We start from the raw sequence: 288,358 nt of genomic DNA on the forward strand, positions 1-288,358 counted from the left end.
GGAAACTTTTGACAGATTGGAAGTGAAGCTTTCTTTGCCTCCTTGGGGTTTTTTTTTCCCCAAAGATCTGATGATTATGCCCACTTACTCTATGGTTCAGTATTATGGTCTGCCCCGATTCCGATATTTACATACTGGCCTTACAGGCATGAAGTTGCTTAGAGGAACGTCAACAAGGTGCATTGTATCTCCTACCAACTCGTAATAATTTCTGCCTAGGTGTGTAGCGGCTCAATTTCCAGGGCCTTGCTCCCAATGGCAGTGAGGTGGTTGGGTTGTCTTCTTTGCATCTAAGGAACGTGTGTCGGGCAGATGAGGATTAAAAAAAAAAAAAAAAAAGACAAATTGGCGCCCGACACGTGGGGCTCATCGGCGGCTCGGATGCCCAAAGGAGTGGTCGTGATGAAGGATTGGAATCTCGCTGCGGACGCGATTGCATGCCAGAGGAGACTCGGGTCTTGGCATCCAAGGCGTTTTTCCTTTCTTTCCAATCTGACCATCCAGGTGGTGCCGTTCCTCGACTGAGATCTCTTCTGTTGGTTTGCCGTGCAGTGGCCGGTTTGGTCGAATTTAGAACTTGGCAGTTGGAATCTGGACGCCCTGTGATTGGTAAGAACCGTTGTTTGATACTTGCTGTGGGTTTTGGAAGCCTGGGATTGGCAAGGCAGTTTTAGGATACGCTTGCTGTGGCAATTTGGGTTTGGAATGACTAGTCAATGATGTGTATGTGTAAGTGAAATATATGTGTTGCAATACATATAGGCAGGTAATGAGGAGATTTTTCTCTACAATACGATTTTTTGATTTGAAGGGCACAACGTATTACAGATACCTTAAGTGCTACTTTGATTATAATACTGCATATTTTGCACTATTTTTGGCATGCCTGCCTTTAGCGCACTTCGTAGGATGTGCTGCTTTTGTGGAAATAACCAGTTAAGTCTTGAGGAATCGCAGCCGGCTCCCCCAGAGGGGACGCCTCATAGAGATATGTATGTTAAATATGGTCTTTCTTCTATAATGCACAGCACATTGTGGAGATAATACACGCGAAAGGATCCTGAGTTATGTTGGCCAAAGTATGGGTCGTTTGATATGCGAAAGATTGAGTATGTGGAACAGTGTATGTTTAAGCGAAAATCTAGACAAGACATGTTTGAGAGTGTGCGAATGTGGGTGAAAGAAGTACGTGAGCGTGAGAAACGTGAGCAAGCGCTGATTGAGAAAGAACAACGGACGAATATGTATGAAAAAGCGCAATAACTAAGAAAGAAGGAGGCGAAAGAATTGGAAGAGAGACAGGAGAAGGAGCGCAGATTACAGATATCTGGCCAATATGCTGTTCGACAACCTCTTTATCCTGTCCTTAATAAACCGCAAGATGATTTTTCTTTGTTAGATCGTCCTCTGCCTCCGTATGTCGTTCCGTCCGCTCCATCTGACGAAGATGAGGATTCCGGGGCAGATACAGTGAAAAGTGATACCCGCTCCATGATGTCGACCGATCATGCGGCCAAACTTAGAAAGATTTCTCGACAGTCACTTCAGGATACTGTTACTGTTTCTGATATTTTAGAGACTTTAAAGGGATGGCAAGATAGAGAGCAGATGTATTTTACTGAGCATTTTGCAGAAGAAGTTGTTGACATGCTCCGCAAAGTTTCTGACATTCTCGAACCTGATGATGTGGCAATCGATTGTAAGCAATTGCGTAAAGGTCTTTTAACTCTCCCTAAGGTGACTGATACGATCAGGCGGCTCGTTAAACTTCGAAACTAGGCGCTTCGTCTACGGGAGGAGAAACAGAAAGCTAAAGCAGATGGACGAACGGGATTGGTCGACTGGAAACAATCATCTAGTTTTGAAACAGATAAGACCGCGATAGTGCATGCAAAGCCTATGCGAGAGGCCGCGCCTTTATATGTTCCTCCTAAAGGAACGGGTACAAGTGACAATACATTTTCTGTAGATGCTAAAGGGTATTTTATTTATAATTGGGTATACACTCCCTGGAATAGGACAGATGTTATGTCACTTAAAGCTGCATTACCCGATCCGCGTAAAAATCCAGCCGCTTTCTATGAGGAAGTTGAGGGAGCCATAAATTCTTGTACCATGACATTAGCTGATATTGATTTATTTTTTGGGCTAATATTGCCGCCTGATATGTGGAGATCCGTGCGTAAAATAGATGATAGAGCAGCGTATGGGACATTATGGAAGGAGATAGAGAGGGAAGATGAGGACAGAGAACCAGCGAAAAAGCCATGTCAGTTGATTTTAGATCTTACCGGTGCAATATTAACTAAGTAAAAACGATTTTTCCCCCTAAAAAGATTGATTGGACTATTTTATCATCTTGTAAACAAAAGGCAGATGAATCAGTTTCAGATTTCTTCACGGGTTTCGAGGAAGCTTTTCATGATTTTGGTGGCCAGTCGCTAACGGACGATACGGGCCGACACTTGTTTGTAGATAAGTATGTTACAAATTTATTACCAGGAGTGGCTAGCCGCTTGAAAGCTAGCGAAAGCTCTTGGACCACCTCTTCTCGGGCATCCCTCCTGACGATGGCTCAATATTACGAGCGTCAGGAACTAGAAGCGAAGGGTAGCGAAGATAAAAAGTCTAAAGAATGAAAAACAAAGGTTATGTTATCTCAGGTTTATGGTCCACCTCTTCGAGGTAACGATAGAGGCGGACGAGGATTTTATAGTTCCTCTTATACTCGTCCCTCTTTGGCCGTTGATCAATGCGTGTATTGTAGAAAATGTGGTCATTGGGCAGATGAGTGTCCATTGTTGCACTCGCAGCGCTATGTCCGTGGCCGAGGATCCATGAGGAACCACTCGGGAAACTCAGGACCCAGAGGTGCTATGAACGATCGTGCTAGGTTTGATTCTAATGTGTGGGTACAAAATTGGTTCAACACTTTTGATAGACTCAACCAATACCAGATGTCTGATTATGTGCAGCCTCAGTCGCATGATTCTGCTTATGCATAGGATTGCGTAGGATGGGGTAAGGAATCAGTTGAAGTTCCAGTAGATCAGAGGGGTCCTTAAGTTACAGCACATGTTTTGGGTTCTACTGATCAGTTTCTGGTTGACACAGGAGCTGCTCGTAGCGCTTTGTCTAAACAATTGGTTCAGAAGGCTCCCCTGTCTGGCTTAATGATTACATCAATAGGGTTCGATGGAACACCTTCCCTTAGCCCATTGTCACAACCACTTGCATTTCATGTTGATAAGTTTGCTGCTCCATGCCCGTTTTTGCTTTCTCCAAATACACCAGACAATATTGTGGGTCTTGATATGCTCAAGTATTTCAGAGCCACAACAAGATGCTCTCCTGAAGGAGTGCGTGTGATTTTGAATGACAATTACCCAGTAACAGACAGAGTCTGCATTGTTCAAGAGGATACTGCATTAGCCTCCCTACCTAAAACTTTGTGGGCTACTTCAGATACTGATGTGGGACAGATGGTTATTCCACTGGTGCATATTAGTGTAAAGGAGGGAGCTGTGTTGCCACGCTTGCCTCAATATCGAATTTCACAGGAGGGTGAGGAAGCACTTACCCGAATTGTACAAGATCTTATTGAAGTTGGAGTTGTTGAGGAAGTTCCATTTAACATTTGTAATAGTCCGATCCTCCCAATTTTGAAGAAAGACACTGATACCAGATCTACCGTTTTATTATTGACCTACGGAAGGTCAATAAGATAGTGGTGCCACAATATCCAGTGGTTTCAGACATCACAACACTTCTTACTTTAGTTCCACCTACTGCAACTACGTTCTCTGTTATAGACTCGAAGAACGCTTTCTTTTCGATCCCTATTCATCCTGATAGCCGATATCTGTTTGGTTTCAGCTTTAATAATCGATCATATAGATTTTGTAGAGTTCCTCAAGGCTATACTGAGAGTCCTAGTATTTACAGCCAAGCATTTAAAAGACAACTTGATTCTTTTAATCTACCCGAGGGTGTGGTGCTCATACAGTATGTTGATGATATTTTGTTGGCAGCTAATACCCCTGAACAATGTGAGAAGTGTACTCTGTCTTTACTTTCTTTTCTTGCCTTACATCACCATAAGGCAGTGGTTCCCAAACTTTTTTAACCCGTGGCTCCCTTGACCTAATTGGCAGTTGGACGTGGCTCCCCACCATTTTGTGACCGGTGGGCGGATGGGGGGGATTTAAGCGCGACCCAGGAGTACTTCCTGTTGGCTTCCTTAATATAAATTGGGATGCAATGAAGGTATCCATCATATTTGTAACAAAATAAAAAAGTAACAGTTGTTTAATAAAAACTTGTTAAGTGAGAAACGATACAACAAGGTTAATAGCCATATGCAACTATTTTTAACCACACCCAGCATGCCACTGCAGTAATAACTGAAGTAAGCGCTGTCATGAAAAGTGCTGCTGCTAGTCCAATGTTGGAGATGAACATGAGAAATGTATGCTCTGGTGTTACATTAAAAAATAGCATTGCAATGGAAAGGGGATAAAAAGGATAGCAGCTGCTAGCTATTCACAAACTACCAGCAGACCATTAGTCATTGCGGTGGTTCACGTATTTGTTGGGTTGACTTGACATGGTGGCCCTCCCAGAACACACTCTCCCACCTCATGCCATTGGCATTTCACCTTTTATTATGGAGTTTGTGCACTGGAATGCAGGAGGGATCATTTTAAATCTCCATAGCACACAGATTAATAATCAGTACTTCATACATGTATTTTGTGGTCAAAGCAATCCTTTTTGTTTTTCTATCCTCAATACAGCAAGTTTCTTTTTTATGTTTTATTCAGGATTTGCATTTTACCTGCTGGACCATGCCAAAGACTCTGATAAATATTGGCAGAGCCCACTGGTCTAATCATTTTCAGACTTTCACACATGAAAGGCGAGTCTGGCTACTAGTTGTGTAAAACCAATAAATGCAGTAGCCAAGGGGCATCGGTGGATGCTACAGATGTGGGGGTATGAAGTGCGGAACAAAAGAAATACAGAAGTTGTACAGCAGGAGAGGTCACAAGCAAGATGAACAGACAGTAGGGCAAGGAATTGCAGGAAGAGGGCTGGAGCAAACAAAACCAACGGTACAGCTTTAAATCCAATAGAAGACAAGTTATTGACTGCAGCTGGAGAAACGGAGTCAAAAATTACCGAACTGCTAGCAGACTAGCTGAAGCAAGAGATGCAGTAGGAATGCAGCAATAGACCATGCAGCTGGAGAAACAAACTATAGTAGGGTTTCAGCAATGAGTGTAACAGGATCTGACGCAGAAGATGCAGTACATTGAAGGAGCAGCAGTAGATGCAGCGAGAGGCAGAGCTGAGGCTGGGTGTGTTGTGGCAAGAACTACACATGGGGTGTTAGGTTAGCAATAGATGTTGCAAGAAGAGGAGCAGTGGCCGCAGCACAAATCGTAAAAATAAGAAATATTTCAGGTGTGCAGGGAGATATCATTAATCGCTGACAATAACCAAATGGTAGAATGCGACTTCCCATGTCAAGAATTAGAACATATTAAGTGCCTACAGAGCACCTGCTCTCTATGGAGTGTCATTCACGTGCCTCCACTGATGTGCTGTTCATATGCAGGCCCAGTTTTGTGCAGTGCCCCTGCCTATCTGCCACTTTTATTTTGTAGATTTGCCAACTTTGAATCCTTTTCCGCCAGGTGAGGGAAGGGGTGGTCTTAGGTAGGAGTCTTTGTGCTAAACAATGCGCATTTTTTCAGCGCCTCACAAACGATTATAAGTCTGTTGCTCATGTCCTGTGGTGTTTGCACCCCGCCCTAATGAACATCGGCTGTGCAGAGGCTCCAAAAACGAGCTGGAAGCCTACTCAATGCGGTGGGTTTCAGCTCTCCTGTTGATCCTCAATGTGATTTTGGCTTATCACTTGGCGACATTGTCCCATGTCATTTGTGTAAATAATTATTTAATTCACGCAGCATTCCTTGGCATTTTCAGTTCTAAGTAGAAAAGTGCATGCCCCCAAAAGAAAAGCAAGGAATAGGTGAGCTACTTAGACCTGACCAGGACCCATTTGAAATATTTGAAGGAGGCGAGCCAGAGTTAAGAAGTGAGGGAGTAAAAAAGGGGAAGGGTGAAACTGAGTCAAAGAGGAGAAGAGTGTGTAGAATAAAGCGGGAAGCATTGGATATGTGAAGAATGCAGTGAAGCGGAAAACAAAGAAATAATTACATGCAAAAATGAAAAAGAGAAATGAAAGCAAGAGGGGGGAGGAGGACAGAAGAGGTAACATACAACGGGGCAGAGGAAAAGTACGGAAGGTCATAGAAGAGGGAGGTAATGGAAAGGATCTGAAGTTGTCTCAACTAGGGTGAGGAGATTGTACTCTGAATTAATGAAAGGTCATTTGTAAATGATCATCATGATAATAAAACTGTCAGAGAAGAGGAGTGGAACTCCTGGGGAGAATGCGTTTTGTAACTAACTGGAAAATAATTGTGGAAGCATGTTTGTGACATCTGATTAATTCCGGTCTCCCCAGGAAAAGAAAGAAAATGGCGCACTATAACTTTGGTGTCCTGGCTCTCTGCACTTCGGACATCACTGCACATGGGGGCCTAAAGTCTAAAAACTGAAAAGCACTTGGCAAGGGCCCTCGGAGAAGAGACACGTAGGTCGTGAAAGGGGGGAGACCGCACGCACAGCATGTTAGCAGTGTATGATGGCGGAGGTGCTCGGACGTTAAAACCTGGTCTCTTTGTGATCAAACAGAGGAAGGCTAGGCATAGAGGAATTAGCACACATATTGATAAACTTTTTTTTTTATCTGTCTTGACTGCACATACCTATTTGCAACTTCTGCTGAGGGTCCCACGAGGCACGGCAGAACAGGCCAGGCGAGCTGCGTATGCCAGTAATGAAGTGGAAACTGCTTCTGCCAGTAATGGCACGAAGACTATGTATGCGAAAACTTTCCCACATCGTGCGCGGCACCCCTGGCTACTGATAACGGCGCACCGGGGCGCCGCGGCGCACAGTTTGGGAACCTCTGCCATAAGGTATCGAGAAAGAAACTGCAGTAATGTAGACCAAAGGTAATTTACTTAGGTCACCTTTTGTCTAAGGAGGGGCGTGCACTCACATCAGATCGCATTCAAGCAATTCTAGACACACCAGTATGTTCCACACAGAAAGATGTTCAAGCATTTTTAGGTCTTACTTCTTTTTGTAGGCAATGGATATTAGGATTTTCATATATTGCTAAACCCTTGTTAGCGCTTTTGACAAAAGATACTCCAACACCCCTTCCTTGGACAGATGAAGTGAGAATGCTTTCCGACAGTTACGACAAGATCTTTGTTCAGCACCAGTGTTAGGTACTCCAGATTACACGAAGCTCTTTACATTGTACGTACACGAGAGGGATGGATGTGCATTGTCAGTTTTAGTGCAGACACATGGTGATAATCAACGTCCTTGTGCATATTTTTCAGCAGTACTTGATCCTGTTGCTCGAGCGTTGCCTGTATGTTTTCGCTCGGTTGCAGCAACAGCTGTGTCAATACGCCAGAGTGAAGGGATAGTCTTGTCACATAAACTGTTGGTGTTGGTACCCCATGCTATTGATGCCCTTTTGAATCAAACAAAGACGCAGCATTTAACTAGTGCTCGTCTGACAGGATATGAGCTGACGTTGTTAGCTCCTCACATTACACTGCAGAGATGTGCAACACTAAACCCAGCTACGTTGTTGCCATTTCCAGCGACTCAGCCTGAGGCACAGGAAACACATGATTGTATTTTTTTGACTGAGGAACAGACAAAGGCTCGTATTGATTTGCAAGATACGCCCCTTCCAGATGTGGATGGAGAACTGTGGGTTGATGGGTCTTGTCTGAAGTTACCGGATGGTACAACTTCAGCCGCATATGCAATTACTACGCTTCACACGATAGTAGAGACAGCTCGCATACCACAGAAGTCATTGGAATTAATAGCTTTGACACGAGCGTGTGAGCTTAGTACAGATTTGTGTGTGAATATTCATACAGATAGCCGCTATGCTTTTGGAGGGGCGCATGATTTTGACCTGCTCTGGAAGGAAAGAGGCTTTCTGACATCACATGGGATGCAGATAATGCACGGAGAACTAGTGCATAATCTTTTGACTACATTAACATATCCAAAGAAAATAGCTATAGTGAAATGTAGTGCGCATAAAAAGGTGATTGATAAGGTGGGACAAGGAAATGCTTTTGTAGATCGAGTGGCCCGTGAGACTGCGATGCAGTCTGACACTACTTCTATGTATGTAGTAAAGTCACAAGCTGAGCGGTGGCATGATGCTAGGAAGGAAGTGTCAGATGTACCTCCACGGGATCCAGCTGATGCACTAATGGTTCCACCTCCAAATGTCACCAACACTCTGATGTGAGTATACAAGGTGTTCGAGCCATTAGGCGAGGGAAAATAAGAAAACAACAAAATAAAAAATAGGAAGGGAAAGGAAAGGGTCAGCAGGGAAGGGAAACCTGTAACGACAAAAGACACCTTCAATAAACACCAGGTTTAAACATAAAGCTACTCTCATAAATTCTCACTAAATGTGCACTATTGTATACCTGCAAAAAGAAAGAATAAAGACCCTCGATAATGAGCCTCTCTTCGCACTCTACTACTGCCTTGGGATTTCTTATGGAAAAGCATAAAAAGTATGAACATAACATTCACCAAGTAAGTACTACAAACAACACTCTGCTTCTGAATAAACCACCCATAACATACCACATGGCAGCACAGAGGACTTGATGTATTTGGGGTTCATGTGATAAAATAATAAAGAAAGTATTTCCATAAAACCCAAGCCAATATCACAGACGATGAGCCGAGGATACGGAAGTGTGTAGGAGGCAAGAACCACAACACTCCGCCCCTCACTGCCCCCTGTCGAAGTTTCAACTTGGTAAGAATGAAAGTAATCCACAAATAAAGCGATTTAAACAGTAACGCGTAGTTGCGTCCACCACTGCATTCTGTTCCCTCTGTGTCAATTGTCCCAACTCAAACACACGGTAACACGTAGTTACTTCACCACAGTGCTCCGCTATACTGTTCAGGGTCTTTGGAAAGCAATGTGCCAGGAAAACATGGTAACGCGTAGTTACTTCACCACAGCGCTCCGCTACTAAAACAACTGCCACCAATCTTCTCGGTTACTAAACCGCAGTTCAGAAACGAGCATGCGCTTAGTATTAATGAAGGCAAACCCGGAAACACGAAGCCACCAGCCGCGGTATAACGTGTACCAATTCACTGTCTGAACGCTGCAGGTAAACAGTGATACCACAAAGGAACTCCCCGAAACATGTGGATCCTACCTTGAATCCAAGTATTCCCGAGGAGTCCCGGGACTATGAAAACAGGAACTGGCGTGCAGAGAGTCCGCTCTCCCGCCGCGGGCGAAATTCGGAATAACACGCAACCGGAAGCGTGTCTCCTCCTCTGAAGTACTTCCTGAGGAGAATCTGGAGGGATCATGGGAAATGTAGTCTACAGCTAGGCAGGCGCAGCACGATGGAATCCTGACAGGAAGTACTAGAGATACAGAGGACCGCTTCTGACAAAGAACGAGAGCAATGATCCAGGGATGAAGAGTTGGATGATGAAGGTTGTTGGCAAAACAAACAGATGGATAGATGGAAGGCGCCTATTGCTTTTGTACTACCTATGGTTCAGATGGCACATGGGCTAGCACATGTTGGAGCTTCAGCAATAGTGAAATTGCTTACACAAATTTGGGAGCATCCAGATATTGCTTGCACAGCTATGAGAGTAGTACAGTCCTGTATGATCTGCCTGCAATTTAATCCTGGAAAAGGGACACAAACTCCAGCAGGAGGATTTGCTACACCGACTGCACCTTTTGAAGTTTTGCAGATGGATTATATTCAGCTTGAACGCTGTAATAATCTGAAGTATGTCTTGGTGGTGGTATGTGCCTTCAGTAAATGGATTGAGGCGTACCCCACAAAGGACAACACTGCAATTACTACGGCAAAGGTGCTTTTGAAAGAATTTTTCCCTCGCTATGGTGTTTGTAGATTTTTAAGGAGCGATAACGGACCTCATTTTGTAGGGGACATTATAAAGTATGTCCTGAAAGGATTAGGGATCAAACAGAAGTTTCATGCAGTGTTCCACTCACAATCAGCAGGATTGGTGGAAAGATACAATGCTACTCTGAAACTGAAATTGGCTAAGATACAGGCTTCTACTTCTTTGAATTGGCTCCGTTGCCATTGGCATTGTTGTCAATTAGATCATGGCCTCATTCTCGAACAGTGCCTCACTCAAACAGGTCTCACACCTTATGAGATCCTGTTTGGTAGGCCCATGAATATCTGGGGAATTCCTAAACCGTGTATGATGTACCTTGTGTCTTAATGAATGACTATTTGGCACAGTTAATTGATAACTTGGTTTCTATTCATCAACAGGTTCGAGAAGCGCTCCCTGATAGATCCATAGGTGAAGGCCACTACCTCCGACCTGGCGATTTTGTTCTCCTGAAGTCCTTTGAGAGATCGAGCAGTGTGGAGCCAAGGTGGCGCGGGCCAGAGCAAGTGCTACTTGCCACGAGAACAGCAGTTCGAGTCACGAACCGGAAAAATTGGGACCATGGTACCCATTGCCGACGAGTACTTCCGACTTTGGTGGAGCCTTACTGTGTTGTCCGACCATCGAGAGGTTCGGACTGCGGAGAAAGGCCGTGCTGTGACACCTGATGGATCTGAGGCGTTCTTCCCGAACCAGACAGTCCCTGGAGCAACGAGATATAATTTGAGACCGAAAGAAAAATCTGCAGCGTTTGTGAAAGTTGTCTGAGCATTCCCTGGGTCAGTGAAACGGAGAGCCGATGTGGCAAGGGGGGGGTCAGCCCTGCATTAGAGTAGTGACACCCGTCTTGGCCCGTGGTGAAGAAATCAACGGCTACCCAGGGGTAAGAGCTCTGACAACTACTTTAGTTTCAGGAAGATTTGTTTTGTGTTGTGACTAAAATGGAAAAGAAGAAGATTTTTTGCGCTGTAGGGTTTGTTGTTGCCTTGGTGATTGCGGCAACGATAACATGGTCTGTAGAGGAGACAACTCCTGCTCGTGAGTTGTTTGTTGTTACTACACATACACCAGAGGAGCATTATTTCTTTACGCTCCCATATCAAGAATTGAAAAATCGACAATCTTATCTCAATAATACCTTCATTCAAATGTTACATCGTACCCACATTTCTACGAATGCCACAAACTGTTGTATTTGTGGGATGATGCCAGCACATCAAAAGAAAGGAGGTACACTGTTCATACCTCTTCCTTTTTCACATAATGGCTCTTGTCGAGCCTGGTATACTTTGCTCTTTGCGACCAGGAAGCCTACAGTGGGCAGACTGCTTTTCCGGTTAAATAAAGAGTGCCATCAAGACAAAGATGGGTATCCCCAGGCAAATGGAACTAAATGGGAGTGTGAGGAATATCGACCGGACAATATTTCAACGCCATATATCTTCACCAACACAAGAGACTCATCCAATGCCGAACATTTTGTCATTTCTGTAACTCAAACTCAAGCAGAACTATGTGTACAGAGCATTGGACATATCCCTGTTGGTATCAGCGACTGTATTACTGTATTGAATATAGATGGCTTAAATAATAGTACCTTTTTGGCTTCACATAATACTTATTTTGGCTGTGGAAATCGTGGATATTATCGATTGCCAGCCGGCTGGACCGGGATCTGTCATTTCTGTTGCCCCCTGTGTTTCTGGCACCTCCATTGTATCATCGAAATCTTAAATTGTTCAACAATATTATTGTAAATAGATATAAGAGAACCTTGACTACTGATAGCGTTGACCAAACTGACACTAGTCTACAAAAATATATAGATTTTAATTTAGGATTGTTCTTTTGTGTGGGTGCTGCATTAAACAGCAGAAAAGTGCGATGATTGATTAGAGTAGTAGAAGCTGTCACAGATCAAACAGCTGTAGCTTTAGGAAACATCACTGAAGAATTGCAAATTGCTAGAATTGTGGCTTTACAGAATAGAATGGTTTTGGATGTTATTGTAGCAGATAGAGGTGGTGCATGCCGTGTTATAGGGAGTAGCTGCTGCATGTTTATACCAGACCACACCCCATCAGTGTACAAGGCGATTAATAAACTTCATAAAATCGCTGCAGACCTTCACACAGAAAATGGTACATGGACTTTTACAGGGTGGCTTTGGACTCTGATTTCTGCCTGGGGCTGGAAAGTATTGACAGCTCTATGTATAATAATTGCAATAGTTTTCACTTGTTGTATATGTATCCAGTCCAGTCCGATGATATGTTCTATGTGTGTAACTGCTTGTATACCGACCAAAAGCAATGTTACAGAAGTCAAAATGCAGAATGATTTGAAAAAGGAGATAGCTAGCATGATGGTCATTGATATAAGAGATGAGTATCTAGCTTTGCCCAGGAAGTCGAATGTCTTCAGCTAATGCTGAAAGGGTCGTCTGTTGTAAATCAACAGCGATTAGGTTAAGCATTAGCAGAAGACATGCTGTGTTTGACCATTATCGTAACAAATGTACCGACTCCATTTTGTATTTGCAGCGGTCATTTTGTATGCCATACATTGCCATGTGCTCGTCATGTGCTTTGTCCTACCTCCTTGTTAACTGCGCCTGAAGTCTGCCCGCCAACAGACTATATTTAGCATTCCTCCGCTTCCAGCATGTCCAGACATGCGCAGTAGGGTCTATGACGGTTACTAATTAGTTCCAGATAGGAATGTGTTTACTAGTTTCCGAAGACTGTTAACTCCGGCCACTTATCGATTGTGCCTTCCAATATGTCCTTGTATGGTCATGAAACTGCTCTTGTCTTCTGTACCGCCTTCTTTGAGCCCCCTCATTGTGTATAAAAGGGACCATGTGCTTTAGTTCGGTGTGCTACTCGATACAATACTGAAGGGTGTTGTGTGGATTGTAGTACCACCTTTAAAGGTTTAATAAACTTTGCTTTTGTATTTTCCAGTTTCATTGCCAACTTCTTCCTAAGGTCTGAGGACTCAGTGCAGAGAAGGGCGAACCCCTTGCACTAAGTAGGCCTAGCTGAGGTTTGCTTATGACACAAGGGTGCTCTCATATGTGTGCTAATACCAGCGTACAGCCACTTAATCAGATGGCGTCCGCCACCCATATAGTACACCATTTTAACCAGTTCGTTTTCGGGGGGGCAGTTCTCTGTGGAGCCCAGTGTGTCTTGATAAAGCTAATCAATGCTGCATGCATTAGATATAAGTGTGCCAGGGCACCAGTCTCATTTATAAACGTATCATGGTCCATTAGTGTCTCCTCTCTGAACAAATCCGCCACCGTGCTGATACCCACATCCAACCAGGGCCTCAGTTTGCGTTTCGTAAGCCTACCACTGGCTAGCGTAATTCCTAATAATGGTATGTTCCCTGCGTATCTCTGTGTCGCATTTTTTGTATTACAACGCCGCTCTCCAGCACTGCAGCGCCGTCTGCAACAAGAGGGAAGACCTGTCGGGACTCTGCTACCCGGTAAGAGTGAAGCGTGTAGTGACCCATTATCTATGTCTATTTCTGTATAATCGATTTCCTGTAAGTTACGTCGCGCCGTCCAATATGACAACCACTGCAGCTGACATGCATAGTAATAGGCGCGCAAATCTGGTACACCAAGGCCACCCGCCCGTGTACCCACTTGTAGTTTCTTGAGGCTAATGCGTCTCCTGCCCTTGTCCCAGATAAGATCCATAACCAGAGTGTTGAGCAAGCTAAAGATAGGCTGTGGCACGATCAGGGGCAAGTTCATAAAATAGTATAACAATCGTGGCAAAACCACAATTTTTGCAATAGCTGCTCTGCCTGTAACAGAGAGCTGTAATGCAGTCCAAAAGGTGACACTGGATCTCAGTGCCCTAATCACCTTATTCAAGTTGCTTTCTAACATATCTTCGTGCTTTCGATAGATTTGAATGCCAAGGTACCTGAACGTCGACTGTGTAACTTGAATGCTAGTGCCTCCGACATCTACATCAGTAGTGCCCTCCTGTTCCACAAAGAAAAACGCATCCGTTTTTGTGGTATTCAAAGCCAGTCCTGATAATAGTTCAAAATGTCGATACGTCTAGAACAATGTGGCCAGCGGCCTGCGGAGATCAGATATGTACATGAGGATGTCATCAGCATACGCCGAAAATAAGTGGGTCGTATTACCTATTCTTATCCCCCAATCGAGGAAGTCCTGCCGTAACTTTATGGCCAATGGCTCCTGTGCTAAATAAAAATAAGGGGCTACAATGGGCAGCCTTGTCTCGACCCTTTATGTATGGTGTATTCCTCTGAGATGTGTCCCCCAGTTCTAGTGCGTGACGTGGGGGAGCTATATAATATTCGTATCCACGTTATGTATTCTGCCAGTATCCCAAATTTTGACAGTGCCTGAAACATGTATTCCCAATGTATAGAATCAAAGGCCTGCCAGAGGTCCAGCGAAATACAACCAGCATGTGGATAGCGCTTCGGAGCCTCCGTCAACAGGTAGTGTAGTTTTCGAATGTTAAGGGAGGTACTGCGAGCATGCAAAAAACCTGTTTGATCTATGTTTATCAACTTCAACAAATGTGGGAGCAGTCTATTTGCTAGCACTTTATCAATATTTTGTATTCAGTGGGCTATAACGATAATGGCCAGTAGTTTGTCATATCAGTGTGCTCTCTGTCCGGCTTTGGTATTGAAATAACCAAGGCTTGGGCTGTCGTGACAGGTAAAGAGCCCTTCTCTCATATTTCTTTATATAATTCCACTAGTTGGGGCACTAGAGCCTCTGCATATGTGTCATAAAACTCAATGGGTAGCCTATCTAGACCTGGTGTTTTGTTGCGTGGTATCTTCTTCATTGCCACCCTGATCTCATGTGGTGTAATGTGTCCCATCAAGCCCCTACGTAGCGATTCCGGAATTTCTGGGCATGTCAGAGTAGATTAAAAAATTCTCGGTTTGGTCCCCAGTGGGGTGGTCAGGCACTCCATATAGCGTGGCGTAATAGTCATGGAACACCGTGTTTATCTCCCCTTGAGTAGTAACTACATCCCCATTGTCTTAAACTATCCGAGGTATGACCACTGCTGAAGGGGCATCACGTATGAGGCAAGCCAGTAATGCTCCCGCCTTGTTGGCCTCGCTATGGGCTCGTGTGTATGCCGTGTGGTCTATGACTCTCAGAGATTCCAATAATTCCACATGTCGGATACGTGCCTCCTGCATGGGGGCTCTTTGCTCCGCATCCGTAATTGCCACGTTCTCCAGTCTGCCCATTGTCTCCTCAACTTCCACTAGTGTCTTATGTAGTTCCTGCTGCGCTCCCACCGTCATACCAATGGCGTTCCCCTGCACTACCGCCTTGAATGCATCCCACTCTATCAATCTACTCGTGGCCGTGTTGCTGTTGTCTGTAAAATAATGGTCGATAGTGGTGGAGAGGGTATTGCGGAATACCTGGTCCTCAAGGAGTTGCGGCCATAGGCGCCATGTTGGGACCGGTGTAGGTACCCTGCCCCATGTGATGAGTAACTCCAGTGGGTTGTGATCAGAGAAAGTCTTAGGAGATATGTGGATTCAATCACCTGCATTGCTATCCTGTCGGAGCAGAACACTCTATCTATTCTGTTGTGGAGGTCGTGCACTGCGGAGTAATATGAGTATTCTTTATGTAGTGGGTGTCGCATCCACCATACATCACAGAGCCCCCACCCCTCCGCCCATCGTATGAGTGCCTCCGTTTGTTTGTGTACACCAGTGCCTTGTAACGGTGGGTGCGACCTCTCCAGGGACACCTCCAACACTACGTTGCAATCTCCCCCCAAGATCCATGGGTGCTCCTCCCAACCTGCTAGTGCCCCACTTAACACGTTCCAATATTGATCTTGCTCATAATTGGGGGCATAGAAATTGCCCAGTATCACCAATGGGCCATCCAAAGTTCCTCTTAACGAATACATATCTGCCCAATTTGTTGATTCTCTGCTCTTGTGCAACAAAAGGTACCCCATGCCTGATCCATATCCAGGCCACCCTTGTGTAATTAGAGTATAGGGTTGAGAATACCTGTCCCTTCCATTTCTTCCGTAGTTTCGCGACTTCACTTTCTATCATGTGCGACTCTTGCAGATATACAATTTGCGCTCTACGGCGCTGTAGTTGGGCGTGTATCCTGTGACGTTTGTGTACTGTGCCCATACCCCTTACGTTCCAAGTTATAATTTTGCACTTCCTGGGTGTATACATCATTGTATTAACCATAATGTGGGAAAATATAGCATGTCATACAGGCAAACCAGCATAGCAACAATGGCAAACATTTCGAGACCGTTCCCCTTCCCAACTTCCCCAATACTCGGTCCAATCTGAAAACTGTACCGGACCACAACTCTCAATAACTGCCCCAATATACGTTTAAGGATCAACAATGAATACAATGATTGAACCAACAAAAAGGGAAAAAAGGGCATACATAGCGCCTTCGCCATATGGGGGGATGCGCCTGTGCTCTGCATGTGGTAGGGTATGGCAGGTAGCTGCCAAGTTGAGCTACTATGGCACCAGAGCACTAATAATCTCCAGCCTGCCATACATTATTTAAACTAGCTAAAGGAAGGTTAGACGCAGCTGTGGTGCGTAAATGTAAAGAAAAAGGGGTACGATACTTGTATCAGTCCATCACCCAAACAGGTCCGAGATCAGCTGTGGAGTCTCCGAGGGGAACAAGGCCACACTACCCTCTAAGTCCAATCCCTGCGACTCCTCCTCCTCCGTAGATGACCTAGTGATCATCCGCGGTGCATTCGTGAATGCTGCCGTAGCCAATATCGCCTGCTTTTGGGTCTGCTTTATCTGTTGCGAGGTGACCTTTACACGCCCAATGTTTCTTCTCTTTACCGCCTTTACGCCCTGTCAAGGTGGCTTCAAAGGATTTCTGCCTCTCCTCTGCTTTTGCTGCATTCTCCTCCGCGCTAGTTAGTTCCATGACCTCTAGCCAATCCTCAACATCTCCGGGACATTAAAAAAAGTACGATTTCTGGTCGTGTAATATTTTCAGCCGTGCCGGGAATAGTAGTGCATACTCTATATTCAGGTCTCGAAGCCGCCGCTTCACCGCCATAAAAGAGGACCATTGCTTTTGCACTAGCATTGTGTAATCCGGAAACAAGGAAATCCTCGCATTCTCAAAGTTAATTGGCGCCGCCTCCCTGGCTTTCTGCAGCAGACTGTATCGGTCACAGTAATTCAATAACTTCACTATGAGGGGTCTCGGAGGGGCACCCGGTTTTGGACGTCCGGTAGGTATCCTGTGGGCACGCTCTATGCAGTACTGTGAGGAGAGTCCCTCCGTCGTGACATGGTCTCTGAACCATTGATCCATATACCCCGATGCGTCAAGACCCTCACTTTTCTCCGGCAAGCCAATCACCCAGATGTTGTTTCTTCGTGCTCTCCCTTCTGCATCTTCCACTCATTCCAATAAGGTGGCCACCTGTGTCTGCAACTGCTTCACGTTTGTTTCAGTTTGTTTCTGATTGGGCAGTAGCTCCGCCAGTGTTGTTGCATGATCTATCACCTTCTCTGCCGTTTTTACATGATCTGCCCGGAGTAAATTCAAACCAGTGAACAGGAACCCTATTTGTAGCTCGAGTGCCTTCCTTGAATCTCGCACTTCCCGCAATATAAGATCTACTTTGTCTTCTGAGGCAGGCTCCTTAGTCGGGGGGCACAACCAGACCCCAGCGCCCCGTCCGTGCCACTGAGGCCCTCCTGCGTAGGGTCCGTGCCGCTCTGGTCCGGCTGTCTCGGCCTGTTACGTCCCATCTTGCCCCTGTATAGTGTCACCGTCACACACTAGACTAGAGATGAGTGATCAGGGGGGCCCTTAAGACACTACTCTCTGTCCCATGTACGTTATGACCTTCGTTGGTGCCAGTGGGGTAGATGTTCCCGGCCTACAAGGCAACCACCGCTCTTAGTGTATGGCAACAGTGTACACATAGGGTGAACAGAACTCCCCAGTTCCTACCAGGCTCCACAGCGACCTGTAGTGGGGCAGGTCAGTCCCAATTTCACGTGACGGACCTTGCGATATTGTCCCAGATGCACTTTCACCGCTGTATCACTACACTGGAGGCGAGTAGAAGAGTAATATCTTTGTCAGGGACAACACAAGTCCTCCACGCCTGTATTAAAATTGCGCCCCTTCCAGTTCCTTCTGGACACAGCAGTAGGGTAGAACAGCACGACACATACCACTTCAGGTTCCCACAGAAGAGCATACTTGTGTTTGTACAGCGATTTGGAAAGAGGGTGCATCCTCCTTAGTCCCAGCAATGTCCTTCACACACCGCCTTCCATTCATCAGGCTTCAAGCAGCATGCAGCGAGCACGCCCCTCCCGGTCTACGCAGCTCCCAGAGGGCAGTCAGGGGCAAACGCTCCGCTTACAACCACTCACAGTAGTAGCTGGCCCAATTGCAAATGGCCGCCGCTGCCGAGGGGCCTGCCCGCTAGGCCTCAGTCCCGGCGTTTGCCCAGTCCTCTCCCGCTACAGTAAGATGGTAGGGCACCGCTCCGCCCACCCTGCCGACTCCAGTCTGCCACAAGTTATGAAAGATGATTCTTCGGTCTCTGATGTGGGCGCGGTCTATGGGGGTACATCGCCGGAGAAAAGCAGGCCTCACTTCATCCCCGGGCTTGCGTAGATGTGCGCCCCGGATCACCTCCACAGGCTGCCTCTCACCTGCCAGTGAGACTGCGATCGTAACTCCGGTGTGTCTGCAGCCGGCGGGTGCAAAGATGTGCTGCCCCCTCCGCCCGAAGCAGTCGTTCTAGCCCCGATGCATCAGCCTCCGGCACTCGCGGCGTCAGTCTGACGATCCGGGCTGCCGCACCTCTCCTCCCTGCGCCATGCGGCCTCGGCGATATTATTGCAAGTTGCGTCTCTCATCGTCGTCTGACCAACCCAGAGTGTTCAGGCCCGTTCTCTCGGCCTTCTCCCACAGCTACCACCGTCCGTTTATTATAAATGGCCAATATATTTCAGGATTTTTGGAGGCTCGGGTTCGGAGCTCCGTTAGCAGACAACCACCATGCTTATCTGCTGGCCACGCCCAGATCTTTTTTAGGGTTGAGAGAATATTGCAAGAGGTTTGTGCAAGGTTATGTGATTTTTGTGGAATGATTGTGTAAACTGTTAAGAAAGGTTGAACATTTTAAGTAAGGAGAAGAGCAGGATGAAACTTTTGGAAGAAATAAGTATTTGATTGTTCAAGCATCAGCACTCAAACTCTTTGCTCCCCTTCTCAATCGCTATGTAACCATTGATGAGAGTTCTTTAGGATTAGGTGCTGTTTTTAGCAAAATAGTTGAGGGCATAGAGTACATGGTCTCTTTTATATCTAGAGCAGTGCATGCTAGAGAGTTATAATATAGTGCATTTAAAACAGAGGCATTGGCCTGTTTGCAGGTGGTGGAATAACTAAAACATTTTTTGGGGGGGGGGGGGAGTTTGTACCTTTGATAGATCATAAACAGTTAGTTTGCAAAATGATTGGTAAACGGTCTGACAGAGCTGCTTCTAGATTGGTGAGACTAGTTTCTAGACCAGTGTTCTTCAAACTGTGGGGCGCGCCCCCCTGGGGGGGCGCGGCACCATCCCAGGGGGGGCGCGCTCCACTCCGATCTTCCCCTTGTGCCCGTTCCTTTGTCTGGGTGATTCTCCCAGGAGGGGGCCAATTCATGGAGTCAACAGCTTCGGCTGCAGTGCAGACAAGGAGTCTCCTCTGCTAAAAAGGAAAGCAAACAAACAGACACGCTTTCAGCTTTAGCAGAGGAGACCCCTTTCCTCTGCCTCCCACTGCAGCTGAAGCTGACTCCGTGAATTGGCCCCCTCCTGGGAGAGTTAGCTCTTCCCAGAAGGGAGAGAAGGTTTCCCTAGAGAGGGTTTGAGGCACGGGCGGGGTGGGCTCTGGCCCAGGGCCCCTGCCTTTCAAGGGGGGTGGGAGTGAGGGGGAGGGGGTGGGGTCGGGAGGCTCAACATTCTTTAATTCGATGTCATATTTACTCCAAAGATGTTACAAAAATCATGTGTTTCGATGTGCTAGTACAGCCAGTTAAAAAGCCTTTTAAAACCATTTTAAATATTTCACTTCCCGATGGTATAACCCACACAACTCACATAGCAATACGTTTAATACAAATGTACATGTTCATGCGACCACTGCAATGTTCTCTAGTGCAGTGTGCATCCTCGTATACTCAGTAACTCAAAAGTGCGTTTCCAGTTTATAACAACAATCGCTTTGAAACAACTGTATGCAGCAAATATAGGACAAAGTCACTGATGATATAGCCCAATAGGGTGAAAGCTTCGAGTTCCATACTAGTCGGCCTTGTGTGATCTTGGTCTATTCAGCTCCTTTTAATTCTCGCTTTTGAATTGGCAGTGCTTCCTTGAGCCTTGGTACAAATAGACGTGTGATGTTTTCAATTGATTTCTTACGAAGACACATAATAAGAAAGAACAATGTAAAAGGCACATTCTGGTTGAGGGATGGAGACTAATACCATTTCCCAAACCTAACGCTGCCTCTGCTACTGATCGAAAAACTTAAGGTGAAATGCAAGTTTTTTCAAAGTGTGACCATTTGCATTAATTTCATTAAAAGGTCTGTTTCACAACAGGATTATTTTTGTTATGGGTTGATTTGCTGTGCTTTATCTTCTAATGAAAAGCCTGTACTTTTTCATTTTCCGAAATATACTGCACAATGTTTTTGATATTTTATTGAAATAAAATGTGGCTTTCATCACAACAATTGGAACATGGTTCCAGGTGTATTTGTCAATGCGTACTGTTTTCTTCAAGTAGAAGTATGTGGTTATTTGTGTCTCCATGGTGCAGAGGAACAGTCGGTTGCTTGTAAGCTCCTAGCTTGAAACGACAGCAGACGATGTCTACAATAAATTCTGCCATTCCATGCAGCATGCCCGTTGTTGAGAAAATTCCACCAATAATACCACACAGTCTCACTAAGAACTGCCAAAATGGCATATGAGACTCTGTCACAGTCACCATTAGTGAACTAATGTCATATTTCATGACAATGCCTGATACGCCATGGCTGCCTGATGCATGATCAATCACACTTTCTCTTTCTGTCACTGCAAACTGATGAGTGTCAGATGAGATTCTGTATGTTCTGAGTTTTGTTGGCACAATTGTGATAAAATACTGGAACATCTGGTTATGATCTGAGGCGATTTTTTCCGTTCAATCAAGGGTGTTAATAATGCCAGGAATCAGCTCTCCAAATGACATATGGTCAATTCGATGAGAAAAGTTGTATGTCTCGTGACTGACGAGTGCTGCCAGGTGTGCATGGCCTCGTGGATGTGGAATTACCTTGCCAACTGTGATGTGAACGTTCCCTGCTACTTTGTTGACATACAGATGCCCGTGTATTCTGCATGCGTCTGGAGGTTGCAACAAAGAGTCTTCCCTTGGCGGCAGAGCTGTTGAAGCACCTTTGACAGCACTTTTGAAAACTACATCTTGAAGAGAGTGCTCTTCCTGCAGGCGATTCTGAATTACTTGCAGGGGGGGATGGATGGATGAGTGAGGGGATGGATGGATGGGTGAAGGGGTGGATGGATGGTGGGAGAGAGGATGGATGCATGAGTGGAGGGATGGATGGGAGTGGATGGATGGATGGATCAGTGAAATGGTGGATGGATCGATGGGGGGGTGGATGGTAGACGAGTCGGTGGGTGGATGGATGAGAGAAGTGATGGATGGATGTATTGATGGGTGAAGGGGTGAATGAATGAATGGATGGATGAGTGAAGGGGTGGATGTGGGGATGGATGGGTGATTGAGGAGGGTGGATGGACGGGGGATGGGTGAGAGGTCAATGGATGGATTCATGAGTGCATGAGTGGATGGATGAGTGGGTGAAGGGTGAAGGATGGATGGAGGGATGGGTGGCTGGGTGAGGGGGGAATGGAGAGAGAGGGGGAGGATGGATGGATGAGTGAGGACAAGGATGAATGATTGGCAGAGTGGATGGGCAGATGTGTGCATAGTTGGCGAGGAGAGGAGCATGGAGATGGATGGGTCAGAGAGTGCATGCATGAGTGGGGGGAGGGGGGAGAGCGGGAGGGATGGATGGGTGGGTGGATGGATGAGTGGGGGGTTGGGTGGGTGGATGGATGAGTGGGGGGTTGAGTGGGTGGACGGATGAGTGACTGGGTGGATGGATGAGTGGGTGGGGGATGGCTGGATGGTTGAGAGGGTGGGTGGTTGGATGGATGAGTGAGTGGATGGATGGGTGGAGGAGTGAATGGATGGGTGGAAGAGTGAATGGATGGGTGGAAGAGTGAATGGATGGGTGGAAGAGTGGATGGATGAATGGAGGAGTGGATGGATGAATGGAGGAGTGGATGGATGAGTGGGAGGATAGCTTGGGTGAAGGGGTGAGTGTTTGGGTGGATGAGTGGGTGGATGGATGGGTGAAAGAGTGGATGGATTGGTGAGGGGATGGATTTGGTGAAGGGATGGATGGATGGATGGGTGAGGGGGTGGATGGAAGGATGGATGGGGGAGATGATGGATGGAGGGATGGATGGTGGATGGGTTTGCAAGTGGTTGAAGGGGTTTGGATGTGGATGGGGCACAGATGGAGGGAAGGAATGAATGGCGGGGGAGTTAGTGGATGACAAGGTGTACATGATGGATGGGGAGGGTTGTGATGACTTCCTTTGCCTTGGACGATTGTGTTTTGAGCTGTGTGGTACGCCTCTGTCGTTTCGCCACACCCACTCACAGGCCTGCAGTTTGCTAGGCACTCTTGTTGTGTTGAGCATTGTTTGTCGGATATGGCCCGTGGTGTGCGCGTTGCAGGCGATCATGTGGTGTGCCGGATGCCCGAGGTTTCGGTCGGGTGGTGGGGGGGCCCAACATCTGGGGGAATTCAGCTGGGGGGGCTCAACCTGGAAAAGTTTGAATACCTCTGTTCTAGACGGTAGTAATTTCATTTTGAAATAAGACACATTGCTGGTGGTAAATATGTAACAGCTGATTGTTTATCTAAACTACCCCAAGCCTCTAGTGAGTATGAAACTGTGTCAGATCAACAGGAGTATGTTGTTGCAGCTTTAGATGCGTGTTTACAATCGTGATAGTGCAATTTCAGAGAAGGAATTGTTGGAGATGTGTGAATGTGATAGCCAATTTGAGCTTAGAACAAAATATTTGATGAAGGATGGCCATCTAATAGAAAGCTTTAACTGGGTCTACAACGTTTTGCACACGTGTCAGATTAATTTATTTTTGAAGCAGGGAATTTTGATAAGAAATTATTTGTTCCTTTGCTCTGCCTCAGAACAAAATTGGTCAGATTAGCTCATCAAGGACATCCTGTTATGTGACCTACTAAAAAACTTCCCTTAAACAACATTATTGGTGCCCAAGCATGGATTCTGTTGTGGAAATTTTTTTGAATATTGTGCTGTCTGTTTAAATTCAGATAAAGATTCCTTCTCTATCAGTTTCCCACCCTCTCACTGAAAGCGAAAAGAAACTTCAAACACAGACTGATCAAAAAACACCCAGAAACACTATTCGCAGACATATATCACTGCTCCTCCAAAGAGCAGATAAAAATGGACCTCATTTTCCATATGAAAAGACCCGAAAACTGGAACTCTATTCTCAGATCACAGCTCCTCATATCCAAAACAACTAACACTCCTTATAGCTGCAAAATGATGATCTCAATACCTAACCGCCCTATGCGGAGCGGTAATACCTCTGCGACCATCTTCTATAACGGCACAGTCCTGATTCAAGCCACCAATGACAACCTCAATGCATTTACTACCTCTTCTCCTGGGTATGAAACGTCCTCACTGGCACGCATCCTCCACCTGACCTACCCCCTATCCCCTGACAGCCTGACATGACAGGAGAGCCCACAAACCAACCTCACGCCCTATGCCCTCCCCGCACCAAACACGCACAATACATTACCCCTCTCTAATACTAACCAGAGAGATGCCGTGAACAAGGGTCTACAACCCACTGCTGACTGCCACCTACAACAAACTATAAACGACCCTAACCCACAGTCAATTACCTCTCTCTGCCCACACGCAAGAGGACGTGGCAATCACGACACGACCCGTCATATCCCATGCCACGGCCCCCCCACAGACTCAATACTGACAGCACAAAAAACAAAAGGCAACATAGCAATGACAAGCTCCCTCCTTCATAGGACAACCCCGCCCAGAAGACCCCCACCCCCGCCTTTGAGGAGATGGCTCATCATATTTCCCTGCTAGAAACCCAGCTAGAAACTATAATCCTGGGCCTTAACGAAATCACAATGAACCTCGCCACGCTCCGAAATCCCAGCCAACACCCCCCACTAACTCCCACCTTCGGTAGCTCCACACACCAAAGGCCTTCCAAGGCTCTGTGCCCCAGTTGGATGTCAACCCCACTCATGAACCTGACACAGAGACCCAAAAGAAGAAGAGCTGCAATGTCCACGAGTGAAGCATCGGATCTTGCCTCCTCATATGACACTTTGTCCACTGTCACCCAAAACTCCAAGATCCAGGTGATAACGTTAGTCAGAAGAGTCTACTCCCCTCCGAGATCCCTAATACCCCCTGCCTTCCTCACTAACATCCCCAGGGCCACCTTATTGAAGAAACTCAAAAACAAAAAAGAGGGGACCTACACCAACTGCATGCTCATAAACTGCAGATCAGCCACCAAACATGCAACAGAGCTGGCAGAATCAATCCTCACACATGACATAGACATCACGTTCATCACTGAGACGTGGCTAAATGATTTCTCTTCCCCAATCATGGATATGCTGGTGCCCCTAGGCTTTGCAATCATTAATAAATACAGAAAGGACCAATGAGGAGGGGGCATAGCAATCATTCACAAGAGCAATATCTCCATAACAGAAACCGACACTGTGATCTCGGCCCACGGGTCACGAGACCCCTACTCACCCTGCCCCGCATATCACCCATCCGCAAGTCCCCGTATCCAGGCACACGAGCGGAATCAACCACCACAGCGTCCATGACGACAGGAACCCCGCCCCTTTCTCTGTTGCAGGACCCAATCAGGAACAACGAAGGACCGGAAGGACTTCCCCATGATCCCGGAAGTCCTGCCTCTCTGCCGACAGCCGGATACAGAAAAGACGGAAGAGGAGAGGAGGAAGGCGTCGAAGGATCGTGGCAGGAGCTTTCGGCTGGTGCGGTGACGGACGGAGAAGACGGGAACGGAGACATCGAGGAGTGGTCCGAAGATTGGTGGAGTCCCACGGAGGTGGCTGAAGAGCGGCCGTAACTCAGAGGAGAGTTACGGCGGAGCGCGTGAGTACCAGCTACCTTTTTAAGCACGCTAGGTGCTCTGTGTAAATAGTACGAACCCCTCCCCGTGTATAAATCCTCCCGCTATCCTAGGCACGTCACCAATAGCCCTTAGACACCTTGTATATAATAGCACTTAGCACTGTACAAAGAACACCCCTGTTCCCCACCATCCTGTGCACTTCTTTTTGCTTACCCTTCCCTGACTACATCCCGTATCTTCCTCACTCTCCTTTCTCCTCCTCACACTACCGGGTAACGGTGACGGTATCGGATCTCTAGTCCCAGAGTGACTAACGGCTCCTCTCTCTCTTGTTGCCCTCAGAGGTGCCTTCCGACCATACCGAGGCGGCTACACCCAAGACCCGGACATCCATCGGACCCTCATCACATCAGGAGGAACCCGGAAGAAGACGCATCTCCCTCGTTGGGTGTTATACCTAGGACTCTCTCTCCCCGTATCCTACTGTTCAGAGAAAAATAAAAAAACACTATAGCCCACTATATCCGGCCTCCTCGCCTGCTTTACCAGTCCGCCGACCGCCCACGATCACATCTGGTGTCAGAAGTGGGATCACCTGGAGGTATGGAGGCCGTGATGAACAGGATGGCGGAATCCCAAGAACAACTCGGGAAGTTAATGGAGCGGTTCCTAAAGACCGCTGAGGACGACCGTGGCCAACTCCATGATGTATTGAAAGGACAGGGAACCACCCACGAGCAGGCTATGGGGAAACTGACCGATGGCCTGGGTCATCAGAGGCCCATGACCTCCCTGCCTTCGGTGGTTCTTCAGAAATATGTGCCGGGGGAAGACCCGGACTTCTTTTTTACCAACTTCGAGCGGTTAGCGCAGGCCGCCGCCTGGCCTGCTGACCGTTGGGGTCATTATCTGGGCCCCTTACTGACGGGCGACCTACAGGCCGCATACCAACAAGCGAACATCCAGGGTAACAATCCGTATGCAGACATTAAAAAGTGTATTCTCGAAAGGCTGGGCATCGATGATGAAACCTACCGAGTACGGTTACGTCAAACAAAGGAAGGGCCCCAAAAACCCCCAGAGCCCTTTCCTTTCGGATCAAAGACCTAGCCAACAGGTGGCTGAAACCCGATACCTCTACTAAGGAGGAAATCCTAGAGAAAGTATATTTGGAACAATTCCTGTCGTCTTTGCATCCAGGCACACAAAGATGGGTACGCCAACATGCCCGCCTTAACCTAGACACTGCAATTGAAATCGCAAGCGCCTATAGTCGCGCCCAGGAGGGTCAGCGAGGAAAAGAGGAACACTCCCATAAACCTCACACCCCCACAGGCCTCTGGCCTCCCCGTCTCCCTGTACCGAGAAGACCAGAGCCTACCCTTCTGTTCCCCCCCCCTGTTTTGCAACGACCTATCAATCCCGGACCTCAATGTTATAGTTGTGGAGGATTTGGTCACATCGCCAGGGTGTGTCCTCACAAAGACGAGCCGATGGAAGTGGGCCTAGCCCGAAACTATGTATGTTCCGTACCCGGGGCAACACCACCTCAATTCCGATGTCCGGTGAATTTTGATGGACAAACCCTCATGGCCCTGACAGACACAGGGTGTCGACAGAGCGTCCTCAGACCTCAGGACTTGAATCGCCCTGTTAATCCTTCATCCAACATGGTCGCCATTCAATGTGTTCATGGTGATACGAAGAGATACCCAACCACCCAGGTACAGGTCCAGCATCCCAAAGATCCCAGAACCACCCTCACCGTTGGACTCATACCCGCACTCCCGGAGCAGGCAATATTGGGAAGTGAATACCCCGGATTACCAGGACTACTGCAGGACACCACTGAGTCCCTGAACCACTGGTGGGAAGAAGCTCCCTTTCCAAAGGGGTTGTCCTCCCCTGTGTTGGCGCGCAAACCACCTAAAACCAAAACACAGAAGAAGAAGGAAAAGAGAGAATACACAGGCGCGTTCCCCGTGATCCCGGATGAACACCCTTGGCAAACAGACCGAGAATTCAGGGCTGCACAACAGGAGGATCCTGTTCTACAGGAGGCGTGGGGAAGGGCGTTGGACCAAGAGGATCCCCTTACCGTAGGTCCCTACTTCTTCAAGAAAAATGGGCTATTGTACCGTAAGGGAGGGACCCAACAAAAACCCCAACTCCTGGTCCCTTTCAAGAGAAGGTTCTGTTCCTGGCCCATAGCCACCTTTTAGGGGGTCATTTTGGTGAGGAAAAAACCAGCCAAACTATTCTAGACAAATTCTACTGGCCTGGGATATACCAACACATCAAGAAGTATTGTAGAGAATGTCCGGTATGTCAGAAACATAGCAGATATCGACCCCCTAGGGCCCCCCTACAACCCCTTCCCGTCATTGATGTCCCGTTCAGCAGAGTGGGGATGGACATTATAGGAGGACCCCTGTTACCCTCATGCAGCGGGTGTCGTTACGCCCTGGTCATAGTGGACTATGCCACACGCTTCCCGGAAGCCTTACCTTTGCGCCAGCCCACCACCCAGAATATCGCCAAAGCCCTCATCTCTGTATTCACTAGGGTGGGGTTTCCCCGCGAAATACTGACTGATCAGGGTACTCCCTTTGTCTCTGCTCTGATGAAACAGGTATGCTCCCACCTAGGGATTAAACAGATCAGAACCTCTGCATACCACCCCCAAACCGATGGGCTAGTCGAGAGATACAACGCCACCCTAAAACAGACCCTTAAAAAACTACTGGGGTTGGAAGCCAAACGGTGGAAGGATATGCTACCCCTTGCCCTGTTCGCCATCCGTTGTACCACACAGAGCAGCACCGGTTATTCACCCTACGAGCTGCTATATGGTCGACCCCCTCGCACCCTGTTGGACATGGCCCAAGAAGCCTGGGAAACTGAACCAGATCGTACTCGCCCCTCCCTGAATACATGAGTAACCTAAAAACTCACCTATCTGTCATACGTGACATAGTCCGACAGAATCTGGAAAACGCACAAAGCAAACAGAAGGGACAGTACGATAAAGGCACGAAACCACGAGTCTTTTCCGTAGGCGATTTGGTGCTGCTGATGTTACCATCCTCTGACCAAAAGCTCCTAGGACAGTGGCAGGGCCCTTATGCCATCCTTCGTCAGGTGACCCCTGTCACATATGAATTAGACCTAGATCCCACACGTGGTATAACACAGATTTATCACGTTAACCATCTGAAGAAATGGGAAGGCCCTCGTCCGGTCCTGTCCGGCTCCTCGGCCCCTGTTCCCATCTCCTTTACCCCCTGTATTGACCCTGATTTAACCCCACAACAACACCATGAACTTGAAACGGTCCTGTACCCGTTACGACCGGTATTCTCTTCTTCACCTGGCCATACCACCATCACCGAACACGCCATACAGACAGTCCCTGGAAAGGTGGTCCGACAAAGACCTTAACAGGTCTCCGAAGCCCGCAGGGCGGTTATACGAAGAGAAACAGAACAGATGTTGAAGATGGGTATTATAGAGCCGTCGGTGAGCGATTGGAACTCACCGATCGTCCTTGTACCCAAACCTGACGGTACGGAGGGTACGGAGGTTCCAACAACTTCGTTCTTACTAAAATTGGAACAGACCATTGAACGAACACTTGAAACTACTCCCATTAATTTAGGAAGAGCTAAGGCCCCGAGAACTGCACAAACGGAGGGTTGGAGTCCGCTGAGTTTAACTCATCACCAAGACTTAACCGACCCAATTGATGAGCCCACTTTCAAAGACCTTAACTTGTCTGCAATAAGAGAAGTCCAGGACACAATGGCTAGGGCACTGCTATGGCAGTCCGCAAAGATGGAACTCCAAATCGACCTTTTGCAGTCGATAGCCCAACATTTGGTGTGCCAAGATGACAAGCTGGCAAAGCTGGAAGTTCAACTTAACGCCCAACAAGCTCATGTCGCCAGCACCAATTCCTGTGACGTCTTAATTGATAAATGGGCAAGTCTTCCCGAAGTCTTAAAAGAGATGCTTGCATTAGCCAGGGGTCATGGCGAGATAACCACGCAAGATCAAGCCGCACAAAAGCTACCACCACAGACGACAGAGCATGCCGAAACAGCAACCCTTAGCACAACGGGCAATAGCGCCACAAAGGTTCCCCTAGTAGGGCCCCGCATTAACTTTACTTCGGCTAATAAAGGGAATGGTGACCCCGAGGCCTCGGATCTCGAGACCGTTAGTGATGACCTGTCTGTTACTACCCCTCAAGTGGAGAGGGCCGAAGGAGCATTAGCAAGTGCCAAAGCTCCGTTATCAAGGAGAGCCAAAAAAAGACTTAAAAAACAACTTAAGAAGTCCAAAGCTAGAAGCAGAAACACATCCTCGGTGGTATTAACCCTGGGCGACACTGAAACTAAACGTATCACCAAACCACTCTTCCCCATTTTCATACCCAAGCAGGTGTCTAAAATGGGCAAGCCATGTGACGCACCTCTTGTTCGCGGTGAGGCCCAAAGACAACAAATCCCTCTCATGGAGGGTCAAACTAATGAGGCTCTTCAACAAAGGCCTTCACAGGTGGCCGTCTCAGCACCTTTAAGTGCCCCCAGCCCTTCCGGTTGGGTTCTGAAACATGAGTCTGTAACAAATCCCAAACTACAACAGGGCGCACAACCAGTACTGTCAAGATTGGTAGGTCTACCAACTGAGGGGCAAGGGAATCAGCAACCAGGAGTCGTACTCAAAAATTACCTAAATTTAACATCAGACCAGGGGGAGTGGCAAGGATGTCCGAGTGTGGAAGGCCAATCAAGTGTGGGGCCCAACGGGCAGCAGCCTGAATCCACGCTCATAAACCCTTTAAATTTCAATAACCCGAGGCTAAAGCTCCAGGGAGAAGGGGTGAGTTTGTGCTCCATCACACAAAAAAACAAACAATCCACCTATGAGCTGCAGTTAACCCCAAGGTATACAGCAAAAGGCTCATTTGACATCTTGAACAGATCCAATATTGTCCGCCTCTTTGGCCATATTGCCTCGCTGGCCCAAATCACCTCAGAAAATATTGAGTGGGTGATATTCAAGAGACTGGAGACAGACACTCATGATGATTCCACCATAATCGGACTTGCGAGTCAGCAAGTCCAACAGGCTGTCCTTAAGGAAGCAACACTGTTCGCTGAATGGGGCATTGAAGTCGTCGCGCCAAGAACATTGAAATATCCACACGTCCTGTTGCCGCAACAGGACACACACGAACCGTCATCCATTCTTAAAGGCATAAGGTACACCCGCCCAGAAATAGGGGCGAAATCAGGGCGGGCAAAAACCCCGCTAAAAATCAAAATCCAGCAAAATGACGGGCAACGGAGCGTGCAGCGGCATCTCCAGACATCGGATCACCTGGAGGCCACATGGAGACAGCGTCCCTAACCTAATAAACAGCTATGCAAATAACGCCTGTTCAAACCCACTCAGGGGCCTAGTCCGCGAGTTATCCATTATTTCATGGAACATTGCGGGGGTGAGCAACATCTTTAGGGACATAACTACATCTGAATACCTCGCACAGGGGGACATACTGTGTATTCAGGAAACCTGGGCAAGGGCAACGACCGCCATTGGTGGCTTTTACGAATATTTTAAACCAGCAACCAAAAGGACAATCTTTGGACGCCCGTCAGGGGGTCTTTCTATCTACGTAAGTCATGCGTGCAAAATTAACACAACTGAATTAAAGTTGGGGTCTCCTGATCTTCAAGCCATCATAATCAGTGGGTTGTCATCGGGTCAAAAATCTCGCCCCCTTCTACTAATTAATTGTTATTTCAATCCAAACAAGTATCAATCCTCCCAGGCCATGGAATCACTTATTTCAATTTTGGAAGATCTTTTAATAAATTGGAAGGACCAAGACGTAATAATCGCGGGCGACTTTAATCACAGAGGCTTGGGTTTAATTTCGGAGGCTCCATCAAGCAAGAAGTCAGCCCTACTGACTGAATTTCTCGCAAATTTTAAGCTGCACTCCACCCATAGAATACAAAAACAGACCCAACCTGAATGGCCCACCATCCCGACCTTTAGAAATGTCTCTACAATAGACTACATCTTTATCAATGAAGGGCTTGTCCACAATCTTTGCAACTTCACAGTGGACGACAGAGAGGAAAGTGATCATAGGCCCCTCCGCGCCACATTCAATCTGGCGCGGGTACAAGCAGAATTACAAGTAGTTATTGGAACTACCACGGGGGAGGAACATCACAAAGTGCTTAAAAGAATAAAATGGTCAATCAATCTCAGTCATAGCCTGCTAGACTATGTAGCTAGAAGGGAGGAAGAACCTAACCCAGTTCAAACTAAGAACGTCATTCACCTCTGGGAAACCCTGACCTCCGATTTATTGGAACGTCTGGGCAATAACCGTCACCCAAGAAGTCGCCAATTCCACTCTGGTCCTCGCCGTGCAACATCGTGGTGCCTGTCACAGTGTAAGCGTGATCTAAATAAGGCAATCAGGGCACAAAAGAAAGGCACTCATCTGTCAGGGAGATACTCCATTGCTGCTCTGCGAACTGACTATAAAAAGAAAGTCTGGGCCCACAAAAAACGGCAGACTGAACAGAATTGGTTGACTGTGTTTTCCTTAATTAAAGGAAATGACAATAGCAAGCTTTGGCGTTTCATCAACAGTCTGACCCCCAAAGGAGAGCAAAAGGAAAATAGTGTTGCAGGGAAAGTGTGGGAACAGTATGCCAAGGGGCTGTATACCTGCGAGTCAAATCAAGCCACTGCAGGAAGCCGTGCGTGGTCCAAGGTGGTGGCGGAAATTATCGAACCCGAAAGAGTTACGTCAGAAGGCGTAAATCCGACCTGCACCGGATTGTTCACAGAAATGGAGGTACTAAAGTGCATCAAGGCCATTAGAACTGATGGCGCTCCAGGCCCAAATGGGATTCCGGCCCAGGTTCTGAAAACTGCCTCAGCCTTTTTTGCATCCAGACTCACCCCTTTATTTAACCATTCTTTTGCCACGGCAATGTTGCCATCCTCTTGGAAAGGTTCTATTCTATTCCCCATCCATAAAAAGGGGGACCACACGAACCCGGCCAATTATAGGCTTATAGCTCTCCTCGACGTAGAAGCAAAGATATACGCCCGCCTTCTTCTCAGGGATCTGGAGGACTGGGTGGACAAGAACGGCATTCTTCCGCCCACACAGACCGGCTTTAGGGCTTACAGCTCCACCCTCGACAACATCTTAGCCCTTTCCTACCTTGCGAAGAAGGCCAATATGAGGAACAAACCGCCCCTGTTCTGCTGTTTCATAGACTACTCCACAGCCTTTGATCGAGTGAACAGGGGCCGGCTCTGGGCAAAACTCGACTCGTGGGGGCTACCACAGGCTCTACTAAAAGCTATAAAAGCGCTCTATGAGGGCACCTGGGTCAAGGTGAAGCTAAGCCCTACAATAACAACTGCAAGAATTGAAACCAACTCGGGCCTCAAGCAGGGGTGCGTCTTGGCCCCCATGCTTTTCAACTTGTATACTGCGGATATGGGGACAGCTCTGAAAGATGCCAACTTAGCACCTCCAAAACTGGGGAGGCTCGTCTTGGGAACACTCCAGTATGCAGACGACACGGTGATCATGGACCACACTAGGGTGGGGCTCCAAAGAGCCTTAAGCAGTTTGGCATTATACAATAAGTCAAATGACTTACGGATCAATGTGGGCAAGACCAAAATTGTCATTTTTGGCAAATACCCCCACAAAAAAGAAGCTTCATGGTCCCTGGGGGAGCACCGTATCGTCACTGCCCCATCCTACAACTATCTGGGCACCTGGGTCCCTGAGAGTGCCTCTGCAGCCAAACATCTGAAGGAGCTTAAACCTAAAATTGACAAAACCATTCTGTCGCTAAGACGCTTATGCCACCGCTTGGACAGTCCCTCAGCAGAACCAATGTTGACAGTGCTCAGGGCAAAACTGATCCCTGCCATTGCATATGGGCACATAGCCTACCCTGGTGCATTTGACAAAGTGGTCAACGCAGCCCAGGCGAAAGCCTATAAGTTGGTGCTACAGGCCCCTAGATATGCAAGGAACACTAGATTAAGGCTAGAAATAGGCCTTAAGCGACCGGAGCTGGTATTATTGGGGGACCTTTTAAAACTCTATATTAGAGTATTGAAAGCACCAGAACATTCGCTAAAGCACTCCCTAAAATCAATCTTTGATGAGGTGGGCTCCCCCTGGTACTCAAAGGTAGGACAAGCTATTGCAGCATTGAAAATCGAAAGAAGGAGTTTGCCCCTGCACGAAATTCCTTTCCCAGCCTGGGCCCAAGCTGTTAAGCGCCAAGTCCGGATCATCTCCTTTGGACTTGACCTTGCATCTCTTCGGCAAAATCCACTAACCCAGGCCCTGGACAAATCATATATTCCAGGTAAACCCCAACCTTACCTGCAAGATCCAGTATCCACTTACGCGAGAAAGAAAATTTTGTACTTTCGACTTTTGGCCCTCAGGATCATGGACTTCAACCCCAAATGGGCCCGTACGGATGGCACCTTGGCCTGTCGTCTATGCAATTACCGTAGAGAATCCTGGCTACACTTGCTGTGCTGCTGCACAAAGCTGGCCAATGACCGCCATCGCTTGCTGCTTCCGATTTTACGTAACACGGCCTATAGAACTTGTAGAGAGGCCTCGGACTGGTGCCTCTCAGTCTCCACGACCTGTTTGATAGCCAGAGTTGGGAAATTTATACACCAGGTAAAAATGGCACTCGACTCCCACTTAACGGCATTGTCTGCAAAGTAACTGGAAGCCTCCTGCCGCAGTTACCTAACTTGGGCTGGTTTAAAGATCCACGAAGAATCCATCTTTCGTCAACAGCCCTTGGTACATGAATTGACTCTACCGAACTTTCATGTGCCCCCCTTTATCAGCTGGGAAACACTTGTACAATCTATTCATCACTCCTTTTAAAAGAACCATGTTTAGGACAGCTAATCAGGACTAATATGTTAGTATTTTAACTTAAAGTGACTCTCACTTTTATGTTTGGATGGGACTTGAGAGTGGGGGAGTCGGGACGTTCATAAAGCTTTTTATTCTTTTTTTCACTTTTATACTGTAAAGATTTTAAGTAATCATGCAGTTTATTAATAAAAAATTGTCAAATTGTCAAATTGACTTCCGCAAAGTCAATAAAATATCCTCCTTCGACACATATCCATTGCCACGTGTCGATGAAATGGTCGAGCGCATAGGGAAGGCCAAATATATCTCTACGTTAGACCTCTGTAAGGGGTATTGGCAGATACACCTCAGAGAGGAGGATGGAAAGAAGACGGCATTCTCCACCCCTGAAGGATTGTATCAATTCCTGGTTCTCCCTTTTGGTCTTCATGGCGCCCCGGCGTAGTTCCAGCGGGCCATGAATCGCATCCTAAAATCCCACGCTCTGTATGCAGGTGCTTATCTAGACGATATCGTCATCTGTAGCGATACCTGGACCCAGCACCTGGAACACCTCCACCAGGTCATCACCTCCTTGGGATCATATGGGTTCACCATAAACCCCGCCAAAACCACCCTAGCGGCCCAAACAGTAAAGTATCTAGGATACCTCCTGGGTGAAGGACTGATACGGCCCCAGAAAAGCAAAACCGAAGCAATCCACTCCCTTCCCTTTCCCCAGACAAAAAAAGACCTTCGTGCATTTCTGGGCCTCTTGGGTTATTACAGACGGTTCGTACCAAACTTCTCCCAAAGGGCAGCCCCACTCACGGACCTCTTAAAAAAATCTGCTAAAACTGAATCCCTCCTTAAGAACCCCACTCCATTGTTGTGGCAGGCCTTTTCTGATTTGAAACACGCTCTGACATCCAGTCCCGTGTTGGTGAGTCCCGATTACTCACAACCCTTCATACTCCAGACAGACGCCTCATAACAGGGACTAGGGGCGGTACTTTCCCAAATAGACCCTCATGGGTGTGAGAAACCCATACTCTACCTCAGCAGGAAGTTATTCCCACGAGAAAAGAACTATGCCGTGGTAGAAAAGGAAGCTTTGGCCATCAAATGGGCTGTGGAAAGCCTCCAATACTATCTAGAGGGAAGACAATTTACAATCTATACAGACCACGCTCCCTTAGAGTGGATGGCTCGGAATAAGGGCCACAACGATCGAGTCCTCCGCTGGTTTCTGTCTCTTCAACCTTATCACTTCACAACCCTACATCGGAAAGGCGTGGACCAGGGTAACGCCGACTATCTCTCTCGCTACCCTGTATCCTCACCGGGTACAAGAAAGACAGCTAGGGGAAGGCAATGTGATCTCGGCCCACGGGTCACGAGACCCCTACTCACCCCGCCCCGCATATCACCCATCCGCAAGTCCCCGTATCCAGGCACATGAGCGGAATCAACCACCACAGCGTCCATGACGACAGGAACCCCGCCCCTCTCTCTGTTGCAGGACCCAATAAGGAACAACGAAGGACTGGAAGGACTTCCCCATGATCCCTGAAGTCCTGCCTCCCTGCCGACAGCCGGATACAGAAAAGACGGAAGAGGAGAGGAGGAAGGCGTCGAAGGATCGTGGCAGGATCTTTCGGCTGGTGCGGTGACGGACGGAGAAGACGGGAACGGAGACATCGAGGAGTGGTCCGAAGATTGGTGGAGTCCCACGGAGGTGGCTGAAGAGCGGCCGTAACTCGGAGGAGAGTTACGGCGGAGCGCGTGAGTACCAGCTACCTTTTTAAGCACGCTAGGTGCTCTGTGTAAATAGTACGAACCCCTCCCCGTGTATAAATCCTCCCGCTATCCTAGGCACGTCACCAATAGCCCTTAGACACCTTGTATATAATAGCACTTAGCACTGTACAAAGAACACCCCTGTTCCCCACCATCCTGTGCACTTCTTTTTGCTTACCCTTCCCTGACTACATCCCGTATCTTCCTCACTCTCCTTTCTCCTCCTCACACTACGGGGTAACGGTGACGGTATCGGATCTCTAGTCCCAGAGTGACTAACGGATCCTCTCTCTCTTGTTGCCCTCCGAGGTGCCTTCCGACCATACCGAGGCGGCTATACCCAAGACCCGGACATCCATCGGACCCTCATCACATCAGGAGGAACCCGGAAGAAGACGCATCTCCCTCGTTGGGTGTTATACCTAGGACTCTCTCTCCCCGTATCCTACTGTTCAGAGAAAAATACAAAAAACTATAGCCCACTATATCCGGCCTCCTCGCCTGCTTTACCAGTCCGCCGACCGCCCACGATCACAGACACCTTCAGCTACAACACTTTTGAATGCCTAACCGCCAACATTAAGACAAGTGACAAAAAAGCACTCCTCTGTCATCTCCTCTACCATTCGCCAGGCAACACCAACACATTCAGTGAAAACTTGTCTGACCTGATGGCTCACTGCTCACTCAGAGACTCAAACACCCTAATTCTAGGTGACCTCAACCTACATTGGAACAAAGAAAACAACTCCCTAATCCAAACCCTGCAGGATCTCCTTCAGACCAACAACCTTACCCAACACTGCTCAAAGGAAATTTATAACAGAGGAGCAATCCTAGATGCCATTTTTTTCCCAACGAGACACAGTCACGATCGGCCACATCCTGCCCGTTGACTGGTCCAACCACCACATCATCCTATTCCACATCAACCAAACGATCCAATACCTACCCCCCACGCATGACTCCCCTAACCGGGTGAGAAATGTAACTCAGACTCTAACTTGGCTGACCTAGAGGAAAAGGTAAGCTCTCTCTTTCCCATTCCCACAGAGGATTTCTCCACAACAGAACTCACCTCCCATTACAACACAACATTTGACTTCCATTCTGGACCAATTAGCCCCCTTGAAACTTAAAAGAGTCAGGTACATTCCATCCAGATCCTGGTTCAACACAGACATTAACATCGAAAGAAGACAACTAGGAGCTACAGAAAGACTCTGGCGGAACAACCTTCCAAAATCCTCCATGATCAACTCAAATTAGTTCGCACGAAGTACAAAAAACACAAAAAGAACCAAAAAAAATGACTTTTTCTGCAGCGCTCTAAACAACGCAAAAAACAGGACAAAGAACTCTTCAACCTCATTAGGCAGCAAACTTCCAAGCCCCCTACAACCTCAGGTCAGGCCTTCAAAGATCGGTGCGACAACTTTGCCAACTTCTTCAACAACAAAATCACCAAGATCGAGCTTTCACAGGACAGCAACCACAGTCCCTCTTACAAGATCCCACCACCAGGGACAGAAGATCTCACACCCAAGCACCCCCTAAAACCCCGGAAATCCTTCAACCCCATCCCGGAAGCGGAGATAGTCAAACTAATCTCCACCTCCAAACCTTCTTCTCACATCCTAGATCCTATACTCGCCCAAGTGGCCAAAAAGCTTAAACTCTCCCTAGCCCCGTTCTGAAGCAAGATCATAAATAGCTCTCTAAGAACTGGAAATATACCAGACTGCCTGAAAGTCGCCAAGTCACTCCATTGCTGAAAAAACCAGACCAGGACAACAATGAAATGAAAAACTTCAGACCTGTCTCCAACCTTCCTCTCCTATCCCAAATCCTAGAAAGGTGCGCCCTCCTACAATTGACTCAACACATGGACAGCATCAACCTTCTAGACCCCACCAATCGGGCTTTAGAAAAGGCTGCAACACTGAGACTGTGATCCTCAACATCATAGACGATATCCACAAGTCACTGGATACGGACCAATGCTGCCTACTCATTCTCCTGCACTTATCGGCATTCTTCGACATGGTTGACCATAATCGACTCATTAAGGTCCTTCAAGAAAGGATAGGTGTTGATGAGGTGGTTTTAAACTGGTTCTCCTTCTTCCTCCATAACCGCACCCAAAGAATAAAAATCAAAAACTTCTCATCTGATTTCCATCCTGTCAGCAGGGGTGTCCCCCAAGGATCAGTACTTTCCCCGCAACTTTTCAACATCTACATGGAACCCTCACCAACATACTAAAAAAATCCAGTATCCCCTTCCACCTATATGCAGACGACACCCGGATCTATCTCGAATCCTCCTCTATTGATGACATTCAGAGACTCAACGACACTCTAAGAGAAGTTCAACACTGGCTAACAATAAATCATCTAAAACTCAACCAAGACAAAATGGAAATCCTACTCATTTCCAACAAAGAAGAGAACCTCAAATCTTAGAATGGCTAACAGCTATTGATGCTCTCAATGGCAATCTCACCCTGGCTGACTCTGTAAAATCGCTGGGAATCACCCTTGACCCAAAACTTGACATGGCAAACCACATCAAGAACTCCACAAAGAGCACCTTCCTCAACATGAAACTACTCAACAAAATAAAAACCCTTCAGATTACCAGTTCAGTTTACTCAATTTACAACATACTCACCTGGGCCCATAAACATACACACTTTAAACCGGTAATCTATTTCTCCCTGCCTATCAGTGATTAATGTTATACTTGTACACCATAACTTACCAATTCCTTGTCACTTATACTTACTTTAATCACTTAGGTGATTTGGATCAGAATGTTAGAATAATAGGTAGAATGACAATTCACATTATCATAAATAACCACAGACTCTGGGAAGTTTTAAACACTATGCAATATTTTGTGAGTCAGGTACCAATACAGAGCGACCAAAGACTTTTCAAGTAGAAAAATAACAATCATGAAATAAATCTTTAGAGACTTAGCAAAATTACTTTTAGGCATCGGTACCTGGGAAAGGGGAGAAAGGGAAACAGTACAAGGATATACCACACAGATTTATATTTACCTAGAATGGTGTGAGAACTAGCCCCTGGCCAAGGGCTGGAATGAAAAGGCTCCTGACTAATCAGGAGCCAACAAGTCAGGACAGGTGCAGGACAGGACAGGTAACTTCCGCTAAGAGCAATGCCAGTGTCACACCCCTCTCTGCAGCTACTCTCTTTCCCCTTTTCTAGGACAGGGTCTTCTCCTGAATCTTCTTTCAGAGTGCTTGACCAGCCCTCTGAAGTCTGCGGCATCCACGATCTCCTTCAGCATACGTTGGGTCAGTGACAGGTCTGTGACAAGTTGGACAATCTAACTGACTAAGCCTACCTTAGTTATACCGTTTTCAGGGCATGTACCACCCCCTAATGTTGCAAATTTGTGTATTTCCTTTGTTTGATTGGTCAGAACAATGGGGAGAGGTCATCACACCATACCAGTATGAAGTCATCTTCCCTTATTTTAATTAAGCTAGAACCCCGCCCATAATTTTATTTTCCCATGTCTTTTATTCCACATTATTTTTTGTTTAATATACAATGTTAACAAATTTTCAGTTCTTCCTTTCTCCAGGTCATGGGGTTAGGTTCCCAGGCGCATCGCTGGTAAAGTGAGACTTGGCGGGAGTTCGGTGACAGAGCATCAAGGAGTCCGAATGTGCACGTGCAGCAATTTCAAAATGGAGTTTTCAGACACACTTCAGGCCCAAATACAAGCTAGTAATAAAGTCAAAGAAAGACATGTTAGAATACGAAAATAAAAGAATGCACTGTATACCACTTATTTCTACTCTAACCCCATTACTTTATTTTAACTATAGCATTAATGGTTTAGCAGAACATACGAGGTTTAATTTAAGCAAAAATATATACATTAGCATGTGAAGTTTAAAGCGGCCATATTAGGCACTACTGCGCAGCTGCAAAGAATTCCCATCAAAAGAAAAGTACGTCATACTACGTAGATGCAATAGACGCATGTGCAAAGGGGTGCCGTTTGCAGCGGTTGATTTACTGGGACTTTGGAGCCGGACATTGGAGTGCTGCCTGACACGTGACTGCGAGGACCAGCAGCCCTTCCTGCACACAGCTGCGTCCTCTTCCCGCCTGCATCCCGCCCACTGTCTACCAGTATTTAATTGACTACTCTCTCCGCTACGCGGGTCGCACGCGGACGTGCGCCGGGCGAAGCCCGGGCCAAGGGCGGGCCCGTTTTAGCCCGTTCTAGACCGAGGGAGACCGGACCGGGCTATCCCTCTTTCACCCGTTGAGCTTATCCTCTTCTCCATGCACAAATTGTAAGTACCCTGTGGGCGATTCCCTGATTAGCAGTATGGCTGTACGTAAAACGAGGAATAAAACTATGGCAGCTAGAGGTCAACTAACAGGAACTTTGGACAATTTTATAACTAGAGCCAACTTAGTTATTGATCAAGGGATAACTCTAATGGAGCGCAGGGTGTCACAAGATCTTGCCCTGGCCAAAAGCTCCTCAATGGGTCATTTTGCTAATGTTCCTTCACCTGAGCGCGACAGCCAGACAAACTTAACTCTTGTACCGGTAATTGTTCATATCCCACCCCGCTCACAGGAGCTTGAACACCATTCATTGATTGTTTGCTCACAAACATCGGAAGCCCCGAGTTCTAATGATCCTCTCATTCCGATTTGTTCACCCGAGACATTAAGTGACCGAATTCTTCGGGAGAGACATGCGGGTGAAAAACCAAAAAGAAAGTGCACAGCATGCCACATAATTACACTGCGCTCAACGCAACATACACTCCAAATACCACTCAGTGCCACATAATTACACACCACATAATTACACTGCACTCAATGCAACATACACTCCAAATACCACTCAGTACCACATAATTACATGCCACATAATTACACTGCTCTCAATGCAACATACACTCCAAATACCACTCAGTGCCACATAATTACACACCACATAATTACACTCTACTGAATGCAACACACACTCCACACAATACCACTCAGTGTCACATAATTACATGCTACATAATTACACGCCACACAATTACACTCTATCGATCGCCCTCACTCTATCTATTGCCCTCACTCTGTCGCCCTCACTCTATCTATCGCCCCTCACTCTATCAATCTATCTATCGCCCTCACTCTAGCTATCTATCGCCCTCCCTCTACCTATCTATCGCCCTCACTTTATCTATCACATCACCACTGCATCACTCAGCACCATCACAGCATCACTCAGGGGCACCACAACATCACTGTGCGCTACCACAGCATCACTGAATGCTACAGCATCACTCGTCGCCACCACAACATCACTCAGCGCCACCACAGCATCAATCTGTGCCACCATTCAACAACAACTGGTTCAAATATGTTCTCTCAGTGTTTCAAGCTTTATTACAAATGTCATAAAAAGATGTTAATATTTCACTTCTGTTCTTGGATTTTCGTCACAATAAAATACACTGAACATAATCTTCACAAAAGTTATTTACAAATGTTTAAGCTATTGCCATTATAAATGACAATAACTTTTATTTAAGTATAAATTAATAAAAAAATTAAAAGCCATTGTTATTTGTAATATCAATACATCTAATTCACGTAAATACAACACATATTGCATTACAACTGCTATAGGTGTCACATTTGCGAACGTTATAACTATTGGCATTGTAAATGACAAAGCTATTAATTTTTTTTTTTTGGTAGGCATGGGGAGATTAAAGTGCTTTGCCCAGAATCACAGGATGTGGATGCGACCCCGAGGCTTGAACCTTGGTTTCCAGCACCAAAGTCGGCAGTCTAGCCAATGGATCACATCCTCTCCCCGTCTTCTATTTTCAGGCGATATGCTAGTCACTTGAGGTGGGCGAGCCAAGCCTGAACCCTGGCTCTGGCTCAGTTTGAGGTCCTGTTGGAACCTCAACCCCATAATGAGCCGAGCTTTCACATGACTTTTGCCTCCCTGCCTCTTCACAGGATGTGGTATTATGGCCAGAGCTAACGACTAAGGAACTCAGGAATCAGGTTTGAGTCTCGGCGCCGGCTCAAAATCATGCGATTCTGAGCAAATCGCTTAATCTCCACATACTTATAAACAATGCATGTGACCTTGTGTAATGTAACTGGTGCTATTGTAAAGCGCTCCTTTACCATTGGGTTGAGTTAGCGCTATATCTGAAAAACACAGAAGAATACACTTAGAGGTAAAAACTAAGTCTTAACATATGGAAAGACAAATAGATACCCATTTACAGACTGATTTGTGTAGAGTGACCCAGAAAACCTGGATGAATTGGGGTTTCCCAGCTTAAATTGTGTGATCTTAGGCAACTATCTTATTTCACCAAAACTCTTTTTTTTTCATTATGGCGCATCAAAGCACTTTCGAATATGTGATTTCAGACTACCAGCATACATGCCAACCCTCCCGATTCAGGTGGGAGACTACAGATTTCAAGGCTAGTGTCCCACCTCACGATTCCTGCATTCAAAAACCTGATTCTATGGCAGGACCGGAGGCTTCTGATTATGCTTTCTCATTTCTTTGCTGCACAAAACAGCAGCCAATGAAAGTGAAACTACAAATGTAAAAAACAACATTTCCCATGAGGCTTTGAACCACGCCTCTCTTACATCAACCAATCACAATGGCAATAAGCATATAAAGTATAGAGACACTAATCTGGCCTCCTCTTTCTTTGCTGCTCCGCACCCCAGATAAGTGCTCTATACTTTATATACTTTTTTCTAGCTGACTTATGGCCTGTGCCTTATGTAGCGCCTTGGCGCGTTGTTATGCACTGTGATTGCCTGTTTGGTCGCGCTTTGTTCGAGCGTTACTTGTTTAAATTGCCTGCATTGTTTTCAGTTTGCCCGTGACACTGTCCCGCGATCGCGGACTATTTAGCGAGTTAATTTATTTTCCTTTTGCCCTGTCTGACCTTTAGCTGGGGATCGGAGCTTCCCCGCTCCGCACCCCGACTCCGTGGAGGCGCGTGTTGCGCCCGTAGGCCCCCGCTCTCTCCCTCTGTGTCTCTGCTGCCTGCGGCCGCTTGGATCGCGGTCCGCGCTAGTGAGGGGTTTAGCCCCCCCTCGGGGAGGGAGGCGCATGCCGGAGCCCGGGGAGGCCCTGCGTGCGTCTCGGAGGTGTCGCGCATCGGTATGCGCGCGCTGATCTCGAAGGTGCCTGCTTGACGCTCTGCCCCCGACTGAAGTGGGGATCTACGCAGCATTGGCCAGGAGCCGAGGGCGATTTATAAAATCTTTTGGCAGCATTCTTTCATCGCTTTGTGCACCGGAGCTCCCAGCATTTAACCCTTTGCCTCCCAGTGAGTGAGGAGGCAAGCTCATAATTTTTGGAACCCCTTTCTGATCTTCAGTAAGGGTTACTCCCTCCATTAGTCCTAGATTTGGACTTTATCCTTCATTTTACCTTGGTATTACCGGCTCCTGCGCCTGGCACTCCCCAATTTCGAGGCCCTCGCCTGGGCTGGTACCTGAGCTTCCCTCTGGGGACTGGAGTTGGAATTGCTGATTCCTTGTAATGATGGCAGATAATGAATACTGCGATGAGGAGGGTGCTGCGTGTGACTACCAGGGCCATGAGGAATTCTATGAAGAAGAATCCATGGAAGATATTATTGATAAAAAAATTGGACGCTAAATTAGACAAAGCCCTTTCCTCGGCCCTCCTTCCTTTGGCCAAGAAATTGGAACTTTTAGTCCCTGGTAAGCCTCTTTCCCTTCCCAACAAGGACTCTTCTCGCCCCCCACCTAAGAAGGTGGCACTTGACCCGGCCTGGCCCCATGCCCAGTCTTATGAAAAGATTTATAAATCTAAAGTGTCCTCTTCTGACAAAGCTCTGACCTCACGTCCCCCTCCCTCCCCCCTCCTAATGACACCACTACTGATACTGGCACCGATACTGATTCTTCGGATGCCGCTCCCCGCAAACGCACTAGGAAGCGTAAGCATACCTCTCCGGTCACTCCCCCTCCCTTCTCTTTTGACCCAACAGACATTGTCCACCCTGGTCCTCAGATTGGGTCCCCCCCTGCTGTGGCGGAATATCTGGAGGCCCACCTCCGTAAAGGATTTGATAAAGAAGTAAGATCCCGCCTTAAGGCCGAATGCCCCCGTCCCGATTTGCCTCACAAGGTGGCAGTTACCCCGGACATCGACCCCTCCATGACCACATTTTAAAGAAATATAAGAAAGACCCCAAAAAAGGGATTGATCGCGCGCTCAGAGCGTGCCAAGATAAGGTCCTTGACCTTTCAGGACCTTTGGCCAAGATCCTGGAGTTGGCCCTTCAGGCCCAAGAGACTGGGGATGCCATCCACCCGGAAGTCCTAGCGGCTTGGGCTCAACGAGCCATTTGCATGCTGGGAAACGCAAATTGCGCTCTTGCCTCGGAAAGACGGAAATCGGTCCTTCTGCGGATCGACCCTCAGTTGGTAGAGTTGGCTTCCTCAGAGCCGGGTCCCTTGGCGGAAGGACAGTTGTTTGGGGACAACTTTGTGAAGGACATAGCAAAATTTGTCAATACGTTTGCATCCCTGGATAAGTCTCAAGCCTCCTTGAAGAGGGTGTTACATCAGGTCTCTATTAGGGCGGGACGTGGCAGAGGACGCTCGACCGGCCGCTATTCAAATTCCAGTCCTCAAAGAGGGTACGCCCCTAGACGTGGCAGAGGGTACACGCAGGAACCGGACCAAGACGGTTTTTACCCGTCAAGATCCCGCGGCTTCAGGAGCCGCTATAATCAAGGGGTCAACAGAGGCTACAAAAACTTTGATAATCAGTCCTCTGGTAAGTCAATTGTTTCCTTTGGTCCCGCTAGGGGGAAGGTTGCGTCATTTTGTCACGAACTGGACAAACCTCACTGCAGATGCTTGGGTCCTTCAGACCGTCCAGGGCTACGAGATAGAGATGGTGGACTGCCCCTTGCAGCCTTTTCCCCCGCATCCTCTCCTTTTTTCCCGTCTCGAACAGAGTTTTATAGACTCAGAGCTGGACGAACTTTTGACAAAACAGGCCATTGCTGTAGGACCCTTAATTCCAGAGGGCTTCTGCAGCAACGTCTTTCTTGTGCAAAAGAAGGGAGGCGGTCGAGGCCTTGTCTTGAATCTGAGGGATTTCAACCCCTTTGTTACTTATCGCCACTTCAAGATGGAGGGTATCCATCTTTTACGAAACCTCCTGTTGGAGAACGACTGGATGGTCCGACTAGACCTAAAAGATGCCTATCTGACAGTCCCCATCTGCCCATCTCATCAAAGATTTTTGCAATTCCCTTGGAAAGGGCATTGGTTTCGCTACAAAGTGCTTCCCTTCGGCCTGTCATCAGCCCCTTGGGTGTTCACCAAGCTTCTCAAACCTGTGATCTATCGCCTTCGAGAGATGGGAGTGCGTCTTATTGTCTACCTAGACGACATGCTCCACCTGGCCCAGGACCGGTCCCTCCTTCTCACTCATCTGAAGTGGACGACGTCCTTGCTGCAAAATCTGGGATTCGTGATCAATACCAAGAAATCGGTGATGATACCGAATCAGCAGATGGAGTTCCTGGGCTTCCAGATAGACTCTGTTTCAGCCCAACTGCTCCTTCCCCTTCACAAGATCAGGTCCATCAAGAGGGAGATAAAATCCACCTTGACCAAGGAGAAGATTTCCTTGCGGGTTTTGGCGCGGATTGTGGGCCTTCTGGCCTCGTCGGTCCAAGCCATCTTTCCCGGCCCCTTGCACTACAGGGCCCTGCAGGGACTGAAAATCTTATATCTTCAGAGGAATTTTCACTATGATCACTTAATCCCTCTTTCCCCCGAGGCTCGGGAGGAACTTCAGTGGTGGCTGGATCACATGTCAGTCTGGAATGGCCGAGCCATCTTCGGCGCAGCCCCAGATGTGGTAGTCGAATCGGACGCCAGTCAGTGGGGCTGGGGCGCTCGCTGTGGAGAATATACCACAGGAGGACGGTGGTCAGCAGACGAACTCTCACTTCACATCAACTGTCTAGAGTTGTTGGCAGGGTCTTTTGCCATCAAATCTGTCTCACCGCTGAAGAGCAATTGTTGTATACTCCTTCGGATGGACAATGTCTCCGCGGTGAGATACATCAATCGACTAGGGGGGACGAAGTCCCGAATGCTGGTCCACATTGCGAAGGAATTTTGGCACTTCTGCCTGGATCGCAAGATCTCTGTGGTGGCGGAATACCTTCCGGGGAAACTCAATCAGGTGGCGGATTGGAATTCCCGATTTCTCAGAGACTTCAGCGATTGGAGACTCCATCCATCGCTGTTCTCTCAGATCATGACTATGCGAGGCCCATGCCAGATAGACCTGTTTGCCTCTCGCCTCAATGCCCATCTCCCCCTTTTTTACAACTGGAGACCAGACCCAATGGCGATGGGGACGGACGCTTTCCTTCACCATTGGGGGCAACAGAGGAATTATGCGTTTCCACCATTTGCGCTGATTCCGAGAGTGGCGGCGTTGATACGCCGGTAGATGGCGACAGTAGTGTTGGTGACCCCACTCTGGTCGACTCAGTCGTGGTTTCCCACACTGTTGGAGTTATCAGTAGATCTCCCCTTCCGGCTCCCAGTCTTCCCGACGCTTCTGCAGGACCCAGTGGGAGCTTGCCATCCATTGGTCCTGCAGAACCAACTGACTTTGATGGTGTGGACGCTCTCTGGAGACATGAATGCCTTGCAGGCCTTTCACGAGAGGCTTCCAGCTTTATGCAGCAAGCGTGGGCTCCTTCCACCCGGAAACGATACTCTGCATCTTGGAAGAAGTGGGTGGGTTGGTGCCTTTCAAAGCAGGTGGATCCCGTGGGATCAAATGTGACAGATGTACTTAATTTTCTATCTGAACGTGCAGCCTCAGGCCTGGCTTACAGGTCGGTTAATAATTTCAGGTCTGCAATTTCTGCTGGTCATGACCACATTGACAGTAAGCCTGTGGGGATGCATCCCTTGGTTTGTAAGTTGCTTAAAGGTGTGCACGTGGCCAACCCTCCTCTGCCCAGGTATTCCACAATGTGGGATGTTACTAAGGTGCTTAATTTGTTGGAATCCTGGCCCAATAATGGTGATTTGTCTTTAAAACAGCTTTCTGCCAAGCTTACCATGCTGTTGTGCCTCATTTCATGTCGTAGGGTTTCAGATGTTAGGGCTTTAGATTTGGCTGGTAGGATGTTTTCCCCTCAGGGTGTTTCCTTTGTCATTACACGGTGTACTAAGACCATGTCACGCTCAGTGGAGTACCCAGCCTTTCCACATAACAGCAAGCTATGTGTTTTGCAGTGTCTCAAATGTTATGAAGAGCGTACTATTGCGCATAGGATTGACCCTTTGGGGCAGTTGTTGATTTCTGTTCAAAAGCCCTTCAAGCCAGTCGCTGCAGCTACTTTAGCCAGATGGGTTAGATGGATCATGTCGGAAGCCGGCATTGATATTTCTGCTTATGCTGCTCATTCAGCTAGAGGTCCGATGGCTTCTAAAGCCTATTTACTGGGTTCCCGCTTGGAGGATATCCTGAAGGCGGCTGATTGGTCTTCAGACTCGATGTTTAAGGTGTTTTATTATAAACCTATTCCTCATGTTTCTGATGCTGTGATTGATGAGCTTTAATTGTTAAGCTTTGAACCAGCATAATCAGAAGCCTCCGGTCCTGCCATAGAATACAAAATTTTCTAGCTATTGCGACAAGAATTTTAGATTCTATTAAGGACACGGAGGCGAGGATTATCCCACCCGTTGGGACAGTTATGTAACTGTTTTGTTGTTATTACATGATGTTGTTTAACAACTTTGTACCCACCCTCTGAGAAATGTTGGTTGTGGGTGTCTTTTCTCAAACTCTCTTTTCTGTTTCAGGAAATGACTCCAACAAGAGTTAATTGCCTCCTGTGGATTCGGCTGCTATCCCTTCCTGTTGGAGGATGATGCCTTATGGTTCTGGATTTCTCCGTTGAGAATAGCTGATGGAACTGTTTCTCTCCGTTGAGAGTTAAGACTTTTGTTCACTGTAACGAGACTGTTCGCGCAAAGAAAGAGGAGGCCAGATTAGTGTCTCTATACTTTATATGCTTATTGCCATTGTGATTGGTTGCTGTAAGAGAGGCGTGGTTCAAAGCCTCATGGGAAATGTTGTTTTTTACATTTGTAGTTTCACTTTCAATGGCTGCTGTTTTGTGCAGTAAAGAAATGAGAAAGCATAATCCTCGCCTCCGTGTCCTTAATAGAATCTAAAATTCTTGTCGCGATAGCTAGAAAATTTTGTATTCCTCAGCAGGCTTCTGCTGACCGGGACTGGTCTAGTGAGACTCGTAGTATTTACTGCCAGTAATCTGCTCCGGCAGGCCAATGCGCAGCATTTTTGTCACATGCTCTCTTTCTGCCATAGCGCTTTCACCATGCTCCTGACAGGTAAGAGAAAAAAAAACATGTATCTGCATTTCTGATATCTGGTCCTGCAGCGGCACACTTTCAAGTCCCATTTAATAACAGACCTTATTCAGACCTCAATATAGTCAATGTGAGAAACTTTATCCCGGTTATTTTTTCTAAAACCTCCCACTTTCCTTTTCTAAAATGTTGCCATGTATGTACCAGTTGTACCAAACTATCACTTTTAATAAGTACTTGTCAGTGAAGTGCTATAATGTGCCCTATTAATGTCAAATCTTACACATGTTAAAGAAATACACTTTTTTGAACTTTGAACAGACTGTCATATTTTACTTTGTTATACAATTTATGTTTTACTTATTTATAGTGTTCGGCTCGTGCACAGGCTCGAAAGATCCGAGCCTTGGCTCAGCTCTCCCTGCTAATTTGTTGGCTCGCTCACCTGTAAGAGCCACGTGGGCACCATAGCCAGACGTTCCTCAATTTAGAGCCCGCTGGTTGGTGATAGAAATCAGGGCTATTAGGAAATGTTTGGCACTCCGTACGGGAAAAAAATGCTGTTTAGAAAGCGTAACTTTTAATTTCATGTCTTTTATCAGACTATGAACGAATCTGGTAGATAATAGCTTGAAAAACATAAAATGTTTTGGAAAGAAGCGCGTCGTATTTTGAATTTTTTTTTATAAAAATGCATCAGGAATATAACTCGAAGATAACAAAGACAGCCATATACTTTTAATTATGAAATCGAAAACTATTGGCTCATGTTTGTCCAATAATTCGTTGTTCTCCGTTCGAATGAACTAGAGCAGAAATCGTGACGAGAAGGCGTCCTTGTTTGCTAGGGTAGTCAAGATTTCTTTGTCCGCCTTTTATTTCATATTACTTAACGAATTTTCTAAGACACGCCGCGCTGGAAGCCTGGAACGGACACGTCACTGCTCGCTACTCAACCCAACATGAAGTCAAGAGTGGAAGTACAAATACACTCAACCAACAGAGTAGTTGATTTGACCAATCCACGGGCAGATCTTGCTGTATTAGCCAACCTTCTCAAGGGGGTTGGTCGGGACGTCAGTACTGTAATCCAATCAAAACGCGAACATCACTAGCCGTGTGCGGTGATGGAGCGGGCTCTTGCCCAGCCATCTCTCGCCAGGCCTAGCTGTACTGGAACCAACCAATGGGAAGACAGTGTAGGAATGGGCGGGTTCTTTTTGGTGAATCGGTGATAGAAGTGTAGGAACAACCTAATGGGGAGCTGAGCTGTGCTGAGAGGTGCAGGTAAGAAGGAATGGCAGATTAGATAGATTTGTTGTTGTCAGATGGTGTAACTCTCAGTGGTAGTTTACTTTGACCCCAGTCCAGAGGAGCAACGTGTCCAAGACGTTGACTCAAAGCAGCTCACACTGAGTGACACTGACCCTCCCATCCATGCATCCTGGACTACTTACTCCTCGTCTCATCAAATCCTGTCTAGATTCTCCTGTAAATGTATCCCTCCTATAACTGCCTGAAAGAGGATAGGACTGCACTTTCTGCACCCACTGTGGCTGTACCATGCTCTGCCCCCACTCCTGTCTATCCTGTGCCACCGATGACCCCACGGATTGTGCTTTACCACCCGGTTGCATCCCTTTGTAAGTGCTCCCTACGCCTGCCCAGAACCACTTATGACTACAGCTTCCCTGCAACCACATTCATGTTCCAGCAGATTGGGGATTTCACCTTTTGTTTGTTTACCCTACGTGGCTGCTTACAGCATGTGCTGCACCCACAAGAATGCCTCCCTGTCTGCCTCGACTGCCCCCCCCCCCCCTGCAACCTTTTCGTGTCGACACACATCTGTAACGCCCCCCGAACCGATTCTCTAACTTCATTTCCATTCTGTCTTCACCTGGCTGTGACTTTACCTCCTGTCTGTTTTATTCCAAATGTTACTACACTCTTCGTCTTATTGCACGCACTCGCGACACTACATGCCAGCCCAACCCACCCTTGACTGCACCTCTGCCTGTGAGCTCCCACTAGTTACTGCTCCTACTTAACTGTCTGCACCTTCTTTGCATGTCAACGCTCACCAATGGCTGTACCTCTTGATTGGCACGCCTGCTACTCAACCCATCTTGCCCTAGACCCATTTGTAATGCTCCCCCTCTTTTCACATCTCCTTCCTGTTCAAATGCACTTGCAACCATGCTGCCTTGGAGTGGCCAACTTTCCGTTATCACTAAGCAGGAGATAATGCCCCGGTTACTTACCGGTAATCTTCATTACTCCGAGTCCATGTCTTCCTCGCCACAGTAATCTACATATGAGCCTCCGGCTCCACACAGAACTCCAAGTAAAATTCAAAGAGCAGCGCTCTAGTCTCCCCTCCCTCCTCCAATATGGCCCCCGAGGCTTCCACCAATCCCATAAAGGGACACATATCCAGCAACTCAGCCTGAAAACCAAGCCGCAGACATGAAGCCACCACCAGGGCCGGGAGGGAAGGGAAACTATACTGTGGCGAGGAAGACATGGACTCGGAGTAATGAAGATTACCGGTAAGTAACCGGGGCATTACCTCCTCGTCCTGTCTTCCTCGCCACAGTAATCTACATATGAGCCGATACCAAAGCAAACAGCTTCATGTAAGGAAAACAGACCACCACATCAGTGCAGTGAAACATATTTTAATAGACAGAGGCACAATAACCCAAAATGGACAACCTCTTAAGGCACCCCAGCAGTCAAAACAGAAGAGGCAAACGAAACAGAACCCCCACCCCCAATCTGGAGGCGGTAATGGGACATGAAGGTATGCGGAGAAGACCACGTAGCAGCCCTGCAAACATCCTCCATAGACACCCCTTTGAAAGAAGCCCAGGACACAGCAACAGCCCTGGTGGAACGACCCTGAACAGGAAGAGACGGAACCACCGACACCGAAGCATAGGCCAAAAGAATGGCCTCCTTAATCCACCGACTGATCGTGGACAGGGAGGGCTTCATACCCTGACGCGACAAACCATAGTTTACAAACAAGCAGTCAACCTTACAAAAGGGAGAAGTGCGAGAAACGTAAATCAGTAAGGCACGCCGAACATCTAAGAGGTGCAAAAGGGACTCCTCAGCCGAGGAGGGATCAGGACACAGAACCGGAAGAACCACCTCGGCAGACCGGTGAAAAAAAGAAGCCACTTTAGGAACAAAGGTGGGATGAGGGCGCAAGACCACACGGTCCGCCAAAACCAACAAAAACGGGGCAGAACGAAGGAAAGCACCCAACTCACCCACACGCCTGGCAGAGGCAATCGCCACCAGAAACACCACCTTGAGAGTCAAAAACTTCAGGTCCACAGACTCCAAAGGCTCGAACGGAGCCAACTGCAAGGAACGCAAAACCAAAGGAAGGTCCCAAGGAGGAGGACGCAGGACAGGACGTGGCCGCTGGAAAGAAAGAGACCTAAAAAGTCGAGCAACCAACGGAGAAATGGACACCAAAGGCAGGACATGAAAAGCCCGAATGGCGGCCCACTGAGCCCGAAGGGTCGAGATGGCCAAACCCAACACAAACCCATCGTTCAGAAAGTCCAGAATGCGAGCCGGATCCAAAGAATCCAATGTCAGCCCACGCTCAACACACCAAGAAGCAAAATGATCCCAATGCTTGGCGTAAGACTTAAGCGTAGAAGGCCGCCGTGACTGCTGAATGACACCAGCCACAGTCACCGAACAACCGCCACGTATCAGAGACTCCCTCTCAAGAGCCAGGCCCGCAGACCCAGGGAACGGAACACCGGCAGCGGAAGCTGAGGACCCATCAGAGGATACGGCACGAACGGCAAGGGCCACCCCGGAGACACCGTCAATTCCTTCAGAAGGGGAAACCAAGGGCGACGCATCCAACAAGGTGCAATCAGAAGCACCAACGACCCCTCCCTCTTGATTTTCTGTAGCACAGCCGGAAGCAGGGGAACAGGGGGAAAGGCATACAGCAGACCCTCCGGCCAAGGGAACGAAAGGGCGTCCACCCTCCAGGCGTCCCGGCAAGGCATAATCGTGCAAAAACAACGGGTCTGGGCATTGGCCTGGGAGGCAAACAGGTCCACAACCGGACAACCAAACATCATCCGCAACCTCCTGAACATCCACCTCGTGAGAGACAAGGAACCCATGGAAGGAAACACCCGGCTCAGACAATCCGCCACAGTGTTCTCCGCCCCAGGTAGGTAGATGGCAGACAGGGACAACAGATGCACCTCCGCCCAAGAACCAATCCGACGAGCTAGGCAACTGAGGGAGCGAACCCTGCACCCCCCTTGATGGTTCACATACGACATCACAACCTGATTGTCCGTCCGGATCTGCACGTGGTGACCCTGAACAAGAGCTGAGAATTCCAACAGACCCAGAAGGACGGCCTTCAGTTCCTTGAAGTTGGAGGAACATGACAAAACCGACTGAGGCCAAATCCCTTGAGCCGCCGAAACCCCCAGAGTAGCACCCCATCCCAGCAGGCTGGCATCGGTAGTGACCACGCGGGTGGGAACAATCAGAAAAGGGCGGCCTTTGGACAGATGACCCTCGTCCAACCACCAACCCAGGACCACCCGAACCCCCTCCGACATAGGAACCAGAACATCCATATCGAGGGAACAGGGGTCCCAATGCGATAAAATGTGGGACACCACCGGGTACATATGAAGGCGAGCCCATGGCACCGTCAACAAGGAAGCCGACATCAGACCCTGAACACGCAACCACAGGCTCACAGGATGAGAAACCCCCACCAACAGGGAGCGAACAGCAGACATCAGGGACAAAACACGGGGAGGGGGCAGGAACACCATCCCCAACTGAGTCTTGAACAGAGCCCCAATGAATGTCAATTCTTGTGCAGGAACCAGGGAGGATTTCGGCACATTCACTAGGAACCCATGATGCGTCAGGACCTGGCACACCTTCTGGACATGCAACTCCGCCTTAGGAAGAGAAGAAGCAGAAATTAGAATGTCGTCCAGATAAGGAAAAACACTAACCCCCTCTCCATGTAAATGTCCAATAAGAGGAGCCAGAATCTTAGTAAAGATCCGTGGAGCAGAGCAGAGTCCAAAAGGTAATACCTGGAATTGGTAATGACGCCCCTGCACACAAAACCGGAAAAACTTCTGAAACTCCGGATGAAGAGGAACATGAAGGTAAGCATCCCTCAGGTCGATCGAAGCAAGGAAATCCCCCTGAGAGATCAGAGGAAGGATCAAAGGCAGGGAAACCATCTTGAACCCCTGGTGAGGGACGAAAGTATTCACCCACTTCAGGTCCATCACAGGTCGAAGATCCCCCGTGCGCTTGGACACCAGAAAAAGAATGGAGTACACCCCCTTCCCCACCTGGTCGCAGGGCACAGGAATCACCGCCATTTTGACCACCATGGAAGCGATGCCGTCCAAAAGCGCCAACCGCTTCACCGGATCCCCGGGACAAGGAGTGGCCTTGAAATAGTCTGGGGGCGTCTGGGCAAATCCAATGCGCAACCCCTCCGAAATCACGCGAAGCACCCATTGGTCTGACACAGTCTCGCGCCAAGAGTCCATGAAGCAAGAAAGTCGACCCCCAACCGGACCGACACCAGGAGCGATCCAGTCAGGATTTGGAAGCAGGAGCGGAGGAGGCAGAAGCGCCGGAGAACCGGGACTTATCAAAGGAGGGAGCACCCCGGCCACGCCCCCGTCCACGAAAGGGCTGACCAGCCCGACCCCTCTTCGAGGTACCAAAAGACCGCTGGGAACCAAAAGCACGGAATCTGCCAGGACGGTCAGGAGCAAGCAGTTTACGGTCCTCTGCCGTCTTCTTCACCATGTCGTCAAGAGACGAACCAAAAAGTCTAACCCCAGAGAAAGGGATCTTCATAAGCAAGTTCTTCTGAGCAGCATCAGCCTTCCAGGAACGGAGCCACAACTGACGCCTCGCAGCCACAGAGGATCCGGCCGCAGAAGCAGCAGCCCCCAGTGAATCAAAGGAGACATCCGACAGTAGACGGACCTGCTGCTCCATCATCGCCAGGGTAGAAGAAACATCCTCCCCCTGGTCTAACAACTCCGACAGAGACTGGAAATCCTTGAGCAAGGACTGGATAGTGTAAGAGGAATAGGCCGCCGCCCGGATAGAAAAATTTGCAGCCGCAAAAGTGCGTTTCACAGCACCATCCACCTTACGGTCAACCGGGTCCGCAGGAGAAGAGTCCTCCGAGACAACGGACCCATGGGAAGACATGCTCGCCAACAACGAGTCCACCTTCACGGAGGCAGGGTATTTCACCGCAAAATCCTGAAGAGGGTACCTCCTACTCAAGAAACGAGGAAAGGAACCTTTGTCCACATCCTTCCATTCATTCTCCAGGACCTTCAAGACAGAGGAATGGAGAGGCAAAGAATCAGGCTCAGGACGATGATATTGCGAAAACAGATCGTCTTCCAGAGGCACCACAGAAGCAGGAAACACCAAGTTATCGCGAATGTGACCCAGCACCTCCTTCAGGTCGGCACCCTGCACAAAGCGACCCCTGACATCAACCTCCTCCTCATTCTCAGAATCGGCAGGAGCAGCAGCGCCCTCAACCCTCGCCTTCTTCGCAGGAGGGACAGGCACCTGACCGCTTAAAGCAGCAGACACAGCAGAATTGATCATCTGCTGCAACATCTCCATTGAAGGAATTTGCACCCCAGAGCCAGAAGCAACAGCCAAAGAATCAGGAGCACGAGCATCAGATGAAACATCCATGACAGCCAGCCACGTGAAGTAGTGCAATACAAACACAGGCAAAAGGTAGAACAGTCGGTCAAAATAAGGACCCGAGGTTGCCAAGCAACCCCACAAACCCCACCTCGACGCATGCCCAATGAATAAATGCAGCCTGAAACGCCGCGCGCGCACCCACAGCCCCAGACTGAGAGCAGAGCCCAGCCCCGCCGAGCCCTGAATGCGTGAAGGAGCAGAGAGCGAAGAGGCAGCAAACCATGCCGACGCCAACCGGCAGCAGGTAAGATAACGCCCACGGAAGCCTCCGGCCCCCCCCGACAATGCCCCCGGCCGCGCAACGTCCGCTCAGCAGGACACGCGGCCGGCAAAAGGCAAGTAACCAAACGGCCGACAGGACACAAGGCGTCCCGGCCACACAGCATACCCAGCCGCAATGAATGCCACGTACGTCCGCTAGGCAGGACACGAGGCACTTAGGCAGAAGAAGGGGGAAAAAAACCATGAAACATACACGCATACGAATAACGGAAGCACAATGCAAAAGAGAAACAAACACTACTTTCCCCCAACCAGATACCAACGGACTAAGGGAACCGCTAAAGCAGGAACCCAGCCCACTCACCTGACCAGCAGGGAACACAGCACTCGGAGAAGTGCAGAAAAAAAGAACAGGCTGAGTTGCTGGATATGTGTCCCTTTATGGGATTGGTGGAAGCCTCGGGGGCCATATTGGAGGAGGGAGGGGAGACTAGAGCGCTGCTCTTTGAATTTTACTTGGAGTTCTGTGTGGAGCCGGAGGCTCATATGTAGATTACTGTGGCGAGGAAGACAGGACGAGGAGGTAATGCATGGCATCGGTAGCTGTTTGTTGTGTGGCGATGGGTCTATGAATCACAGAGTTCGATTTTGAAGTTTCATTCCATTAACTCTTCTGCTAAATCAGGCCCTTTTAAACGACATAACTCAGTGTCATATTATATGCATCAAGTGTGTTTACTGTGTCCTCCTGTATATAATTTTCAATTGCCACATTTGGAGACAGAAGTTACCAGAATTAATACTTCTGTTATCCAAATGGAATGAAATTATGGGAAGCCTTTAAACACCAATGGTAACAGTATCCGCCCCACATGGCCCCACAATCCAAAAGAAAAGTGCCTACAGTATACTTCAGCACTTTTACCATTACATGAAAATATGGGGGAACACTAAAAGCATGCACAGCAAAGGAAACGAGAGCTATAAATAAAACTCATTGATAGGATTCATTAGAAGATGTCTGTTTCACCAGAGTGGATGTATACCGCCACAAGTTGTGATCCAGTGACTATGTTTTAGCCATGGAACAAGGAGAACTTGCATCTAATCCCCACTTTGCCACTTTACTTTAGTATGCTAGTAAAAAGAATATTATAAAGCCCAGCCCCCAGCGACTTTCCCCTGTGTAGTCTGTTGACCTAGCTGTTGGAATCAATGCCACACCAGTTGTGGTCTAGAACAGCATTTGCTATAATGTGGGATGCAAGCTAATTTCTGGTGGATTGCAAAAGTCCAAGCAATAAAGAAGCTTTTAAATTCCGTGTACATCTTGTTACATTTGCTGCTCTTTGAAGACATACCAAATGTTAAGTTGTCTTCTGACAGGTTGCTGCTCATTTTTTTTATCATGTTGATTGGTGTTTACAAACTCGTCTCGTTTTGCAGTCAGAGAAAGAAAAGTTAAGTTAATTATTTGACAATCTTGCAAGAGTTCAAGGAGTGTGACAGTAAAGGCAGTAGAAATTAAATTTTGTAACGCACCACAAAAAGTAAATACCTGTAAAAGAAATGTGCAGTTAGTAAAGCAAAAATGAAGCACATTTTTTTTTTTTAGTAATTCTGACCTATGATGGAAACAAGGATTTACATATGATCACAATAAATCAAGATTTGGTGATTCATATATAATAAATATTCACTGATGCCCGATTTCTACAAATTTTTATTTGTGTGCACTATAGTTATATAAGTAAAGTTTTCAGTGCAATGTTATTGGCATTTTCAGTAACATATGTGCTCTCTGAAATTGGTAGCCCGTGACCACAGGATGCTTTAGTTGCATAGAAAATCGCCTACCGCATGTCTATTGAAGTTAGGTAGGTCACAAACGTTTGTTGTAAAAAATATGCTGTTTTAAAAAGTTTGGGAAGGACTGGTATAGTAGGCTATTTGGAAACTGTTGACCCAGGATACATGGTTCTTGATCCCAGCCTCCTCATTTGGCCTAATTGTGAACTATTGAGCCTCCTCATTTGGCCAAATTGTGAACTATTGGACAATCACCTTTTTTTTTTAATTTAACATTTTCAAAGTATCAATAGAGTTCAATTCAATAAACTTTATTCGATCTATAACAATAGATCATAAAAGCACAAATGGGCAAAAAAACAATACAGTACCGTATAAAACAAAAGTGAATTCCATTTCTATATATAAGGATGATTACAATTTTGTGCATTTCCTAATAAAATCCGAGAAGATGAGTGAAAGGAAAAAAGCCTGCTTATGATCTTATGTGTAATTTTGACCCACCCAAATTTCTCTACAGACCCCAAACGACATTAAAGCTATGTACAACAATAAAAAAAGAAGTATCATTAATTAAGAACCACATGATGTACATTTAGCAATACTGTTTCAAAAACACCAGCCAGCCTGCTAGGTAAAAAAATTAAATCGTATGAAAACGGTCGCCGGATATCTTTAAAAACACTGGTGGTTACTTTAATTAGTCGCAGGTAGCTCTAAGAATAATTGCAGACCTCAAAAAGCTGAGGACAAATAACACCGATTCACTAGTAAGCATTTGCAGAAAAATAAACGCGGGTCTAACCTGTCTAGAATTGCACTTCTTTAAAATGGAGATAAGAGGATTTTCTAGGGACCTCATAGGAGCTACAAAAGAAAATGTGTCATGTCCTGTAGAGACTTACCATCGTAGCCTTAGGGAGGAAGACTCTGACCACTATGTGCCCCCCACCTCCCTCTCCCAGTGGGCCAGGAGATTAAGGAAAAGGTCCAAACGAAACAGTCAATAAAAACGATTGTGCCGACTTTTAATTCAGAGGAGAAAGGGCTCAGTTAATGGCGCGGTTTTCAGAGGGAAGTATCCACACACAATTGGCTTCATCAGCTCCTCAAATTCCCTATCCATCTGCCGTTTTCTAAGGGGATACCCTGCAGGAGACATAGATGTTTTTAAAGGGTGTTTTCAATGACTTGGAGTTCCTCATGCCAAATCTGTCTGCCGTAAGTTACTTTGGTGATTCACTTGGCGTTGTAGCTCTTTAAGAGGGCACCAATAGGTCTATTTCCCAGCCTGGAAGCAAAGTTGAAAATGGCGGAATAGGCCCTAACAAAGTCCCCTTTTTTTCCTGTTAATAAGGGGATGCCAAGTCATGGCGGCATCAAAAACGACTCCCAAGTATGAGAATACATCTGTCTTTGGAACTGGCAATGATCCCACCACAAACGTATAGGGTTTGTTGAGGCGAGCGCATACTTTCATTACAAAGGATTTATTATTGGTCACTCGCAAATCCAGCTGCTCCACAAAATTTACAAATGAGTTCAAAAGGGTTTGCAGCCACCTAGCTGTTCTGGCTATGAGGACAGCGTCGTCCGCATACAATAATACTGGGAGACTCTGCCTGCCCACATGTGGACAGTCAGTGTTTGTCTCCACTAGGGTTTGCTTCAGTTGTTCATATACAAATGAAAAAGAAAAGGGTCCAGAATACACCGTGCCGGACCCCTTACTCAATGCTGAACTGATGGGTGACTCTCAGGACCTTTGTATATCGGCCCACCGCCTTGGTATCACCATGCAGGTCCCTCAAAAAATATGGTGTCTGGGCTAGCTCCAATAGACAACATGGTCTGCCAAAGCTTCGATCTGTTGACAAGATCGAATGCTGAGGACAGATCATGAAGGCTAAATAAACTGCTGGCACGCGCAACAGTGTACTTGTTAAGTACCAGGTACAAATTTAAGCTTTGGTCCACTGTGGATCGACCCGACTGAAAACCGTATTGGGCATCGGATAGGATGTTGTTGTCCTCAGCCCAAGTAGAAAGTTTATTGAGGACAATACGGCCTACCACCTTTACCACTTATTTATTTATTTTTATTTATTTGTTTAAAAGGTTTTATATAGCGCTGGCTAGACCCGAGGGTATCGGAGCGCTTTACACTGGTTAGGCAAGGAAAACAATAGCAATATAACATTTGTACAAAAAGGAAAAATGCAGGACAGTAAGAACAGTATACATAGGACAATTATAACCTGGACAAGAAAATATAATTAGGTCATAAGTATAAGTATAAGTATAAGTATAAACCATTTTATAACGCGCTCCGTTACTGGAGAGTATCCTGGCGCGGGAAAAAAGAGAAAAGCAGACAACAGAGCACAGGAAAGAACCTTAGTTAACACTATTAAATAGATGTGTTTTCAGATGTTTTTTGAAGGCAGCTACTGTAGGTGTGGAGCGCAGGTGAAAAGGAAGAGCATTCCAGGCGCGAGCCACAACCACAGAGATCGACTGGCCGCCAAGTCTGGCACGTTTAAAACGGGGAAGGGTCAGTTTAAACAGAGTGGAGGATCTTAGGGTGCGTGCAGGGGCATAACTGATGAATCTTTTTCTCAAATACTGGGGACCCTGATTGTGGGTAGCACGAAACGCCAGTACCAGAGATTTAAACAAGATGCGCTGTGCAACAGGAAGCCAGTGGAGAGTGCGCATCTCAGCGCGCACGCTCTTCCATCTGGGGATGTTAAATAGTAGACGGACAGCCGCGTTCTGGATAATTTGCAGTCGTTTTACTAGATAAGAGGGGATGCCACTGAACAATGCATTTGCATAGTCCAACCTGGCCAGTATGAGTGCCCGAGCAACCGATTCCCTGGCATCTCTTGGGAGCAGGGGAAAGAATTTGCGGAGCATTTTTAAAGTGGCAAAACAGGTACCAGTAAGTTTTTTTATGTGGTGTTCGAATTTAAGGTCCTCTGCGAACCAAATGCCAAGATTTTTTGCAGGTCTCCCCATCTCTTTCGGGCTGGGAATGTCAGGAGGCCAAAGAGTGCTCATAAACGAGGGGGGAAAAGAACCATAAAAAAGCACTTCGGATTTGTCCTCGTTGCACTTCAACTGGGCCTTCGTTAGCCAGCGAAATACAGAGGACAAACATAGATGGACTATAGATGTGTCCAGATTATCATCTGGCCAGGTGAACAGCAGTTGGGTATCATCTGCATACCCTATGATCTTAGCCCCGAACTGTTCCGCTAGATAAACCAGGGGGGTGATGTAGATGTTGAACAGTAAGGGGCTAAGAGTGGATCCCTGCGGGACACCTGTAAGCAGAGGTTTGGGCTCAGAGGCATGGGGAGGCAACCAGACCTGCTGAGTCCTATCAGAAAGGAAGGAGGACAGCCAGTCTAGCACTACCCCTCCAATGCCTATGTCGGCCAGCCGGCCAAGGAGAAGTCCATGGGGGACGGTATCGAACGCGGCAGAGAGGTCCAATAGGATTAGGACCGCTCTGCCGCCTCCGTCTAAACAGTCCCGAATGGACTCGCTCATCTCCAACAGGGCCGTCTCGGTGCTGTATGCGGCCCTAAAGCCCGATTGAGCAGGGTGGAGGGCGTTGGAAGTTTCAATAAAGCTCTCTAATTGTTGGAATGCCACCTTCTCACAGATTTTCGTGAGTGCCGGTAGGAGGGAGATAGGTCGATAATTCCCTGGGGCCGTCCAGTCCAGTCCTGGTTTCTTCAGAAGCGGCAGAAGCTTGGCCTGTTTCCAAACAAGAGGAACCTCGCCCGTAGCCAGTGAGAGGTTCACTATCTGCGTGATCTCAGAGCAGACAATTTCTGCCACCTCTGAAAGCACCCGGGCCGGACACGGATCGGCAGGAGAACCAGATTTCAAGGACTGAAGCAGAGGGAGAGTAACGTCCTCTACAATCCGCACAAAGTTCGTAAACTGCTGTCCGGAACTAGGACATAGGGAGGGACAAGGGTCAGCTGCAGAGCAGTCGGCAGGAAGAGCTGCTAAAAGGTCTTGCTGGATCATCGTTATTTTGGTCATAACAAGTATTTAATAGTTAAGCTAGCGTGGGAGGTCAGGGATGGGGGGAAGGGAATATGAAAGGAGGGAACTGAGGAGGGTGATGGGAGAGCTGATAGCATGTGGGAGTAGGCAGTAATTATAAGAGAACTGGAGGGGGGAAGGTTAGAAGTATATGAAAAAAATGAGGGGGGGAGTGAGTCTGGTATAATGTAGCTGGAACATAGTACAGTCGGGAGCAGGTTGAGACACTATGCTAGGCGGCACGGTTTAAGGACCCCAGTATTTGTTGAGAAGGTGCAGCTTGAGGTCTTTTTTGAAGCTAAGGTAGGAGGGGTTGCAACTTAGATCTTTAGGGAGTGAGTTCCAGATAGTCGGTGCATTTCCAGAGAAGGATCGTGGTATGAGAGCATTGGTGCTCCTCATTTCTCTAGAGCAGCCCACTTTGTGGAGTTTATCTGAGAGATACAAGGGAATGTGATGATGCAAGCGGTCTTGTAGGTGGATCTGCCTTCGATGGGAAGTCATTTGAGACATTTGAGGATGGAGGAGATGTGGTTAAACAGTCTACAATCAGATAAAAGCATGGCAACGAGGTTGAGGACTGATTTGATTGGGGCTAAGTGGACCTTCGGTGTTCCAGAGATAACGGCATTACCATAGCCCAATTTAGACAGTAACAGTGATTGAACAACTAATTTAAAGTCATCAGCAGGAAAGAAGGGTTTAATTGTCTTGAGGTGATGAAGAGTGAAGAGAGCTCCTTTGATCGAATTTTTTATGTGGGAAGTAAGGCGGTTCTGAGACAAGTAGTGAGATAGGGATAGCACCTATTGTTACAGGCCTATCTCCCTTTTTAATAAGCGGTACAATTATGGATGAAGCCCAATAGGCCGGGCAGCCGGACACTGCTGCAGCATTAATAACCGCAGGCACCCACATATCAGTTTTGGCAATGTAAGGGTCCGTTAGCTCAAGATATGAGCTCTAACTGAGAGTATGTACAGCAGAGTCATTTTGTCAGAACATTGTCTAGGTAGTACCCAATAACATAATAGCCTATGGTAAAAAGATGACATTGTTTGGATGTAAACAGGGATACGGCTGTGGGGATAGGCTCATTTTAACAGGGTAGGCTGAAGACCGTTGTTGATAGGAGGGCAATTGGTGGGATCTTTGGATAGGCACGTGCAAAAATAGGGCGTAGGGATCCCAACCATCAGACCAAACATAAAATACAATATAGGTAAAGTAAAGGGGAGAGTGGACTAGAGTAATAGAGGCACATGTTCCTCAGGCACCAGTCTCCTTAAAGATAGGAGTCCAAAGGTTACTAAGAGTCTACTGTTCCTAGACTTGTGGTTTCAGTTGGTGTCAGATTGAGTACAATAGGTACATCCTAATCAAATGAGAATTCAGGAATCTTTCAAAATGAGGCCAGAAAGCCATAGATCAGCCACATTAATTGGGGATTGTGGGGAATGGATTATCAGTGGTTGAAAGGTGAGAGTAGTAGCTGAATTGATTGCAAAAAAGTTTGTGAGCTCTGCTGCATCAGTGCCATAACAATTAAATATTCCTTACTCGTAAGCGAGAAAGAATGTAGCAGTTGAAAGAGTAAATTATGTTTTAGTGAGGCAATATCTAGAGTAATAGCTAAACGGACATCAGCAGGAATGTCAGAAAGTTAAGCCAGCCATCACTTCTGTTGTTTTAATACAAAGGCATATTCACAAAGTTCCCCCAGATTATTTAAAAGATGGAACTTGGTCATTAACTCTATGTATTTTATTTTTTTTTTTTTTTTTTAAATATATTTTTATTGCAGGAATTAGAAGATCAATACAAGTACGACCAGCATTGTATCATAAGCAATATTAACAGAATAAAGCCCTCTGGCCCCCCCCCCGTACAGTCCATACACAGCCATCCGGCCCACAACCCTGGGGTCGGGCGGCGAAATGTGATGGGGGGTCAGTAGGATGCTGGGGCTGGTCCGGATAATGCACTGTCCGTCATCTGCTTTTCCAAACAAACCTAAAAACCTCCAAAGGAACCCCCCCCTCCCCTTATACGTCTACTAACTAAGAGAAACCCCCCCCCCCTCCCCACCACCAGCGCCAGGGAGCTATCAGCATAGGATCTGCCATTGGACCCACGGGGAAAGCAATAGGACTATCAGTTCTAACGTTCACCGGGACTCGGGGCGAGTCGCTGTTTCACTTTCAGAGTCACTGGGGGCACAATAATCCCTGAGGGCCTGCACCAACATCTCCCACTCGGCCTCCTGCGCCTTCTCTTTACCCTGCCTCCAAGCCAGTTGATAACGCAGCGCGCTCTCTCCCGCCGCCCACTTCAAAAGCTCACTGTGCCATCTGCTGCCCGCCGGACCAGCTCGTGCCTTCCAGTTCCTGGTCACCTCTCGTTTAGCAAGTAGGAGCCCTAGGTCGATAAACTTACTAGAAATTTTATTCCTGGGGGTATGGGGGAACCAGTGAAGGAGCCCCACCGCCGCATCTAATGATAAGAGTCTCCCTGTCACCTCCTCTAAGGTCGTCGCTACCTCCTGCCAGTAGGATGTCAGCCCTGGACAGGCACATAACATGTGTAGGAGGTCCGCCTCCTGAGCCGGACATCTAGGGCATTCCGCCGAAGCCGTGGCAAAATATCGCCTAATTTTCACCGGGGTCAGGTACGCTCTATGAAGAACATAATAGTGGACCAGCTGGAAACGGGCGTTACGTGTGCCCTTCCAGGCTCGCCTCATCAGCTGGGACCAGGTCGTCTCCGGGATCTCCCTACCAATGTCCTCCTCCCAGCGGTTCCTCAAAGTGGTGAGAGTAGCCAATCCCTCGCTGACCAACCTGCCGTAAAGGCAAGTGACCGCCTTCACCGTTCCCGCCGACATCATTACGTACTGGCACACCTGAGATAAGTGGGGTTCCTCCTGCCCGCTCCCCCAGTGTGCCTGGGTCGCCCGCACAATGGCCGAGTGCAGCAGAAAGTCACCCCGGGGGATCCCGAAGCGGTCAATGAGATCCTGAAAGGACAAGAGCGCCCCGTCTTCGTACAGATCACCAACGAGCTGTAAACCGGAATCCTCCCAGGCCGCCAAACGTGACCAATCCCCTCCGTGGGGGAGGGCCGTCAACATCCCCAACGGTATTTCAGGTGCATATGGTGTTCTCAGTTGGCCTCGGGCGTGAGCCCGATTCCAACACAGGCGGATAGTCCGCTCCTCCATCGACAGGTCCCGCAGGACTAAACGTTGTCGCAGCGCTATAAAGGAGAGAACGTGCCTAGCCATACCCGTCCCCCTTCCGTCTTCCGGGCCCCGGAATTCCCTGGCGATCTCCTGGGTGAAGGTCTGGAGCTGCGCCGCCAGATAATACTTTTCAAAGTCCGGCACAGCGAGCCCCCCCTCGTCTTTCGGCCTCATCAAGGTGTTGAGGGCTACCCGCCGTCGGCCCGATCCCCAGAGGAATCCGACCACCATAGAGCGCAACTGACGAAACGTGGCCGGCGGGACCCAGATCGGTAGAGTCCGGAAGTAGTATAATAACCGGGGAAGCGCCACCATTTTGAGCAGGGCGATACGTCCCGCTACCGAAAGCGGCAGCGTGGCCCAAAAGTCCATGCAACCTCGAAGTGCTCGAATGCAGCGGGCAATGTTCCCATCTAGGAGGTCGGGTTGGTCGTGGTAGACAATTACCCCAAGGTACTTAAAGCAGTCGGGCTCCCATCTAATTTCCCTACTTAACGTGGGGGCGGGGGTACCCCTGCGTACCGGAAAAAGACAGGTCTTGGCCCAATTCACTCGGAGGCCCGAAACCTCTCCGAACTCCGTGAGCGCCAACTCCGCTCCGCGTAAAGCGTCGATCGGGTCCTCTAGGAAGAGCAACAGGTCGTCCGCATATAGCGAGACGTAATGCGGGCCCGTAGACGACCACAAGCCCGTATAGTGGGCTCCCGATCGAAGGTGCAGTGCCAGCGGCTCGACCGCCAGCGCAAAAAGAAGGGGGGACAATGAGCACCCTTGCCGCGTGCCTCGTTCTACCTGATACCGCGATGAAATCAATGGGCCCGCTCGGACCCTGGCCGAAGCAGAGGCATATAGAACCGCGGTCCATCCAACAAATCCCTCCCCGAGGCCGAATCTCCGTAACACCGTGCAGAGGTAGTCCCACTCCAGGCTATCAAATGCCTTCTCTAGGTCCACCGACAAGACAACCGGGGACGGGGCATCCACAAATGGTTCCCCTAGCAATCGGAACAACCTACGAATATTCATAGTCGTGTTCCGCCGCGGGATGAAACCGGCCTGATCCTCATGCACCAGGGAACTCATGTGTCCCAGCAACCTCGATGCCAAGATGCTGCTCAGAATTTTGTAGTCCACTGTCAGCATCGACAGGGGACAGTAGGATCCCGGGTCTGATGAGTCCCGGCCCGGCTTGAGGAGAGGAACCACCAACGCCTCACGCATCGAGCTCGGGAGTCGCCCCAGCCTCTTCGCCTCCTTGTAGACCACCAATAATCGAGAGGCCAGGAGGTCAGCGTAAGCTGCATAGAACTCCACTGGTAAGCCATCCAGGCCCGGGGTCTTGTTTCTCGCCATTCGTTTAATGGCCCCGCGGATCTCCCCTAATTCAATGTCGGATCCCAGGGTTTTCGCCACGTCCTGCTCCACTGTGCGGAGCTCTAGTGGGCGAAGATAATCATCAAGTCGGACAGGGTCGCGCGCGGAGCGGCTGCGGTATAAACATTCATAGTAATGCCGGAAGCAACTAAGAATCTCCGGTTGGGTGCATACCTCGGTTCCGTCCGTCCCACGCATACTTGTCGTCGTTTGGGACTGGCGCGTAGGGTTGGCCAACCACGCCAACAACGCACTCGACCTGTCACCCTCCGCGATGGAACGAACCGTATAGGCCTTGTAATCAAAACAGCGGAGCCGTTCGACCTCTGCCGCTACTTTTTCCCTCGCCTCCGCCGTTCGTGCTTGCAATTCCGGGTGTCCGGGGCGGCGAATTTCAAGCTCGCGGAGTTCCCGGTCCGCTGTGTCTAATTCAGCCAGGATGACACGCCTCATGCCCACCTTCTTAGAGATACAGTACCCCCTCACCACTACCTTAAAAGCATCCCATTCTAATGCCCTAGTACTCGCGGAGCCGCCGTTGGATGCAAAATAATCCGATATTCTCTCCCCCAGATCCGCTTTGAAGACACTGTCCTCGAGGATCTCGGGTCGCAATTTCCAGGTGGGCACCGCCGGTGCCCCGGGAAACCAGCGAAGGTCCAGCAGGAGGGGGTTATGGTCCGAGATGGTCCTAGCTAAGTACTCCGATCGGACCGCTGCCGAAACCAGTTCGGGCGATCCAAGAAAGCCATCCAGTCTGACATGTAACTCGTGGAGTCTCGAAAAATATGAATAATCCCTGGACGCGGGGTGATGCGCCCTCCAAATGTCCGTCAAACCCCAACAGGTTTGCCAATCCTGACGACCCTTAGCCGTGCGACGGACCGGGGAATCGGGAAGCGGGGGATGCGAGCGGTCTATGTCCACATCCACTACGGAGTTAAAGTCCCCCCCAAGCAGGAGGGGCCCGGAGAAGAAGTGGGCCAACGAGCCCGATAACCTGGAAAGGAAGGCAGTCTGGTCCACATTAGGAGCATATACACAGCAAACGTTCAGGTCCCTCCCCCCTAGAGTGCCCGAGATGGCCACGAAACGCCCCTCTGGATCTAACACTGTCCTCGTGACTTGGAAGGGGACCCCTGCCCTGATCCATATTAGCGCCCCCCTGGCATAAGCGGAGTACGACGTGGAAAAGACCTGCCCCCGCCATCTACGCTGAAGCGCCGCCCCTTCCGCCTTGTTCAGATGAGTTTCCTGCAGCAGCGCCATTTGCACCCCCCTACGCACTAAATAAGCGTGGACCTTGTGGCGCCTGGACATAGTGTGGAGCCCCCTTACGTTCCAAGTAATACATTTCAAGTTTGCAACATCAGCCATTGTCCCAGATTGTTCTTGCACAGTCCCCCCATCCAGGTCCCCACAAAGAAAAGACATCAATCCTCCCAGCGCTGATGGCGGCCATTTTCCCCAACCAAAACCAACCGACCCAACAACAAGCCAAACCCCCACCCACCCACCCCAGGACAGGACCCAAACTGCACCACCTAGATCCCATCCAAACCTCGTCTTTCATCAACCCAAGAACCCCCACTAATCCTACGGTCGCCACCGTCGGAAGGCCTTATGGGCCAGGTGCGGGCTGGGCGGAGGCAGTGGGCCCTCGTCGCTCAGGCCACCAGGACTATAACAAGCCCCAAACAGTGCCACAAACTTCTCGGGGCATCAGCAGAAGCCCCCCAACCCCATTCCCTTTTTTTTTGTCAGCCTTAAAGGACGGCAACCGCCTCCCCCCTGCCGGGCCCCCACCCAAAACAAGTCAGCATACCCCGTTACCCTTGTCCATCCAAAAGGTCCTCCACCGATTTCGGAGTGATCACCGGTGTATGGGTGCTATCGGCCACTGAGTCCTCCGAGTCCGATGGTGCTCCCTCTGCACCCGGGTTTTCTTCCTCCTCGATGGCTTCATCCCGTGCCCCCGACAACTCCGACAGTACTTCCAGCACTCCCCTCCGCTCCGATGACGTCTCCACCGTTGAGGGCCCTCCTGTGCGGCCGCGGCGATTTCTGACCCTCTTGGATCGCCGCCTTTGTTCCGGCTCGTCCGCTTGTTGGTACGAGGAGCCAAAGCCATCTTTTCCTGTCCTGTAGAGCTCGAGCCAGACACAGACATCCTCCGGGGTGTCGAAGAACTGGGTTTTGTCATCGACAATGATGCGGAGCCTTGCAGGGTAGAGGAGTGAATACTGAATGCCCTCGCTCCTGAGCTCGCGCTTAACCGCTAGGAAGGAGAACCGCTTGCGTTGAGTCTCGTAGGTGTAATCTGGGAAGATGTTCACCTGACTGTTCGCTACCTTGAACGGGCCATTGTGTCTGGCTGCATTGAGGATTAAGTCCCTGTCTCGAAAATGCAGCAGCCGCGCTACCACCGGTCTCGGGGTGCGTCCCTGTTGTAGGGGCCGTGCTGGGACTCTGTGGGCACGCTCCAAAGTGTAGAAGGAGGACAGTCCTTCCGGGACCACCGTGTCCCGGAGCCAGGTCTCCAAGTATGTGACCATGTCGCCATCCTCGATCTTTTCCGGCAGACCCACCACTCGGATGTTGTTCCTTCTGTTGCGGCCTTCTGCATCCTCCGCCCTTTGCTCCAGGGTCGCAATTCGGGATAGGGCGTCCTTCATCGTCGCAGCCAAGGTTCGCTGCGCCGGCTCCAAAGTTTTCACCGTGCTCTCCACCTCCTTGACCCGGCCTGAGAGTTTTCCATGGTCTGCTCTTAGGAGGCCCAGGCTCGTCGCCACCTGAGCAATGTCCTGTTGGAGGGCCGATCTCGTGGTCTCTATCGCCTCTAGGACACGGTCGAACTGGTGTTGCATCGGCGCGCCACCAGAACTTTTGGGGTCCCCGTGCTCCTCTTTGTCCTGGGCTTCAGAGTCCGAGGCGGTCTGGGTGGATCCCTTGGCTCCTCTAGGCTTCCCCATGCCTCCAGGGGCACTCTGCGAGGGTCCCGGAGTAGGCGTCTCCACGTGCAGGTGTCGACCACGACCTTCCCGGGCACTTGTCCTCAATTCGGGTGCGGGCGACCTCCTTCTCCAGGGCCTGAGGAGACTCCGTCGCTTCGGCTCACGCCAACGCCATGGCGTCCGGGGGCACCGATGAGGGGGCGGAGACAACCGTCGTCGGGTCGGGCAGGCCCGCTCACCCACTATGGCCCCGGGGCGAGGGCCACCAACCCCCTCGGATGATCAGTGGCGCCAGAGTGTCGTGCCTCCCATGGAAGTGCACTGGCCAGGATGGCGAAGCTAGTTGCGGAGTCGTGAGGCGGGCCACCGCTTGAATCACAGGGCGTCCGTTCCCGGTGCCCTCTATAGCGTGGGCATCCGCCCGTCCATCCAACCGAGTGCAAATCCGTTGCAAAAAGTCCAATCCAGTAATTGTCCAGTGCCCGGGACAGCCGGGGATGGCGAAGTCGGGAGCTAGTCGCTGCCCGCGCCACCTTTCCAAGTCAATGGGTTCGACCCGGGGGACAAAGGGGTCCGGGCGCCATGTTGGGTCTCACTCCGCAACTCCGCAAACTTCGGTTTTACTCCGGGGCAATCCTCGTCCGAGCTCCACTAGGGGTCCCGGCAGGTCATCGTCAGCACGCTCAGCAGAATGCGGGGTCTGGGGCGCCCCGCAGCCTCCGATTTTCAGGATAATCCCGGGCTTAGTCCCGGAGCCGAGCTCTCAGGCGACCATCGCCATCGGCGCCCAAGCCACGCCCCGTCATTAACTCTATGTAGTAGGCATTTTTATCCTACCAGAATCATTTCCTTGAACCATTCCGAATGTTGGCAGGGCTACTGGTGACTTTTAAAGTTTCAACAAACAGTTTAATGAACGCTGTTGCACCACCTAGTCTGGTGTGCAGTCACCTCTGTGTAGCTTGATATGTCAAAGGGATCAGAGAGGCTGAAACTAGAAATTGGTTGCCACAATGCCCCCTGTTTGGAGACCATATTCGGGTCCAGAAATGCGGGAGAGATGGACAGGACCATAAGATAGATAGGATGTCACGACCTCCCTGTCCACATGACCAACATTTTCAATCAGGGCTTTAAATTAACTAAGTGTAGTCTGTTTTCCCGTATGAGTTCTAAGTTCTCCAGCTGTCGCAGTTGTGTATAGTAAATCAATAATGGAGCAATATAACCTGAATTCTCCCCATAACCCTAAATTGACCCCGTATTTAGAGATTAGTCTTCATCGGGTATATTTTAGGACATAACAGTGGGAAGCCATGCTGGACTTCACACAGTGAAATGGTTGATAGTATCGCCACATTTGCAATGAGTCAAGTCTGAACAAACGTTTTTCTGAAGCTTCATTTTACAGGGTCCCCACTATGACGGACACCTCCTTATATCATGTATCGGATGTAAAGACTGAGTGGAACACGTTTCTAGACTTCTCAAGCTGTCCCGTGGAGTAGCTTGAATCCTCTGAGCATTTATTTTGCTTCTCAAGTGTCCTTCAAAAAATCAGGACATTTTGCATTCAGTAACATTTCAGTGCGTGCAATGAGTCATCCCATTCAAAAGCAGAAGATGTATGGTTGGCCACCCTAGTTGCACAGTCTGCACTACCTGTGCCTGGACCTTTACCCTGCTCCATCCAACCTGTGACGACACCTACTTTCGGTTCTAACCAGTGTCTGTACATACTGTCTGCCTACACTCATTAGTGAATTCATCCGTACTCGCGTTTGCTTTGATGCACCTTCTCGCTGCTGCAGCATCCTGTGATTTCACCATTTGTGTCCATCCACCTGAGATGTACTTTATACTTTGTGCATGTTTGCATCGACCTCTGACTGCACCTAGGTATACTCCCCCCCCCCCCATCCACTTGTCTCGGCACACTCTGTCAGCCTGAAGCGCATGTGCCTGCATCTCTATCAGCGTTCTACCACAGTTATCACAGATGCAGGCACAGGTGCATCAAAGCAGGCAATAAATATTTTCTGCTCCGGGCTGTCAGTGTCTGAAGATACTGGCGAACACTCCATAGTTTTTTTGAACTCCAGTCGAATCTGTGCTTGAGCAGATCATGTTAGCAATTATACTGTTGCAAAATCCCTTGGTTGTTATTTACAAATGCCTAAGTATCATGCAATAATACCCGACTAGACCAGTGGTAATTGATCTTTTGACTCCTGAAGATGCCAACTTAATCATTATTAGAATCTGGGGGGGGCTCCTCACTAAGTCCTTACTGGAAGTTAGCGACCCCCGGCCTAGGCAATTTTGATTAATTGAACCACAATCCATACACAGACGATAAAATATTTTATTAAATTCACAAACCAATGTAACAAAGAAAATCGAAATATTCATGGGAAGGTAGAAGCTTTTCTAGATATAATTAAGTCCACCCATTCTCCACATTAAATTCTGTTTGATACACTTGCACCTCTTCCATGAATCAATCTGGGTTTACAAGCTTAATTTTTAGTCAGCAATTTTCAATTTTTTCACCAATACAGAACTTTTAATATTTCTCTATTTACAGTTAGATTCGTTATTTATATACACTATATTAATCACACCATATTAATCTGTTAATATTTAACTTTTTAAGTAGTCGCGGACCACCTGAGTAGGCTTTGCAGACCCTTAATGGTCTCTGGACCATAGTTTAGGAACCACAACCATTTTAGACTCCACCATATCTCCCCTTTCCAGGTCTGGCGATATAGGGGCATGAGTGTCTTTTCTCTAGCTGTGCATTCCCTAATGGAGCAAACTGAAGGAGCACTGGAGCTTATAGCTTTGACTATATGATGATATGTAGTAGCTGAAATTGTAGGTGAGGTGTTCACTCCCTTCCTTACTGATGAAAATGACATAATTGTACCCAGGACGGTGTGGGCAAGCAGTGATGCCACTTGAGTCTAAGGGGGGCCCCCCTGACACTCCGATCTGCACCATTTGTTGAACTTGAGTTGGTAATTGGTTGGTGGCCTCATAATGTAGTTGGAAGGCAAGGGAGATTAGTGGGAGATGCTAACAATGATTGAGTTGTCTGAACTAAAAAGGGGGAGCTAACCAAATGGATCATTCGAGCAAGGAGTTGAAGCACTGGAGCCACAGTCACAGCCTGAAGAGGCAGACGTTTGTGCTAAAAGCATCGAGCATGCAAAAACCGTGGCTGATGGCGTATACAAAGTACTTTGCTTTATGGAGAGACATCCCTAGAAGTCAGTAGAAAATGGTGACTGCAGCTGCAAGATTAGATTCAGCGCTGTAAAACTGGATTGGGGGCCTGGAAAAATGAGCCACAGATGTGAGGATGGCACAATGGACCTTCACTTTATTGCAGCTGCAAACCAGAGTGGAAACCGTTTAACGATGACAGCATTACTGGGGAATAGGCAATATTTGAGTATGTGCTTCTGAATTACTAGAGGATGGCAAATACTTTGTTCAAAAAATTTCATTCGTACTGAAATGAAGCTGGGCTGGCAAAGGAGTAGTGAAAGAGTCCCAAGCCTTTAAACTAGAGCACTCTACAGATGGCCCAAAGCTGGGATGAAGGGCCATCACCATAGACGTACTGAAGGATTCTGAACTTGGAATCAGGGTGTTAATGGTGGCTAAGAATGCCAGAACATAGTGTAATGACAAGTGACTGCTGTTTTCCCTCATTAGAGTTTTTATAAAAGGGAAAATAACAGTTTATCATATGAAAGGACTTTACTTTTCAAGGCATTCCGATTTCAGAAGTTCAGGAGGCATAACCTACTTGGAGAGTGAGAATCGTCCTGTTCTCTTTAGTGTAGATGAGAGTGCAAGACTGGCAAATGGTAACAAGGCTGGGACATGGCATTCATAGAATTGGATTCAGTGATTAGGAGTGGGCCGCATGCTATATTGTGAGACAATGAACACTAGAGCAGTGTTTGGTGGCATGGGGATGATAGAAAGGCTGCTTGGTAAGTCATCTGATGGAACAACAGAAGGACCAGCTTGAGGACCATGCCCTTAAGTCTGCATATTGCAAGTACAACCCATCACCTTCCCAAACAACTTGCCCACATACTCAGCACCCCATTGTTGTAGGGGAGGTGTAGATTACTTTTTATTTTTCCTATAGAATATATCAAATATTTGTACAGACTATTGTTGTAGAACTAGCGCAAGTACACAAAAAAAGTGTGCTATACGGACTAGTGTTTCTCTTGTCCCAACTCTTCTAATTTTTTTGTTCATTTTCTTTTCAGTCTGTCAATCTGAACTAAGGTTTATTTTGCTTAACTGTAGTTTATTGAATCTTTATCATTATTGATTTGTGCATCACATTGGTTTCTCCTTAATGTATGCTGATATAGCTTTTGTATACTGTCTAACACATTGTCATCTTTTGGGTTTTAGGTGTGTGTGTGTGTGTGTGTGTGTGCGTCTTCAACCCCAACCCACCCTGTGAAAATGACTAGATTAGGATTTCTACGTCTCTCCTATGAGAAACAGGACACCCTCCTCAAGCTCCTCATCCTGTCTATGGCAGCAGTACTATGTAAGTATTATGAATTGATTTCCTAATTTTAACCTGAAGTTCTGCATGTATGTTTATTGGGGAGTTAGTTCTGGAATTTGAAGACTTGGTTTCACAACGTGGTAGCAGTTTGGGAATTATGTGTATTTATTTTAGGGGTAACAGAAGAGTGCTGGGAGATGACCCCTCTTTTCGCCGTTTGATTTAAAGGCAGTGATGAAGGGATTTCCAAATTTGCACTTATGAGTGTTTCATTTAGTTTTATGGTTCTGAAGAACTAAAAGTAACGAAGGTCTTAGATTAACGAGAAACTTTGCACTGGAGATTGGGCAAACCATTTGCACAGAAGTTCACACAATGTTTCTCTTCTTGTTAAATCCATTCCCAACTCCATTAAGTTCTTAGTGGCAAATGAAGTAGGGTCATAATGCACTGAAATATTGGGAGTCACAGCTTATTGGCTCTTGATGTTTGCAAATAGTGAAAATTGTGTATATCTTTTATCTGGCGGAGTGCAGGAAACATAGATGGGGTTGTTCCATCAAGAGTACTGTGCTCGTTTTTTTTCCCTTTTCTCCTGATATTTATTAGCCCTTGAATTGGTGTTCCCAAGTCCGAAGACGAAAAGCTATACATTAGAGAAGTTTTTCAGAGAAATGCTGTAAAGGCAATCTACTTAACAAATTGCAGTTTAGAGATGTCTGGTCGCACAGAAAATTGCTGTTAGTTGTAATCATTAAACAGAGGTGGAGGAAAGTGGGTTTCTGCTGCAGTAACCACCCCCTCCCCCACACACTTGTGCCAGACTACTGGTGCACTTTTTTTTGGTGAGCCCTGGATCCCTGCCTATCAGGTTCCCAGGGTCTGTGTTCTTTTCCTAAAACTAACCCAATTAACATCTCTGGACACGTCAGCCTCTGGTAATTGGTAATCACAGGTACCCAGGGCATTTTGACCGGGAATGTCTCTAAGGGCTTCAGCACTTATTGTGCCACCCTTAGAGGCCTGGTACCCTGCCACTCACACACTGCCTTTGCAGGCTGCTTGTCTTGGTGCAGAACAAATTGAAGAGTCGGCCTAGCCCATATCCCTGTGCCATGCCCACAAACCACTGCCCTGGCATACATCATTCACTCCTCTAGCTGGGTGCCCTATACCAGTGCTGAGGGTACGGGTGCATGAGCCCTGTCCCACTACAGTGCCCAAGTCCATTGCTGGGCACTGTAAGTGCAATGCTACCATTAAGAGTATAGGGTGCTCGGAGTTTTTCATTACGAACTCCACAGCACCATAATGTCTGCACTGAAGACTGGGAAGTTTGGTATCAAACTTCTCAGCACATTAAACCCACACTGGTGCCAGTTTGTGATTTAATGTAAAATGCACAACATTGGGCATCTTAGAGATGCCCCTGAAACTCGACCAACTCCTAGTGACCTGACTGAGTGGCTGCTTCGGCTGCCATCACCAGACATGTTTCTGGACCCCTGGGTCGAGAGCTTGCTGCTCTCAGGGGCCTGAAACAAGGCACATCCTGGGACGAGGTGCCAAGCCTCCTCCCTCAGGATGGGCAGGGTTCTACGAAGGAGAAGCTTCAAAGGCATGCCGCCTTTGTGAGCCTCTTCAGACCATTTGCTGCTTTCAGCAACTGGTCCCCACTGGTTCTACCCCCCACTTTGGGCGGGAGAACCGGCAGGAAGAACACATGAGGAAAGGAGGTGTGCCCACCTCTGCCAACTCCACCCCTCAGGTGGGGGAGGCGAGGTGAAGCACAACCTAGAGTCCCCACAATCTTGAGGATGGGGGACTCAGCCAACCATGGACAGGCTCCTGCCTCCCTCCCACTTGTGAGTGGCAGAATAGGGGGTGTACCCACCCCAGGGAAGGAAACCATTGGTCCCTGCCCTTTAACTACCTGTAACACCCCTAAATTTAGTATTTAGGGGGCACACTGAATCTTCCTTCCAGAGATCCAGCCTACCTACAAGAAGAAAAGGACGAAGAGCTGTGCAGGGCTAACAAGAGGACGACGCCCTCTGGCATGGCCCCAGACCTACAGGCCTGTCTCCCCTTGAACCTGCTCCTGCCAAATCCTGGCGTGTCCAGCAGCCAGCAACCTCACAAACCTAGGAGGACCTGCCTGCCTTCATCTTCCAGACTGTTTCTCCTATGAACACTGGACGTGTTTAAACTGCAGCTTCTGGTGCTAGCCAGAAACCGCAAATCCAGCCCACTCTGCATCGGCCAAACCCGGTCTGAGCTTGAGTGGAAAAACATCACGAGGAGGTCCCCCACGGCGATCCTGACCCGAGATCCGGCGACCCCTGACCTGCCTCAAGCCTCCTGACGACACCTGCAGCCTCAATCCAGAGGACCCCTCCCCCCCCCCTCTACCACGACCAGAGTGGGTAAGAAAATCCAACGTCCCAAGGCACCCCTGCACCCGACCCTCCCTACGGCCTTGTGTGCCCAAACCAACGGTGCCTAACCAACCCTCAACATCCCAACTTATCCCTTGAAGTGGTGGTCGCACCTGGAAGATCCTCATCCCCGAGCCCCCAGTGTTTTTTTTTTTTGTCCCGGAGGTTCTCCATTGGAAACAACAGAGCACCCAACCTCAAACCTGCACCCGGCCGCCCTAGTGCTGCTGAAGGTGCATCTTTGATGCTGCTTTGGTCCCCAACTTGCCCTGAGCTAAACCCTCAGAACTTTGCTCCCACAACCTTGTGGCCTTCTTGCCAGCAGCCACCAACGGGAGACCCCCCCCTATCCCCCTTTAGATAACATTGGGCCTCAATACTCTGCACTCGGCTGCCCGAGTGCAGCTGAGGGTGCAAAAACAGTGCATCACTGACCCTGGGAGACCCCTGAGTCTAACCCCAGTACCTAAACTGCCACAGACCTTTACTTATTGGCAAACCTATAACCTGTTTTCTCTCCATAGGATAACATTTACAATTGTCCCTCCAAAAAACAACTAAGTGTGGAGTTTTGAAAATTAAAGATATTCTTTAAAAACCGTACAAATAACCAAAACGCATTTTCTCACCTGTTTGCCGGATATGTCCAAGTGCTGAATCTAGGCACCCAGCGCTGAGTTAGAAAAAGTAACGTAAAAGTAACTTACCTGCAATTTATGGAAAAAGCCTATTTATTTCAGTGTACTATTTGCTAAGTGTTGTATACTACTGCCCCCTGCAAGTCAAACAAAGTACAATTTCTATTGCCTTCTCAAACTGTTCTATATCCAGTAACTTATTACTGAAAAGTATTTAATGCTTACCTGTACCAGGCTTGCTTGGTTCTAAAAATAAACTGTATATTTTTATACAACAAGAATTGGCCTAGAGTTCAGTTCTTGAGTGTGTGAATTCATTTGCTGCCTGAGTGTGTACATCAAATGTTTAACACTGTCCTCTGATACTGCCTTACTGCTCGACCAAGCTCCTACTATTCGCGAGTAAGGTTCTATCTAACTTTAACTTCTGCCTACCTCTGGGGACACTTGGACTCTATACACACTATAACTCATTTTGATGTAGTGTATATATAGAGCCATTTTCTTACACGAGGGCATTGATACCAGTAAATATATCCAAAAAAGAGAGAAAAACTATAGAAAAGTATTAATTTGAATATTAACATTATCTAGTTAGTGGTTTTGCATTTAAAGTAGATAAGTTGTAGATCGCAATCTGGTAAAGGGGGAGGAGCTAGCACTTGATGGGTTATTAAGAGAATATTTGTCTAAGTAAATGTTGTTTAAATTTAGATTTGAAGATCTACAATGTGGGTCTAGTTTTGTTTCAACGGAAAGCCAGGATTGATTGGGTATATGCAGAGATCATTTCTAGATTGCAATCCGGTGAAGAAGATGATGATGATTGCTTTTGGTGGGTTTATGTCAGTGTATTTTTCTGGTTAAGTAGGTGTTTATTTAGATTTTTTTTAAGGTTTAATCAACTAGTGTGTAGTGCAAGCCTTCTATCAATAAGAAGGGCATTCTATATTTTGGGTGCCTTTCCTGTAAAACATTGATTCATTCTAGTTTTCTTTTTAAAAACTTGATGATTTGAGAAGGAGTTTGATTCTTAAGTTTGGTTTGTTCCCTATAGCTCCAATTTTTAGGTCTCTGCCTGCGATGGCTGGGCTTGCGCAGTCTTGCTGGCGAGATTTAATAAGATAGAGGAGAACATCACTAGCGAGGTTAAGCCCAGCCCCTCTTCTCCATTGGCTGGCCTCCTAAATGGTGGCCAGCCATTGGAGAAGAGGTCCTAGTGACGTTCTTCTTTCTATCTAAGCCCCGTCCTTTTTAGACTGGGGGGCGTGTTTTTGACTGTTTACTTTTTTGATTTTTTTTTGTTGTAAATTTATTTTTACAGACGCTTGTTATTTCAGTGGCCAGTGCTTTCTTGCAGCTTGTTTCTTTGTCTGGTCTACTACAGGGCTGACGTCCGTAAGCCCAGGGCGCGTGCTCGGGCGGGGCTTAGGTGTTCCTGGGGCTGACGTTGAGGTGGAAGCAGACTTGGGAGGTTTGAGCTCCGGGCAGAGTTCAGCCTATAGAGCGGCTCTGGGTACGGTGGAGGCCCGGCCATGGCGGAGAGCGCGATCACCGCCCGTGGAGCTCTGGTGAGAATGGGAGGGGAGCGGGTGGGAGTAACCGTACCCAAGGACGGGTGACTGTGATACTACTGACAGTTCGAACGCAGGCTGGTGAACCTGCGGACGGGGCAGGAGCTCAGCGCCGTGCTTCAAGGAGGGACGTTCGTTTAGAAAAGGAGCTCTGAGAGTTCACCCGAGCACTCTTCCAGCTCCTAAAGAGAGGGAACACTGGCGAATCCAAAGTTGTGTCGGTGTGACGGGGAGAGAGCCCAGGCTTCATCAGGACAAGGTGGCCGGTGACCAGTTTATGCTCCTGGCCTCAGGCTGGAGAGGGTTTCCATTATCTCTGAGACTGTGGTTGTTAGAGGTTGTCACTGCGAGGCGGTAAGCACCGTTGGGCAGGTGGTTGTGTTAGTGTTGAAGCATTGCTGGTTGTAAGATGTTTTGTGAAGTCGATCACCGCAGCAGGGCGGGGTAATAACAGCAGGCGATAATGACGGTAGGGCAGATGTTGGGCGTGTCATGACGAGAGTAACTGATGTGTGGACATAAGTCGCCATATGGGATGTGTAGGCTGCCCGGAAGTACCCACTGTTCGCGGGGTGACGATAACGTGAAAAGTAATTCATTGGTTCATGTGTACGTCGGTTTTTGAAAGTCAAATAAAGGAAGATGAGGCTAATATTAGGAGATGGATCAGCAGGCTTATGTTGTGTGGGAGTCTTATTGGAGGAAAGAGCTGGATCTCACGAGGCCGAAATCGCGGTTTGATTTTCTTTGCACGTGCAGGTCCTGCTTGGAAAGTGGCCACACCTGTGGCAGAACGTGCGCTGTACTAGAGCCTATATATAACTTGTGGACGATATTCTGATACAATTATCCCTCTGCACGTATGCGTATGTTACGAGGTACTCATTACCATATATTAAACCAATATAATGATTTATACATAGTACTGCATAGGTAGAATGTGGCGTTGAGGTCTTTCCTTAAATCTGGCCATGATCCACTGAATTCTCACCATATTTGGATTTTCAGAAAACGGGCTATCCACTTTAAATTCGGATAAATGCAGTTAGGGTGATAGCCGTACTTGTGACAATCAGCACTGGTATCGACCAGAACTCTAGAATTTAATTTGTCCGTATTCCAATTTGCTTGAAGGCTAAGCAACCCACCCGGAGTTGGTATTTTATGTGCATTTGCACAGTGCCTCATACTCCCTGCGAGGCGCAAAACACTTGTGGAAAGGTAGCGTGATCTAAATGCTCTTGTGTTTTGTTGTTGCGCCTTGGTTCCGTTTAAGTGACGGTCATAGAGCGGGTAATAAAGCATTAGATCTTATTGTATCGGTTAATAATGCGTGTGTTCCTTTTGGCCTGCGTGGGAGTTGCTATGGTGTATGTATCGCACACTGCTCATATGGTGTCGCAGCAAACGCGCAGTTGCCTTTTAGGCATACAAAGTCACCTGAAACGAGCATGAGCTGTCTTTCCATAGTGGAAAATTATTATAACCCCACCTCATTCCTCCTCACTTCATATGGATGGTTCAATCTTGGGTTTGTTTAAAGTTAAGTGTTATGCATATTTTTAGGACATGTGGTGAGTGGTGCGCGTGTTCTTAATGTTACTTGAGATCACTGCAAAAATATTTATCTGCTTGCGACACCAGTTACTATGCAGTACTATGATTTAATGACAAGACAGGTGGCTAGCACAGTCTTAACTCAAAACACAGAAGCACTGATGATCTCCAAACAAAACCATATGGCTGTGTGTGTCTCGGTGTGTGTGTGTGTGTGTGTGTGTGTGTGTGTGCGCAAATGCAATAGGTCTCGGATTTGCGAGAGATAAGCTATTGGCATTGTAAATGACAATGCCATTTATTTATCCAACCAACACATACATAAAAAGTTTGTCATTTACAATGCCAATAGCTCTAACTTTTGCAAAGGCTAGACCGTTACATTGTAAATGCTTGTTATGAGAGGTGAGTGGGCTAAAGTGATAGAAGGGCGAAGTAGAAAGGTGGTGTTCGCAGTTCAGGTTAACTGTTTTATGTCAGAAAGGAAGTTTTATAGTTAAACTGAGCTTTGAGGGCTAGCCAGTTTAAAAAATTTAAGGGCAGGAGTACTGTTCCCTCTCGTGCGCACCGCTCCTGACCTCAGCGCGCACCACCGCGAGTGGAGCGCGCACACGGTCAGGACGTCTCGCCGCCGGCCGCTTTGAAAGAAGCGAGCGGCGCGAATGAAGCGGAGCATGTAGGTAAGGAGGCGGGGGGAGAGCTTGTGGTGCTATGAGGGAGTGCGGGGCAGACTCTGGCCTTTTAGTATTGATGTTAATCAGAGCCCCTTCACGGGCTCCGATTAACAGCAATACTTAAACAAAAGGCCAGAGTCTGCCCCGCGCTTTCCTAACAAAAGCGTAGACAGTTTCCAAACACAGCGTGTGTTTGGAAACTGTCTACGCTTTTGTTAGGAAAGCGCGGGGCAGACTCTGGCCTTTTGTTTAAGAATTGCTGTTAATCGGAGCCCGTGATGGGGCTCTGATTAACATCAATACTTAAGCAAAAGGCCAGAGTGGCTGGGGAAACAAGCGGAACAGGAGGCAAAAGGGGCAAAAAAACAGGGAAAAACCTAAGTGGGACAGACGGCAGAAGGGCACCAAAAACAAGAGAAAAACGAGTGGAACACAGGACAGAAAGGGACAAAACGAGTGGGGCAGAAGTGCACCAAAAACGAGAGAAAAACGAGTGGAACACAGGACAGAAAGGGACAAAACGAGTGGGACAGAGGGCAGAAGGGCACCAAAAACGAGAAAAACGAGTGGAACACATGACAGAAAGGGACAGAAGGGCACCAAAAGCGAGTGGGAGAGAGGGCAGAAAGGCACAAAAAACGAGTGGGACTCAGGGCAGGAGGGCACCATAAACGAGTTGGACAGAGGGCAGAAGCGCACCAAAAGCGAGTGGGACAGAGGACTGGAGGGCACCAAAAACGAGTGGGACAGAGGGCACCAAAAACGAGTGGGGCAGGAGGGCACCAAAAGCGAGTGGGGCAGAGGGCAGAAGGGCACCAAAAGCGAGTGGGCAGAGGGCAGAAGGGCACCAAAAGCGAGTGGGACAGAGGGCAGAAGGACACCAAAAGCGAGTGGGACAGAGGGCAGAAAGGCACAAAAAACGAGTGGGACAGAGGGCAGGAGGGCACCAGAAATGAGTGGCATTTGGCGCCGCAGACACACGAGGTTCGGTTCCTGGCGCACATAGCCATGGTTGCAGCGCACATAGACCCTCCACTGCCGCACACAGAGGAAAAAAATTAGAGGGCACATTGGGCAGGAGTATGTTTATCAACTTCTGTTTTTCACCCAAGTGGTCATTCTGGTTGCACAGTGGAAAGCGGCTTTCATAGAGGCAAGGACTCAATTAGATAGTCTGGTTAGAACAGGCTTCTCCAATGAGTAACTCGTGAGCAACTGGTAGTTCTCTTGTGAGCATCCCAGCCTGCTAAATTAGAAGCTTTTGCTAGGTTGAATTACTATATGTATCCCATAGTTGTAAAGCTTAAATTTAAGATGGAAATATGTGTATTTTCAGAACTCATAATCTGATGTTTGGAGAAGAATGGATGGATTTCCAATATACATTTAAAGCTAATATTTAGGTCCTAATTCATAATGTGTTGTTGAGAACTATTCCTACCTTAGTTCCAAGGGCATTGCAGCCATAACTGTAATTTTTTAACTATTTTGAGGCAAATCAGTTTTGACAATGCTGCAAACTCTGTATAATCCAGTGAGGTGACCGCTGTTGGTAATTTTTCATTGGCCACTTAAGTAATCTTATCTGACGTGGCCACTATTGCCACACTAAATTAGTAGCTCATTTTGATAGTCATTAGATATAAGTAGCTCTTATTACAGAAAACGTTGGGTACACCTGGGTTAGAAGGTAATTTCCTTATTCAGTATATCACGAGGGCCTGCACGGGATTTTCAAATCTTTTTTGGGAATGAAGAGCATGAAGTTTAAAAACTGTTTCAGTTGGAATTTGGGGCAAGCCAAGTGATTTTTGATTTGACAGTTTTAGGAAAAACGTAATTGTTGTGAAGTTTAATCAATCATCCTTGCAGGAGGACCTTGGAGATGTTTTGTGACTATAAAATAAATGCATGATTTTTTTTTCTTTTTGCTGAGTTTGAGTTACATCTGTGGCATAAGCTTATGTCCGAGATGCATTGGACATGTGCATCTGTGTTTCCTGCAGTATCTGTCAGGGCTACATTTACGTGCTGTCCGCTGACTGGTGGAAGTAGATGGCCACTTTAGAGAATATTTTCCCTGGTGACTTAAAAACAGTGAAGGTGCAATGACTTGCCTCTGTGAGTCACATGAAGTCATAAGTTGGTGTTGATAGTGAATCACCGGTCTTGATACATTGACCTCTCATGGCAAAAGTAGGCTAATACCAATTCAAAACCGTGATTTAGATAACCATTCTGTTTTTGAACGCAGAAATAATTTTTTAGCTGATAGTCTTGAATGTAGCTTATATGTTAATAAGTACCAGTATGCAGTGCTTACCTTCATCAAGGAATTGAAGTGAGTGATCAAAAACTTTAGAATAACCATTTCAGGACTTTGTTCTACATCCATTTGTCTGATTTTCCAATGTGAAAGTCTCCAGATGTTTGGCCTCGCTCTTTTCCGTTAATGGATAGGTCGTTTTCAAGGTTATTCAGGGCTGCATTGGGTTTCTTTTCCAAAGATGACTGACCAGGGCCTTCTTTGGGAGAATCGTTGAAATCCGTGGAACCCTAGAGGAACTAATGATAACCAGCTGTAGGGTCCTGGGCATGCTCCTCAGCAATGCATTTTAGAGCAAGGTGATGGGTTGGTGTTGAAGACAATAAGTCTTCAGTCCTGTTCTGAAACAGAACCGCAACTGGACCGTGGAGAAGAGGTAAAATTCCTTGAGAGATGAGGGTAGCGAGTAAAAGAAAGATGGGCGGAGCAGAAATCTGTTATCTGATTGCCTGAAGTTTATGAATAAAATGTTTGGTGAGCGCTTTACAATCTGATATTGTAAAGGGATTCGTTATTTTGCCTTTTGATTGGTTCTTAACCATTTTAAACACATTTCTGGTCTGGTTATTACACTCTCTAGTTGGTGGCAGAAAAAAAGTAAATTGTACCTGGAACAGCAGTGTTCCTTTTGCTCTGTATAGAGGAGAGGTTGGAGGGAGATGGTAAATGTATCCATTGCCTTTTGTGTGCCTTAACGGATTTCCTTTGTGTGTCAATTTCTGTATAAAACTGTGAGCAGTTGTTTTGAAGTTTTATGAATGTATTTTACAGGGACAATTCTGTAGAAAACCTAATTTTTCATTTTACACTGGCAGTTGTGTGGAAAGGTCAGACAATGGGGGTCTACTGTTGATTATAGAAGTAATCATAAAGTCTAATAATGTGAGTCAGTATTGTTTAAATCCTGAATTGTAGTAGGTACCTTCTTTTAGTAGGCATGGTTAGGGAGAGGTTTTGTAGAGGATAAAGAATTGATCAGACTAGTCAGTAAAGATCAAATTATACATAGCTCTTTGTCTTTGGCTGTCACCAGGTTATGGGTGGCACCCTTTATGTGGGTGGATAAAATGCAATGCTGCAAGCAGTTGTTTTCCTAGATGGAGACTTTGACTTGTGAAGCATGAATGTTTTCGGCGACTTTAAAAGCAGGTTAATGTCTCGGAGCAGGATATTGTTGCTGAAAGATAAATTGGGTTGTCATGAAAGCCGTAAGTTTTCAAGAACACATTATTTCGAGAAAAAAGGTATGGTAGGGGAGTTGGTGTATGGCTTTGGATGGGATGGGATGTTGGAGCCAATGTCCACAGTAAGGATGTTCAAAGTTATAGTGGCGAAAGTATTAGCCAGGAAGCAGGAGAGGGATTCTACGTAAATTAATGCTAGTCCCTTCTCATTTTCTCAGTTTTATCAAAGTTGTACATATGCAGTTTGTTGGCAGTAAGCGGTCAGAAAAGGGATTTTGAGAATGGGAGAATTTTGTGTCTGTATGTGTAAGTAGGTCATTTTATTGTTCAAGGGCATAGCAGCGATTGCTGTGCCCATAGCAGTAGCAGACTGACACAGTGCCTATAACATCTAGTGTGTCGCCTGATGGGGAGGTTACTTAGATTGTTTAAACATATCACTATAATGTTTGCCCAGTTACATATAGGGCTGAAGATATTAGCGATGAGCTAAGCAACCTGGTCGGAAGTTTAGTGGTGTAAACATTGGTCAAAGAATTATTCATAGTGAAAGTGAGTGGATGACTGTATCTTTTGAGAGATCACTAAGGGAACTGTTGTGATTGTGTTCCTTCTGTTGTAGTTTTTGTAGTTACATGGATTTTGTGAGATTTTTTATTTTGTGTTTCAGGAGACATGGTTCGATATGGCCTTTCTCTTAATAATGAATTTTCATGATAGTATTTTTACATGAGGTGTGATATCCAAAAGAAAAGCGCTGATGTCATGATGTGCTGTGTAAGCGAGATGGGACATCTGTTAAATAGGAGAGGTGCGATTATAGTGTGTGTGTATGTATATATGTATATGCATATATGTTTGTGATGTATGTATATATATAATATAATAGAATATATTCTTGATTATATATTCAGGTCCCAAAGGCGAGACCTATTGGCTATGCCAATGCTTGTTTACGTATTATTTTGATTACTAGATGTTGCCAGACAGTAAAAGCAGTAAAGTGAGACATCACAGAATGAGCCAGGACGTTCCCAGCAAAGTATTATAAAGTATTAGATTTTAAAACGTTTTGTACTTGCCAAAAACAATAAAAAAAAAAATAATAATAATCCTTGCCCCATCTTTGTTGCTGCCTGTGCCGTATTTTCAAGTAATATGTGCAGGCCTCTCCGCCAACGTGTTAGTAACTGATAATGGAAAGGTTCACTGAAGGAGTTTGCAATACTTCTTAAATCATAACATAAGCCAGAAATATGAAAAGGTAAGGATTACAAAAATGCAGCAAAAAAACGCAATTGTTCGAAGTACAATTTCGTTATTGTGCAGCAAAATGTCCTAATCCATGCTGCAATATCCCTGGCGGTTTGGAGATAAACAGACATTTTTAACATGCTGTGCCCAGTATCTGGAATGCTCATTGAGTCCAACAAAGGTCCGACTCTTACAGATGTTCCGGTGCGCTTCTTGCCTGCCTACGTTCTTATTCAGCTATTTTTCATGATTAGTCTGGCGTTGTTCTGTAAGAAAGGGTGTTGGACACTCAACCTAGAGGCATCGGATAAAAAGTCATCACCCCCAATATTGTCAAAGTAATATTGTCACATATCACGTTAGTGTGAACTGAAAGCACTAGTAGTTGCCTCTTCACGAGTGGTCCAAGAGAAGACCAGATTGTTGATATACTCTGCGCTTACCCTAGAAATGTCTATGGATGACACACAAATTTTAACAAGAGGGGGGAGAGAGAGAGAGTCAGTGGATTCAGTCTCCCGAGTCATGTACATAAACAAAGTGGAATCCACTCAAGTGATAGTGATCCCTAGAGTGATGGGGAACACACAGTGTTGTTAAAATGCCCCTCACACACCAACAGGCCCCTTGGTGTCATGCTTCATCATCGGGGCCTTCGCACCCCTCTACGGGATGCGGCGTGCTACGACTCGCGAATACGCAGGAGCACTTGAAGTGAACTATGTGTGGGGGTGTGTGTTATATACCAAGATGTGAGTGAGGTGAGGTGAAAAAAGTGGATAAAAAATACCTGGCACGTGGGAAGAAAAAAACTTTATTAAATCCCCGGCTGGTATTGTTAAAATTAAAAGTGCAAGGCGTGGTTTCAAAAAGATACGTGTTAGGGTATCAAACCACTGTGTTAAAAGTCAACATGTTTCGGAGGTCAAAGCCCCCTTCTTCAGGACAAGGGTGAAAAGCACTTATCCTCGCCTTACTCACATGTAAGATGTAAAAGTGAAGCATAAAAATTACCACAATGTGTAATGTTCCTCACTATGTTTTTTATGTAAGTGAGTGTCGTTGCGCCCAGTTGGCGTAAGAACCTGTGAAAACAAAATCATAGATAAACATACAGGTCTCAAAATCACTGTTTTTAAGGAGAAGAATAATGCTTCTCTAGTGAAAACATCAGGTAGGACCCAAAAAATGATTGGAACCTGAAACAAAAATAAGGAAAAAGGACACTACAAACATACACACACGCAAACCAACACAGCTCTCTGCTCAGATGGAATGAGAGCAGAGCAGTAAGGACAAAGAGATCTTACTTTAAGTTCCCAAATACAGGACTTCATGAGCCTTTAAACGTATATTGGGGAATCCTTCCTTTCTAATCAGAAACCTAAGGGATCAATATTAGGGTTTTAGTAGAGGAATATAATCAGCAGAGTGCTGAAGCCAAAAAAGGTACAGGTTTTCTCATGGTCTTATAACTCACGGTTACAGCAACAGCTAATCGCCTGCCTTCCCTCAACGCGGCTCCGATGAAGTGAGCTGCCAGAGGGCTAGGGCCCTTTTATATGCTTGCCTGTGGGTAATTAGTGGGAATTGATTGAATAATGCAAGCCGGTGTATGCCCAAATACGGAGAGAAATCTCCTCGCGTCCGGTAAAGACGCTAGCGATGTGCGCTGATCTCCCGCGCATGCGCATAGCAATGCCAGCTGGACGCATGCGCGACTCAGTCAGCAAACGCGCCTGCGCAGACGGAGACGCTTCGTGAACTGCACGAAGCTGCCGATGCCGAACTAAATGCCTGGTACAGAGTGGCAATCGGGATAGGAAAGTCCCGGGGACATGAATCCAAGTGCCCAGGATGCACTGGTAGGGCACAAAGGTGATTATAGGTCTGAGCCCCGATGTTGAAATAGAATAAAGTAGTAAACCAGGTGAATTGTGGAGATGTGCCTATAGTTATGACAGGCTACTCTCACGGATAAGGGGAGTAAATAATGAATGAATCAGAGGGAGTAACACATACCACATTCTGCTGATGAATAGACCCCTACAATAACAGTAACAAGCATGAGACCATACGTGTACTGAAAACGTTTTCACCTAAGGAGGTTCCAAGGAATGGAATCATTCAGTCCAGTGGTGTCGGTTCCCAACCGGAACACCCACCGTTGTTCTTTTTCAAGGAGACCAATCTCTGAGGGCAATTGTTCAATTATTGTCCACTGCAACTCATTCACACAGTGTTGACTTTCAATGTAATGGGTTGACATTTTAGTAGTTTGTTTTCTACACCTGATGTTACTCTTGTGTTCGTTCAGCCTGACCCTGACAGGTCTGGTGGTCATGCCCACATATTCCGTTCCACATGGGCAGGTGATTAAGTAAACTACATTTTTACTATTACAGTTAGTAAAAGCTCGCTGTTCCCATGTAGTCCCATTGGAAAAAGTGAGCGTCTGTGTCTTTTTGGTGAGGTGGCAGTTATTGCAGTTGCCACATGGGTAATGCCCATGTATGCCTTGTAACCTCGTCTGATCATTGACAGGAGGAGGAGGTCGAGTGTGAACGAGCATATCCCTCAAATTCCTACCCCTTCTGTGTGCAAAGAGAGGTTTATCCAAAGTTAAGCCACCGCTTGTTAAAGTGCGCCAGTGTTTGTGGACCAACTTCGTCACTTGGTTGCTGACTGGACTGTATGTGGTGACACAGACAGTCCTGTTTGCGGCATCCTCCCTACGTGGGTTGTCCTCCAACAGGGCATCTCGGTTGTTGTTTCTTGCTCTGATAGAGGCTTTGCGGATCACAGTTTCCGGATACTTTCTCTGTCTAAGTTTTTCACTCAGATCCTTGGCTTGGGTCTTGTATCTGGCCACATCAGTACAGTTCTGCCGTAGGCGTAAGAACTGCCCATAAGGAAGGTTCTCTCTCAGATGACGAGGGTGAAAGCTGTCAAATCTGAGGAGACAATTCTTAGCCGTGGGTTTGAAGTGTGTTTCTGTTTTCAGTATGCCGGCTTCATGGTAGATATTTAAATCCAAGAACACCATGTTGGTATTCGATGCCTGGAAGGTGAATTTCAAAAAGGCATTCTGATTGTTGAGCCAATCAATGAAATCAGTTATCATGGTCGCATCTCCATCCCAGATAACCAGGATATCATCTATATACCTACGCCACATGCGAATCCTCGCCCTGTGGGGGTTATTGGGGGGCAAGATTTTCGTGGATTCCAAGTGATGGACATATAGTCCAGCCAAGCTCGGGGCAAAAGTACTGCCCATACTGGTCCCATGCTTCTGCCAGAAAAGGGTGCCCTCATACTCAAAAAAGTTCTTAGTGAGTGCCAGGGATATGCACTCCATCACTACATTACGTGGGGTGTGATATTCCCAGTTGGTAGAGTACAATACCTCTTCAATGATTTGGATGGTTTCATCATGGGGGAGACTCGTATAGAGGCTCTCCACGTCCAGGCTTAACAGCATCTGGGAAGTTGGATCAAAGGGCTGATCATTGAGCAGTTGTAATACTGCTTTAGTGTCTCGTAAATAGGTGTCCGTCGCCTGTACAAGGGGTCTCAAGAAAGCATCCGCAAACTTGGATAAAGGTTCCAGGATAGATGAAATTCCCGAAACAATGGGGCGACCGGGTGGGTTCGCCAGATTCTTGTGTACCTTCGGGATGGTATAAAAGTAAGGGGTGCGAGGGTTCCTCTGGGTCAGAAACTCGGACTCCTTTTTTGTAATCCAGTCATGTGTGAGCGCCTCTTCCACCATACCACCTATGTGAACTCTTAGAGGTTCAGTGGGATCCTCCGTCAGGATCTGGTAGTTCCTATTGTCTGACAGAAGCCGCCTGCATTCTTGGTCATAGGCTGCAGTTGTTTGAATCACCACTGCGCCCCCCTTATCCGCTGGCTTTATAATCAGGTTTTTATTCATCCTTAGTTCCTTAATGGCCTCATTTTCTGTTCTGCTCATATTCTGAAAAACCCTCTGTCTGGTTTCTAGTCCTTTTAGTTCCAGCATCATTGCTTTTTCGAAGGCCAATACTTCCACAGGGAGTTGATTATCCAGTGGAGTAAATGTAGATTTGGGTTTTAGACCAGTATCGGAAGTCTCTGTTGGTAGATCCTTATCTTTAAAGAATGCCCGTAGTTTTATAGTTCTTATGAACTCCTGCATTTCCTTATGTAGTAGGAAAATGTCTGGTCTATTGGTGGGAACATAACCCAGGCCTTTATTCAGTACCTCTTTTTGTAAATCTGTCAGGGGCCACGGGGTTATGTTGATGACTAAGTCCCCCTGTGGCTTGTTGACGCCTGATTGGCTGCCATGCTCCTGGTTACGACCCGAGGGTCTGCCTCCTCTGTGGGCTGCCAATTCACATTGTTGCCCTTCTTGTTCCGCCCTCTGCGGGATCCCTGGCCCCAGGATAAAAAAGGTTGTTGATTTTGGGGTGCACCGGTTTGCTCTGGGACCCATTGGGGGTACATTGGTCCCATTTGGGGTGGCCCAAACTGATACTGCGGGTATTGGAAAGGAGGTTGATAAGGGTTATATTGTGGGCCTTGGAAACCACGCCAGCCTCTCTGACGTGGGAACTGGGCTCTTTGTTGACGAAAGCCGCCTCTTTGTTTTCTCTGTTGAAAGCCATTCGATTTGTTGCTAGAATTACTGCCATCCGAGTTAACACTATCCGTATCACTCGTATTGTCCTTCATGACATAATCTGCACGAGTATATGGGTAGGCTCTCTCAGGGGTAAAGCGGTCTTTGTCTTTTTTTAGTTTGTTGAATTTGCTTTGTTTCAAGCCCGCCTCAAAGTCTTTCATCTGTTGGTTCAGTTCCTCTAAACCCTTTTTGAGATCCGCTGGCGAGATAAAAGCCTTAAGCTGTACTTCAAGTCTTTGGATCTCTACTTTTAGTTCAACTGATTTCCTTGCTGCTGTCTGGACTATAAGTACTAACCAGTCCCTGGTGCAATGCCAAGAGATAAGTGACCATGCCTTCTTAAAAACAAGGTCATCTTGGAAGATAAATGGTTCAGTTTTGACCAGTAGACCTTGTGGGGCCATCTTATTTCTCAGGTATTCTCTCATCAGTAAGCCATGGAGGGCTGTCCTGATTTGAATCTTGCGGGTGTTCATTAGTTCATCCCAATCAGCTACAGCGGGCCCTGGATCACTACTACTAAGGCCTTCAAAGGGTTTATCATCTGCGAGAATGCGGTCAATATCATCTTCTGTAAAAGTCAGTCCGTGTTCATCCTCCATGTTGGCAGATGAGGAGGACAGGAAGGTATTTGAAAGGTAAGTTGGTCGCGTGTGAAAACTTAGCGTGTAGGTCCAAAAGGGAAAGGGGACTCCCACAGCTGTACGCTGTCTATAAACAAATTTTAACAAGAGGGGGGAGAGAGAGAGAGTCAGTGGATTCAGTCTCCCGAGTCATGTACATAAACAAAGTGGAATCCACTCAAGTGATAGTGATCCCTAGAGTGATGGGGAACACACAGTGTTGTTAAAATGCCCCTCACACACCAACAGGCCCCTTGGTGTCATGCTTCATCATCGGGGCCTTCGCACCCCTCTACGGGATGCGGCGTGCTACGACTCGCGAATACGCAGGAGCACTTGAAGTGAACTATGTGTGGGGGTGTGTGTTATATACCAAGATGTGAGTGAGGTGAGGTGAAAAAAGTGGATAAAAAATACCTGGCACGTGGGAAGAAAAAAACTTTATTAAATCCCCGGCTGGTATTGTTAAAATTAAAAGTGCAAGGCGTGGTTTCAAAAAGATACGTGTTAGGGTATCAAACCACTGTGTTAAAAGTCAACATGTTTCGGAGGTCAAAGCCCCCTTCTTCAGGACAAGGGTGAAAAGCACTTATCCTCGCCTTACTCACATGTAAGATGTAAAAGTGAAGCATAAAAATTACCACAATGTGTAATGTTCCTCACTATGTTTTTTATGTAAGTGAGTGTCGTTGCGCCCAGTTGGCGTAAGAACCTGTGAAAACAAAATCATAGATAAACATACAGGTCTCAAAATCACTGTTTTTAAGGAGAAGAATAATGCTTCTCTAGTGAAAACATCAGGTAGGACCCAAAAAATGATTGGAACCTGAAACAAAAATAAGGAAAAAGGACACTACAAACATACACACACGCAAACCAACACAGCTCTCTGCTCAGATGGAATGAGAGCAGAGCAGTAAGGACAAAGAGATCTTACTTTAAGTTCCCAAATACAGGACTTCATGAGCCTTTAAACGTATATTGGGGAATCCTTCCTTTCTAATCAGAAACCTAAGGGATCAATATTAGGGTTTTAGTAGAGGAATATAATCAGCAGAGTGCTGAAGCCAAAAAAGGTACAGGTTTTCTCATGGTCTTATAACTCACGGTTACAGCAACAGCTAATCGCCTGCCTTCCCTCAACGCGGCTCCGATGAAGTGAGCTGCCAGAGGGCTAGGGCCCTTTTATATGCTTGCCTGTGGGTAATTAGTGGGAATTGATTGAATAATGCAAGCCGGTGTATGCCCAAATACGGAGAGAAATCTCCTCGCGTCCGGTAAAGACGCTAGCGATGTGCGCTGATCTCCCGCGCATGCGCATAGCAATGCCAGCTGGACGCATGCGCGACTCAGTCAGCAAACGCGCCTGCGCAGACGGAGACGCTTCGTGAACTGCACGAAGCTGCCGATGCCGAACTAAATGCCTGGTACAGAGTGGCAATCGGGATAGGAAAGTCCCGGGGACATGAATCCAAGTGCCCAGGATGCACTGGTAGGGCACAAAGGTGATTATAGGTCTGAGCCCCGATGTTGAAATAGAATAAAGTAGTAAACCAGGTGAATTGTGGAGATGTGCCTATAGTTATGACAGGCTACTCTCACGGATAAGGGGAGTAAATAATGAATGAATCAGAGGGAGTAACACATACCACATTCTGCTGATGAATAGACCCCTACAATAACAGTAACAAGCATGAGACCATACGTGTACTGAAAACGTTTTCACCTAAGGAGGTTCCAAGGAATGGAATCATTCAGTCCAGTGGTGTCGGTTCCCAACCGGAACACCCACCGTTGTTCTTTTTCAAGGAGACCAATCTCTGAGGGCAATTGTTCAATTATTGTCCACTGCAACTCATTCACACAGTGTTGACTTTCAATGTAATGGGTTGACATTTTAGTAGTTTGTTTTCTACACCTGATGTTACTCTTGTGTTCGTTCAGCCTGACCCTGACAGGTCTGGTGGTCATGCCCACATATTCCTTTCCACATGGGCAGGTGATTAAGTAAACTACATTTTTACTATTACAGTTAGTAAAAGCTCGCTGTTCCCATGTAGTCCCATTGGAAAAAGTGAGCGTCTGTGTCTTTTTGGTGAGGTGGCAGTTATTGCAGTTGCCACATGGGTAATGCCCATGTATGCCTTGTAACCTCGTCTGATCATTGACAGGAGGAGGAGGTCGAGTGTGAACGAGCATATCCCTCAAATTCCTACCCCTTCTGTGTGCAAAGAGAGGTTTATCCAAAGTTAAGCCACCGCTTGTTAAAGTGCGCCAGTGTTTGTGGACCAACTTCGTCACTTGGTTGCTGACTGGACTGTATGTGGTGACACAGACAGTCCTGTTTGCGGCATCCTCCCTACGTGGGTTGTCCTCCAACAGGGCATCTCGGTTGTTGTTTCTTGCTCTGATAGAGGCTTTGCGGATCACAGTTTCCGGATACTTTCTCTGTCTAAGTTTTTCACTCAGATCCTTGGCTTGGGTCTTGTATCTGGCCACATCAGTACAGTTCCGCCGTAGGCGTAAGAACTGCCCATAAGGAAGGTTCTCTCTCAGATGACGAGGGTGAAAGCTGTCAAATCTGAGGAGACAATTCTTAGCCGTGGGTTTGAAGTGTGTTTCTGTTTTCAGTATGCCGGCTTCATGGTAGATATTTAAATCCAAGAACACCATGTTGGTATTCGATGCCTGGAAGGTGAATTTCAAAAAGGCATTCTGATTGTTGAGCCAATCAATGAAATCAGTTATCATGGTCGCATCTCCATCCCAGATAACCAGGATATCATCTATATACCTACGCCACATGCGAATCCTCGCCCTGTGGGGGTTATTGGGGTGCAAGATTTTCGTGGATTCCAAGTGATGGACATATAGTCCAGCCAAGCTCGGGGCAAAAGTACTGCCCATACTGGTCCCATGCTTCTGCCAGAAAAGGGTGCCCTCATACTCAAAAAAGTTCTTAGTGAGTGCCAGGGATATGCACTCCATCACTACATTACGTGGGGTGTGATATTCCCAGTTGGTAGAGTACAATACCTCTTCAATGATTTGGATGGTTTCATCATGGGGGAGACTCGTATAGAGGCTCTCCACATCCAGGCTTAACAGCATCTGGGAAGTTGGATCAAAGGGCTGATCATTCAGCAGTTGTAATACTGCTTTAGTGTCTCGTAAATAGGTGTCCGTCGCCTGTACAAGGGGTCTCAAGAAAGCATCCGCAAACTTGGATAAAGGTTCCAGGATAGATGAAATTCCCGAAACAATGGGGCGACCGGGTGGGTTCGCCAGATTCTTGTGTACCTTCGGGATGGTATAAAAGTAAGGGGTGCGAGGGTTCCTCTGGGTCAGAAACTCGGACTCCTTTTTTGTAATCCAGTCATGTGTGAGCGCCTCTTCCACCATACCACCTATGTGAACTCTTAGAGATTCAGTGGGATCCTCCGTCAGGATCTGGTAGTTCCTATTGTCTGACAGAAGCCGCCTGCATTCTTGGTCATAGGCTGCAGTTGTTTGAATCACCACTGCGCCCCCCTTATCCGCTGGCTTTATAATCAGGTTTTTATTCATCCTTAGTTCCTTAATGGCCTCATTTTCTGTTCTGCTCATATTCTGAAAAACCCTCTGTCTGGTTTCTAGTCCTTTTAGTTCCAGCATCATTGCTTTTTCGAAGGCCAATACTTCCACAGGGAGTTGATTATCCAGTGGAGTAAATGTAGATTTGGGTTTTAGACCAGTATCGGAAGTCTCTGTTGGTAGATCCTTATCTTTAAAGAATGCCCGTAGTTTTATAGTTCTTATGAACTCCTGCATTTCCTTATGTAGTAGGAAAATGTCTGGTCTATTGGTGGGAACATAACCCAGGCCTTTATTCAGTACCTCTTTTTGTAAATCTGTCAGGGGCCACGGGGTTATGTTGATGACTAAGTCCCCCTGTGGCTTGTTGACGCCTGATTGGCTGCCATGCTCCTGGTTACGACCCGAGGGTCTGCCTCCTCTGTGGGCTGCCAATTCACATTGTTGCCCTTCTTGTTCCGCCCTCTGCGGGATCCCTGGCCCCAGGATAAAAAAGGTTGTTGATTTTGGGGTGCACCGGTTTGCTCTGGGACCCATTGGGGGTACATTGGTCCCATTTGGGGTGGCCCAAACTGATACTGCGGGTATTGGAAAGGAGGTTGATAAGGGTTATATTGTGGGCCTTGGAAACCACGCCAGCCTCTCTGACGTGGGAACTGGGCTCTTTGTTGACGAAAGCCGCCTCTTTGTTTTCTCTGTTGAAAGCCATTCGATTTGTTGCTAGAATTACTGCCATCCGAGTTAACACTATCCGTATCACTCGTATTGTCCTTCATGACATAATCTGCACGAGTATATGGGTAGGCTCTCTCAGGGGTAAAGCGGTCTCTGTCTTTTTTTAGTTTGTTGAATTTGCTTTGTTTCAAGCCCGCCTCAAAGTCTTTCATCTGTTGGTTCAGTTCCTCTAAACCCTTTTTGAGATCCGCTGGCGAGATAAAAGCCTTAAGCTGTACTTCAAGTCTTTGGATCTCTACTTTTAGTTCAACTGATTTCCTTGCTGCTGTCTGGACTATAAGTACTAACCAGTCCCTGGTGCAATGCCAAGAGATAAGTGACCATGCCTTCTTAAAAACAAGGTCATCTTGGAAGATAAATGGTTCAGTTTTGACCAGTAGACCTTGTGGGGCCATCTTATTTCTCAGGTATTCTCTCATCAGTAAGCCATGGAGGGCTGTCCTGATTTGAATCTTGCGGGTGTTCATTAGTTCATCCCAATCAGCTACAGCGGGCCCTGGATCACTACTACTAAGGCCTTCAAAGGGTTTATCATCTGCGAGAATGCGGTCAATATCATCTTCTGTAAAAGTCAGTCCGTGTTCATCCTCCATGTTGGCAGATGAGGAGGACAGGAAGGTATTTGAAAGGTAAGTTGGTCGCGTGTGAAAACTTAGCGTGTAGGTCCAAAAGGGAAAGGGGACTCCCACAGCTGTACGCTGTCTATAAACAAATTTTAACAAGAGGGGGGAGAGAGAGAGAGTCAGTGGATTCAGTCTCCCGAGTCATGTACATAAACAAAGTGGAATCCACTCAAGTGATAGTGATCCCTAGAGTGATGGGGAACACACAGTGTTGTTAAAATGCCCCTCACACACCAACAGGCCCCTTGGTGTCATGCTTCATCATCGGGGCCTTCGCACCCCTCTACGGGATGCGGCGTGCTACGACTCGCGAATACGCAGGAGCACTTGAAGTGAACTATGTGTGGGGGTGTGTGTTATATACCAAGATGTGAGTGAGGTGAGGTGAAAAAAGTGGATAAAAAATACCTGGCACGTGGGAAGAAAAAAACTTTATTAAATCCCCGGCTGGTATTGTTAAAATTAAAAGTGCAAGGCGTGGTTTCAAAAAGATACGTGTTAGGGTATCAAACCACTGTGTTAAAAGTCAACATGTTTCGGAGGTCAAAGCCCCCTTCTTCAGGACAAGGGTGAAAAGCACTTATCCTCGCCTTACTCACATGTAAGATGTAAAAGTGAAGCATAAAAATTACCACAATGTGTAATGTTCCTCACTAGAGCCCAGTTCCCACGTCAGAGAGGCTGGCGTGGTTTCCAAGGCCCACAATATAACCCTTATCAACCTCCTTTCCAATACCCGCAGTATCAGTTTGGGCCACCCCAAATGGGACCAATGTACCCCCAATGGGTCCCAGAGCAAACCGGTGCACCCCAAAATCAACAACCTTTTTTATCCTGGGGCCAGGGATCCCGCAGAGGGCGGAACAAGAAGGGCAACAATGTGAATTGGCAGCCCACAGAGGAGGCAGACCCTCGGGTCGTAACCAGGAGCATGGCAGCCAATCAGGCGTCAACAAGCCACAGGGGGACTTAGTCATCAACATAACCCCGTGGCCCCTGACAGATTTACAAAAAGAGGTACTGAATAAAGGCCTGGGTTATGTTCCCACCAATAGACCAGACATTTTCCTACTACATAAGGAAATGCAGGAGTTCATAAGAACTATAAAACTACGGGCATTCTTTAAAGATAAGGATCTACCAACAGAGACTTCCGATACTGGTCTAAAACCCAAATCTACATTTACTCCACTGGATAATCAACTCCCTGTGGAAGTATTGGCCTTCGAAAAAGCAATGATGCTGGAACTAAAAGGACTAGAAACCAGACAGAGGGTTTTTCAGAATATGAGCAGAACAGAAAATGAGGCCATTAAGGAACTAAGGATGAATAAAAACCTGATTATAAAGCCAGCGGATAAGGGGGGCGCAGTGGTGATTCAAACAACTGCAGCCTATGACCAAGAATGCAGGCGGCTTCTGTCAGACAATAGGAACTACCAGATCCTGACGGAGGATCCCACTGAATCTCTAAGAGTTCACATAGGTGGTATGGTGGAAGAGGCGCTCACACATGACTGGATTACAAAAAAGGAGTCCGAGTTTCTGACCCAGAGGAACCCTCGCACCCCTTACTTTTATACCATCCCGAAGGTACACAAGAATCTGGCGAACCCACCCGGTCGCCCCATTGTTTCGGGAATTTCATCTATCCTGGAACCTTTATCCAAGTTTGCGGATGCTTTCTTGAGACCCCTTGTACAGGCGACGGACACCTATTTACGAGACACTAAAGCAGTATTACAACTGCTGAATGATCAGCCCTTTGATCCAACTTCCCAGATGCTGTTAAGCCTGGACGTGGAGAGCCTCTATACGAGTCTCCCCCATGATGAAACCATCCAAATCATTGAAGAGGTATTGTACTCTACCAACTGGGAATATCACACCCCACGTAATGTAGTGATGGAGTGCATATCCCTGGCACTCACTAAGAACTTTTTTGAGTATGAGGGCACCCTTTTCTGGCAGAAGCATGGGACCAGTATGGGCAGTACTTTTGCCCCGAGCTTGGCTGGACTATATGTCCATCACTTGGAATCCACGAAAATCTTGCACCCCAATAACCCCCACAGGGCGAGGATTCGCATGTGGCGTAGGTATATAGATGATATCCTGGTTATCTGGGATGGAGATGCGACCATGATAACTGATTTCATTGATTGGCTCAACAATCAGAATGCCTTTTTGAAATTCACCTTCCAGGCATCGAATACCAACATGGTGTTCTTGGATTTAAATATCTACCATGAAGCCGGCATACTGAAAACAGAAACACACTTCAAACCCACGGCTAAGAATTGTCTCCTCAGATTTGACAGCTTTCACCCTCGTCATCTGAGAGAGAACCTTCCTTATGGGCAGTTCTTACGCCTACGGCGGAACTGTACTGATGTGGCCAGATACAAGACCCAAGCCAAGGATCTGAGTGAAAAACTTAGACAGAGAAAGTATCCGGAAACTGTGATCCGCAAAGCCTCTATCAGAGCAAGAAACAACAACCGAGATGCCCTGTTGGAGGACAACCCACGTAGGGAGGATGCCGCAAACAGGACTGTCTGTGTCACCACATACAGTCCAGTCAGCAACCAAGTGACGAAGTTGGTCCACAAACACTGGCGCACTTTAACAAGCGGTGGCTTAACTTTGGATAAACCTCTCTTTGCACACAGAAGGGGTAGGAATTTGAGGGATATGCTCGTTCACACTCGACCTCCTCCTCCTGTCAATGATCAGACGAGGTTACAAGGCATACATGGGCATTACCCATGTGGCAACTGCAATAACTGCCACCTCACCAAAAAGACACAGACGCTCACTTTTTCCAATGGGACTACATGGGAACAGCGAGCTTTTACTAACTGTAATAGTAAAAATGTAGTTTACTTAATCACCTGCCCATGTGGAAAGGAATATGTGGGCATGACCACCAGACCTGTCAGGGTCAGGCTGAACGAACACAAGAGTAACATCAGGTGTAGAAAACAAACTACTAAAATGTCAACCCATTACATTGAAAGTCAACACTGTGTGAATGAGTTGCAGTGGACAATAATTGAACAATTGCCCTCAGAGATTGGTCTCCTTGAAAAAGAACAACGGTGGGTGTTCCGGTTGGGAACCGACACCACTGGACTGAATGATTCCATTCCTTGGAACCTCCTTAGGTGAAAACGTTTTCAGTACACGTATGGTCTCATGCTTGTTACTGTTATTGTAGGGGTCTATTCATCAGCAGAATGTGGTATGTGTTACTCCCTCTGATTCATTCATTATTTACTCCCCTTATCCGTGAGAGTAGCCTGTCATAACTATAGGCACATCTCCACAATTCACCTGGTTTACTACTTTATTCTATTTCAACATCGGGGCTCAGACCTATAATCACCTTTGTGCCCTACCAGTGCATCCTGGGCACTTGGATTCATGTCCCCGGGACTTTCCTATCCCGATTGCCACTCTGTACCAGGCATTTAGTTCGGCATCGGCAGCTTCGTGCAGTTCACGAAGCGTCTCCGTCTGCGCAGGCGCGTTTGCTGACTGAGTCGCGCATGCGTCCAGCTGGCATTGCTATGCGCATGCGCGGGAGATCAGCGCACATCGCTAGCGTCTTTACCGGACGCGAGGAGATTTCTCTCCGTATTTGGGCATACACCGGCTTGCATTATTCAATCAATTCCCACTAATTACCCACAGGCAAGCATATAAAAGGGCCCTAGCCCTCTGGCAGCTCACTTCATCGGAGCCGCGTTGAGGGAAGGCAGGCGATTAGCTGTTGCTGTAACCGTGAGTTATAAGACCATGAGAAAACCTGTACCTTTTTTGGCTTCAGCACTCTGCTGATTATATTCCTCTACTAAAACCCTAATATTGATCCCTTAGGTTTCTGATTAGAAAGGAAGGATTCCCCAATATACGTTTAAAGGCTCATGAAGTCCTGTATTTGGGAACTTAAAGTAAGATCTCTTTGTCCTTACTGCTCTGCTCTCATTCCATCTGAGCAGAGAGCTGTGTTGGTTTGCGTGTGTGTATGTTTGTAGTGTCCTTTTTCCTTATTTTTGTTTCAGGTTCCAATCATTTTTTGGGTCCTACCTGATGTTTTCACTAGAGAAGCATTATTCTTCTCCTTAAAAACAGTGATTTTGAGACCTGTATGTTTATCTATGATTTTGTTTTCACAGGTTCTTACGCCAACTGGGCGCAACGACACTCACTTACATAAAAAACATAGTGAGGAACATTACACATTGTGGTAATTTTTATGCTTCACTTTTACATCTTACATGTGAGTAAGGCGAGGATAAGTGCTTTTCACCCTTGTCCTGAAGAAGGGGGCTTTGACCTCCGAAACATGTTGACTTTTAACACAGTGGTTTGATACCCTAACACGTATCTTTTTGAAACCACGCCTTGCACTTTTAATTTTAACAATACCAGCCGGGGATTTAATAACGTTTTTTTCTTCCCACGTGCCAGGTATTTTTTATCCACTTTTTTCACCTCACCTCACTCACATCTTGGTATATAACACACACCCCCACACATAGTTCACTTCAAGTGCTCCTGCGTATTCGCGAGTCGTAGCACGCCGCATCCCGTAGAGGGGTGCGAAGGCCCCGATGATGAAGCATGACACCAAGGGGCCTGTTGGTGTGTGAGGGGCATTTTAACAACACTGTGTGTTCCCCATCACTCTAGGGATCACTATCACTTGAGTGGATTCCACTTTGTTTATGGATGACACACACACATTCCGTAGAACTGAAATCCGAAGAAAGTGGCATTCATGCTGCAAAACAGGAGTTGGCAGGAGTTATTAGACTGAAATTAATGATAAAATGTGGAACGATCTTAATTTTTTAAGTAATAAACCAAATAAACTAAATGTAAGCATAGTGGCTCTGTGTGTTGAACCTTTGCTATTAATCCTGTGAAAGGCAGGGCACAGCTTAGAATTTTCCAAGGCTAATACCCCCTTCTATTCTTCGGATATCGGTACTCTGAGTGCAATAAAAGTGTAACGTGATACTCCATTTATATTTTTTAGATACAACAGAGGTGCGGTATGAAGTGCCAGAGGTGGGGTATGACGCGCTGCGTAAAGATAATCTATGTTACCTGCCCTTTGGGAGCACAGGCCAAGAGTCACCAATTTCCTTTTGTAATTCCCTTTTTTAAATGAAAGATCTACACAAGCTCCATGCGAGGATGGGGGGCGGGGGGAAGCTGCGCTAAGCACCTTTTGTTTAGAAGGCTGGCGTTCGGATGACCCAGCACTTCATACAGACTGACCCCCCTGCGCCTCTTCGGGTGCAGCGAAGCAGAAGATGGGCAGGAAGTCGCAGACAATCCTACTTGCTTACACTTTCTGGCTGCTCTAGGCCCCAATTGGCCGAGATAGTAAATGTGTGCTTTAGATATGCAGATGTGCCCACAAGGAAAAAACAAAAGTTCAAGTGCCAGAATTAAAAGATAAAACGGGACCCGTGGACCTGCCTGCACTTGGCTTGGAGACCCGATATTTGTAATTTGGTGTATTCATGACTTTAGCCCTATGGCACGTGTGGGGCTCTTTCTCTGTGCCCTGGGACGGCGCGTGGTTACTGTGCTGTACCCATAATGGTAGTTGTGGTTTAGCACCAGTGTCTCAGGGCCAGTACTACCACAATCCAGTATAGACAACAAACTTAATTCCTTTTGTATATGTGGCTCAATACAGTGCTTCACTGCAACTTCAGGGGTAGGAAGCGCTATACAAATTCTCCAATGCTTTACATCACAAATGTAGCTAAGGAGGGCTGTTTAGTGCAGGCGTTCCCTTGGAGGTAGCACTTTCTTACTCATTTGGAGCACAACTCTAATATGTATACATATATAGAACGATAGATATATATATATACGCACACACACAAAGAGGACGTGTACAAAAGCCAAGATATGAATGATGAGACAACAGAAGGTCCTTCCTTGTGAGACCAGATAAGATAACACCCAGCTTTACAGCACTTCAGCAGGGAGGCGCTACATTTCACAATGCCATTCTGAGGGGTTAACATGCAACTCTGTCTTCCCTTGAGGCTTTATTTACTGACTCAGTAAACATGCTTGCGCGCCTTGCGCTAAAAGGAGGCAGCAGGGGGAGGGGTCCTGTGCCTGTTTCCCTTGCGGGAGCAAGCAGGAATCATATGTTTGTAATTTGAAAGCTCGCTCCCGCTAGGGAACCGCCAGACGTGCACGCTTTGTCATTGAAAGCAATGCAACGCGTGCACTTTTTTGCCCGCAAAGCTGTGCCGATCGTTAAAGGTCTTTTTCCTTATCAGCCATGCGCGCTGCTTAGGCGAGACCTAAAAAGGAGGGGGGGGGGGGGGGGGCATAAACCTCTCCTCCTGGGGCTTAATATGTCGCAGGGAAAACCGCCTCCCTGGAGTGTCTTTATTTTGTCTGTGGGGGCCTCTCTGACCCGTGCAGCCCCAGGGACTGCCACTTTCCCAAATCTTTTCTAAAATGTAATGTGGGGGGGAGGCGCTCAGCCCTGGGGACCACCACCTCCCCTGGGCAAAATTGAAGAAAGGAGGGGGGCCATGCAGCCCCCCACCCCCTTCTGGGTCGTAGATGTTCCTGGGGGCACCACCCTGAGGGCTGGCCTCTGTTATGTCTTAGGGTGCCCACCCCATGGGACTTAACTCTGTGCTATGGCTTGGTGGGAGCTTTACTGATCCAACCAAGCCATTGCAAACTGTGGTCCGTTTTGAGCAAGCAAGAGCATATTGCTCTTGCTTGCTCAAAGAGGAGCACAATTGTTTGACAGAGAGGAACTGCATGTTAGCAGCTCCTTCTGTCAAAGCAGGAGGCGGGGAGCCGGCAGGTAGTGCAGGGGCCTTGAGGTTCCTCCTGCGGTCCCCAACAGAGTGGGTGCCCAGTCCCTGGGAGATGGTATCCCCAGGTCTGAAATCTGCCCGGGAGGGGCATCTCAGCCCCCCTCCCTTAAAATTATTATTGTTAGTTTTTTTTTTAAAGGCTAGGCTGAAGGCAAAAATTGACATCTGCACGAATAAATAAATAATATTAAAAAAAAGAAGACAGTCAAGATGCCGCAGGCCACACACCTTTTCTCCACCACTTTACAAACACGCCTTCTCGTGCAGTTCCGGATGGGGGATGAAGTCCCCTTCGCTTCAAAGGGTCCTTGGCGCCAAAAAGCCCTCCTGTTACCTTCAGTAAGTCCCACAGAACATGATTGCTGAGAGGACTTTGGAGCCCACACCCCCTTTCTCCACCACACTGCAAACGCCTCTTGGATGCTGAGGGATCTTGGGGGGGCCCAGAAGCCCTCCTGTTAACTCCAGTCAGCCAACACAGTAGAATTCCTGAGAGCTGGTCGGCGGCCCCACCCCTTTCTCCACCACTCTGCAAACACAACTGCTATTTAAAAACCCTTAGAAATTCACTGAAAAAACCTAAAGGTCACAGGGATGTTATAGTTAGGCTCAGATTTCACTTGTATAAAATCAGTGAAATTCAGCAGTGATAGTTACCTCAGCTAACTATAACTTACGACCCAGCAATGCACTTCTTATGATCTCGTATATTACATCTCTCATGACATGGCCAGTGACATCACTGATGACTTCTCAAATGACATCATTGATGACATCCTCCACTGAGTGTGTGTTTTGTGAAAGTTTTTCACACTGAATAATAAATACTGATGTACTGCATAATTAAATTCATATATTTTGTGTAGTACTGAGTTTTAGTATTTTTACATATACTATTTTAAGTATAATTCTGCTTTAAAAGTGGGTGTACTATTTATTAGTGGGCTAGTCTGTACACTGACATGTGTCCCCTGCTAATCTATGTCTATGGTCGTGCGTTGCAATAGTCTAATCTGTCCATTAAGACTCCAGTGGTAGATCAGTATAGGACATACTGACTAGTTTCCTGAAGAATGACTAGTAGTAGTTTCTTAAAAAATTATTTTTATTTACTAAGGCCTTTCTGTAGGGAGGTGACTACTTGTAGTAGACATTTGCAGACTTACCTCTATGCTTCCACCTTTCTCTAAGATCAGGAATGATTTTACTAGTGCTTTGTGACATAGTGCCTTGTCCTTTAAGGCCTCTGTACTGGGGGTGTGTTATAGTGCTGTGTGTAAAATTGACGTACCTCTAAAACAAAGGTCTTCAAGCGGGGGGGCATAAATGATCGGGAGGGGGGGATCTCTAGACAATTTTTTTCTTTCAAGGGGTGGGGGTGGGGGGTGAGGGGGGGGGGTGGTAGCAAGGGCACAGCATTAGGAAGTTTGAGTTTCCAGTGCAGGGAACTCACCTTTGACAAATGTAGTTGTGGATGACTCAGATGGGCACTAAGGGCACCCACTTAAGAAAAAACAATCTAATACCCCCCCTTCCCCTAGCGCCCCCCCCCCACACACACACACACACACAAACACCAGCTAAAATCTAAAATTAAAAATATGGGTTTCCTAGGTGGCCACTGGGACACCGACAACATTATAAAGTGTTAAAAAAAAAGTGAATAATAAATGTGCTGCAGGAGCCACTCCATTATTATTCACTGGTCGTTGAAGGAGCTCCTCATAATGCCCTGCAAGGGCTGTTTAAGTTGTTTCTTCTTCTGCTTGGTTATGTCCCTTGAAAGGACAGGCCCACCACCAAGCATTTATTTAATGTTCTGAGGTGCTGCAGTAGCCACCCGGCGACATTAACAAAACCTATAAGTCTCCTGGGTCACTAAATCCATGACCCCTGGAGAATTTACCATATCTTTAAATAATGCTCTTAGCTGAAACTCTGTTCCCTTCAGTTGGAGTGCAGGGGCCTTTTGTGGGCTGAAAAATATTAAAGAAAGACCGAGACATGCAAGCTTTATTTTTTGGAGAAAAAAGTCTTACAGTATCTTATCATTTTTCAGCCCACAAAATGTAATCATAAAATCTATGTTAAAATAGAGACTTAGACATGTTGATTCTTTTTTTTATTGAAACTTTATTTAAAATGTTTACAATAAACATGTTTATTAAACACCACTGTGTAAACGACTGAAATACACATTTGATTAAAAATATTAGGGATTTTTGGACAAAGATAATACATCTACTTTATAAATTGATATGCTCACCCCTTGATAAAGCCAGATAGGTACACTTTTTATATTTTGGTGTAGTGACTATTTGACAACGTCAGTAAGTCTGCTTTAGTGTGGCCAGGACCTTCGAGACCAATCTCACGCTGCGCATGCCAGAAAGTGTGTGTGTGTTGCAGCTGTCCCACTGCATGCATGTCCAAAGGCCATGCCTGACATTGCTTGTCTGCAAGGGGTTGGCAGCAGAGCCTGACCTAAGGCAGGCTTTGCAGTCAACCCCACCCAATGGATGGCCTTTGGGCATGCGCAACATTGGTTGGCTCCTTGTGAGGCTTCCCACCCTGAGTCTTAAGAGGCCCCTGGATCCCCGGGCCTGCCCTTAAACAGTGTCCTAGGGAGCAGACCTCTGGGACACAGTTTTCCCTGCCCACAGGAGTGCGGACAGAGAAAGCAAGTTTGTTCCCCCTTGCAGGCGCTTTGAAAAGGCATGACGTTATGCTTGTTGAAAAAATATTACTTTACGTTCAACAACCCCCTTGAAATTCACTGATAAAACCAATGGTTAGTTGGGTGAAAATTTCAGTGACGGCGTAACATTTTAAACTAAAAAAATCTACTGAAATTTCCCAGTTCTAGTTATTTCTAGTAAATATAACTTGTTTCCCAAAGCACCTATAACTTGCGCCCTCTCTATGCACTGTTAATTTCCCACCATATTCCATCACTCATGACATGTTCTATGGCCGGGGTACAAAATATGGTTACCTTAATGCACGAGTTATAGTTACTAGAGATACTGTAACTGGTGATTATAGGTGGATTTTCTTTGTTTAAAACTTTACGTTGTTACTGAAATTTTCACCTATTTATAACATCAATTTAACCTGTATTTAAAAAAAAAAATCCGTAAAAGAAAAATGTGTGTGTAAATGAAAACACTGTGTTGGGTGCCGCTGTGTATTTATAGTTTGAACTGGGTTTCCATAGCAGTTGGATTTTTTCGTTTGCATCTTTAGACACATCTACAGTCAAAACTGCTGAACTGAATTACATCAAATTTGGCAGAAAGCTAGATCTTTACCCAGAAAGTGTTCTTTTTATGATGTATAAATCAGGTCTGTAGTTTTTGAGAAATTAAGGTTCAAAATGAATAGATCTTTCATGCTGCAATAGAATGGCAGGACCGGCAGACTGGTCACTGTCAACATCAGCAAAGATATTTGGAAGCCATTTTATGGCTATGGGACTCAACAAAGAGTGGACAGCAAAGGGATAGCCTTGCCCCTTGGCTTTTAGGCCTTGTGGCAGGGTCCCGGAGAGACATTCTCTGGGGTCACAATTCATTTTTTTTCTTTAAAAAAAGAATTTTTGTGCACTACTGCGCTACTGTCTAGTTGTGGGCCAGAGGAATATTCAAATTACATTTGGGTAGGGAGCAGCAGTGAGGGTCCCCTCCACAAAGTGTATTCTGCCCCTGGGAACCCAATCTCCCAAGAGCCTGCAGCTGTTTCTAGTGGTCCTGGGAGGGACCATGAACCATGAAAATAAGAGTGTGCCGTCTCTGGGGATTCTTTGACACATCTTAGATGCACTCCGTTCCCACATGGAGCCCGCAGGGAAGTTGCCGCCTCCCACACCAGTACTGAATTTGCTGCCATGTTGGGAGCTGCAAAAAAACAGAAAAGGCTCTGGGTGCCCTAGATGGGTTCTCGACAGAGCACACAGGTTAATAAAGAGAGAATAAAATTAGTTGCAGGTTCGCAACCTCATTATTGTAGCGGCAAGGCAACTCATTTAATATTCACGGCTCCCGAAACTCCCCAATAATGCCCGGCCTGGGCTTTGGTTTAAATATTGAAGTTGTTGTAGTGCCCTAAAGAGGGAACGAGGTCCCACCAGCAATTTATGTAAGTGTTTTGAGGAGCTTCAGGGAGCATAGCAGCCCCCATGAATACTAAAAAACACTCTGCGATGGATATGTGTGCTTCTTCAGTTTGAGTGCAGGGACCCTTTTGGTATGGCCCTATGATTGAATTTTGTGGCTTAAGTGTTAAAGACCCAGCTTTGTATATGGTTGCTGTGGGGAAAAAATGCTTTATTTTTGCGATATTTTAGTGACCATTATTATTACACATTGCTATGTGTGTATTTATAAGGAATACATTGGATTATGGTCAATGATAAATTATTGTGGTGACTTTTCGACAAAGCCAATAGGCTGGTTTTATTTATGTTCTTGTGCTGGCAACCTTATAAAGTCAACTGGCCTGCATTTTATATTTTGGTGGTCTGACTCTTTGACAAAGCCAGTAGGTCTTCTTTACTTAAAATAAAACCTTTTTACTGAAGTAACTAGAACTCGGTCCCTTCGCCATGCACTGTTTCTCATTCTTAGTACATAACTGACAATATGTTCAATGACGTTATTGATAATCACATCATTGTTGACAAAACTGTGCATGGTGAGGGTGCTAGTTATAGTTACTTCACTTAGTCAGTTAACTTTAACTGGGGTATTTTAGTATTTTTCTGAGCTTAAAAAGTAATGTTTTAATTGACATTTTCACCTAAAAATAGCGCCACTTTAAACTTTGGGATTTCAGTGGAAAAAAACATATATATCTTTAAACAAAAAGCATATGTAATTTGAGAAGTCATCAGTGATCTCATCGATCTCTCATTTAACATGTCATGCGTGATGTAACATGTGAGGTCATAACTGGTGCTTCGCCTTTGGATTTTTCAGTAAATATAAATGATATATGTAATGGTTTACGTGCAGACAACAGTATGCAATGTGGTGAAAATAACAGCTAGCTGAGAAAGAACAGATGTAAACTAATTGAGAACATACTTAGGCGCTTGACAGAACCTGTTTATGATTTTATTGAGGAAGGCAGTTACTGAAATTGTATCTATAGAAGGTTAAAGAATAACAATTTAATTTTTTTGTGTTCCACAGTGCAAAAATTGTATTGGAAATATACACCCTCATCAAACATTTGGCAAGTACTATGAACTAGTCTGCTAATTTACTGTCTTTTTATATGTTTGTTTCAGCATTTTCCACCAGATTATTCTCGGTTTTGAGATTTGAAAGCGTCATTCATGAATTCGATCCGTAAGTACTTTATGTGGCCCTAATTCACACACTTGACAAAAGTACAGTTTAAGTCCACTGTGATTGCTATGTTCTAACTGAATGACGCTGCCTTGTGCTTTTGCTTTGAGTTGAACTTCTTTAGATATTAGACATTTTGGCAAATGGCTTTTGTCTGTTATTCTGTCAAAGTGATCAGTTGCTGTTCATACATTTGTATTTCCCATATTCATATCCGGTTAATCTGAAATGATTATCTTTTAAGTAGCACCTCCCAAGTTCTGTAAAAGCCAGCTTTTGGGTGCATGTGTTTTTCCCATGTATTTATCATTTTTAAAGATTTTATTAACGTTCAATGCAATACAATACTGAGAAACAGAAACCACATTGATGGTAACCTACAATGGTATGTGCATTTAAGGAACAACTCCTACAGCAAAATGATCCTTCATAGCAGCAGCAGCAGCAGGAACATTACTACAAAAGGAAGCATAGAAGAAAAAACTGGTCACTATAGAGGGTACACTATTGTCCCCGTTATCCCAAGGTACCCAAAGACAAGGTAGTCGCTTGCAAACACAGGCACCAATATTCTTTGGCGAGGAATGTGGGAGAGAAATCTTGAAGAAACCCCAGTAGCTATTCCTGCCAGTCCAAGTCCTAACCGAATGTGTAGTGGAGCGAGTCATACACTCTATATATGAAGTGTGTGAAGCAATGAGCAAGGCTGTCTGGTAGATGGACCTAAAGACCAAGACTCCTCCTTGCCATGAATTAAGCAGACCAGCTCCAATCGTTACTGTCTCCTAGGGTGACTACATACTTTGGGTGCCCCCTCCTTTTAGGGAGAGGGGCACATCCCTGTTCTTATTGGGCCTAATTCTCCAATTCATGAAGGAGAATTTCTAAGAGAGGGGCTCACCTCAGCCCTTGGCGACTCTAGGGATGTGCCAGGCTAAGGTGGACACTCCTACTCTGCTTACTAATGTTCCAGCCTGTCCTGCAGCTAAAAATGCAGCTTGGAAACGGGAGGGGGGAGGCATCTTCACTAGTTGGAGATGCCCAAATCAGCACATCACAAGGTGAGAGCCTTTGAGGCTCACCATCAAGTGTTGCTGTTCCTGCCAGGGGAAGGTGTGAAGCACCTCCACTCAGAGCAGGCTTTGTTTCTGACCTCCGAGAGCACAAAGGCTCACACCCCATGAGGTCAGAAACCGGTCTGTTGGTGGCTGGCTGACGGGGATCAGTCAGCCAATACACTAGAAGTTGGTCGTTTCTTCAGGGGGCATCTCTAAAATAACCTCTGAGTGCATTTTATTATAAATCCAACACTGGCATTAGTGTGGGTTTACTATGCTGAGAAGTCTGATACCAAACTTCTCAGTCTTCAGTAAAGTCATCATGTCTTCACTGCACTTACCATGTTTGTGACTGGCACAGACACTGTAGGCTGATAACCCTCCTCAACTCCGAAGTTAAAATACTGGCAAAGGTTCTGGTCCAACAGCTGACGCAAGTGATTAATAAACCAGTGGCCCCAGATCAATCAGGTTTTATGCCAATGTGCTCCATTCGTTATAACCTGCGGAAGTTCTTAGGGTGCCTAAAAAGGAGGCGGAAAGCTGAGTGAACCAGCTATACTGCTGGCCCTATACACAGAGAAGGCCTTTGACTCTGTTGAGGGGGTTTTCCTGTGGTTGTTTTTTGACAAGGTAGGGTTCAGGGAGGAGTTTGTTTCCTGGATAAAATTGCTGTATTCCAAGCTGGTGGCCAGAGTTCGGACAAACAAGTCACTCGCTCAACAGTTCGCAATGGGCCGAGGTACAAGGCAAGGATGCCCGTACCCCGTTATTCACGCTGGAAGCCTTAGCCTTCTAGGCGTGCGCTGATGCTCAGATTCGGGGACTGTGGTGAACCCCGCTAATGGGAGAACATCATCTCTCTTTACACAGATGACATGTTGGTTTATATGGTTGATCCTCGGAGGACTGTTCCCAGAGACCTCAAGATGGGAATGTCCCCACATCAATTCCTTAAGCTTTTTCCAGTATCCCAACAAAGTGGACGTTACTGCAGCAGGATCTGCCCTGCGTCTTCAGGCTTGACATGGAGATGTTGAGTGGTCTGTTTGAGTTGGCGAAGTTCTGTGTTCGGGGTCTTAATGGAGGTCACATGGTTTCAGAGTGGCCTCTGGGATAGGTCTATCGTCTCCATGCAGTCTCGAATCAGTGACCTCCATTGCCACTTGGTCAATTGGTGTTTCGAAGGCCGGCCCGAAGGCCCGGATCAGGGCAGTTCTAGGATTTTAGGGGCCCTGGGCAGAAGGGGAATGTGCGAATCCCCTCTTATTTGCATAGGCTTGACCCATTCAGGGCTGTTTGCATCTGAATAGATACCCTTGCTCCTGAAGCTGCAGCCCCTCCCTTTCAGCCACCTACAAGCACTTTTTAACAGCTCATCAAGGGCTGAAGGTGTGAGGTTTGCTTTTCTCCATACTGCCAGGGAGCTAAACAGCAGGACAATAGCATTCCCGCTGTGCCTCTGCATGGGCGGGGGGTGGAGGCCAAATTGTCGGACAAATCTCAGTTTGCAACTGTGAATGGGGAGGGGGCCGGACTCCCCTTGTTATACCATAGCAGTGAGGCCGGGGGAGGGGGCCTCCTAAGGTGGCACACTTGCAAGGTGGCACCTTTCCAGCCGTGCTCTGACTCTGTCGATTGGTGCGCGCTCTATGTTGGAGGGCTGACTATGGGGCCCTGGGCAGCCGCCCACACTGCCCATGCCTATCGCTGGCCCTGGCCAGGGTTGGCCTGAAGCAGTTTCTCAGTGTGTTGCCCTGGTCCTCCATGGCTGAGAACTCTGTCTGCCAGACGGTTCTCACCACTGGCCCCTCCGGCACCCCTAAGGGCGTATTTCTCCAAACAGTTGGTGTGTGACCCTATCCAGCCTTCGTCTCTCATCATGGTTCCGGGCCCAGTACTCAGAAGCTAGGGTGTTATTAGGTCACTCTGCCTACCGTAAAGCAGCCTTTCTCCCAGTCCCACCCGGCTGTGGTTTGTCAGGTGTTGGAGGAGGGGTCAAAGGACATAGAGGGACGTGAACACTGGCTTCCCAAACCGCAGCTCTGTTTTGGTGACTTGCCAGTTTGGTACAGTCTTAGCGTCGCTTCAGCCGATCAATGGATGCCGGCTGCAGTCTGTGGGGCAGGATTGAGCAAGGCAGCCGGTGGGTGCTGATCACTCAATGCAGTGGTCCTGGGTGTCCACAGCCGGGTTCTCAGCCTCCAAGCTGTGTCACGGGCGCGTTCTGACCCTCATCTTGGGTGCGGGGCCCATCAGGAGCATCGGCACAGTGCAGGGGATTAAGACACTCCTTGGTGCTGTCGGTCCCGTCAGCCACCTCTGTGCAGCTTCCATGACCGGTGGATGTGTTCCGCAAACCCCAGGAACGACGGATGGGCCTCACGGCGGCTCATTGCTCACAGGAGCTTACCTGCTGGGTACCATATTTACTCTGCATCCTTGCCACAGTCTCTCAGGCATGCAAGAAGCCCCCTTTGTTCTTTTAGTCATCTTTGAAATGGTGTTGCGACACTAGTCAAGCTCATGTTTCAATACTTTTATCACCTTCATACTTGCCTGATTTGTAAATTTGTCTAGAGCCTGATCCTCCCAAAGAAACATGACTGTGTAATCTGGCCAATATTCGCAGAATGTTGTGTAACTTGAATAAATTTTGTTCGTGACACATTGGTGGAACAATTGAAATACTGAAGATTTCTTTGTCTACACCCCGAAATCTGATTGATCCGCACCATGAGAATGGAAGACCTGAAATCTAGAACACGGTAAATAAAATGTTGATGTATGAGAACACCCAATCTGAAGAATGTAAATGTGAAATTCTACTGACATGGATGCCGACTATAAACAGCAAAAATCCTGAAATCGGAAGGCTTGGTAGACTGACAAGTATGGTGATTAGCATTTTAGTGTTATCACAATGGTGAATCTTCAACGTTCTTTATTTCTCTTACAGCTATTTCAATTACCGCACCACCCGCTTTCTGACTGAAGAAGGATTTTATAAGTTTCATAACTGGTTTGATGATCGGGCCTGGTACCCTCTAGGAAGGATCATTGGTGGAACTATTTACCCAGGTAACCTCCAATCTTAAAGTGTGTGTGTGTGTGTGTGCACTCGCCAAAGTTCAAGCAAAAATTGATTTATTTAGCGTTTATGAGCAATGTGAATATGAACCATTATTTTTACATTTATACGGCTTGGTTCTTCAAATATTACACAATGGCATGGCAACCTAAATGTAAAATGTTTGGAATAACTTTAAGATTTACCCTTTAACTGAATGGCTGGAGATAATTCTCTTTGTTGGAACGGGAGATCATTTGTGTACATGTAGTAATCTAGAGAATGGTTCTATGTGCAAGCCTTTTAATTTCAGGTCACTTTCCATTAAGCAACATGCAAAGAAAACTCCAATTATAGTTGTGTACCCATGCATAGTGTGATGCGTAACATAACTCCTTTACAAAGTTTGTTTTTACATGTGGGACATTGTACTGTTTTTTTAAATTTTTTTTACAAATGTGACAGTCAGATTTTTAATTTATGTTCATTTCTTTTTTCCTTGTGTTTTTTTGCACTTGTGTGTTTGGTATGTCAAATGAAAATGTAGATTAATAGTAATGACGTTTGTAAAAATTACAACCCATTATTTAACAGATTAATTTCAAGCACTGACAATACTCTTAGAAATGTAGTAGACCTTTCACTGCCCATTCCATTGTGTTTCTGACTGTTGACATTTATTGCTGCATCACCCCTTAGAACTAATCTACTTCAAGGGGTTTGAGCACGTTGGTACTTAAACACAGAGGCTCTCAGCAGTGTTTCTTTCAGTCCATATTCCTGACCCAAGAATGTCAGGGACACAGGAGAAAAACAGCAATTTCATGATGGTTAGGATAATGAAGGGGTAGTGCTGTTGATATTGTTTTCTTTGTTGAGCCCTGTTTGAATGGCAGGCTCTCACTGAAGACTGTAAATCTCTCATGATTTACTGGGGTTTGAGGATTATCCTAGCATCTCTGTGCAAGATTACTATTCATGAGCAACTCTCGTAAGAGTTCTCCATGGACTGTTTGTGAGTAATTTGTCTCAAGATGCAAAATCTGACCTGTTCAGAACTACTTATGCTATCAGAGACAAAGACTAGGCCAAATAATTTCATAAGTCGTGGAAGTGTCTACTCTCCTCTGGAATCTCCAACTCACCTTTTGGGCCCGCTTTCCATCGGAGGCAATCACCCTCAAAGGCTACACTGGCAACCCCTAGAGATATACTAGTGGGTTTGTTTTAAGCACAAGAAGGGTCCTGGACTGTGTGACCTGTCTTGTTACAGTTAATGCACCAAGTCTTCTTGGGGGGAGTGGGAGGGGGGGGGACAAGATCTTGCACTGGTACCAACTTCTGTTTTGTGAGGTGTCACAGGGCCCACCCTCTTAGACAGATTGTTTGGGGCCTACAGAGGACTCCTTACCTTTATTTTTGTCTTCAGAGTGATCCACCTTCTTCTCCTTGGCGGCTTTTTATCCTCTTTCTTTTGATCACCCCCACCATGTCTAATCTTGGTCACCAAATTATCAGCCTTCTGCCCCAACTCTTGAGGAGAGACTGGCTCCAGGTCCATCAGGTATTTATGCAACTTTTCATGAACACAATTACTTAACAGATGCTCTCTAATCAGTAAATTGTAAAGTCCATCATAATGATGCACATTGCTACCTTTTAACCTACCACCTAGAGTTTTTACTTGAAAGTATACAAAATCAACGCAGGACTACCTCTGGGTTTTTCAACTCTCCCTGAACCTGATCTTCTACTCTTAAGTGGTGAGTCCAAAGCCATCAATCACGGTACCCTTCTTGTGGTCACAGTAATCAGTATCTGCTCATTCAATGGCAGGAGTCTATGCCTGCATTTACTAGAAAACCATTCCCAAAAGAGAGAGGGACCCAATACTTCTGGCTGACCTTCCTTTCTCTACAGGCTCTCTCAAAAGATGTGAACGATTTTGTGATGTCATCACCTTCTATATATTTAGGCACAATCCCTTTGGGGATTTTAGGGTCTGAGTTTTCCTCCCGAATTTTGCTGCCGCCAGAGATGGGTTTTCACTTTTTCTATGGCCAGGAGTTTAGCCTCTAATGCTATCCTCTTGGCTAGTTTCAAAAGATCTACTTCTTCATGATTTGTTTGTTCTGAGATACTACTAGAAGTGCTCCCAGGGGTATTTCTGTTTGAAGGGGCAGTGCTGCAATTGGAATCCTCCTCATCCACTACTTGCTATTCATCTGCCTCCTCCTCTATAAGGGTGGGAGGAAATCCTCTCCCATGGTTGTAGAATTTGCTGCAAGTAAGGTTTGCAGATGAGCTTTTGTGGGTCTAGGCCCCATGCTGAGGTTCATTGCTTTACACAGGGCATTAATTAAGTATGTACAACTTAATGTTTTTATACAGCCCAAGGTCGAGGTCCTGGGAAGTACCTGGTGCATCAGTCATGATTTTAAGTGAGTTTGGACCTTTTTAGAAAAGTGACTAAAATTGCTACATCAATTTCTAAAGGCCCAACTTACAAAAACTACTGTTTAAATTTTAAATCAGTTTTGTAAAGGGACTTAACCAAAGCCCTAAAGCGATTTTAAAACCATAGAGAAGAATCAAAAGTTGGAAAGAAATGTTTTTATCTAGAGTAGTCTTCTTACCCACCGCTGCACCACCTATGTAGGAAGCTGGCTGTTTGTGATCTATATATGATCTGATATACTGTGTAAAGAGTCCTGGGATTCCCTTGCTCGTGGACAGAACTTGCTATGCAATTCCAAAGTGCTCTGTTAGGGGGCAATGTGATTGAACCGCCCTAGGCTTAACACAGGAGTGTAAGACATTTGCAAATACACAATAAATAAATGACAACATGACTTAAGAAAGAGATCCACACTAATTTATAACAAGCATTGGCATAGCCAAAATTTCTCGCCTTTGGGACCTTATACGTGTTTAACCATGCAACGGTTGATGTTGTTGCACCAAGCATATTGTGCTGCATAACTAAATACTTAGAAGGTCCCAAAAGCGAGACCTATTGGCTATGCCAATGCTTGTTTAAGGTTCATGTGAGCCGCTGATGAGTCTTAACAATGAGGTGCAGACCTCTGTTCCCCTGAGAGACTTGACATGTCCTTAAATTATTTCAGTAATGCCAAAGAGTGGATTTTTTTTCTGGTGAAGGAAAACAGATGCACACTTTCTAATTTCAAAGATTAAAATAGCATGGAGCACTCCTAGAAATTCGCTTTTATTAACTATTTGAAGAACATTCCTGCATGAGCTTCGGTTCCAGGTGTTACTTCCTGGGGAAATTATCCTTTAAAATGATTTCCTATGGGAGAATATTCTGGCTGTAAAAGAAAAGGAATGTTATCCATATGTTGGCCTTGAGATACCACCCGAAAAGATCCAGTTCAAGCTTATTTTGGAAGCCAGGATCCTTCAAACCAAAGATGTAAAAGCAACGTTCGAGTCTTTGCATAGCTAAATCAAATATACAGAATGGTAAACAAAAAAAAACTTTAAACTGTTGTCAGAATAATACTCAACGGGTAGTCCGTAGGAAAGCATTATGCTCATACCTCCATCTTCACAAACCAGGACAAGAACATGATCTGCTATGCGGCCAGGGTGGCTGTGCCGATTCCCATTTGAAAATGATGCCTTCGGTAGTCAAAGAATGAACAAGGCTTACTCTCTAAATAGAGATTTTTCAGTTTCTTTAATTTGATACTGTTTGTGCGCCTTTAATTCACAAGCATAGGGGCAAAATTCACAAAGCGAAATGGTCATGTATCCTAGGAGGTCAATCGTAAGTTCAGGATGGCAAGACCCACACCAGATTTTCTGGATTTTCACATACAATAAATGTAAATGCAATGAATCTGAAGGTAACTCGGTTACAGGTTATTTTTAAAAACTGGGATGGATTCAGTCCTCTTGGACCTATGCTGGACACCACGGATTTACTCACTTCATCCTATCATGACCCCTTTCCAGAAACCTGGGAAATGTTCACCTGGAGGCGGCTTGGCAGAGAATTCACTGATATTAGTGGCTCTCCCACGTATGGATTTAAAGCACCTGCTAAAAGTTGGCGCTGTAACAGAGCGATAACTACTTTCATCAGTGTCAGACTTATGGAATATGGATGTATGGAGCGAGCATGAGATCTTGGCGCTTCCCAATTCACATTACAGCGTAACTGGGTGAGAACAAGGCTTCCATCCAGTGTTAATCAAGCAGCAGACAGCATGTTGGTGGCATACAACTCGAGAAATGTTCTCCATTTTTCCTGTCTTAACATCTTGCATGCATTCCACAGTGCATACAAATGTCCTCATCAGACGCAGGCAGCAGCGAGAATGTCATCCTCGTATGGGACTGCAGGGGCTGGCATGCCAAGCAGCCATCTTTAAGAGGGCACAGCTTAAAACACAGTCCCCTCTTCAAAGAACACCCTCTGAGCTGGTCCAGGGGTGCGGGGTGCTGCAGCACCCCAAGATAACCACAAAGAAAATCACTTTCAAAATGAACAATAGAGGACTTTGCACTTTGTCTTGCAACATATAGTGTTTTTCAAAGACAGGGTGTCAAATGTCAGGGGCTTCTTTTCATCCGCTGCTGACTATTCCTTTAACAGTGTTTGTTTTCCTTTCTCGGACTCAAAGTAGAGCATGTTGTATCTTGCACTTCTGCTGGTGCAAAGGAGGGCGAAAGCTTAAGGCTATATGTAGTGTTGCACTGCTTTTTAGCATTGATATAAATAAAAACATTTGTTCGAAACCAAGCTGATCTTTTCAACTATCTAAACAAGCCAAGCCACGAAAGTGAAAGTTAGTGATCGGACGGAGGCAGAGGTAAAAGCAACTTAATGACCGGTGACGGAGGATACACGTGGCCGCTGCGCGCGTGCACGCACGTGCACTCAAGCTTCAGGACAGTAAAACTCTTGTAGGTAGCACTTTGTTTGCCCTTTACTAAAAGACAAGCAAGCAGCGCATGCGCTGCTCTAGCCTCGACCTAAAAATAGCAAGTATTTTTATGTATGTTAAGGCATCTGAGAAAAATCGTTCAGGTTAGTACTTTTTAAATATATATATTATGTTCACTTTAAAAAGTGGACACTGCAATTTCTGAGTTTAGCAATGTTATCATATGGAAAGAACAGCAAGTTCTGCGAACCGGTACAGTACATCGACCTACAAGACCAATCGCCAGGAGTTAAGGTGAGTGGTGGCCAAGGTCTACAGCAGCACCAACAGTACACCACCAGTGGCACTAGGTTGGGCAGGTGCAGGGTGCAAATTCGCATCAGGAGCCCAATGCGCTTCAATGAAGATCGGATTCTGTAAAAAGAAGCTGCAGGCCTGGCTAATAAACCAGTCTGGCTGAACCAGCAAGTGGGCTCAGGCCTTGCGATGCTCGGGGACACCTTTTGGGCCTCTTCTCCAAGGCCCAGGAGTGACGGGTGTCTTTAGGCATCAGGTTTTTCCTTACAGGAGCAGTCACTGTAGAGGGGGCCTGCGTGCAGAGGCAGCAGGCAACATCTCAGTGCTGGAGGGGGGATATCATGATGGACTTGAGCTCTGGAGGGCTGGGGAACCTTGTTGGCACAGTGGCCCACTTCAACTCAGACCGGAGGTGACTGGTGCAGTGGTTGCTTCAGGTGTTGGGATTTGGCGGTTCCAGAGACCTCAGTCTTTTCTTTGGAGTTCCGGCTGAACAGGTCCTCTGTTCACTGGAAGTCTTCAGTCTTTTTTTGAAGACCGGCAGTACTTCCAAACTTTTGGAGTCACAGCTGTAGGATGAGTCTACTTTGTTGCAGTGTTCGATGAGGGCTGCAGGCAGTCCGGTGGGACTGGGGACAAGTCGGGTGCTTTCTTCAGTCTTCTCTGTTTTTGCGGCCCTTTGGTGCCCTCTCTCTTCTTCGGTATTTATTGTCTTCGACTGTCAAACTTTCTTTGCATCTCAAGCTTGCTTTGAGTGCTGCTGCATACAATATGTTGCCTTCAATTCGGTTTTGCTTTAGATTTTATTTAAAAAGCTGGGCATCTTTACTTGCAAAAATAGAATTGTGAATTCTTTAAAACATATGGCATGTGGTTATTTTGTGTGTGTGTTCACTTACTAAACTAAATAATATTAATCATTTGGGTAAATAACGTGCACTTTTATGCTCTATACTGACTCAAACCTAAATCTCACCTTTTGATGACATGCCTCAATTAAGTTTTATATTTTTATGTGGCTTCAAGGCAAGTTCAGATTTTTTAAGGGAATAGAGTTGTGAAAGTCTCATCTTCTCTGAGGGTTGCAGTAGACTTTAAGAAGAGAAATGATGTTCGAGATTTGCTGCTGCCAGCCTTTGTAAGTGCTGACAGATATGAATGTGCTTGCTGAAACTGCTGGCCATGGTAATTGAGAGCCTCCAGCTCTAGATGTAAGTCTTGCCACTCATATTTTTTGTGTTACAGGTTTGATGATCACATCTGCGGCATTATACCATGTTCTCCATTTCTTCCACATTACCATTGATATCCGGAATGTGTGTGTGTTCCTGGCTCCCCTCTTCTCATCCTTCACCACAATAGTCACGTACCACCTGACTAAAGAACTCAAGGTATCACAAAGCCTATATATTTTACTCCTCCTCACCCTAAACTCACTTTCCTTGCTTGCATGTAATTTACCACCAAGATATATTTGTAAAGTGAGAATTTTCTGTGGCTAACTTCTTAAACTTGTGAAACCATTTCCTTTTTCTTGTATCTACTGTTCACTGGAGACTTTGCATCTATAGTTGTATAGGTCCAGAGTCACAAAATTAAATTTACATAAGAAAATCTACTCCTATGGCAATCTAATCTTACAACTTGATGTAAAACTCTGCTCCTTTGCTATTCACAGTTTTACTTGTGGAGATTATACCTAGGTTTAGACTTCCATATCTCCACTCCCTTCTCTAAGGGATTGGAACCTTCTGAAACTGAATATATAAGTGCAAAATGAATATTACTTAACCTTTCATCTGTTGATGGGAATCCCCCCCGCCCACGAGAAAGTATATTTCAGTGTAAAATATTTTGTTTAGTAGAACATTGTTAACTAATAAAATGTAAATGCACATAAACTCCTCCAATTAAATGTGTATTAAATAATTAAATAATTTAAATATATTGAATTAAGAAATATATATTTTGCAATAATGTGAACAAAAATCACCTCACTAATGTTTAGTTTAATGTGTAGCATACTTGTGTAAAAGTTGGGTATACAATGTAAATACTTTTAATTTTTTTTAAAGTAATTTAACAAGTTTCGTGTTTTTCAATTGTCTTCAAATTAAAAAATAAAATTAATCGCTAATCATTCCTAATATTTTATCGCACTAAAATTTATATGCATGTATATATGTGATTTCAAGGTAAACATATTTATTTAGTTTAACATGAATTCCTACGGGATGTTAGTATAAATGCCTGCCTCCAATAATTTCGAAGGAGTAAGTATGTTCTACCTGTGAATGGCAATGTGTGTGTGGTGCGTGATATACTCCAGGGCTGGGCTGGAGTACATTTAAGCATGTTTTGACACACTTAGGACTGTAATACCTTTAAAAGTATGTCTGATTTGTTTATGGTCTATTTTGTTTTTGGATGTTTGTTTTGTATTAGAATCATGACCACTTTACCCCCCCCCCCCCCAACCCCACCCGAAACCTCTCCTTAATACAACCCATTTTTGAGAAAATATTACTAGATTTTTGTAACACTCCCCAGGTCTTCCCACATTTACTACAAATTAGTATCCATACTTTGCCGGGTCTGCACCACAGGAAAGATAGGAGAGGCGGAAATCTCCACCTATAGGTTTGTGCATGGCTTTCTGTGATAAGTAATAGTACATTATGTGCATAAAAATCAAATTATGAATTGGGTCTAACATCCTTAAATATAAAGGGCATGTACCACTTTCTATATCGAGCAGAGCCTCACAGATGTGGAACATCTGTGGTGCTCTGAGATGCCTTGAAACAGCATCACAAAGACTAAGCTGAGGTTCTTCCATAATTCTGAAAGCTGAAATGTAGTTCTGAATGGTTTGCTTTTAAAACTGCACGGGTTTATTCACCTTGTTTTCAGCATGTTTCCTAACATGCATAACAGTTTACCGTGAGTTGAAAAAATGTTCTGTTACTATTATCCTAGCTGTCAGGGCAAGTATATGTGACTGGCGTCTGGCTGTATCTTCTCCAGAACTTATTTTTCTAACTGTAAAATAAAGTCAGATATAGTGTTTAATTATAATAAACTTAATTATGACCTAGAACTTATTGTATTCACTTGAATTAGATCTGTGCTTTGTAAATAACTGTTGTTACCCATCTTCATGGTGCTCAGAGTGGGTTTTGACGGGATTCAAACTTCTTACCTGTGTGTCACACCAGGTGCCGTTATGAAAGACTTGACTCTATGCAGTCATGCTGATTTTAGGTTTTCTTTTTTAAATATAAATAGTAAACTGAGTTCGGGACACCTTTTGACTTATGTAGGGAAACATGTCTTGTAAAGTAATGGTTAGGATTTTAATTTCATTCTGGGGATTTTTTTAAATTGTCTATAGGAAAATGTTTAATTTTTATTACATGTTGTAGCACTATGGAGCAACCTAAATATAAATATTTGCAAAGTAGACAATTGCTGGATAGGGTATTTGCCGATAAACATGTTAACTACTTGGCATACCAACACAAATTTACGTAGTACTGTATTTTAGATAAATTATGATTTAAGTAGTTAAAGTGAGCAGTTGATGACTAGTGGCACATCAAATTTGATCTTTATTAATAAATACGCAGGTTCAACTTTCTGTGATGCTATGAAATTGGAGCAGAATTCTGGTGCAAAAATAGAGAACAAAATTGATTAAATGTCCCTGGGTCTTTCGCACATATGAGGGATTATGACCTGGTGTATTCCATATCATTAAAGTACACCTATATGAGTAGCTAGTCCATTACAGCTGGGATGAGAGTATCTTCACCTTCAAGCAATTCCTTTTCAGGTGCAGCACATACTACAAAGTAAACCGCTGTTAGTTGGGATAGGTGTGGTCCACTCTGACACATAAGGAACATGTGCAGGATGGGCAGCAGCAGTACAAGATCAAGAGAAGACCTGTAGCATGGGCAGCAGAAAGCCAAGTCTCTTGGCAGGGGCTACCCTCTGACATCCTCGTCCAAGAGTGTATTCATGTGGGTGTGGGTAACAAGAGTCTATGGGCCTCTTCATTTCCTTGTCAGTTTGCAGTAGAGAGAAGGTGGAAAAGCGTTTTACTCTAGGATGCTCCTGCCCGAATAGTGCATGCCAGGAACACAATGTTGAAGGCTTGGTCACATCTGACAGCTGCAGTGCTTTACGTCTTGCCCTCACTCTACCTGGCCTGGGGAAGTCTCTGGCTTTTATGCATAGTGGATACTTGTAGAAGAAATCCATACTGATATAACAGGGGCGGCTCTAGGCTCATGGTGGCCCTGGGCAGGGAGCGTAGGTAGGGGGCCCCGGAAGAGGTGGTCCAGGAGGGGCGGGGTGGAGAGGCCAGAGAAAGGAGGGGGGGTCAGGGTGTTTGTAAGTGGAACAGAGCCGGTGGCCGCCAAATCCCTGCCAGGGGCCGCCACTCAAATATGTATCCATCCTCAGTGGATTATTATATTAAGTATATATATTGGCGTGGTGGCTCTGGGGTTTGGTGGTCCTGTGCAGGTGCACAGCTTGCACATGCCTAAGGCCGCCCCTGGATATAAAGGTTTCAGCAGTTTGTTGGACACATTTTGATGAGAAAAAACAAGCTGCGAAGTAGATTTGCCACATCTGTAAGAATTAATTCTTACCTAATTCAGAAATTAAACATTATTCTGGTACGTGACTGTCTGCAACTTGTGTCGTTATGGTCAGGTGTGTATCTCGATATATTCCAGAAGTGATATTTTATTTATGAATGAAGTAATACACTGTGGTGCGTTAGCCAATCTAATCATCTTTTCTTCTTCAATACTTCTAGTGGCTCTTTATCTCATTGGCCACTTTAATCAGTGTTTTCCTTACAGTTTCCAAGTTCAGGGAATGAGATCCATTGTCTGTCTGTATATGTTTTAAAGGAACAAGATCTGATTTAATGCAACCCTTGCATTTTCTTTCCTGTAGGATGCAGGTGCAGGTCTTTTAGCAGCTGCCATGATTGCCGTAGTGCCAGGTTACATCTCCAGATCTGTCGCTGGCTCCTATGATAATGAAGGTGAGTGATCGAACCAGCACACCTCACTTCTGAATACAGAAATGTGGGCTTGGATATGAGAGGGTCATAATGTATGAGCTTGCATGTATTTGGCATGGATGCCCAACCAGCTGTGACATAATTCTGAAGTATTGACCAGCTCAAATATGTGATTATGGCACACAAGTCAAAATTCACGTAGATTATTTTATGTTATTTGGCTTTTCCAATGATTTTGTGGCCCTAATTAGAAGTAACAAAATCTTCCAAAAAAAGGACTATAGTAGGTATTGAAAAGGCTGAACACTGTAATATGTTCTAGGTCACAGGGGAAAGGAAGGAAATTCCACATGTTGGGAGCCAGTGTAGCATATCGGTACTCTCACCGTTCTATCTGAGATTCAATATAAGGTTGCAGAAGATGATGGAAGGAGTTGAATAAAAAAAATAGGGAAATGCCCACGTACAGCTCTATAGATGATGAACAAAACCTAGAAGGCGTCTCAATCCTTAATGGGCAGCCAGTGGAGATAGTGGCGGCTCAACTAGTACTTGACCTGCTCCATGCATCTTTTGAAAAGATTTGCTAACAATTTGGTGTCATCAGCACACCTGTAGAAGCAGATGCTAAAGTAGTACAAGCTTGGACAGAGACTGAACATTATGCTAAAGAGCAAGTGGAACAGTAAAAATCCATGTAGCGCTGCAACTAAAAAAAACAAAGAAAGCATAATTGATGGACCAGATAGAGTGAAAAGACTACATCCATGTCCGGTCTTGGCCTTCAAGGTCACTCACCATTAACACCTTGGCTGCTGTGGTCATTTTTCCCCTGTGCTGGAAAACTCTTGTTTCCATATATTCATGACGAGCTCAGCTCGTCATCAGCACACGACCACCGTGGCTGATGACGAGCTGAGCTCGTCATCAGCATCGAAGGGGTTAATAGGCATGTCAGTGTTATGATGCCCACTTTGCTAGGGTCCACCTCCTCCCTCAAGTTATCCCTTACAGCCAGAAGAAACCCCTTTCTGCTTCAACCAGGTCAGAATTCTGTTTGAGAGTTGCTATAGAAGCAACTAAGTTGTTTAGCTACATACCTCTCACAGTGACAGGGAGAAGTGAGATAGGGAGATAGATAGCTAGTATTGGAATTAGACTTCTTTTTTTTTTTTTTTTTTTAAATAGACAAGCTCTTTATTACATTGATTGATGTCAAACTTTACATTTACACAAATTGCAATCCCCATTGAAGCATGAGCCTCGAACGCAAATGTGGTTTACTTTTCAAGGCTCATTGGTTTAATCTTTGCAGTCTCTTTTCCTCACACATGATCGGGGTTATGATTTTCCATGATTAAACATATCTTCATTTAAACTTTTGACTTTCGTCTACTTCTTATTCTGGGGTTGGGCTGCCAGGTAGAGGGCCACATGACTGTAGACCGTGCCGCCAAGAGCCAACACCATAGTTATCCGGTAGAGCAATTTATCTGCATATCCCCCTTTGAGGTGAACTGGCAAACCATCTGGTTTCTGGAAGAGTTTCTGTAAATCCCGCACTGTGTTTCTTCCCATAAATGTTGCATCCGGGGGAGAGCTGTGGCCCCCTGCTACTCCGGTTGTACCACCGAATATCAGTGGTGCTGGCTCTGCTGGAATGCCAGGCTTCAGTCCCGAATTTAAAGGCTGCTTGGGAGCAAGTGTGGGCTTTAATTGCTGGAGTTTCTAGAAGCTTCTTGATGACAATGAATTATTCTTTCTGCGGGAAATATGCTGAGCGAGCCGAGGAGCCCGCCAGCTTCTGAGTTATCCCGCTGAATTTGTAATACATTTCTGCAGCTGTGCAAGAACAGTTGCGGATGCTCGCTGTGACAGAATTGCCTGGGCTCTTAGAGTATTAGGGCTTAACACCCCCTTTGGTAAAATGAGTCACTGACTTGCTATCGGAGAAGGATCTGTATGATCAGCTCTGCTTATTGAGCAACAAAAATTCCTAGAGCTTGTGGAATTGATATCACACACGTTTGAGCCCCACAGCAACATCGTAGTTGTTGCTGAGTCGATGAAAGGTACAGGACTTAAGAGACACATGTTTATGTTTATGAGATTTTTATTGCGCACAAATACCCGAGGGTGTCTCGGCACATATCGGACTTCTGAGGTGAAAAGCTAACCGAAGTATCATTGGTTGAATAACCAAGTTTTCAGGAGTTTACGAAAAATGATAAGGATAGGCAGGGCTCGACAAATCTGAAAAATTGTACTAGTCCTGCAGGTCTAGTAACTTGGAAAATCCCCTCGACCCAACTGCAACCTACTTGACCTCTGTCTTTGAAAACAGAGCAAAAGTGACAAGTTAACAAGATTTAAAGGCATCTTTATTGCTTAGTTCCTTTGTGAGCAATAAAAATGCCTTTAAATCTTGTTATCTTGTCACTTTTGCTCCGTTTTCAAAGGCAGAGGAAAAAAGTTAGTTTGTTTCCTACTCGCCAGAAAGGGCGAGTAGGAGCTAAAAATAGCTCGCCCTCATCCATTCTCCCTCGCAAATGCGAGCGGGCGAGTGGATTTGTCGAGCCCTGATAGGGCTGGTTTTGATGTACAAAGGAAGAGTATTCCACACCCTGGGGGTTGCCACTAAGAAGCGTCTGTCACCCCAACCGGTGGTTCTGGTGCGTGGGACGGGAAGGAGGTGGGTGGAAGCTGAACGAAGCGATCTTGGAGGAGATTAGATCCGGAAAGCATCCTTAAGGAACCTAGGTCCTGAGTCATGGATGGCCTTATAGGCGATGCATAGTGCCTTAAATTTTATCCGGCTTTTGACTCTGAGCCAGTGCAGGTGACGAATAGCCATCAAGGTAGAGCGGCGGCTAGGGATGTATAGCAAAACTCTGGCCGCTGCATTTTGCACCGATTGCAGTTTAGTTAGGATTTGTTGTTGCGTTCCGAGGAGGAGGGCGTTGCCGTAATCCAATTTAGAGAAAATGAGGGTGGTGATCAAGGTTTTCCCTGCCCCAGAGGGGAGATATGGCAACAACTTTTTGATTTTTCTAAGGGTGAAGAAGGACAATGAGACCACCGTGTTGACGTGATGTTTAAATAGCAGCTTCTCATCGAGGTTCTCATCGAGGTTTCTGACCTTGGCAACCTAGGTGGGAGGTGGACTCATTTCAGTTGGCCACCAGATGGAAGACCATTCTGGGGAAAGGTTGCGCATGTGATCCTCAAATGCGCACACCTACATTGGTGGAGTGGAAACAAGCGAAGACCCATAGTAAAAAGATTCATGTTTCTAAAAGGAATTGACCCAGGAGGTAAGCCTTTGGGTGAGCACTCTTGCAATTAGAGATAGGATTTTGTTTTATGTGGAAAGACATGGCAGTTGTATGAAATTGGGTTACTAGTGGGGGAAAGCGGGATGAGACCCTACTCAAGTAATAACCACAATCCTTGTCAGGGCGAAGTCCCAAGAAGGATGGAGGTCTAATCTTTCTTCTCAGCACGCAGGGCAGCAGAGTGTCAGTTCTTCTGGTAACAAAGCAGCACAGAAGTCCTTCTGCAGTATCCACAGGTCCAGGAGTGTACTGAAGAGTTGGCGTCTGAGGTTCAATATTTATACCTGGTACTTCCTTTGATGTGGGGGAAGCTTCTAGAGGTTTCCCTTTTAGTGTGCACAGGTTTCTCGCCTCCCCTGTTCTGGCTCCAGACTAACTACATGCTGTATGGAATCCTTTGTGTGAAGGCAGAACACAGACTATTCAGGTGTAAGTTGGAATGCGCCTAACTTTGCTCTCCCATCGTGACAGTGATGGCTCATCCAGGTCTACCTAAGCACTTTGTTGTGTGTAGCGGCCTAAGCGGAATACACAAAGGCCAACTACCAACTATACCCAGTCATGTGACTGAGAGGCAGGTTGCAAGATCTGAATGGCTAGGGCAAGAAAATGTGCAATACATAGAAACCTAGGGGTCTAATAGAAAAGTCTGTGCGATATTCTCAAATATACTAACTTTCAGGCCTGACTAGTGCCGGACAGTGTGCCCTAGAAAGTCTAGTTTATGTCTCGAGTGGTCTAATGCATGGGTTCTCCGCTATAAACTAGACTTTCTAGGGCACACTGTCCGGCACTAGTCAGGCCTGGAAGTTAGTATATTTGAGAATATCGCACAGACTTTTCTATTAGACCCCTAGGTTTCTATGTATTGCACATCTTGTGTTTTTGGGGACAATAACCTTGGCAGGTCTTTAAATTCCCTTGGACCCTCCTCTCACCTTCTGGTTAGATATAGGGCAAGAAAATGCCAACTTTCGAAAAGTGGCATTTACAATATTGTAGTTCAGAATACAACTTTACCATAAAAGAGGATTATTCATTAAAATTCCAAAGACACCAAACATGACCTATTTATCTGCTTCCATTTGGAAGTTAACAGTGTATGAAGTGTAGTAAGGTAACTCCACTGTTATTCTATGGGAGAAGCACGCCTAGCAGTATTGAAAAACACATGTAATACCTTATACCCTGCCCTGTGGGCTGTTTTGCCCCTACCTAGGGGTACATTATATGTATTAAAAAATCAGGTTTGAGCTTGGCAAATGACAGTTTAAAACTGCACACAGACTGCAATGGCAGGCCTGAAACCTGTTTAAATGGCTTCTTAAATGGGTAGCTCTATCAGTGCTGCAGGCCTACTAGTAGCATTTAAGTTACAGGCCCTGGGCACATATAGTACGACTTATGAGTACATTAAATATGCCAATTGGGGATAATCCAATGGTACCATGTTTTAATGAAGTGAGCACACACACACTTTAACACTGGTTAGCAAAAAGTGTGGGGGAAGAACACCCTATGGTTGACAAGTCTTAACTATAGCAATATAAGATTTCTTATTTTTTGATTTATTTGAGTATTTTTGAATGGTAATGTACAGCGTTGTCTTTGAAAATAGTTATAAAATGAGATATAAATTACTAATGAAGAAAGTGCTTTCTGTTAGTCTTAATTTTGTCTGGATGGCCTTTGGTACAAAATGCTTCTTTTGTTGAGATGACCGCTCTTGCCTCCTATACTTGATGTTTATAAATCTTAATTTGTGTTTGTTTAGGGATTGCTATTTTCTGCATGCTTCTTACCTACTACATGTGGATCAAATCTGTGAAGACTGGCTCCATCTACTGGGGAGCCATGTGTGCTCTAGCATATTTTTACATGGTAAATTATTTATTTTCTTGTTTCACTCTACACATGCCTTGTTCGAACAAAACGTTGTGTTCTTTTGTGTCAGTGATGGTACTGAAAGCATATTGTTTGCAACAGGTTTATGAATCTCTTCCATTTTATGTTGCAAGTTCACAATTGAATTTCGTTTAGTCCAGTTAGTGATGTTCAGCGTGTCAATTATATTAAATTCTGCCATTAGTCATCCCTGATAAGTTTGCTGTAATAACAAATCGGCTGTGGGCTACATTAGACCCTGAAGTTGCCATCTACGAATTATCTAATCATAAGAAAACACTTGGTATACAACCAGCCAGTTCTTCCAAGTAATGGATTTGGCAATTCTAGTACTCTCCGGGTTTGCCGAAGAGAAAGAATGTTTGCTCAGTCTCAAAGTATGTGTCACATGCACGTTGCCTTTTGTCAGATCATTTTGGGACTGATTCGAATTTCTATATGAATATTAAAAAAAAAATCTCTTCACTAGGTCTCCTCCTGGGGTGGCTACGTGTTTCTTATTAACCTGATTCCCCTGCATGTGCTAGTGCTGATGCTGACTGGAAGATTTTCACACAGGATCTACGTTGCATATTGCACAGTTTACTGCTTGGGCACCATCCTGTCAATGCAGATCTCTTTTGTTGGATTTCAGGTAAGGAGAGGTCAATGCATTTAAAGATTTGTTTCTGCAATGGCATGAACATTCAGAGCTGCTTGAACTTGACTAGTCCATATCACTTAAATTGCAGTCCAAATCCTGAGTCGCTGCAAAATGTGAATCCGTTGTATTGTAACTGTGATCTCGTATTTTGAGAACCCTTGCAGTAAGCAAAAGGATCAGTTGCAGCACTAGAGCATGTTTTACTTTATGCAATTTATGGCAGAGTACCATAGATATGGTTACAAACTGTTGGTCTAAAAACAAATCACTCTCTAAAAGACGATTCTACTTGAACAACCGTTTGCACATGTCATTTTGCAAATTAATATTGCTGTGGGGAAATGTGTTGCAGATGAGATGTGCACACCTGTGTGTAAATATCTGGATAGCCTTCGGTTTTTTGTTTTTACTTTCATGTTGCTTTTTAAGTGTTTTACCCATTTCAGGGCTGGTTTAATCTAAATATTACTGCTTTATCATTGATTAGTAACTCGCTTTCCTTTATCCAAATTTGAATTCCACAAAAATGTTCTTCAAGAAATACAAATTTTGTTATCAACATGTATTACTCAGCACGCACTCATGTTCTTCATTTCCCCTCATCCATACTCCGTCACCAACCATTCCCCTTCATGCATTCCATGACGTTGACTAGAACATGACAGAACATAGTATGCCACAGTTGTTGAAGCGAAGTATCACAATGGTAGACTAAGAATCTATGTATCTTTATACCACCATGCCATACACCGTGTTCTCTGGCTGAAATTGGAAGACTCCATTTAGTTTGAAAATTAATTATTGATCCATAACTGCCCTTGCAACTTGAAACCCTACTAACTGCAAGCTGTCTCTTCTGCAAACATGGAACTCTACTGACCAATGTGTACTTCCCAGTTTGTTTCTGTAATTCAGTCTAGAAGTTTGCTTCTGATCCTATTTAATATAGCAATTGTGAAGCACCCTACCATTTAGATTAGACATTCCATGCTTGCATATGTGACCTACTTAGCTTTCTGTTTAAACTTTGACTTTCCCGCACTCCAACCCCAGTTTTTAGGTCTCGCCTGAGCCAATGCGCCCCCACATCACTCTGGGACACCACCACATTACTCTGGGACACCACCACATCACTCTGGGACACCACTCAGGGGCACCACCACATCACTCTGGGACACCACTCTGGGGCAGCACCACATCACTCTGGGACACCACCACATCACTCTGGGACACCACCACATCACTCTGGGACACCACCACATCACTCTGGGACACCGCCACATCACTCTGGGACACCGCCACATCACTCTGGGACACCGCCACATCACTCTGGGACACCGCCACATCACTCTGGGACACCGCCACATCACATCACTCTGGGACACCGCCACATCACATCACATCACTCTGGGACACCGCCACATCACATCACATCACTCTGGGACACCGCCACATCACATCACTCTGGGACACCGCCACATCACATCACTCTGGGACACCACCACATCACATCACTCTGGGACACCACCACATCACATCACTCTGGGACACCACCACACCACATCACATCACTCTCACTCTGACTCTGGGACACCACCACATCACATCACTCTGACTCTGGGACACCACCACATCACATCACTCTGACTCTGGGACACCACCACATCACATCACTCTGACTCTGGGACACCACCACACCACATCACATCACTCTGGGACACCACAACCACCACATCACTCTGGGACACCACCACCACCACCACATCACTCTGGGACACCACCACCACCACATCACTCTGGGACACCACCACCACCACCACATCACTCTGGGACACCACCACCACATCACTCAATCACTCAGTACAACCACATCATCACTCCGCACCACAACAGCACTGTCCTTGCTTGCTACCAACAAGCATTGCCATAGCCAATAGGACTCACATTAGGAAAGTGTAAGCTATTGGTTTTGTGAATAACAATGCTATTAATTTATATATTTTCAAAGCCAACACATATTAAAAAAAAGTGTCATTTACAATACCAATAGTTCACACTTTCCTAATGTGAGACCTATTGCATTGCAAATGCATGTTTCAGCAGGTAATTGACAGTTCAGCAGCTAGATGCATTTCTCAGAGAACACCGTTTGCATTTTTCTACTTGTCTTTTCCTTTTTCAATGTTGATGCTTGATGAATAATACACAAGCACCACTGTATTTAATGGTTTGTGTCTAGTCTGATTTTGAATCCTTATTATTAATCCTCTTTTTTTAATTGCTTCATTTAATAGTAATTGTGCCTTGATTTTACTCTTCTGGGTGTTCTTTATGTATTCAGTGTAAATCTTACTTGCAGCTATTTTGTGAAATAGCATCCGTCAGTGGTAAATGCTCTTCATTATTTTTTGTATAGATTTTTAACATGTTCCTTTAATGTTTGTCGACTATTTGGCTTTCATACTTGTATAAATAGGAATGTTACAAAGATTAGCGAATCTAAATCTCACAGGACTTGCAAATTGTGAAATAATGCTTTTGCAGAAATGTTTTTTTTTTGTTTTGTTTCTTCAACGTGCTTCCAAACCCAAGCTGCACCTTTATAGCCATTCCTTTGACAATATTGTTCATTCTAGGTACCTAACCTCTTGCTCGCACCATAGATGTGTGAATTTAGCATATCATTGAATAAGCGCACTCTGATAAAACTACAGCACCTCGGTGGGGTGGAAATATTACTTAGAACAAATACTTGACTGGCGTGCGAAACAAATGCAATGAATCATATGCAATGTACGCTGATTTGTCATCTTCTCTCCACAGCCGGTCCTATCGTCTGAACATATGGCTGCGTTTGGTGTGTTTGGCCTGTGCCAGATTCATGCCTTTGTGGATTATTTGCGCAGCAAGCTGAATCCCCAACAGTTTGAAGTCCTCTTTAGGAGCGTCATCTCCCTGGTTGGATTTGTACTTCTCACTGTTGGCGGTGTTCTAATGCTTACAGGTAAGACATAGGACTGTTCAGAAATCTGCTGATTACTTGGAGGATAAAAGGGCAAAGTGTGATTGTATTATTGTACAGTGAACATTTGCATATTTTGAGATCAATTTAAATTATTTCATACTGCTAAAACAGTACGCTGTAGCCTCCATGCCCTTTTTTCATATCTGGTGTTCAAACAGCATTGTTTTAGCACCTGTTTTTATTTTGCGACAAGTACTAGCTTTGATTTTCTATGGTATTTACTCATCACAAGAGGTTAATAGGTTAGTTCTTAGCAGCTAAACAAAGAAAGCTAGATAAAAATATTAGACTAAGAAAATACCTTTAGTCTTTGGTGCCACTGCTAACTGGTGGTCGGAGAGTCTTGTCGCACCTCCGGTTTCAAGTTAACTGAACATATTTGGTGGCTAAACCGGTGCCAAATAGTTTTATTAGACTAATTCTTTTAGGCAATTTTTCTGTTTGCACATTAATTTTATTTTAGGAGTCAATACTGTACTGTGTAGAATGGCTTTCCTATTGTACGAGATATAAATGTTGTTTGGTCAATTATATGCATACATATGTGAGGTAATGTTGATGGTACCCAACTGTCAAAGAAAATAAATCCTTCTGAATAAAGGTTTTCAAAGTCAATCTCTTGGTTGTGAACTTGTCAACAAATGCCCTAGTGAAGTGACCATATTTTATGAACTTTATGTATTGCTATTCCAGATTACTAGTAGTCCCCAATAGGTGCTTTGTGACGAGTCTGGGCATTTTTTCATTTAATCTGATTTGTACCTATTTTTTGTTCTGTAAGGTAAAATCTCTCCCTGGACTGGCCGTTTTTACTCTCTGCTGGATCCTTCGTATGCCAAGAATAACATCCCCATCATTGCCTCAGTTTCCGAGCATCAGCCTACCACATGGTCCTCCTATTACTTTGACTTGCAGTTGCTTGTCTTCATGTTCCCAGGTATGTGTGTTTTGTGATGGTTTCTACGTTGTTTTGTTATATTTACACACATATATGCTTGTTTAAATAGATTCCTTGTTTGGTAAATTAATCTTTAGCATTTTAACACAACGTTACAGCAGCACATTAGTATTTTCTTGTAGGTTTTGCAATTGTAGTGTGTTATTCAACTTAGTCACTCTTAATAGAAATAATATTAACACCTCCAGTATTTTCAAAGCTAGCATGGTTTTAAAATATTAATTCTTGTGTGCCTAGCATTCCCTCTTTGGATACAGTCCAAACATTTTGTGAGGCAATGATAGGTTCCCTTGTGAAAGGCATGTTGATCAGTCCTTCTTTGAGGAAGATTATCAGCCCATATTTTAAGTGTTGTGGGAGGCTTAAGGGATTGCAGCAGCTCTCCCTAAATACTTTAAATGTTAACAATATGTTCCCTTTAATCTATATAACTTTACCACAGGTAAAAGTTGATAATGTTTTAAGCATTCCCAAGCTGGATCTTTTGCTCTTAGCTTGGGAATGCAGGGACCTCTTGTGGTTGGTCGTATGGCTGTATTATGTAGCAGAACAAGTGTAAGAGAAAGGTCTCATATTGTTTTGATTACAAATGTTTTATTTAATTATTTTTTTGACCGACATTGCCATGACCCTTGGACAAAACCAATAGGCCCCCTTTTTAGGTCTCGCCTAGGTAGCGCATATGCTGCGTCTTCAAGACATGCTGTATCTTATGTATGGGCTTTCAGCATGCCCATTCATTTTCATTTGTTCCTTCATGTGCCTTTCAAAATACCTTTGTTTTCATTGGTGAATAGTTTATTTTTGTTCCTCCTTTTGCTGTTTTGATCACGCCCTAGAGACTGCCCCTGTTACATGGATCATTTTTCTATCGGCCATATATGTTCGTGTCGGCGCACTACTTTTTCTTTTGCCTAGGCCTGTTTGGCTTTCAGAACACACTCAGCCGAGGGCTACAAATCCTGTTAATAGCTTGTTCTTGGTTTCACAAGCGCTTTTTAAGCCGGAGGCTATGTTTTATATTGTGTAATAGTTTTGGTTTCATTAACTCAAATGTCCAAACCTTAAATAATATACTTACATAATGGAAGTCTAGTTTAAGAAGACAGGCAACAGTAGGATCAATCTATTTACATTGTGCTTATGACGGTTTGATTATTTGGATACGATTAAAGAGGTAAACATGCTGTTATTGCTCCTTTCTATGAAAATGGAAGCAGCTTTAAATAAATATTTGAAGCTGGCCTCTATATGGTGTATAATCACTAAGTGGTTATACCGTGCACAGAGTACAGAGAATCCCCCAGAAGTGTACAGGTCTAATTGTAAACCCAAAGTGATCTATTTGTGGTGGTGTGCCCGAGCAGCTTTAGGCCTAACACAGAGGAGTGTAAGACCTTTGTTATGCACACAGTAACCAATAAATGACACATCTCAAAAAAGAGATCCACACAAATTTTAGAAAAATAAGCTTCTTTCAAGATTTATTTTCAAGACCCAAGACGTTCGCAAAAAGATGAGTACGTTTTTCAAGAAAAATACTTTATACTTTAAAAAGTGGAAAACAAGCATACCGTTTTTGCAGGGTAAGGATTTGACTTACAGATTCAGAGGTTTTGGGTGCAGTGTTGTCCTTAGGTGCCGGAACACTCTTACCAGGCAGGTCGTGGCCAGGGGTGTCGTCCCGTTGGAGCTGCAGGCATCGAGGAGGAGTCTGGCAGGGGTCAGCCCACGGTGGACTCTGGCTCAGAAGCGCTGGGGAACCTTTGCAGGACCTGTGGCCCACTTGGACTCAGGCCTTGGCCGTGTGGTGCAAAGGTGGATTCGGAGGAGAGTTTACTGTTCCTCAGGGCAGAGTTTTTTTCTTTGCAGATGGTTTTTTCTGGACAGGTCCGCTGTCCACAGGAGATTTGGAGCCTCTCTTGAAGGCAGGCAGTCCTCCCAGGGTTCTTGTGGTCTCTGGTCTACAGGGCGAGTTGCTCTTCTTCAGCAGGGTCGTTGAGGGCTGCTGACTGGCCGGGAGGGCTGGGACCAAGTCATTAGTTGTCTTCAGTCTTCGCTGCTTCCCAGTTCTTTGTAGGTTGTCGAAATCTGATTTCAGGGTCTGGGGGACCCACCTAAATACTAGATTTTGGGGCGTTAAAGGGGAACAACAGGTAGGGACCAATGGGTTTGTTACCTGTGGTGTCTACACCCACTGGTATGCCACCCTCCTGTGAGAGGGGGCATAACCCTAGCCCTGATTGGAAAAGTCCTACCATCTTCAAGATGTGGAAACTGAAAAGGGTGCTTTACTTCACATCCAGCACCTGTGGGTCGGAGTTGGGAAGGGGGGCACACCTCCGATTCTTCCTAGGTTTTCCAGCCGGTTCTCCTGCCAAAAGTGGGGGTTTGAACCGAGAAGGGCCATCTGCTTCTAGCAGCAGAGGCTGGGGTTGTATTACAAAGGCGGTGGTCCTTTTGGATCTTCCCTCTTGAGCAGTGTGCCCATCCTGAGGGAGATCCGACAGCTCCACCCAGGATGTACTTTGTTTCTGGCCTCAGAGAGCAGAGGGTGTCAACCCAGGGGGTCCAGAAACATGTCTGGTGGTAGCAGGCTGCCTAAAGCCAGTTGGAAACCACACCAGGCTTGGTAGGTTTACAGGGGGCCCTTCTGAGGTTATAATAAATCCACACTGGCCCCTGTGTGGGTTTATTAAGCGGAGTTGTTTGGTACCAAACACTCCTGGGTTCAGTGAAGCCATCATGATCCTTGGGAACTCGAGTTTTCAAGTGTTCGAGGCATGTGGGCTGCTGAATTCATATCTGTGCATAGATCGCCGCCTAGTGTTGGGTCCGGATGATTGCACATTGTTGTCCTGGAAGAGTCTTCGAAGTATCACGAGATAGGTGGCTCCTCCCCTGGACTACAGTGCGCATGGGCATCGCCTCCATCCCCAGATTGTTTTTTTACGCCATTGGGTTCGGATGTGTTTCGGTTCCCTCTGTCGGAATCGATAGTTGTTTAACTTTCCTAACTTGAGACCAAAAGGTCTTTAGGACTTGCGTCGGTATTGTCCATCGTTCAGGTTTTGTTCTTCATCAGCTCCGAACTCTTGCTGCCCTTCCGCGTGCTGTCGGCGCGGACGGGCCTACACGACGCTCCAGACTACTTAACATGGAACGAACTCCGTTTAAAAGGTGCCCGGTGTGCACCTCAAAGTATTCACACCTCGACGTGCACCCAGTGTGCAACAAATGTTTGTCGCCGGACCATGATGAGGCCAGGTGTATGGCCTGCTCCAAGTTCCGGTGTAAGAAGACTCTCAAGCTTCGTCGGGCCGCTAGGCTCCAGGCCCAGTTATCGGCGCCCCCGCCAGACAACATCTTCGAGGAAGACGTTGGTGACGACACCTTCTTACAAGTTTCGGACTCCAGCCCAGCGTCAGAGGATGAAAACTACGACGCGGGGGACGAGGAGTTTGATGAAGTCGTCGGAGAGGTAGGGGACGACGACGGGGCCATTGCCACCGTGGGGGATAGCTCAGAGGAGGAGCACCCTCAGACTGACTCCGGGGTCAATCCCCATGATACGGCCCAGGTCGAGGGATCGCCTTCGGGCCTTACCCAAGACCTCAATACTCGTCCCACGGCCCCGCCTACGGGCCCGGCCATGGACATTGGTGATGCGCCACTCCCGGTGAAGAAACCGAAAGTGAAACCATCGAGTTCCTCACCAACTGTATCGAAACTGAAAGTGAAAGTCGCACTTGTGGGACAAAAGGCTCCAGAGGCCTCAGCGCCTAAAAAGCCAAAGATGGCCGCCGAGATCAAGAGCCACGCCAAGATGGCCGACCCTAAGACCCCGGTGTCGAAGCCGAAGGCGAAGACGACCGACGCGGCCGCTGCGGCGCCGAAGATGGTCGAGGTCGACGACCTGAAAAGATCCTCAAAGAAGCGTCAAGACGACCCCAAAGCTCTGGCTGCGCCGATTCCGGTCGTCAAGTGCAAGGGTGGTGATGTGTCGGCTCCGAAGACCGTGCCTTTCATCGCCGACCCGACTCCGGACTCAGGGGAATCGCTCGAGCCGGTCCAGCCCTCCCCGTCCTTAACCAAAAAGGTCACGGAGTCCCTTCAACGTATTCGGAAGGACGCAGTGGGCCCCGAACCGAAGAATGTGGTGCCGAAGCCTGCACAGAAGCCGGCAAAGGCGCAGACGCCGATCCACTTCACGCTGCCGCCGAAGACGACGCCGAAGGCTTTCGCTCCAAGGCATGGGGCCGGGGTGCCCTTGAAGCTGGTGTCGACGCCCAAAGCGTCATTGGTGGTATCGAAGCCTCGGATACAGCCACTCGCAGACGAGGAGCGTCGAGAGGTTGTCATCGACGCCGACACAGGCAAACTCTCTCTCCTTAAGAGGAAAATCACCCCGGAGCCGGTGTTGGAACATTTTCGTATTCCACTCAAAAAGAAGTTGGATTCTGCGGGTACTTCTGCCCCTATGGAGCCTGCATCTCCACAAAATCTAGAACTCTCACCGACTCATTCTAACACTGGGGAAGGTGACGGAGATGAGGAGGACGAGTACAATTATCCAGCGTACTCGGATCCGGAGGAGGTCAATGAACCTTGGTCTGCTGGAGGCGACCCTGTGGACCCTCAGTCAGGTCACGAACCGCAGCTTTTTGCAGCAAAAACTTCTCCAACAGAGGACTCTGCAGCCTTCAACGCTCTAATTGAGAGGGCTGCGGCAAATCATGATGTCGAACTCCATGCGGATGTCAATTTTCTGTTTGACACTTTCTCAGTGGCTGAAAAGTCAGTCAAAACATTGCCTATGCTCAAGGGAGTGCTGAAGCACGCGCCAGAGGTTTTCAAAGAGCCCACTCGGGCGCGAGTCATCAATCCTCGTATTGACAAAAAATACAAGGCAGCGCCCACTGATCCAACGTACATCAAGGGACACTTGCCACTGGATTCGTTAGTGGTATCCAACGCACGCAAGCGGGCGAACTCGCTAACCACGGAGGATGCTCCTCCCCCAGACAAAGAATCAAAGATCTTTGAAGCCTCAGGAAAACGTATTGCTGCGCAGGCAGCTAATATTTGGCGCATTTCAAACACGCAGGCCCTACTTGCACGCTACGATAGGGCACACTAAAACACCCTAGAAACACTTCTGCAACACTTACCTGATCATTACAAAGAGGCAGCTGAAATGTTGATTCAGGAGGGGAAGCTCATCACCAATGCTTCCATTAAGTGTGCATTGGACGTGGCTGATACCGCCTCCAGGGCTATAAACACTAGCGTGTTACTGCGTAGGCATGCATGGCTTAGAATATCAGGCTTCAAACCAGACATACAGATAACCATCTTAAATCAAACAGTTAATCCAGACCACCTGTTTGGCCCTGAAGTGGATGCAACCCTTGAAAAAATGAAAAAAGACACGGACACTGCTAAGTCTATGGGGGCCCTCCAGTCCCAGCAGTTTAGGGGTGGTTCTTTTCGCCGCTCCAATAACAGAGGCACCTCAAGGGGTCAGGCATCACAATCCACGCAGTATTATAAGAGCAACACCCAGACCTCATACACCAACAAGGGTAGAGGTGGTTACAGGGGCAACAACGTCAAAGGCAGGGGACGTGGAAACAACAGCTCCAGGTCCTCCACCACCAACAAACAGTGACGCCTTGTCACTGCCCCCGACCACACAACACCGGTCGGGGGGGAGACTCCAGCAGTTCCTGCCCGCGTGGAAATCCATCACCACGGACAGGTGGGTCAAATCTCTTATTCAGTACGGTTACTGTCTGGAACTTACTTCCACACCACCAAACATACCTCCAAGAAGCCGTCCTATGTCCGGCGAGCACTTGCACTTGTTGCAGCAGGAGGTCAAAGTCATGCTGCAAAAAGGAGCAATAGAGCTCGTGCCACTGCAAGAAAGGGGAACAGGAGTTTACTCTCTGTACTTTCTAATCCCCAAAAAGGATGGATCCCTCAGGCCCATCCTGGACCTCAGGCCCCTCAACCGGTACATCCTGTCGGAGCATTTCCATATGCTCACGTTGCAGCAGGTTCTCCCTCTGCTTCGGCAAGGGGACTTCCTGGCTACGCTGGATCTCAAGGATGCATACTTTCACATTCCCCTGCATCCTTCACACAGGAAGTACCTCAGATTCACGATTCAAGACCAGCACTATCAGTTCAGGGTTCTGCCTTTCGGGGTCACCACAGCGCCACGAGTTTTTACAAAGTGCCTGGCGACTGTGGCGGCGCATCTACGACGCCAGAACGTCCACGTCTATCCCTATCTGGACGACTGGCTCATTCAGGCACAGTCAGAACAGCAGTGCGCAGACCACGTGTCCCGCACCATTCATCTCCTGCACGATCTGGGATTCTCACTAAATTACCCGAAATCCCATCTCCAACCCGCCCATATACGACAGTATCTGGGCGCGACAATAGACACTCTGGCAGCCACTGCGCAGCCAAACCTCAGCACTCCCTTCCAGCGAAGGTGTTCATGCAGTTGATAGGCATGATGGCCTCCTGCATCTCCATCGTCCCGCACGCGAGGTTACATATGCGTCCGCTCCAGGAGTGCCTAGCACGTCAGTGGACTCAGGCTCATGGGCAACTAACAGACCTAGTGTTGGTGAGCGGTCGGGCGTACAACTCTCTGCATTGGTGGAATCCACAAAACCTTTGCAAGGGCCGACCGATTCAAGAGCCAGTGCCACAGATTATCCTGACAACGGACGCCTCTCTCCAGGGTTGGGGAGCGCATGTACTCCACTACACAGTGCAGGGACTATGGACACTACAGCAGAAGAAGATGCACATCAATGTGTTGGAACTGATGGCAATCTTCATGGCCTTAATGGCGTTCAAAGTACATCTGTGCAACAAGGTCGTGTTGATCCGGACGGACAACATGACGGCCATGTACTACATTCAGAAACAGGGAGGAACACACTCTCCGCAGCTGTCTCATCTGGCTCAGAGCATGTGGAAGTGGGCCATTCAGAGGAACAGCTTCCTCATGGCGGAGCATCTCCCAGGCAGGGACAATCAGATGGCGGACCTGCTCAGCAGGCACAGCCACCAAATGCACGAGTGGGAGATACATCCATCAGTACTCCAACCGTACTTCCAAAGGTGGGGTCATCCAGAGATAGACCTGTTCGCCACAAGGGAGAACGCAAAATGGCAAAGCTTCGCCGCCAGGTTCCCACACCCGCAATCGCAGGGCAATGCGATGTGGATGAACTGGTCAGGCAGATTTGCGTACGCTTTTCCCCCAGCACCTCTGATTCCGCTGGTGGCACGCAAGCTCAGGCAACACTCGATGACTCTCATCCTGGTTGCTCCAACGTGGGCTCGCCAACCATGGTACACCACGTTTCTGGAACTTTCCGTGGTACCGCATCAAAGGCTTCATCTCACTCCCAGCCTTCTGACGCAGAGCCATGGCGACATTCAGCACCCAGATCCGCAACAGCTCAACCTGGCGATCTGGCTCCTGAAGTCCTAGAGTTTGGCTACCTCAATCTTCCCCCCGATTGCATGGACATCATTCGGGAGGCAAGGAAGCCCACTACTAGAGCATGTTATGCGGCTAAATGGAAGCGGTTCGTCATTTATTGTGTAAACCACAACATTGACCCGCTGGATGCTTCCATTCAGAACATCATTTGTTACCTGTTCCATCTATACCAATGCAATTTGGCGTATTCTTCCATCCGCATTCACCTGTCTGCAATGGCCGCATACCTCCAGAATAGGCAACACCTATCACTTTTCAAGGTTCCTGCTATCAAGGCATTTCTGGAAGGACTCAAGAGGGTCATTCCACCACGGACACCACCAGCTCCAGAATGGAACCTCAATGTGGTTCTTACAAGGCTGATGGGTCCTCCTTTTGAGCCACTGCACTCTTGTGAGCTTCAGTTTCTAACTTGGAAGGTGGCTTTCTTAGTAGCAATTACATCGCTACGGAGGGTTAGTGAGTTACAGGCACTCACCATCCAAGAACCTTTTTTCCAAGTACATGCCAACAGGGTGGTGCTCCGCACGAACCCTAAATTTTTACCCAAGGTTGTATCTCAATTCCACTTAAACCAAACAATTGAGTTGCCAGTGTTTTTTCAAAATCCTGAGTCGCTGGCGGAGCGGATGCTCCACACCCTTGACGTTAAAAGAGCCTTAATGTACTACGTTGACAGGACAAAGGATTTTCGAAGGACCAAGCAACTTTTCGTTGCATTTGCCTCACACCACAAGGGAAACGCTATTTCCAAAGCTGGTATTGCTAGGTGGATTGTGAAATGCATCCAGATCTGTTACGCTAAAGCTAAACGCACTCTCACAATTCCACCAAGAGCCCACTCCACCAGAAAGTTGGGGGCCTCTATGGCCTTCCTTGGGAACATTCCCTTGGAGGATATTTGTAGAGCAGCCACATGGTCTACCACACATACTTTTACTAAACATTACTGTGTAGACGTACACTCTAAACAGCAGGCAGCTGTTGGTCAGGCTGTTCTCAAAACACTTTTTCAAACTGCTGCAGCTGGCACGGGCGGCCGCCAATAATGGGAGGACTGCTATGTATTCTATGCACAGATATGAATTCAGCAGCCCACATGCCTCGAACTGCAAATGCTACTTACCAGTATGCATCTGTTCTTAGCATGTAGGGCTGCTGACATTCATATCGCCCGCCCTCCTCCCCGGCGCCTGTAGCAGCTGCAGTATATATGTATGTATATATATATATATATATATATATATATGTATGTATGTATGTATGTATGTATGTATATATATATATACACTCATAGCATGGTCATCACTCATGTAGTTCACTCCATCTCGGCCAATGGCTAAAAACAATCTGGGGATGGAGGCGATGCCCATGCGCACTGTAGTCCAGGGGAGGAGCCACCTATCTCGTGATACTTCGAAGACTCTTCCAGGACAACAATGTGCAATCATCCGGACCCAACACTAGGCGGCGATCTATGCACAGATATGAATGTCAGCAGCCCTACATGCCAAGAACAGATGCATACTGGTAAGTAGCATTTGCATTACAGCCCATGTTTTCTGTATGGCTTCCCTGACACTTAAAATATTAAAGAATAGACTTAAATATTGTAGGGGCATATCTGCTTTGGCAGATATGCCCACACCCGAGATACAGGGTGCCTTCGGGTTTGTAAGACCTGCTAGAGGGGGGACTTACCTTTACCTTGAGCAGTGCTGCTGGGCATGGCACACAGGCAGTGAATGTGCCATGTCGTTTTTCAATGCACCAAGGCATGCAAGCTGCAGCGGCATGGCCTTGGTGAGGGGTCCCTAGGGGACCCTCTGCAGTCCCCATGCCCTAGGCACCAAGAGTACTATTTACTAGGGATTTAAGAGGAAGCGGAAGTTACAAATCATGGTTCAGTTTTAGGGAAGGAGCACTGGCACAGGAGACCTGGTTGGCAGGAACACTGTGCACTTACAATCTAAACCACAACATTTTCCAGGAAAAAGTGGGGGTCCTACCATGTCAAAAGAGGCACTTTCTCACATGCGGGCTTTCAACTTTTGATGTTTTCTTTTAGGTTTCAATTGTTGGTGGAAAAAAAACCAATATCAAGGATGCCTCCTGGCTCCCCAAACATGGCATGTGTTGTGAGGTTACTTAATATCGCCTACAAATAGAGAGGGCAACACTACCTCAGCACCACTGCATCAGCGCTGCACCAGTCTGCAGCACCTGAGCATCATTCAGCAGCACCTGAGCATCATTCAGCAGCACCATCTGAGCATCATTTAGCCCCAGCGCAGCATCTCTTCCGCACAAGTGCAGCACCACCTCACTACCAGTGCAGCACTACCTCTGCATCAGTACAGCAGCACCACCTCGGCATCAGCACAGCATCACGCAGCACCACCACAGTTTCACTCAGCACCATCACAGTTTCACTCAGCACCATCTAAGCAGGAACCTGACACCAATGCAGCACCACTTCTGCATTAGCATAGCACCCCCTCAACACTAGTGCAGCATCACCTCTGTACCAGCACAGCATCTCCTAAGCACCACATCCACGCAGCACCACCTCCGCATCCACGCAGCCTCACCTCCGCATCCACGCAGCCTCACCTCCGCATCCACGCAGCCTCACCTCCGCATCCACGCAGCCTCACCTCCGCATCCACGCAGCCTCACCTCCACATCCACGCAGCCTCACCTCCGCATCCGCGCAGCCTCACCTCTGCATCCGCGCAGCCTCACCTCTGCATCCGCGCAGCCTCACCTCTGCATCCGCGCAGCCTCACCTCCGCATCCGCGCAGCCTCACCTCTGCATCCGCGCAGCCTCACCTCTGCATCCGCGCAGCCTCACCTCTGCATCCGCGCAGCCTCACCTCTGCATCCGCGCAGCCTCACCTCCGCATCCACGCAGCCTCACCTCCGCATCCACGCCGCCTCACCTCCGCATCCACGCAGCACCACCTCCGCATCCACGCAGCACCACATCCGCATCCGCGCAGCACCTCCTCTGCGTCTGCGCTGCACCCCCTCTGCGTCTGCGCTGCACCCCCTCTGCGTCTGCGCTGCACCCCCTCTGCGTCTGCGCTGCACCCCCTCTGCGTCTGCGCTGCACCACCTCTTCATCCGCGCTGCACCACCTCTTCATCCGCGCTGCACCACCTCTTCATCCGCGCTGCACCACCTAGGCACCAGCGCTTTCTGCTTACGAACTATTGTACTTGCTCCCTTTCCCACACGGCCTCATCTGGCATTTTTTGCGCTTTCTAATTGGCACTTTGACAACAAGAAATATCTCTCTATTTGTTGCACGTGCAATATGTTTTAATACTGATATTTATGGTTTTAATATTAGAAGTCTTCTATAACACTTTTTAAAGTCATTTTAACTGGTTTATTATATGAAAAAGATTGTATTACGTATGTACTCTAGGTGATGTTATCAGAGATGTCATAGAACATGTCATGAGTACATTTTTGAGGATTTGTCATATTTCCTTTGAATTTTGAAAGTGTCCCTTCCTGCTTTATCTAACATTTCAAGTTTGGTAAAGAGAACCCCCAGCACACTTGTGATAAGAATAGCCTCTGTTTATTTTATATATCTTTTGTGTGTCATGTTTGAGGAAAGGAATGGGCACATTTGATTAATCTATATTAGTGCTTTTTCACATACAGTGGTTATGAGTAGAACAAGGGAATCTGTTGTACTGGGCATAGTCTTTCTTCTTTTTTTTTTTCACCTGTTTGGTCAAAGGTCTTTCTTCACCCACCATCTAATATTTAAGCACATACTATCTGAAAGAAACAGGTTAGTATTAGATTCCTTACCTTAGAATATCCCCAGGCGTCAGTCTGGATCCGGAAACTTTTGCGTAGCAGTACCCCTGCGCGTCGGTAGGCGTCGTCTGCAGGCGTCCCCTGCGGCTCCACGTCCTTCGTCGGCGTCGTGCGCCGTGATGACGGCGCTGGAGTATATAGACCCTGCCTCCGCGCGCTGACGTCAGTTGTTCTTTTTTCCGCGCCAGTTAGCGCAGATCCGAAGAGCAGTACTCCGGTCTTTGACCAAAGTTTTTGACTATTTTTGATATCTTCTACGGTGCCGGTAGGATGCCTGGTTTTAAGAACTGTGACGACTGTGACCGCACGATGTCGGTCACGGACCATCACCGACTCTGCCTCCGGTGCCTGGGCCCCGACCACGACCCCGACGTGGACGCCTGCGTCGATTGCCGGGCCTTGACGAATAAAGCTGACGGGAGCGGTCCCGCAAGCTGCTCGAGCTCCGGGTGTCGGCCCGTGTCGAGAGCGGTCCCGGTCCGGCCAGAGGTCAAGGGAGCGATCGAGGGAGTGGTCGCGGAGCCGTCACGGGCGCTCCGGGAGTCGTCACCATTCCTCTGGTTCCTCAGGTAGGAAGCACAAGAAGTCGGGGCGTCGTCATCGTACCCCCCACTCCCGGTCTACATTGTTGATTCCGAATATGGTGAAGATGTAGATTACGGAGAGGAGTGGGAGGGGTCTGAGGACCCTCTGACCCGCGAGTGTCAGTACAATGTGGACTGGACGGGTGACTTGGGTGACGCCAGTGGTCTGGATGACTCCCCCATCCCTGGCTTTGTCTCGCCTCCTACCATGGCTTCGGAGGAGGGGGCTGCTTATTCAGTGGTGTTGATGAGGGCTGCCAAGGCCTTAAACCTTGAGCTCCCTGTCGCGGCCGTGAGGACCAACATCCTCACTGAGGTCCTCAAACCGCAGTCCTGCCCACAGGAGCCACTGCTGCCGTTCAACGAGGCCTTAACTGACGTTCTTTTGGGCAAGTGGTCCAGGCCCGCTTCAGGTTCGCCTGTTGATAGGAACGTGGCCAGACACCACCGTCCGTGTACGGATGACCCCAAGTTCTTGTCCACCCATCCCACCCCTGAGAGCCTGGTGATCCAGGCCTCGACTTCCCAGACCGCATTCCCGTCGGCCCCGCCCGACCGGGAATCTAAGAGGTACGACCAGTATGGTAAGAAGGTCTTCTTTTCCCTGAGTCTGGGACTGCGGTCTTGCAATACCGCGTGCCTCTTGGGCCGCTACACCCACTCTCTGTGGGATATGGTCTCGGACCTGCTGCCTGAATGCCCGCTGGAGGTACAGGCTAAGCTCGGCAAGGCTATGATTGAAGGCCGAGACGCAGCAAGATACTCCATCAGGTGTGGTCTTGATATGACCGACTCACTGGGCAGAGCGATGTCCACGACGGTGGCGATTCGTCGCCACGGCTGGCTGAGATCCGCCAACTTCTCGGCAGATGTCCAGAATGCATTGATGGACATGCCGTTTGATGGCAGTCGCCTGTTTGGCGACAAAGCGGACCACGCACTGGAGCGCTTCAGGGACTCCAGGGTCACGGCCAAGTCCTTGGGTCTCTCGACGCAGCGCCAGCAAACTGGTTCGTTTCGCTCCTTTCTGGCCAAGGAAGGGGCGGTCCCACACGTGCTGCCAGCCACGCGCCTCAACAGACTTATCCACGCGGTGGCGGCCGTGGGAACCGCCGTGGTGGCGGTCGGGGACAGCGGCGGGGTCAGACCACACCCTCCCCCGCAGCATCTGCCACTAAATCCTCCTAGTCCGTGCTTTCAGGCCCATGTGACGCCAGTGGGTGGCAGGGTTCGCCATCACCTCTCCCACTGGCGCACAATAACATCGGACAGGTGGGTGCTGCAGCTTGTCCGAAGGGGCTACTCCCTCCCCTTCGAGACCACTCCTCCAGCCATGCCACCGCAGAACCACCGTGTGTCGGGGGACCACTTGGCACTTCTGAGGGAGGAAGTTACGGCCCTCTTGGCCAAGGGGGCCATCGAGCGCGTTCCTGGGCCAGAAGTAGGACGTGGTTGCTATTCCCACTACTTTCTGGTACCCAAGAAGGACAAAGGGGGCCTACGTCCTATCTTGGACCTAAGGAACGTCAACGGCTTCCTCCGGAAGGAGAAGTTTAAGATGTTGACTTTAGCTCAGGTCTTGGCTGCTCTGGACCCGCAAGACTGGATGGTAGCGTTGGACTTGCAGGATGCGTATTTTCACATCCCCGTCCTGCCGGCCCACCGGCGTTACCTGCGGTTCACGGTAGGCCACGAGCACTTTCAGTTTATCATGCTCCCCTTCGGCCTTACCAGCGCCCCGTGGGTGTTCACCAAGGTGATGGCGGTGGTCGCAGCTCATCTGCGCAGATTGGGGGTTTCAGTCTTCCCCTATCTAGACGACTGGTTGTTAAAGGCGGGCTCGCCCCAGACAGTCGTCCACCACCTTCAGATGACGGCAGACCTCCTGCACGAGCTGGGGTTCTCCATCAATGTGCCGAAATCACACCTGTGCCCCTCTCAAAAGCTCCTTTTCATCGGAGCGGTTCTCGACTCGGCGCAGTTTCGGGTCTATCCTCCGGAACGGCGAGTCCAGGATATACAGGCTTTGATTCCCATCTTTCAGCCGTTATCCCGGGTTTCGGTCAGGTTGACGCTGCGGCTGCTGGGGTTGATGGCTTCCTGCATCCTTCTGGTGCATCACGCCCGGTGGCGGATGCGGGCTCTGCAGTGGGACCTGAAGTTTCAGTGGGCCCAGCATCAGGGCAACCTGTCCGACCATGTCTTGATCTCAGAGAGCACTGCAAGACAACTGCAGTGGTGGCTTACGGACCGCGATTGGGTCAGAGGCAGATCCCTCTCCCTTCCCCAACCGGAGCACGTTGTTGTGACGGACACGTCCCTCCAGGGCTGGGGAGGCCACTTGGGAGAGGCAGAGATCGGAGGCATCTGGTCTCCGGCGGAGTCCCGGCTCCATATAAACCTGTTGGAGCTCCGGGCGATTCGTTTGGCACTGAAAGCATTCCTCCCCTTTGTCAACGGGAGTGTAGTGCAGGTGTTCACGGACAACACCAGCGCCCTGTGGTACTGCAACAAGCAGGGCGGGGTGGGGTCGTGGACCCTTTGCCAGGAGGCTCTGCGCCTCTGGCAATGGCTGGAACGTCAGGGCGTGACTCTGACGGTTCGACACCTGGCAGGTTCTCTGAACGCCAGGGCGGACGAACTCAGCCGAAGGTGCTCGATGGATCACGAATGGCGTCTGAACTCGGACGTGGCGCAAGGCCTCTTTCGGCAATGGGTGGAGCCTTGGTTAGATCTATTCGCCACAGAAGAGAACGCGCAATGTCATCAGTTCTGCGCGTTGGAGTTTCCAAGACGGCACTCGCACGGCGACGCCTTTCGGCGCGAGTGGAGTTGCGGTCTGTTATACGCCTTTCCGCCTATACCACTTCTGCCCAGAGTGCTGAAGAAGATCAGGCGCGACCGGGCCCAAGTCATCCTTGTGGCTCCGGACTGGGCTGGAAGGTACTGGTATCCCGAGCTACTCAGCATGTCAGTCGGTCCCCCGATCCGGAGGACCTTCTGTCGCAGCAGCAGGGGACGGTCTTCCACCCGAACCTGTCCAGCCTCCACCTCCATGCGTGGAGATTGAGCGGCGACAGTTGGGGCCATTTGACTTGCCTCCTGAAGTCTGTGATGTGATTCTGGCAGCCAGGCGTTCCTCCACGAAATCGGTATACGCCTGTCGGTGGAACAAGTTTGTGGCATGGTGCACAGCAAAGGCTGTGGATCCTCTCTCTGTCCCTCTTTCTGAGGTTCTTCTCTTCCTTCTTTCTCTTGCCCAGCAGGGCTCTGCTCTGGGCACTATCAAGGGCTACCTTTCTGCCCTTTCGGCCTTTTTGAGGCTGCCTGATCAACCTTCTTTGTTCAAGTCCCCCATTGTAACAAGATTCTTGAAGGGCATCACGCACATGTATCCACCTGTTCCGTTTGTGATGCCCCAGTGGGACTTGAACCTGGTTCTAACCTTCTTGATGTGTGCTCCCTTTGAGCCACTTCATTCCTGTCCTCTCTGTCTCCTGACTTCAAAGACGGCCTTCCTGGTTGCCATCACCTCTGCCAGGAGAGTGAGTGAGCTCCAGGCTCTTTCTGTCAAACCTCCTTTCATGTCCATTCATCCAGAAAAGGTGGTTCTGAGAACTAGACCTTCTTTCCTGCCCAAAGTTGTCTCTGCTTTTCACATCGGGCAGTCCATCACCCTCCCTTCATTCTTCCCACCTCCGCATCCTTTAAAGGATGAAGAGCGGCTCCATCGTCTGGACCCAAAACGTGCGCTTTCATTTTATATGGATCGCACACGCCAGTTCCGGGTGGATGACCAACTGTTTGTTGGCTACATGGGTGCGAAGAAGGGACGGGCGGTACATAAACGGACCATCTCTCGGTGGGTCGTTCTGTGCATCAAAGCGTGCTACTCTTTGGCTCGGAAGGAGCCTCCTGTTGGGCTGAGGGCCCATTCCACTCGGGCCACGGCGGCTACTACTGCCCTGGGCCGGGGAGTCCCCTTGCAGGACATTTGCCAGGCGGCTACGTGGGCCTCGCTGCACACATTTGCGAGGCACTACTGCCTGGACAGTCAAGTCCGGAGGGATGGCTTCTTTGGCCGTTCTGTCCTCCAGGACTTTCTGGTGTAGGATTGTATTGGTTCGCAGACCCACCACCGGGGTTGGTATTGCTGGGGTATCTATTCTAAGGTAAGGAATCTAATACTAACCTGCTTCTTTCAGATGAACAAGTTACTTACCTTCGGTAACGATATATCTGTAAGAAACAGTAGTTAATATTAGATTCCTTACCGCCCCACCCATCCTCCCCGTTCTGCGAACTGATACCTAGGGTTAAGGACATCCCTTTCAGGGCCCTAGTTTCAAATGGCACCAGTGTTGGTTCTCACATGACTCTGCGTGTTCTGGCGCGGAAAAGCTGTGTGCAAACAACTGACGTCAGCGCGCGGAGGCGGCGTCTATATATTCCAGCGACGTCATCCCGGCAGGGGACGCCTGCAGACGACGCCTACCGACGCGCAGGGGTACTGCTACGCAAAAGTTTCCGGATCCAGACTGACGCCTGGGGATATTCTAAGGTAAGGAATCTAATACTAACTACTGTTTCTTACAGATATATCGTTACCGAAGGTAAGTAACTTGTTCGTTAAAGCTATACCACATACATGGCCTTCTGGAAACTCTCAATGATTAACCTCACACATAATGCAGCTACCCATTCCTCTTGTAAGTATTATACATTGTACAACAGTCCCACAGCTATTGACCATTTTTCCCGACACTTGTTAAAGAATATTTTTTTGTATCCTGCTATTTCTCCACAAGTATTATCATGCCTAGGAATCGTTCAACAGCTATAAATGAATAGAGTTTGGGGTGTATGGCTTCTTTACCGTAACTCTTCTCCGTGCTGAATGACAGCAACAGTCAGGTAGCTGAAAGAGACACGTGAGTGATAGATTCCTTACCGTAGAATATCCCCAGGCGTCAGACTGGATCGGGATAGTTTTGCTTAGCAGTACCCTTGCACGTCATTAGGTGGCGTCCTGCTGCTCCGCGTCCGTCATTGGCATCGTCGGCTCCGAGATGACGTTCGCGGAGAGTACTTAGGTGCCTGCCATGCCCGCTGACGCCAGTTCTTTCTTTTTCTGCGCCAGTAAGCGCAGATCCGGATTGAGCACGTACCTTGGTCTCTTTTTGACCACTATTTTGAGACTTTGTCTCCCCAACTTTCTCTTGGTGCACGCAGGGATGCCTGGTTTTAAGTCCTGTGGGACCTGTCGCCGAAGCATGTCGGTAGCGGACCCCCACGATGTTTGCCTCTACTGCCTGGAAGGCCGACCACGACTCCCGGGACTGCCGTGACTGCTGTGTCATTTCTCCCAAGGCCTTACGTGAGCGGCGTCGAAGTTGCTGGAGGTCCAGCATTTATTGTGTCGTCGCTCCCGGTCTAGGGGCCACTCCCAGGACTGCTCGCGGGACCGGAGACATCGCCTTCCGGTAAGCGTCGTTATAAAAAGGTCGAAGAAATGTGTTTGCTCTCCAACGTCCCCTCATTGCTCCTCGGAGTGTCACTCGACCTACCCGCCATTCCCCAGTCCATCGGTGACTCCCGAACAGATGCAAGAATTCCTTGCTGCTTTGGACCACCTTTACAGGCCTCCAGCGCACAGTCTGGCCCCGCGGACCCGTGTCCAGATCCTGCTGGCCCAGCGGTTCCGCCAGCTGCTCCAGACCCGGTGCCACAGGATCCTGCGTTGCCAGCTCCGGCGCCACCCTCGGCTCCAGCCCCGGCGCCACCGTCTGCTCCGCCCCTGCCCCTGTTCCCAGACCATTTTGTTCCGGCTTGGGATCCGCACTGGTAACCGGTGCCATTTGTTCCATCTCCAGCTCCAGTCCGGCCGCCGTGTCCCGCTCCTTCCACGCCAGAGGCAGTCGACGACGTGGAAGGGTCCGAGGATCCGTTTGCTCTGCAATGTGACTCCGAGCTCGATTGGGTAGATGACTTGGACGATGCAGGCGACCTCGATGTCTCTTCTGACCCGGGGTTTGCCTCTCCCCCGCCTAGGATGGAGGAGGGTGCCACCTATATGGGGGTCCTCCATCCGGCTGCTGAGGCCCTGAATCTTGACCTCCCCACGGTGGCCCTCAAGACCAACCTCCTCACCGAGGTGTTCCAGCCAGCGTCTATGGCGGAGCTGCTGCTTCCCTTTAATGACACTCTTACAGAGGTCCTCTTGGGCACTTGGTCGAGGCTGGACACGGGGGCCCTGGTGGATAAAAACATTGCTAGACGCCACCGACTGGCGCCAGTTGACCCCACTTTCTTGACCACTCACCCTATGCCTGAGAGCCTGGTCATTCAGGCCTCAAGGTTGCAGAGTGCCTTTCCCATGGCCCGCCGGATAAGGACTCTAAAAGGCTGGACCAGTTTGGGAAGCGGTTGTTCTCCTCGGCCAGCCTTGGGCTGCGGGCAGTGAACACTGCCTGCTTGTTGGGCCGCTACTCCCACGCGGTGTGGGTCGCTGTTGCTCAGGTGCTGCCTCCGTGTCCTGAGGAGGTGCAGGCTACCCTTTCTCAGGTGATTTGCTGAGGGCAAAGATGCGGCTAAGTACGACATCCGGTGTGGGTTAGACTCCCTGGGCAGGGCGATCTCTACGACCGTGGTGTTGCGGAGCCACGCCTGGTTGCGTTCGACCGGGTTCTCACCCGATGTCCAGAGTTCACTCATGGACATGCCCTTTGACGGCACCCGCCTGTTTGGCGAAAAGGCTGTCAGTGCACTGGAGCGCTTTAAAGACTCGAGGGCTATGGCCAAGTCCCTGGGTCTTTCTACTAGGACCCCGGCCACTCCTGTTTTTTGTTCCTTTCGTGGCCAAGGTAGAGGTACCCATGCACGCTCCTCCAGCAGGCCTGCACAGAGCCAGCCTCAGGGCGGCCGTGATAGGTTCCGCAGGGGCTGGTCGGGGAACCAGTGTGCGGGTCCATCCACTTCCACCCGTGCTGCTTCAGTCTCTAAACCCTCCTAATCTGAGCTTCAGGGAGCACCCCACGCCGGTGGGTGGCAATATCCGCCATTACCTCCCCCACTGACGCGAGATTACGTCAGACAAATGGGTGCTGCAGATAATCTGCAAGAGTTACTTCCTTCTCTTTCAGTCTCCACCCCCAGCAATGCCACCTCGGTGCCAGTGCATGTCGGGGGTTCATTTGGCTAGTCTCCAACAGGAAGTTGCGACCCTCTTGGCCAAGGGAGCCATCGAGTGCATTCCTGGGCCAGAAGTAGGGGGTGGTTGCTATTCCCACTACTTTCTGGTCCCCAAGAAGGACAAAGGGGGTCTGCGTCCTATCTTGGACCTCCGGAAAGTGAATCGCTTCCTCCGGAAGGAGAAGTTCAAGATGCTAACCCTGGCTCAGGTCTTGACTGCTCTCGACCCTGGAGACTGGATGGTACCGTTGGACTTGCAGGACGCATATTTTCACACCCCGTCCTGCCGGCCCATCTGAGTTACCAGCGATTCAAGGTAGGCCAGGAGCATTTTCAGTTTACAGTGCTCCCCTTTGGCCTTACCAGCGCCCCTCGAGTGTTAACGAAAGTGATGGTGGTGGTCGCAGCTCATCTGCGCAGGTCAGGGGTATCAGTCTTCCCCTACCTATCAGTCTTCCCCTACCTCGACGACTGTTTGTTGAAGGCGGGCTCGCCCCAGGCAGTTGTCAACCACCTTCAGACTACGGCCGACCTCCTGAATTTGCTGGGGTTCTCCCTCAACGTGTCGAAGTCTCACCTGAGTCCCTCTCAGACGCTCCCCTTCATTGGAGTGGTTTTGGATTTGACGCAGTTTAGGGTTTATCCTCCCGAGCAGCGAGTCTGGGATATTCAGGCTATGATTCCGATCTTTCAGCCTCTGTCCCGGGTTTCAGTCAGGATGACCCTCCAGCTACTGGGCCTGAAGGCCTCATGCATCCTGCTAATGTGACATGCCAGATGGCATATGCGGGCTCTGTAGTGGGACCTTAAGTTGCAGTGGGCACAGCATCAGGGCAACCTGTCCGATCATGTCCAGATCACGGAGGGCACTGCCAAACCACTGCAGTGGTGGCTCACGAATCTCGATTGGGTCAATGGCAGATCCCTCTCCCTTCCCCAACTGGAGCACACAGTGGTGACGGATGCGTCCCTCCTGGGTTGGGGAGGCCATTTGGGAGAGGCGGAGATCAGAGGCCTCTGGTCTCCGGCGGAGTCCCGGCTCCATATCAACCTTCTGGAGCTGCGGGCAATCCGACTTGCACTGAAGGCATTCCTTCCCTCTGTTCAGGGAAGTGTAGTGCAGGTGTTCACTAACAACACCACCACCATGTGGTATTGCAACCAACAGGGCGGGTGGGGTCCTGGACTCTGTCAGGAGGCTCTGCGCCCCTGGACATGGGTGGAACGTCAAGGCATTACCTTGGTGGTTCAACACCTATCAAGTTCTCTGAACGGCAGGGCGGACGAACTCAGCCGCTGGTGCATGATGGATCACGAATGGCGTTTGCACTCTGACATGGCACAGGGTCTCTTTCAGCAGTGGGGATACCCTTGGTTAGATCTATTCGCCACCGAAGAGAATGCGCAATGTCATCAGTTCTGCACGTTGGAATTTCCAAGGCGGCACTTGCTCGGCGACGCTTTTCGATGCGAGTGGAGTTGCAGTCTGCTGTACGCCTTTCCTCCTATACCACTTCTGCCCAGAGTGCTGAAGAAGATGAGGCGCAACCCTGCCCAGTTATTCTTGTGGCTCCAGACTGGGCTCAAAGAGTATGGTATCCCGAGCTACTCAGTATGAGCATCGATTTCCCCTGATCCGACTGCCTCTTCGGGAGGATCTTCTGTCGCAGCAATAGGGGACGGTCCTCCACCCGAACCTGTCCAGCCTCCAACTCCATGCGAGGAGATTGAGCGGCGACAGTTGACAGCTTTCGACCTTCCTACTGAGGTCTGTACTGTCATTCTGGCAGCCAGGCGTCCCTCCACTAAAACGGTGAACGCCTGCTGATGGAACAGATTTGTGGCATGATGCACAGCAAAGGCTGTGGATCACCTTATGGCCCCCCTTTCTGAGGTTCTTCTGTTTCTTTTGTCTTTGGGCCAGCAGGGCGCTGCTCTGAACACTGTCAAGTTATCTTTCTGCCATTTCCGCCTTCCTGAGGCTTCTTGATCGGCCTTCTCTTTTGAAGTCCCCAGTTGTTAACCGTTTCATCAAAGGCATTGCACAAACGTTCCCTCCCGTGCCTTTCATAATATCTCAATGGGACTTAAATCTTGTCTTGACTTTTCTGATGTGTGCTCCCTTTCAACCTCTTCATAACTGTCCTTTACGTCTTCTTACTCTACAGACTTCTTTCCTGGTAGCTATCACCTCTGCCAGAAGAGTGAGTGATCCCCAGGCTCTTTCTTCTAAACCTCCTTTCCTTTCTGTTGATCCGGACAAGGTGGTTTTACGGACCTGTCCTTCTTTCTTGCCAAAGGTTGTTACGCCCTTCCACATCGTACAGAAAATCACTTTGCCCACCTTCTTTCCGCCTCCGCATCCTTCCAGGGAAGAGGAGAGGCTCCACCGTCTGGACCCAAAACGTGCTCTTGCTTTCTATCTGCAGCGTACACAACAGTTCCGGGTGGATGATCAGCCTTTTGTTGGCTATGTGGGCGCCAAAAAAGGTCTGGCTGTGCACAAATTGACCATTTCCCAGTCGGTCGTTCTGTGCATCAAAGCATGTTACTCCTTGGCCAAGAAGGAGCCTCCTGTTGGGCTGCGTGCTGATTCAACCAGGGCAACTGCAGCCACTACTGCCTTGGGACGAGGCGTTCCCTCGCAGGACTTTTTCCAGGCATCTACGTGGGCCTCGCTGAACACGATTACAAAGCATTACTGCCTTGACAGTCAAGTCCGGAGAGACAGCTTTTTTGGTTGTTCTGTTCTCCTTGACTTCCTGGTGTAATTTTGTTTGCAGACCCACCACCGGGGTTGGTATTGCTGGGCTATCTATTCTAAGGTAAGGAATCTATCACGAACGTGTCTCTTTCAGATGCTCAAGTTACTACTTGTGTAATGATATATCTGTAAGGGACATTAGTTAGTGATAGATTCCTTACCACCCCGCCCATCCTCCTCGTTCTGCGAACTGGTTACTAGGGTTAAGGTCACCCATTTTTAAGGCCTTAGTTTTATGCACCAGTGGTCAGTATCTTGCATGGCTCCTCGTTCCTGACGCGGAAAGTCGTGGACAGAACTGACGTCAGCGCGCATGGGTGGCGCCTAAGTACTCTCCGTGATGTCATCTCGGCGCTGACGACGCCAGTGACTGACGCGGAGCCGCAGGACGCCACCTACTGACGCACAAGGGTACTGCTAAGCAAAACTTTCCGGATTCAGTCTGACGCCTGGGGTATTCTAAGATAAGGAATCTATCACTAACTAATGTCACTTACAGATATATAGTTGAACAAGTAGTAACGTGAGCTTTAGGTATACCTCAAACCTATGAGAATACCAGAGATGTGTAAAGATATTGGCCTTTACAGGAGCTAGGCGGCTTGCACCCTTTGAACATGGTGTGGAAATAAGCCACTTACAAATAATCATTGTCTGCATGTTGTAAGGTCATTTTCTTTTCTAGAGAAATCATCGCAGGAATAGTTGTACATGGGATATCTTACATGAAAAGGTCAGGGTGTGTGCAATCTGTCATTACAACTTCACCCCATATCAGATTTTTACTGTACTAAAATATACATTTTGTATTTTCAGTAATGTTAAGAAGGGCTTCTAAAAGACAGTGAATTGTCTAACTACATGTTTGCCGTTATTCTTTAAGTTTTAATGTTTTATTACTGGAAGCTAATTTCGTCTATCTCGTTTTTCTCAGTTGGCCTTTATTACTGTTTCAATAACTTGTCCGATGCCAGAATTTTTATCATCATGTATGGAGTGACCAGCATGTACTTCTCTGCTGTCATGGTAAGCATCCTATCTTTGTAGGCATTACTTTTTTTCCACCAACCATATTGTGTTAATTCTGACTGTATCTAAACAGATCATCCATTAGTGAAGATGCATTCAAAATGTTCTTGTACCAAAAAAATAAATTGTTCTTTGAGTAATTCTCTACTAAACATAGTCTTCAGTAGACTAAAGTTCGACTTAATTTCCAAGAACCTGTTGATCATATTCTCAGGTTGCTCCTAAAGATTACCTAAGCATAATGTTTTTGCAAATGTTTTTAATTCTTGAATGATTCAGACTGATATGAACATTTGTATTTTTGGGCTTGTTCTGTAGTTGAACAGATGTTTTTTGTTCTCCTTTCTAAAGAATACAGTGTGGCCATGAATGAGATAGGCAGTTAGAGGTTCACCGTACGTCTATCATGCCCATCCTCACATTGAATCCAACATTGAAACTTATTATGTGCCAAGCCTGGTAGTCCATACTGCTGAATGCTAGAAGTGGGCTCTAACACTGGTTAGAATAGGAGGAGGGAGCGCTCTTCTCTCTGCTGGCCTCAGTGAGAGGAGATCATACATTTGTATAGAGACAGACATTTTGATCGGGTAGTAGGGAATCAAAAATGCCAAAAAGTGTGCAACAAAGAAATGGGAAAGCGCATGTTTCAATTCTGCTAATCCATGCAGGGTCAGTAGAGTTTCAATGAGAGGCTGGGAAAAGGGCAGATTATTTGTGGCTAATTTTCTTTAGGATTGCATTTCTGATACTCTACCCATGTAGAAGCAAGGCACCATTGCACCTCTGCTCTATCCAACTCAGGCTTACCCTACAAACAGCTGCAAACAATATATTATTTTGCTTAACTTTTCTACCACCAACATAAAGAAGCGCAGTAGTTCAGAAAGTAACACAAGCTCCTTTCATTTCAGCGATGACTGTAGTAGTCTTGAACACTAATTATTCTGTAGTTATAGTCCTTTTGTTAAATATGTATACACTGACTAAAAATGTGCTTTCAATAACAATAGGTGCGTCTGATGCTGGTCCTGGCCCCAGTTATGTGCATCCTTTCTGGCATTGGTGTTTCTCAAGTGCTTTCCACATATATGAAGAACCTGGATGTTAGCAGGCCGGATAAGAAAACCAAAAAGCAGCAGGACTCTACCTACCCAATCAAAAACGAGGTGACGTTCTAAAGCAGTTCAAGATCTGCACATTGTTTTGTTTGTCAGATGTAGAATTAGTTATTCAAGCCAACCTTGTATTGAAGAGCACAAGTGTAAGGGTTGTATTAATTGCAATAGCGCTTTTATCTTGTGAAATATCTTTAATACCTTGTGTGAGAAAAAACTGAAAGAAAAATGTGCCATGCCAATTCTCTAGGACCTGTTCGACTTGAGCAGAAAGGTAATCCGAGCTATTAAAATAGGCCGTTAAAATGCCACTTACTTGCTAACCTTTGAATTTAAGGGGGTAATGTGATTGCACCTTCAGGGGTTACTTTTGGGGGACGGTGTGGGGGTTGAACATCTGGTTCAGACAGCACAGGTATCCCATGGAATAAATAGATTGTCTAATCAGTATTAGACTTTGTATAGAAAGGAATATGAATGTTATTAGTATTATGCAAAACTGCTCAATGGCTCACTTTTCTGTTTGTATTATGTTTCTTCTACCTGCACCTGGGGAAACCAGGCTGGCACTAGATTTAAACTATAATTTAACCTAGTCATCTTTTATAAATGAGACTGGTGTGCACCTTTGAAATTCTTATGAGGTCTCTTTCTTGTTCAGGAACTCACATGGGTTGATGTTTTCCCTGGCACAGTATGTTGCGAGTGGAATAACACGAGCACATTCTGGCCTGGTGATTTCTGCAAAAAAAACATGATGGACGAAATGCTGAACAAATCAAACATTCTCCCCCAGTCACAGATCTGGGTTAAATCCATTGGGTTTTTGCATGCCATGGCATTCCAGTTTAGACCCACCCATATGCAAATCAGTCTTGACCCTGCGCACCATGGGAACAGTCCAGCTGGATCTGCCAGGCCCTCTCTGGTCTAGAAGCAAGCATCCTGGAACCGGTTTCAGGGCATCACCCTTCATCAGCCAGGCTAGCTTGAATTTGGCGGTGACTGGAGGGGAGTGATTAAAAGTTTTAGCACTCTGACCTTCATCTTGTGTTTGCTATGTTTGCCCTAAGTGGCCATGGATATGCCCAGACGTGGGTCCCTTGCTCGCTATGCCACTGGATTCAAACTATCCTGGCTGATAAGGGTTGCTACCCTGAAACCGGTCCCAGGATGCTTGTTTCCGGTCCAGAGAGGACCTGGTCTGGCAGTTCAGCTAGACTGTTCCCATGAGGAGCAGGGTCAACCCTGACTTGCATGGAGTTAGGTCCAAACTGGGGTGGAGTAGTGAGCAAAAGAACACGTTTCATCACTCAGACCATCATCTTATTATGTTTGCTAGGCCTGATGATTTCTGGCTGGCCTTTGGCAATTCGAGAACTGTGGCTCTTGTCTTGTAGGGCAGCTGTGCTAGCAAATCCTCCAGGCAAAGGGCAGCTGGCAGAGTTGTGCTGGCCTTGATGACAATGTAGAGAGGGACAATGTCTTCTTTGCACATTAGGAGCATCGCTATAGTGATGACCTATCTTAAGCACAACTTGTTTTGGGTTACAGAGGGCTTATAAAGTTTAAAGCCTACCTCGGAGTGTGAGGTCACACTGGCTTCATGTCTGCGGGATGTAGTGTCCCGCAACAATGACTGCCACTTCCCAGGGTGCTTTTGCAGGATCACATGAGCCTCATCCTATCGGGTATGTCTTGCCGGGACACAATTGAAATTTTCTCTTGCTATACTATGTTGAGTACTGCTTGGTGTTCAGCTTTGGGTCAGTCTGGGCCAATGAGTCTTCTTTGGGAGGACTTGGCAGCATAAAGTATATCATGGGCATGTGAGATCTCTGGTGGAGAGAGGTTCTAAATGTGCAATGCAGCCTACATTCTCCTCTGCAGAACTCAGCTGTACAAAAGGGGGTGGTGATGGACGGAGCATCTGAACCAATCAAACACTCACACCCAGTCAACTGATCTGGGTTTAATCCATCACCGTTCTTTAGCCCACTCTCCCACCCCACCCCAGTTCAGATATGGCCATATGCAAATCAGTCTGACCCTGTGCCTCATGGGAACAGTCCAGCCCGAACTGCCAAGCCATGCCTTCCCTGGACCGGAAACAAGCTTCCTAGGACCGGTTTCTGGCATTACAGCCGTCTTCAGCCAGGCTTCCTTGAATCCAGTGGCAAAGTGAGCAAGGGACTCACGTCTGAGCATACCCTGCCAAATTATGGCGAACAAAGCGGTACACAAGGGGGTGGTTTTACCCCTTGTTTTTCGGCTTGTTCTCGATCTCTGACACCATATCTAAATCAATTTCCCCATGTTCAAGCTTACCAACCCACTTAGATTCTGTTTTACCCATATCATCTGGTATCTTTGCTAATAACTCTTAATAGAAATCTTTAATTTTACTATCTGGATTTTCCATCGGATTCAATATAGGGATCAGGTCCATGTTGCTAAGGCCTATAGGAAACCCTCTAATTCGATTTTGGATTTGTGAATATTTAAAACAAGAGTTTTGATGTATACCAAATTTTTGAACTAACTCTAAGAAAGATTTCCGTTCCGTATTGGAGTATAAATCTGCTAATACTACAATCCCCGCCTGTGCCCATTTCCTAGCCATTCCATCATACACTGTTCATGCCAGAAAATCAGAGTGCCAGAGTGAGGTATATTTATTATATCTACTAACTTTGCAGCATTTTTCACTTTTTTCCAAATCCTTATCACCATTTGGATGTATTTATAGCTGAGATTTTTATTTAAGATGTCTGTTTGTCATTGTAACAGTCCCTTAGCCGCCTTACCCATGGCCAATTGATATATTGTGGGGATTTGAGATCGTTCCACATCATCCCTTTGAGGTTGATATAGTGTCCCCAATTGTTGCATGGCCGTAGCCCAATAATACAACTGTACACTAGGGGCCCCCATCCTCCCCGATCCCTTGGTAGCGGCAAATATTTATACGCTCGGTGCACTTCTTGATACCCCCAAATAAATTTGGAGAATAATGCCTCAATTCTATTTATTTTAGTAGCAGCAAGCTCCAGTGTTATTTCCCGAATAAGATACAGAATGTTTGGAAAGATCTTCACCTTAATTACATTTATTCGACTAATGATTGTAAGATGTAAGTTATTGATACGCATCAGGTCATTATTTATTATTTGCAATATTGGATCAATATTATTCGCCCAAAGTGCGCTGATATCAGCTGTTATTTCAACCCCTAAATATGTTGCTGTCTTAACTACACGTGGGTTTTTGAATAAATCGTGTTTTAGTATTATTTAAAAGATATCCAGATTTTTGTCCAAATTCAACTGCCAAGCTTTCGATTTCCTTCATAGCAGTTCGAGGTTCAGCTGTAATAATCACGATGCCATCTGTATATGCTAAAATTTTGGTCTCATAATCACAGATTTTAACTGGTTTTATCACAAAATAGGGGAGCAAGGACATCCTTGACGCGTTTATTTATTTATTTATTTATGGGCTTGTAACGCGCCGGCATCACACCCGAAGGTGTATCTCCGCGCAGTGCTGTGAAGAAACAGGTCGGGCAGCGCTCCAACTAGAATAGAGTTGTCTTTAGGCATTTCCTGAAAGCTAGATGACTCGTTCCCCTAGCTATCTCTATCCTCCTAGAAGTATGTCCCATAATTGAATCTGGGCATGTGGCTTAAAATACATTGCCTGAAGGGCCTTCACTATTCCAAAACCAAATACCCCTATTGACATAGATATTGCCAGGCCACTCGGTCAAAGGCTTTCTCCGTTTCCAGGAAGACCACATCCATTTCAACCTTATCCACCTCTGCTATATCCAAGATTGAAATAACCCGCCTTGTATGGTCTGTGGTCCCCCTGCCGGGAACAAAGCCATGTTGCCAAGGTGATATGAGAGCAACAATGGTCTTTTGTAGTCGAGGGGCCATTATTTTTTAGTACACTTTAGCGTCCGTATTCATAAGTGATATTGGCCGATGCGATGATGGTACTTCTGGAGATTTTTTTTTTTAAAAGACCACCACATCCGTATCGTGACACGAGACGGGGGGAATCCCTGTATATTGAATACTAACAAATAAATCTTGCATGATACGGAGAATTTGAGGCAGTAGTAGTCTATTAATCTCCAAGGAGATTTTATCAGGGCCTGTAGCTTTACCTAATGCAAGATATGTCCGTGCCTCCTGAACTTCTTCATTAGTTATTTCACTTTTCAATTCTATGGCAGCCTCAGAATCTAACCGTGGTAAAAAGGGATATTCCTCTACTCTTTCGTCCTATTCGTGAGCTGCCACTAAACTTTCGTCTGAATGATAAAGTTTAGTATAGAATTCCTTGAATACACCAATTATTTCTTGCGAATCAGATACTACCTGGTCAGTACTATCCCTCATTTTACCTATATTATTTCTAACCTATTATTTCTAACCAATTTCTGCCGTGTTCTACGTGCCAAAAGACGCCCTGTGGCCTCCCCATATTCATATAGCTCCCATCAATACGCTTGGAACATCTGGGCAATTTTATTCTGAAAATGTGTATTTATTTCTGATTTAGCTATAGCTAGTTTGGTCATTTGTTCAGCTATTAAGCACCCCAGACCGCCCTTATTAATTACCTGTATATGTTCTACCTCTAATTTGGATAAATTATTAATTAGTAGATCAATTTGCGTTTTACGCTGCTTTTGACTGAGAGCTGCATATCCTATGACCTGACCTCTCAAGGCCGCTTTAAACGTATCCCAGACTATCTCCCGGGATGCGCTGTACCTACTGCAATCGAAAAAATATTGTGACCGCTGTTTAATAAAAATACAGAATTCGTCATCTGAAAGACCACTGAGCCCCTTTGTCTACCTTTCTTAATCTGTTAACTCTAATTTCAAGGGGTTGTGGTCAGAATATAGTTGAGGTAGTTTATTAATATCTAAACTACCTATCAGTAAATGAGAGACAAGGAAATAGTCCAACCGTACGAACTTCCTATGCGGATAGGAAAAATATGTGAACCCCAGATATGCTGGGTGTTTTTCTGTCCAGATATCATACAGGCCATGTGTATCCGTAAATGCCCGGATTGCTCTATATACCCGTGGTTTCCTTCCTACATATGTTTGTGTCTGAGCATTCATCACATCCTGGTGTATATTGAAGTCCCCGCATACTATCAAACGCTGAGACCAACTAGCTAATTCCACTTCCAATACCCTCCAGTTATCGGCATCATCTAGGTTAGAGCCATAGATATTCACAATTGTAAGACCATTAGATAATTCTACTATTGCCCAGCGCCCCACTTGTCCACAGATGATCGTATTACTGACAGATCCCGTTGCCTATAATATATCGCTACCCCTCTAATGATTGTATCCTGAAAAGAACAAGCCGCTAGGGAATATCCCCTGATCTCTAAGAGGTACGTATTCCGCCATGGTATATGGGTTTCTTGCAAACATATTATATCTGGACTCAATGTTCTTATTATTTCAAAGACCTTTTCCCTTTTTTTCTGTCATTTAAGCCTGCCACATTAAATGAATAGATCCTAAATGTATCCATACTTGGTACTATTAGTTCCCTTATCTGACCATTGATACTCTTGCATCCCAGATTGATAGTTTTGAATACAAATAGATAGCTCTGATTTCTGTTTTTTATTTTGCTTACCTTGCCCCTGACCCCTCCCCCCGCTAACCGTCCCCTCCCCCCGTCCCCCTAACACTACCCCTCCCCCCCCTCCCGCCCAGCCCCATCATCTATCCCTGTGCCCCCCCTCTCCCTGAGCCCCTGAGGGGGATTGGTGTTTACTTTAACTGCAAAATGAGACTCGTTTTTATAGTAAGTTATGTGACCATCTTGCCTGGATACAATGAGTGTGAAAGGAAAGGGTGTAATATTTTGGTAATACACAAAAAATTGCAAATTAACTGTACACATTTGAGAATATATCAGCAGTTGGGAAAGAAAAAGATTTTTTCTGTAATTCGGATGTGTGGTGGCAACAAAGATTTTAATATGATCAAAACATCCTGGGGATGCGCAAATTATACATATTCACTGAAACCAGATTTCTGATTATCATTTGTGTGCTATGTAGTTGTATCGGTAAAATTTAGTTTGTGAAAACATAGTGCCCCTTTCAATGGAAAATGTGCTAGCTGTAAATTACAGTGCATTACTGCATGATGCTTCAGCAGTATATTTGCGACTGCATGCTCAAAAAATGCACCACCAGCAGCATACTACACCCTTACCATTCCTGCTGAACAGATTTGCTAACTTTTATGTGAAGCCAGAATCTTTCACAATCACTGCTGATTTAGTGATGGTAACATTGATTTCAGCACCTCTACTCTGAAAATTATTCCAGCACCACTGGTGCGAAGTTGCGAGCAAAAGTTTAAAACAAAGCCTTGCAAGTATTCCCAATGAAGACTCCAAGTGAACCTTCCAATATGTTTTTTCTTCACTTCACAAAGCCACTTCAATAGAGAATGAGATCACTACTCGTGATGATACTCAGTCATCCCACCTAAATATGACTTTCACAGCATAAATGGAGAAATATTGAAATATGGATGTGGCCTAGCGACCTGAGCTGCTGACTTTAGCGATGGCGAACCTAGTTTAAGTTCCGTCATTGGCTCTGGGCAAATCACTTAACGTCATATTCATTTTATTTTAAGAACAGGAGGTTAAGTAAGGTAATCTCGTGCTCATATAAAGTACTCCAAGCCCTTGTGCCTTGTTCATACTAAAAATATATATATATATATATATATATATATATATATATATATATATATATATATATATATATATATATATATATATATATAAATCCAATATGCCGATATTTTTTAGATGCTTTGAAATTTGAATGAGCAGGTGTCACAGGCCAGCACCTCACTCTGAAAAGTGTTTCAGCTCGGGTTCAGTACACAATCTGCTACTTTTATGGACAGATTAATATCTTGACCGTAGTCCGATAAAGACATATCAAAGGGCGTGGTTGAGCTTGTGACATTTACAAACAATTGCGGTTTGAGAGTCGCACAAAAAATCTAAAAGAATGTTATTTGGTAGGTCACAGCATTTTGAAAGCATGTTTACTAGTGCATTAAAACATTGCTTCCTCGCCTCATGTCAGTTAAAGTTAGATGGGTCGCAAAAGTTTCATTTGATCTAAAAATTGGTTTGTAGTTTTAAAAAGTTTGAGAAGCATTATGCTAGAGAGTACAACAGAAGAGCTATGTGTTGTGTATTTTGCCCCAGGCCCATTTTATTCTATTGTTAGAAGAACAAGCGAGTTACTTTTACTAGACTTATTGAGTGAATTCTTTCCCATATCAGTTGGCATAGGCCGCGGTTGGTTGTATGTGTTTTCATGAGACCCCAAACACCATTCTCAATAATTTAAAGAAGATGCTAGCTAGCATTTATCTCTGTTGCCGCTTATCAGTTAACTATGGTCATTAGTAACTGATTAATGTTGAAATGGCTCTTTGGTGGTCGACTAATGTGAATGTGTGGCTTCAAATCAGTATGCAGCAGAATACTTTCAGGACGACGGAGATTGGCATGTAACTGCCCTTCAGTCCATAAGGTTTAATGCGTATATTTGGGACAGTGATAGATAGGTGCTTGGTTTCGCATAGTCAGATTTTTCTAATTAAAATGGTGAACTGAAAATGTTGAATTAATAAGACTTTTTTTATTTAATTGTTTTAACTTCTTCTCCTAAACATTTGCAATTTAGCACCAAAATCCGAAAGGGTGAAGCAGATGTATGCAGAAATTAGAGGAAATTTGTAGGAAAGTGAACCTTTTTGTCATGGTCACCCCACCTTTTTGCCTCTGGTACTGATGTTTTTCGACGGATGTGCACTGTGACCCTGCTTACCAGGCTGCAGTGCCGGTACTCTTTCCCTACAAACAAGTTAAAATGGTCAATATTAACACAATTGGCACACACTTTAGCAACCAAATAAACCTGTAGGAAGTGGTACCCCGGGTACCTAGGGCATGGGTACTAAAGAGGGTGCCTTAGGGCTGCAACATGTATTATGCCAACCTAAGGGACCTCCACACAAATTGCTTGGTTGCTGCCATTGTAGACTGCATGTCATGGTGCAAAGTCACTGCATGTAGGAAGCTGACTCTGTGTGATATACCAATAATTGGTTGTATCATGTAAATAGTGGAGAGATTCCTCCAGAATTTAAACCCAAAGTGCTCTTTTTGTGGCTGTGTGGTCGAGCAGCCTTAGGCCTAACACAGAGGAGTTTAAGACCTGTGTTATACTCACATTGACCAATTAACGAAACGCGACTCAAAAAGAAGAGCCACACCACTGTTCTAAAACAAGAAGCTTCTTTCTAGATTGATATGTACTTTCAAAGGTAAGTATGTTTTTGAATAAAAATACCTTTAACTTTAAAAAGTGGATACTTAGTTCACTTATTGCATTCAGTTCAGCAGTGTTAACCTAAGGAAGGAAAACAGAAATGCAGTTTGGATAGTAAGTCCCTGACTTACAAATCAAGTTTTCAGGGTCTTGGGTCAACACCATGCAAGGTTCAAGTTAGCACCAACACTGCACCACCAGCGGGGGCAGACAGGTGCGGAGGTCAAATTCAACTCATCCTTCCAAGAGAAAATGCAAGAAGACTTGGAAACCTACTTCTTTAGAGACAAAGGTTCAGGTACCCTCTCTTCAAGGAGAAGACCTGTACCCTCTTGAGGGAACCTTTGCCCTAGGATTTATGTGACTTAATGGGCAGAACTCCTTAGTGAGATGTCCCTTAATGTGGCACAGTTCGGTCTGCAGCCTTTGGGGGCCCTTCTTAGTAACTCATGCCCTAGGTACTAGGGGTACCATTTACTATGGACATATAGAGAGTGCTTAACCCCTTCACTGCGGCGGCTATTCCGCCGCAGTGCTAAGGGGGCGGGGCGGGGCGGAAATGCGGCTGGCGCATGCTGGTGACGGAACCGCTCCGTCACCAGCGTCGGTTGCGCTGTGCTTATGACGGAGTATTTCCGTCATGGCCCCGCCCGCTCAATAGAACTCTCAGCGCAGGCGCGGAATTCGCTCCGCGCAGGAGCGTCGGGCAGGCCATGACGGAACCGCTCCGTCATCAGCACAGCACCACCGCAGCTGATGACGGAGCGGTTCCGTCATCAGCAGGGGAGGGGTTAAAGTATAGCCAATTGGCGGTACATTTGTATTGTTTTTGGGAAAGAGATCTGGCACTGGGAACCTGGTTAGCAGGAACCCAGTGCCCTTCCAGTCTAAATCACGCCAATGGCCAGGCAAAAAGTCTGAGTGGCCATGTCAACAAGCATTTACAATGCAATGGTCTCGGCCTTGTTAAAGTTAGAGCTATTGGCATTGCTCATGACATTATTTGTATTTATGTTTTTGTTTTTAAAACCTAAATAAATGGCATTGTCATTTACCATGCCAATAGCTTAATCGCTTGCAAATGCGAGACCTATTGCATTTGCACCCACAGTCATTCACATAGAGCCACCCACACAGAGCCACCCTCCCACACAGAGCCACACGCACCCACACACACAGAGCCACACGCACCCACACACACAGAGAGCCCCACACACACACACCTCTCTGCTCAGTAACGCCCTAGGGAACAGAGGCACAAACAGCACTGGATGCAGGCTGTCATTGCGCGTGATGTATATAGTTCACGCACCTGCAACGGAGGAGCATAACACAAGTATGCTCTGTTTAATGACAGCTAGGACTCAAATGTCGCGGGCTAGAAAAGTTATGTAAAGAGTTTGGCGAGCCACCGAGCCAAATGAATGGACATTCTACCCCTGTTTGTGCTCAAGATGAATACCTAGACATTTTTTCAAATATGACGTTGTTTACATTAAATTGAATAGAGCACAATTTACATTCGCTCCTGTTTTGCCCAGAAGTTACCATCAGGTTTCAACTGGTGGTAATTTCCTGCACACAAGAATATAACCAGCGGGGCAGCACTCTCTGTTAAACACATATTTTTAGCTGTTAATTATATCGACCACGCCTCTTTGAGAAACCCTTACACCCCTCCTTCCCCCCGCGTTTTCACATCCCACTTAAAGCCCTGTCTAAACCCTCGGTGCATTCACCAGCCAGATATCGCTGTTGGGCAGCCTTTTTTGTTATCATTCGATTGCAATGGTTTTTATTAACTGTGCAAATAAAGTTTATTATTATGGACTGTTGGGCAGTTAGGAGTTGTGCGATGTTTATCACACCAGCTAATTAGCAGGTGGCATAACGTTTGCACCCCCTGGTAACTTTTGGCATGTCAAACCTGCTTAAATTAAATGGATAAAATAGTTTTAGTAGTTAGGGTGACGTGGATTTTGGTGGATAAGGGGTGTCGATAAATACCAATAATCCTCCGAGGCATTGGTTGCCTGTCCATAAGGAGCATCGGGGGGCACTGGATACATTTTTGAAAGTTTCTGTAAAGCTTTTGTTTACGCCACCCCGATTGACCCCCCACTTCAGGCGTGTAGCAGGGGTATGGCTGTCAAGGGTGCAGCAGGTGCAGCCGCACCAAGTCAGGGGTGGGAAGAGGAGCCCTGTGTCCTCCAGATATGGCTGTCCTTTAATATTCAGTGAGTTCCCTCGGACGCCTGTTTGCCATCCTTGCATTAGGGCTCAGTGCGCCCTTGCTACACGCACAGTCTTGAAACTAACGTCCTCATGTACATTAGTTTCATTACTTTGGCGTCAATTAGGGCAAGGATGACCTGAACTCCTCTAACTAGATATTTTGGGGCAGCTAAGCAGAAAGTGGATCTTAATAAAAAAATGTTGATCTGGGTTGCCATCTGGTCGCTCTCCACACAGCTGTTGGCATGAGCGGATTGTTTTAACTTAGTCAAATCTTATCGCAGTTTTACTTTGTATTTTCATAAAACAAAATTTTATAAGCCACACAAAACAATAAAGTCAAGGATGACCCGGATGCCCATAGCGGATGATTAGTTACCAGAGATCACCTCGCTCACTTCATCTCGATTTGGAGGTTATGGCATGCATTCATGGAATAATTATCTAGCCCTGTGTTTTTAGATGTTTTCTTTTTCAACCACAGAAGCACATGCTGGTGAAAACACAGCCCGAATTTCTCCATTGACCACAACACACTATGAACTTTTAATTCACTGTGTATAATTTGTGATAAATATGCATGTAACCTGCTCTGACTGAGATTCCCTTCAAAATTTTTTAAAAGATATTGCCCTAAAATGTGCAAGTGTGAGATTTAATGGATTTAGTGATTTCAATAGAATCCAGAATTATGTGCTCAGCCACCTGGACTCGGCCCATATTTTCTTTTTAAAATATCCCAAACCTTTAGAATATGCCATTTAAGGGTGTTCGATTTTCGATTTCAAGTTTGGAGTCCTTACGCTGGCAATGTTAACTCAATTAAGTTGACACACAAACTTGCAGTTCTTGTAGGCTTTGTATCTGTTTTTCGTAGCTGTGTGCACTTAATAAATAAGCACATTGTTGAATGAATGTCGTAAGGTACAATCCATTTAGACTTTGCTTGAAACTCGGGAAGCCCATACCTTTATTGTTGAACAAAATAGCATAAAATGAAATTGTAGGCGATGATCTGGCAGGTTTCGGACCCTGGGCTCCAACAGCTGCTCTCAGCTGTCCAGCATTAATCACAGCTGAGGGCGAGAGTGACATTCTTATTTAAGGGCGAGTTCACCTCTTCTTGCCACCTGCACGGAATGCATGAGGTACCGCCACTTATGCAAAGCGGAAACAGTGGCAGGTAGGTCTAGGTTCCACTCTCTGGAGTTAGCTGTTGGAGTTAGCTTTTTCCAGTTACAGCGCCGGGACGCCCCTTAGCTGGGGCAGCTGTGCGCTTAAAAAATCCAAATAACATAACATAACATTGGGGTTCGGTGGGGCCAACTTCCTCTGTGTCACTCTTCATAGTATTGAAACAAGGTCATTTAGCACACAGTTGCAGTTTCAGTGCCTAGACGCGCAAAAACGGGCTTCGAAGTGCTTCAGTTTGTTGCACACCTCCATGCCTTATCCAATGAGCTGGGCTGCGCTCCGTCCCGCAACATTATTTTCATTTATAGGGAACTGTGCCAACTGAATCTTTGCGCCGTGCTCTATTAACCCCCTAATGTAAGACAATATACCGGCGCGTTCCATAGTGCAGTGCAGCGCTGCGCAAAGGTGGCACTGCACTGCTCGAGGCCCCATTAATCGATGCACGAGAGCTAAGACGTGATGTTTCCCTAGAATTGCCTTCCTATAAATGGATGGAACGAATTAAAAAAACACGCAAGCACATTTAATGCCAAGCTGATAGTATTGTAATAAAAAACGGGAGTTTTAAGCTTTAAGTTTTAAGCTGAGGAAAGGAATCTTGAGGGGTCCTGCCTACAAGATACATGGGGGGGGGGGGGGAGTAAGGGCTTCCATCTCAGCACCGCCTGTATACAGTGCCGATAGGGGGGACCCTGGAGGTCGGCGCCCCTGTTGCCCAGCTGCGGGAGGGGGGTTATTTCTACAACACCGGTCACATGCACTCCAACACTCACACGCTAGCCCACACACGAAAAAAGCCATACTAATGAAAACAGTCTCACGCACTTACACGTGCTCACACGGTCGGGCATTCAAAGGCCCACTACACCTTCACGCCCTCCCACCCACAACCCTTGTATCCCTACTCACCATGACTGCAGCACGTCCCTCTCGGCCCGACTGGAGCTTCACGGAGTACAGAAGCGCGCTGAACAGTAGGGGAAGTGACGTCCCCTGACGAGGTGTTCTTACACTACTCCACCCCTATAGAAGTACCGACTGGAGAGTTACACACACACACATGCTCCCATTAATGCCCTCCGAAGAGGTGGGATAGTGTCCACACAGAGACACACTGCCGCCGATGCGATGCCCACGGCTAAAAACGTGCTACACGTTTCAAAGCCAAACTGTAGCTTGCTGAAGTGGCTGCTTAAGATAACATTCGCACTCAATGGCCACAACAGGCCAAACCTTGCGCATATATAAAATGCGGGCCAAATGCTGTCAATGGCAATTTCCAGGAACTCGAACCCTGCGAGCTCCCAACGATCAATAAAAACGGGCGACACAACCGCACTCAGTTGTAAAATGCGCACTTCCCCAGCCAAAATTCACTCTGCCCCCACACTTAGCTGAAATCGATGTGAGCCTTCGACGGTGCTCGAATGCTCGTGACTCGCTGGTCGTAACAATGTTCCAGAGCCGATCCCCGCATAGAAGCGCATCGCTGGTGGAAACCATCCCCTACGCCTAGAATGGAACCTGCAGTGCAGCTCCTTCATCAGCCGCCGGCTGTGTGCAGTGCTGGCGGGGCAGCTGGCACGCCGCGGGGGTCTTGGAGGCGCCGCCGGCGGTGGCGCGCAGACCTCCTTGGCCTAAGTTAGGAACGCATCTTCCGAGGCGCCAGAAGAGCCGCCATGTTCGCCGCAGATACTGCGTCCACGTGATGTAGTTATCTAAGACGCACACACGCAAAATGCCGTACTCGGAAGTAACACTATGACACAAAGTGAGCAAGAAACAAATGAAAACTTACCTGGAGTGGCAGCTGCGCTGATCCTCACCACAACAACACACAAAAAAAATGGCGGCCGCTCAGCTCAGAATTTTTCGGAATTGGGGGCGTGGTTTGCTGTCCTGAGTGACGGACGACGTCACAGGGCTAAAGAATGCAAAAAATCACGCCCCCAAATCCGAAAAGGACTGGGCTTGTTTGGAGTGACGCATCTCTCCTCCAATGGCTGGCCTCTGTTTAGGAAGCCAGCCAATGGAGGAGAGACGGGGCAGGCAGGCGGGACCTACAGAGCTACTAAGACTCATTAAATCTCACGCCTAAGACTGCGCAAGCGCAGCCTTTTAGGCCTTCGACCTAAAAGGGGGCTCTTTCCTATAACTAACTTTAACGTGTAGAGTTTGCGGCTGCAATCCTTGAAAACACCTCCGCACCCAGACACCCAGTGTTAAGTAAACTTGAACTACTGGTGCTTTCTTGACCTTGGCCCCTACTTACCTTAAGTCCAGTAGAACAGTCCTGTTAGTTGTTTGTAAGGGTACCTATGCTGTATGTTTCTTTCGTAGAATAACATTACTGCGTTTGGGATTCATGCCTCAAATCTGACAGCTGTCATTTTCTACTGCTTTACTGAAAAATGTGTTATCTTCTAAAGTGCTTACCCTGTGAGCTTGGTGTATAAAATTGTTTAAAATGTTATTTTTCTAAATTAGTCTCAAGTTTCTTCCTGAGTATGTCTTATTTATTGACTGTGTTTTCAACAAATGTTTAACATTGTCCTTTGAGGCTAAACAGCTCGCCCACACTACCATAAAAGAGAGCATTTGAGATTATAAATTTAAGCCTTGTAAGCCAATAAGGGTCGTCTGGACTTTCTACATAGTGTATCTCATTTTGGTACACTACATAAAAACCGCTTCCTGCAGAACTGCATTCGAAGCAAAATAATAACAATCTGGGCAAAGCCCAGAGAGTACTAAAGAGATCCCTAGAGGACAAAAAGTTAATTAAAAAAAATGTTCCTATGCAAGTAGAAATGTTCATGTAAAGTAAACTAATGTGTTTTTAAATATTAACAAAGGCAGCCATTAACGGTTGATTTGAAAACGGTTGTTGTTGTTGAACCTTGTAAATGTGATGTCGGGCAAACTCTCAATTCAAGCACAGTTTGTGCAAAAATAAAATGTAGCCTGGCTGAGCCTGGTCTCATTGTTTATTTCCTTAGGTTGCAAGTGGGATGATCTTGGTCATGGCGTTCTTCCTAATAACATACACCTTCCATTCTACATGGGTGACTAGTGAGGCCTATTCCTCTCCATCCATTGTACTGTCCGCACGAGGTGGAGATGGCAGCAGAATCATCTTTGATGATTTTCGTGAAGCGTATTATTGGCTCCGTCACAATACCCCGGAGGTACTGTATTCACGTTTTTTCCTCTGTGCTGCAGCAGCCTCATGTTTGGTAAATGTTGAGTAAAAGTTGTCTAATGTTATTGTAGCTTTAATATTTTTGTAGCATTGTTCGTGTTATCTAATCAGTATTGTAGTGACTGTAGCAGGGTTGAAGTTCTTATGTTTGAAAATAATGCTTAGTCAATGCAAGCGAACTAATAATCTGTTAAAATAATCTGAGGTTATATGTTTTTATAAGGTAAAATATCAATTGAACATTTTGTATTCTGCCAGAACGTAATTCACTAGAACTATTGATTAATGCCGAATCTAGCTTTTGGATCTGACTTAATGTATCCAGTAAGAAAGCAAGATGTGACAGAAACATTCAAAAGTTTGATGGGGAACGTTATTTGCAATACAGAGGTGTACCCTTGTTGACTTGAGGCTCTGAGGAGACTATGTTTTGAGGGTACGGCATAGTACATTTTGGAGAAACAAAGCTGTATTTTGTCAAACAGTAGTGGGTAACTAAACGACTTCTAATAATGATAAACATATTTGTAAAGCGCATGGTTACACTAACTAGTGTGTCCCCGCGCTTTAACAAAAAGACGAACACTGAGTGGAGCAGAAAAGCGAAATAGAAGAAGAGTTAGACGGGGAGGCTAGAAGGGGGAAAAAGCCAGGTCTTGAGTATTTTTCCGAAAGATTGTCTCGGAGGACTCCGGCCGGAGGCCTAAAGGAAGTTTATTCTAATGTTTGGCCGCCAGAAAGCAGGAAAACGCGACCACCCATTCTTACTCTTCTGATGGCCTGAACACTGACCTGCCTCATCCCACTTGACCTGAGCTGGCGGGTCGGAACATAGGGGGGTGAGTAGGTCATGCAAATAAGTGGGCCCTTTCTTCTGTAGGATGTGGTGGCTGACACACAGGGCTTTAAAGAGAATTTGTTCCCTCACCTAAAGCCTGTGAAGGAAGGCTAGGGCCTGGGTAGAAGGAGCTCCCCTGGGTAGCATTAAAACGAGACGAGCCGCTGCACCAACAAACAACCCCAAACACCAAAGTGACAACAGTAACAAGAATTCTTTGGAAAGTAGCTCACTTAGAGATTAAGGGGGTTCCTAACAAGAGTCTGAAGAAAACTGACTGGCTTGATGAACGTGGGCCTTGTAGACTATTACTTTAAAAATCAGGCTGAATGCAGATTAAGTCCATTTCGTCTTGCAAATTCCTTTAGAGGTGATTTCTAGGGTAGGTACTCCTAAAACCTCCCCTGCTCTCCATAGGCACAATGTATTGAATGTTGGCTTTGGATAAGATGACAATTTCACTCATCTTGATGAAGTGAGCATTGTATGCTGATTCTTCAGCCTTCTTTCTAGCTGTCAACCCCATTATTTTGTATGGCTGGCACTTTTTCCTATAATTACAAATGAACAGTATGGTGGATTTGGAAGTATGTACAAGATACACTCCAAAAAGACTCTCCTTTTACCAGCAGGCCCTTTGGAACCGTCATACTTCCTATTCTCACAATGAGTCTATATGAGTAGGTAGAGAGAAAGAATGGGCTAGTGGGTGTGTGTGTGGGAGGGATATTGGCCATAAGCAGATGGAACCACGTGTTTTAGGGCTTTCAATGTTTTTATCCATCTGTATTGCTTTTTATGTAACATTTCCACATTATACACATACTGCTAATTTTACATTAATTTCAAGTTCTCAACAGGACCTCAATCGTCTCATCTCCCTCCCATGTATTGAACCTCAGCCTCGATGTTCTTACCAGACATTCCACATTTTATGGTATTTGCGTGGGCATTCTCGGGCTTTATAGAGTTTTTTTCCCATCTGCTGTGCATTGGTCATGCCACATACCAATTGTAGGGTCGGGGGTACAGCAGCAGTCCAGTGCCTTGCGATGTCCCATTTAACCACACGGAGGCCCATTACAGGCAGGCGGCACATTCCCACTGAGTCTGCCTCCCTTTTCTATGCCCATTATAGTGTGCTTCTGGTCAGGGTGTGAGAGTGTAGCCAACCGACTGATTCTTTGTCATGCTTTTTATCTTTAATGTGAAGAATACTCGCATAAAGGATATACTTTGTGTTTGTAGTGTGTGCTGAATGCCAAAATATTACAGAAAAAATATTAAAAACAATTAAATTAAGCTCATTGATCAATAATAGTTGTGATTGAGCATTGCTTTTTGTTTAGTGTTTTTTACTTTAAATCACTTATTACTCCACTTACTCATTGTTCCAGGATGCTAAGGTGATGTCTTGGTGGGATTATGGGTATCAGATCACGGCGATGGCGAATCGAACGATTTTAGTGGACAACAATACTTGGAATAACACTCATATATCCCGAGTAGGACAGGTATGCAAAACCAGACCTTATCTAACTCAACATTGCCAATAATACTGTTTACTACTTTGCAGGGTTCTGGTTTTCGTAGTTTGTTTATTTTAATATTAGATTGTACATAACTTTGGGAGAATTGTTTGTTACATCCTATTATCTTGCAAAATAAGGTAAACAATTGTAGCCTCTCTATTATAAACCACGTATAAATTGCACACTTATGATTAGCATAACACTTTATTTTTTTAAATGTTCTGGTTTCATCTTAGAAGTTGTGATCATTAGAATCCTTCTGACTATGTGTGAGATCTTGAAACAAGTTTTCGGAGCTAATCTACTTTTTTTTTTTTTTAGTGATCTTAAATGCATTTTCTGCTTCCCTGCACCCTCCGCCTGAGCCCATTATAATTTTCTACTGCTAAGAAAAGCCATACTAGTCAGAGCTTTGCTAGTGCTAGTTTTAGAAGTTTAGGAGCTTTACTGTCCCACAGGACCATGCTAGTGATAACCTTTGCACTTTACAAGTGCTCATTGACCATAAGAAAGATCACAAAGTGTATAGCAAGTTCACTTTAGCGCCCTATCAAACTGATTTTCATCTGTGCTTGTTGCTGACGTGAGTTATTTTATAAATTCTAAAGATACCAATGATTTCAAGTAACACTTCATTCTCCCTCAAATTTTTTTGTTGCTTATGATCAACATTAATATAGAATTTATAGAGTATTCGTGAATAATGAGTTAGTAACCAGGAGTGGCTGGGCAGTGGTGCTTGACCGCAAAGGTGTCTCATTTGGAATCTATGTCAGTTCAGTAATATTTTTGATAGGTTTGGATTGATTTCCCGGTAATAATGTACAAATTTCAGAGACTGGACATTTTCTCATGAGGAATGACTGATTTGTCACTTGTCAACTTCCCACTTGGGTTCTTCGTCCAGTTTGCTATAGCTACCAACGTTTTAAATGCTGGTAGTTTCTATGCAGGAGAAGGAAACCTTGTTTACATCTGAAAGAGACACGTTAGTAATAGATTCCTTACCTTAGAATATCCCCAGGCGTCCGACTGGATCCGGAAAGTTTTTTCGTCCGCAGTACCCCTGCGCGTTGGTAGGAGTCGTCGTACTGCTCCTCGTACGTCACTGGCGTCGTAGTCGCCGAGATGATGTCGCTGGAGCTACTTAGACGCGCGCTGATGTCCGTTCTTTCTTTTTCCGCGCCAGCAAGCGCAGATCCGGAGAGAGCGGTATCCCCAGTAATTTTATCTCTGTTTTCAAGTATATATCAATCTACAGGTGCATAGGAATGCGGGGCCTGTCCCCGCATGATGTCTGTGACGGACCCGCACATGAGTGTCTCTAATGCCTGGGGCGCAATCACGACTCCAAGGCATGCCCCCACTGCCGGGCCATGGCTTCGAAAACTTTGCAAGAGCAGTCCCGAAAGTGGCTGGAGGCCCGGGAGTCAGTTCCGTGCAGTTCCTGGTCCCCGGGACCAGCCGCAGAGCCATCACCATTATTTGAAGTCTTTGCACTTTAGAGTCCGGTAAGGCGAAGCACAAAAAGGTGAAGAAGCGGTGTCGCTCTTCGCCTTCCCCCTAGCCGGTCTAGCGACGCGGCTAAGGGTGCAGGTGGCGCAGTCCCTGCGGCTCCAGCGGAGCCTACACAGTTGCCGATGGCCTACCCGCCCTTTCCGGGTCCATCAGCGACTCCAGCCCATCTGCAGGAGTTCCTGTCAGCCATGGCACGTATCTTAGGAACGTCCAGCCCTGCCATTGCGCCTTCAGGCCCCGGGGTCCCGGCTGGAGGTCCTCGTTCTTCAAAGTCGCCGACGCCGACTCCAGCGTCGACGCCGAGGGATCCCGGCCTGGATCCCCGTCCATGCTGTTTGGCCCTGTACGACCTCTACCGGCATCGCCGCTGCCGCCTCTGGCTCCCTCCCTGACGTGGGACAGGTGCCGGAAGGGTGTCGACTGACGCCGATTCTGACTCCTTTTGGGAATTTCTTTCCCTTTTTCCACCCACCTCCGTATGTTCCACCTGTTCCACAGGCTCCGGAGGGCGGGGAGGACTGGAAGGGCTCTGCGAACCCTCTCGCAGCCCAATGCGAGTTAGACCCAGGCTGGGATCAGGATCCGGGGGAAGCAGGTGACCAGGATTATGCTCCGGAACCTGGCGCACTGTCTCCTACCGTGGCTACGGAGGCTGGTGGATCATAGTCTATGGTGTTGTGTAGGGCAGCCAAGGCTCTCTGCCTCAAGCTCCCTACTGTGACCGTCAGGACTAACCTCCTGACAGAGGTACTTCGGACAGCTTCTGCTTCTACAGAACCGTTGCTGCCCTTTAACGATGCACTCTCAGACGTTCTTTTGGGCACCTGGTCCGGACAGACTGCTTCTTTGGCCGTTCTGTTCTCCGTGACTTTCTGGTGTGATCTTTGTTCGCAGACCCACCACCGGGGTTGGTATTGCTGTGGTATATATTCTAAGGTAAGTAATCTATCACCTCTCTTTCAGATGCACAAGTTAATTGTGTAACCATATATCTGTAAGAGACATTACTTAGTGATAGATTCCTTACCGCCCCACCCTTCCTCCCCTTTCTGCGAACTGATTTCTAGGGTTAAGGTCATCCCTTTCAGGGCCCAAGTTTCATGCACCAGTGGTCAGTATCTTGCATGGCTTTGCATTCCTGGCGCGAAAAGTGTGTACAGAACTGATGTCAGCGCATGTGGGCATGTCTAAGTAGCTCAAGCGACTTCATCTTGGCAACTACGACGCCAGCGACGTATGAGGAGCCGTAGGACGACGCGCAGGGGTACTGCTGACGAAAAAAACTTTCCGGATCCAGTCTGACGCCTGGGGATATTCTAGATTCCTTAATTTATCACCAACTAATGTCTCTGACAGATATATCGTTACACAAGTAAGTAACTTGTGCTTCTACTTTAGGTTGTCCTCAAGACCATTATCCTCATATTAGCCAATCCTGTGTCCTCCACAAAAGGTGACCAGTATCTTTCACAATGTTCAAATGCCAATAACTGGAAGTTTTTCTACAGCTCATTGACATCTACCCTGAAATGGACAGGGTGACATTTCTACAAAAGAACCATTGTTTGTGTATGTGCTTTTTATTTTTTAATGTTCGCTTTTCTGTGTTCTGTAGTTTGTTGAAACCTCTAGCTTAATGAAAGATTTTATTAATACGACAAAGGTGTACATGATGAAGAACTCTGATCACAGGTAAGTAAAGAGCATGCCCTGTATTTAAAGCACAGAACATCAATGCCTTAAGGGGATGTGATTAGCCTTGGCCCTTTTGTGTGTGATTCTAGTTGGCCGTACAGTGGGTAGTCACATGTTCTACTTTTATTTCCTTAGGCAATGGCATCCACTGAGGAGAAGGCTTATGAAATTATGAGGGAGCTTGATGTCAGCTACGTCTTGGTTATATTTGGAGGCCTCACCGGATATTCTTCTGATGGTAATGGGAATGTATAGCTGAAAGAGTATTCATCTTTGACTTAGCAAACAGAGAAAATTGAGCTGGATAGTGTTACGAACGTTGTGCAGTAGGTAAAGTGCATGGGCTAAAGAGTGTATTTCTAAAGCAATTGTCCAAACTACACTTCAACTGTTGTCATGCTGCAAAAAATGTACATTGTTTAATCCAGTAGTTTGTTTTAAAGTTAACTGTAGAAAGCTGGCTCTCTATTTAGTGCAGCAAAATGAGGTACACTGTGCAGAAAGTCCAGGCAAACCCCAACGGAATTACAGAGGCACAAATGACAACGCAAATGTTCTCTTTTTATGGTAGTGTGGGCGAGCAGTTAGGCATTTCTGAGGATAGTGCTAAGCATTTCTTGCACACACAGAGGCAGTGAATGAGACACACTCAAAGAATTCTAGCACCAATTTAGAAAATAAAATGTACTTTTATATAAATTTAGATACCAAGATCATCCAATTCAGTTAAATATATTTCGAGTTATGAATTTTTGCAGTTTTCAGAAATGGACACAGTGCATTTTTCTGGACTGGCAATGTTATCCTATGGAAGAAAAACATGTATTGCCTTCGGGGCACTTGTCAGCTACTTGCAGGACTGTTCTTCTGGACTTAAGTTAAGTATGGGGCAAGGTCTAAGGCCACACCGACAGGTCCCTTCGAGAGGCTCTGGGGCATCCGGTGCAGAGGTGTGTCACGGCGTCAGGTCCATTCAATGGTAGAACAGTCCGGTTACAAAGAGGCTGCAAGCTGGGATTGAGGGACCAGGCTGAGAGATCCCACGGAGAGGCTCAACCCTTTAGATCCTCGGGCACACAGAGACATCCTTGGTTCACTTTTCCTCGGGCTGTGGGGCTCAGGTGCAGTGGTGTCATTTGGGGTCTGATTCTGGTGCAGGAGTTGTAGGAACATTCCCCATTTTGCATGGTTGCTTTCAACCTATTGCCTGATGTTTGACTAAGTGTGCACTGGTTCCTGTCAACCAGGTGGTGCCCTGGGCCTATGTTCCTTCCCTAAAAGTGTACTGTTGCCCCCCCTCCCCCCCCCCCCGAATTGGCAACTCTCTGGCCACATGCAAGTCCCTTGTAAAGTGTACCATTGGAAGGGCTCTAGGGACTGCAGCACATATTGTGCCACCCTTAGAGGCCTTGTACCCTAAAACACACACACACTGCTATTGCAGGCTGCGTGTTTTGGTGCTGAGCAAATTGAAGAGTCGTCAAGGCACACATCCCTGTGTGCCATGCCTACAATACACTGCCTATGGCATAGGTAAACCACCCCTCTAGCTGGGTGCACTATACCACTGGTGAGGGTACAGGTGCATGAGCCATGTACCCCTACAGTGTCTAATTTCATTCTTGGACATTGTAAGTGCAGTAAAGCCATTAGGAGAATATGGTCTGGGAGTTTGCCATTATGAACTCCACAGCACCATAATGGTTTTCCCGAAATCTGGGAAGCTTGAATTCCACTTACAGATTTATTGCAGGCAGCTTTTAGCTGATGGAAAGCAGTTTAGAAACTCGTGTCAACAAGCATTAGCAAAGTCAATAGGTCTCACCTTTTGGGGCTTATTGGTTTTGCCAAGGCCTCTTGTTAAAGCTTTCAAGCATCTGACTTTTTCTCACATAATCATGCATGCATTAGAACACATCGGCGGATTAATTTTGGTACCATTTGATGTAAAAAAAAATATGTACCAGAAGTTTATTTACCAATCCAAGATGGCAGACACTACTTGGCTTGGTAAATAAGAAAAAATACTTTTTAAAGTGTGTAAGTGAAATAATAAAAAAAAGACCACTGGGAAGTGGGGGGTTAATCAAAGAGCGAACCGGGAGAGCTGGTGGAGGCGAGGAGGGGAAAAGCATTGTACTGGGGACAGAGAAACACAAGGGGTGGGGTGTGTCACGCATGGAGAGAATAGCGTGGGGGCAGATTGGAGGAGAACACAAGTGCTATGAAGTACAGGGAGAAGTGCACAAGAGAGAAATGGAGCACACTGGGGAAAGGAGTGTGCTGGAAAACACATGCATTTTAATACGGTGCTTAACCTGAAAGAAATAAGTGCCCTAAAAGAGAGCCTTGGAAGGTTATAGGCCAGCCAGTTAAAGAGAGGGTGAAGAGGCTACACTCCAAGGGAGGAAAAAACAGAAGATGATAGGCTAGGTCAAGGACAACCATTGAAATAAGAATCCAGCAGATGCATGACCATAAAGCCAACTAGTGGTAAAGAATGGAAAGACTTAGTGCTTGTAATTTCGTTGTATGCCCGTAATATGTCTTTTACAACCAGAGTGCTTGCACTGTCAGGTAGGTGTGACATAATAAGGGTCCTATGTACTGTAACAAAGCCCTTTACTCAAATAAATATTTGACTAGATTCATATGTGTAAATGTATGCGAATTCTGGAAGCTGTTTGAAATTAGATTAACTTCTGTGAACTAAATTGCAAAGTTATGATAAACCATAGTTTAAATACAGACTTCTGATTCCACCACCATAATGCGTAAATGGAGATTGAACCTTGATTGGGACTCTCAGTGTTGCCAATTTGGAGTTTTGCGTAGAGAAGAGCATGGAAGAAACTTGCATTGTATGTAACATACTCTGTAAAATGTGCTGTTCAACTCATTTGTAGAAATATTTGTTTTTGCTCTGTTTATTTAGATATTAACAAGTTTTTATGGATGGTGCGAATCGGAGGAAGCACAGATACTGGCAAGCACATAAAGGAGCACGATTACTATACCCCAACAGGAGAGTTTCGTGTAGATCGAGAGGGTTCCCCAGTATTACTCAACTGCCTTATGTACAAGATGTGCTATTATCGGTTTGGGCAGGTGTACACAGAAGCTAGTAAGTACTCTTAGATTTCGTGTAAATCTGTTTACCTGTGGGATTACAGTTTCCATTCATGGCAGCTCTTGGGCAGGATATTTGTAGGATTTTTCCTACAAAGAAACAATGGCAGATCATTCTGGTTTACCAGCACACCCAGACTTAACAAACATTCAACTAAATTGAACAGCATTATTTGTACAGTTTCTCTACCATTGTGACGCAGTGTAAAGCTGATTCACAGCAAAAACGTTCATCAATACATCCGACCCACCCTCTCCACTCACCCATACAGGAAAATGTCATATAAATGTTTTTACTTTTTTGCATTCGTGTATACAAACAAATAACAAACATCTATCATTAGCCTAAAGTGAATTCAAGACCATGCTTGTAGTATAGTGATGTAGGACAAAATTACAGCCTTCCATAACTTTAGGTTAAATCTTATCTCTAGTTGTAAATAGGTATACCCGTATCAGATATGCTCCCCTGAATATCTCTTTAGCTCACGGCATGTCCATGTCCAATGAAACATCAGCACAGTACATACCAATATTTTTAATTCTTCAAAGCATCTTAAGTGTTTTTTAGGGAATTTAAAATATTTCATTTTCTTCACTAGAAATTATTCCTAACTACGAACCAAAACCTGGAAATCTCTCAAACGGTTGTTCACAATGTCACGATTTTCACATTTTGGTTCAATAAAGTAATTGCTGCATGTAGGGTACCACATAATGCTGTGTAGTAGTGAGTGTTGGAAGAAAGTAATAATAGCAGTTTAGAACAATCAGTAGGATTATCAACCAAGCCTCCCATTCGCTGTTCAATGGATATATTGAGGAGTTAGCCTACAGTTTGTGAATTCACAGTTATGAGCGTGAATTAGGGATACAAGCGATTTAACTTCGTTTTGAAGCTTGGTATATCTAGATAAAGCTGACAGCCACACAGATTCAAATACGTGTAAGATGCTGTAATTGAGATTTAAGCTGTTTTGGAGAAATGCTTGTGATAAATCATATCTGAATATGTTACAGTTGTGCTTGGTATCTGTATGTCCTTGGAGCATCTTGTTACAGACATGCCTCTTGAGCTGATACCTACTGCTTGAAAACTACATATCCTAACAAAACCAGAGCTCCAACAAGGCAACATTTATCGACCATACATCTCATTGTGCCAAATTGATCTGAATTTTGAGCATCAGCCAATGGAATTAACCAAGTCAAAGGTCTCCTTCCTCCACGCCATAAAAGGAGAAGGAGCCCCCTGAGTATAGCTCAACCTCCACCAAAGCAAAATAGTCATAGTATACTTCCTTTGTCAAGAATTTAGAAGAAATCACCATTCTGAAACCAAACACTGGTTGGCAGCAAAATGCACGAGTCTATAGTAGTGCAATTGGTAAACATGTGTTATAACAGTCTAATTCTGCACATCCTTACATGAAACGTCTCCCCAGGTGCCCAACTGAATGGATCTGGAAAATGTCACCAGTAGTTACTTGTCACTGGCACAAGAAGGTGCTGAACGTTATGATTGGTGGACACAATTGGGAGAGCATATAGGTCACTACTAAAATCAGCAAAGTTCTTTTTCCGAGTCTCTTCATAGATATAAGATACTGAGCCACTGAGTTATACTTTTCTTCCCTTTCATTTCTTACGCACGTTCATTTCAGTACTCTAGCCTTTTTGAGAAATTATCTCCCCAAAGTCCTCAGGCTTTGTCATGTACCAGTTCAAGGAACGCACCTATAATACCATCTATGGGGCTTTGGTGTTTCTAACCAGGCCTCCTCTTGGGACCTATGTGTACCTATGTACTCAAAGCCATCATATAGCAGGATTCCAAGATAATACTGGCTTCTCTTCTCATTGAGATAAAGGAGAGCTCTCCTTCGTTTATGTTCCACTCTAGAAGTCCCCTTTTGTATCAGGAGCAATCTGAACATAAACACACACGCTCTTCCACAGAAAAAAAACCTAGCACAGGAGGTCCAAGTTGAAGAGTACGCCACATCTGAACCAGTTACATTCTTTAACCTGTTCCACCTGGTACATTATCGTCTGTAGGGGCCTCCTAAACCAAAATGATGTTTTTCAGTGAGCAATGCTAGAAGTGCTTGCTTACAACCCCTGCAGTAACACTACATGTTGCTATAGTTTTCTCTGCAATTACCAAGACTCCAGATTCTGTGGCAGCAGCTTATGTCCTTATGTTATCAAGAAATGCAGATCTTAAGTTGTTCTCTGACACATATGAAGACCTTGCAGCACACAAGATGTTGAAGTATTTAAGTTAACCTGCAATTCATCTGCTCCCACAGATTTCTAAGGCAAACACAAGATGGTCGATGGGGCTCTGAAACATTTCAGACACTCTCCACAGTCCCAGATCTGGGTTGAATCCACCATTGTTTTTTGCTCAGTTTGCCACCCCAGTTCAGAACCAGCTATATGCAAGTCAGGCTGGACCCCGCACCTCCTGGGAACAGACCAGTCCAACCTGCCAATCTAGGCCTTCCCTGGACCGGAAACAAGCATCCTTGGACCGGTTTCGGGGTAACTTTATTTCAGAGACTTCAACATTTTACCTGTTTGAGTCCAAATCTAATGCTTTGCTGGTTCAAGAAATAACTGCTAGGTATTTTGATGAGAGTGAGATTAATATTCTGTTGCCTCCCAAGCAGACCAATTTCAGTTTGGTGATTCTTCAAGATGTTAGTAGTTGAGGTCCTCCCCCGAAATTAAGAGTTCAAGGCATGGGCTACAATTGTGGGTGAATTGGCCCTCTTTTTTGCCATGATCCAGAGGGCAGCTGAAACTTCAGAGAACCAAATGCACGAGGCATGTGTATTGTAGATACACATGCTTTGTATACTCCTGCCATCTAGTGTTGGGTCTGATTTTTTGCAAGTTTTTTTTTTTTTAAAGAAATCTTTCCTAGGCATAAGGTAAGGTGACTCCTCCTTGCAGGGATAGTGCGCATGGTCATAGACTCCATTGTTAGATTGTTTTTTCCTCCATCTGGTTTGAATGTGTATTGCCGCATTCAGGTATGAAACCATTTTTCGGGTTCCCTTTGACGTGCAAACCTCTCTACCCTCGACTGTATTGTTTCCGTACATTTGCCCACTTCTCTGCGTATCGTTTCTACATCAGATTCGACTTTCGATTGGAAAGCTTCGTGGACGGCCTTCAAGGCCTAACCGCCCTAGGTCAGCTCTCCGTCGGTGGATCGGACTCCGTTTAAATTCTGTCCTCAGTGCCACACGAAGTATCCGCGCACAGACTCTCACAAAGTCTGCGATCGTCGGGCTCGACATTGGAAGATGCAGCGTCAAAGCATCGAAGACACTCTGGACATCTTCGGTGAAGGCTCCAGCCAAGAAGACATTGAGGCTGCAGAGGAGGAGGAAGCCTTCTCCGAGCAAGACCCCGACTCGTAGGTCGAAATAGACCTCGATGCTGAAAACCTACCGCAGGGACAAGGTGATGTGAGTACCAAAGTCCCCTTTCCCCCATAAACTCAAGGCTTCAGCACCACCTCTGCCTTCTGGCCAACGTCTGCACTGAGACGACGCTTCTGACTCCCCGCCTTCGGGTCTGGCACCGAAACTCCCAGTCAAGCCTTCCGGCTTGGTACAGAGTCCACAAAAAGCCTCCTCTGAGCCCAAAGCCTCCGGTTCGAAGCACAAGTCCGGCTCGGAGCCGAAATGGTATGCACCAAAAGCCAAGCATCCTTCCAGGCTGCAACCTTCCGTGCTGAAGGGTCACCCTCCGTCGACACCGAAAGCTTTGGCACCGGAAACAACAAGAGACACCTTCGGATGCAAAATTGGACACTATTCCAATCTGAAGCAAAAGAGGCTCCATATTAATCCTGACACTGGCCATATTCATGTAAAGCCACCTCAAACGCATGATTCAAGAAGAGGACACTTATAAAATCCCCTTGAAGAAAAAGTCTGTGGCTACAAGTCCTTTTCATATATCATCGCCAGCACCTCTGTCACCAACTGAGAATCCTTTGCAAATTACACCTCCGGATTCTCCTCAATCTCATCATGACGATGATGATGGGGGATGGATATTCCAAGGTGATACTAATCGAGAACTTTAGCCGGCCAAACCATCTCCTCCAGACGACAATGCATCACACCAAGAACTCATTGCCAGGGCTGCACATTACCACGGGGTAGACCTCCCCAAATAATCACTAGAGGAAGATTTTTTGTTTAAGACTTTAGCATCTACACACAGGTCATCACTTCCAATGCTTAAAGGCTTGTAGCGGCATGCTGATGAGATTTTTAAAGACCCAGTCAGAGCACACATCTTAACACCTAGAATGGACAAAAAATATAAGGTCTCTCCTACAGACCCCATTTTATCAAGGAACAAGTGCCATTAGATTACCTGGTCGTATCCAATGCGTAAGAAAGCAAATTCTCAAACATCCGGGGATGCTTCTCCACCAGATAAAGAATCCAAATTAATTGATGCTTCTGGTAAGCGCACAGCCGCTCAGGCAGCAATCAGTGGTGCATTGCAAATATCCATGGCCTTTTACCTGGATATGACCGAGCGCACTGGGACGAAATGGAGCAGTTGTGCCAATATCTTCTGGACGATCACACGGCTAAAGCACACGACTTAGTGAATGAAGGTAAGTCCTATATTCGTTGTACTCTCGATGCAGCAGACACCACAGCTAGAGAGGTTAACACTAGCATCCTCCTTAGGAGACACGCTTTAAGGATTTCAGGTTTTAAACCTAAAGTACAACAATCCATCCTTACCACATTATTTGATAAGGAACACCTGTTTGGCCCTAATGTTGAACAGGCGTTAGAAAAAATAGAAAAGGACACTGAAGCCTCTAAATCTAAAGGAGCCATTCCGACGGCATCTAACAGAGGTTCCTTTTGTCGCTCCTCGTACAGAGGTGGGTCAAAATCCACACCCCCAGATCAAAATACCTCCGCTTACAAAGGTAATAACCAGTCCTCTCCCTCTAGAGGTTTTATGCGAGGAGGTTATGGAGGCAACAACTTCAAAGGTAGGGGTAAGGGTAACACACCCCGTAACTCTCCTTCCCCCTACAAACCGTGACTAGCCCCCCCTCCCCCTCCCCCCACGCCCTCCCCTATTATACCACACCTATCGGGGAAAGACTCCGACAATTCCTCCCCATTTTGCAGTCCATAACATCAGACAAATGGGTGCTTGGAAATATCCAACATCGTTAATGCCTGGAGCTTACAAGAAATCCCCCAAACATTCCACCTCGATCTCACAAGTTTTGTACAGAACATATACACTTGCTAAAACAATAGGTCCAGTCTCTTTTACTAAAAGGAGCTATAGTGCCAGTTCCAATACGTTACTAGGGCTCAGGGGTTTACTCTACTTTCTCATCCATAAAGGATGGTTCCCTAAGACCTATTTTGGATCTCGGAGAGCTAAACCATTACATACTGTTGTAGCATTTTCACATGGGAACACTTCAACAAGTACTCCCACTTTTACAAAAAACAGACTTTATGTCTACCCTAGACTTAAAGTATGTATATTTTCATGTTCCAATTCATCCAGCTCATCGCAAATACCTCAGATTTGTAATAGCAGGCAAGCACTACCAGTTCAAGGTGCTTCCATTCGGAGTGACTACAGCGCCCAAGGTTTTTACCAAATGCCTGGCAGTAGTCGCTGCTCACCTAAGAAGACAACAAATTCACGTCTTCCCCTACTTAGACGACTAGCCCATCAAAGCCAGCACTCACCAAAACCGTCTGTGGCACACACAGATCACAATAGATCTACTTCATCGACTGGGCTTCACCATTAATGCACAAAAGTCTCACCTGTACCCCTCACAGATGCAGTCTTACCTAGGAGCCACTCTAGACACCGTCAACACTCCAGCCTCTCCCAATGTACCCAGAATACACAATATTCAAGCTGCCATTCAACAGTTTCAGCCCAATCAACCATTACCCAGCCAGAGTGTTCATGCAACTATTGGGAATGATGGTGTCTTGCATAGCAATTGTACCCTATGCAAGGCTTCACATGCGCCCCTTACAAGAGTGCTTCGCATGTCAGTGGAATCAATCACAGGGTCTATTAACCGATCTAGTGTTGGTGGACAGCTGTACACATTGCTCTCTGCAGTGGTGGAACCCACAAAACTCATCAGCAGGACGACCTTTCCTAGGACCCTGTTCCACAGATCGTACTCAAAGCAGAATCATCTCTAACAGGTTGGGGGGCTCATCTCAAAGATTACACAATACAAGGATTGTGGAGCAACAATATCTAGACTCTCCACATCAACTATCTGGAGCTTTTACCTGTCTTCCTTGCACTAACAGATTTTCAGACTCTTAGCCAAAACTGTCCTAGTCCGGACGGACAACATGACAGCAATGTATTATGTGCAGAAGCAAGGGGGTGGACACACTCTCTCCAACTGTCAACACTTGCTCAAGCCATTTGGAATTGGGTGATCCATCACATTTATGTCCGGGCAGAACATCTCTCAGGAGTAAACAATCCAATTGGCGATCTGATCTCCTCAGCAGAGGAAGGCAACCTATTCATGAGTTGGAACTTCACCCCCAGATCTCCTTCCCTACTTCCATCAGTGGGGTTTTACACAAATAGTCCTATTCGCCGCAGCCGAAAACGCAAAATGTCCAAACTTCGGCTCCAGGTACCCACACATGCAAATAAAGGGCAATGCCCTATGGAGAAACTGGTCAAGGATATTTACCTACGCTTTTCCGCCTCTCCCGCTCATTCCATGGGTGGTTCGGAAGCTCAGGCCAATATCCCTCACACTAATTCTGGTGGCTCCCACATTGGCTCGTCAACCATAGTACACCACCCTCTTGGAGCGATCACCAGTGCCACATCATCAAAACCTATGCATGAACTCCAGTCTTCTCACACAGAACCATGGAGAAATCGGACATCCAAATCTCAAACAACTGAATTTAAAGATTTGGTTCCTGAAGTCATAGAGTTTGGGTACATAAATTTACCACCAGACTATATGAATATTCTGAAAGAAGCAAGAAAGCCTACCACCAGAGCTTTCTATGCTGAAAAATGGAAAAGATTTGTGGTATATTGTAACAACAACAAAATCAATCCTTTAGACGCTTCTATACAAAACATTGGTTATTTGTTACATTTACAACCAACAGGACTGGCCTACACCTCTATTCGTTTGCACCTTGCAGCAATAGATGTTGCCTATTTTGTAAGTACGCAGCTGTCACCAATCAGAGTTCCAATAATCAAGGCCTTTATGGAAGGTTTAAAAACTGTAATACCACCAAGGATTTCTCCTGACCCAGTTTGGAATCTCAACATTGTCCTCACAAGGCTGATCGGCCTACCTTTTGAACTATTACACAAATTCCTTTTACAGTTTCTCTCATGGAAAGTCGCTTTCCTCATTGCTCTCACATCGCTGAGGAGAGTTGGTGAGCTACAGGCATTAACACTGGAAGAACCTTCCTTTCAGCTACACAAAGACAGGATAGTTCTCTGCACCAATCTTAAATTCTGTCCCAAAATAGATTCTGCTTTTCATATAAATCAATCGGTTGAGTTACCAGTTTTCTTTCCTCGACCTGATTCTGTAGCAGAACACGCTCTTCACATGCTAAAAGAGCTTTATTGTACTATAGAGATACAACAAAAACGTTTGTTAAACAAAACAGCTATTTTTAGCATTTGCTCCACCTCACAAAGGCAATCCTATCTCTAAACCTGTTATTGCTAGATGGATTGTTAAATGCATTCAAACATGCTATGCTAAAGCCAAAAGGACTTTGACTATAACCCCTAGTTTGCATTCACCTTGCAAAATAGTGGCTTCTGTGGCCATTTTAGGTGACATCCCTCTAGCTGATATATGTAAAGCAGCTACATGGTCTACACCACACCCATTTACCAAACACTATTGTGTAGATGTGTTAGCATGCCAACAAGCTAATGTAGGCCAAGCGGTACTTAAAACACTATTCCAAACAACTGCAACGGCTACAGGTTAGCCACCGCTTTGGGGGAATACTGTTTTATAGTCTATGCAAAGCATGTGTATCTACAGCACACATGCCTTGAACGAATAATATTACTTACCCAGTAGGTATCTGTTCTTGGCATGTAGAGTTGTAGATTCACATGTGCCCAACCGAGCACCTGTAGTTGTTGCAGTTCATTATACATTTATATGCCTAGACATCTCAATACTACACTTACTTACTCCATTCTCACCCTCTTGCGAGAAAACAATCTAACAATGGAGTCGATTACTAAGCACACTATCACCAAAAATAGGAGTCACCTTACCTCATGACTATGAATGACTTCTTTGAAGAAAAACTATTTGCAAACATCTGTACTAACACTAGATGGCAGTAGTATGCAAAACATGTTAATCTACAGCTCTGCATGCCAAGTACAGATGCTTACTTGGTAAGTAACATTATCCTTAAATCAAATTAAAGAAGTACATTATGTAATGCTTATTTCAAGCAAATTGCAAGCAGCGCAGAAGTATATTGTGTACAGAGGTACTATATAGAAGAAAAGTCAGTGTGCCAGACTGCGGCCGACATGAAATGTAGGCACTGATAGACTGGGAACTAAAAACTCATTAATTTACAATAGCTTCAGGAGCCCCATGCACTTTGAGCAGCCTCAGTCCTCTCTTTAGAGTGGACTTCAAAGCCTATCCTCCCATTTTATTAATAAGGACTGTGCAAATCCCCTTCCCACTCCAGGCCGCCCCCTCAACCCACCCCTCATGTCTTCTCCATCATCCGCTCAGGCTGCTCATAAGATGCACTGCCTGTCTCCTCTATACTCTCCTTTCTCACCAGGTCGTCCTCTTCCTGAGAGCCTTATTTGTTCAGGCTCTATCTGCTAACTTCAAGTAGAACACTTTACTGCCACCCAGCCTGTTGGAGAATTCAAACTGTTGGATGCTTTGGATTGGAAAGTGTTCTCTGCAGCATAGCCCGAGCTATCAATGCAATATGCTCTACATCTGTTACTCCTTAGCACTGTGGGAGATTGCCTTTCTTAAAGTAGCTAGACTGCAAGAAAACCTGGGGGCGGGGTTTCTTACTGTTCTTTAGTCTGGGGACAGTATGGCTACACTGAAGCAATCGGAAAGGTATACACACAGCAGATACAGCGGCCAATTCTTTCAGAAGTAGTAGTCTGGCCGCATATCTGAATACTCTCCATCAGCTTTTCTTGGTATGTCCAGACTCGGTTTCTAGACCAGTGATTTTACGATTAGCGTGTCTTCCTTCAACAAAGCAAATCCTAACATTGCGCCCTTAGAACTGGCTTTCCCTGTGAAAAACGTAAACAGCAGCACAAGAAATTCAGGGATATCGTTAATTTGGTCCTCTGACCTCTCCAACAGCCATAGAAGTTATACTATGGTACCCCACCCCACCCCCCTCCTCCACTCCCATGTCCCTGCAGTGGTACACTGTCATCAGTTCTGGTCCCTACAGTTTAATTCACTAATTTCCTTTTCTTGGGCCATTTTCGTCTCTTTATGTTAATCTAGTATGTTGGTTTAAAACAAATAATGTATTGAAGCACCTCCACCAGAAATTCTCCCATAATGTGATACACCTTTAGCTTGTGCCAAATCGTATTGGTACAATACACAGATGGGTTTCTGTTAGAAGGTGGTTCTGACACTACGGTCCGCCCAGACTTTTTGCTTTTTGATCACCTAAGTGTTGAGCTTTTACTGTGGGCGTGCCTCATAATCTGGGACTCACCCACAGTGAACTCATAATGAAGGAGACTGCATGGGGATTTTACTGGTGTCCCCCTGGCTTGACCAGGCCACTGCACAGCAGCTGGAGTAAGGGACACCGAGCTGGTTACATGCAGACACAGGTGTACATGCGTGGGCACACATGTAGGGGTTGCGCAGGGGAGATTCCTAGCGTGCGCAGTCCAGGAGCAGCTACAGAATGAATGGTGTGGCAGGACTTATGCAGAATTGGGTGGTGACATGGAATAGGCTTTATACACTGGAAAGAAACATGCCAGGGAAAGTCAGTGTGTTTTACTGTGTTTTTCACTTCATTCTTCCCTTATGGGGATGTAGAGCCAATGGGCTAAAGTAACTTCCATAAAGCCTACAGATTCCAGACAAACACTAAAGTCCACTGTAGTGGATGTGAAAAGAAGTATTCTGCAGAGTCCAAAGTCATATTTGTACTGCTTTTGGGTCATCCAAAAATTTCATATTTCTCTGAGTCACTGGCTGGGGTCTGGTCCTGGCAGGTTAGATTAATGACCTTTCTTCCCAGAGCAAAAATCTTCCCTCCAAGGAGAGAAGATAGGTAGAGCTACAGGCTAATCCATCAGGAGCTGTCGCTGGGTGCCAGGCACCAAGCTGAACCAAGGTGAAGGCAGCACTGGGGGACGCCATTTTGAATGAACCCAGAGGCTGGACGTGAAGAAGGGAGCAGGGGCAGGGAAGTGATGTGTCGCTGTGTGAGACAGAGACTTCCTGCCAGCCCCCTCCCCAAAGTCTTAAAAGAACTCGCACAGGAAGAGAAGCTCTCTCTGTGATGTCGTCTGCTGAGGCGGAAGGTGCTGGAGCCTGGCAACGGCAAGTTGGAAGGAGGTACCCCCTGACTGCCCCCCAGGACCCTAACAGCACCAGAAGAAGAGCCCAGGACCGGTTTGCCGATCAGGGGACTCTGCGCAGGGAGAAGGGAGGCCCTGGAGGAGAGCCAGGCGAAAGGCTGGCGCAGGGAGCCAGTGAAGACCGCTCCATGCAGAATGCACCCTCTTGGAGATCCGGAGGGCGAAGGAGAGTGCTCCCAGTGGCTGGGGCGCCACCAGGATCAAGAAGAAGTGAAAATGGAGCAGATCGGAACCTCAGGGACTGAGATATGGCCCACGGAAGGTAGGCGACCTTTGACCCCTAAGAAGACCGACGAGGAAGTGCGTGGGGCTCCGCCGCCGGTCTCGGAGATGCCCCAGGGGTGGGTCAGGTTTTGGGAGCTGCCCCCAAGGAGAAGTCAAGCCGGGGTCACCGTTGCGCTCCCCCCGTGAAGCTGACCAGAGGGGCCCGGGATCCCATCCCCGGCCCCTGTGAAATCTGGGTGCGCCGTCACGCGCCCCGCAAAAATCTGCCAAAAGCAGCTGGGTGCCAAGAGCCCACCCTGGCCCCGCCAAAGGAAGGCGGTCCAAGCCGGGGGCACCGTCGCGCCCCCTTGAAGATGGCCCTGGTGGTCTGGTACCCCATCCCCGGGCCAGATGTGCAGGAACAGGTGGGTGGGGGGTGGGGGGGGAGAGTTCTGTCGTAATCCCCCCCCATGGTCCAGGAGGACCCGCTGGATTCCGAACGTCTGTCCGCCGGAGCGACAGACCTGAAGACAGGAGCCGGCTCCTGCAGCAAGCACAGATGCACATCGTCTCCCACACTTTGCAAAACACGACCACCTGCATTTACAAGTACAATACTGCAGAATGTAGGACACTTTTTTAGCAATCCGATTCGGTAACCGGGGCCACTTTTAATTTGCTGCCCAGGCCTATTTTTCTGTCCCAATACGACCCTTATAGAGGGTTGCTCTGTAGGGGGGTGGGGGGGCATGGGGTGTGTGTTTGTGTGTGTGTGTGTGGGTGTGTGTTTGTGTCTGTGTGTGTGTGTGTGTGTCTGTGTGTGTGTGTGTGTGTGTGTGTCTCTGTGTGTATACCTCTTTGTACTTCTATGTGTATACCTCTGTGTGCTTTTGTGTGTGGGTGTTTGTGTGCAGCAGGGGGTCCAGGTAAGATAACTCGGTGGGTTAATGCTTCAGCGGAGCTCGTGTGCATGAAGCAGGGCGGCCGTTCCAACCCCAGTCACACAGCTCAATATTTTAAAGACATGTGTGCAGAGATGTGGATATGACAGTCAGTGCTCTCGAGGCAGAGACTTTCACAGCCAAATATTGCTCAGTGAGCTGAGTAGGGTGATCGTCCCAGGCGCCACTCCGCCTTTTATCCGGGTCGCTTGGTAAGAGGAATCCAGCTGCAGCGCCGGGTGGTCTGCAGGCGGCACTAGGCGGTAGAACTCCGGCTCCAGATGCTGTCTGGCCACCCTGCTCTCTGAAAGCACAGTGTGGAGAGGCTGTCAACAGGGGGGCCTGAGTACACCCGTCGAACTCAGTCCGAGGCCGGGACATCCTCGGTCGGAGTCAGGTGCCGCCTTATCTGGCAGGGCAGAATCTTGCTCCCTATCCCCCAAACTCGCCTCGAGCACCCGAACAATGGGACAGTCTCGCCCTACACTCCATCCCTCGCCCCACACTCCATCCCTCGCCCCACACTCCATCCCTCGCCCCACACTCCATCCCTCGCCCCACACTCCATCCCTCGCCCCACACTCCATCCCTCGCCCCACACTCCATCCCTCGCCCCACACTCCATCCCTCGCCCCACACTCCATCCCTCGCCCCACACTCCATCCCTCGCCCACACTCCACCCCTATCTCTCTCGCTCTCCGGCTATCTCTCTCTCGCTCTCCGGCTATCTCTCTCTCGCTCTCCGGCTATCTCTCTCTCGCTCTCCGGCTATCTCTCTCTCGCTCACCCTCTATCTATCTTTCGCCCTCCCTCTATCTATCTATCGCCCTCACTATCTATCCTATCACCACAGCATCACTCTGCACCACCACAGCATCACTCGGGGCACCACAACATCACTATGCGCTACCAAAATGCTTATAAGTACAACAGTAACTTACAATATTATTATAATATAATATTATTTCCAACATTGCTTAATATTTTGCAACAGCTATCATCTTGCAAATCATCTTTATACACCAAGACACACTTTGCTAAAAATTTAATGCAACACATTGTCATATACAATGCCAAAAACTCAAACTTTAATGCTGCAAGACTTATTGCATTGCAAATGCTTGTTAATGCTTGTGGGGGTAATGGGGTGGGTCGCCACTGGGATGGTGCCAGTACGCAAGGCCCTCACTCCAGGTTATGGTCAACTAACTGCATTGGGAGTGGTGGTACTAGACCCCACCCCCCCCCTGTTAGAGGGGTGGTGATGTTATGCAATGTCACAAAGTAATTCCAACAGCTTATGTATATTTGTAATTTGGTGCATAGTATTGAGTAGTGTGTGTGTTTCATAAATGTACTCTTACGTTTATAAAGCAAAGTACAGACTGGACAATCGATTATTTAGTGTTATTTCTGCGCCCCTGCAAATGGCGATTACTAGCCCACACCACCTCCCTTGAGTAAGCCGCACACTGCTCTGCAACCCTACCCTCTGAGAGTCAGGCACTACAATTGGGTGTTTGGTTCCCAGTGAAGGACAAATGTAGTCATGTTATTTGTGCAGCCGTCACAGATGCTGCCACATTTTTCAACAGTTTCATTCACACTAGAGACTCTTGCCTGCTTCTTCAATGCAGAGAACAAAATCTGTAACAATCCAGAGATTTATATTTTCTGGGAAGCCCTGTTGCTGTCGCAGTTCCACGGCTTTCTTCCTCTTCTGCTGATGTGGGTTTACATCATCCTGCTCTTAGGCGGTACTGTAAATTTGGCCTGGCTTAATTTTGTATCTACCCAAAGTGTTCACTATCACTTTACCTATCTGTGCTTTGTAATCGGTTCTTGAGAGAACTTCAGAAGATGGGCAAACAAAGAGCAAGTACAAATTACTCCCCTTGATAATTGATACTCTGCCAGATTAATCTTACTCCAACGCCTAAGTATTTCCTGCCATAACTTTTTTTAGCAATTAAGACCTCTACTTTTACCGGATTTATTTTGGCTTGTATGGTGAAATACATAATGGGTTTGATGCGGCAGGCCAGGAATACGTAGGGGTATGCATTGTCCATCTTCTTGCTTTTAAAAGTTTGTGCCACGTTTTCTGTCGCACAAGCTATAAGAAGAATTAATAAACAGGACTGTTGTACTGATTAACATACTAACTAGAAGAGTAACTCATCATGAGTTTGTGAGTGCCTGTAGACTTGTCCTGTTTCCAGTTTGTCATGTCTTTCTTTTTGTCTAATTTCTGGGCTAATTTTGGTTTAATTTTAACTTTTTAATTTTTGTAGAAAGACCACCAGGGTATGACAGAGTAAGAAATGCGGAGATTGGAAACAAAGACTTCGAGCTTGATGTACTAGAGGAAGCATACACCACAGAACACTGGCTGGTCAGAATATACAAAGTAAGGAAGATTTTTTTTTCTTGATATCTTGCAGATAACTGCTGTTAATGTCATACACATGTGCAGATAGGGGGGTAATTTGCTGTATCTGTCGATTTTCTTTATAATTAAGGATCCCAGTTTTCCGTATTCACTGATTTGTTTTGCATATAAATACTGACACACTTCACAGGCTGCAGACTCTGCATCTAAAAAGATGCAGCAGACTACATTGCCAACGCCACTGCCTGTCCTGCGCCATCCCCATAGCCGGTTACGGTGCTATGTTACTGATTGCACCATTTTAGACTGATATTATGTGGCTAAACCAAGAGAAGATCAGAACTTGCTCTAAAGAACAGTCTCTTCTTAGGGCCCCGAATTTTGCCTAAATGGAGGAGTTATTTGACTCTGTTGCAGACTCCATAGCCATGGTGAATAATGAACGTTCACACACTTAAACCTGACTTATAAAAAGTCCTTTCTTGCTCTCCAGAAGGGGACCTTCCTTACTCCTCTGGAGCCCGATAGAAAAAGCATCTCGTTTTACCAAAGTAGTGTGTGGATTTGCAGAAGCTTTACTCTAAAGTGTGTCCAAAGTCTATCATTTTGATGAAATCCTGTATTTTACTTCATTGAGAGAGCCTTTGCTCCTGTTTGAAGAAGCTCTACTGGAACATGTCTTGGCTGCTCTTCTCTGGGCTCAGGAGTCCACAGACAAATTGCCTGACGCCATTATCCAGCTCTGGGTGATCCAAAATAATGTTGTTTGCAGCTTATTTTAAAATTTATTTTGAAGATGGGTTCAAAGCCAGTCATTTGAGGGGACAGGATCATATGGAACATTATTTGACAAGAATCCAAGCGGGGCTAGGAATGCATTTTAAGGTGCCCAAGTGTATATGTATTCACAAGAAGTATGCAGTTCATGTACAGTCTAGAGGAAAGGAAAGAGCGAATCAGTAGGTCTGCAGACCATGATCAAGCAAATTGAGGGGATATGTTTGATCAGAAGCAAGAGCCCTCACACACCCAGATGGGTGTCATGCTTCATCATAGGGAAGCTCCTCGTAGGGCTGGCGCTGCAGTGACCAGTGGGCCCTCGGTGGGGGGCGCTCTTTCCATGAAGATAAGAAGCCCTGATGAAGTGTGTGTGGAGGTGCACTGTGTGTAGATTGGTGACAAGGGTTTAAAAATGGTTGTTTTTCAATCATCAGGTTCACTTGTCATGAGTTAAAACGAAGTATGGCTGTATTGAAGACAATGATCCTTTACAGCTCACAAAGTGGTGACAACAGGGGTCAAAGCTGAATGCCCGCACAAATGAAAGTAATAAAGATAGAAAGTGGGGGCGTGTGTTTGGCCTGCAGTATCTATCAAAAGCAATGTCCCAAACAGACCGCCATCTGTTGTAAGTTGGTAATGGCAGCCGAATCAGGATGGGCCAGGTCTGCCTGCACAAGAGAAGGTAATGAAAAAAGAAAAAGGGGTGCATATTTGGCCCCTGACAAGTATCTAAATGATGTCCTTAATGGACTGCCATCTTGGGGAGGAGTGTGGTGGGAATGTATCCAAAGTTTAAAGCTAAAGTAGTGAGCCGGTGCAGAATGTTGCAAGCGGCTCACATAGCACAATGGTGTAAATGAAATGCAGAAAGTCTCACTAGTCGAGGCAGACAGTTTGCTATTTATCCCACTCTGACATTTCTCACTTGACTAACATCTCAGAGAAGCCAGTGTGAGGGAGTGAACAGTCAATATCCGAGAAGAGAGCCTTACCAAGAGTGTACAACCTCCCATGGTGAAGTCCACAGACAGACTGTGGGGCCTCCAATAGAGAAGGGGTCCAAAACAAGCACTAATAAAAAGTAGTCAAGAAGTCACCATAATGGTTGGGAGTGACAAATGTTCCATATAAATGCAGATAGATGTCTGCATAGGGAGGTGGTAGTGAATAAAGAGAGGGCCTTATAATAAAGATCAGTACTCAGGAGGACCCCTAGAGAAAGTTTTGGGTTGTGAAGATAGCTGTGGAGGTCAGGTATATGGCAAGCACCATTAATAGGGCACATCAAAGTGTGTCAGTCAGTGGTCAAGTTCACTCCACGTCATTTCGTTGTTGAGGCCAGTCATGTGTGGCTATGCGGTGTAGGAGGCTGACTCTCTTTATGGTATACCACGAGGTGGTTATACCATGCCCAGAGCCAAGAGATTCCCCCAGAAGTGTACAGGGCTCAATGCTCACCCAAAGTGCTCTCTTTGTGGTAGTGTGGGAAAGAAGCCTTAGGCCTTGCACAGAGGAGTGCAAGACTTTTGTTGTGCACGCAAAGACCAATAAATGACACATGACAAAAAAATGATCCACACCAATTTCATAAAAATAAGCTTTGCTCCAGATTTATTTTAAGACCAATATCTTCTCAAAAAGTTAGTACGTTTTTAAATAGAAATTGTTTTCAGTTTCAAAAGTGGACACTTCTTGCAATTTTCAATCTTTGGAATGTTAACCTATTGAGGAAAACAATAATGCGGTTTTACAGGTAATTAAGCAACTTACAAATCGAGTTTTAGGGTTGCAGGGTCAGCAGAGGGCATGGTTCAGGTCATCACAAACACTGCCCCACCAGCCGCTCATTGGCGGCTAGGTGCAGAGGTCAGAGTTGGAAGATCAGGCCCAATGTTACCCAACGGAAACTGGGGGTGATTGAAGATGCACTGCTTGCAAGTAAGTAGACCGGTTGCAGGGCAGAAACTTAGAAGGTTACAACAAGCGCATAAGGGCCACAAGGCAGCATCAAACATACACCACCAGCCGAACAGAGGCGGCTGGGTGCCAACACTCGGGGCGGGCACCCAATGCATGTGAATGGAGAAACTTAGATTTCAAAACAGGCTATTCAAGGAACACCAGCAACAGCACAGGTAAGTTGTGATGTTGTAGGCCCCAGGGACAAAGTAAGTCAAGCTGCTCAAGGCCCAGGGACTTCGGATGTAGGTGTGTCCTTTGACGGCTGGGTTCTCTTACAGGAGCCAGTCACGGGGAGTCTTTCGATTTATACTGCAGGTGTCATTGTGGAGTCCAGAAGGAGGGGTCCAATGCTGAACTCAAAATTGCTGGGGAACCATTTCTGGATCATTTGGCCCGTTGATATCTGGTGCAGTTCGGTCAATGATCGCGGATGCGGAGGCCTCAAGAGTCCTTTGAGTTAGTTTCATGTGGACAGAGCCACTGTCTTGTTGAGTTCTAGTCTTTTCTCAAAGGCCTACTCAGAAAAAACAAACATATTCGATAATAATCAAGCACAATGGCTAATAATGCTAGTAAAGGAGTTTATAAGAGACGGTCATACAAAAATGCAGTCAGGAAATCAAATACTGGTACCGCAGAATCATATCTGTATTTTGAAAACCCCTATAAAAGGAGTGCTCAGTGTCCCAAGTGAAATTAGAACCAACAGGCTTTTGAGTGACAAAAATGTGGCATACAACGTGTTTTTCTTAATACAAGGAAACAACAACTATAAATAAACAATAATGACTCAACACTTTTTTTACAAAAACTGGAAATAGTCCGTTTTTTTGCAAGTTGATGACGTTTCGACCCCACTGTTAATGGGGGGGAGGGGGCGGGGGGGGGGTCTCTCCAGGACCTTACAATGATGAACATCTAAAGCACAGCCGGGCACTTAGAAAAAAGAGACATGAAATTAGAATCTGGAAAACGATCACTTAGATTGTGATCCGTTCAAATAATGTTGGGACTTACCCCAGTGAGGGGAAGTGGCGGGGATAAATCTTGCTGAAAGTAGAAGCATGTCATGGTAGACCACACTATGAATGGAGAGCAGTGGAGCCAAGCGATCTGTACCTCCAACTGCTGCTGGTTGAGATACAAGGAATCGATGTGAGCATTCATGCTAAAATGACAGAGAATGGCCCAAATATGATTCCGACCTCTATGCACACATCCTAACAGGATTGTGTCGTTGGGTGCTGTGTGCGCCTTGGATAGAAACGAATCCGGGAAGTGTTGAAGTCTGCTGCATGTCACAGGATTGAGTGACTGTGCCACTGTAGGAAGCTGGCTCTGTATATACTATACCAAAGTGAGGTATAGTATGCACAGAGTCCAGTGGACCCCAAAAGGTAGGCAGAGGTAAAGCAGATAGTACCTCACTCTATTTGTGGTAGTGTGGTCAAGCAGTAAGGCTTTATCAGAGGAGCGTGTTAAGCATTTGTTGTACACACTCAGTCAGCAAAGGAATTCACAAAGACTGAAATTCAGACCAATTGTTTTTGTATAAAAATATTCTTTTAGTTATGTTATTTTCTATAACCAAGCAAGCCTGGCACAAGTAAGCAGTAAATACTTTAAGTAGTAATGCAGTTTGTAAAGCGTTTCAATTGTAATTGTATATGCACTATGTTTGGATTACAGTACTGGTACTGCGAATACAATGCGTTGGAAATACAGTACATATACTTTATCTAGGCTTTTTAGTAAAATTACTGGTAAATTATTTTGAGATTATTTTTATTACAGTGTAGTATAGCTGGATACTACACTGGGAAATTTCCTGTAAACAGGTAAGTAAAATCATTATTGTTAGTTAATACAATTTTAAAGATTTCTTTAAGTTTTCCAACTTCACGCTTAAAAACTTTTCATAGAAAAACAGTCAATGGTTATCCTATGGAGAAAAATAGTGTTATCGGTTTAAAGGTAGGTACTTAGTTGTGGGATTTGGTGTTCTGGGGTTAGACCCGGGGGGGCCCCCGGGATCAAGGATGCACTCTTGTCACACTATCAGCTGCACTAGGGTGGCCGGGTGCAGAGTGCTGAGGCCCAATGTTATCCAATGGGCGATAGGGGGCCTCCGGTTGGTGGCTGCTGATGAGAAAGCCACTGGGTTGTGGGGGCGCAAAGCTCCTGGACTTAAGTTCAGGGCAAATGGTGGTTTAGGCCAGCAAAAAAAATGCACACTCAGCGGCACTGTGGGTGCAGAGTGCTGTTTTGGCATCAGGAGCCTTGTAGCTTTCAATGGGGAGTCTCTGGTTTGTAAAAGCACTGCAGGCTCGGGGACAAAAGTCTTCTGGGTGCGATCACCACTTGGAGAAGTAAGTTGGTATGTTGGGGGTTGGTTAGGCACCGTTGGTTGGGCCATCCAAGGCCGTGGGGCGTCAGGTGCAGGGGTGCCTTTTATGGTCGGATCTTCTTACCAGCTCCTGGTCTCGGTTGGGGGGACATTTATGGTTTGAGACTGCAAGCGTCGGCTAGAGGCAGGTAGGGGTCACCGGATCTCTGGTCAGGATTACCGGGGAGACCTCCTGTTGGTGTTGGGCCACTCAAACTCGGGCCGTGGGCTTTGGGTGCAGAGTGGTGCAGACCTGTGGATCCTTGGAGAACTGGAGTCTGTTTGAACAAATCCGATGTTCACAGGAGACATCGTTTTTGGGATTGAAGGCAGGTAGGTCCTCCGGGGTTGTTGAAGTTGCTGACTGCAGGACACACCAGTATTTCACTAGAGCAGGTTCGAGGTGGGTACAGGCCAGTAGGGCTAGGGCCAAGTCAGTGGGTGTCCTCCTTGTTAGCTTAATTACCGCTGTTCAGTCCTTCTTCTTTTCTTCTTGCAGGTTCTTGTCTGAGGAAGCAAGGTTCAGGGGTGCACCTAAATACTAGATTTAGGGGCATTACAGGTAGGTAAAAAAGGTTATGGACCAATGGGTCCCCCTATTATGCCACCCTCCAGTGGGAGGGGGCATAGGCCTATCCCTGGTTGGCTGGGTCCCCCCCATCTGCAAGATGGCGAGGACTGAGAGTTGTGCTTCCCCTCGCCTCCCCCACCTGAGGGGTGGAGTTGGTAGAAGTGGGCACACCTCTCTTCCTCACTTGTCTTTCCCGCCAGTTCTCCTGCACAAGGTGGGGGTCAGAACCAGTTGGGACCAGTTGCTGAAAGCAGCAAGTGGCCTGGGGAAACTCACAAAGGCGGCAAGCCTTTGAAGCTTCCCCTTCATGAACCCTGCCCATCCTGGGGGAGGAGATTCTGCACCTGGTCCCAGGATGTGCATTGTTTCAGGCCCCCGAAAGCAGCAGGCTCTCGACCCAGGGGTCCAAAAACATGTCTGGTGGTGGCAGCTGAAAACAGCCACTCAGCCTGGACACTAGTGACAGGTGTTTTTCAGAGGGCGTCTCTAACATGCCCTCTGTTTGCATTCATTCATGAAATCCCACGCTGGCCTCAGTGTGGGTTTAATGTGCTGAGACGTTTTATACCAAACTTCGCCGTTTTCAGTGTAGCCATTATGGTGCTGTGGAGTTTGGAATGACAAACTCCCAGCACTCTTAATGGCAGCACTGCACTTACAATGTCTAAGAATGGACTTGACACTGTAGGGGTACTGGGCTAATGCACCTCTACCCTCACCACTGATATAGTGCACACAGCTATAGGGGTGACTGATCTATGCCAGGACAGTGGGTTGTAGGCATGGACAAGGGAAGCCCTTCGAGGTCTTCCCTGGGCACAGTGCCCTGGCATCCTGTGGTACCATTTACCAGGGCCTGACATGTGGCCGGAGATGCCAATTCGGTTTTGGCAGTGTTAGGGAAAAAACATTAGCAGGAGCCCAGGGCACACTCAGTCAAAGCACATCAGCAGAAAGAGGGCACTTTCTCACAGCCACGTAATCTGGAGGACCTCCAGGGTCAGCCTTCAGTAGCGAATGCATTATGTACGCAGAGCATCTTCCCCTCGCTAGTTATAGCATGAAACGATTTGCAGAGCGAAGCACGTCTAATCTGAGTGTCAAGACAGTACTATGGAAGACCAGCATGAGCTATCGTGCGTCTCTGAGAATATGACTATCAGAAAGGCATGATTGGGGGACCGAGTGGGGTGTGGAGCTACTGGAAATAAAAAGGTCTCTATCTCTAAATAGGACTGAGATAAAAGGAAATGTACATGTAGGTGCATCAAGGAGATCCTTAACTATGACGTAGGAGTAAGGAGTCTGTTACAGGGTATCAAAAAGTCCCTCTTAGCTCTACATATAAAAGGATATATACATGCAGATACACAAAGGAGGTTTATAATAGCACAGAGTAAAATGACATGATAGCAGTAAGTGCAATATGTTCAAAGTACATATATCAGGAGAATTATACACATACAGCATTATGCTAGGGCTGACAGTAAACCACATCCATTACAGTTTGTAAGAGTTGTCACAAAGCTAAGCCATTCTTCTGAGTACTTCAGGCCTCGGTCAATAGAATTACTCCGTTCCATCCATTTACTTTCCATCTTTTGTAGAATGTGTTTGATATTGGCTCCTCTTTCTAGGATCGCAGCCATGTCAATCACCAGCCATTTTAGGTTATCAACTGTATGTGTTTTGTCAATTAAATTGGTCACTAATGGTGCATTAGGTACAGTGCACCTTATTCTGCTTCGGTGTTGACAAATCTTGGCTAATGTAGGCTGTGAAGTTTGGCCAATGTCAGGCAATCCACAGGGGCACTAGACACGATATATTACATTTCGTGAATTGCTGTTTGATACAAAATTAAGTTCATAATTAACATTGTTGTGTATTCAAATACTTTAGTATCAAAACAAAAGGTACAAGCAATGCAATTCCCACAAAGAAAATGACCCTTTAAGGCTCATGCTGTTTCTAATGTTCTCGGTTTGGAGATATTGGAGCATTGTGTAGACAAGTGAACCAAACGGTCTTTGATATGTTTGCCGCGCTTGGAAGAAAACATCAGGACGTGTAGTGAGGGATCTATGTTTTCAATCCGGTACCAATTCTTTGAAATAAAATTACGGATCTTGTTTGTTTGAGTGCAGAAGGTGGTTACGCATATCAATTTTTCAACAGGGGTCTTTCCTTAGGGGAAAGTAATTCTTCTTGCTGGCAATACCACGCATGTTTAAGAGAATTCTTAGCCATTTTTTTCGGGTAGCCTCTGGCCACCAATTTGTCCCTTAAAATAAAGGCTTCTCTAAAGTAATTTTCTTTGCAGGAGTAGTTTCTACGAAGATGCAGCCATTAACCAATGACTACTGTTGTAGGTGTTGTCATGAAGTCCAAAAGGGTCAGCCAACGCTGTACTTGTATGCAGGATTGCTGGGGAACATTTTGTGGATCGCTGGGCCACCTGGACACAGGCCCGAGGCGTCTGGTGCAGATCGGTCAAGAGAGCCGGAGGGAACCAGATCCCTTTGGATTGGTTTCTTGTAGACCAAGCCACTGTCCTCCGTAGTTCTGGCCTTTCTCAAAGGTTGGTAGTCCTCTCAGGAGTTGTGGAGGTCGCTGGTTGGAGGACAGGCGTTGTTCTGTTTGCAGGGTCTTTGAAGCTGCAGACAGGCAGGTAGGGCTTGGGCCAAATCAGTGGGTGGTGTCAGTCTTCTCTGCATGGCGTCTTCTTGATCCTTCTTAGGTTAGCCACCTAAATACTAGATGTAGGGGCATTTTAAAGGAGTGACAAGTAGGGCCAATGTACATGTTACCTGTGGAGTCTCTATCCTCAATTAAGCCACCCTCCTGTGGTAGGAGGCATAGTCTTAGTCCTGATTTAGAGGAGTCCCTCAATCTTCAAGATGGTGGTGCCTGAAAGATGTGCTTCATCTCACCTCCTACACGGTAAGAGTGGAATTGGCAGAGGCGGGTACACCTCTACTCTTGCCCCAGAATTGGAACTTCCATAGATTCCCATGCTTTTGTATCATTCCCCGTCGTCGGAATGGGAGTCTCAGTAACAAAATAACATAGCAGTAGGTACAAAAGAGAAAGAAAAAGGCCTAGGCCTCATTCCCTTTTGTATCATATCCGCCTCTTTTTGTAAAAGAGACCAAACTTAGGCGTCAGCCAATCAGAAGAGCCTCACCCCATAGAACCCTCCTGAAGGAACCTCAGAGCCTCTGATTTTCTACTGCACGTTGTGTTTAGGGAGTCTCCTTTGAGCTCTTTTCAATCTCTACTCTTTCAGTAGTTTTTTCTTCAGGATTTCTCTACAAGTTGTTAGCTGTTCATTCCAGGATGTCAGATAAAGAAAAGAAGGCCCTTTTCAAGCCATGTTCCACCTGTGGCAAGAAAAGGCTATTTGTTGAGGATAAGCATAATGACTGCATCGCATGCCTCTATCCTGATCATAAGGCTGCGGACTGCAAGATCTGCCGCACCTTTTCATCCAAGACCCTCTGGGATCGTGAGGGTAGGCTTCTTACATGGCTCCAGAAGTTGAAGTCCAAAAAGGTCACAGTCTCCAGTGATGAGGACTCTTCTTCAGCGTCATCAGCTGGAAGGTCAGTCAAAAAGGGTAGGGGTTCCCCTTCTCCCTCTGTGAAGCATCCTTCTAAGGCCTCAAAAAAGACCCCTAGAAAGTCTGAGAGCCAAGGCCCAGTTGAATCTCCTCACCATGGTGAAAGGAGAGGGTAGGACCATTTACGCCTTCTTTGGGTGTGAAGACTGTTCCAGCCTTCAAGAAACCCTCTTCTCAGTCTTCTGGAAAGTCTGAAAAAAGTTCCAAGTCGTCGACGATGAAGGCTTCGTCGACGGAGGCTCCGTCGGCGAAGAAATTGAAGCCTAAGCTTAAAAAGGTACTGTCGACGGGCTCGTCCACGGAGCAATCGACGTCACGGTGTCGACGACGGCAGTTGTAGCGGTGTCGACAAAGATTCTGACATCGACGAGGGTGTCGACGACGACAGCAACGTTGACGAAGATGTCGACGACAACAACTAAGTGTTCGTCGACGGTGGTGACGACGACAGTGTCGTCGTCGAGGGCTTCCACGACGACCACATTGACGACGACAGGAGCGTCGACTGTCTCGTCGCCGACTGCATCGACGACACCCATCTCGTCGTCGAGTGTTTCGGCGGCGACGACTGTTCCCTCGACGAGGCCGACGACGGCAGTATTAACGGCACCATTGTCGACGGGATCGTCGACTATTTTATCATCGGAGAAAAGAATTACAATATTACAATTTCAATGACCAGGATTACACCGGACATGACCTCTCCTAGGAGAGTTACCCCCTTGCCTCCAGCTCTACTTTTAGAGGAGGATGAGGATGAATCAGAGGATTGTATTGTATTGTAATTGCATTTATATAGCACTTACTACCCCTGACGAGGCGTCAAGGCGCTTTTTTGGTGGCTAGCACGCTACTCCGGGACCCACAGAGAATTCGTGTTGAATTAGTACAGTGAAACATGCAAGTACATTTTAAGTGGTGGATAGGTTAGTCAGTTTGGATTTAGAAGGATAGAGTAGGACAAAGGTTTGTATTTATTTATCGCTCGCTTGTTGACGCATGCTATTCAGGGAGCCTATAAAAGATTAGTGGTGAATTAATATGGTGAAATAGGAGGTAATTTTAGTGGTGGATATTAGTCTGTTACTTGGAGTGAGAAGGATAGCGGATGGATAAAAGGGGAAGAAAGATTTGAATTCATATAGCACTTGTTACCCCTGGTAGGTGTTGAAGCGCTTTTTTGGCGAGTAGCACACCACTCTGGAACCCATAAAGGATTAGTGTTGAAAATTAGTATAGTATAAATATGAAGTAATTTGAGTAGTAGATATGTTATTCAGTTATTTGGGCAGTATATTAGTATAGTTAAATATGGAATTTGAGAAGTGAACATGTTAGTCTGTTAATTTTGATAGAAAAAGGATAGTGGAGGGATAAAAGAGTGAAGGATTTTTTTAAGTCAACTGATGGAAGGATCATTATATATTTGTTAGTGATAAAAAGATGGACTGTTAGGTGTAATTACAGCAGGGAGAGTGTGTCTGAGTGGGATGTAGTTATTTATGGTGTTTGGCGTTGTGTTGGTAATGAGTGTAATGGTTAGTGGTATAGGATAGTTGTGTACTGTTTGTGGGTGATGGTGGATATGTGTGGTAGTTGGGATAATAGGGTGTGTAGATGTGGTTTGGTTGGGTTGGTGGTGCATGCTGGTACATTAATCTGTGCATAGTTTTGTGCGTGGTGTATATTTGGTGTGAGTGTGTTGCTCTGTTTGTGGTTGTGGATGGTGTGGGCTGGGTATTGTTAAATGAGAAAAAGGGCAGCATTTCTGGCCCTAGTCCCGACCAGTCTCGAACAGGCCCAAACAGGCAACTACCCTTGTCCTCTCCACCCTTCGAGACTGGTCGGGCTGAGACGCCCTAAGCCTGACCTTTTTTGTAGCCCTAGTAATCAGGTGACCCCTTCCGCCAATGGGAACCCTAGCCCTAACACTATCCAATCACAACACTAGCCCTAACATCTAGAACCAATAGGAGACCAGGACCTTGCAGCCAATCTTAACCCTAGTCCAAGCACCCAATCATGTCAAAAACCCTGATCTCTACGTCCAATAAAGGCCTTAGCCCTACCTCTAGTCCCAACCCAAGTCCAAGCAGCCAATGGTACAGGTAGCCCTAGTCCCTACTTCCAATAGAAAGCCTAACCCTACTCTAAGTCCCACAACTGGTCCAACAACCAATCACACCAGAAGCCCTAAAGAGCTACTTCCAATTAAAGGTCTAACCCTAGCCCTAGTCCCACCCTACTCCCAACAACCAATAACATAGGAAGCCCTAGTCCCTACTTCCAATAGAAATCCGAACCCTAGCCCTAGTCCCAACCCTGCAATGATTGAATCACAGACAGAGAACCCAATGAGGACATTAACCCTAACCCAATAGAAACACCAATCAATGTACACATGTGCCAACCACCAGCACACCATATAAGGTCCCAGCAACCTCAGACAAGGTTTGCTGGCCAGGGAGTTCGAAGCTGCTTGCTCCTGTTCAGAATCTCCTAGGAGACAGACGGGCTCAATCCGCAACTTTGGACTTCAGCAGGTAAAGGCTTCACTAACTCGAAATCTAACAATACTGTTTGAATTCCAGCTTCTGGTTAAATGCCAAGAGACGGATTCTGACGGGGAGTACAACCAGGAATGTGGTTATGATCATCATTCTGCCCAACCGCAACAGTACTCGAGACAAGACATGGTGTCGGTACCATCGTCTCTTACAGGACCGTCACAGTATGCTACAGGTTTATAAGTCTAGGTGTTCACAACCTGCTGCTGTTCCAATTGCTCAAGCCATGCCTGTCCCTGCGACTCCAGCATTGGCTGCCCAGGAATCCTCTCAGCCACAGACACCGGTTCTACAGGAGTCTTCGATTCCAGTGAACACCAATGATGATTCCTCTGATGAGGATCAAAATTTTGATGACAGGACTGATCAAGATACCAAATGGGATGAATGTCATCCTGGACCCAGCATCTCCCTGTCCGAATCCGATTGACTCCCCGCCAGCTGATATAGGGGGATTTCATAAGCTAATGGAGAGAGCGTCTGGGAGATTCAAACTATCTATGCCCTCGGTTGCCACAGAATGTTTCTTATACGATTTTAAAGAGCCTTATAAGACAACAAGATCTATCCCTATTGTCCAGCATCTTTGGGATGAGGACCTTAAAGCAATGAAAAATCCAGTGACGGTGGTCCCTGTGCGACCGAGCCTCGACAAGAAATACAAAGCGCCTGAAGATGGTCCGGCGTCTGACTGGACATCCGAGACCGGACTCTGTTATTTCTCAAGTGGCGCAGAGAAAGTCACGTAACCCCTCAGCTCCATTGACAACTCCTCCGGATAAAGAGGGCAGGAGGTTAGATAACGCCGGAAAAAAATGTCTTCCATGGCGAGTCTACTAGTGCGGGCAGCTAATGCCTTGGCGATATTGGGGAGATGCGATCGCCAACTATGATGTGATGTTTCGCCGTACTTGGAGCAACTTCCTCCAGAGGCAAAAACGGAGGCTATAAAAGTTTTGCAAGAAGGTGAGGTTACATCAATGGAAATCATTGACTGTGCAATGGACATTGCCACAACGGCATTCCGCTCTTTGGCTGGAGCTGCGGTCCTTCGTCTCCAGGGATGGCTTAAGGCGACTTGGTTTAGACCTGAAATCCAGAATAACATCCTGGATCTTCCTTTTGATGAAGAAGCATTATTTGGAAAATTGATAGATTACACTCTCCAGGATATTAAAAAAGATACTAAGACCGCTAGATCTCTGGGTACGCTTCAGTACCGTAAGGCTCATTTTAGAGGTTCCAGAGGCAAAATCACCAACTACAGAGGCTCTTATCAACAGCAAAGGTACTCATCCTATGGCTCAGGTTCACAACAATACCGCCAACCTCATCAACAAAGGCAGGGCCAGTCCTCGAATTTCTCAAGACCCAATACCAGAGTGAAGCAGGCTCGCTAAGGACGTGATATGTCCAAGAGACAATAGCGGCCTCCTGGCTCTTCCTACTGTGCCCACCTCCGAAAGGTCATCAGTAGGAGGCAGGGTGTCACAATACCTTCAGAACTGGTAGAAGATAACATCAGACAGTTGGGTGCTAAACATCATTCGAAAGGGCCATACTTTAGAATTCACACACATCCCTCCATCCAAGCCCCCTGCTGCCATTACATCAAAACATCTGCGTCTTCTGCGGCTCGAAGTTCATCAAATGCTACTGAAGGGTGCTGTAGAGTCGGTCCCCTTCGCTCAAAGAGAAGGACTCTATTCCAGGTTCTTCCTGGTAAGGAAGACGCTAGAGAAATGGCGCCCCATTTTAGATCTCGGGGAGCTCAACACCTATCTCATCTCCCTGTCTTTCCGGATGGTCTCTCTTCAAAGACATTCTACATCTAATCAACCCGGGGGATTTCATGGCCATGCTCGATCTCAAAGATACGTACTTTCATGTTCCGATTCACCCAGCACACAGAAGGTTTCTACGATTTACAGTAGCCAAGAGCCACTTTCAATTCAGGGTTTTACCCTTTGGTCTTCGTTCAGCCCCGAGAATATTCACGAAGGTGCTGGCACCAGTAGCAGCGTTTCTACGGAAGAATCACTTTCAGGTTTTCCTTACCTGGACGATTGGTTACTGAAGGCTCCGTCCAGGGAGGCCGCGAGGGATGCGGTCGAGGCATGTACCAACCTGTTTCAGAATTTAGGTCTCACCTTAAACAAAGAGAAGTCTTCTCTGGTCCGTCCAGGACAGCACGCTTCCAGGGACCCATCTTGAACTCGGATCTCAAGAAAGTTTTCCCAACCTTGGAGAGGCAAGTAAAACGCCAGACCATGGCGCTAGACTTACAAAAAAAAAGGTGTCTTTCAGTACGCCGCTACAAATCTCTTTTGGGGGTGATTTCATCATGCATTCCTCTAATTCCACACTGCAGATTGAGGTTGCGTCCTCTTCTGGAGCAGCTGGACATCCAATGGGTCGTTAGACGACAAGGTGACCATCACCTTGGCAATGAAAAAAGCGGCCTTGTGGTGGACAAAGCAGGAAAACTTGTCCCAAGGTCTATCCTTCGTTAGAGATCCATCTCCTCAGGTGGGGACGGCGGATGCGTTGTTGGATGGTTGGGGAGCAGTGCTGCAGGACCTGCATGTCAGTGGACCTTGGTCTCCACAGAACCGTCGGCTCCACATCAATCTCTTGGAGCTCAGAGCAATCAAACTGGCTCTTCAAGCTTTTCTCCCTCGCCTAAGAGGTTCAAAGGTCTTCATCTGAACAGACAACACCACGGCCATGCATTACGTCAACAAAGAAGGAGGAACCAGATCTCTCCCATTATCTCAGGAAGCTCAAGAAATCTGGGAATGGGCGATCCTTCACGAGATACCTCTGCAGGCAGAACACCAACCAGGGGTTTTAAAATGAGAGCGCAGACAGACTAAGCAGATTATCCTCGATCAGTCACGAGTGGGAACTGAACCAACGGATTCTGGACGAGATCTTTCAACAGTGGCGCAAACCTATAATAGATCTATTTGCCACACCGACCAACAAGAAATGCCGGTCTTATGCAAGCAGGCTTCACCACCGAGGATCATTGGGGAATGCTCTTTGGATAGCTTGGTCAAGGACCTTTGTCTACGCCTTTCCCCCCATTACACTGATCCCGAGACTCATCAGGAAGATAAAAGTGGAACCATGCAGGATGATTTTGGTAGTCCTTGCTTGGCCGAGACAGTTCTGGTTCACGGAACTCCATCTGTTGTCGCTGGCTCCTCCTCTTCTCTTGAGAACCATTCCAGACCTTCTCACAATGTCCGAAGGACAAATTTGGCATCCGGATCAGTCTTTGCACCTGACAGCATGGCTCCTGAGCAGCGACAATTTATGAATCTTCCTATCTCTAATGAAATAAAAGAAGTTCTCTCCCAGGCTAGAGCCCATTCCACGAACAAGACTTACCGTCTCAAATGGAAGAGATTTTGTATTTGGTGCAGAAAGGAAGGGGTTGACCCTTTTTCTTCAAAACCTCATCAACTTCTGCCTTATCTTTTGTCCTTTGCTAAGACGGGGCTGGCCCATTTGTCCATTAAAGTTAATTTGGCAGCAGTTTCTAGATACAGGCGTTCTGAGTCTGGACCTTCTCTTTGGTCTTACAGGATAGTGAAACAATTTCTCATAGGGTTGTTCTGTGTCTACCCATCGGTGAGGCCTCCGCCTCCTACTTGGCAATTGAATTTGGTCCTCACTCAACTCATGAAGGGCCCATTTGAACCAATACATCGAGCGGACATGAAATTCCTTTCTTGGAAATTGGCTCTCCTTCTTGCTCTCACATCTGCAAGACGCATTGGGGAGTTGCAGGCTCTTACGATCCAAGAGCTGTTTCTCCAGTTCAAAAGAAATACAGTAATCTTGAGAACGAACCCGAAATTCATTACCCAAGGTGCCCTCAGACTTCCACTTAAATGAGCCGGTTATTCTTAAAGCTTTCTTTCCTCACCCTACTACACCAGCGGAAAGATCATTGCATTCTCTGGATATACAACAGTGCTTAAAATTTTATTTGGATCGCACCAAGGGATTCCGTAAACCCTCCCAATTGTTCATTGCTTTTGGTGGTCCTTCCAAAAGTCTCCCTATATCAAAGCAAGGTATTGCGAGGTGGATTACAAGTGCCATTCTACATTGCCATACTGCAGCGGGTAAGTCACTGACCAGCAAAGTTAGAGCGCATTCTACAAGATCAGTGGCTTCTTCAACAGCTCTCTTTGCAGGAGTGCCCATCAAAGACATTTGCAGGGCTGCGACTTGGAGCAGCGTGCACACCTTTACGAAGCATTACTGATTGGACTCCTTCAAACAGGAAGACACGGTTCTGGGCCAGGCAGTACTGAGGAGCCTCTTCCACTGATTGGTGAGCTTTCCTTTCTATCCCACCTTCCTTATTCTGCACATTTTGTATCTTCATGCATTGCTGGTTGTTACAAGGTATATTTATGCTACAATTTTTTTTTTTTTTTTTGCTTACTGCTTACTACTGTAATACAAAAGCATGGGAATCTATGAAAGTTCCAATACTGGGGCAAGAAAACAAGTTACTTACCTGTAACTTTGGTTCCCCAGTATTGGTAACTTTCATAGATTCCCATGCGCCCACCCACCTCCCAGCAGATATGGTGACTGTTACACAACGGCTGCGAAAATCTGAGGTTCCTTCAGGAGGGTTATATGGGTTGAGGCTGTACTGATTGGCTGATGCCTAAGTTTGGTCTCTTTTACAAAAAGAGGCGGATATGATACAAAAGGGAATGAGGCCTAGGCCTTTTTCTTTCTCTTTTGTACCTAATGCTATGTTATTTTGTTACCGAGACTCCATTCCGACGACGGGAATGATACAAAAGCATGGGAATCTATGAAAGTTACCAATACTGGGGAACCAAAATTACAGGTAAGTAACTTGTTTTCTTCCTAGTTTTTCCCTCCGGTTTTCCGCACAAAGTGGGGTTTTAAACCAGGAGCTGCCATCTTCTGATAGCAGCAGAGTCTGGGGATCGCAGTACAAAGGCAGCAGGCCTTTGAACCTTCCCTGTTGAGCACTGTGCTCCTCCTGGGAGTGACACTACTGCCAGGGATGTGCTTTGTTTCTGGTCCCAGCGAGAACGGGCACTTGACCCAGGGGTCCAGAAACCTGTCTGGTTTAACAAGCTGCCTAAAGCCATTCTGTTATGACACCACAGTTGGTAGTGTTTCTGGGGCACCTCGGAGGTGCTCTGGGAGTACACATTTCAATAAATCCGACACTAGCATCTGTGTGGGTTTATTGATAGCAGTAGTTTGGAACTAAGCACTCCTGTGTTCAGAGAAGTCATCATGGTGATCTGGAACTCGCTGGTCAAGATGAACGTCTGGATCATCAAGCTGATCTGGAAATCTGAAAGAAACAGGTTAGTGTTAGATTTCTTACCTTAGAATATCCCTAGGCGTCAGACTGGATCCAGAAAGTTTGCGTAGCAGTACCCCTGCGCGTCGGCAGGTGTCATCTGCGGCTCCGCGTGCGTCGCCGTAGTGATCACCGGGATGATGTCGTCGGAGTACTTAGACGCCGCCCTCCCGCGCTGACGTCGGTTCTTCTTTTCTCCGCGCCAGCAAGCGCAGATCCGAGAAGAGCAGTACTCTTAGTCAATTTTTTACTAAACTTTTGGAATGTTGTGTAAAGAACTGACGTCAGCACACAGGGGTGACGTTTAGGTAGATACCGCAACGTCATTACGGCAACCATGACGCCAACGACTAACGCAGAGTCGACCGACGCCACCTTCCGACGCGCAGGGGTACTGCTGAAGAAAAATTCTCCTGATCCAGTCTGACGCATGGGGGTAATTCTAAGGTGAGGAATCGATAACTAATATATGTCTCTTACAGACACATCTTTTCTGAAGGTAAGTAACTTGTTCATCACTGGGATGAGTGCGGGTTTATTAATTCGAGGTGTTTGATAACAAATACCATATGTTTCACTGAAGCCATTATGTAGCTGGGAAACCTGTTTTGACCAACGCCCAGTACATACCTTAAGATGGCTACCCTGCTCATTTGCAATATCCAGTAATAGAACAAGACATCACAGGGGAATATCTGTTCATGCAGATAATGTCCTCACATAAAATATAATGCACCCTGCCTAGGGCTCAAAGGCTTGCTGTATGAGTAATAACCTATATTATATGTGGTGACTTTGGCATGACACACAGGAGTGTGTCATGTCCTGTTTTCACTCATTGTTTGCACCATGTCACACAGCCAGCAATGACAGTCTGTGTGGAATTTGTGTGTGGGTCCTTTAGGGGTGAATCGGATATGCTGCATCCTTTTGAGACACTTTCTAGCATTCATCGAACTAGGGACTTACATGGGTGCTAAAGTCCTAAGCCAGTTGTTGCACAATTAGACAACCCCTTTTCTTGGGGAAGGAGCACTGGCACTGAGGTCTGGTTAGCAGGCCTCGATCCTCTGTCTGAGTCGAAAATCGTCATCTACTGGCTGAAAAGGGGCTATAATTTGGGGGGTAACTGCAACAAAAGCCCTACCTCCTACAATTAAACTGTTCACTTGAATGCGTCTTACGCAGCAATACTTCCCTATTGAAGAAAAGGCATATACTGCATGCATTTATTTAAATTCGGTTTCTGGGAGGAGTCTCCTTCGGGACTTAGTCATAGGGGGCCAAGGTCCAAAGTACCACCAGCAGGTGCTAGTTAACTGAACTGGGGTGTCTGGTTGCAGAGGTGCTGGTCGAGTTGGTAGCTGTGCCCGCTACACCGGTGTAAAGAGGGGGGGGGTCGTCTAGAAACAGGTTGCAGAGTGGGACTTCTGGGCAAGTCCGGGAGCTCCCAATGGGCGGCTCAGGTCACAAGGGTACTGGGGGAAAGGTTGCCCAGACGGTTTGTCGGTACCCAGGCTGGGGCACTCGGTGCAGAGTGGAAAGGTCAGCCGGGCTCTGTGCATCCTAGAGCCTTGCACTTGTCGGTGTCGCTGGTTGAGTTTGCAAATTGAGGACAGCTGGGCCACTCTGGAAGTGGGCCTCTGCAGTGCTGACCCCCCTTGACAGCTGCTCGGTATCTATGCAATAGCCCCCACATGGTGACTGACACTGCTTATTAAATATGCTAATGTAACCGTTGATCTAAACTTTGCGTGCATTGTGGTTTACACTAGGATGAAATCTGTTTTTTTGGTGGCTATTCATCCTACATATTGGTTTCTAAAAAAAAATTACAGTTCATCTTTATTATTTTTTACAGGTAAAAGACCTTGATAATCGTGGGTTATCAAGAACATAGTTGCCTTCAGCCTTGATGCAAGCAGCACTGAAAGAGCCTTCACCTGTGAAACAGATGATGTTTTTTATACCATTTCTAACTGCAGGATGAGATTGGATTTAATTGCCTGTGGTCATGTATAATACAGTCCATATTGGGTGAATGATTTGTATAAATAAGAATGCGTTCCCAAATGATTTTTTTTGTTTTTCTTTGATTTTACAGTGGCCAAATAAAGAGGGGGTTAGACATGTCTCTTTTCTATGTCTGGTGTCTTGCGAGAAAGTATTAACGAGCCACATGCATCCATTACAATATTTACCAATATTTAAACTGTTGTGTCTATAGCATTCCTACACCCCAAGCTGTGAATCTGCTTAACTGAAGAGGGAACACAAACCCTGATAAACGAGGTAATTACATCGGGTAAAACAGTAGCTTACTTACATAGATGACCATGTTGATTCGAGAGTATGGTCTATCAGGTATGTAAAGAAGATAGGAATATGTACTTGTTAGGTTCTGTGCTTTAATTCAACTTGGTCTTCGGATGTCCATTCAATGTGGTTATCATCACAACACCATACTCAGTAAATCCTTAAGTTTATATGTAGGATAATACTTCTTAATCGTATCCAATGTGAAGCTTATACAGTTTTGGTCTCTTTTTGGATCCATTTTATTTTGTGACATCAGTTTAACGTCATTGCTTCTGTAAATGTAACTGTAGCATTCATCTCCCATGTGTTAGAGATAACTGATAAGCACAAAACAAGGTAGGCCTCTGCTTTCTACTAGGATTAAAATAGTCCATAAGCTGATCATTTTGAAGAGCTCCTCTAAGTCATTCACTGTACCATAAAAGAGGTGTCCGTAGGTACTCCCTTTCTTTGGTCTGTTATGCTTAACAGTTACAAAGGAAACTCAGAACATTGATTGGAATGAGAGTATCTCTAACACAAGTAGATTTCTCTAAAAATAGGCACCCTGCAATCACTCAAAGCTCATTTGACCGGAAACTGGTTCCCCGTGATGGGAGATAATCCAATTTTAGTTGTAAGAGCAGATTTAATGCATAGATGTAGTTTATTTTTCGTGGCTGATTTAATATGCAAACACAACAGGTGATGGACCGAATGTGGATCAAGGTCCTCGGATGCTTGATTCCGTTCTGGGAAGGACATGGCTTTTGTAGTTCGGACTGGACTGTTCCCATGGGGCACAGGGTCAGAGCTGATTTGCATATCGCCATTGTCTAACCCAGGGTGGTGTGGAGTGCAAAAAACGATGGATTTGGGCCCAGATCTTTGGACTGGGGTGAATGTGTGACATTGATCCACATTCGGTCCATCACTTGTTTTGTTTGCAATTGCCGCCCCAAGTGCGCTGGGGATGCCCAGACGTGGGTCCCAGGCACTCCACACCACTGGAGTCAAGCTAGCCGGGCTGATGAGAGGGGTTACCTCGAAACCGGTCCGGTCCTCGGATGCTTGATTCCGTTCTGGGAAGGACATGGCTTTTGTAGTTCGGACTGGACTGTCCCCATGGGGCACAGGGTCAGAGCTGATTTGCAAATCGCCATTGTCTAACCCAGGGTGGTGTGGAGTGCAAAAAAACGATGGATTTGGGCCCAGATCTTTGGACTGGGGTGAATGCGTGACATTGATCCACATTCGGTCCATCACTTGTTTTGTTTGTTTTTGATTTAATATGCAGTTATTGGTAACACAGGATACTGCACGAGAAACATCCCCTCTCAGTACAATCTTTATCAGTAAATAGCAGTAACTTTCAGCTACCCTTAACATATGAAGCTGTTCAATGCAAACCTTTTACTCACAAAAGGTGATGGGACGAATGCTTGCAATTTGTCTAACCACTGCCAATCGTTTGGGATAGCATCCCAACCCATCATGCTTTTGCTTACCATTCCACCTCCGTTTGGACCCAGCCATATGCAGATCAGCCTTGACCCTGCTCCTCATAGGAACCGTCCAGCCTGAACCTTACACGCCAGAACCTCACCGGAACATAAGCAACCAAGGACCGATTTCACACTGATAAAGGCTCGTCAGCCATGCATAGCTTAGTTTTTGGTTTACATACCACAACATCTGTAAAATGGGTTTGCTTATCGTTTTGAAAAAAATGTAGGATGTGTTAGTAGGGCATACCTTTCACCCTAATTGAAATCGTAAGAATCTAGAAGTTAATAGAACAGTGTTACAAGAATTTATAATAGTTTGCAGGCAGTTAAGGCAGTAAATTCTGGGGACGAGGGGGAAAGGTGACATTGACTCCAACTGCCCCGATTAAAGCTGCACAATCTGTAAATCTCCAAATTATGAATGTTGTCATGGGACAATGTCCAACTGAGAGACAAAATCCCTGCTTGAGGAATGTGAGCTGTAGATCACTTGCTTTCATACTACTGCCATCTAGTGTTGGGTTCAGATGTGTGCAAGTTGTTTTTGTTCGAAGAAGTCTTTCCAGTCACAAGCTAAGGTGACTTCTCCTTTCGGTGATAGTGTGCATGGGCTTTGACTCTTTTGTTAGATTGTGTTTTTTCACCATCCGGTTCGGACGTGTATTGCTGCGCTCCGGTTTGAAACCGTTTTTCAGGTTCCCCTCTGTGCACAATCCACTCTACCCCCGTCTGTATTGTTTGGAACGTGTAGCCCACTGCTCTGAATATTGTTTCGTTAGAGAAAAATCTTTATTTCTGTTTGGAAAACTCTGGGAAGGCAATTGGGCCTAACGCCGTCTGTCCACCTCGCAGTCGATGGAACTGACTCCATTCAAATTCTGTCCTCAGTGCTACACTAAGTATCTGCACGCCGACTCACACGAATTGTGCAACTTGTGCTTATCTCCGGAGCACAACAAACTACTGCAATGCATGCAGATCGTTTCGATCCAAGAAAACGCTCTGCGATCGTAGGGCTTGATATTGCAAAATGCAAAATCAAAACATCGAGTTCATGACGGACATCTTCGGTGAAGGTTCCAAGCAAGAGGAGTTCTATGCACAAGGGCCCAAAGAATAACTTGTATCCATTTCAGAACCAAACTCCGAGATGAAAGACTTACCTACCGCAAGGTCAATGTCCCGCGAGTACCGAAAGCCCCTTTCCCCAAAATCCAATTCAAATCAAGCAAAAAGCTTCGGCTCCACCTCTGCCTTCGGGCAATGGTCACCACTGAGAACATTCTGACACCCTGCCTTCCAGCTCGGCAGCGAAACAAGTCACTGAGCCTTCCGGCACATGGATCGAGTCTGCCAAAGTCAGGCTCCAAGCCGAAAACTACTTTGGAACCGAAACCCTTAACACTGAAATCAAAGACAGCTCTGGTATCAATCTTCTGTGCCACAGTCATTCCACCTGGCACCGAAGTCTTCTGCGCCAAAACTAAAAAAAAATTCTCAGAGGCTGCAGAATCAGATTTTCAACATCCCCCCCCACCCAAATCGGACCCAAAACAAAAAGAACTATATATTAGTCCTGATACATTACATGTTCTTACTCAACAGCCTCAAAAGTGCAAACCTGAGTCAAAGGAGACCCATCACATTTCTTTGAAGAAAAAGAATGTTGGTACTAACCCCACCCATCCTCCTCCTCCACTACATTGCCCAACACCACTTTACCCACCATTAGAGAATTTACTTATTACACCAACTAATTCTCCACCACCACAAACTGATGACGATGATGGAGATTATGCGGGTAATATTTTACCAGTAGATCCCTGGAAAGACTACAACACTGATTCACCCACAGACAATTATCCAGACCTTTACTCTGCATAACCTTCCCCTCCTGACGGCAATGTAGGATATCTAGAATTACTTGCTAGAGACCAGAGAAAATCATGGAATACAATTACATAAAGACTCTTTTAAGAAAGATTTCTTATTTGAAACACTGAGTAGCACACAAAGGTCTAGTCACACACTCCCTATGATCAAAGGCATGATGTGACATGCCAATCTTTTCAAAGATCCAGTTTGTGCCCGTATTCTCACCCCAAGAATAGACAAATAAAATAAGCTTGTTCCCTCTGTTCCAGTTTTTATTAGAGGACAGTTACCACTAGACACTTTGATTATCCCTAATGCCGGTAAACTCGCCAATTCTCAAACTTGAGGGATGCCCCCTCCCCCCCCCCCCCCCTCCCTCTAGACCAAGAATCGAAATTGTTAGCCACCTCTGCCTAGAGTAGCCACCCAAGTAGCCAGTCATTGGCGTATTGCCAACACCCAGGCTCTACTAGCCAGGTACGATAGAGTACACTGGGACGAAATCGAGCAATTGCTCCAATATCTCCCAGACGAGCACAAGGCTAAAGCTCAAGATTTAGTGCAAGAGGGAAAGCTCATCTCCAATTCCTCTACTAGGTGTGCTTTAGATGCTGCTGACACCGCAGCTAGAGAGATCAACACTAGTGTGATACTGAGAAGGCACGCATAGTTAAATTTTTCTGGTTTTAAACCACAAGTCCAACAATCCATTGTTAAATGGAGTGTTTAAAAAGAGCATCTCTTCGGGCCCGTAGTAGATCAGTCATTGCAAAAAATGAAGAAAGATAGGGAAGTGGCTAAATCATCGGGAGCCCTACAGTCTCCTTCTAATCGTGGCTCCTTCCATCATTGGGGTTCCAAGACCACGTCCTCAGATAATACTGCTGCATTGTACAAAGGCAACAATCAATCCTCCTCGAGAGGTTTCTTTAGAGGAGTATACAGAGGTAATAACTGGAAAGGTAGGGGCAAAGGTTCCACACCAGGTAATTTCCCCTCCCCTATCAAGCGGTGACTTGCCTACACTTTCCCCCGATCACATAACACCTTTCGGGGTACGTCCTCTACAATTCCTTCCCGTTTGGCGATTCATAACCACAGACCAATAGGTGTTAGGAATTATCCAACATGGTTTTGCCTGGAGCTTCCTAACGATCCTGTAAACATTCCACCCCGTTCTCACAAAATGTCACCAGAACATTTACACCTGCTCAAACAGGAAGTCCAGTCTCTCTTGCTAACAGGAGCCCTAAAGCCTGTACCATTACAATATCAAGGGTCAGGCGTATACGCCCTCTACTTTTTATTTCCAAAAAGGATGGGTCTTTAAGACCCATTCTGGACCTCCGAGAATGAAATCACTATATTCTGTCAGATATTTTCCTCATTGTGACACTTTAACACGTGCTCCCGCTTTTCCAGCAGGGCGACTTTGTCTACTCTAGACTTAAAGGATGCATATTTCCACATTCCAATTCATCCCGCTCATCGCAAATACCTCAAATTCATGATAGCGGGTCAACACTACCAATTCAAAGTGCTACCGTTTGGAGACACCACAGGTCTCCGGGTATTTACCAAAGGCCTGGTAGTAGTAGCAACTCATCTCAGAAGACAGCATATCCACGTCTCCCGTACCTAGACAACTGGCTCATCAAAGCCAGCCCTTACCAAAAGTGTCTACAACAGACTCAAGCCACGATTCATATATTACACCAACTAGGGTTTACAGTGAATGCAGTAAAGTCTAATCTACAAACTTTCAACACACAAACCTATCTTGGAGCCACCATAGACACTCAAAGAACTCTTGCCTCTCCCAATGCAGCCAGAATTCTCAGTATAGGGCGAACAAAGAAAAACCAAAGGGGATGATGGACGGAGCGTTGACAATACAAACACTCACCCTAAGTCAACTGATCTGGGTTTAATCCATCACCGTTCTTTAGCTCACTCCGCCACCCCAGTTCAGACATGGCCATATGCAAATCAGTATGACCCTGTGCCTCATGGGAACAGTCAAGCCCGAACTGCCAAACCATGTCTTCCCTGGACAGGAATCAAGCTTCCCAGGACCGGTTTCTGGCATTACAGCCGTCTTCAGCCGGGCTTGCTTGAATCCAGTGGCAAAGTGAGCAAGGGACTCACGTCTGAGCATACCCTGCCAACTAAGGGCGAACAAAGAAAAACCAAAGGGGATGATGGACAGAGCGTTGACAATACAAACACTCACCCCCAGTCAAAAGATCTGGGTTTAATCCATCACCGTTCTTTAGCTCACTCTGCCACCTCAGTTCAGACATGGCCATATGCAAATCAGTCTGACCCTATGCCTCATGGGAACAGTCCAGCCCGAATTGCCAAACCATGTCTTCCCTGGACAGGAATCAAGCTTCCCAGGACCGGTTTCTGGCATTACAGCCGTCTTCAGCCGGGCTTGCTTGAATCCAGTGGCAAAGTGAGCAAGGGACTCACGTCTGAGCATACCCTGCCCACTTAGGGCGAACAAAGAAAAACCTCAGAGAATAGACATTCCCATTATAGGATTTCCCCTACAAATACTACCCCTAGCATAGCCAGCGCCTCAATTAGACCTGTGTATCCTTCTCTCAAAACAGGACCTGTAGTAGAACTTAGGAATTCTACTAATATAGAAAGAGGAGCATTAGGCGTTAAGACGCCTGGCAGAAATAAGGCTGTAAATTTGCCTCCAGAAGCAACCCCGTACATGGTTGTCTTGGCAAATGTACATTCCCTACCACATAATGCCTTTGAACATTGGTCGATTTTAAAGAATAAATCACTAAATTTTTTAAGTTCAAAGACTGGTATTAATAACACCCTTTTCTCAGAATTTAAAATGGCACGGAGAATAGGGTGGGTGGGCGCCTCGGCAAAAACTCTGCAGGTGGATTTTGTTGTTTGAACTTTTAGATCGCCATCCTTGGTACAATCCTGGAGAGGGCAGGCAATGAGTTTAACTCCAATGACATTAACATACTAACTCTTGGATACTTTTACCAACCTCCCAAACACCATATACCTCGAGGGTGTACGTCTGTAGGAGAAAAAATTTACGGGAAGTAGGGAATCTAGATTTTTGGTACCAGTGAGTAACCGTTTTAACATCTTGAGTCCACTGGAAGAGATTGAATGAAAAGAATGAAATGAAATTCGTTTTTATAAAGCGCGGTAGCTACCCTGAGGCATCCTAGAGTTACGGACCTGAGCAAGAGCAGAGGGTTTTGGAAACCGAAGAATTTAGTTAAAAAGTAAGGTTTTTAAGTATTTGCGGAAAGCAAATAGATTGGGTTCCGCCCGCAGAGGGGGGGGGGAGAGTATTCCATAGCTTGGACGCGTTGAAAGAAAAGAAGCGCCCGCCACTTCTTGATCTCAGAACTTTAGGAACAAGGGCGAAATGGGTTGTAGCTGATCGAAACTGTCTAGGAGGCTGATAAGGAGAGATAAGGGAGTGACAGTTCTGTAGTAGGGGATCTCTGTGTATAGTCATAATCTAGTGAATAGTCCCGCCCATGTGCGTGGACCCCGGAGCAATCAAAAATAATCTCTTACAGTGTCAAAAAATGCAGAAATGCATAGACACTTAAGAGAGAATTTAAAGACATATAATGCAGCCCCAAACAGGCTACACTTTCCAGTACTTCAGCTAGAAATTCCACCCAAAAAAATCCACAAAACAGCAAAGCCTGTCCAGATTTTCATTTTCTTCAGTACAAACCCCTCTGGGAGATAGAGAGGAAGACCTGGACAGACAAGCCCCATAGGCTGCCATTATGTGTCTCAGAATAGGGTACTGTGCCTTTAAGAGAACTTTCCAGAACTTCACAGTATCCCAGAATGCCTTGCAGGTCTCCCTTACTTTCAGTTATTTTTGAAGGCGTAACACGCCAGACCTGTAGCATTTCTCACATGAATATCTCTCTCCACCGGGGAGGAGGGCGGGCGCTTATGACTATAACAGAGATACCCCTACTACAGAACTGGAGTTACAGAAAAGAAACTACTCCTTCTGTAGTAGGGGATCTCTGTGTATAGTCATAATCTAGTGAATAGAATGGCAAGCCCATCCCCACACCAAAGCGGCGGTGAAGAAAAGAGAACCAACACCACTATCGTGCGAACAAATTCCGCAGCAAAGCCTGTCCCACCTGAGCATCTGCTCTGGCATCAGCGTCCAGACAGTAATGCTTAGCAAAGGTATGAACCGACTTCCAAGTGGCGGCCTTGCAGATCTCTGCAATCGGCACATTACGGAGCAAGGCTGTCGTGGTAGCTTTGCCCCTGGTGGAATGAGCCTTAGGCTTACCTCCTAAGGTCTTATTAGCTTTCTGGTAGCATAGTTGTATGCAGGACACAATCCACCTCGAAATGGACTGCTTAGAGGTCGCAAGACCCGTCCTGACTGATCCGTAATTGATAAACAATTGGTCTGACCTACGTACATCTTTGGTCTTATCTAGATAAAATTTCAACACCCTCCGAACATCCAGGGAATGTAAGGAACGTTCCGCTGGAGATGAGGGATTCTGAAAAAACGTAGGCAAAGTTATCGTTTGATTGACATGAAAGTCAGAAACAACCTTGGGAAGAAATTTAGGGTGAGTCCGCATAACAACCTTAGCAGCATGAAATACAGTATAAGGTTCATTACAACACAGTGCCTGAATTTCACTCACCCTGCGGGCCGATGTAATGGCCACGAGGAACGCCGCCTTCCAGGAAAGGTGCTGCAACGAGGCCTTATGAATGGGTTCAAAAGGCTCCTTCATCAAACTGGACAGCACCACATTCAATTCCCATGAAGGCGAAGGGAGCCTGACAGGAGGGAACACTTTCTTCAAGCCTTCCAAAAAGTCTTTGATCACAGGAATCTGAAAGAAGGAAGTCTGTGAAGGGCTTTTCCTGTAGGCAGTCAATGCAGCGAGATGAACCCTAATAGAGTGAACATTAAGGCCAGATCGCGCCAAATGCAGAAGGTAGGGAAGGATGACATCTTCCTTGCACGTCGTAGGATCCAAGTTCCTGGACACACACCAGACACAAAACCTCTTCCACTTGTAAGCGTAGGACGTTCGAGTGGAGGGCCTCTTAGACTCCTTCAGTATGTCCATACAATCTTCAGGTAGATTCAAATGTCCATATTGCACTACCTCAGGAGCCATGCAGCCAAACTCAAGGACGAGAGGTTGGGGTGCACCATCTGCCCCCCGAACTTCGTGAGAAGGTCCGGCCTGCACGGCAACCGAATGTGCGGAAGGAGGGACCGGTGTAGAAGGTCCGTGAACCACCACTGTCTGGGCCATTCCGGGGCAATCAGGATCATCCGTGCCCTGGACCGCGACAGCTTGATGAGCACCGCTGGAATCAGGGGAATGGGCGGAAAAGCGTAAACAAAGCTGTTCGACCAGTTGATCCAGAGTGCATTCCCCAGCGTCCCTTGCTGGTAGTACCTGGAGGCGAAGTCTCGGCATTTGCTGTTTTCGGCGGTGGCGAACAGATCTATGTCTGGAGTCCCCCACCTTGCGAAGACTTCTCCTAGTACGTCGTCGTTTACGACCCACTCGTGGTTTTCCTGAATCAGCCTGCTCAGTGCGTCCGCCTGAACATTCTGCACACCTGGCATCGTGTTTGGATATCTGTGGTGTTGGAAGGGATCTGAGGGAGTTTTAGCAATTCGGTAATTTTCTTAGGTGCTGAGGCAGCTGCTATAATTTTTTGTTCAAAAAACGCTGCCTGAGATTCTTTAATTTCCTTCTTGTATGTTTTTATCGCTTCCCTGTACAGAATTTTACTAGGGGGGGGAGTAATCGATTCGCCAGTTCCTTTCTAACTTCCTGCAATTACTTTTCAGTTCCTGTAACTTCAGAGAATACCATGGCGCCGAGGGATTACTACATAAAACCTGAGAGGATTTCAGGGGAAGTATGGTGTCAATAGAGCTAGATATCCTGTTATTATATTCCTAATTTGCTATTATGGGTTTAGTGTTAGAGGAGGGTGTGGAGGCATCGAGGATTGGTGCCCAGAGTTCAGCCGAGAGTTTGGGCCAATTACGTTGCTTATGGTTAATTGGGGCTGATGAGGTGGGTGTCAGGACTCAAGCTGTGGGTTCAGTCATAGTCAATCCAACTGCAGTAGGAAGGCAACCAGGATGCTTTCCAGACACATGGACAGATAGAGTACGATCCTGGAGATGCAAGATGGCCGCCGTTGTGGCCAGCGTAAAGGACAATGAACGTTCTAGTCCTCCAGGTCCCAGTTGCTGAGATTCCTATGTGAAGCGCGAGCGTCACAAAAAACGCGCACTTCACTGAAGACCCTAGCCGAGGAAGTTCGTCGTGTCAAGATTAAAGAAGTAACCTAGTCAAAACCCATGTTCAGAGAATCGAAGTAATTCAGAGCGGAAACGCTAAGCAGACTCGGCGCGTCAATTCAAGCGCGAGTCTGAAGAGCATTGTGAGCGTCGCCTCTCAGGTGAGGAACTCTTGACAGCCGTCAATTCGCCTGAGGCGCGCTCTTCCAGAAGAGGTTCCAGTTACCCTCGTTTCGCAGCAGCGAAGCGGCTGGCTCGAATATAACGCTTACCGCTGACAGGAAATCCCAGAGGAATCTTCACCGGCATCTTGTCAAAGGTTTCAAGTTTCCTTCTGAGGGTAGCACCGGGCGAGAGGCGCCTGCAACGCAAGTCCTTCAAAGAAACTAAGCTAAGTAACAGTCCGCAGTTGTTTCAATAAATGAGATGTCAATGTTAATGAATATATATATATATATATTTACTAATGCTAAAAGACTCCCGGAGTTTACCCAAACTGAATAAGTGAAAGACTGAAACTCTTGTGAAGGAAAATTACGAAAGAGACTTAACTAAAGAAAGAGAGTATCCATCGTGTTGGCTGAGATAAGCTCTAAGAACCTAATGAACCTGTAAGGGAGAAAAAGGGACAGAGTTACTCATCAGTCAACCCATCAAAGATAAAGAAAGAAAAAGACTATTAAAACAGAACCCCATTTAAAACGGATGCTCGATTGCCAGTGAAGTAAGTGCTTAGTTCCCATCCATCCAATTAGGTAAAACTCAACCCCAGGTAAAGAAACCAAACTAATTCTTGGTGTTTGTGTTATATCAGCGTCAACTGGTAGCTGAGCAGAAGCCAACCCATATACATGAAGAGAAGCAAGGTCCTGCATCGCTAGGGTGGGTGAGCAGAGAAAAGGTCATACATATAAGAGTAGACTAGTATTGCATAGCGAGTAGGAGTGTAATGGTATGTTATTATTTTTAGGTTTTCTCACATCTACTCAACTACCAGAAGGCAGTGACCAGAGAAAACTCTCGCAGGACCATTCTCTTCTCTGTTTGTTATTTTATCCACACCCCCTTCCCTGGGAGTAATGGAGGAAGGGTTCAGAGATCTGACCCACTGACATTGCTCAAAGGGATTTGGGTTCTAGCATCTCTGTTCCCGTGCAAGACCTTGGAGATCAGATAAGTAGAACCTGACAGAGTGAAGTGCCCAAGTAAGCTTTGCACCTGAACAGAGATGGCAGAGGGAATTGATGTCCAGTCCTTGGGTACAATTTTAGATGCTATACAGAAGGAACTGGGAGCAGTGAGGGAGGAGAATCGGAATTTGAGGCAAGAAGTGATTAGTGCCAGAAAAGAAACTGCGGACTTGGCGTTAAGACTACACCAACCAAGTAGTTTAGAGAGAGAAGCCATGAACCCAGTTTTAGAGACAACAAATAGGTCCACCACTCAAGTAATACATTCCCTCTCTCCAGTTATCCCACTGGCAGCTCCAGAGAGATTTAACGGGGACCCTCAGAAAGCGCAGATATTTTTGTCACAGTGCTCATTACACTTTATGTGCCGCCCTTCGATCTTCCCCGACGCGCAGTCTAGAGTGGCTTTCATACTCTCATATCTTAGCGGAGATGCCGCTGCGTGGTCTATGCCCCTAGTCTCTAGTGATGACCCATTACTGCGGAATTTTGAGAACTTTAAACAAGAATTTCTAAGGATATTCGACCGACAGAGGATTTCTCAGGTAGTAGATAACGAACTCTTAGATCTCCAACAGGGAAACCGAGACTTGATTGCCTACTTAGCTCAATTCAATAAGCTGGTAGTAGAAACCAATTGGCCGGAGAGTAAGAGAGCCGCAGTTTTTTATCGGGGCCTGAAAGATGAATTGAAAGACGCCTTGGCCCAGATTCCTAATCGGCCTACCGAAGTTTCAGCATTGATAGACCTAGTATTAGAGATTGACTTCGGTCAAGGGGAACGGCGCGGGGAGAAGAAAAAAGATTTTAGGACTATACCCCCAAGATTTGACCGGGCTCGGTCAGACGGTGCTAAAACCTCGGACCATCATACGGGAGTGGAACCGATGCAAATTGGAACAATAAGGGGCCCTCTGACCAAAGAAGAGAAAGAAAAAAGAAGGGCGAACAACCAATGTATGTATTGTGGATCCGGAAATCATTTTGTCCGAGAGTGTCCGAAAAAGCCCAAGGGTCCATTTAAGCCGAAGGAAAACTAATGGCACCACCTGTGGAAGGAGTTGAACAGGTGGGTGCGACTCAGGAATTGACTCCACACGAACATCAAGTCGCAAACACGTTACAGTCTGCAGAGCTGCATTTAATCTTAACCATGGAGGTTAAATTCAGACAAACTACCTTGACTGAAGTATCCGTGATGATAGACTCAGGTGCCACGGGAAACTTTTGCGATTTGAAATTTGCCGCAAGGGTGGGAATTCAAGCAATCCGGAAAGCCAAGAGTGAACCAGTGCGTGCTGTAGATGGGACAAATCTTTCTTCAGGGCCCATCGTGAGTCATACCGAAATTATTCAGCTAACGACCGGAGAAGGACATCGGGAGGAAATCCAGTTTAATCTGATAGACGCCCCACAATTCCAATTAATCCTTGGTCTCCCTTGGCTTACGGAGCATAATCCTACCATCGATTGGAGTTCCAGAACAATAGTAATGGATTCAAACTATTGTTGTGAAAATTGTTTTGGCTCACAGAATCAACCCGACAAGAACACCCTGGCGCAGGCCTTATGTTCTATCGAACATTCCTTGTGTGTGATTGACGTTCAAGAAATCCCAGAGGATTATAAGGAATTCGCCGAGGTGTTTAATGAAGTGGAAGCAGAACGTTTACCACCACATCGAGCTTACGACTGCAAGATAGAGCTGGAGCCGGGTTCAAATTTGCCGTGCAGCCGTGTTTACGCCTTGACCGAGAAGGAGCATCAGCATTTGAAGGAGTACTTGGACAAGTATCTTGCTAATGGTTTCATCCGGCCGTCCCAATCGCCGGTTTCTTCGCCTCTCTTTTTCGTGCCGAAGAAGGAGGGAGATTTGCGGACGTGCATCGACTACAGAGCTATAAATAAAATAACCAAGAAGAACAGGTATCCTCTACCCCTGATCTCAGTGCTTCTAGATCAAGTCAAGGGGGCTCGAATCTATACCAAGCTTGATCTAAGAGGGGCCTATCATCTAGTCCGGATGCAGGAAGGAGATGAGTGGAAGACAGCATTTCGGACAAGATTTGGGCTCTTCGAATACCAGGTGATGCCATATGGATTGTGTAATGCCCCGGCCGCCTTTCAGCACTTCATCAACGACGTCTTGAAGGAGTTTATCGATCAGTGTGCAATTGTGTACATTGACGATATTTTGATTTATTCTTCTGACGTGGCAAGACATCATGAGCAAGTGAGAGGAGTGCTACGGAAATTGCAGGAAAATAAGTTGTTTGTGAAGTTAGAAAAATGCGCCTTTGATGTGACCCAAGTGGAGTTCTTGGGCTTCGTATTGTCACCTTCCGGAATTGTAATGGATCAACGCAAGGTGGAAGCGGTAACGAATTGGAAATCCCCGAGAAGCGTGAAGGAAGTTCAAGGCTTCATAGGATTCGCTAACTTCTATCGGAGATTTATTAGCGAGTTCTCCAGGAAGATCCTTCCCCTCACCAAGTTACTGAGAAAAGGGGCCAGGTTTGAGTGGTCAGAAGAAGCAGAAAGGGCCTTTCAGTCATTGAAGAAGGATTTCACCACAGCACCCATTTTATTGCATGCTGACCCCTCAGAGCCTTTCTATGTGGAAACTGACGCGTCAGATCAAGCAGTAGGAGGAGTGCTGTCACAAAGACATAAAACCACGGGACAGTTGCATCCAGTGGCTTACAGATCCAGAAAACTATCACCAGCCGAAGTGAACTATACAATCACAAAGAAAGAGCTGTTGGCTATCAAAGACGCCTTCAATGAGTGGCGGCATTATTTGATGGGGGCCCAACACCAAGTAACAGTGTTTACGGATCATCGTAATTTAAAATTCTTGAAAACGGCCCGAACACTTACGCCACGACAGCTGAGGTGGTCGTTGTATTTCGCTGACTATGACTTTGTCATCACCTTTCGTCCTGGAGCCCAAAATGGAAAGGCGGATGCGTTATCCAGAATAGGCACAGAGTCTCGGAGAACCCCCAACAACATCCAGCCAATCATCCCCAGTGAAAAGATTCTCGGAGCCTTAACCACCATTCAACTACAAGAGTCGATTGGAGATGTCATGAGCGAAGAGGCCATGCAATTATGGGTGGAAGAAGACAGCAACAGAAAAATAATCCAAGGTTTGCCCTATCATCAGGATGCCTTATACCTGCCAACAATCGAGTTGCGTCAACAAGTACTGCAAGAGTGTCATGACGACAAGCTGGCTGGCCATAAGGGAGAAGCTAAAACAGAGGAATTAGTTAAGAGACACTACTGGTGGCCTAAAATGGCGTCAGATATTGAGACGTATGTGAAGTCATGCGAGATTTGTGCGCAGGGGAAGTCGGAGCGGCAGGCACCAAAGGGGTTATTACAACCACTACCCACACCCCCCCCATCCATGGCACACAGTTACATTAGACCTTATTACAGATTTGCCGGTCAGCCAGGGGTTCGACACCATACTAGTGGTAGTGGATGCTTTCTCAAAAATGGCCCATTTCACAGCTTTAAAAGGCGTACCTACAGCCAGACAGTTAGCTGAAAATTTTAGTGCCCAAATCGTTAAAATGCATGGAATTCCTAAGATAATCATTTCAGATAGAGGTCCTCAATTTGTGTCCCGTTTTTGGAAGGCCTTTATGGAAGGGTTGGGAACGGAAGTTAGGTTTTCCACTAGTTACCACCCTGAAACAGATGGGCAGACGGAGAGGGTAAACCAGGAATTAGAACAATATTTACGACTCTTCCTCTTAAAAGAAGAAGGGAATTGGTCGGAGTATTTGTGGGCAGCAGAATTTGCTCATAACAATGCCAAGAACATCTCGACAGGTTTCTCTCCCTTCTTTGTAAATTATGGCAGACATCCAAATGCAACCATTCGACAAATGGAAACGGCAGTTCCAGCAGTGAAAGAAGTCATGTCACATTTGTCTCAGATTCAGCAAGACGTAATGAACAATCTGCGATCAGCTAAAGAAAAGTACAAGGAATATGCCGATCGGAAGAGAAAAGTAGGACCTCTTTTGGTGAAAGGTGACCGGGTCTGGTTAAATACCAAAAATCTGAGACTTAAAGGAAACAGAAAGTTTCAACCTCGATTTATTGGTCCGCATCCTATAAAAGAACAAATCAATCAGGTCACTTACAGATTGGAACTGCCACCTAAGTTGAAAATACACCCAGTCTTCCATGTCTCACTGTTAAAAAAGTTTTCCCCAAGCCTGAGGAGCCATCTACCGCCAAAACCGATTCAGTTGGACACCCGAACAGAGTTTGAAGTCAAAGAAATCTTGGATTCCAAATGCTCCAAAGGCAAACTGTATTATTTGATAGACTGGAAAGGCTATGGTCCAGAAGAACGATCTTGGGAGCAGGAAGAGGATGTTCATGCGCCAAGACTGGTAAAATCTTTTCATCAGAGATTCCCTACCAAACCAAGAAGAGAAGGATCTGCCTTGTTGGGGGGTACTGTCAGGACTCAAGCTGTGGGTTCAGTCATAGTCAATCCAACTGCAGTAGGAAGGCAACCAGGATGCTTTCCAGACACATGGACAGATAGAGTACGATCCTGGAGATGCAAGATGGCCGCCGTTGTGGCCAGCGTAAAGGACAATGAACGTTCTAGTCCTCCAGGTCCAAGTTGCTGAGATTCCTATGTGAAGCGCGAGCGTCACAAAAAACGCGCACTTCACTGAAGACCCTAGCCGAGGAAGTTCGTTGTGTCAAGATTAAAGAAGTAACCTAGTCAAAACCCATGTTCAGAGAATCGAAGTAATTCAGAGCGTGAGCGGAAACGCTAAGCAGACTCGGCGCGTCAATTCAAGCGCGAGTCTGAAGAGCATTGCGAGCGTCGCCTCTCAGGTGAGGAACTCTTGACAGCCGTCAATTCGCCTGAGGCGCGCTCTTCCAGAAGAGGTTCCAGTTACCCTCGTTTCGCAGCAGCGAAGCGGCTGGCTCGAAGATAACGCTTACCGCTGACAGGAAATCCCAGAGGAATCTTCACCGGCATCTTGTCAAAGGTTTCAAGTTTCCTTCTGAGGGCAGCACCGGGCGAGAGGCGCCTGCAACGCAAGTCCTTCAAAGAAACTAAGCTAAGTAACAGTCCGCAATTGTTTCAATAAATGAGATGTCAATGTTAATGAATATATATATATATATATATATTTACTAATGCTAAAAGACTCCAGGAGTTTACCCAAACTGAATAAGTGAAAGACTGAAACTCTTGTGAAGGAAAATTACGAAAGAGACTTAACTAAAGAAAGAGAGTATTCATCGTGTTGGCTGAGATAAGCTCTAAGAACCTAATGAACCTGTAAGGGAGAAAAAGGGACAGAGTTACTCATCAGTCAACCCATCAAAGATAAAGAAAGAAAAAGACTATTAAAACAGAACCCCATTTAAAACGGATGCTCGATTGCCAGTGAAGTAAGTGCTTAGTTCCCATCCATCCAATTAGGTAAAACTCAACCCCAGGTAAAGAAACCAAACTAATTCTTGGTGTTTGTGTTATATTAGCGTCAACTGGTAGCTGAGCAGAAGCCAACCCATATACATGAAGAGAAGCAAGGTCCTGCATCGCTAGGGTGGGTGAGCAGAGAAAAGGTCATACATATAAGAGTAGACTAGTATTGCATAGCGAGTAGGAGTGTAATGGTATGTTATTATTTTTAGGTTTTCTCACATCTACTCAACTACCAGAAGGCAGTGACCAGAGAAAACTCTCGCAGGACCATTCTCTTCTCTTTGTTATTTTATCCACACCCCCTTCCCTGGGAGTAATGGAGGAAGGGTTCAGAGATCTGACCCACTGACATTGCTCAAAGGGATTTGGGTTCTAGCATCTCTGTTCCTGCGCAAGACCTTGGAGATCAGATAAGTAGAACCTGACAGTGGGCAAATGGGAGAACTCCCACAAAAGGGGGATCAGAAAATGATCTGTCCAAGGAAGCGGACAGAGCGTCCCTACTGTGAGGTATGAAAAGTTAAAAACTACCAGATCAAGAGTGTGGCCTTTTACGTGAGTAGATTTGAGTATTAATTGTTTGAACTGTAGGGCCTCCAAGCTCGCCGTTAAATGCCTGGTGTTATGGTCAGAGGGATTATCCAGATGTATGTTGAGATCTACAAGAATTGAAAAATTGGCTGGTGTGGAGGCTAAGTTGGCCGTGATGGGTTGAAGGGCACATAGAAACTGTCCAAGAGCCCCCCGGAGGACGATAAGTAAGAATCCCGGAAAAGCTGTTTGTGGGGGAAAACTCAATTGTGAAGGAGAGGCTTTCACAGTCAGTGACTAGATTGGGGGAGCAGCGACAGTTAAAGGAGTCCATAAGAATAATTGCGATACCGCCCCCTTTCCCGGTTTTGCGGTCCTCGCGGTGGATGTGATATCCCTGGGGTAAGGCAGCAATAACATCTGGTGCTGAGTCACTATTTAACCAGGTCTCAGTTTGCAGAAGGGCATCAGGTTTAAGATCGTCTAATAGCAAAGCAATTTCGATCGAATGCTTTGGGAGCGATCTACAGTTCAGAAGATATATGCTTCACTGAAAGCTACCAGGAAAGAGGTCCGATTTAGTCCCTCTAGTGTGAAGATGAAACCCACAGTCTGGACAGCTAGTATGCCTCTCTATTACATTCCGCAAGTGTTGACAATTTACCGGGGGCTTCCTCTTGAGCTTGTGGAGCTCCTGGGCGCTAAATCTCTTCAGACTGGGGTATAAATGTGCAGGGATTGTGGCCTCTGGCCTTGTCTGGGCGTGGACGGGCGCAGACGGGCTTGCCTTTGGCATGCCTTCAGCGTGCCGTTGACGCGCCCGCTGCGCGTTCATTCTGGCATTGTGTTTAAAAAGATATATGCGTATCCGTGCGTGAGCACTCGCCCGCTCATCTGCTGGAAGCTGAGGGGACAGGAAGTGAGGATGGTATGTAGTGCCCTGTATTCACCCTCTGTTCGATAGGCACTTGCCGCGACGGACCGGAGTGTAGGGCAAGGTTCAGAGTTAGTTCCACTATTTCCCCAACATCCCCCCACGATCAGTGCAGTTCAAATGCCAAGTTTTCTTTTTCCTTTAAAAACAAAGACCCGGCAGGAATTAAATAGGCTATCCGTGCGTGAGCACTAGCCAGCTCACCTGCTGGAAGCCGAGGGGACAGGAAGTGAGGATGGGATGGATTGCCCAGTATTCACCATCCGTTCGATCAGCACTTGCCTCGATGTAGGGCAAGGTTCAAAGGTAGGTTCTACTATTTCCCCAACATTCCCCCACAATCAGTGCAATTCAAAGGCCAAGTTTTCTTTTTCCTTTTAAAAACAAAGATACAGCGCAATTGAAATAGGTAGAGAACACAGCCTGCAGTAATTCTGCCGCGTCCGACTGCGTCTCGTCCTGGCAGGAATTAAATAGGCTATCTGTGCGTGAGCACTAGCCCGCTCACCTGCCGGAAGCCGAGGGGACAGGAAGTGAAGATGGGATGTTGTAGAGAAGACTGCAACACCAGGTAAGGTGAATAAAGCTTTTATTGATAAATATCCTGACAGCAGAGGTACGTCTTCTAACATGAGCCTCTCGCCAGCAACTGTCCCCCAACTGTCATTTCACTTGCCAGTGTTCCACCTCGGAACCCACTGACGTCACAACCCATCCAGCACGAGTCGCGTGCTGGTACATTGCCTGTTCAGATGATTAAATAAACATAACACATCTCCTTATCAATAATAACAAAACGGAATAGTGTAGAAACAGTAAGTGAGCTGTCTGCGGGGAGAGAAGTGACCAAAAGCTAATCACACACAAAATCGTGTAACTTAGCTGGTGGTTTGACTACTCTCCAAAATCTGCTCACAGTAGGCTCGCCTTTTAAACTGATGTCTTGAGCCGTACGATCTTCATCCACAGACCCATCTAAATCAACATCGGTATCACTAGTGGTCTGATATCCTTTGTACACTTCCGATGACTCCTCACTCGAGAGATAAGAATAGAGTCAGACTTTTAAGAATTGAATATAAAAAGGCATTATCTAAAAGGAAGAAGGAACTTCAGCAGGAGGCCTGGGATCTTCTAACCAAGTCGGCAGAAACTGCTGACAGTCGCTTATTTTGGTCCACCATTAACTCCCCTTTCCTCCAAGATGATAACAATCCACAGCTCTCCTCCAATGTTGGGAGTGAGGAATGGGTGAAACAGTTTTCGGCAATCTTTCAGGAAGATCTCATCATGCCCGAGGACCAAAGGCCTTGGCCTGTGGTGCCTTTAGATATCACCCTGAAGGAAGTGGAAAATAGTATCAAATCCAGTAAGGGTGGAAAGGCCCAGGGGCCAGATGGAGTCCCAATTGATGTGTTCCGGGCACAGCCGTTGCTATGGGGACCAATACTTACTTTGGTACTCAATGCTGCGGTTACCACTCTGATTCCACCTTCTTGGGGTGATTCCATCATTGTCCCCATTTCTAAAAAGGGGGACAAGGCTCTACCTTGTAATTACCGGCCTATTAGCCTGCTCGACTCCTCGGTTAAAATTATGAGTCGAGTGTTGTTACTTAGATTAGAAGAGTGGGCTGATGAGAACGGGATTCTTGTCGATTCACAATATGGATTCAGGAGGGGGCGAGGGACGCTAGACCAGTGCCTGAATCTAGAATTGTTGATAGGCAAGTATACTAGAGCCAAGCCCGGTAATTTATATCTCTGCTTTGCTGACCTAAGCAGTGCTTTCGACCTGGTAAATCATTCCCTCCTGTGGTCAGTTCTGCTAGATAGGGGCGCCCCCAAAGAAATCATTTTCTTCCTTGCAAGATTGTACAGTAAGATGCAAACATGTGTTCGTTTTGGGGTTGGTGGAGAGTGTACTCCAAATTTTAATGTTAAACGAGGAATCAGACAGGGTTGTGTCCTTGCCCCCTTGCTGTTTAGTCTTTTTATCAATGGGGTTGATTCTGCCCTGAAATCTGTTAAAGCTGATGCCCCGCAGGTTGCTGGTAATAGTGTCCCTGTTCTGCTTTACGCAGATGACGCGGTTCTTCTGTCCCGAACACCTGTTGGCTTGCAGCGCCTGATGGACAGGTTTACACTTTTTATTGGGAGTAGGAGGATGCTGATTAATAAAAATAAAACTCATACTATGACCTGTGGGACAAAGACGGGAAAAAATTGTGCCTTTTTTATAGAGGGGGTAAAGGTTCAGCATGTTAACAGCTTTTGCTACCTGGGGGTTACCTTTTCCAGCGATGGTAGCTGGGGGCAAGAATTAACCAATGTTAGGACGAAAATGAGAAAAAGCTCCTTTGGTATCTTCAAATTTGCCTCTAAATTGGGAGATAGGCGAATTAAGGATATGATGGAGATCTATAAGGCGCGCAGTGTATCCATCGCCCTCTATGGGGCGGGACTTTGGGGTTATTGTAATGTTGAGTACCTGCAGAGGGAAGAGAATAACTTTATAAAGAAATTACTGTGCCTCCCTAAATCTGCCCCAACAGAGTTGATACACAAAGAGGTAGGGGTCGCATATCTGGGGGACCTAGCCTTACTCAGGCCTCTACTACTCTATCGTGCGATTTGGCTCAAGGAAGAGACTGAATTTAATCAACTCGTCATTAGGGATTGCCTTGGTTTAGACAACTGGCTGATGATACCATGGCTTAAATATGTTGTGGACAGTTACCTGAGTATCTATGATATTAACTTGTTGTTAGATCAGTGTCCCCCACAAGGTCTTGTTAAACAAGACATGAAAAACTCTCTTAAGTCCTACAGAGCTCTGAAACGCTCAGCCGTGACCAATTCCCTCGTTACTGTTAATCTTTACAATAAATATATTGTTATCGAGGGATTCCAGAATTACCTGAGTGTGGTAACTAGGCCGGCGCATCGATTTGTGCTAACTAGATTGAGAGCTGGTATTGCTCATGCTTTGGTGGCTTTTCCACATCAAAAAAAGCACCCGGTTGGCCCTTGTCCCTGCGATGGGCATTCTAAACAAAGCACCATGCACTTTATGCTGATCTGTTCGTTGTTTCAACATGTAAGGAATGCATACTTGAAACCAATATTTATTAGGTATGGTATTCGTACTGTGGAGGATGCAATGTGTATATTATACAATATGGACTGCCCTTTTATATGTTTTTATGCTGCAAGTTTTATCTGTAAATCTATGGCTTTTAGGAAAAGTATGATTTTTTAAACATTACTGCTACTTATGCATTTTACCTTGTTGCATTTTGCTATGTGCTTTTATGGTCATCAATTGTTATGAACCGAATAAAGCTTCATGAAATGAAAAAAATGAATGACTCCTCACTCAATTTACTACTACTGTCCTCCTGAATCAGTGAACCGTCAGAAGTATGCTCGCATCCAGAAGATACATCATTTGTACCCTGTGGGTGAGTGCCTCCAAACACCTCCCGATCCAGAATCCAATCGTAGTCTTGAGCATAGGAACCATCTCGGTCAACAGGTGGCCACCCCCTCTTTACACATTGACATTGAGGAAAAATGCCATGTTTTACCATCACTCAGTAACGCTGAATTACAAAAAACTTTTTTGACTTCCATAGGTTGTGAGTAGTGATTCTTCCCTTTGCTTGAACACTTCGATTTTTTCACTCTAACTTTGTCTCCCACCCGGATGGAAACTTCTTTGCAAGCATGTTTGGAGTCATAGTATCTTTTCCCCACAGTTTGTGACTCCCGCAAATTTCTTTGAACTTCTTCAGGGGACCAACATTCTCTCTTGGGGATTGCCCAACCCACATTGTCCTTAGTTATGGGTGTCCTCCCTCTCAAAAGCACAAAAGGACTGGCTCCCGTGGATTCACAAGGAGTCACTCGGAAAGCCCACAGATTGTTGATGAGTTGCTTTCTCCATGACAGGTCATTTTGGTTGGCTAGTTGAATAACCCCTTTGATGACCCGATTGAACCTCTCTACTGCGCCATTGCCAGCATGATGGTATACAGAAGTGGTTTTATGTTTGATTCCATGTTTGGAAATGAATTCCTTAAATACAGCAGACGTAAATTGTGGACCATTGTCTGATACTATACAATTCGGAAGGGGTCCACAAATGTCAATCCCCAGTCTGACCCAAGGCATGGATGGACAAGAAAGGGGTTGAAGGGGAGGTCTCAATGTGTGTTTAGATTTGTCCGAATTCTCACATTCCACACAATCCCTAACACTCCTTTCAATTTCGATGTTGTACCTGGGCCACCAGTACGAGTTTCTGACTCTACTCTTGGTTTTACCAATCCCTAGGTGTCCCTCATGACAAATCTCTAGAAGTTTGGCACGTAAACATTTGGGAGGAACAACCTTGCCATTCCTAAGTACCAAATCTCCCTCAACAGACAGTTCATCCTTGAGTTCCCAAAATGAATGTAAATGTCCAGGAACTTTTCTTTACTGGCCACCCAGTTCTTATGTATTTTTTTACTTCAAGAAGTACAACGTCTTCCTCCATTGCTGCCGACCAATCTGCCCTAGAAATACAAGTTATTTCATCTACAATGTTGGCTATGCAAAAAGTATCAATGTCCGAGACTTGCTCGTCAGTGTTGGGTAAAGGTAAACCACTTAGACAGTCAGCAACCTTATTTTTAATTCCAGGAAGGTACTCAACCTCATAGTTAAACTCGAACAGCTTCATGGAGATGCGAGCTAAGTGGGCGGATGCAATTTGGAGACCCTTTGTAGAAAGTACCTTTATTAGAGGTTTATGATCACTTCATAGTGTGAATTTGTAACCCTAAATGTACTGTCTAAAATGATTCAAACCCCAAGAACACGCCAGTGCCTCTCTCTCGATCACAGAATACCTTTCTACTGTGGGTGTTATCGATCGTGAGGCGAAGGCCACAGTAACCTCCTTTCCTTCTTCTGTTATCTGTGATAGTACTGCTCCCAGCCCTTTATTGCTAGCATCTGTAGTGACCACGCTGTGGAATGAGGGATTTAACCCCTGGAGGGATGGGGCATTGCAGATATCCTCTTTAATCCTCATAAAGGATTCTTCACACGTGGCACCCCATTCAAATTTGCTTTTTTTGTTTGATAAGTTCTCTTAAATGAAAGGTCTTTGCAGAAACATTACGCACAAATTTGGCATAAAATTCCGAAAGGCCAAGGAAAGCCATAACTTCCTCCTTACTCTTGGGTGAGGGAGCTTCCCTAATAGCTGACAACAGTTCTTTTTTTGGTTTTATGCCACTGCCATCAATTTCGTGTCCCAAAAAAGTAACCTTATTAGTGGCAAATTTGCACTTATTGAAATTGGCCGTAAGGCCATGGTGTTCCAATATCCCTAAGACTCTGTTCAGTCTCTTATCATGTTCTCCTCTGGTGGTGCCCGTTACCATGATGTCGTCTTGAAAAATTAAAAGATCCTTCTCTTCCTTAAAGAGTGTGCTCATTAACCTTTGGAACATGGCAGCAGCCGGTGCCAGTCCGAAAGGTACCCTCTTAAACCTGGAACACCCTAAAGGCGTTACAAACGTGGTGAGGCTCCTACTTCTGGGATGCAAAGCCACTTGGTGGTAGGCTGAACTAAGATCAATTGTGGAAAACCACTTTGCTCCATTGGTGTGGGAAAGCATTTCACTAATCTTCGGCAAAGGAACTTGGTCAACCAAGATGTTCTTATTGAGATCGCGTAGATCAACACATAGACAGAGTTTGCCATTGGATTTCTTCGCGATAACCAAAGGCGAAACCTCTGCTGATTCTACCGGCTCAATAATACCCTCTTTTTGTAATCTCTTTAATTCCTCTTCCACTTCACCAATTATGGAAAACGGTATGTTCCTAGATTTGTGTATGCAAGGGACAGCATTTTCTTTGAGTTTGATCTCATGAGCAAAACCTTTTAAGTTTTCCAACTTTTTCTGAAAATGCCTTTGGATATCTTTTCATAAAGAAATTGTTACACTCTTCTTCAGTTTGTAAAATCAGGACAGGATCCAGGCTATTAGGATCCAGAATGATACCCAATTCCCCTTGATCGATCCATCCTAATACAGGCGGCCCAACCTTGGAGATATACCGTTTTCCTAGTATTTCACGAGACTTAAACTGAAATTTTAACTCTCTGAAACTCAACATTTCGATAGGTTCGTATGTAAAAGATTTAGGAAAATTGTTTGGACTTTGTCATTTTCTGCCTATACAAGGAACAAATTATTCCAGTCACACCATTTCATTACCGATGGTATAAGGTGAACCTGAATCAGCTACTATTGAAATGTCCACCCCACCAATATTCATGTGACAAATAGGTTTTTTCCTTTTTCCTCCTCCATCATCAACATTCAACACAAATAAATTCATATCATCCTCATCCGAAGAAATACTATCCTCTTGTTTATCAAGCACAATTGCTTTTACATTTCTTCCTCCTTTCTGTTTTTTCGGACACATTGCAATGAAATGCCCAACTCCCCCACAATTTGAACACTTTTGCCTCACTGCTGGACAAGATTTGTCATTAGCCAAATGGTGTCTTTTACCACATCTAAAACATTTCCTATCAGAAAGTTTAACCTTATAATTCAAATCTTTTCTTTATACATAACTAGCGCGGGGTTTGCTGTTAGTATTTTTAGAAACCATTACTTTTGCAACCATGGATTTGTCTTCTGTGGAAGATTGTTCTTCCTTCAATATAGCCTTGGCACATCTTCCAGTAAGCTCGGTACATTTTACAATTTCCACTACTTCCTCTAAAGGCAATTCGCCTTTAGCCCATCATTTCTCCTGAACATGTTTATTAGAGGACCTCATGACAACTTGGTCACAAACTAATTCATCATGTAATGCCCCAAACCTGCAAGTAAGAGCTAAGTTCTTCAACGCAGCTACATAATCTTCCACCGACTCCTCTTGGCCCTGTTTACGTTGAAAAAACTTAAACCTGTTAACTGAGATAGAAATAGTGGGCTTGAAATACATAGTCCAATCTTCCAACGCGATTGTATATACATCACCTACTCTGGATTTTTTGTTAATACCATTGTAAATTTTCATCGCTTTGGCACCTAAACAATGAAGGAGAATGTTTTTCTTTTTCTCAGGAGTCAATTCTTCTTCATCCTCGAAAGTAGGAGGATGAAAGTCCTCAAAGTATTCTCGCCGCTCTTCCCATTTAAGTGCATCATCACCTGTTGAAGGAATGAAAGGCAGTGGGGGAGATGGATTCCACACGTTACCAGATGCCATATTGTAAGTGCAGAAGGAAAAGGTATAGACACCAAGTATAGAATCAACTTATTCCAAGGTGTGCGTGTCACCGCAGGCAAGCACAAATGGGCTGAAACGATAGAGAACTCCTGAAAACTCCGACAAGATGAGGCACAGACAGGATGAGACACACTGCTCTTGAGAATAGTATAAAGAATGGTGCTAAAAAATGTGCGTATCACCACCAAGCAACACGTAATTAAACCCTCTGTTAATTCCAGTTAAAGTATAGTTATATACGTGTATAGGTTTGCGTGTTCTAGTGGAAACACACTATGAATCAGTTGGCAATTACTTCCATAGAACTTATTGAAGGGCACAGATGTGCGTGTCACCGTTGTAGAAAACACACAGATAAAGGCTGATCCAATTGCAGTAAATTAATTGGTGTGCGTGTCACCGTTGTTGTAGACACGCTCAATATTCTCCACAAGAGGAGTGCGTGTCACGGCTGCAGGAGACAGGCTTCTATACTTTCAATTCCGCCTTCCAAAATGGCCGCCAGGCGTAAACTACGTATGCGTTCCAGTGACGCCACAAGCGGAAACAGATGCTTCTGACAGGAATGCGCAGATCGTTCGTGCGCACCAGATCCCGTGAGGAGAAAAAAAAATCACTCTGCCAAACGGAGTTACACCCAAGCCTCCAAGCAGTCAAATGACAGGCACAACCACTGCCTAAAAAAACGAGGGTATCGCGCCACTCTGACTTTGACAGCACGCAAAGTTCTCAAGCTGACACAAACTTACCGACCAGACCTTGTGAATAGAACAGTCTCCCAGGAGCTCTGCTGCGCCGATCACCGCCTACAGGAGTAGCCAACCTCCAAGCCAAACACCGCCGGAACTGCTGCAAAGTAGATCTTGCATCTCGTGACAACCAGGCAGCCCACAGGTTCGGGGAGGATAAAACAGCTCCCTGAAGCTTCCACAAGGACATCAGCAATCGATAAGACGAAGACCGCCATTGGTGGCCCGTAAACTGGAACGAGAACCCAGCTCCTCTAAGACGACCTCCTATAATTCCAAGAATAGCTGATAAGGTGGGTCCGTTGTGGTGTCAGGAATCCCATCCTCGTCGCCAAATTGTAGAGAAGACTGCAACACCAGGTAAGGTGAATAAAGCTTTTATTGATAAATATCCTGACACCAGAGGTACGTCTTCTAACATGAGCCTCTCGCCAGCAACTGTCATTTCACTTGCCAGTGTTCCAGCTCGGAACCCACTGAAGTCACAACCCATCCAGCACGAGTCGCGTGCTGGTACATTGCCTGTTCAGATGATTAGGTAAACACAACAGATGTAGTGCCCTGCATTCACCCTGCGTTCGATCGCCACTTGCCGCGACGGTCCGGGGTGTAGGGCAAGGTTCAAAGGTAGGTTCTACTATTTCCCCAACATTACCCCACAATCAGTGCAATTCAAAAGCCAAGTTGAGTGACTGGTCTCAGGGAACTCTGTGAAGGTAAGGGTAACCTTGGATTGACTTGGACAGGAAAGGATGATCCCCCTCCCACTCCTATTGGTAGATGTCATAGTGACAAGGACCCAGGGACAACCGTTCCGAACTTGAAAGTTTTAACTGACCCCGTGGGCTGTATAAACATATCCCACCTACATAGTAGCAAAGCTGAGGAACCATTTGGGATAGTCACCCCTACTAACGTCTTAGATAGCGGTAAATTACCTCTCTGAATATTGCCTCGTGGAATATTGTGGGTATTTCTTCCAAGGTAGGTAACCATCTGCGGTGGGATTTTATTCTGCAATTTGAGGTCTTATGTTTTCAAGAAACATGGTCTAAGGAGGCAACCCATATGAATGGTTATAGGACATATCACACTCCAGCAGTAGACGGTCTGAGTGGAAGGGCTAAGGGTGGGCTGTGTACGTAAATATCGTGGAGCTTGAAAGCAAAGGAAATCACGATGCTTGCTAATGATCCCTATTACCAAATGGTTAAACAGGATTCAGACTCAAAACATTGTATAGCCCTGACCAACATTTATAATAACATCCCCTCAGACAAAGTGGGAATTATAGTAAAAAATATGATCAAATTGTTGAAATCTGCTGGTAAAAGTAAGGCAAAAGATATGATGCTAATTCTGGCAGGTGTTTTTAACTGTGCGCTATGTACCAATGCCGAGGATAATTTATGTGATGTTCTAAACGAAGATGGGGCATGTTCAGCACATTTCCGGCATTCTGCTATGGCCTTAATTTGGGCTTTGTAAATTAATTATGTCTATCACCCATCCCCATGCCCTGGACCTTTAATGGTAGGGGTTTCCGCACTACAATAGATTATATTATAATGTCAAGTAATCATTCGCATAGTTTTTACTCATTTAATGTTTCAGATAAATTCTTTAGTGATCATTTTCCATTGTGTCTGTCAGTCATATTACCATTAAGTAGATAACTCAGACCTAATAACAATGATCAGCTGCTAGAAAATATAGCTATTGGGAGAATGAATGGTTATTCCTAGCGCTGGTCCATGGTAGGTCAAGCAGCGATAATAAAGACAGTGGTGGATAAATGTAAAACTGCTATTGGGACTTGCTTGAGCATAACAGCTGCTCCAGATAATATCTTAGCCTCAGTCTGGTGATATCTAATGTAATAAAAGAATCCCTCTTTAGGTGTAAAAGCAGTAACAGACATTCAAATGGATGGTTTGACTCAAGGTGCACCCTAGCATATTCCCTTTAAAAAAGGAGCTACACAAAATCCCTAGAAATCTGGTTGATGTGAGGCGTGCTAGAGGGAAATACAAACAAGCTATAAAGGCTCGAAAAACTACCTTGAAAAATGAGGCCGGGGAGGCATTACATATGGCCTCTATAGCGAACAATATTTGGGCATTTTGGAAGGTAGGTAAAGCACCCTTTTTTGTCAAGCGAGGCTGGTCCATCCATTGAAATTGCAATTACCGAGGAACAATGGATTAAACACTTTTCCAGAGTATACAATGGTGAGGGAAACCCTGACGTGATGGGTATTAATGTCCAGGAGGATTATAACTTGAAGTCTCCTCATTACTCTGACTTGTTGTTTACCTTGGATGAGGTGGAGCGTGCTTTATCTATAAGCCAGGGTGGCATGACCCCTGGACCAGATGGGATCCCAATAGATTTGTTTAAATCAAACCTCTCTTTGTGGGTTCCCATCCTGGTCCAGATGATTACTGCAGACTGTAGCACTACTTCCATCTACATGGGTAGAATCTACCATTTGCTTATTTTTAAAAAGGGGGACAGACGGGACCTGGGCTGGTATAGGCTAATCTCCTTATTGGATGCGGTAACAAAAGGAACAGGTAGAATAATCTTAGAACGCCTCCAGGACTGGGCAGAGGGAAACTCTGTTCTATCTGACCTGCAATATGGCTTTCGTACGGTGGAACAGGGCTTAAATCTGTATATCTTGGTGGGGAAATATACGAGGGCAAAAAAAGGGAACCTATTTTTAGCATTTGTGGACCTCACAGCCGCTTTCGACTGTGTCCCCACAGTAAACTCTTGTCAATTAAAAAAGTTATGGGGGTTGACGTTCAGATTATGGATTTTCTTAAGCGCTTTTATAATAATGCCAAGGCGCGTGTGCCCTGTGGAGTGAAGGGTGAGTGTTCGACAGCATTCCAGATTAGGAGCAGAGTCAGGCAAGGCTGTGTCCGGGCTCCATTCCTTGACAATTTCTATATTAATGGTTTGGGGGAGGCTCTTCTCAAAGATAACCAAGATTTCCCTCAAGTGGCCGGACATTCAATACCAGCAATCCTATACGCAGACAATGCAGTGCTGATGTTCCGCACACAAGTAGGTCTTCAGAGGGTGCTCGATAGTTTCTCTCATTTTATGCAAGACCTTGGTTTAAGAGTAAACTTCTCTAAGACCTTCATAATGCGTTGCGACTATGGTGTTAAGAAGTCCAAAGATATGTTTGTGACAGGACAGAAGATCGGGGTAACCAAAAAGTTCTCATATTTGGGAATCCTCTTTGCTCATAACGATACCTGGGCACAAGCAGTTGCAGTGAAAAAATTGGTACTCCCAAGAACAACATCTGCCCTCACTAACTTTGCCAGGAAATTGGGGAAAAGACCACCTGAGGAGCTCATTAAAATATATAAGGAAAAGTGTGTTCCATCAGTAGTGTATGGTGCAGGGGTTTGGGGGTTCTCTGATCTGCTGCCTATCCAACGCATAGAAAATTCATTCTTAAGATACATTTGATCTGTTCCAAATAGTACCTCATCATGCATATGCCATGCAGAGTTGGGACTTCCCTTCATTTCTGACTTAATACAGCTCGAGCCTGTGCTTTTATGGCACAGGCTGTGGACCAAAGAAGAGGCAAAACTAAACAGATATTTTATCAGATACCTTGAAACTGGAAGGGGCCTCAAAGATCCCATGGATAAGATAAGTTCGCAATTTCTTAAAAGACCTTGGCCGCATAGACTGTTTTAATTATCCTAGAACTATTCGGACAATACCAAGGAAAGAACTAAGAAAAGAGGGCCTTTTGCTGTTGGACACTATTAGAATGTCATCTGAGATATTAAAACCCACAGTCCTGTATAACCAGTTGATTTTAACATTCAACCCTATTTAACTTTTGTACCGGGAGTTTACAATAGGTTTTTATTATTAGATTTAGGTTGTGGATATTTCATAGACTAGTCACTTTACCTATAATGAATGACTGGTCTCAAAACCTTCAACCTTGCCCATGTGATAGTAACTCCAGCCTGTCAACGATTCATGTGGTTTTCTTTTGTAGATTTTATATCCATGCAAGGACAATGTACCAGTTTTAAAATTGTTTGGGCTCCGCAATGTCGACCTGCTCTTCATGCACTACAATATCTAGATAATGAGCACAGGGTTTTTAGGATAGTAATTTTTCTGAAGGAATTTCTGAGCCAAAGGAAACATATGCTTATTTAATCAATTCTAATTGGATGACAGTGTCAATTTAATACTGTTTTAACTTTGTAATATCGGATAGCGACATCTAGCCGCAGATTCCTTGACTTAGAATATCCCCAGGCATGAGACTGCATTCGGAATTTTTTTCCTTCTTTTCGGGGTGCAACGCAGATCCAGAGTGAGCTCCCCTGGCCTGGTTTCAGGGCTCATTTTCAACGTCAGGAACTATTCAAACAAAGGATTTCATACTTCGAGGTCGTACTTTTTCATTGAAAGCACATACCAACTGCAATACTATAAACATCATTTATGTGATTAAATGCCCCTGTGATCGGGTATATGTGGGCCAAACCCAGTAAAAAGTAAAGGCTAGAATTCTACAACATGGCAGTAGGATTAGGTGTGATGTCCCCGGTGCCCCCTTGGTCGATCATTGCAAGAGACATGGACATACTCTTGAGGTTTTGAAATGGTTAGTTTTGGAAAAGGTGATCCTTGGCCCTAGAGGTGGTGATATATCCCTTATCCTTAATATTTGTGAATCCAAATGGATGGCCATCTTGGACTCAATCAATAATGGACTTAATGAGGCAGATAGCAGTCACGCCCAACTAGCCAGACTAGGCCATTAGATTCTTTTTGCTAAGCCCTTGGTGGTATGTCATCAATACTAATCACACAGCCGCAAATGTCGTTTTATCCAGTATTTGGGGTGTCTTTCATAGATTCACATGCCTGAATCATTCCCCGTCGCCGAGACGGTAGCCTCCGGTACATAAAAAAGTAATGTCCTATAGACATACATAGTGAAAATAGGCCTAAGGGCCTCCCCTTAGTAGCCTTTCTTTGTCCTTATGTAAAAAGGACCAAACTCTCACAGTCAGCCAATCAGCTCCGACCTCCCTCTAGAACCTTCCTGGGAGGAGCCTCAGTCCCTCAGATTTTCTACCGCACGTTGTGCTAGGGAGTCTCCAGCCTGAGCTCTCCTCAGGTTTCCTTCGAAATCATCTAACTTTCTTTGAAAGTGATTCTTCAATCTCAACTCTTCAAGGACTACTTCACCACACTGTTTTTGCAGTACGTGTTTTCTTTCCACTGCTTTCTTCCATGTCGGAATCACAGAAGAAAGCCCTTTTCATGGCCTGCTCTTCATGTGGGAAGAAAAGGATCCATGCGGATGATAAGCACGACCTGTGCTTATATTGCCTGTACCCGGACCACGTCTCGGACAAATGCAGGATATGTAGGGCTTTCCCTAAAAAGACCGTGAAGGACAGGGAAGGTCGCCTTCTCGTCTGGCTCGACAGGCTTAAGGACAGAGACACTCTGGAATCATCTGAGGCCAGTGTTTCCAAGTCCTCCGAAGTCTCTAAAAAGAGGCCTAGGGTAACTTCCCCTGGCCACTCAGACACTCCTCCTAAGAAGGCACACAAGAAGTCTTCAGAGGCAAGATCTACGACAACTTCAGTGTCTGTTCGGGAAGATCAAACTTTTAAAAAGCCTGCTCCGTCGTCTACCAGACATGCCCAGAGGACTACCTCAGTCACAACCACTGTGTCGACGACATCAGCGTCGTCGCCTTCAGCGTCGACGACGACGACTACATCCTCGTCCTCAGGTAGACCTATTTCCTCTGTTATTCTACTGAAATCGTCGTCGACGACGAAGGCCTTGTCGACGACGAAGTCTACACCGACGACTTCAGCGTTGACGAGCCCATCGTCGTCAAAGACGTTGCCAAAGAACCCACCGTCGACAACAAAGACGTCGACGAGGGAGTCGACGACGAAGACGCAGATTACAAAGGCACTGTCGACAAAGACGTCGACAACGGGCTCGCCATCGACGTGTGCACCGACGACGACAACATCGACGTCGAAATCATCGTCGACGACCAAAGTGCCGTCGACCACCCCACCGTCGGCGAGACCGTCGGCGAGGACATCGTCGACTACAATATCGTCGCCGACACCGTCGACGGACGACTCGTCATTGAAGATGGCACTGTCTGAGCCATGGAAAAAATCCAAACTGGTGGAAGTGTCGGCCCTCTCGATAACGCCGTCAACGACACCCTCGACGGCAACAGGATTAAATGCCACGTCTGGCAAAACTACCAAACTGCAAATTACCCCGGAAACAACGTCTCCGAGCAAAGTGGAAATGCAGCCACCTCAGGAAATCTTCCAAAGTGAAGAATCTGAAGAGGATGACCACCCGGGTCCCGCTACTTCTATCTCGGTACTTAATGTCAAATGCCAAAGCACTGATGAGGAACAGGAGGAGTTCACTTATCAGGAACACTCCGTCCACACTAGTGTCCGCACGGAGGTCACCCCAATGATATGCCTGCCGGCGACTCTTGTCAATGACCTGCGGTACCTTGTACAGGATTACAAACAACGCTTCCCAGATGCGGACAGTGGGAATCAGACACCTGTAGCACATACACCAGCGTCCGCCCCAAATCAACCTCTCCCTCAAACCCACCGTGACAAGGTCCAGCCTCAGGTGGTGAAACCCCGTGACAAGGTCCAACCCCAGGTGGTGGACTCCTCAGACGATGATGAGGATGAGGAGGAATTGGAAGGAGAGGTCCAGGAGGTCCACTCGGACCAGAATGACGAAGATGGATATGTGGCGTCATCCCCAGCTTCGTCATCCCCAGCTTCACCACAACCACGCCAAGCGGACTCACCGCCTGTGGACATTGGCGGCTTCCACAAACTTGTGGAAAGGGCGGCTAAGAGATTCCATATGGTCGTGGAATCAGCTGAAACGGAATGCTTCTTGCACGACTTCAAAGAGCAGACCCAAAAGTCGGCTAAATCTATTCCAATTATAGAGTTCTTATGGGAGCAAGGCAAGAAATTGATGCTAACACCCGCTTCTGTACCCGCGGTTGTTCCACGCCTGGACAAGAAATACAAAGCCCCACTTACAGCGGCGGCTTGCCTCAATGGCCACCCCAAACCTGATTCGGTGGTTACGCAGGCGGCCCAGAAGAACTCCCGCAACCCTTCCTCCCCGCTGTCCGCTCCTCCAGACAAAGAAGGCAGGAAACTTGACACAATAGGAAAAAGATTCACGACTACATCGGCCATGACCATCAAGGTGGCCAACTCCATTGCTTTGTTGGGGCGTTACAATCGCCAACTCTGGGAGGACATAGCCCCTTACGTAAAAGAACTGCCTGACGCAGTCCAGAGTGAAGTCAAGGCTCTCCTTGTGGAAGGTCAGAATTCGGCTGCGGAAATAATTGACTGTGCTATTGATGCAGCCATGACCGGCTTCCGTCAGCTTGCTGGAGCTGCTGTTCTGCGCCGTCAAGGGTGGCTAAAAGCGACGTCATTCCGCCAGGAGGTGCAATCGAAGGTGCTGGACATGCCCTTCGACGGCCAGCATCTTTTTGGGGATAAGATCGAAGAGGCACTGCAGACCATAAAGAAGGACACCGATACTGCCAGGGCACTAGGCACTTTGCAGTCACGAAACCAGTCCTTTCGAGGCAACCGCTCCAGAGGTCAGTCCTCTTATCGGGGTTCCTATCAGAACAGGTCCTCTTATTCCTACAATAACAAATCTCAATACCAGCACAAGCAGCAACAAGGTCGTCAATCTTCATATGGCAGATCTACCTTCAGAGGCAAAAATCCCAAGAGGGGCGCTGGCGGCCGCCAGTGACTGATTACTCCAGCCAGTCCTACCACCCTCTCCATCCTTTCAAATGGGAGGAAAATTGACCCATTTCCTCACCAATTGGCACCACATTACCACGGACCAGTGGGTCCTCCAGATGATACGATTCGGCCATTCTCTCGAATTCACCAACATCCCTCCCAATACGCCTCCCCAAAGACGGGCGCACAGACACCTACGCCTGCTTCTCCAAGAACTTTCTGTCATGCTACTCAAAGGAGCATGACAAGGATTCCAACTTCCAACAAGGATTCCAACTTCTTTCTTGTACGACAGAAGGAAAACAAGTGGAGGCCCATTCTAGACCTCCGGGCGCTCAACACCTTCCTGCGGAGCCAATCGTTCAGGATGGTGACGATCCAGGAAATCCTGGGCACTCTGGAAAAAAGAGATTTCATGACATCCTTGGATCTCCAGGATGCCTACTACCACATCCCAATCCTCAAGCGTCACAGAAAGTTCCTGAGGTTCGAGGTTGCAGGCCGACATTATCAGTTCAAAGTCCTGCCGTTCGGCCTCAAATCCGCGCCACGGATTTTCACAAAGTGCCTTGCACCGGTGGCGGCTTTTCTGCGTCAGCTGGGTCACCAAGTCTTCCCCTACCTAGACGACTGGCTGGTGAAAGCACCCTCACCCGAAGGCGCGGCCGAATCCTCCAACGCCTGCACCAATCTTTTTCAGAGGCTGGGATTGACCCTCAATCTCAAAAAGTCCTGCATTATCCCTACGACAAGGATTGCCTTCCTCTGGGGTAACTTGGACACGGAGTGCGCAAGAGCCTTCCCCTCGAAGGAAAGGACGGACAAGATATTGTCCCTAGCCACGGCTGTGGCAAGAAAAACACGCCTCAAAGTCCGGACTTACACATCCCTACTAGGAATGATGTCTTCCTGTGTACTCCTCATCCCTCACTGCAGGCTCAGGATGCGCCCGTTGCAGGAAGCTCTCACGAGCCAATGGACTCAGAGTACTGGCTCGTTCGAAGACATTGTGCGGATAACGCTAAAAATATCCAAGGGTCTGGAATGGTGGAGACATCGCAAAAATCTAACCATAGGCTTGCTGTTTCTCCTTCCGGCGACGCCTCTGGTGATCACGACGGACGCCTCCCTGGAAGGATGGGGCGCTGTTCTCCAGGACCTTCGGATCAGCGGCAAATGGGAGGATCAGGAAAAGCTGCTCCATATAAACCTTTTGGAGCTGAGGGCTGTCTATCTTGCTCTACAAGCCTTCCTACCACGCATCCAGAACTCCCCAGTGCTCGTCAAAACAGACAACACCACGACGATGCACTATCTCAACAAACAGGGGGGAACGCGTTCGATCTCTCTATCACGCGAATCGCAGAAAATCTGGAACTGGCTGGTGCTACACGGAATCCCGCTCAAAGCGGACTATGTTCCCGGAAAAGATAATACCATCGCGGACGCCCTCAGCAGACAGAGATCCCTCTCCCACGAGTGGGAACTGAGCGACGACGCTCTGGCTCACATCTTCTCTCAATGGGGTGTCCCGAAAATCGACCTGTTCGCCACCAAGGAGAACGCCAAATGCCCAAACTACGCAAGCTGGCATCCCCAACAAGGGTCACTTGGAAATGCTTTTTCCATCGGTTGGTTCAGCGTGTTTGCGTACGCTTTTCCTCAGTTTCCGATGATCCCAAGGCTCCTCAGGAAGATGAAAGCGGAGCCCTGTACCCTGATCCTGATTGCCCCGTTCTGGCCGAGACAACACTGGTTCTCGGATCTGCTTCGCCTCTCCATCAGGTCACCGATTCGCCTGAGGCAGCACCCGAACCTCATATCGATGTCCAACGGACAGGTACAGCACCCGAACCTCCAATCGCTCAAGTTATCGGCCTGGCTCCTGAGCACAGAGTTCTGTGACCTAAATATCCCACAGGACTGCAGGGATGTTCTGGCGAAAGCGAGAGCGGACAGTACAAACAAAACCTACTCTCTCAAGTGGAAAAGGTTCTGCATTTGGTGTTCAGACCAGGGCCTGCGACCACTCGCTGTCACCCCTGAACAGATATTGCCATACCTCCTACTTTTGGCACAGTCCGGACTGGCACATGCATCCATTAAGGTTCACCTGGCAGCTATCTCTAGGTTCACCAGAACTTTTATAGGACCTTCTCTATGGTCAAGTAGGCTGGTCAAGCAATTCCTGAAGGGGCTCTACAGATCCTTTCCGAGGTCTCGGAAAGTCCCTCTGACCTGGCAACTGAATCTGGTACTCAACCAACTCATGAGACATCCGTTTGAACCCATTCATCGAGCATCTATCAAATACATCTCCTGGAAAACGGCGCTCTTGCTCGCTCTAGCATCGGCCAGGAGAGTTAGCGAGCTACAAGCCTTGTCCATCCAGGAACCATATATGCAATTCAGACAGGACAGGGTGGTGCTGAGACCGAACCCTAAATTCATACCAAAGGTGCCTTCGGACTTTCATCTCAATGAACCAATTGTCCTTAAGTCCTTCTTTGCGAACCCTTCCACAGCAGCAGAAAGAGCACTGCATTCTTTGGATATCAAAAGATGCATAAAGTTTTACCTGGATAAAACTAAGGATCTCAGGAAGTCTACACAACTGTTCGTGGCATACAGCAGACCAAGAATGGGCCTGCCTCTTACAAAACAGAGCATCTCCAGGTGGATCTCCTCGGCGATTGCATTCTGCCACGACCAGGCCGGTCGGCCTTTGACTGATCATGTTACTGCTCATTCCACCAGGGCGATGTCCACGTCAGCAGCACTGTTCGCTGGAGTGCCAATCTTGGACATATGCAGAGCGGCGACCTGGAAGTCACCGCACACTTTCTCCAGGCACTACTGCCTGGATATCGAACTTCAGAAGGATGCGGCAGTGGGCCAGGCGGTGCTTCGCCATCTCTTTCAGTGAGGTGAGCCTTACTACATCCCGCCATCCAGGTATGCATATTCTTTGCTCTTGTGATGTTCCATTTATGCTGTCCCCATGTTATATGATAATATATGCATTGTCTAACATATCTGCAAAGCGACTTTACATCACACATGTGCATATCTGATTGCTAACTACTCTGATTCAGGCATGTGAATCTATGAAAGACACCCCAAATATATTTTTATTGCAGGAATCAGTAAATCGTTACATAATCGACCAGCATTAAATAACAAGCAAAATCAATGAGGCACAACCCTCCGTCCCCCCGCCGTATTTCTCGTACACAGCCATTCAGCCCACAACCCTGGAGTCGGGTGGCGAAAGTCAATGGGGGCTCAGCAGGACGTCAAAGCTGGTCCGGATGATCCACTGTCTGTCATCTGCTTTTCCAAACAAGCCTATAAACCCAGAAAGAAAAACCCCACCCTCAAAAAGCTAAAAACCAAAGTAACCCCTACCCAACCCCGCCATCAGCGCACGGTAACTACCGCAACAGGATCTGCTAAAGGACCCATGGGGAAAACAACAGAGCTGAAAAGTTCAATCATCTAACGGGACATGGGGCGAGCTGCATCCTCACTGTCAGAGTCACTGGGGGCGCAATAATCCCTAAGGGCCTGCACTAACGTTTCCCACTCCAGCGCTGCCTCCTGCGCCTTCTCATTACGCTGCCTCCAAGCTAGCTGGTATCTCAGTGTGCTCTCCCCCGCCGCCCACTTCAAAAGTTCGCTGTGCCACCGGCCTCCCGTCGGACCAGCTCGTGCCTTCCAGTTCCTGGTCACCTCCCGCTTAGCAAGGAGCAGCCCCAAATCTATGAACTTGCTGGATATTTTGTTCTTGGGGGTATGAGGGAACCAGTGCAGGAGTCTCACCGCCGCGTCAATCGATAAGGATCTCCCCGTCACCTCCTCCAGGGTCTTCCCCACTTCTACCCAATAGGATGATAATCCCGGGCAGGCCCACAACATGTGGAGAAGGTCCGCTTCCTGGGCCGGGCACCTGGGGCAGTCCGCTGAATTCGTAGCAAAATATCGCCTGATTTTCACCGGGGTCAGATAAGCTCTATGGAGCACGTAGTAGTGGACCAATTGAAAGCGGGCGTGGCGTGTGCCCTTCCAGGCTCGCCGCACCAGCTGGGACCAGGTCGTCTCCGGGATCTCCTTGCCAATGTCCACCTCCCAACGGGTTCTCAGAGTAGTGAGGGGAGCCAGCCCCTCATTGATCAGTCTGCCATAAAGGCAAGTGACCGCCTTCACCGTGCCCGCGGACATCATCACGTATTGGCACACCGGAGATAAAGGGGGTTCCTCCTGCCCATGTTTCCAGTGCGCCTGAATCGCTCGGATAAGGGCCGAGTGCAACAAAAAGTCACCGCGAGGAATCTCAAAGCGATCGATGAGCTCCTGAAAGGGCAAAAGCGCCCCGTCCTCGTATAGGTCACCTATCAGCTGTAAGCCTGCGTCCTCCCAATTCGCCAACCGCGACCAATCGCCGCCATGGGGCAAAGCCGTCAGCATCCCCAAAGGTATTTCGGGCGCATACGGTATTCTCAGGTGGCCCCGGGCGTGAGCTCGGTTCCAACACAGGCGAACGGTCCGCTCCTCAAGCGACAAGTCCTGTAAGGCCAAACGTTGTCGCAGCGCTATGAAGGAGAGAACATGCCTGGCTATACCTGTACCCCTTCTGTCTTCTGGGCCCCGGAATTCCCGGGCGATTTCCTGGGTGAAGGTCTGGAGCTGCGCCGCCAAATAATACTTCTCAAAGTCCGGCACTGCAAGCCCACCCTCATCCTTCGGCCTCATCAGGGTCTTGAGGGCCACCCGCCGGCGGCCCGAGCCCCAGAGGAATCCGACTATCATAGATCGTAATAGTCGAAACGTGGCCGGTGGGACCCATATTGGCAGCGTTCGGAAATAATATAACAACCGGGGAAGCGCCACCATTTTGAGCAAAGCGATCCGCCCCGCCACCGAAAGCGGTAGCGTGGCCCAGAAGTCCATGCTGCCTCGAAGTGCTCGAGTGCCGCGGGCAATGTTCCCATCCAGGAGGTCAGATGGTTCATGATAGACGTACACCCCCAGGTATTTAAAGCAGTCAGGTTCCCATCTAATCTCCCTGCTGAGAGCAGGGCTAGGGGTGCCCCTGCGAACCGGGAAAAGACAGGTCTTAGTCCAGTTCACCCGGAGGCCCGAGACCTCCCCAAACTCCGTGAGCGCCATCGCAGCTCCATGTAAGGCAGCGAACGGGTCCTCGAGGAAGAGCAGCAGGTCGTCTGCATACAGTGAAATGTGGTGCGGGCCCGAAGGCGTCCACAGGCCCGTATAATGGGCTCCCGACCGGAGGTGCAGTGCGAGCGGCTCCACCGCCAGCGCTAAGAGAAGCGGGGATAACGAACATCCCTGCCTCGTGCCCCTCTCCACCGGATATTTTGAGGAAATGAGCGGTCCTGCCCGAACCCTGGCCGATGCAGAGGCATACAGAACCTTGGTCCATCTGATGAAGCCCTCACCGAGACCGATCCTCCGTAACACAGTGCCAAGGTAGTCCCATTCCAGGCTGTCAAAAGCCTTCTCTAAGTCTACCGATAAGACAACCGGGCACGGGGCGTCCACAAGCGGTTCTCCCAGCAAGCGGAACAACCTGCGAATGTTCATGGTCGTGTTACGCCTGGGGATGAACCCAGCTTGGTCTTCATGTACCAGGGAGCTCATGTGCCCCAGTAGCCTCGAGGCCAAGATGCTGCTCAGTATTTTATAGTCCACCGTCAGCATTGATAAGGGACGGTAAGACCCCGGATCGGATGAGTCCCTTCCAGGCTTGAGGAGGGGCACCACCAAGGCCTCGCACATCGAGCCCGGGAGTCGCCCAAGCCTCTTCGCCTCTCTGTAGACTATCAATAACCTAGGGGCTAGGAGATCAGCATAGGCTGCATAGAACTCCACCGGAAGGCCGTCCAGGCCCGGGGTCTTATTCCTCGCCATCTTTTTAATGGCGCTACGGATCTCTCCCAATTCTATGTCGGACCCCAGGGCTTTCGCCACGTCCTGCTCCACTGTTCGGAGCTCCAGAGGCTGCAGATAATTATTAAGCAAATCAGGGTCTCGGGTAGAGCGACTGCGGTATAAACTTTCGTAGTATTGCCGGTAGCAACTCAGAATCTCAGGCTGAGTGCACACCACAGTCCCGTCTGCCTTGCGCATGGACGTCGTCAGTGAGGACTGGCGTGTAGGGTTGGCTAGCCATGCCAGCAGCGCGCTCGACCTATCCCCCTCTGCGATGGACCGAACCGTATAGGCCTTGTAGTCAAAACAGCGGAGCCGTTCGACCTCCGCCGCTACCGCCTCCTTCGCCTCCGCTGCGCGTAACTGTAATTCAGGGCGCCCGGGGCGGCGGAGTTCCAGCTCGCGGAGTTTCCGGTCCGCTGCATCTAGGTCGGCGAGGATAATTCGCCTCATGCCGACCTTTTTAGAAATACAGTATCCCCTCACCACCACCTTAAAAGCGTCCCACTCTAGCGCTCTCGAGCTCGCGGTGCCACCGTTGGACGCAAAGTACTCCGAGATCTTATCGCCTAGGTCCGCTCTGAAAACACTATCCTCAAGGATCTCGGGCCGTAACTTCCAGGTGGGCACCGCAGGCACCCCGGGGAACCAACGAAGGTCCAGCAGGAGGGGGTTATGATCTGATATGGTCCTGGTCAAATATTCAGACCGGACCGCTGCCGAAACTAGTTCTGGCGAGCCAAGGAACCCGTCCAGTCTAACGTGCAACTCATGGAGGCTCGAGAAGTAGGAGTAGTCCCTAGTTGTGGGGTGCTGCGCCCTCCAGATATCCGTTAAACCCCAGTGAGTCTGCCAGTCCCTACGACCCTTAGCCACGCGGCGAACCGGAGAATCAGGTAGGGGTGGATGCGATCGGTCAGTGTCCACATCCACTACCGAATTGAAATCTCCACCGAGCAGGAGGGGCCCGGAGAAGAAGTGGGCCAACGAGCCCGATAACCTGGAGAGGAAGGCAGTCTGGTCTACATTAGGAGCGTACACACAGCAAACGTTTAGGTCTCTCCCTCCCAAGGTGCCCGAAATGGCCACATATCGCCCCTCTGGATCTATCACTGTTTTCGTGACCTGGAAGGGAACCCCAGCTCTGACCCAAATCAGCGCCCCTCTGGCATACGCGGAGTACGAAGTGCAAAAGACCTGCCCCCTCCATCTACGCTGTAGCGCCGCCCCTTCCGCCTTGTTCAGATGTGTTTCCTGCAGCAGCGCCATTTGTACCCCCCTACGCACTAAATATGCGTGGACTTTGTGCCGCCTAGACATGGTATGAAGCCCCCGCACGTTCCAAGTAACACATTTCAGATTAGCAACATTAGCCATTGTCCCAGATCGTTCTCGCAAAGCCTCCCCATCTGGGTCCCAACAAAGAAAGGACATCCATCATCCCAGCACTGATGGCGGCCATTTTCCCCAACCAAGACTTAACAACCCAAGTATGAACCAAACCCCCATCCGCCCCCCCCAGAACAGGACCCAAATAGCACCATCTAGTTCCCATCCAAACCTTACCCTCCAAAAACCCACTATCCCCTACTAATCCTGCGGTCGCCACCGTAGGAAGGCCTTAAGGGCCAGGTGCGGGCCGGGCGGAGGCAGTGGGCCCTCGACGCTCAGGCCACCAGGACTAAGATAAGCCCAAAACAGTGCCAACCATGCTCGGGGCAAAAACAAGGCACCCCCCCCCCTTCCCCCGGGAGTCAGCATCAAGTGTCGGCACCCACCACTCCCCATGCCAGGCCCCCTCCCAAAAGGAAGTAGCTCACCCCGTTACCCCTGTCCATCTAGAAGGTCCTCCACCGATTTCGGTGTGATCACCGGCGTATGGACGCTATCAGTCACCGATTCCTCGGAGTCCGTTGGCACCCCCTCGTCACCAGGGTCCGCTTCCTCCTCAATGGCATCGTCCCGTGATCCAGATAGCGCAGACAACACCTCCAGCACTCCCTTCCGCTCCGTCGATGTCTCCGCAGTCGAGGGTCCGCCTGAGCGGCCACGGCGACTCCGAATTCTTTTGGACCGCCGTCTCTGCTCCGGCTCCGCCGCCTGCTGTGATGAGGAGCCGAAGCCATCTTTCCCTGCTCTGTAGAGTTCGAGCCAGTTGCAGACGTCCTCCGGGGTATCAAAGAATTGAGTCTTGTCATCGACAATTATGCGGAGCCTCGCAGGAAATAGGAGCGAGTACTGGATGCCCTCGCTCCTGAGCTCGCGCTTGACCGCCAGGAAGGAAAACCGTCTACGTTGAGTTTCATAGGTGTTATCCGGGAAGATGTTCACCTGGCTGTTCGCCACTTTGAATGGACCATTATGTCTGGCGGCGTTGAGGATGAGGTCCCTGTCCCGAAAGTGCAACAACCGTGCCACCACCGGTCGCGGGGTCCGACCCTGTTGTGGTGGCCTCGCTGGGACTCTATGGGCGCGCTCCAGGGTGTAGAAGGAGGATAGACCCTCCGGGGCCACCGTGTCTCGGAGCCAGGCCTCCAAGTATGCCACCATGTCGCCATCCTCAACTTTTTCCGGCAGGCCCACCACCCGAATGTTGTTCCTCCTGTTACGGCCTTCCGCATCCTCCGCTCTCTGCTCCAGGGCCGTAATCCGGGACAGGGCATCCTTCATAGTCGCAGCCAGGGTTCGCTGCGCCGGTTCCAAAGTTCTCACCGAGCTCTCCACTTCCTTGACCCTGTCCGAGAGTTTGCCGTGATCCGCTCTAAGGAGGCCTAGGCTTGTCGCTACCTGGGCAATGTCCTGCTGGAGGGCCGAGCGCGTGGTCGCAATCGCCTCCAAGACGCGGTCAAATTGCTGCTGCATTGATGCACCACCAGAACTCTCCGGGTCCCCACGTTCCTCTTTGTCCTGGGACTCCGAGTCTGAGGCGGCTGGGGTAGCCCCCTTGGCTCCTCTAGGTTTCCCCATGTCGCCGGGAGCACACCGTGCGGGTCCAGGAGTAGGCTTCTCCGAGTGCAAGCGCCGGCTGTGACTCCCCCGGTTGCTGGGCCTCGGGTCGAGTGCCGGAAATCCCCGTCTCCAGGGCCTGTTGGACCTCCTCAGCTTCGGCTCGTGCCACCACCACGTCGACTGAGGGCACCGGGGAGGAGGCGGAGACAACCGTCGCCAGGTCGGGCAGGCCCGTGCGGCCGATAGAGTCCCGGAGTAATGGTCACCGACTTCTCCGGATGATCTGCGGCGCCAAAGGGTTGCGCCTCCCATGGAAGTGGGTCGGCCAGGAAAGAGTAGCCAAGTACGGTGTAGGGAGTGGGGCTACCGTCGGGACCTCCAGGTGCCCGCGTGCGGGATCCACTATAGCGGGGGCATCTGCCCGTCCGAGTGCGATCCTCGTTGAAAGAGTCCGATCCGACCGATGTCCAGTTCCTCACATCTCCGTGAGACGACAGAGCAGGGGGTGCGCCGCTGCTAGTGGTGTTCCATCAGTCTAGTGGATCGGGCCAAGGGGACAATGAAGTCCCGGCGCCATGTTGGGTCGCACTCCGCAGTTCCACAAACTCCGAGTTTCCGCCGGGTCACCGCTCGTTCGGGCTCCGCCAGGGGCCCCGGCAGGTCTCCGTCGGGCCGATCAGCAGAATGCTGGGGTCTGGGTGCCCCGCAGCCTCCGATTTACAGGATAATCACGGGCTCAGTCCCGGAGCCGAGCTCTCAGGCGACCATCGGCGCCCAAGCCACGCCCCTCCTCCCCTGGAAGGACTCACATCCCTCTCTGACAGTATTACGCCAACCTAGCTGGGTGCGTACGAAAATCTGAGGGACTGAGGCTCCTCCCAGGAAGGTTCTAGAGGGAGGTCGGAGCTGATTGGCTGACTGTGAGAGTTTGGTCCTTTTTACATAAGGACAAAGAAAGGCTACTAAGGGGAGGCCCTTAGGCCTATTTTCTCTATGTATGTCTATAGGACATTACTTTTTTATGTACCGGAGGCTCCCGTCTCGGCGACGGGGAATGATTCAGGCATGTGAATCTATGAAAGACACCAATACTGGATAACTGCTGTTACAGGTAAGTAACGCATTTCTCCCTCCTGTTTGAGAGGTGCGCGATGGTTTATGGCGGTTATCTACCAGAATGATGTAGTGTGGCCACTCAATGTGTTCTTAAAATTACAAATGATTTAATTCAGGGATGTGACAAGTCACCTACACCCCTCTGAGTAGGAGGTGCGTGATGTTTTATCATAATGAATGTATGTAGGTTTATTGTCCTAATTATTGTGCCTGGTGAAAGCTTTCACTATGAGATGTATTGCCTACACCCTTCTGTGTAAGAGGTGCGCATTTCTGTATAATTCATATCGGAAACAATACTGTTGAGAACTAAGCAAATAACTGCTAGATACAACCAGTATATTTAGCATAACCATATGATATCCGTGGGCACTTGGTTTGTACTACAGTATGCGATATTGACATTGTTCCCAGACGTTTGTCCTGACCACATTAGTGCAACTTTGCCTCAAATCCTATAACATTACCCCAATATGTTGGCCTTTTATAACTAACGTGGATCTTTGGTAACGATGTGCTGGAAAATTGCAATCCTTTTTTAAATTGGTTGCAACACGACACGTTTTACATGTAAAGCCGCAGTGGTTGTTATGGCAACTTAGTAGCAACAAAACTGAGTTAGCATTACCGGGTGTAACCACGGTCCTTTTTCTATTTTAACTCACGGCTAACACAGTGCCGGTGGGTTTTGTGAGACTCAGATCGTGCTTTCCCTAGTAACCAGCGAGAACGAGGGATTTTTAGCGCATTTAGGTAAGAATTGATTCCATGGGCAGCTAGGTATGAAAAGGGCACTCGGGTGTGGCTGTGTTGATTACCAAGCTATCAATGCACACTGTGTGACTTGTGATCCCCTATTTGCCCCCATTATTCTTTCTAGAGCACGAATACCGCGGCGGCGGTTACAGGTCTCCTCTGCATTTGGTCCTTCGCAAGTGAACAGCGTAGACGAGCGATTGCAGGTGCAGTTAGGTATGAACTGGGCACTCCTCTGTGGTGTATTAGTTACCAAATCAACATACACTGGATGACATGATCCATCCCCTAATCGCACCCATTATTGTTGTTTCTAGCGTATGAATACTGCGTCTACGGATAATCCTACTTGATGAGGCACGGATACATCTCTTCTGGCCCGTGCATGTAAGTCGTGTATTAGTGACACCTGTATAGTGAGACTATTAGTTGGGTCTGGACTGTGGATTTAATTATTTACAGCTACAGTTTTCTCCTGTTTGTTTCTATAGTGATGGAAAACCTAGGACGGAATAATTACCTCCTATGGTGTTAAGGTCTGAGTCAGCTTTGACTATATGTAAGTAATAGTCCTTTAAAGTCTCTGGACAGCCACAATGTCTGAACTGTTTTTTGAGTTTGCGGTTGAAGGGTAAAATTCATATGTCCCTCCTGGCCTTTGTTTTCCTCTGCAGAATTCTGATGACCTGGTTGGCATCTTATTGACCTTTTTGAATTCACAAGTGAATTAACGTATCCCTGGAATTTTATTCGGATACCTTGATGCACCCCGTTTTTTGTTCTCCTGCCTGTGTTGTGAGCTAAACAGCCCAACTTTCCATGGTGATTAATTCTTCCTTTCATTTAGATGTGTTGTGGCGCTCTTCAGCGCGCTTTTAATACCATTTTTATCACTGTAAATAGTAATACACATTTTACCTTATTTTCACAGAGAAATCAGTGTTCCCCTGGGTCTCTTTTGTCCTGATGAAGACCCCGCTTTAAGGTGTGACGTATACCTACCACTGTAGTCTTGGGGTCGAAACGTCGACGGCTACTACCATCACCAGTTGACGCAACCATCATTATAATTATTAAATATTAGCGTCAATAGCATTGTATTTTATTTAATTGTTGAGCATTAGCTGCTCCATTATTCTACTGGCTCAGTGCTCTGAAGCCAGGTGTATCGGTTGTTCATGAATTCTTATGTACTGACACTATTGTTTGCGCTATGACCTACTTTGCACATCCATCTCTTCTTACACAAACACCTTATCCTACCCTTCCTCTCCCTTGGGCACTATGACAATTGTGCTATTAATCTGTAATATGTAACATGAACAAGCACATTGCGATTAAATAACAGTGTGTTGAAGTACTTGTTTCATATTTGTTCTTGTTGAAAAATTTCTTCAAAAAGTGTTCGCTTGTGTACTTTTGATACCTTTTCCCTGGGACCCCATATTTTGTATTGTACAGCACCCAGGTCCCTAGTGACTTTATTGGGTAAACCCCCCCCTTGTTTAATATACATCTGGAGCTGGGGTCGGCGCCGGAGGCTCGCCTCCGCTCCATTCTTCAGAATTGGAGCCGGCCCCGTAATGGTGCCGAAAGATTGCCTCACGGCCTCAGCGACTTCTTCAGAAGGTGAACTTATTATAGTTTTGGTGCCGGGCGGCACCGACTTGACGCCAGAGGCGGCCGAATCAGTGTCTGAAGAGACACACCAGCGCCGACACATGTCGTTTCGTCGCTGTCGACGCTGGGTACTGGATTCTTCTATATAAGCCCCTGGCGAGGGTTCGGCGCCGCTCTCCTGCCTGACGTCAGCGGAGCTAGTGCTACTAGTGCACCCTTGGAATTTGTAGAGCCCAGTCAGGAGCTCCCAGAGCCCGCAGGCTGTTCACCTCCCCAGGAGCCCCGTCAGGATCCTCATTCTTCCATGGGGCTCCCTTCCGTGGGCACAGGGTGCACCTTCAGTGTCTAGGGATGGTGAGCCTACAACCCTCCCCCACCGATGAGCTGTTTTCCCCTCCTCAGAGGGCCGCTGAGGATGATGCGGCTTTTTTGAGAGTGGTTTCTTCGACCACCCCATTTTGAATATGCAACCCCCCTCTACCCCCTTGTCGGTGGACCCCTTGCTGGAGGTCCTCCACCGTGGGTCTGGCAATGTGGAGCCACTTTTGCCTTTTGAAGCGTCCCTCTATGATGCCCTCTTGGGTACCGGGGTACACCCTTCTTTAAGTGATCCAGTGGCGCGTTCAGTTTTGCATTGCCACCTCCCAGCTCCACACGATCCGGTCTGTCTTTTTGTGCACCTTGATGTGCAGGGGTTTGTGTTACAGATTGCCTTTCCTTCTCTGCCCCCTTTAACGCTTCCTCCCTCTCTGGAGTCCAGGTGGCTCGAATCCTGGGGCAGAAATGTCTTTGCATCCACTAATGCAGCCCTTCGGTCTTTAAATACTGTGTGTATTTTGGCTAGGGCTACTTCAGCCCTGTGGGACTCTGCAGAGTCTTTGCTTACTGCCACCTCCGAAGGTGCTCGCCCTGATATTCTTCACTCCATTTGGGATTGCCACGATCAGGCCGAATTCACAATCCGTTCAGCCTTAGATACTGCGGACTCCATTGCGACTTCTATTGCTTTAAGGCATCACGCGTGGTTGCGAGACTGTGTCTTCCCTGAAAACATCCGGGAACGTCTGGTTGATTTACCCTTTGATGGGTTTTGCTGTTTGATGCTCACTCCAAGTCAGGTTTACACCGGCTGTTGGCGGGACTTTGTCCTCTCCCTTAGGTCCTTTTAGGCCTGTGTTCTGTGGTTCCTTTTCATTTTCGCATCCGTTACATGCGCTCTGTGTTTCATATAGGCAGTGAGCCTCTAGTTATGTTCTGTGTTAATGTGAGCAGTGAGCCTTACGTCTTCTATTTATGTGATCACGGGTGTTCCCTTTTATTAGTGTCTCTTGGCTGCATCTTGCTTTCGGTTGCCTGTTGGCTTTCTGTGACCGTGTATCACAGGTTGTTGTGTCCTCTGCTTATGGCTTTCAGCCAGTAGTTCAGATCGGTAACGTCATTACTGCCCGGAACTCTATTCATGGGTTTGGTTCGTTGCTGCATTCTTTTGGACCTGGCTTTCTGCCATAAGAGGTATTCCCCGTTGTCCGGGGTATACCTACTCCAGGTGGGGTATTTGTATGCTATTATATAGCCTTATCTCCCTCGGCCTGGGGATGATGTGGGCTCCATATACCTATTGAGTGTTTGTGGCACAATATCCTATGCTTCCTTGGTGCCATCTGTTTTCACCGTGGATATCCATCTCTTTGGAGATTTCATGGTCTACTCTTCGCAAATGGCTCCTACCTAGTTTTCAATGTGCCGTCTTGGCCCGGCATGTATGTTATGTCTACATGTTTGTTGCCTTGGTATCCTCTTCTACGCTGCCACCTCTTGTCATGGTTGCGAACTTTGGTCAATATCTCCTTGTGTGGGGGAGCTTTTCTAAGTGGTTGCGGGTTGCGCATAAGGTCCTCCTGGCTTCCGCTTATTGGTGTGATTTTCCAATTGACATATACTTGTGTCTTCTGTAGTGTTGGTCTCCAATTCTGAGACTCTTTCCACCATTTGTTAACATGGTCTTTTTTTGGCCTCTTCTTTTTGATATGCCTTTTTTCGGAGTTATCACCTACTCTTGGTAAAGAAACACCTGCGGGGCAGTTCTTCTGGTGGCAGTGATCATTGGCTACTGCCTGTAAGTTTATATTGTGGGTTGTTTCTCACTTTGGTTTCATACTGCCCAGTTGGGCACTCTTATGCTTCTTGTGTAGGCCACTATAAGGTCTCTATGCCTGTTTGCCGGCTCCCTTTTCTACCTGCTACAGCGGTTCAGAATTAATGCTAATTGGTCCTCATTTCCCATTTTTGGAATTTGGTGTACACTTGGCGTGTTTTTTGTGCAGCCGGCTATTCCCAAAGCATTGCTCAGGTTCTAGCTCTTGCCCTTGGACTTTGACACCTGCTCCTACGGCTTCCTTCTATAGGCTAGTCTGTTTGGCCCGGGTTGCATCTCTTCAAGTTCATTTCAAGCTTGGATCGATGTACTCCTCGAACGTCACTAAGCAGAGAGTGGTCTTTCTTCCTCTCTCTCTCTTTCTTTGCACTGGTATAAGGCTGTTCAACCTGACGATTTTTATAGGGGTATGGTCTTGTGCCATTCTGGCATTTTTAGGATATCTTGTATCTTGTTGATTCTTCTCTTCGAGCTGCTTCGGTTGCTGTTTGGCTGTTCTGCCACAGTTTCCCCCCCTTATCTGTCACTCTGTCACTCTGTTGCCGGATCAGAAGCTGGTGCTTTCTGTTGTTCTGTCGCAGACCCACTTCCCTTTTGGGTTATGGTAGTGTTATCTATTCTAAGTTAAGGAATCTGTGGCTAGATGTCTCTATCAGATGTACAAGTTACTTCCCTTCCGTAACGATGTATCTGGTAGAAACGTGGTCTAGCAGCAGATTCCTTAATGCCCACCCAGCCTCCCCGTTCAGCGAGGACCTTTTCCTCTTAGGTTGCCATTGGGCTCATCCTCAGGGGGTTCAGGTTGTTGAGCTCCCCTGGGTGCTTTCCTATGCAGTTATCCTCTGCTGAGGGGCTTCTTGCTGTTATACAGTACCTTTCATTCAAGGGAAGGTTCGTGCTCACTCCAGTTTCCTTCCCTTCAGTCTGCCTCTACTGCCTCGGGGTCCTGGTCTCCTCGTGGTCAGCCTCTTTGAGGGATGGTTGTGCTCTGTTTCCTACCTCTGTTTTAGATGGGAAAGCCCAGTCTTCTTTCTTTCCTACAGTGAACTGCTGTTACTTATGTGTTCCGTTCTTACTGGACAGCACGGCTCCACAGAGTACTATAGGTCTATTTCTGTCTATTGTGATGGGGCCTCTGCTTAGCTTGCAGGGCTTTTTCTCACGGTCTCCATTTATATGTGTAGGTGGTGTCTATTCTGTCTTCAGGATGGTGTCTTCCACCATTCCCTTTCTTTGTTCACGGAATTTATATTCCTCGCGCACTATATCCATACTTTCACAGTTTTTAGTTGGTGGCTCCGCGTTGTGCTGCGGAAAAGTTTCTCTGAAAAAACTGACGTCAGCGTGCCGGGAGGGACTTATATGACCCCGCTAACATCACGTACGAGTACGACATCAGGGCGGGTCGGTGGCGCGTCACCTGGCGCGCAGAGGTGCTGCTGCAAAAAAATTCCGGATCCAGTCTCACGCCTGGGGATATTTTAAGTTAAGGAATATGCGGCTAGACAATGTCGCTACCAGATACATCGTTACAGAAGGTAAGTAACTCATACGTATTGTAGATTATGTTTATATTTGTAGGATACTTTTTTAACTTATGAATTGTTTGATATGTTTTTATGCTTTTATGTGCTTTTATGATTGTCTGATATAGCAGTCGAATAAAGCTTTATTTGATTTGATCAGAACTCAAATACAGTTTCTTTTTGTGGCAGTACCTCTACTCCATAATTGAGCTCCTAAGCTGGCTGACAAGATTCTCTGGCTTTATAGTTTCAAAACAAACTAGAAGGTTCAAGAGTCTTTCCCTAACGCCAAAGAAACCTACTGGATCTGGCCAGTTTCCATGCAAACATTCCAGGGTAAAAGAAGTTCCCACGTTCCCTCTACATTCTCACAAGTTCCATCTATATTCTCACATGTTCCATCTACATTCTCACATGTTCCAGCCTTTATCTTAATGAAGCTTACGAAAGCCTTCCAAGGCACATTAAACAATTTCTCACAAAACAACTTTCAACGTGATTAACCCAAACAATCTGCAAACACACCGGGGGCCTGTCTGCACGCGCAAAAAGCTCAAGCAAGGCAGAGTAAGAATTCAGGATGACCTGATGCCATGTCAAAGCCAATATTAAGAACATCATAATACTTTCCAATGTACAACACAATGCACATTTGTGCACCACTGCCTATAGCATCACATACTTCATCTCTCAATGTACAACACAGTGCACACTTGTGCACCAGTGCTCATAACACTGCACTTCGAGACCAAAAAGTGCATTCCACACCTCTCTCATATGTTTTCAAATGCACATCCCACCCGTTCTGTTCTTGTCAACCTGTTCTACTGTGACAGCTCCCACTTCAAACTACGAGAAGAAATCTTCAATAGGAACCAGGCACATGCAGGACGTGTACATTCATGCTAGAGTAAAATAACACCAAAGTCAATTAAAATTATGGTCGTCAAAAGTCATCACGTGGTGTCAAACCATAAGAGTGCCTCTAGCTCTACATTCCACCCCATGACCTTTGACTATGATAACCTACATATATCAAAAACTGAACTTCTTAACTGAAAGCAAAAGTATAATTGAAGCACTCATTAAAACAGTGACATTATAAAAGCATGTAACATAATCATTTCAAAGCATGTAACATAATCATTTAAAAGAAAATCTCATGCATATCTGATATAACTCAACGACTAAATACGAATAAATGTAACCTACTACTTCATTTAGAAAAAAGCTCATTCATATCTGAAGATATCTCATACATATCTGATAATATCTCAGCGTTAAGAATAAATGCATGATGAATACACAAAATAAATGCACAAATAGAATCAAGCATAACAACTCATTAATGCTCCTAATTTCACAAATGGCTAATGCTGGAACTTCTACTATAGAAACAGCCACACCTATATTTTGCTTAAAAATAAAGGAACTTCAACATCATCTTTCATCTTCTGTCATTTTCTGGATGTGCTTGAAAATGAAAATACCTTCCTGTGTGAAAAGTCAATACTCTTTCTTTAAAAAATGTTTTAACATTTTACTTCCTGTTCATAACATCAGTTCATGATCGCTGGCTAGTTTTAGTGGCTCAGCCTAAGGATATCAGCAATGGTGTCGGTTTACGTTGTCCGATGATCACTCCAGGGTTGGGGGGTGGTCCCACTCTCTCACGGGCCCACTCAGACAAAGGCACCCACACGCAGGACAGGGATATCAGGTACACCAACACGTTGCAGTATGATCTGAAAAACAAACCAGAATCTCTTTTCTTGCAAAACATATTTTTCAAAAAACGCATGTTCTCATTTTTCTATATTGGGTCTGATGGCACAATATTATAATTTCTGTCTGCACGGTTCTTTCCTGACTCTGGGCAATTATCTGAGAATTCTACCCACACTATGGCCTCTGAATTCTTGGTATGGGAGTGAAACCCTCCTCGCTCATTAAGAAGGGCTGGGGGAGTCCCCTTCCTGACTATCTCTCCACACACTGCTAAATACTTACACTCTTGATCATTTAGCATGACCCCAAGGCAATCCATCTGCCCTATCTGCTCAGGTAGTTTTCCTTTCTCCAACTTGCCCTTCACCATCTGTGGGACTGATCTGCGCTGTGCATACTGGTATATAGGAATCACAGTTCTAAGTAAGTCTAGGGGGATACGCATCACTTCATTATCTGCCCACCTGTTAGTATGGTTTTTATCTTCTAGCTGCTCACACGTAGTCATGCACACCAAATCAGGATTGTGTGTCACCACCTCTGTCGCCAAGATTTTAGCCTTTTCGTCTGTAAGGGAATTAAAGGTTCAGTCTAGTGAATATATAGGACAATGAGCATCTACGTGATTCACAGTAGCTGCCCTTTGCAACAGAATTTGCCACTTCATTGGGGAATCGTGTGTCTCAGGCACCTCAAACACCACCCCTGGATTGTTCATGCAAAACTGCTGTTTCTGTATGTATGTACCATTTGATTACATTGCTTCTTATGCAGTACTTGTTCTGTATAACTCAGGGAAAAATCTTTAACCATTACATTGGAGAAATTTCACTAGTCAAAATCACATTATGTCTTATTGTCATCTGCCCAGTGTCTGTCAGCATGCAAAACACAAAAGCATCTGTATCTGCCCTGTGTCTGTCATAGCACAAAAACACATACACAATTGTGTCTGCATAGTGTCTGTCGGAACACAACTAAAAATCAACAGTCTGTCCTGTATCTATCAGAGCATAACAACCCCCACACACACACACACACACACAACTGTGTCTGCCCTGTGTCTGTAACATTGCAAGCAAAACATACTCTAGCATTTGAAAATGTTTCAGTACAAAAGTCTAAAAGCACCCTCTTCTTTCCTTGTTTTTCGCACATACACAAAGTAGCACACTGCCCTGAACTGTCGCATGTAATTTAATGTCTCCTTCCTGTATTGGCCACACGTCTGAAACACATTGCATAATCTCTTTTGCAGATTCAAAAGCACATTGCTGTTCCTCTTCAAATTCAGACTCCTGTTTTAAAATAGTGTTTTTCATACTGTCTCTCTAAGTGAAGCAAAGTTTGTCATTCACTGACCTGTCTGATTTATAACTGCCACAGATGAATGCTAGTTCTAACAGGCTGGTTTGTTTATCTTCCTGCACGTTTACATTTTCTCGGTTCAACGTTACTTCGAAAACTTCAAATTCAACCACGGTAACATTCATTTCTGGCTGAGGAATGCCTCAAAAGAATTAATTAAAACCTCCTGTGAGCACCGTAAATTAACCTGCAGCATCTCTGCATCCACATTTTTCACAAATGAATCACTCTGGTTATCTAAACAGCCTGGCAAAATAAACTGCTTCGGTGCTTGGTATATTATCAACTCTCTTTTCAAAGATTTATTTTCAAACTGAGCGTCAGCTAACTCTCTTTTAAGCTTATTACGTTCTTTTTCCAACTGTCCACATTGTTGATGCATGCTAAGGAGGATTACCAAGTCAAACATAATTTGATTTCCAGAGGTGGAGCCTGCTCGTGCTGCTGTGCTGTTGCTGTGCTGCGAGTTCAGAGCTGCAAACCGATCACCCTCCTGCCGAGACTGCCTGCTGCCTGAGACTGCTACCGGGCCGCGAGAGCACAGTCTCCCCGCTGAGCCAGCGCCGGTCCCTGAGGGGTGCCGCTGTCTTACGCGAGGTGGGAGGCTTACCGAAGACATTTCTCACAGATTGTGTGGGGACTGCAGTAGCGCACCAGTGGCACTGTGTGGTGAAAGTAGAATGATGCCAGCAAATCTAAAAGGTGGAACAACAAAGTTCGAGGCATAACCTACTTCGATTTTTCGTTTAGATAGTGTTAATTACTAACACCCAAGGTTTGCCAGAGACCAGGCTTTCTTGGGTGGTGTGACGTTTTCATTCGGATTGTGCGGGGACTGCAAGTGGGCCGCCGTGGGCTGTGGCCCCCTGCATCCTGCTGTCCTGTGGTTGAGAGTTCTTACTATTTTATGGATAGTGTTGGAAATGGAGACTACGACGTTGACGCATGCTGAGGCTTGTTGAGATACGTTAAAGTACAGCATCTGAGCACCAGAGCTTGCCGCAACAGTGTGAGTAGGCTGATGTCTGAAGGTTGTCGGTGACAGGTGATACAGAGAGCGGTGGCTGAGCGAGGAGGGATTCTGGGGTCTCTGCGGAGCAGCAGTGAGAGCAGCGGCATGTGGAGCAGGGAGAGGTGAGAGGCCAGGAGAGACTGGCTGAGGGGGATTGATATGCCCGGGCGGGTACGAGCAAGGAAGATTTGTGGAGTTTGACACCCCGCTCCCTCCCTGTGGCTTGACTCGGCTCTGCCCTGCTATTTAATTTAATTGCGGGTTTATATAGCGCTAGGAATCGACTCCCGGAGGAGTATCTCCGCGCTTCGACCGCTGGGGAACCCGTCCTGGCTCACCCTGAGAGAGGGTCCCTAATGGGTATCTCTAAGGTGCGACCAAGCATCCCCGGCGGTCCGGGGGGGGACGTTGTGAAGATGAGGCAAGCTAATGCCCAGAGTTGCCGAGTGTGGTCCCTGACTGGACTAGGCACCGAGGCGAGAATTATCAAGCCCGCTGACCATGGTCCACGACCCTGCCGCGTCTGGAATCAAACCCTGGTCCCGGGCCGTCCTCTGCTTATGGGTCTGCCGCCTCTAACCAGTGAGCCACACCACTCCGCTATTCACGTCATTAAAGACCTTGCTGAAGCCTTCCGTTCACTAATTCTATAACTACAAATGGCAATACTTACCTAAGGAGTCTCAGAGTCCTCACCCTATCAATTACTTCTTGCAGCTGAGTCCAGTCCTGGTTTTTGGAATCCAGCATCCGGGTGCTGTGGGAGCCGTGCGAACGAGCGAGGGAGGCGGAAGGAGGGAGACTTCACACTGGGCTTGGTCCTTGAGACCTGTGCCTCCGTGCTGCTGCAGAATCACAGTATCCTCAGAACCCAATTACCTCGGAACCCAATTACCTGTGTCAGAGGTGTGAGAGCCTTTAAAGACTCTAAGGACATTGAGGACACTGAGATCACTGGGGAATACAGAATGTGGAGCCTACTTCACCTACTTCACCTCTCCCCGCCACAGCATCCCAAAAAAAAAAGAAGAAAAAAAACTACATTTTAAGACAAAGTCTTTTTCAGCTTTTTGATTTGCATATTAGGCGCAAAACCGTCAGGATTAAAAAGGCCCCAAAAAAATATCATGAGAACAGGCCGGGTCCGTGGACTATTGGTCAAAGGAAAGCGAAAGCGGACACCTAAGCTGCTCGAGGGTTCAAGGGATGAAACAACACCTGAAACCAGGCCCACAATACAGAAGGATGCTTCCTTAATTGAAATAATTGATTCAAGCACAGATTCCAATATTTCGGGGCAGCCATTAACTCTGGAAGCAACTTGCAAATCAAATAAATAAAAAAACAGCCAATCCTTGTTTCAACCAAAAATTGACACTAAGTTGTGCTTCCTAAAAAATGCAGGGGATGCCGTATTTTCAAGGGGTGAGCAAGGTACAGGGCCTTCAATCACCACTTTTGCCAGGACAGTCAGTACAGGCAACACAACCTACAAAACCATTACAATTATCTGGTGCATATGGAACTATAGATAAACAGAGAAGTCCTAATGCGTCCATTACAAAAGCTATTAGTCCATCTTAAGCAACATCAACTCCGCAGCATAAAAAAACTCTGACCTGGACAACATGATATCAACACTATAGATAAGGAACAGAAAATTGTTACTGGCTTAATCCAAGTACATATATCTATGGAAGCAATAAGGATTTTGGGAGAGGACATCAATTATATGGCGGAAAAACAATCTAACCACGACAACGCAGTTGGTGCCGGAGGATCAACGCAAAATAATAACAGTTTTGATAACTGTGGTATCATGATATACCAACGATTTGCGGATTGGGAATCCCTGAGGCAAAACTGCACTTGCCTAATAATAACAATAAATCTGACTGGAAAAAGGAAAAGGAGGACTGGAAAGGAACGGAAACCCCTCAAATAGTTCTGACGCCAACTCTTTGTAAGGAACAAGCGACAACGCTAAAAGAAGTGGTGGTAAAAGAAAAAAATGGCAGGCCAGGAACAGATGCAGTAGAAAAAACAGAAATGTCTTCATATCTGGGAAAGGAAGAGTGCGAAGACCTCTTGGCTGCCTATTCCCAAGATAAATGTAGGAGCGAATCCACTGGGAACGCTTTGAGTGGGACACCAGAACCTAACCAAGATCAGCAACTGGGGAGGGAATCCAAAGGAGGTCAAAATGTGACAAACTCAGAAAATCAGGAAGGCCTACAAAAACAGATAATTCAGGAAGGCGCTTGGTCCAGTTTGCTAAAAACAATGCAACTCCTGGTAGAGGCTCTTCATTACCAATCCGACAAAATAGACACCCAACTGACGCTTCTAGATACTTTGGTAGTCTTCGTGGTCGCCATCGATGGGAAGCTGGCTCATTAAATACTCTCTTACAAAGTAAATCCGATCATTTGCAAGGCGTGAACCTATCTTGTGGATGTGGGCCCATAATAGATAAACTGACCTCCCTTCCTGCTATGCTAAATGACCTATGTAGCCAAATCAAAACGTCCGCGCAGGGCTCGGACAAAGAACTACCAGGAAACACTATGGTAAATGGAACATGTGATCTAACAAACACAATAAACATAGCACAGATTGAAGCAAAAAAAAGGGAGATAATAGGAGAAAGGTACCTCAGGCGCCTAAGATTAGAGAACAAGACAACATAGCTATCAAAGTACCTGAAGGCCAGACGTCCGAGGTTTTACTTGAAGATAATGGTGACAAAACAATGAATGCAAAACAAAGACGGGCAAAAAAAAGGAAAGGCCGAAATCAAAAAACTAATTTAAATCATGAAGGATTCAAGCACCTCTTTGGGACATTAGCACCATTAGTACAAAGTGAACCCCCGAACGAAATGCAGGGTGTGCAAAAATAACAACGCAGCCTGGTGATAAAATGAAGAAGGAAAATTAGAAATTTCATACCTCAAGTAACACTAGGTACAAGAAAGTAGAAGCCGTGCACCAGGATGGCTCAAACCTAACTTCCCAACCGATATCAACAAAAAAAAAAAGGAACCTAAACTGCAGCAGAACCAACCAAGGATGAATGCCACCACAAATTGTTCTTCTGTGAACAAAACAGAAACTGGTGTAGTCACCTTGGTATCAGAGCCTGAGACCGAAAAGGCTCAAAGGATCCTGCCTAAAATGTTTACAAAACCAACAAACAACGATCCTGCGGAGATATCCAATGGAGAACAGGTTTCCATTGAACAAGTGTCACCATTCACACATAGTACAACGTAACACACTAAGGAACTGGTAGGCATGCCAGCTGAATCTGGGCAAGGAGAGATGGGTCAATGGCATAACCAAGCAGGACAAGAAATAACACGTTATAAAAAAAGAGAGGAAGAAGACTTGTCTACAATTCAGGCCCTATTGCCAGAAACAAAAGGCCAGGAATCCATCCAAATTAGCGGACCCGATAGAAAGATCAGGGGACCAGAAAACGTATTAAACCTAACAAACATTATATTGCTGAGTCGAGAATATGCATCAAAAGGCAGGTATGACATACTGAATAGGGGCAACATTTTAAGGCTGCTATCCCACATTCCCTCTCTAAAAGATGTGACAACAGCAGACCTGGTCTCGATTGAATTTATAGCCAAGGATGGGTCAAGCAGAGAAAAAACAAAAGCAACTTGGTTGACATCGTCAATTGCACACAAAATATTTGCAGAGGCTCAAACATTCACAAACTGGGGGATAACTATAACTCTGTTCTCAAAACCAAGCTATCCAGAAATACTAATTCCTGTTGTTGCAGAGGGAGCACTAGATTTTGTGATGAGGCAAGGAATATCGGTACTTAGAGGTGTAGTGGGCCCAAATGGTGCAAGGAACATGCAAAATGCCAGCATCTTAAATGAATGGACATCATTTCCAACAAGTCTATGCGATCTAAGATGGATCGCCAGAACAATAAACATCCATGCAACTTGACAAAAGACTAAATTAAAATCAACAGAGGAAAACTGCCTATGAATATGTTCATGGAATGTTAACGGTCTGGCCTCAAAAATGATGGACCCGGATTTTATCAGCTACATAAGGTCATTTGACATTTTGGCGCTGCAAGAAACATGGCAAGCAGATGCGCCGCACTTACAGGGTTACTTGCGTTTCTTTATAGGTGCCACAAGGAGGGCGAAATATGGTCATCTTCAAGGTGGTTTAGTAACCTATGTCTCAGCCACTAGTGCCTATGAGGTTAAAGAAGTTGGCCCGTCTTCCCTCGGCTCAATAGCAGTAAAACGTATCTTCTCGCGACAAGAAACAGGCACGGAGGGAACAAACTTCACCTTGATTAACACTTATATTCACCCAAAAAGGAAATTGAAGGCAGCGAAAGAACTATGTAAATTTATAGAGGAGTGTATAAGGGAAACCGCATCAACAGATTTGATTATCACTGAGGACTTCAACCTCAACCTTATGGGAAACTCAACAGAGGATGAGTACCTAAGTCAAAACTCAGCCTGGGATATACCATTTCAAGGGATGCCGCAAACATTAAAACCGACCAAACTAGACAAGCAGATATTATATGACCTTGAACTTTTTAATATTAGAGCACTTAACTGAAGATCCAAGGGAGACTATCCCCCGGTCTCCACTTTTCACTCATCAAGATCTAACTCAACATTGGATTATACCTTCATTTCATTATCCTTGTTTCTAAGAATGAGCACATTTCATATAAGGGAAAAAGCGGACAGTGATCATTGTCCCCAAGAAATTGCTTTTAACATCAGGAAACCTAACTACGAATTGTCCGCGGTGCATAAAGAGTCAGTCCACACAATCAATTATAAAAGGATTAAATATTCGGTAGCAACGGATCGAAGCACATTAGAAAACGCCCAACAGCTCTTCCTCACTAGAGTAGGTTCTAATGAAATTGAGAAATGGGAATATTTTATAGCAAGTATGGCAAACTACTCTACAAGATGCAAGCAACACGGCCAATCGAGCAGCAGTAGCATGAAAAACTTCACACGAGAATGCAAAGAGAAGATTAAGGGGATAAAAAGATCAATCTATCAAACGATGAGACAACTACGGCATAGCCCTATGGATATTGTAAAACATACCTTGCTAAAGGAATCTAAAGTATTTTTGAAAAAAACAAAATGGGAAGCCACTAGACTTGTGGAGGAAAATATGTGGGCTAAACTACATGCAGATTTCTAAGGAAGCGATGGCGCAAGATTTTGGAAAACTATGAACCTTTTCTTAAGACCTATGCGTGAAGGAATCTCTTCTAACATCACAGAAGAAATCAGGGCAAGCTACCTCAGAAACCACTTTAATCAAGAAATATACTCTTACTCAAAGACAGAAACTGTTAATGTGGAAAGAATTTTGTTGAAAATAACCCACAGTCACTGCGAATGAACACAGGTAATCAAGAAAACCATGTACTATCAGCAAACGAAGGAGTGTCAATTCTACAAAAAAAAATCAGCCCCCAAATCAAAAAGGGAAGAAAAGAGGGGGCCCCAGGCCCGAACGGAATACCACCCATCATCTACAAATAGGAGGAAAAAGAATGGGCTGCTGCGCTTGAGCCATTATTTCTGGATATAAGGCACTTTAATATACTACCTAGCTCTTCGAAGGGCTCAATTATTTCATCAATATTCAAATCTGGGGACAATTCTCTCCCCCAAAATTACAGATTTATTGCCCTTATGGATAATGAGGCCAAATATTTTGCTGGAACACTCTTGGAAGATCTGCAGGATTGGGCCACGGAGAAATCATTAATTCCGGTTAACCAGACTGGCTTTGCTAAATCGGTGGTAACAACGTCCAATATCCTAGCAATGCGTATGCTAATAGACAAAGCTAAAACAGCCAAAATGCTGATTAATTTTTGTTTTATTGATTACAAGGCCGCCTTTGACCATATAAACCGGAATATGTTATGGGCTAAACTAAAAAGATGGGGGATACCAGGACCACTGTTAGACCTGTTGATCAACCTACATACGGAGACATGGATTCAGATAAAGTTGGGAGATGGCTCACTCCTGTCAAGACGCATAGAAACAAACAAGGGTCTCTAACTGGGCTGTGTTCTGGCTCCCACTCTTTTTAACTTGTTCTTAGGGGATTTAATCCCTATTTTAAACAGCTGTAATTCCCATGCACCTAAATTCGGAAGGCTCCTATTACCGTGTCTCCTCTATGCGGACAACATAGTCTTAATTAGCCACACAAAAGTTGGACTTCAACAACTCGTAGATGCAACACAGGGATACTCGGACTTAAATGATCTGACAATAAATCTAGAAAAAACAAAGACGATGACAATTAGCAATAAACGTATCAAGTCACACGGTTGGTTCTGGAAAAAAACTTGCATCGAGAATACGTCAGTATATAAGTATCTAGGTGTCAAAATTGATAACAGTGGCCTGTTTACTGCACAGAAAAGTAGTATCAGATGCAAGGGCGTCGCCTCAGCAATCGCTCTGAAAGCACTAAATAGCAAACTTACGGGCCCATCTCTTCTGCCTCTGACCCAAATAATAATAGCTAAACTGTTGCCTACAATAACATACAGGAGTGAAGTATTGAGAGGCAGAGATGCCACGACTCTGGACAAAACTGTAATAGCTGCACATAGGATAATATTTAGCCTGCCCAAACAAACTTCACCGGCCCAAATTAGGCTTGAATTTGGCATCCAGAAACAGACCCTGGTAAGACAGGGCACGTATATAGTGGCATGGGACAAAACGCGAAAAAGCAAACAAGGAACCTTGAATAACCATCTATGGGAAGAGCTAGAACTACACCCAGCCTCACCAGCCGCAAAGTACCTCAAAAGGAGCCTGTTGAATGTTGGTTTATAACAGCTTTGGGATACCCCGACAAGCCATATAAAGCTGAAAAGATTGGTCAAGAAAACAATAAAGTACCTCTCATGGATTGAAGACAAGGCATCTTTCACAAAGAGGTCACATTGCTGGATGATCAAGAATTCATATACCACCCTGGCACCGCAGAACTATCTTGAACTAGGTTATTCAAAAACAACAAAAATGAAGTTCTTAAAGTACAGGCTGGGTCTTTTACCTTGCATCCGCCACTTCCCACACTTGTTAAAAGAACAGGCGGGCCTCCTTTGTTGGTTATGCGGCTAGGCGCCTGAGGACATGCCGCACTTGCTGTGTGTCTTGTGACAAATTGCTGGAAGAACGTAAGCATCTGCTAAAATCCTATTTTAATGCACGAGGAATCCGCTCACTGAGACAGGCAGTTCTTGCCTACCTTGCACCTCAGGATCCCCAGCTGAACTGTAGATGTGTGAGGTTTATGATGGCAGTGGAAAAGAAAATGGTAAAAGCTGACTCTTAATTGCCTTAAGACATTTTTTGTACTCGTGAAGCTCAGTAAGGCACTAGAAAACAAAACATTATGACATGCTCTTAACTGTCTTTTAAATAACTTTGGTTTTTCCGGATTTTCAGCAGAACAGTAGTCTTGTAAAACCTTTGAAGGTTGAGGGAACGAATTTGACTAAAACCCATTTTAACTGTTTTTAGTTTGTTTTTTTAATGGATCTATATTATTTATTACTAACTAAATCATTAGATTTCAGGATCTTTCTTAGGAAGGTAAATTGTGAGTTGATATACTGCTTCCTCCTTTATATAGAGAGGCAATTTAAAGGTTTCTATTTGTCATACTGTTTATTTTAAAAGTTTTGTAATGCAATGGTTTTAATAACTATGCAAATAATAAATTACACTCATACACACTCAAAATACATGCTAAGCAAAGCATTCAAAATGACACCACTTTTTCTGTCTGAAATACCGAGTTGTTTTCCCTCTTTAAGAGAAAAACCATGCACACATTTAAATATCTATGTTTGCCCCTCATATGTTAAACATGCATTAGAGGCAATCTCCCATTCAAATAACTCAGTTGGCATCTGGGAATCTTCAACTGAAAACATGAACATGTAAGAGAGCATCTTTCCCTTTTGAAATTGCACTTTTCGTAAATCCAGCGAGTGACGCCAAAATGTCTTGACTTTCCTTCAAAATACTACCACCCGCACACGATGGCCCAAACACGACGAGGCAGAAGACGTTAAACACAACACCACCTAGAAATGGGGTTTCACTTTAAAAAATGAAACTCATCAAAGACTTGTTTTTTAATGAGGCTTGGGGTTTTATTTATGCAATGCTCTCTAACTGAAAGTCTTTCCCATATATCAAATGAGTAGCATTCAAATGTATATAGAGATATGTATATATTTATATGGAAGCAATAATAACACACTTGGTAAATGCAACAGTTAAATGCATGAATAATAATGAACAAACAAGCATCAAATCAAATAATACTGGACGTCTTGCAAGAAATCAGAAATATATATACACTAAATACATCAAATGATTACTTTGGATGTGCACTCTGACTCACTGACACATCACAAAGAAAACACCCCAAATGACCACAGCCACTGGAACCACGCATCACAATGGCACTAGTCGGAAACAAATCATCTCACATGATTGTTCACTTGACATCCTTGCCAACTCAAGCTGGAGGAGCCTGTTAACAGCCAGGCAATAGACTCGCGATCAGGACTCAAATCCAGATTCTTTTTGTGGCAGTACATCTACTCCACAAATGAGCTCCTAATCTGGCTGCCAAGATTCTCTGGCTTTATAGTCTTAAAAAACACTAGAAGGTTCAAGAGTCTTTCTCTCTGCACCAAGGAAACTTACCGGAAATGGACGGTTTCCATGCAAGCATTCCAGGGCAAAAGGAGTTCCCAAGTTCCCTCTACATTGTCACATGTTCAAGCCTTTATCTTAACGAAGCGTACAAAAGCCTTCCAGGGCACATTAAACAATTTCTCACAAAACAACCTTAAACGTGCTTAACCCAAACAACCTGCAAACACTCTGGGGGCCTGTCTGTGTGTGCAAAAGAGCTCAAGCAAGGCAGAGTCAGAATTCTGGATGACAAGAGTCCATGTCAAAGCCAATAGTAAGAACTTCATAATACTTCCCAATGTACAACACAATGCACATTTGTGCACCAATGTCTATAGCATTACATACTTTATCTGAATGTACAACACAATGCACATTTGTGCGCCACTGCTCATAACACAGCACTTCGAGACCAAAAAGTACATTCCGCATCTCTCTCATGCTTTCAAATGCACATCCCACACGTTCTTTTCTTGGCAAGCTGTTCTACTGTGATAGCTCCCACTTCAAACCTACGAGAATAATTCTTCAAGAGAAAGAAGGCATATGCAGGACATTGTACATTCATGCTAGGGTAACATAACACCAAAGTCAATTAAAATAATGGTAGTCAAAGGTCATCATGTGGTGTCAATCCATAAGAGTGCCTCTAACATTACATTCATGCACCCAGATGGCTACCTTAGAGGTAGCCTACCTGGTTGCCCCTGCCTTTTCTGTGCTCTGGATGCCATCCACAGCTGCTTTTGCCAAGACAGGAATCTGATCCCCTGCCAGGAGGTGTGAACTCTCCCACGAGTAAGAAACCATGGCCTGCACGGGAAGGAGGTCACACCTCTCTCCCGAACAGCATGGCTAGTTAAGCGGCACATCAAGGCTATGAGCTACAAAGCCTTATCCGTCTGTTAGATGCAGCCAGACTGCCTCCCAAAAAGAGGAAACAGCCCCCCCCTTGCCACCAGGCACATTTGCATCTGTGCAGTCGGAAAAATGATGTAGTCAAGAGCTGTAAATCCCCAAAGGGCAAACCACACCACTAGGGTAGGATACCTGGTCTGTACGACTAAAGAGGGGTTCTGCCATTTTTGGAAGTGGTAGAGTAGAGCGTTCTGGGTAGAAAAGGTAACACACACACCCGGATGTGGTCACCTCAGGGGCAGATTAGCCACTGGGGCTAGTAGCCTATTGGCTACTTGCATCCACACCACTAACACTTCTAAATCTAGGAATTAACGGGCACCCCTGGCACCAGAACCTAAGTTCTGATCTGAATTGCAACAATGGAAAGAAGAAGAGACCCAGGTATGTGACAACAGGAGCTGCACTGCACAAACGGAAGGCGTGATACGCTGCAACTGTGACAGCCTTTCTGGAACTGCATGACTGCAATTCGTCTCGACCACACACTGGTTCTCCTGACAGAGGTACCCCTTTGAGAGCCAAATGCAACTTCAGACTCCCCTGGACTAGCGGCGGGATAAAGGGACTGAGGACTCACTCTCAAGGGCTCTATATCTGTGCCATTCTGGTCTGCCTAATGGTGTGTTGCAGCTGAGGGGCCACACAGCGAATGGGCACTTCTACCACATAGGCTACTGTTGACAGTTTGCAGAGTGCAGAGGCCTGCTACACGTCCAGACGACAAATATCACCTGGTTATATGTCTGATACCTCTCGACCGGCTGTGGTGCGCTCACGTGGCCCTGGGGCTAGTGGCAGGATAGGGAAGCAAGACAATCGCCAGCCGAAGCTATCCTTTGACGCTGCGAAAAAAAGCTCGAAACCTAATGCAGCGGGTGCTGAAACGAACAATAGCGACATGGTGGGAAGCAGTGCAGCATCCACAGACCTGGACATGCGACAGCTGCTGCAGGAAATGAGGCAGGGGTTCGCCTCAGTGGTCCATAAAGTAGACGGGATGTCCTCCAGAATGGACGCCATCATCCACAAAGTAGACCAGCATGAAGAAAGAATCGCGGAAACTGAGAGGCATATATACGACAATGATGACACCACCGCTGGACACACGATTCAACTAGCGCGGATGGACAACCTGCTACGGATCATCGCTGCGAAAAACGAGGATTTGCAAGCTCTCAGTCGACGTAATAATATCCGCGTCACGGGCGTACCAGAATCCACAGACACAGGACGGATGGAAGACTACATAGAGAAGCTACTCCTGACTTCCATTGGCGCTGAGGCCTTCTCTGGGCAATTCATTGTTGAGCGAGCGCATCGGTCCCTAGGTCCCATACCAAAACCCAGGACTCCGCCGAGGCCCATCATTGCGAGATTACTGAATTATCGGGATCAGGATGTGGCTCTGAGGGCAGCACGCACTAAACAAACTTTGACGTATAACGGAGTGTCATTCTAGATTTTCCCGGATTTGACTCCACTGGTACAAGAAGAGAAACGCAAGTTTCTAGATGTCAAAAAGAAGCTACCTGCAGCTCAGAGCAATTACGCATTGCTGTACCCCGCACGACTAGGGGTAACGCACCAAGGGAAACAGCGATTCTTTACGAATCCGCAACATGTGGAGGACTATCTACGTAATTTGAAGAAAACGTAGCGTGGAGCGAATGGTCGTGACCCTGCCCAGCGGGAAGATGCACAAGAAACAGATGAGGAAGCTTGACGTGGAGATCTCATTGCGCGGACTGCTCCTTAGTCACACCTGATGGCGTACACACGCTACTGCAGAGCGGAGAGGCTGGGGAAGTTATAAAGAGGACTTGCCAAGAAGTTTGCGATTAACCCAGTGGTACTGTATTCCAGGGACCACTACCCCTCCTCAGACAGAGCCAAGGGTCACAAAGGTTTTGGAGTTTGAGGAGGAGGAAGTGGTTGTGTTGCACTCTAGTAGTTCCCCCACGGGTATAGCACTATGTTGGAATGTATCATCCGGGGGCTGTTACATAATGTTTGGGGAGGAAAGGGGTTGTTGATTGGGGTTATGGGGAGGGGGTGGGATACTGCTTCTGGCAAGTTGGGGTTGCTTCAGTGGGTGGGGGTTAGGTTGGGGGAGGGGTGGCGGGTGGAAGAAGGGGATGTTTGTTCAGAATTGAGTGGCACGAATGTACGAGATAACACGTTAAGATGACACGGTGAGGGGGGAGTGGCAGACCCAGCGCAAGAATTGTCGAAATACTTCAGATCCATTTCTCGCATAACTGAAGTGCAAGTCACTTGATGAATCACTAACAATACTTTCCTGGAACGTTAGAGGTCTTAACGATGCACGAAAGGGTAGACAGGTCCTCTCATATCTTGACAGACACAGAGCACACATAATATTGTTACAGGAAACGCACAATTCCCCACAATCTAGTCCTCCCTTTGCCAGTAGGTGGGCTGGCAGAAGACATTTCTCATCTTATTCTTCCTACGCCAGGGTTGTGGCAATACTAATTAAACGCTAAGTTCCCTTCACTTTGCTTGGCCAACTTGTGGACACTTCAGGGAGGTATGTTATGGTTTGGGAGAGACTGGGAGAAGGGACGGTTACTATTGTAAATTGCTATGCACCTAACACTGTGGGGTAAGGTACTTGATGTTGGCTCCATGCGGGTGATTTGGGGGGGTGATTTTAATGTGGCCTTGGTGCCTGCATTGGATAGGGCGGATGGTATGGCACATTATCACACCAAAGCCAGGGAGGCCTTGCAGGGTATAGTAGAGGAGGGGTCATTGATTGACAGCTGGAGACACAAGCATCCCACTAAACTTGAGGGCACGCATTTCACTTCATATACAGGCACTTTGGCAAGACTAGACTATTGTTTTATCTCAAGAGGTATGGCTGTGGATAACATTGCTGCGAAACATCTGGCCCGTACGTATTCAGACCATTGCCCAGTATTAGTGGAGATACGGGTGCCAGGGTGTGACCGCCCCAGACCTGCATGGAGAATACAACCTACTGCGTTAATAGACATGGCATTTCGGGAGGAGCTGAGGGGTGACATACTGGACTTTTTTCCACGAAATTAGGGCACCGTTAATAGCGTTGCAATGGTATGGGAGGCCTTTAAGGTCACAGATCGTGGATGGTGCATAGCAAAAGGGAGTGGAGTACTACGAGATATTCAACGCACGATACACAGGCTGGAGGGGGACCTGAAAGAATTAGAGCGCAACATGCAGAGTGGGAATGGAAATAGGGTGCAAGAAGACTTCAGAATCAAGTTGTCTGAATATGAGGAGGAAGCTGCATGGGAGTCGAGGTTCCGTAATAAATATTGGGTTGCCCGCAAGTACGGTGAGGGGGAGAGGCCAGGAAAAGCATTAGCCAGGATTATATGGAAGGCTCGAGGGGATACCACTATCCTAGAACTTAACGATCAGAATGGAACGACATGCAGGGATAATGCTCGTCTCCTGGACACGCTAGCCACACACTATGAGCAGTTGTATACCACGCGGGCTTTGGGTGCCATGGATTATGATGGTTATATGGGTGATGTAGCTTTATGTTGGCTGAGGGATGTAAATTGGAAATTTTTAAGTGCCCCATTAGAGCTGGACGAAATTAGGGAAGCAATCATGTCCCTGAAGAATGGGAAGGCGCCGGGTTTAGACGGCATATCGGCTGAGTTTTACAAATGCTACATAGAGATCATGGCACCGGTATTACGTGAAGATTTCGAAGATTCATTCGACAAGGGTATTTTACCACAAACGATGCGTGAAGTGGTGATTACATCTTTGTTGAAACCTGGCAAAGACCTCAAGGACTGCGACTCCTATCGTCCCTTGTCCCTCATAAATTGTGATGCAAAGATCTTAGTCAAAGTTCTTGCCACTCGACTATCTCTGCTCATGACACAAATTGTACTTCCAGATCAATCGGGTTTTGTTCCTTCTAGAGTGACTAGCCATAACCTCTGTACTCTTTTTTCCCTTATCCAGACGGTGGCACCGGAGTTCCCACTTGCTGCAGTTTTCTTGGATGCCTCCAAGGCCTTCGACTCGGTGGAATGGTGATATCTTTTCACTGTACTGCACAAAATGGGATTCCCCCCTGTTTTTCTTACGTGGGTGCAGTTATTATACAATAGACCTACTGCGAGAGTGCTAGTGAATGGCCGCCTATCGCCCAGCTTGCACATTACTAGAGGTACTCGGCAGGGGTGTCCACTGTCGCCCCTCCTCTTTGCCATTGCAATAGAGCCGCTGGCATGCCGGCTACGACAACTGCACCAGGAAATCTCGGTATCGCTATATGCGGCGACGTGGCGTTATATGTTGCGGACCACAGCTCTGACTTAATGCATTGCTGCGCGAGTTTGTGGCCTTTGGCAGAATGTCGGGTATCACTATAAATTGGGGCAAGTCCCAGTTCTTTCCGCTGACACCTGCTGTTTCTGAATTCCCCTTAGATTACCCGTTAGAATGGTACCATTCTGACCTGAAGTACCTAGGGATCCACATCTCGAAAGATAGAGAAGAAACTATCCGGATGAATTATGGTACGGCTGTGATGCAGCTGAAGGATACCATTACCCGCTGGATTTCATTACCTATATCGATGGTTGGTAGGGTCTTGCTTATTAAAATGGTCATACTGCCTCGATTCTTATATTTCTACCTCAATATACCATATCATCCAGTAGCTTATTTCTTCAAAACCCTGAAATTGGAACTGATTAGGTTAGTCTGGGGAGGACGCCAACCGAGGCTTGAATGGACTGTTTTAACCCAAACATATGACAAAGGGGGCTTTGATATCCCAGATATGGAAGCGTACTATCTCAGTGCACAGGCGCATTACGTGTATCATTGGGTTACACCTACGCGCTATATGCCGCAGATAGCAGTAGAGGACTGGATTGCTCGACCGTTGCCACTCAATGGTATTATCCATGGTCCGGATACAGTCCTTGAGACGCCACCAACCACGGTGTCCTGTACTATAGATGCATGGCAGAGAATGCTGAAAATACTGTGAATCCTTTTATTATATGCACCACGCCTGCCCCTGACCTATCACCCAAAGGAGACTGTGATTCAAGAAACAGGCTTTCAAAATATGTGCAAGCGTCTCCACATAGCACTTTGGAGAGATCTGTTTGTGGATGGGATGTTTCGCTCAAGGGAGCACTTCTTTGGTGATACTGTCCCTACACCCCTGGACATTTTTTAGTATATACGGCTCCTGGAGGGAATGAAACAACTCCTTACGGACTACCCACGAGAGCCAGAAGCCGCCCCCCCCTGAATGTTTTATTGGACAGTACTGACGGTACGCACTTGGTATCGAGGATATATAGTAGCTTTCGCACATACATTCCAGAGGTGGTGGGGAATGCCAGGGAACACTGGAATGCTGACTTCGGGCAGGAGCTCACCGTTGAGAAATGGACATACTGCTGTGAAGTTACGGGTCGCATTACTGCTAGCTGTCGCTTCAGGATCATTCATTATACATTTTTGCATACAGTGTATTATACGCCCGTCAGGAAGTATAGGTTCAACTTAGCTGACACTGATAGATGTGAGAGGTGTAGACAGCCAGGGGCTGTTTTTTTCCATTTAGCCTGAGAATGCCCGCAGATATGGCAATATTGGGAGCAAATCCATGGTGCTCTGGAGACAATGACAAATCTGACATTTGATAAGAATCCCTTGACCCTACTTCTTGGGTACACCCCGCACATACCTAGGGGAAGCAGGAAGTTTGTGGATATAGCCCTGATACTGGTTGATAATGTTGACAATATCTGCTGCATTGTACTACACTGTTTTAGAGGCGATGTCGACATTGTCGGACTGTGTCGAACTACATGTGATCAGTTAAGAAAAGTTTTCCACCATGTGCCAATACCTTGCCCAGTGCTGAGTTGTATACTTCTGTGAACATGTGTCATGATGATTTTCAAGTGTACTGTTATCCTTACTTGCCTCTGCGTGGGAAATGCGCTTCTACCCACTGTGAATCATATTGGACTGCTATCGTTGATCTATGTCACTGTCGTGCTTTGTGTGCTATCTTATTGTAATGTTTTGGAAACTGACAAAAAATAAAGTTAAAAAAAAATGTGCTTCTTGTTGAAAATGGGATTTCTGGTTGGCTAGGGCTTGCGCCCAAGTCAGGAGGAAAGCCACACGCTGGGATTCCTTTGCAGCCTCGTGCTGCAGATGTCAGCTCTACTCTTCTGCTGGCTAATAACGTTAGAGCGCTCACGAGGTGCTGGATTTCCAAAGGTCCAAGGGGCACAGCTGGGCCCATCGATGCCAGCACACAGGGCCCTCCATCAGCCCTTGTGGCGGTTCCTCCTGGGCCCAAGCAGCAGCGAGCCCCAGTAAGCAGAGGAACAGCTCCAAACATGGGGTCACAGCCCCTATATTTATACCACATTTCTCTTTAGCCGTAAAGCACAGGGCTTGGGGAACCAGTTCCAATTGGTTCTGGAGCACACTATTTACAGTGCTCACACCCTTCTTTGGAAGATGCGGGCTCTACCATCAGATGCAACCCAGGGGGGTGGTGCCAGCATTGGCAGGCACAATCCTATTCAGTGCCAGGGACTACTCCTGCCACTACTCTAAATGCAGATGCCCTATTCAGCCTAGCACTGACTCACCCTGCCCCTCCTGGAGCCACACACACCTCACCAGTCCCTGTCACTCCAAAGCCAGACATGCAATCCACATCAGGCAGGCAGACACCAAGCACACAGAAATGCCAACTTCTAAAAGTGGCATTTCTAAATTAGTTATAATAAATCTGGGCACACCATCGTGCAGCTTTTATGATTTCCATTCCAACCATACCAAACTTGACCACGCTGCTCCTCTCATATCAGGAATTACAAATGAAACACTTATCAGGGAATCCCCAATGCATAACTTTGGGAGGGCAGCATCACAGTAGTGAGAAACCAAAATGGCTGTTTGTCACTGCCAGGACATGTCACACACTTAAGTTACATGTCCTACCTTTTACCTACAATGCACCCTACACATAGGGCTAGTTAGGGTCTACCTCTAGGGTTGAATGTCATGTAGTAAAAGGGGGGTCACAGACATGGCACACACTTTAGGTGCCACGTCACAGCGGCAGTAACACTGCGCGCACAGGCCCTGAAATGGCATAGGCCTGGGATAGGTTTGAAAGGCAACTTTCGTGGGTGGTGCAATAAGCGCTACAAACCCACCAGTAGCATTTAATTCACCAGCCCTGGATATATTAGATACCACTTTACAAGGGGCTGACCGGTAAATCAAATAAGGCCAAACAGGTGTAGACCAATCTTACCATGTTTATCCCAGAGAGCACACCCACTTTACACTGAACAGCAGTGCTAAAGTGCCCAGAGTCCTAAAACCACCAACAACATGTCTGAAAAAAGGCTAGGAGGAAAGCAAAACGTTCAGGGATGACCCTGCAAAAAGGGCCAATTCCAACACTTCTAAAATCCATATCCAATTTAATTTGTTTTGGTGTCTATATTTATATAAAAAACTGCTTTATTTTCATATATTGGTGTCCGATTTCTTTTGTCAATTGCCTAATGTCCATGTTGGTACTATTAAATGCTTAACACGTGTTCCTCTAGAAAAAGCCTGACTGCTCTTTCCCACTCTACCAATACTGGACTAAGGTTTTATTATTGTGAATCTAAGGACCATCTTTACAATATTGTGAGAGTATTGCATGGTGAAGCATAACCAGCATCACCACATAGTACTCCACATTGGCGGTATCAGTGTGATCCTGTACTTGTTTCACAGTACCACTTAGTCACAGGTAATTTTTACATGAGAAATCCACTGACGTCCTGACGCTCTCAGTAGCGGTCACTCCCCACGCTCCCTGCTCTCCTGTGGTATCGTTGGGCTGCGCTCTTTGCTTTGCTTTGCGCATTTAAAAACTGCTGGCTGCTGTATGTTATAGCGCTGTACCTCACTTAAGCATTGTTGATTTATTTGTGCAGTCCCAGTTTGTAGCGCTCGCTGTGAAGCTTTGACCTTTGACTGTAATTTGAATTGCTCGTTTTGTGCAGTGATAATAGTAGCGCTCCCATCACAGATTCTTATACCTCATCAATACTCTTTGTGCCCCATCCTGTTCCGGTTTCACTTTTACTGCCATTTTGTTGTTGTTGTGCCTCGGAGCCCGTCCTCTCCACCCCGCTCCCGCCTCCCAGCTGCTCCTCCCTCCCACTGACTGCATAGCCTTGCCCCGTCCTCAGAAGCACTGTGACCGTCCTGACGCTCTCAGTAGCGGTCGCTCCCCACGCTCCCTGCTCTCCTGTGGTATCGTTGGGCTGCGTTCTTTGCTTTGCTTTGCGCATTTAAAAACTGCTGGCTGCTGTATGTTATAGCACTGTACCTCACTTAGGCATTGTTGATTTATTTGTGCAGTCCCAGTTTGTAGCGCTCGCTGTGAAGCTTTGACCTTTGACTGTAATTAGTATTGCTCGTTTTGTGCAGTGATAATAGTAGCGCTCACATCACAGATTCTTATACCTCATCAATACTCTTTGTGCCCCATCCTGTTCTGGTTTCACTTTTGCTGCCATTTTGTTGTTGTTGTGCCTCGCAGCCGGTCCTCTCCACCCCGCTCCCGCCTCCCAGCTGATCCTCCCTCGCCCCTCCCCTCCTCCACTATCCACTTATGACAGATGCTTTTGCGCGCAGCGTTCACGCGCAGCGGTCGCGCCTAATGCGCGCCAAAGGTAAGCCTGTCTATGCCCTCCGCACCTGGACTGCGCCCAGCGCCAGACCCCCTGGTCCTCGCAAATCCCACTCCACCGGCATAACGTACGATGCCGCATCCCTCTTGGCACTCAACCCAGGCCGACTCCAAGACTGCTACCAAGCCACCCCTGGACACACCCATGGACCCTTCACCTGCCACTCCTGCAAACTCGACTGCATCAAGACCCACACTAAATTCTCAGACTCCAAACAGAGCTCCGACTCTAACCACCTTAAGTGCATCCTATTCAACACCCGCTGGGTCCACAAACATGCCATTGAACTTTGGAACCTACTCGCCACCACATCACCGGACGTCGCCTTCCTTACAGAAACCTGGATGAACGCCTCATCAGCTCCCGACATCGCCATAGCCATCCCGGACGGCTACAAGATCATCCGAAAGGACCGCACCATCCAAACAGGAGGAGGCATCGCCATCGTACATAAGAATTCCATCCGCATCACGACCAGCTCAGACGATAACCTTGCAGCCGCCGAACACCTTCACTTCCAGATCCACACCGACCCCAAAACCACACTCAGAGGCACCCTCATCTACAGACCACCAGGACCCCGCACTCAATTCAGCGAAGACATCACTGACTTCATCAGCCCACACGCCCTCTCATCTGAGGACTACATTCTACTGGGAGACCTCAACTTCCACCTGGAAAAGAAAAATGACAGCAACACCACCACCCTCCTGGACAACTTGGCCAATCTCGGACTAATACAACTTGTTGATACCCCCACCCACTAGGCCGGGCACACGCTCGACCCAATCTTCACCTCCAGCAAGCACATCTCCTTCAACCACACCACAGCTCTCCATTGGACGGACCACAGCTGCGTTCACTTCAACTACAAAAAGACCACGACCCACAGCCTCCCACAACCAATTCCCCGAAGAAACTGGAACAAAATTACCACTGACCAGCTCTTCACTTGGCTTCACAAAAACCCTCCTGCCAAATCATCGGACCCAAACCAGGCTGCCACCAACCTCACACAATGGATCACCCACAGCGCCGACGAACTAGCACCCTTGAAAAAACATCAAATCAAGCAAAGTAAAAAAAAAGCCCCCTGGTTCAACGATGACCTCAAGTTCTGTCGTACCCTCGAGAAAGCTGGAGAAAAATCCCAACCACTGACAACCTGACCACCTTCAAGAACGCCACCCGCAAACACCACCAACTGATCCGATCCACCAAGAAATCAGCATTCAAGGATCGACTTGACAACAACGCCCACAACAGCAAGGAACTATTCAACATTGTCAAAGAATTTACCTACCCCACCGCCGGCACCAACGACATCATCCCATCCCAAGACCTCTGCGACTCCCTAGCCTCTTTCTTCCACAACAAAATCGCCGACATACATAACAGCATTGAAAACCAGTCCGGAGACCAGTCCACTCCACCCACCCCCGAACTAAATCCCCCCTCTAACAACCTTTGCGCCTGGGATCCAATCACCACTGAAGACACCATCCACCTGATGAACTCCATCCACTCAGGATCGCCTACCGACCCATGTCCCCACCACATTTTCAACAAAGCAAACTCCATCATCGCACCCCATCTCCGAGACGTCATCAACTGCTCCCTCAACTCCGCTACCTTCCCAGAAAGCTGGAAACACACCGAACTCAGCGCCCTTCTGAAGAAACCCACAGCAGACCCCACTGAACTTAAGAACTACCGCCCCATCTCGCTCCTCCCATTCCCTGCCAAAGTCATTGAGAAAGCCGTCAACAATTAGCTCGCCGCGTTCCTCGAATCCAACAAATCCCTCGACCCCTCACAGTCCGGCTTCCGAGCCAAACACAGCACCGAAACCGCACTCATCGCAGCAACAGACGACATTCGAACACTACTGGACAACGGAGAAACAGTTGCCCTCATCCTACTTGACCTCTCCGCAGCCTTTGACACAGTCTGTCATAGCACCCTCATACAACGCCTCAGCAGCGTCGGAATACAAGGAAAAGCATTGGACTGGATCATCTCGTTCCTCGCCGGAAGAACACAGAGAGTCCGCCTCCCCCCTTTTAGATCAGAAGCCACCGAAGTCATCTGCGGCGTACCTCAAGGATCATCACTCATTCCCACCCTCTTCAACGTATACGTGAGTCCCCTCGCATCCATCGCGTGCCAACACAACCTCAACATCAT

General features: G+C 46.6%; 1 protein-coding gene and 2 pseudogenes across 2 annotated transcripts; 1 reads left to right on the forward strand and 2 right to left on the reverse strand.

Moving 5' to 3' along the window:
- Positions 1–20,300: 20,300 nt before the first annotated feature.
- LOC147732863 (endoplasmic reticulum-Golgi intermediate compartment protein 2 pseudogene) lies at positions 20,301–21,717 on the reverse strand (annotated as a pseudogene).
- Positions 21,718–49,839: 28,122 nt separating this feature from the next.
- Positions 49,840–213,547, forward strand: LOC147732864 (dolichyl-diphosphooligosaccharide--protein glycosyltransferase subunit STT3A). 2 transcript variants are annotated; one of them, XM_086957405.1, is made up of 18 exons: positions 49,840–50,016; positions 73,630–73,771; positions 107,772–107,832; positions 111,850–111,971; positions 118,419–118,564; positions 122,148–122,238; positions 127,327–127,433; positions 127,927–128,091; positions 130,924–131,104; positions 131,907–132,062; positions 154,935–155,026; positions 156,043–156,198; positions 171,003–171,191; positions 173,441–173,557; positions 176,924–177,026; positions 179,724–179,912; positions 194,050–194,165; positions 213,277–213,547. In XM_086957405.1, the coding sequence occupies exons 2-18, from the start codon at positions 73,684–73,686 to the stop codon at positions 213,313–213,315; spliced, it is 2,118 nt and encodes a 705-aa protein (XP_086813531.1). In that variant the 5' UTR covers positions 49,840–50,016; positions 73,630–73,683; the 3' UTR covers positions 213,316–213,547. The 2 variants fall into 2 exon arrangements, with proteins under 2 accessions (XP_086813531.1, XP_086813532.1); XM_086957406.1 differs by having other exon boundaries at positions 49,939–50,016; positions 73,634–73,771.
- On the reverse strand, positions 123,568–124,051 carry LOC147732865 (cytochrome c oxidase subunit 7A2-like, mitochondrial; annotated as a pseudogene).
- Positions 213,548–288,358: the final 74,811 nt, after the last annotated feature.

Source organism: Lissotriton vulgaris, chromosome 2_1, assembly GCF_964263255.1.
Source record: "Lissotriton vulgaris chromosome 2_1, aLisVul1.2, whole genome shotgun sequence".
Taxonomy (NCBI): Eukaryota; Metazoa; Chordata; class Amphibia; order Caudata; family Salamandridae; genus Lissotriton; species Lissotriton vulgaris.

Excerpts from the sequence above, each read along its gene's own strand:
- LOC147732864 (XM_086957405.1), top strand. The coding sequence starts at position 73,684 with ATGACTAGATTAGGATTTCTACGTCTCTCCTATGAGAAACAGGACACC. Across the intron at positions 122,239-127,326 it reads TGGCTCCTATGATAATGAAG|GGATTGCTATTTTCTGCATG; the intron begins GTGAGTGATCGA and ends GTGTTTGTTTAG. Across the intron at positions 131,105-131,906 it reads CGGTGTTCTAATGCTTACAG|GTAAAATCTCTCCCTGGACT; the intron begins GTAAGACATAGG and ends TTGTTCTGTAAG.